Source organism: Xiphophorus hellerii, chromosome 14 (genome assembly GCF_003331165.1).
Source record: "Xiphophorus hellerii strain 12219 chromosome 14, Xiphophorus_hellerii-4.1, whole genome shotgun sequence".
Taxonomy (NCBI): domain Eukaryota; kingdom Metazoa; phylum Chordata; class Actinopteri; order Cyprinodontiformes; family Poeciliidae; genus Xiphophorus; species Xiphophorus hellerii.
Window position 1 is genome coordinate 2,450,542 of NC_045685.1, and position 285,956 is coordinate 2,736,497.

The following is a 285,956-nucleotide window of genomic DNA, read 5'->3' on the forward strand; positions in this document are numbered from 1 at the left end:
AAGATTAATTTAACCTAAATTAACTTTGGGACTATTCAAGTCTCTTTTGATCTAAATTTCTCTGTTTTTATCTTTTAAATTCTGAAATAGTTTTGAGATGATGATGATAATGATGATGATGATGATGATGATGATGATGATGATGATGATGATGATGATGATGATGATGATAGTTGCTATGCCATTTGTAAAGTTAAACAGTCAAAATTTAGCAGCCATAATTTGGCTTATTTAGCCTGTCATAAGAGGGGAAAATAGGGCTGCATTTTCCAAAGTCATATTTTCACCATTTTATGTATTCTTTTTTAAATCACAGTTTCAAACAAAATATCTAATTTTGTTTGAAAATTAGATATTTTCAAACAAAAATAACCTTACTAATTATTTAGTAAGGTTCCAACTAAATAATTATCACAGAGCTACCTAAATATTCCCTTTCAAGTTAAATATTATTTGGTTAACTAAATATTTAGCTTGCTAAATAAATTTAGCTTCAAACTAAATATCTGGCTTGTTTGTTAGAAATGTCACTTTGTTGTGGCAGCATAGTATCATATCTGATAAGATATGATACTCTGATAAGACAAGCTCCCTTGTCTTATCAGGTTGTTAATTATTTGAATGTGTAACTTTACAAATGGCAAAAACATTGACTTTTTTTCTCCACGGTTTTTAAGTCTCAATTTTAGAAGCAAGTTTGTATAAAATCGATATTAAACCAATGTGAAACAGATGCTCGGTTGGTGTTGGTGACCTTTGGAGTGTCTCAGAATGTGTTTCCAAGTCAGAAGAGAAGAATTTAGTGGAATAAAAAGAGTTTCAACATTGTGCCTTTCATCGACAAAAAAAGTGAAGTGAAAGCAAGACGTTGGCTAACTAACATGTTTTCTGTATTTTTGACAATTTTTTGGGTCTGTTATGAAAGTAAGATGGGAAGTGTTGGTGGGAAGCCCTGAGCTAAAAATGCACACATCAGAAATAAGGGCGCAGTCTTGCACGTTTCTGTATAAATGCATCCAAAAATTGCATCATTTTAAAAAGTAAAAAAAAAAAAAAAATCCTCAAGATTAAGGAAACAATGACTTCAGTACAAGTAAAAAATAGTGAGATGTGTATGGGTGAGTGTCGGTCTTTCTAACTGTACCTTGTTGTAAACGTCGTAATAAACATGCGTTTGCTGAATGTAAACAAGCACATGTTCATGACTACTTTTGCTACCCATGGAAAAGTGAATAAAGTCAATTATTTTTGTTACAATAAAGTTTTCTTGTGGACCCACACGTTCTTTTTATAACAGAGAGGACAGCCAGGTGAAGCCCAGCTCACGTCTAGATTGATTCGAAACCAGAAGCTACAGCAAGGAGGAGTTCTGGGGACAGAAAGCCAGAGACCGTAGATTATATTTGTATTTATGAATATTTAACACTGGATGGAGTAGCTTGTCAATAAATAAGCTACTCACTCTCTTTATTCTAGTAAGTTTGACCAACAGAGGTAAAGAACCAGACCCCAGAAACAAACCCAATCAGATTTATCATGACTTGGTCCATATTTGGTTTTTCAATTGAATAATAAAAAAATTATTCACCATAACTTTTCCGTAACATCTAATTGTTACGGAAACCCAATCCAGTTTATTTAGAAAGTTCCAAAGTTGCAATTTAGTTTCAAATGATTTTCAAATCAAAGTCCTAATTATGTTTGGACACCTTGCATTTACTGTTCAGAGACATTTTGATCAAATTAAATCTTTGTTTCAAATTAAAGTACTCTGAGCTTTTCTTTATTTTATTAATGATTAAAATTTATTAACATGATAATTATTCATTCAGCAAATTACTTTTTCAAAGATAGTCTTTTAGTTTTACTTGAAGTTTCAATATTGTGAATCTGACATTAAGTAAAAATTAATTACTTTTAAATATAAACGTAATAAAGCATTACTGACTGATTTGATTGTAAATGTAACGGTCCACTGTAGGAATATTTCCTGATACTATCATCCTCTCATCAAGAATATGTCAAAAAAAAAAAGAAAAAATAATTCAAAATCATGACATTTCAGTTTACAGAGCAAAGAGAAAATAGAGAGCTGGTCAGAGATGGAGCGTCCAACTCAGGATTCTGACATGCTGGTTGCATGATTGCTGAATCTCTGAGGCGTGTTTCAGTCAGTCAGTCTGACATCCAAGAAGGTCCTACAAAATGCTAATTGAAGCTTTTTATGTCAACCCAATAAGAGATTGAACAGCATCCTGGCTGCAGCCAACAGAAGAAGCGAGACAAACAAACAATAAGCAGGAGAAAATGAATTAACTGGGAAAGAAAGGAGAGGGTGAGGAAAGAGAGCAGGGAGGAATGCAGTGGGGATGGTTGCAGCTCTGCCCACACAGAGGTGCAGTGATTCATGATGTCACGTGGAGAAAACAGGGTGACTCATCCACCAACATCATTGTACAGCCACTGCAGAGCATCAAAGTGAACACACACACACACACACAATGAAAAACACACACGATCATTCTACTCAATTAAATGGAGCTGCTTTTAATATGCAAGGCAGTAAATGCTTAAAGGTGTTCAGACATCGATGGTGGTCCTACTGATCACACACCTCTGCTTGTGTTCATGCAGCTACCTTTCAATTCTGTGAACTGGTTTGAGCTTCGGCTCATGCGGGAGACTCAACATAAAATGAGCTGAACTTCCACCTTTTTACTAGGATTATCAGTGACATGTTCCTAAAGCATCAGTGTTAAGCTGCAGATGACAATTGCTAAAACAAAGGAGTTGATTTTTATATCAGCTGAAAGCTACCAAAAATACGCAGCACCTTTACTATTTATACAGCTGGTTGGGATGTTGCCCATCAGCAGCAGTCAGTGGGGGTGGGGCAGGATGGACCAGTCCAAATCAAAACGAGGCAGAGACAAACAGCCGTGCAGGAGTTCAGGCCTGAAGGCATTCAAGGTTTACAATATCTTTAAATCCAGCAAACAATGGCAACAGAGGGACAAATCAAATAAAGAAGAAGCAGATTACAAACAAGAATATTGAACAATGGAGCTTGAGAAAGAAATCTAAAGAGATCATAAAACCTCAGAGAGGATTTGTATTCTGAGCAATGGAATCCAATTCAACCACAACAGACAGACACAAAAGCTAAAATGCTGAGAAATGGGATGATGACCAGCTCACTTTAAAGACCAAATTCGACAAGAAAAAGGCATAAGACTGATGAAAATATATGCAAAAACAGTTGCGTTGTGATGTTGGTTGGTGGTGTGTTGGACCCAAATGCAGAGAGGTGGAGGCAGCGGCTGACTTAAGTGATTTAATGAAATGGGGGAAAAAAATGAGATTGAAAAAACACTTACAAAAATACACGAACCAGGCTAACAACAAATAAATAAATCCAAAGGAACATCCAACCAGGAGACATGAGGAAAATATAAGGAAGTCAAAAGGGACTAACGTGAGTAGAAATGAGGATCCAGCAAGTTGTGAGTGAGACTGAGGAGCTGAAATACTGGGGAGTTGTGACTGTGACAAAAGACCTGAGCTGATGATTTAACTGATTACAGGTGTGAGTAATTAGAGCAGGAGTCAGGCTGAGGAGGGAGAGAGAAAGTGGCACAGGAAATAATATTAACACTAATGACCAACTTCGACTAAAGAAACATGATAACTGACACTGAAGAGTGATTAGACCTGGAGTAAAAATAAAAATAACTATAAACACTGCAAGGGGCTGAAATGATGGGAAACCATAAACAGGCTAAATTGAACAAAAATAAGAAATGTCAAATAATAAAACCAGAATGACCAACAAGGGTGAAACAAAAGTGGTGGTGCCGGTGCATGGCAGCCACCGGGCCCATGCAGCTGAGGCTACTGCCAGTAGCGTGCTACCATCAGCATATGAGTGTGTGTGTGTGTGTGTGTGTGTGTGTGGGCGTGAACGTGTACATGACTGAACGTGGTGTGAACCAACCTAATGGACATGATAAAGCCTATGTTTATCGTCATACAGTACCATATATTATAATGGTTGGAGTGAAGTTCAAGTTTGTCATTGCACCACATCCACCTTCTGAAAGGAAACACTCTCCTGTATAGGCCGGACCATAAAATAACATATAGCACCGAGCTGTGCCATACCACCCAGTGGAAACGAGGCATAAGTCAAATTAGGATAAACATCTGTGATTATGGTGAGAAAAACTATTAAAAAAACATGAGATATAGAGAGGACATTAGCATGGACATCTGAGGTCAAGAGGTGAAAACAGGATGAACGTCTGCTCTCACACTGTCAGGTCTGAATAAACATGTTATGAACAAAGGTGAGAAAAGGCGAGAAATCTGATGTCATATGAGGAGAGAAAAATTAGGTGACCATAATTAGGTGATGTTAAAATAGAATGACCATCTGATGTATGGCAGTCTTATGTTTTAACCTAGGAACATAATGACCATCTGACGTCAAAAGGCTAGAAGAAATACATTTGATGTGTGAAAATAATATGACCATCTGATGTGTAAAGTCACATTAAATTTATTGTTATTATTGTTACATATTTCAATTATACACTTTTACTCAAAATCACGCACATATATCTGTTATTATCCACTCCTCTATGCAGTCTGAAGGCGGAGTTATTGATGTAAATACAGTAAGGTGTGTAACTCTCTCCGCGCATTTAAATTAAAATACACGTAACTCAATATGCACATTTATATTCCAGGGAACTCAACATTACAACAGAGAATATTTCACTGACTTGACCAGCCTACCTGCTGAGTAAATAAAATGCACAAAAAGGACAAAAACAAACAAACAAACAACAAACAAAAACAACAACAAAAACCATCTCAGTGTCAGATTACAGTCGCTTAATCTGACCTGACAACAACGTTTCCCGGAGCGTTTATCCCTGCAGCCGTGAGTCCGTCATTTACGGAACAATACTGACCCCTGCTGGCAAATCACTGAACATTCCTAACACTCAGTGGCAGGTAATGAATAACAAGATACCTTATAATTTTATGCTCCAACACGAATACATGCGCCATATAAAGAACCTACAACATCAAAACATAAATAATATATAAACTATATCCAAATATATTCTCTAACTATATTTGCAGAAACTTTTATGCTGACATCTAAACATCATTAGATTAGAGGAATTTTTTTTTAGCTCATAAAGCATAACAAAATGTATTAAAATTGAAAACAAAGAAGAAAGGGCCAAAACAATACAGCAACACAGAGCTGTGATTTTATAAAACCCAAAGGAAAGACTTGAGATTTAAGAAGTTCAGAGAGAAGAGACAATCATGGCCAAGATTTGGAAACACTATTCATTTTAGGAAAACACTACAATCAAAAGTATGAGTACTGTGGAGATGATAATGTGGCATGTTATGCTACAGTCATCAGAATGAATAATTCAAACAAATAATTCAAACAGGTTTAAAGGGGGAAGGAGGAGAGAAGATATAACAATATCGAGATTTAGATTTGGACACAAGCTGGATGGATCTGCACACTCTTTAAAACAGGGGGGGGAAATAACACGGGAAATTGTGACTTTTGTGATGAGGAAGAGACTGTTTATCATGTTATTTTACATGCTTCCTTATCATTGCTACAGATATGTGAAATAGAAAGGTTTATTCTTATCCTAAACCTTGAAAAACTTTAAAATAAGATTATCAGAAAAGTTGTAAGTCGGATACTATACATTTATATTGCGGTTCTTTTCGATCCACTGGGTTAGTTGGAAGGATTTAATTTATGAATTAATTAATTCACTTGTTTTTTGTATTACTGTATTTGTATTAGAATCCTGAGCCACACTCCTTACCAGTTGGTGGCGGTAATGGACAATTACGTGTCTTGTCAGTCGCTAATAAATACCACAAGAAGAAGAAGCAACACCAGAAGAAGAACTAGTAACAACAACGATAAAGGTAAAATAGTTCAGCTTCAATCTAAACGGAGTAATTATTCCCCTCATAACCTGCTGAGACTATTTAGCTGCGTTTCCTTGTTCCTTTAGATCCAGTGAGAAGAACCGGTGAGGATGAAGCCGCCGCCTCGGAACAGAACGAAACGACAGTTGAGCTGTTGGACAGAGACGCCGGAGTCCCGCAGGAAAGCGGGCTGGAAGTGGGGACGGCCTGAGCTGAAGAAGCTTCTGAAAGCCCTGCAAGCTCTCAGCCAGACCAACAGAGGCCTGCAAGAGATAGACTATGCTGTCCTGAAGAAACACATTCCTACTCGGTCCATTTCAGAGGTAACCGAGACGAGTCCAACGACAGAACCCTTCCAAAAACCTTTCTTCCAAAAACCTTTCTTTTAAAAACCTTTAGCTTTTTGTGGTTTTGACTGATAGTTCAGCAACAACTCTTAGCAACTGAGACGGTTCTATAAAAGAGGGATTTTTAAAAACTTTTTTATTTAGTCTCACTTATGTTTTAGAATATCCTAAAATTTAATGTTGGATAAGATAACCTGAGTAAATACAGAAAGCAGTTTTTAAATGATAATTTCACTCATTGGTGGAAAAAAGCCACCCAAACCTCGCATTCCCCCCTGGGGGGAAAAGTCATTGGCCCGCTGGTATATCATGTATTAACTGTGGTTAAACTAGAGTTATTTTTCAAATCTGAGTTTGTTTCTTTTTAGTGACAAGGACTTAATAAGGAAGACTGGCTGGGCAGAATGGACTCCTGACTCTAAAGAACATTAAAGCCAGTCTCACATTTACCTAAAAACCTGGAAAATACTGTGTATATTTATTGTTTTCATATTTAATGGCGCAGAAGAAGATTTTTGTTTCTGCCAAAGCAATTCAAGTCAATTGTGCTTCTAAATGACAAAAAGACCTGAATGTTATTAATGCACACAAAACTTGTGCTTTAATAATATTTCCATGTTTTGGACATCATGAGCAAGCTTAGAATCCACACTTTCAGAATTATATAAATGAATCAAAACGCTCTCAGGATAATTGTTCATGACAATTAGTGAGTTAAGAGACTAATATTTTTCATTTCAGGTTGTATATTAAGATGTTGTGTTATTGTGGGGCTATTTAGGTGGTCCCTAAGTGTTTCCTACATGAGTTAAATGATCCTCAGCCTGAAAAGGTTTGAGAAACACTGATGTAAGATGCTTTGTGTTTGTATGGTATAGAAAAAAATCTAAAGGTCTTCAGGGATTTTATTTGCTTTTCAATTAAATATCAGTGGTCCATATTTAAAGACAACACATTCAGCGCTGGCAACAGATGTCTGCCTCAATTTAATCCTAAAAATAGTAGAGTGGAACATGTGTACACTACACTTAGAGATTTGATTAAAAGATACTTTAGGTAAAACCTACTCAAACTATTTTTATTTAGAGTAACCTAGCTCAATGAAGAGTTTAATAATAGTAGCTTTGTTCGAAATTGACAAAACAGAAAAAATTACTTTCATGATTTTCACAGATTATAAAACCTGGGAGTTTGTACTAGATTGCCTGTTGGTCACAAATATGTCAGACCAACCGAAGCCATAGAAACATACCTCCAGATATTCCTTCAAACATACCACTAGGTGGCGGTACTAGAATATCGTTTTCTTTGAGTTTGGACAGTTTATGTTTCTGTTCCCCTCCCATATAAAATAAAAAGACCTGCTCTTTTTATTTTATGGAAAAGAGCAGCTTTTAAAATACTTGAAGCTGATCATACAACAAGTGAGTTTGATTTGGTTAGTGTTGACTCTATTTTTTTTGTTATACTGATGTTAAACATTTGGGATGTTTATTTTCATATTAGTGTAGTGATGTTTGAAACGACTTTCAAAGACTTTGCCCGCTGACCTTTTCACCCCGGAGGCTGCTGCTGTCCACACGCCAGAACCCGGCACCCCTGTCAGTAAGAGTGGCCCCCAGTACGCCTCCTGACTCCCCAGTCCATCATATATCCCAGCACTAACACCAGTCCGAACAGAGCCAAACCAGTCGGCTTTTGTTTGTGGGCCCATGTGTCTAAATTTCTACCTATTGATGGGGCAGGAGAATCAAATATCGGAGGTGCAGTGGCACCCATGACTGATGCCTCAGTCACAAGTTTTAATCCTGTGTCTTTCATAGACCATTATTATGCATCTGATTACTCTACTGAAATAAAATGAGTAGAGTGCTGTGAAATGTCAGCACAAAAACTAATCCTGTGAGGTGTGTTGTCCTGCGTTGCAGATCAGTGCTATGGTGGACTCTCTGAAAAACAAGACCATATCATCTGCACGTTTCCAGCTGCAAATGAAGAACTGGGAGGAGAAGCAGTTCAGAAGGCCTATTGAAGAGTGGACACACATGGCCTCCACTCTTGCTGGAACCCTTGAGAAAGTCATATCTGATGCTTTCTCTCAGGTATGCTAGAACAAGAGCAATCAAGTGACCAGTCAACCGAAATATAAGTGACTTGTGCCCCTCGAGATCATAGCAGCATAGACTACCAAAAGAACCAAAGGGGCATGGCTTACGACTCGGCATTCACCTGAAAAATGCACAAGACGTGTGCGGCAGATTTCACTGAGTTTTGATCCTGACCCAAATGGATCTAATGCTTAAAGGAGTTTAAATATAAGCAAAGTTGTTAGAGTTATGTCCCGTTCGCAGTATGGTATCTTTATCAGAACCAACATATTTCTACAATCAGGCGGACTCTGGGAGATTATGCTGTCTTTTGGTTTATGTGCTGCACAGACTCATGATGCTGCAGCTGCCTTCGCAGAGGTTCATGTATCGGGCCACACAGGCATGAGCCGGTAAAGCGCCATTTGAAAAAGTTACGGCACTGCAGTCAGTCAGAGTGACTTCCCATCATACCGTTCTTCCAGCATAAGCATTTTTTTTTCTTGTCAGTGGAAATCCATCCGGCTGTATGTAGCTACAGTATTAGGACTCAACTCCCTAAACACCCCAGTGTAGCTGCCAGCTCTGCAGGTTGCATGATGGCTGAAGGAAACTTTTTGCCTCATCTAAAAGAATAATGTCCACTGTGGGAATAGTTTGACTGCCATAGGAAAACGAACGGAGGAAGTAGGTCTCCCAACGTTAAAAAAGGAACGCATCTAACGTAACGCATCTAGAGGAGCATCACCCACTCTATTTGCTAAATTCAAGGTAAAGTTTATGCTGTCTTGAAATGAATGAGCTGTGAATTTTCATACTGTTTTTCCATTTCATCTTTCAAGAAGCCCTTTCAGAACACGCACTGGCTTTACTGTCCTGTAATATGGAAAAAAAAAAAAAATAACTGTTTTGATTCTTGTCTGATTTTAAGAAAACTTCTCACAAAACTAAACCAGTAAATATCCCACCATCCTTTCTTTTCCTTTTCCTTCAGATGCTGGTTGTGTCATCGACAGAGCCCTGCACTCTGAGGAACTGTGACCCCAAGCAGGACCCCAGACCTGCTGTTGGATCAGTGCCTTGCATGCCAGTGAAAGGTATGTGGATTCATGCATTCACTCTCCACAACAGACGTGTAAAAGATCTGCAGCGTTATCTCACCTCGTCTTCAAAGCTGACGGGATGTTTTTTTATCGTTTTACTCCACTGCTGAATGAATCATGAATGACAAACGCCATTAAAGTTTCACCATAAAAGAGATGTGAAGGGTTCAAAGAATTTTTTTTTATCTTGTATTTTTATTAGCCACTGTACGATCACAGAACAATTAAAATCCTGTCCTTGATGTCAAAAACCTTTTGATTGTGCTCTGATGTCATGAAACCTGTAAACGTCTCCATTTTCCTGTTTTAATGTGGAAGCTCTGGACCTGAACATCATGACTCTAAACATTATGAACAATAAAGTCTAAGCTCTTCCGGGAGGAGACCCTGAATTGGCCGCTCCTGCCTGCCTGCCAGAGGGTCAAATGCTGAAAATAAAAAAGATCTAAAGATCACCTTCTGTGTTCTGTGGGTTAAAAAGCTGCTGATCCAGCTGAAATTCTGTTGGCTTGCTGGTGGTTTTATGTGAAACAATTTTATTACTAGCAGAGCTGCAACGCCTCTAAAAAATATTCGCCCCCTTAGATATTTTAACCTTTCCTGCTTTTGCAAATGTATCATAATTAACTAAATGTTTTACCTTTTTTAAAAAAAACAAACAAAAAAACTAACTTCTGGTCAGAGGGTAAACTGATTTCCACAAAATGACTCATAAAAATATGTAACACAAACAAGTGAGTGCATCAGAGGCTGTGCTAGATTTTTGATAACGAAATATTCAGTTGCATTCACTGCAAAAACATAAGCTTACCAAGTATCTTTGGTCTAGTTTCTAATGCAAATATCTTATAACACTGGAAATGGGACAAACCAACTTAAAAATAATGTTTCAACAAGATATAGGAGCTTGTTTGAAGTAAATAATTCCTTAATATTGATGAAAAAGTTCTAGTTCTACTGGCAGATAAATTAATTTATAACATAGGGAATTGTCTTTTTAGTTAAATAATCCTCCAATGGAACAAGAACTTTTTCGTCAATATTAAGGAATCATTTAGTTAAAACAAGCTCCTGTATCTTGCTAAAAGTTACTTTTAAGTCAGTTTTGTCTTATTTCAAGTGTTCTAAGATATTTGCACTAGAAACTAGATCAAAAACTCTTGGTAAGATTTTGTTTTTGCATTATTTTTTTATTTTCATTTAGTTTTACTGGTATTCAGTCTGAACAAGCCGAACAGAGAATCCAGTGTGTGCCAATACACCTTCAGCAGATGAATACATGTAACTAAACCCACCGACTGTCACCCCAGCAACCACACATAAACAATGAAATGAAGTGATTGTAAAGTTATGACCCAGCTGTGCTCTTTCATCTTTCTCCTAGTCTTTTAAGCAAAGACTGTAAATGCAGACAAAACAAGGCAATGTTTTTAAAATTATTTTTTAAATAAATGTACAAAATACAAAAAAAAATCCCACATTTTCATAATTTTGAGGAAAAGATATCCTTTCAATACAATTTGGAATAAGGCTGTAACATAAGAATGTGTAAAAAGTCAAGAGCTGAGAATATTTTCTGCCTTCACTGTCTGTCATATTAGTTGGTTCAGATGCTTGTTCATCCTAAATAAAGTTTGAAATTTGTACTTTTTGCAGTTTAAAAAAAAGTTTTAGCTTTGAATAAGAAGTCTCTCTCTCTCTCTCTCTGCCTCGGCCCAGGAGAGCGTCCTTCTGCCTTGCTGCTCATGGCTCCGGCTCCAGCCAGGTCAGGGAGCAGGAGACTCCCAGCACCATCTCAGGCTGTTAGAGGTCAAACCAGGAAGATCCTTCCACGTCAGAAACAGCCAGCCGTTCCTTCCGCCGCTGCTGCCTCCACCTCCACCTCGCTAACTGGATGTCCAGATCCGGCCGCCCCGCTGCTCTCAGAAACACTTCCTGCATTCGTATCTTCTGGTTCTCTAAAGCCTCTCGCTCCGGCTGCCTCTGGCCTCTCCCCTGTCTCAGCAGCAGCTCAGTCTGCTGTTTCGTTGTGTTTGCCCGTCTCCAGTTTTTCCTCTCCCCACTCCACAGTCCCACTCTCCCACGCAGCCGCTGAGCTGCCTGCTACGTTTGGACAATCAAGTAAACATGCTGCGGTAGATGACCCAAAGACAGTTGGAGTTAACTTTGCTGTGGACTTTGAAAAGATCTACAAGTTCCTGAGTGTTGTCCAAAACCCCAGTGAGGATTATAATCTAACGCCCATGGGTGAGTCAGCGATGCGCCGTTTAGCATTTGCTAAGATCCTCCTTACATCATCTGATGACTGAAGGGAAACTTTGGGTTGCTCTGAAAACGTCAGTGACATTAGCATTACAATACTGACAAACTTTTAGCTTTAATTAGTTTGTACTAACTCCCACATTTAGCTTTTGAAATATTCATGCAAGTACAGACATTCAGGAAAAACTAGGAGATGATGAAGAGTTCTGTTTAATATTCTGTTTTTGTTTTGTTTTTTTATGGCACAAAACAGTGGTGACCTACATGTTTCCTTGACTAAGCTGTTTTAAGCTAACAAAAATCAACAAACTTCACTCAAATTCTAAAATGGTTGTGCTGATTAGGGGTATAAATCAGCTGCTTTATCACAGTTTGATATTTTGTGGATTTGTTTGCTAAACAACACAGTTCCTTGGTAGGATTTTAATTCATAAGTCTGCAGTCAGTACAATGTGATGCCATATGTCCATCTAATTCAGTCATTTCTGCAAATACCAACTTACAAAAACAACCCAAATATGACTTGACCATTTTATTTGTAGGTTATTACAGGGCATCAGGCCTTAACATTTAAAAAAGCATTTTCCCTAAAAAAAAAAAAAAAATCAATCACCTGTTAACCCAGCCTCACGTCTCACGTTTTGTACTTTTTAAATCGGTTAATTTAACGTCCCCTGGACGACCTTTCAGTCATAAAGAAAAAACAGAACAGACACTGATAAATTTAATACATTTGCATAAAAAGTCCAATTTAATTCCATATTTCTATACACTTTGAAGCAGAATTTAAACTTTCATTATTTCAGTGCCATCTATTCTGCCCTTCTAAGCTTATTTGGTGCCATTTGTTGTTTAATGAAACATAGAGTCAAGTGGCTTCTCCCCCCCCAAAAAAAAATAAAACCAGTGGATAACAGCCAGGAGTAACATTTCTAATAAAACTATGTTGTTGAAATAAAATATAGAAAATGTTTTTCCGTAGCTGGATAGACTTTGGAGTCTAGGTTTGCTTTGAGCTCCAGGCAGAAAGACAACTCCTGCTGGGGCTGAATCTACTCTGAGCTATGGAAACCCAACAAGTGCATCGGTTAAAAAAACCCTCAAAAATATTTATTTATCTTTCAGAACACTACCTCATGTGCAGTTAAGTCTTTCGATAAAATGAAATTGTAACATTGAAGACGTGTTGTGAATTTATAACACCTGACGGGATTAGTTATTTAAAAAGAAAATCAGTATTGGAATCAGAACATGAATCGGCAGATCAGGCTTTTTGAGAGATCAACCAGAAAACTGCAGTCAGTGCAGCTCTGGTTATATCACAAGTCATTATTCACTAAATGTGAGCTGATGGCAATGAGGACTGCCTCATTCACTGACATCATCACATATCACACCGCATGTTTTCCTGGGTAAAAAGTGAAGCTTTTGGAATGGCATAGTCAAAGGTTAGTGAGATGCTGCAGCATTTGTTAAAACCACAGATGGCAGTTGGGGAGCAGCTCCTTTTTTAAATAAGGCCAGATTGGTTTGAGTAGTTTTTTTCTTTTGATAACTGTATTTAATTGTGTTTCACATTTACTTAAATTTATTGTCTCCAAACTTTATTAACAAACGTGGGTCTACTGTTACACAAATAAAAATAACACAAGTTATAAAACCCATAATTAAAAGTATAAAATAAGTTGAAGTATAAAAACAACATTTTAAAAAAAAAAACCCTCAGCCAGTGTTTTTATTCATTTATTTATTTTTGTTTTTTGTTTTTTGACTGAATGAGAGCTAATACTGGGACTGAGCAGAAGCTCAACTTACATGTCAACATTTTCTATATATCATCATCATCATTCATTCGTTTGATCAGTAATAAAAGGATCTAGGTATTTCTCCTTTTTATAAAAATCAAGAAAATTGCTGTACAGTTTATCAGGGAACATTTTGCCAATTTATCCTCAAAACTCCACCTAGAATAATAGAATAATAAGCCTGATATTGTATTGTACACCATATTCAGTACATATTTTAAAGGAGCAGCTGTAGATCAGCACCTCCTGGGCTGGAGACCATCATCATCTGCATACATTAGATTGTTTTTAGTGTTTCACCTTTTATGCAGTGTTTACTGGCTCATTAAATATATTTAGCATATAAACTGGGGACTAAACTGAAGGCTGATGCACAGATGCTGCTTCCCCGTTTATATTAGAAGCACTTGTATACCCTTGTCAGTGCCTGTGTTGGTTTAAAGCTAAACTGATTATTTAGGGATGAGATATATGCAGTCTGTAAACTATAAGATAATGGTTAGTGCAATCAGCCTACAGTTATCCAGGCTGCAGTTTTTTCCAGAGTCGTTCTTAGCGACCAGGATAAGCAAAATACAAAACACTGGCTGGAGAAGAATGTTACAAATCTTAAAACCAATAAAACGGAGCACTAAAAAGAGTAATCGGGTTCAAAGTAGCATTTTTTTATTTTATTTTTTTAGTTCTGCATGAATGTACGGTAATCTAAACCACAGGCTCCATTATAGTAATCGGTTAATGGCTCCATATGCCTCATGTCAGTATACATGAGGTTTATCAGCAGGTCAGAGTCAGTCGTCCTCTCAAGGTTCACGTTTTCCACTGTGATGCTGCCTCCATAAAACTGTTATCTGCCCCACAATCTCTCACTTCCCAAAGCTACCAGAGCGTCACTCTGATCCATGGATCACCGTGGCAACATGTTGTTTCCAGTCAGGCCTCATAATGGTTTCGTATTATGATTCTGTTGTGTATTAAGCAATGTACAATTTTATATTTAGTAATGCAATTACTATAATGTCACACAAGGAACAAGCTCTACATATATACATTCTTACCTTTGACATTCACATGTAATAAAATCTTTAGGCAAATAAATATTTAGGAAGTTCACTTCAAAAATCTTTTATCAATTCCCCCTAGCACACACACACACACACACACACACACACACACAATGTAGCTAAAACATGAAAAACAACCCAGGAAAGATTTGTTGGCAAGAAAATACGGCGTTGTAACATTTTGTGAAAATTTTATTTTACTGTTCAAAATGATGCCATGATCCTAATAGCCACAGTAACAAAATCAGTCTTTTCTTCTTTTTGTCTTCTGCCGTCCAGAAAGTGCGATAGTCCTGGACCTGCTGATGTCTCTCCCAGAAGAGCTTCATCATCTGGACTGCAAACACCTGCAGAAACATCTGATCCAGGTAGATTCTGCTGCTTTTAGGAAAGTTATTCAACATTAAACCTTTGGTTTTGGAAACGTTGCTGGGTGGGATTCCACTGGCAGACAGAAGAACACAGTGGATATGAAAAGCCTACACACACCTGCTCAGATGCCGGGTTTTCATGATGTAATCCAGGGATTTTCAGTCATTCCACCGACATTTTTGTCTATGTGTAAATTTTTGTCTTGGTTTCCATTATCCTGAAAGCCTTCTCCCTCCTGACCTGGTTTCAGATGCATCAGAGTCTCTCTGCTCCTGTCTGCTCCATGCCTGCCAAGCAGCTGATGTCAAAGCTGCAGAATGCGCGCCGTGTTGAGAGGGGGCCAGCTCCAGCTGCAGATCGCAGCCAGGAGGCAGAAGCTGCTGGCGCTGCCCACAGAGGAGCCACCTCTTCAGGCCAGTCTGAGGATGCAGACATGGCAGACTTCCTCCCACCTCTTAATCCTTTCCTGGTTCCACTGAGCTTGTTGATGCGAAAACAGAGTTCTGAATAAAACATTGTGAACTGTTTTAGTCCTTTCACATGTGTGACCCTCAAAGATTAAGTGGGTGTAGAAAATTAAGGCTGTTTCTTTTATTTAATGTCACATTAAATACCGATGCAATGAGAAGTTTCCCTTTTTATGTGTTTACTGTTGTTTTTGGTTTGAAGAAATCTTTCAGACTGGTTATTTATTGTATATCTTATTTCATTGTCGCCATAGTAGCAGAGTCATGACCATCGGCATTGTCACAGTATCACTGCTTTTGTATTTTACGCAAATTTTGAATAAATTTTAATTGTATTTAAATTATTCATATGCAAACTATTTACAGAAGTATGTTGTCAATTTAATTCAGACAGGATTATATTCAAAATCAACACATAGTAAAAAAAGAAAAAGTCATTTTTAGCAAACCCAGATGGTGGCTTCAAGTCTCTGGCTTTTCTACTATTCCTAAACAAACTGGTCAGCAGTGGATTGAGTTTTGTGAAATGTTTTCTGTTAGCAGAGGTTTATTCTGATTTGACCCACTTACTCTTCCTGTTCATGATGAAGTCATGCCATTAAAACTTTAAAACATTTGACGTCCTAAAACGTCACAATTTTTGTGACAAGCTGCGTTAACGACCACAATAAAAGGCTAATCAGTCTTTTTTTTTAAATTGCAGTGAAATGGCTGCATTATGCACCTTATTATTACTACTGACAGTGATTCACGTTTTTATCACACTGTAGACGAGTAGATCCGTTGCTCTACGGATCAATGTTCAGAGTTCTGTTCGTCTTGAATTAAATCCAAACTCCTAAAACTGCACAATGAAAACCACTGTGAACACAAAATGCATTCAAGGACCACAACAAGTATTATATCCTCTCTAAACCAAACGCATCCATTCACTTGTACAAGGGGTTTCTTGATCGCACATAATATTTAATGCTCCCAATGTACAAATGGTCGATTATCTCAGCCGATGCCGTCCTCCAGGAAGGAATCACAGACTGACCAGCGTCACCAGCAAGAACCACAGGTCAACCAGGGTTACAAGAGAAATTATATTCATATTCATAAACACACCCCATCTCCTCAAAGGTAAAGGTCACACGTCATAATTTTTGATTCAAGGGTTTATCTACAGGAGGAACCACAGGGTTGCTCTTGTAAAGAGAACTTAATAGTCTTTAACTTGAACATTTTTACTCTCTTAAACCAGAACAAAAAAGTGAGGATCTCTCTCACTTTGCTTTGCTTTACTAACTAAAATACTGTTGATTTAAAATATTATTTTTTCCATTCCACAAAACTGGAGCCACGGCTTCTCCTCCTTGAGATTTGTTTCAGTGCTTTGGCTTTAATTGTGTTGCAGGTTAAGAAAACGTCCCATTTCCACATAGCAATAAATAGCACACAGGTGCTGGTGATTACTTGAACACTGGAAATGAGTGGAACATTGGAACCAACCCAGAGGGAGGCGTTGACAGGATATCCTGGTTGATAAGGATTTATAGTCTGAGGAGAAATGACATCATAAGGTTGTTTGTTGCCGATCCTTGGCCTGATGTTGCACACCATCAATGTTCAATGTCACAACTAAGATACCAGAGATAAGCAAGTAGGCACTTTTGTTTCTCTGATCCATCGTTCAAAATAAACCAACTTCAGCTGGACCTGGTCTGTAACTTATAAATGGAAATTTTGTCAAATATTTTTTGCAGAGTTCAATAGCTGTGAAAACGTGCACCAATTATGTATTTGAATAAACTCTGAAAAGACATCTCTAGCAGAGTTTCTTTTACGTCCACATTCTCTTCAAGATGGGAATTGTGATACAGTGGCCATTTCTCCCAAGATGAGCGTCTCTCTGAGTTATGAAAGGTTCTTTTTTTAAAAAATGTGTTTTCTCTCCTTGCAGGTTGAGGCTTTCCTCAGCTATAAACAGGGCACCATAGTCCAGTGTCTCAGACACTGGACTATAGTCCAGTGTCCAGTGTCTCAGACACTGGACTATGGGTGGGACCATTGACATTACAAGTCAGTCTTCTGAAGTCAGTCACTTTATAGAGCGAAGTGTCCTGTGACATGCGGACACTTTATGTTGGAAACACCAGGATTTAAGATTCAAGATATTCAATATTCGTCTTCGATACTTCTAGGAATATATTTATACAATGGCATTTTCTTTACGTGTGTTGATGATTTTGGCTTTAATCATTGGCTTATGTTCATCTGATGGTAAGATTGAAAACTACTTCACTTTTACATTTTATATGAATCCTTAGTTTAAGTTTGATCAGGATTTTAAGAAAGAACGTCATTGATATAATATAATGAATATGGAAACATTTCTCTTCTGAAACCTTTAGCTATACAAGTTACACCAAAAGATGAATCATTTAATCAATATAACTGTTTGACAAAGTGTGGAGAAATGTTCCAAGTTTTATTTTTTATTTTCTATCTATGGACTGTACCTGCTTATCGTTGAAGGGTCATAGAGTTGGGTAGACTTTGAACAGGTTGCCAGTCCATTGTAGCGCTGTAAAACATTCAGAACAAATTTAGTTGAAAAAACTATGTTGGAAAATAGTAATTTTAGAACCAGATGTCTTTAGAACAGCTTTCTGATGACCGCCATTCTGTTATCAATATGTTTATTTTCAGAATATGGTGAAAAATATATTTTTTTGCTACAGTCTACAGTCTCTTTTTCGAGAGGGACCTGGCAAAATAGCAGCACCATCTACAAGTATCGACGTCTACATTCAGCCAGAGAAATAGATTTGTTTAGTTTAAAAAGCATGAAAGCATAAAGTAATTAAAATGGCTAATAAAAACATAGCATGCCAGTTAAACTGTCTTCTTCATGGTCTTTAGTTTTGGTTCAGAGAGAGTCACTTTCCCTGTGAATTTAGACTCTTGTAGGTCATTCCTAGCTGTTTAAAGGCTCTCTTGCCCAGATTTGTCCTAACTCCCTGGATTCAACAGAATTTTTCAAATATGCTGACAATTTGTCTACAGGATTGAGATTGTTGTTTTGGGATTGCCTGTCCAAAACAGCGGCTGTGCTGTCTTGTGGCTTAATTCTCTGGTCTGATGAGCCAATGTGGAAAACTAATTTAAGACAAAGCTTCGAATTCTTGGTTGATGTCTTGTTATTATGCTTCAACATTTTCCTCATGATATTTGATATTTGCCTAAAACATTCCAAAAATTGGAGTCTTTGAAAGGTAAAGTCTCCTTTTCAGGGCTCCTAAATTGTGACTTTATACAAAAAAAATGAGAATGAGGCTATATTACGGAATTATTTATTTCTCATAATGACAACATAAGCAATTCAGTTGAAAACTGAGTAATTGTGCTGGATCTAATCACTTACAAAACAAAGAATTATTCTACTAGTAATCACTAATGTATTTATCTGATTATTGAAGAAAGACATAAGCAAACATGAAATCAAACTAATTAAAGGGAAACATGAGGGGAATCGCAAATTATTGTTCAGATTATCAGCTGAATAAAAAAATCTAACTTTGCCAAATTTTCTTTCTGTCTGAAGCTCCAAAGCTTTTGTTTATAATCTAGATTTTAATGTTAATGTAGCACAGACTGCAGCACAAGAAGGAAACAACTGAAACCACTGACAGGAGGTTTGAGAAGACAGAGCAGACGAACTAATGTGGGATTATTTTCAGTTTCATAAACCAAAATTTTAATAGCAACAGAGAGAGAAGGATTAGTTAATGGCGGCATTATCTCAGCCAACGCCGCGCGTCAAGAAGGTATCATAATTTAGCAGTATGGCAGACCAGGTATGGCTCTGTCATTATTATTATTATTATTATTATTATTATTATTATTATTATTATTATTATTATTATTATGTTTTTGGGGGGGTTTGTGACAAATGAGCTTGTGACATACAGAACAATAAAAAATGCAGAATAATGCTTTAAAAATATGCATTTTTTTTCATAATCTTTCAATTTAAGATTATGGTATGAAAAATTTGATCCTGAATAACTGTGGCAATATTCAAAAATATTGATATCAATATCATTTAATTTCACAGATATAGTGGCAGAGAAGACTGGTGTGACTCACGATCAGACTATGACAATGACAGGCCCTGTTGATCCAACATCTCCACCTGATACAGTAACATCTGGCCCTGTTGATCCAACCTCTCCACCTGATTCAGTAACATCTGGCCGTGTAGATCCAACCTCTCCACCTGATTCAGTAACATCTGGCCCTGTTGATCCAACCTCTCCACCTGATTCAGTAACATCTGGCCCTGTTGATCCAACCTCTCCACCTGATTCAGTAACATCTGGCCCTGCTGACCCGACATCTCCACCTGGTTCAGTAACATCTGGCCCTGTTGATCCAACCTCTCCACCTGGTTCAGTAACATCTGGCCCTGTTGATCCAACCTCTCCACCTGGTTCATTAACATCTGGCCCTGTAGATCCAACCTCTCCACCTGATTCAGTAACATCTGGCCCTGCTGATCCGACATCTCCACCTGATTCAGTAACATCTGGCCGTGTAGATCCAACCTCTCCACCTGATTTAGTAACATCTGGCCCTGTAGATCCAACCTCTCCACCTGATTCAGTAACATCTGGCCCAGTTGATCCAACATCTCCACCTGATACAGTAACATCTGGCCATGTAGATCCAACCTCTCCACCTGATTCAGTAACATCTGGCCCTGTTCATCAAACCTCTCCACCTGGTTCATTAACATCTGGCCCTGTTGATCCAACCTCTCCACCTGGTTCAGTAACATCTGGCCCAGTTGATCCAACATCTCCACCTGATACAGTAACATCTGGCCGTGTAGATCCAACCTCTCCACCTGATTCAGTAACATCTGGCCCTGTTGATCCAACCTCTCCACCTGATTCAGTAACATCTGGCCTTGTTGATCCAACCTCTCCACCTGATTCAGTAACATCTGGCCCTGCTGACCCGACATCTCCACCTGGTTCAGTAACATCTGGCCCTGTTGATCCAACCTCTCCACCTGGTTCAGTAACATCTGGCCCTGTTGATCCAACCTCTCCACCTGGTTCAGTAACATCTGGCCCTGTTGATCCAACCTCTCCACCTGGTTCAGTAACATCTGGTCGTGTAGATCCAACCTCTCCACCTGGTTCATTAACATCTGGCCCTGTAGATCCAACCTCTCCACCTGATTCAGTAACATCTGGCCCTGCTGATCCGACATCTCCACCTGATTCAGTAACATCTGGCCGTGTAGATCCAACCTCTCCACCTGATTCAGTAACATCTGGCCCAGTTGATCCAACATCTCCACCTGATACAGTAACATCTGGCCATGTAGATCCAACCTCTCCACCTGATTCAGTAACATCTGGCCCTGTTGATCCAACCTCTCCACCTGATTCAGTAACATCTGGCCCTGTTGATCCAACCTCTCCACCTGATTCAGTAACATCTGGCCCTGCTGATCCGACATCTCCACCTGATTCAGTAACATCTGGCCCTGCTGACCCGACATCTCCACCTGAATCAGTAACATCTGGCCCTTTAGATCCAACCTCTCCACCTGGTTCATTAACATCTGGCCCTGTTGATCCAACATCTCCACCTGATTCAGTAACATCTGGCCCTGTTGATCCAACCTATCCACCTGATTCAGTAACATCTGGCCCTGTAGATCCAACCTCTCCACCTGGTTCATTAACATCTGGCCCTGTTGATCCAACCTCTCCACCTGATTCAGTAACATCTGGCCCTGTTGATCCGACATCTCCACCTGATTCAGTAACATCTGGCCCTGCTGATCCGACATCTCCACCTGAATCAGTAACATCTGGCCCTGCTGATCCGACATCTCCACCTGATTCAGTAACATCTGGCCCTGCTGATCCGACATCTCCACCTGAATCAGTAACATCTGGCCCTGTTGATCCAACCTCTCCACCTGATTCAGTAACATCTGGCCCTGTTGATCCAACCTCTCCACCTGATTCAGTAACATCTGGCCCTGTTGATCCAACCTCTCCACCTGATTCAGTAACATCTGGCCCTGTAGATCCAACCTCTCCACCTGATTCATTAACATCTGGCCCTGTAGATCCAACCTCTCCACCTGATTCAGTAACATCTGGCCCTGCTGATCCGACATCTCCACCTGATTCAGTAACATCTGGCCCTGCTGATCCGACATCTCCACCTGAATCAGTAACATCTGGCCCTGTTGGTCCAACCTCTCCACCTGGTTCAGTAACATCTGGCCCTGTTGATCCAACCTCTCCACCTGGTTCAGTAACATCTGGCCCTGCTGACCCGACATCTCCACCTGAATCAGTAACATCTGGCCCTGTAGATCCAACCTCTCCACCTGGTTCATTAACATCTGGCCCTATTGATCCAACCTCTCCACCTGATTCAGTAACATCTGGCCCTGTAGATCCAACCTCTCCACCTGGTTCATTAACATCTGGCCCTGTAGATCCAACCTCTCCACCTGATTCAGTAACATCTGGCCCTGCTGATCCAACCTCTCCACCTGGTTCAGTAACATCTGGCCCTGTAGATCCAACCTCTCCACCTGGTTCATTAACATCTGGCCCTGTAGATCCAACCTCTCCACCTGATTCAGTAACATCTGGCCCTGCTGATCCGACATCTCCACCTGATTCAGTAACATCTGGCCCTGCTGATCCGACATCTCCACCTGAATCAGTAACATCTGGCCCTGTTGGTCCAACCTCTCCACCTGGTTCAGTAACATCTGGCCCTGCTGACCCGACATCTCCACCTGAATCAGTAACATCTGGCCCTATTGATCCAACCTCTCCACCTGATTCAGTAACATCTCTCCCTGTTGATCCAACCTCTCCACCTGATTCAGTAACATCTGGCCCTGTAGATCCAACCTCTCCACCTGGTTCATTAACATCTGGCCCTGTAGATCCAACCTCTCCACCTGATTCAGTAACATCTGATCCTGTAGATCCAACCTCTCCACCTGGTTCATTAACATCTGGCCCTGTTGATCCAACCTCTCCACCTGATTCAGTAACATCTGGCCCTGTAGATCCAACCTCTCCACCTGATTCAGTAACATCTGATCCTGTAGATCCAACCTCTCCACCTGGTTCATTAACATCTGGCCCTGTTGGTCCAACCTCTCCACCTGATTCAGTAACATCTGGCCCTGTTGATCCAACCTCTCCACCTGATTCAGTAACATCTGGCCCTGCTGACCCGACATCTCCACCTGAATCAGTAACATCTGGCCCTGTAGATCCAACCTCTCCACCTGATTCAGTAACATCTGGCCCTGTTGATCCAACCTCTCCACCTGATTCAGTAACATCTGGGCCTGCTGACCCGACATCTCCACCTGAATCAGTAACATCTGGCCCTGTAGATCCAACCTCTCCACCTGGTTCATTAACATCTGGCCCTGCTGATCCGACATCTCCACCTGATTCAGTAACATCTGGCCCTGTTGATCCAACCTCTCCACCTGATTCAGTAACATCTGGCCCTGTTGATCCAACCTCTCCACCTGGTTCATTAACATCTGGCCCTGTAGATCCGACATCTCCACCTGATTCAGTAACATCTGATCCTGTAGATCCAACCTCTCCACCTGGTTCATTAACATCTGGCCCTGTAGATCCAACCTCTCCACCTGATTCAGTAACATCTGGCCCTGCTGATCCGACATCTCCACCTGAATCAGTAACATCTGGCCCTGCTGATCCAACCTCTCCACCTGGTTCAGTAACATCTACCCCTGTTGGTCCAACCTCTCCACCTGGTTCAGTAACATCTGGTCCTGTTGATCCAACCTCTCCACCTGATTCAGTGACATCTGGCCCTGTAGATCCAACCTCTCCACCTAGTTCAGTAACATCTGGCCCTGCTGATCCGACATCTCCACCTGGTTCATTAACATCTGGCCCTGTAGATCCGACATCTCCACCTGGTTCATTAACATCTGGCCCTGTTGATCCAACCTCTCCACCTGATTCAGTAACATCTGGCCCTGCTGATCCAACCTCTCCACCTGGTTCAGTAACGACAACTTCAAGACCAATTACTGGCACATGTCACAATGGTGGTACTTTTAATGGACATATGTGCATCTGTCTCCCTGGGTTTTCTGGTGCGATGTGTGAAACTGCAGTACCAGTTGTGCCAGGTATATTCAATTTTCTATTGTTAAGTTTTATTCCTCTCAACCATACATTTCACTTTCATGTGGAGAGCCCTGTAACTTTGAATGAATGAATTAATTTATTTATACTTTTGTCTTTCCAGGTGCATTTAATCAGACAGTGGTCATTGACGTGGTCGTCGAGGAAAATTACGATGAAGCGTATGACAACCCAACGTCAGATGAATACAAAGGATTTGTAAATCGCTTTGTGACAAAGGTAAATTAATCCATATCAATTTTACTTTAGAATGTTATTTCTAAATGTTTAATCTTTAATCTGGTCTGCAAAAATAAGTATCTGCAAATAATCATTTATCATACTTCTGATGCTTTAATCATATTTAATTCAGTTTATTTTCATAGGGGCAATTAACAATGTCGACTTGAGGCACTTTCCATGAAATTCTTATAATTCAATCACAATTTGAACTTTAATCTTAATGTAGCACAGACCGTAGCACACTAAACATGAAAAAATCTATTACATTTATTTCATTTTTCATGTAGCACCAATTCAGATGTCCTGGGATTCTAACCCAGGGCATCTTTACTGCAAAGCAACAGCTCTACCAACGGTGAAACTGTGCAGTCCATAAAAGAGTCACAATTTTTCACAACGTAACAGCACAGGCACCAAGTTTAAGTAAATCTATTTATTGCTCAGTCCTACATTTTACCCTAAGAAGACATTATTAAAGTCTGCATCTATAGTCTATAAATCACTGTCAAATGCTAATTGTTAATTTGATTTTAAAATATTTTTTTTATTATTTATTTAAATTCTAAAGGTTTAGTGGTTCAATATTCAATATTTAATGCCATTATTATAATAACAACAAAATCAAATTTTGGCATCCTCTCACATAGACACATAGCTAGAAGTGCAGATAGTACAGCTGCAATACCATAAAGTGCAATAATAATGATAGTAATACAGTATTTGACCTATAACAAACAAAATGTTCCATATACTAATATGGTTTTTCTTCGACCCATTTTTCCAAATATTCTTAATTTAAAAACAAAATTCTCAAAAACATTACAGTAAAAACAGTGTGACCACAAGACAGATCACAAAACCTCCAATTATCGTTTAGGTTACGTTTACACAAAACCACTGTCTGAAAACCTTTTGGATGTTGATTTGGGGAAAAGTTCCACATTTGAACAAGACCGCATGGGCACCTTGAATTTACTTTGTTATCTTATAGGACATGTCACTGAAATGTGCATGAGCTGTTGACCTTTAGTTTCCCCCTCAAATTAATGTTTTGAGGTGGGCCTTTAGTGTTACTGTTTTCTAAATGAGATGTAAACAGTAACCCGTCTCCAACGAACCTCATGCTCATCTAACACATATGGAATATATATTCCACATTAGAAGTTGTGTTCAGCTGAACAAATGAAGTTGCACACATAGCACAATACTATCTGCCATTTTTTTTGTTGTCATTGTTATCGGTCCGTGCATTGGTAGAAGAAACTCAGCAGCTGTGTGTTCTGTGCAACTATGAACTGGACTAGGCTGAGGTTGCTAGGTAACGATGCAGTGTGACTCAACAATCAGGAGGCTTTTGAAACAGCTTGTTTTCAAGTTGCCTAAAAGCATCAACTTATTGCCAAAAAACAGCTGGATTAGTGTTTGAGCTGTTTTTAGAAGCAGTTGAGTCTCAAAAGCAAGAACAAAAACAAGGAAAATGTGAATTTTGCATGATAGGTTTTGCTATTCTTTCTAGATACTTATAGAAGGCACAATTTAAATATGCTACTAAAAGTCTGCTTTAAGTAAGCAAAGGATGATTTAAGCCAGTGTTTCCCAATCCTGGTCCTCAAGGCACACAGCCCTGCACGTTTTAGGTATTTGCTTGCTTCAGTCCAGTTCATTTCCATTAATGACTGATTAACAGGCGTTTGTTGAACTGCAGTCAGTTGAATCAGGCACATTAAAGCAGGGAAACCTCTAAAACATGTAGGACAGTGTGCCTTGAGGACCAGGGTTGGGAAACACTGATTTAAATATTTCAGGACTGGGCCAGCTGTTCCCTACTGTGGAAAACACAGTCACCCTAATGTAAGCACATGTCTGGATCACACCAAAAATGTTACAGTTTTACTGAAAACCAGCTCCTTGTAAACATGTTCCACTATCTTCACTTCCTCATTTTATTCTAGAATGTTGTTTGTTTTTTTTAACTTGCAGTAAAAGTAACATAGCAAGAAAAATAAAATTGGTCAAATTTAGAAAATGGGTCGTTGAAAAACAAAACAAGCATCTCTTCACTTTTCTACCAGTACTTCCATAGGAACAAATCCATAAATCTGTAGTGGGACACATTTTCAGAGCTGTAACTTAAGCCTCTTTTTCTGATTAGTCAACTGTAATTTCCTAGAGTCTTTGATATTCAGAGAATTTATTGTGGCAGCAAAGTAACCTACACACAGGCTAGCACTCATGAAATTAGAACTAATATGTTTAAACAAATGGAATTCAGTTACTATCATTACTGTGTTTTCCTTTCCAGATGAGACCAAAATACGAAGGGGTTCCACATTTCAAATATCTTAATGTGACCGGTTTAAGGTAAACACGCCTTTAATGGTATATTTTCATTTGCTTATAATGTTATAGTCAAGATATGGTCATTCCAAAAGAAATATTTTAGTAATGTGATTTTAAGCAATAAAGTGTATGAAACTCTTTTTAAATTGCAAAGTCATATTTGACGAGATTCTTGTCATTACTTCTCTTAGCCGTGCAGATCCTGCTTCAACGTTTGATAGCACTGCATTGGAGGTAAAGCAGTTTAAACACTCTAGCAAACTAAAAATAAATAATAAACCCGAGTGTGAAGTTCATAGCTGACTAATTTCTTTCTTTCCTTATCTTATCTTTATTTCAGATAAGAGAAGCCAAAGCAGCGGCGTTCCATTTTAAAGCAAGCACAGACAAGTAAATAAGTGCACGTTTTTTTTTTCAAAGCAAAAAGTGAAAACCTTTTCGTTGATTGAACAAAACAATGCTAAATAGAATCTACATAAAGACAACCCTTCTACAGACAGGTATAAATAAATGAAAAGATTTAGGAAAAAAGAAAAGATTTTCTATGAATACTTCAGAAAAAGAAACAAAACAAAACAAAAACCTCTATTTTTCTGTTGAGATACATTATTTCTCAATGGAAATATTGAAAAATAGAGGTTTAACAAACTCAGAGTGCCTCCATGAACTCTTTGTTGGCTTCGCTAAGCAAGCAAGTTCTTCTTATCGGAACAACTGATATTAATAAATAAAATCAACTCTGAGTATCTAAACCCTGACTAGGCCTTGTTCAGAGTGAAACGTCATTATGAGTGGAGTCCAGATACACTGATTCACCACGGTACTCAGTGGGAAATCAATAAAAGGAGGGACACTGCAGATCACATGCTGGAAATGTAACAGCTGCCCAGCTAAGTGTAACTAAAGTTCTCTGATGAGGGATGAGTAGTCTCAGAATGAAGGTGAGGGTGAGGTTCCCACAGCTGAACCCTCAAGTGAGCTTTTTAGTTAGTTTCATATTAATTATGCAATATATTTAATAAGTAAAATCATTGGTGCAAATCATATGTCCTGTTCTTCCATCTGGAACATCTGCATATGATCCCCACTAATCTGAATGACATCACGGGCTACCCCTGCAGCTTCTTGTGCATTAGCTCCCGCTGCTAACTCACTTCCCAGGACAGCGTCTTTGAGGTTGATGGTTTTTAAGTGCGCTAAAGACTTTGCTTTCCAGATGTGGTAGCGGACGTCATCTCGGTCAAACCGCACCAGCAGGCCTTTTCCTTACATCGTTATACCGGGAACTTGCCTTGGCCTATGATGCTTCTGCATTTGGGTGCTTCTGCCACGACAGATTTGAATTGGTTCAAAGATCCACCAGGCCTCACAGACGTGGGCGACTGTTCCAGAGCCTGCTGAGAAAGCTTCCCTGGTAACAAGCTGAGTTCTGGGAAGAGTCTGTTGTTGGTGGAGCTCTTCTGTGCATGTAAAACCTCAGAAAGATAAAGAGGTGAAAAACCATTTAGACATTTCAAAGTAATAACAAGATCTTATCAATTCTAAAAAAAAAAGGCAGTCAGTGAAGGAAATTCAATATAATGGGGCAAAATGTTCTTTCTGCTTTATCCATATTAACAGACAGTTTGAATAAGATGAAGATAACAAAGAAGAGACAGGTCAATCCAGGTAGAGGGAGTTGGGAAAATTCAGCCAAGAAGTAATAAAAGAATTAATAACCATCTCAAAGGCATTTTGGGGAAAACAATTCTTGATCTTACTAGAAAGGCTCTGATGATAAAAGCTAGATTACTGCAGTGACTTATTTCAAATCTGAATCAAAGATTGACCCCAAGATTCCTAATGGATGTACAGCCAGACGAGTTCAACGATCCATCAGCGCTGGCGCTTCCTGTCAGCAGGTTGGATTTACCAAAAAAAAAAAAAACTTCTGTCTTTCTATTGTTCACATAGAGGAATTTCTGCTCTGTACAAATACTGTAGTAGATTCTCTGCTGACTGGGATCAACTGGCTATTACAGGAAGACAGACTTCCTGAATGTCATCTACATAAAAATGGAATAATGTATTATACTTTTGGAAAATGGACCCAGCTATATGAAAAATATTACAAGACTAAAACGGAGCCTTGTGGTACACCACATCTGAGAGGAGCAGCAGCTGACATTGTCTGATATTTGAAAGCTTATAACATTCACAATATTTTGTTGGTCTCAAACACAAACAGTAACAGAAAAAAAGTGTATTTCATATATGTATGATGGGTTCTATGTATAGAACCCATCATACATCACAGGATATATGATGTATTTCATATATCCTTATCTGTTTTTAAGATAAGGATTAATGTCGTAGTTTTAGCTAATTCAGAAAAATGTGTCTCTCTCAGTGTAAAGGTCACACACAATGTGGTTCTGGAAGTTAATAACGGCAACCAGGCAGAACAATATCTGGAGGGCTTTGAAAAGGTTAAAGAAATACTTCAAGATCTGAAAGGTAATATAAACAATCATTCTTAAAGAAATCACAACTCAAATTCTCAGTGATGCTTATTTTTTTCTGTTCCAGATCAAATAACTGTTTTCTTTCTCCTCTGATTATTAGATTCTAATAATATCACAGGTTTCACAGCGACCGAAAAAGACCTAGACATGAAAGGTAAGTGTTTAAGCACTATATCTATCTGCAAACTATGTTTTACTTGTGTAAAAACAAGTAAAAATAATATTATCATATAATAACAATGTGTGCGTGAGCATTGGGTTGGGTTAGAACACTAAAAGGAATTTCCATAACATGGAGAAAGTCACATTTGAGGGAAAAATGAGGTTTAAGGAGTGTGTCAGATTTGTTCTTTTACCAAAAACCAATGTGATTTGTGAATATTTCCAAATGTAATTAAATGACTAAAATTTTGTAGTAAATATTAAGCAGAAAGTTTTTGTGCTTTTATGAGCATCTGCACATTATTAATAAAGTTAAGACAGGTTCTCACTTCTCATGTCTTATTGGTGCATTTTAAATTAAGTTGTTATGTTTCATCAACTGGTGGATGTACAGTTTGTGTCAGTTTGACACCAGTCAACCTCACTATATGCTATGGAGTGGAAATACCAATAAAATGGTTTTTGCCTCAGGTTCAGTAATCAGCAGCTTATTTTTACGTTCACATCTTTAGCCACATGCATGTGAGATTTTACTGTAAAAGGTCATCATCACGTTTTGTACATTAGTATTGGCAAATAATTGTGCAGCAACTACTGAACATAATGTGTTTCTGATTCACAAATGTATCTACGATCACACAAACTATGGATGAGTACTCCAGAAATCATTGTTAATTACATTAGAGTTTAATTAGTCATTTGACTAAGATTTTTAAACTATTTTTAAATGTTTTCCATTAAGATTAAATAAATTGATATAAGTTGTCGAGGGGTAATTCACTTGCAACAGTCTACAAAATCCTCCCACAGCAACAGTCCCATTCCAGAGAGAGAAACAAAAAAAAAACCTCATGTTCGCAAAATAACATCAGGACTCCGGTGGCGCGATTCATCTGGAATCATTCCAGAACCCAGCAGGTTTTGAAATGACCTGTTGGTTTTCTTTTATTCTCAGTACATGAAAATAAAAGATCTCACGCACTGATTTGATCTTGGCCTCTGGGCGTTTATAAACCTCATTCTTGATGGCAGTAGTCTGAACTGTGTGTGCAGATGAAGGATAAATCTTTCCCTCTTAGTGACTCTTGTTCTGAAGAACCAATAAAGGTTTTTAAGCACCACCACCCTCAATCTTTGTACTGACCTAAATTATATTCTCATCAACCTTTTTGTTTGCCATGCTAAGGTTAAAAAAACCAGTACACTGTCACAAAAGTTCAGTAAAAGAAAAATAATACATTCTTAAGCGATTGATAGACATTAAAACCATTCAATTTTGTTAAAAAAAGTCTCAGCTTGGCCTTCTTGCAGATGGTTAGCCTCAGAGCTAGCCTGTTGTCTGGAACGGCGCCCATACTGGCTGACAATTTCTACCATTTACCACTGACAAATGTTGGTACAATCATAAACATAGGCTGACTTCTTCAAACATCCATCAGTATATTTGGTTTTTGAAACATTTAGCTGCAAGCATGAATTATTGCAACAATGGATCAACTGGTCTAAATTTGGATCCTGGCCTTGGTCTCTGTCTGGGCTCTTTCTGTGGGGAGTTTGTACGTTCTCCTCATGCTTGCTGTATGTGAGTTCTCTCTGGGTACTCTGGTTTAACCCCAGACATGGATGAATGGTCAGATAATTGTCCGCTCCAGTTCACTCCTGTGTGTAAGTCTGCGGCTGCCTCGTTGTTTCCTGCCTTGTATGTGTGTGATGGAGTAGTAACCTGTGTACCCCTGGTGTATCCTGTCTCTCACGCTATTATCGGGGGAGGTACTCTCATGGTCTCTGAAAGGAGTTGGATGTATTAAGTTGGCATGATCTTACTAAAATCTTCTGTCTTTTTTCTCTAGGTCTATGTGAGAATGCACTGCAGGGCTCGGGTATAGCTGGATACTTCAGTCCTCATCAATTAAAAAATGACACGATCGTTTGCAGAAACAGATGTGACCGAGAGCATAATGAAGCTATACAGTGCCATAATGGGGGGATCTGCAACATCTACCAAGCTTTGGGAGAGATCTGCATGTACGTTAATGTGTTTGTTTTTTTAATGCTGATTTTACAGACAATATCAACTTTTCTCTTTTCCAATTTTAGCAACTATGTTGCTATAGAGATGAAGACTCTAACTCAGAAAAACTGCAGTTTATTATATTATACTCTGTCTTATTAGTCAAACTTTATCTGTATTTCCAAATGATGAGAGAACTGCTTCAGTAAGTAAATTCATGAAGGTCAAAATAGACACGCAGTCTTCCAGGAACAGAGCAGTTCTTCAGTCCTCACTGCAGCTTATTTAACTGTAAAGATGTTGAATTGAAGACACTGTCCTGTGCTCCAGTTCAGTGCGTCACAGTCGACCACACTGAACATGTAAAAGATCAGTTAATAAACATTCCTGCTGAAGTACTAAATAAACCGAAGGAAAAACATAACTTTTAGTGAACAGGTTGTTATACGATTTAATTTTTAGCATCTCAATTCTATTTTTCTATCAATATTTAAATGAATATTTAATTACATTCTGCACTACACTTTGTTGTTAGTCTTTAATTGTCTTTTGATTTATTCCTTCCTTAGATGTAAAAATGTGAACGACACCTGGTACTTGGGAGAGGACTGCAACTTTCCCATACAGAAAGTTGCGTTTTATGCAGGGCTAAGTGTGACCCTTGCTGTCCTGTTGGTTGCTGTGGTAACCCTGGTTGCATATGCTGTTGTCAACAAACACAAACAGACAAAGTAAGTGAGCTGTGATATGTTTTTTTTTTGTTACAAAACATGACACCAACTAACAAAAGGGGGGGGGGAAAGACTAGGTGCTTTGTCTTATCCATGAAACATGCTTTGTGCTTCACATCAGCAAGCAGAGCTTCCTACAGACATGGTGTAGTAATGTAGTGTTATGTAGAGAGCACTAACTCACATGAAAAACTAAAGTCACCAACTATGAATACTCAGGGAGGCTGGGATGGAACGGACCGTTGGCTTGGGAACAGTAAAGAGTAATTTATGGGTTTTTAAAGGGGGTCACACACTTTCGTTCTGCTAATCTTTAAATACAGAAATGAAGTATTTTTTCACTGAGTGCTTCTTGCTGTCACTGGATGTACAGAGAATGAAACATCAGTTGTTCACTTTCTTGTAGCAGTGTGTGCTGCACACACAGAAAATGATGCTTTAGCAAGAGATTTGTTTCTGTTAGTTAGTTTATGTCATCCTTATTTAGCTACTAACACTTCAGCTGATCTTACAGTAGATAGAAAATTGAAATATATTCCAGTAGCTTCCATGTTGACTCATTTGAGAACATGTATGATGGACGGATGGATTGCTAATAAAATATAAGTGAAACAGTGTTAATGGTTAAAGGTTATAGGCAATAATATTAGTCTAAATCCAAGCTGATTTTCAGCTCAGCAATAATCTAAGAACAGATAAAAATTCTCAGTATTTTACTTAAACTCTGTTTCTGCAGAAAGAAAGACATGAAGCAGAAATTGGTGAACCAGTGGCTGGATGATGACTATGAATGGACCAGAGCTGCAAGTCCAATAGGCCAACATGGAGCAAGTAAGTTTCTAATCCATACGCGCTGTACAGTATGTGTGCATGTGAGTAATGGGTCTAAGATATAGAAATTGGAATATGAATGATTTTTTTTTCTTTATCAACTATTTATATCTGGGCTAAAATAAATAGGGAAACTAAGAAAAAAAAGTACTTGCACTAAAAAAGTTTTTTTTTCTTTTTGAAAATGCATGTTGGAAGTATTCTAAAATAATTTGCAATTGAGGTACTCATAAAGAAATACCAAAGAGAAAGGTTTAAAATTTGTATGCAACATTTATACTATTTAGTTTGAGTTTAAAAAGTAAATCATTGGGTACAAATTTGTCACGTACAACTCTGGGAAAAATGAAGAGACCATTTAAAATGATCAGTTTCTCTGACTTTACTTTTCATAGTTATATGTTTGAGTAAATTCAACATTGTTCTTTCATTCTATGAACTACTGACATGTCTTTGAAATTCCAAGCAAAAATGTAGCATTTATTTGCAGAAAATGGTGCAGCGCTTTCAGACCCCAAATAATACAAAGAAAACAAGTTCATGTTCATTTAGAAACAACAATACTAATGTTTTAACTCAGGAAGAGTTCAGAAATCAATATTTGGTGGAATAACCTTGAGGTTTTCAATGGGCTTCAGAGAAGTGGTCTGTTCATTCTTTCCAGAGCTGTATCTCTGGACACTTCTCTGAATTTTACAAGAACACACAATTTTATTAGACCAATTAAAGCACAGAGAACACATTAAATCCCTTTGAACGATGGAAAGACTTTGACACATATATAAAACCTTTTCCTTCACAGAAAACAAATCAGTTATGCACGGGAACCAGCAGACGCCTTTCACATATGGCAGCAATTGGTCCAACCCGACAGAACGCATGCCGCAGAACCAGCACAGACAAGACTCGTTCTTTCCTAATCCTGGACGTGCCGAGCCTGCCATTTCACCCTCACCCAACATGGATTTCTGGTTCAATCTGCCGGTTGGTGAAGACAAACATGAATTCCTGGTCAAATTTAATCTTGAGGTTGCCCGTTTTCTGACTTGTTCTTTTCTTCTTTTTGTTTTTTCTGAAGATGAGGACTGTCAGGCCGGAGACCCGGGGATCCTGGGATGTCTAGGCTCAGCATTGATTGATGAAGAAACTCCTTCTTGTTTCTGTTTACCTGTAAAATTAGAAAGATCTGAATGTTTTTTTATTTTATTTATGTGTCTCTGTGGATGTTTAGATGCTAGATTTGAGATGTTTCTTCTATAAGCTCTTGCTTAGAGTTAAGTCTTTGTCTTTGTTGAAAATATGACAGATATTTAAGCTCCAATCCCAGGTTTTTGTACCTTGGCAAAGGAAATCTCACCAAAAAAAGAAATTGTTACTACACAAACATGTTTGACTAATCAGCCAGTGTAATGCTAACAAAGCCTTTGAACAAAGCAAGCAGTTGATCAGAAAAAAGCAACTGAAGATCGTGGAACTTGTTTCCAGTCTGCAGACTCATTCTAATAAGACACAATATCACAGGATCTGTGGATCAACCCAACTGCTTGGTAAAATACCAGTTCATGAAAAGCTATATGGTGAAAAACAGCTTGAACTGAATCCTCCCTTCACTTATTTTCCATATCCTGAGTCAGAATATGGAGCACAGTTAAGATTGTAATTTTTAGTTACTGTTGTAAAAAGCACACTACTAAGTATTATTTCATAAGATGAGAATGAATAAAGTCCTTATGATGATGCACATTTTACTGTGAGTGCTTTAAAAGCAGTTTGTTATGATCTAGCTGTGCTTTATGATGTACTGTATATTAAACTGTATATGTTCACTTATTTATTGAGCAAAGTTGACTCAGAATCGGTGTCGATGTGTTGGACCCACACCACAGAGTGCTGTGACCGTCCTCCATACAGTTTGGGTGTTAACCCTTCACAGGATCCTGGCTTTGTAGTTCAGTCCTAAGTTATTCTTTATTTTGTTTAGCTCAGCCTTTTACCTGTTTTACTTTAGTTCCATCTGTTCTTAGTTATTTTACCCAGATCGTGTTATTAATTTATTGTGTTTAGTTATTCTTTGTCTCACTTAGATTCATATGTTAAAGCTCCACTGTTTGTGTTTTCCTCCTCTGTGCCATTTCCCTCACAGCTGCAGTCAGTCAGTAATGAGTCTCAGTCCATTGTTTCACCAAACTCTCCCAATACTTAACCACCGCTCTATCCAGGACTTGTTCACACACAGCCAGGTTTCTGATAAACTCAATAGACTTTTATGCGATTTGACCTCACATCAACATGTAACTTACATTTAATATCACAAAAACTGTTAATAATAAAACCTCCAGTCAAAGTGAAGACTTGTGAATTCTCCTTTTTTGCATTTGCTTGTGAAGGTAAACGCATGACCTCTAAATCATGACGTCGCATTGTTTCTCTTTGGCCATGCAGTGGAGGAAAGATGGCTGCTATCAGAAAGTTGCTGATTTTTATGTTTGCTCAGACACTTTCTACTTGTTTATAAGTTTATCTACTCCAATACATTGAGTTGCAAAGGAAAGAGTCCTCGGAGGTCAACTGTTTTACACCAGCTATCCCTCCCAATATGGATGCAAAATGACCTTCGACCTTCAATCTCTACCTTTCCATATCACGTGTCAACACACGGGCACATACGGACTTTAACCGTATAATAACACTTTATTAGCTTTATTAGAAAGCTAATAAAGTGTTTTGTTGACTTTGTATTCCAACACGTTATTTAAAAGCTGTTCAACCTCTCTGTCTGTCCACACCAATGGATCTCCTGGTACCATGTCCTGTCAAGGTTGATTTGACAGATTATGATTGGCTGAAATAGGTTTCAGCTTTGCCCTACACTGCCCCCTATGTTTAAAGCAATGCTCTGCGGTGTAATTCAGCGAGTTTGTATGGATGAACACTTTTCTTAAACCCATCAGGTGTGGACAAGATTATTTTATAGAAACAAATATCACTGCTTAGCCCAGGCTATGTATGGACTAGGCCTCACTCCTTACCGGTTCCTCCTGTTTATGCTGCTTACTTCATGTTACCAGGTCTCTGTGTTTTGTAAGTTGTCTTTGGACTTTTTATTAAAAACTTATTTCACCGGTTACCTCCGAATACTGGCATGCATCTTCGTCCAACTTCACACAGACAAATCCTGACAGTGTGAGTTGTAAGCCCATCACAAAGACATGTGTGCTCAAAGCAGTCTCACTGCAACACAAACCTCTAAAAGTGTGACTAATCAATTATATTTGCGGTTCGCGTTGAGCTAAACAAGGGGTGTTTCTTTTATACTTGATGTCTACCTTGGTGCAGGTCTCAATGAAAATGAGCTGGCAGAGTGTGTAGCAGGTGAACCTGCTCTGCAAAGAGCACCTTTCAAATCACCCAGCTGCAGTGAACGGTGGCGCCTTTCAGAGCACAGCCAGGCGCCGCAACAGCACAGCGAAGAGAACGCAGTTCAAAACATTAACTATAAACCTTTTGACTTTGCTATCATTATTACTGGTGTAAAATAACATATTTAAAATAAATGAAAAAAAAAAAAGCTCACCGTGGTGGGAGGGCAAGTAAAAACCTGGTGGCCCTCCATGTTTATAAGAAACCTTGTAGTTCACTCGACTCTTGGAGTTACTAGGAAAACAAATTTATTAGCAAACTATGTCTTGGCTGGTAGCCTTCATTCAAATATTTTGTCTTAAAACCAAAAAATATAGCCAGAAGAAAGACAGACAGACAGACCAATCAGCATTCAAACTTGCTGACTGGCTCACAGTTACACTCTGGGTTGAATCCCATCAGGCCTAAAGGAGAAACCACCTCATATATCTAACAGAGGTTCATTCCCAAAGTTAAAAAGGAAATGAAATAGACAAAGAAACATCCACATAAAAATCACAGAAAAAATATTAAATCCACAGCAAAAAAAAAAACCAACTTGATGACTCCATTTAACATCACCATTAACAGACTGACAGGCAGATGGCTGACCAATGGAACTGTAGGTAAAACACCAGACAGAGATACTAATTGTTCCCCAGCTGCTTGAGACTAGATCTACTTTCTTGTCAAAATGGAAAGTGATTCCTCCAATTCAATAGATCGCCTCAACTGAAAAAATATCCCAGCTCATATAGGATTATTAAATGCTTTTTAAACTTGTACATTTTTATGTGTTTTGGGCTCTCCGATAATAAGCATTTCTTGTGAATAATTTTAGGGATAAATTGACAATCAGATTTCTGCTTGTTCTCCATTTATTAAGAGAAATTAGCAAAAAAACAAAAACAAAAAAAAAAACCCCTCAGAATTAATTTTTTAGTTTCAGTTTTAATGTGAACGTTCTGTCCCGCATTTTAAAGTGCTCCTTTTCACACCGTATTTATTTATGCATTGTTGTGACAGCGTGCAGACATGCTGCAGCAGCTGAATCTGGGTTTCACTTTTTGGTTTCTTCCCCAACTCAAATACAGCATTCAAGCACAGCAATGTGAGCACCAGTGATGGCATAGTTACTTTGAAAAAGTAACTTTAATCGGATTACTGATTACTCCTTGAAAAAGTAACTCAGTTTTTCAAGGACTACTACTACTGTTACTGACTACTTGATTTGGAAAGTAACTAAGTTACATTAAAAGTAACTTTTTTAGTTACTTTCAGCAGCTGCTAACAACAACGCTGTGAATATTACATTGATCTTTGCCAATACTTAATTGTAAGCTATTTTATAATGGCAACATCAACAATGTATCTCCACTTATAAGGTTGAACTGAAGGGGAGATTTTTTAATGGTTACAGTACAAAAAAAAAGTTAGTAATTTGTGTGTGTTTGTGTGGTCCACTATTGTCTGGAAAACTCTAAGAAGGATTTTCATGGCTGTTTTCACGTTTATTGCGCTGCTCATATTAGTCTAGATGTTTCCAATGTTCTGGATAACTCAACATAATTCATAGGTAATATATTAACTTGACATTAACAAAGACACAGCGGGACGGATCATCTGGGAAATGATGGACAGGGAGAGCCTGAGTAAAACTAATTGGAGGTCAGACACATTCTGGGGTTTATGTCTGCTTATTTCCAAGCCCAAATGAGCAACTTCACGTTCAAAAACAAGCCCAAAAAGGCGCAACCCGCAACTCATTAAATTTGCTAGAGACTTTAAAAAAAAAAAAAGCCCAAAGCCGTTTATAATAATCGGACTTGGCGACAGAAACTCAAAATAGTTCCTGTTTTTCTACCAACAAAATGCGCATTATTTACGTTTCTGTCGCTGCTGATGCTGTCGCATAGAAACGGCGGTCACTCGACAAGACGCGTAGAGGAAATACAATTAAATTCCAAAAGAAGATAGTAACGCACAGTGATTTCGATAAGTAACTGTGGTTACTTATCGACTACTGGTTACTTATCGATTTGAATTAGCAACGCGTTAGTTTACTCGTTACTGAAAAAAGTAGTCCGACGGCGAACACAACGTGGCAAGAACTGTGAACATTTGAAAGTCAAAGACTTCACCTAAAAATAATCGTGATGTGAAACCATAAAGTGCACAGCAGTGTTACCATGTGGCTGTGTTGATGTCAGTGAGCACAGGGTGTGTAAGTGGTGCAAATTACAGCGTCTTAAAGTGGATGTGAAGTGGAGCAACAGGGAGGCTAAGCAAAAAGCGGATTGATGTATTATGCCAAGACAGTGTTGCTGCAGTAGCATTTAGATAATAGATCTGGCTCAGCAGCACACAGTATTCTGTGTGCCATTAGAGATTAGCCTGAGAGAGCTGTTTCACTGCCTGCTGGATGCAGACCAACAGAAGCACTTAACTCTGTGTATCTCATTTGTACACTAACAGAACAGCATATATTCTCTAAATGTTTGCTGATGCAATGAAACAGGAAAGTGTAAACTGGTATATTTGTTTACCAAATATACCAGTTTACAATAAATAGTCAAATATTTATTGTAAACAGACAAGGTGACTTGTTCTTTTCTCCAGCAATGCAATCTTCTCTAGCCTTTTGTTGGATTACTCAGTAATAGTGACCCTTTTCTATTAGCCTTCTTTCTTGTCTTTAACATCAGGTCTGGACTATTGGAACAATTTACTTGCATATTTTACTTACCTAAAATTACCAAACCAATTTGGCGGAGGGATTTATCAAATCAAATCAAATTTTATTTGTACAGAACATTTCAGCAGCAAGGCGGTTCACAGTGCTTCACACCATAAAAGCACAAAAATCAACAACTGAAACAATGCAGTTTTCCAGTGCTGTATTTACACATCAAAATGTTGGTTAGTGTTTCAGCTATTATGGTTCAAAATGAACTCTAACCAGGTGGGTTTTTAGTCCAGATTTAAAGGAACTCAGTGTTTCTGCTGCTTTACAATTTTCCTGAAGTTTGTTCCAGATTTGTGGTGCATAGAAGCTGAATGCTGCTTCTCTATGTTTGGTTCTGATTCTGTTGGATTCAGAGCAGAACCAGAACCAGATTTAAATTTAAATACTAGCATGACTGATGGGGCTTCCAGGCGCATTGTGCAATAAAGTGGCAATATCGAGTAACTATGTTACCTCAGTTGTTAGAAAAATAACAACTATATATATACTGTATATATATATATATATATAAAACATGAAAGAAATATGACTTGAAATTGGGCCTCTGTCTCTTTAAAAACTCCTGCTCTCTCTGAAATCGCCTTCAGGAAATCATCACCACATGGCTCCTCTATTAAGCCTTTAACCTTTAACATTGTTCTCATTAGAGTTTCACTGAAAATTAGCTGATATAATGAGCTCAACAGATGCACAGTTCCACCACATGTTTGCTAACTGCTGCTGGCTAGTCTGAAGGAGCTGAGTGACGACGTCACAGGTGGGAGCTGCTCTGTGAGGCGGAAGATTGGAGGTTTGGAGGCTGCAGCTCCAAGGAGGAGCTGCGTCTCCACGGCAGCGCTCGGTTCCCACAGGTGATTTGCACAGCTGAATGGTTGTCATGGAGATTAAAGGATTTCTCAAACATGCATGAAAGAATCAAAGCAACACTCCGGGTATGTTTTTGGTGAGGGAATAACATTAAAACATGATGCAAAGCTAAAAAATGTCAATTTTACAACTTTAAGTGTTTCCCACAGCAAACATGGGTTTGTCTCATTTATCAAGTTGGTTTGCAGTTAGCAGCTAATTGTTTGGTTTGTGATAAAGTTGCCATATGATAAAAACAAAACAAACAAACAAAAAAAAAAAGTCAAACCTCCAGAAACGAAAATCTATTTGTTTCACTTTGAAACAAATAGAATGTCTAATATCATGAGTTATTTTAACTATGGTATGAGTTGTTTTTTTTTTTTTCAAAAGAGAAGTTAGGGTGTATTCAGATCGGACGGTCCGGTAGACTCGGTTCGATTGGGGACTAAAATTGCAATATTTGTTACATTTTCAGAACTGTAGTTTGCATTCACACTGCACTGAATCAAACGACTAAAACTAACTGAAACCACTAAAACTAACTGAAACCACTAAAACTAACTGAAACGACTAAAACTAACCCCCGTCGCCTGTGGTGGCGCTGAAACCAAGAACTACTGAAGGAATCGGACACAAAAACCTCTGAAGAGGACAAAGAGCGCAAGTACTTTTCTGTAAACAAAAATAGAGCTGCGTGGAGTTTTAGGATTTCTATTTTGTCTGCGGCGCATGTATCAAACAAACATGGACTCTGGAAGAGGGGAAGATGAGTCAGCGCCTTTACCTCCTCTTCACTCCACATCTGACCACGGGCCTTTTTTTAGCTAAAGGTGGTTTAGCTTGTTTATTTTGGTTGTATTTACCCAGAATGCCCTGCACAGTAGTCCATTTCCTGCTTTTGGAGTGGTCTCTAGTCAGGTCTCATTCAGAAAGGATTTCTACCGTTTTAGAGTCCACTTCTACCGGACCGAGACCTGGGTTTTCAGGTGGATCAGAGTTCGATTTTTAAGTCCGTTTTGGAATTTGCATTCAGACCTCTCCAAAAACTCGGGATTCCTAGACAAACGGATTAGAGGCTGATTCAGGACTCTAATCCTGGGTTGGTCTGAATACACCCTTAGATTGACTGATGTTCACATTAATGCTTGTAAATCAGAAAAGACAACTGCTAAAGAGTTGCTAAGAAGAAGTGGATGGATTGCAGCTTGCACTAGTGAAACTCACTGAACAGCATCTGCAGTTCCAGACCACACTGTATTGATCATGTAATAAATAACATGAGCGTCGGCCTCGACTCTTTTAATTCCCTAAAAGCTGTCCACCAGTGGATTTGGTTGGATTCGGTAATTGTAAAGGAAAAAGAAAAAGAAACAAAGAAAATCAGATACATTTGATACAAATGGAGGAGCCACATACAGGTAAGCAGGATAACATTTAGGGGTCAGCCACCCCATCACTGCTGACCTCTGTCTCATATTGTCCTTATTTGATCAGTTTTATGTTCTGCTTTTTGCACTTTTCGATGTACAGTTAATTAGGGAATTAAAAATACATTAATCTGAACGTAGGACAAAAGTTGTTTAGCTTATAATCACATCAGTCACTGCACATCATTTATTTTCAGGTTTTACACCAAGTTTCAAAAACTGAAAGTGAAGCTTATGTTTTTACATGTCGTCGTCCAATTTTATCTACCTGTCTGAGCCGTAGCCTCAGTCTACTGTTACCGTAATAACACACACACACACACACCCACGCACGCACACCCCCACACCCACCGACGCACGCACACACACACACACGCCATCTGTGTAACTTTAAACCTTGGCATGATATGTTTATGGGAGTGTGGGGAGGACAAGTGTCCCCAGTACCACTAAAAGCCAACAGTTGTTCCTTCAGGTTTGACAGAAGCATTGATTGTAGGCGTGTGTGTGTGTGTGTGTGGGGGGGGTGTTCTTGATTTTTATTTAAAAGTTCTTTGAGATAAACTTGTGAGCACATGGCCTCTTGTTTGAAATATGTATAAATTGTCCTTTTATTTAAACAATTTGAAAATCAAGAGTCTTAGAAACCCAACTTTAACACAAATCATTAACAGTTCAGAGATACTTCAGCGTCAGGTCCTTTAAACATGTAGCAGGATTACTTTGTATAGATATTTAGCTTAAAGCTGCAATATGTAACTTTTATAAAGAATATGTTTTATGTGACAGTATAACATGAGACAGATAATCTGTGAAAAGATAGATCTTGCACTTCCTCTCTGAGCTTTTACTGCCACCTGAAGACATGCATCGCTCCTGACCGAAAACAGCCAATCAGAGCCAGGAGGAGGGGCTTAGCGCTGTCAATCATGCTCATGTACTTGCTCCTGAATGTGTTAATGGCAGAGAAGCAACACACCGCTACAGAAAAACCATTTATCCGCCATCATCAGTGGCTATGCTAACTAGCCTGATAATTTACAACAGGATCTGCTGTTGGGGAGAAACTGTAACAGCGCTACACAAGATTGTGATTGACAGCACTAAGACCCTCCTCCTGGCTCTGATTGGTTGTTTCTAGTTAGTACTGAGAAAAGGCAGAGGAGCTCAATTTTTTTCACAGATTATTTGTAGTGACATAGTTCTAATAATAAAAAAAATTCATAAAAGCTTTAAGGTAAAAAGAAAAACAAGAAAGGGCTTCAACAGTATTGCTTCTGGGACGCAAACCAGATAAACCATTTTAAGACAGACATACTTGCAACATAAGTTAAGCAATATTTTGGACATGAAATACTTAATTTCATCTAATCCATCATTTTTTCCAAAATATAACCCAATAATCACTTAAGAATATGGGTTTACTCAGAGAAAAAAATCATCAGTTTAGTTTTCTTGTAACTTAATCCCAATTTTAAAGCGGCCAAATTTTGTTCAAAAACATTAAATTCAGACTGTAGTTTAGTGATTGCTGAATCTAATGTAAAGTCAGAACAGTATATACCTTGCCATCAGTTACATAGTTAATAATTTACATGTTCATACATCAACAGGCGTGGCTCCAATTAACTCAAATGTGTCAGTTAACTTGCCAGAAGTTTGTGGAAGCAAACATGAAAGATTTTGACCTGGAGCCAATTCAGGTTTGTGAATTGGCATTATATCAACGACGGATGCCGGGGAGTGTCCGTCAGTACAGCTGGAGGTAGAATAATGAGTCCTGGAGCTGAGGATGCTGGAGTCTGGAGCAGGAACACAGAGTGAGCGTCGGAGGGTGGACATGTTGTACTCGGGAGTGTGAAGCAGAAGAAGTGGAGTAAGTTGAATCCAGAAAATATTGCTGAAGTGAATCTTGGCCACAGATATCTAGGAGGGCTAAAACAGCTGTCACTGCGGCAACAACGTCTCAGAATCAGACCTCATGGCTACACTGTGGGAAAATATAAAAGGTAGGGTGGCACAGTGGGGAAAATGAAAGAACAGACAGCTAGGAAAGGAAAGTTCACACACTTCCACATGTCTGAGCAACCTGTAAGAATATGAGCATTCTCCTCTATTAACGATTAGTGTCTGGAGAAAAAAAGGAAAGCTGATTTATTGACTTTCACTTACGAAGAAATTGGCCTGATCAAAACACTGTAGAGAATCCATGGAAAATGTGAGAGCCAAAAATACAGATGAGATTAATTTTAGAGGAACCTTAATCCTTTTTCTTCACAATTCAGCACAGACTGACTGCATCCATCCCACATGATTCAAAAAGATCCTGGACCAACAAGCATAAATTGGTAAATAAGCAGGATGTTCTTTCCACATTTCTTTAAGCCCACATTGGTTTACTAAAAATCATTTTTATTTGTCTGATATTCCAGTTTCTTTGAGAAAGTGAATTTTGAGTGTGGATTATTTTTTGGAAGCCACAGTCATTAAAAAATACCACAAATTAAACGTTTGAAATGTATAATTCATATAATAAGTAATTAATTTTTTATTTTTTACTTGGATCACTGCAGTGTACTGACTTTTCGGTGATGTTGCAGTGTATTGTAATGCACGTTGAGTGTCTTTTTTATCTTTACCTCCATATAGATATAGCTCCTGATGTTCACTTCTTGCGGCGATTCGTCTGTTTCTGGCTTTTAACTCGTTGCGGGAGAAAATTTGGCACCGAGAATAACAGGTGCTCTCGCGATACAAACTATCACTATGATGTTTGCATGCAGTATTTATTAGCAGCAGTCTCCCTCTACAGTTCGGCTCAGTTGGTAAACGCATTGCTGCTGTAAGGAGGCATTTTCGACATTTCTTCTTTGACAGCGCATCACCCTATATTTTGGAAAACAACTAATAGCAACAGAGCAGAGAGACTCGGACTGGCAAAGGGAGGAGAAAAATAATAATCCAACAATCCCTCCGCTCGAGTTTTCTCCGCAGAAGCAGCCGGGTAAGACCTTAGCGTAATGTTTTTTGTGTTGTTTTTTTTGTTGCTTTTTTTCCCACCCGTTTAAGATTTTCTATCATTTTCTATAATTTGTATCAAACTGACACTATCATTGGAGAACATCTTTTCAGGGCTCGGGCTGGTTGAGTGCTTTTATCTTTTGACAGTCGCTCGTGCCTAAATAAATACTCCTTCCCTGGCGCATGACACATTTAACAGAACATGTTTCTCCCTACGTCATTGGTTAATACAAACCCAGTCCGCCGAATCAGTGCCATGTTACACCAGGCTTCTGTGGTGCGTACGCAGGTTTTTCCAACATGGCACGGTGACAGACTGTTCTGTGCTCTGCTTAATGTTGTGGCTGCTCACGAGCAGCACTCGAAAGCTCCATGAATAGGTGGTTCGAGCCCGTCTGCGAACCGTAGAGCGGAGTACCGCACTTTGGCAAATTAGAGTCGACTGCGAAAAAAAAATACAGTGAAGCATAACGTGTGTACTGCTGCCCACTGTTACACAGCCTACAGTACTGTCTAAACTGCTGTACAGTAATGACGCAAAATGTCCTTTTACTACAGAGGATGAGGATGGAAGCTTGTGGCTGTAGGAGACAGTTAGGAAAATCGATGCGTGACGCGCCTCTCTGGCGAGACGCTTTCGGCTATGGAGAACTGTTCTGCTCGATATTTCTTTCGACAGTCCTCGGTGCGTTCTCAAATAATTCAGTCTTTGATTGTCTCGCAGGAAAAAAGGTATTTGGGCTGGTTTAGAACTTTTCACAGTATTGCTATAATATTCAAATTGATATTTTAAATGTGCATGCACATCTATCTATCTATCTATCTATCTATCTATCTATCTATCTATCTATCTATCTATCTATCTATCTATCTATCTATCTATCTATCTATCTATCTATCTATCTATCTATCTATCTATCTATCTATCTATCTAATAATAAACTCGTGAAAAATGTGTCATAACATAACAGTTGCTACAAAAAGTTGTAGTTGGCTGTTTAGTAAAGAATGGAAGAAAAAACAGAATGAATACAATTTAATTTATTATTGAACATACTGTGTGGTCATAAAAAAGGCAGTAAATTAGAGGTGCAGCACAGTCAGGTGACACTCATGACAGCATCAATATAAGCCCTTGTTGGGCAGATGAAAAACTGTAATATAATAGGAAATCTAAAAATCAAACATAATCTCCTCTATTTAGTGAAGGAGTAGTGAGAGTGACCTCTACCCATCCAGCCAATTATGCACAGAAACCCAAAAATATATGAATATATAGATAGATCATTCTTATATTACACAGAACTGCAGTAATGTTTGCAATTCTGTGTTGTTTTTCTTTTATTATTCTTGTGGATTTGTGACTAGGAAACACCACAAAACTGTAAAACAGGGCTGGCCAAAGTTTTTAGATTGGGAGGTTCTTAAAAACGTTAAAGTCAAAGTGATCTACTGTTGGACATTGGGAGGGCTCTTCTCTAAAATGTTAAGTTAAAATAAAATGTAACTAACACTAAGTTATTTGTGCTTGATGGAAAATAACATAAAAGAGAAATAGAATAGCTTTACACAGCACCTAGCAGGTATCGAACTCGAGTATCTCACGCTTTAAGCAGATTCACACACCACTCTACATGGAGGTATATCTAACTCCAACAAGCCTTTGCAATCGACCAGGAAATGGCAGCTGTCATTTGCTGTTCAGCAACAGTTAAAGTGCTACAGTAACATTCCGACAAAGAATATGTCCTTGTTGTGCATTATGAGTGACGTGCAGGCTAAAATTTTATTGAGTTAAATGACTGACTGTGGCGAAAAATATATTCATCCAGAAATTATAAGACAACTGCATTCTGATCACTCTCTCTCATTGGAGATTACAGTGGCGTATTACCTTTACAACATGTACAAGCTTCTCTGCCTGCTCTGATATATGTATACAGCTCTGGAAAAAAAATTAAGAGACCACGTAAAATGATCAGTTTCTCTGATTTGACTTTTAATAGATATATGTTTGAGTAAAATGAACATTGTTCAGTTATTCTACGAACTACTGACAACATGTCTCCAAAATTCCAAGCAAAAATGTAGTATTTCTTTGCAGAAAATGAGAAATGGTCAAAATCATGAAAAAGATGCAGCACTTTCAGACCCCAAATAATGCAAAGAAAACCAGTTCATATTCATTTAGAAACAACAATACTAACACTATAGCTCAGGAAGAGTTCAGAAATCAATATTCGGTGGGAGTTGGGAGAACATGCAAAGTCAACAAAAAAAGGCCTTGGTCAGTGTTTAGGTACAGGAGCTTTCTCCAGCCAGAGTATAATAAGTGGCAGTTCACTTTTATTTTTTATTTTTATTTTTTTACTGATGGTAAAACAGCAGCCTGGAGAAAACAGTGAAATGTTTAGGAAGTTAAGAGGTTTAAAAATCCTTTTAAAACTCTGAGGGATCCAGTCTGTGTATCTAGTGCTCAAGGACTATTTCAGTGTATCTACATTGTTTCTATGTGGCTTTGGTGGTTCAACTTATCTGGTTTGATACCATGGTTATTGTTTTAACAATTTGGCATGTAAACAAACCTAAACAATGTCAATCTTTATGAGATGTGTCACTTTAATCTAGCTACTGCATGATTCTATGTTATTACCGAAGCTGTGTGTCTCAGGTTGCAAACTCTGTATGATGGCTCGGTATATGCTAGCAGATCAGATCCCATCTCCTGCAATAATTATAGCACTGCAGTGTATACTGCATTACACTTAGCTCTCATGGAAGGCTGCTTCGGTGACCTAATTAAGCACAGATATTTTTGGTTGCTATAATGTTGCTGTATGTTTTTGTATGACGAGGCAAAAAAAACACCAGTTTTCTTCCCGGTGTGGAATCGCTGGTTCATTTACTTTTAAATCACTTTTGACAGCTTGCACTCCACAGTACCTGCCAATTAGCTAAGTGCAATAATAGGCAAAACGTTTAATGGATTGGACTGGATTAAATGGCGTTGGTAACAATAAGTCATATTTCTAATGTACTGTGGGATAACATTTGTGATTTGTGATATTTTGCTCCCAATCTTACCACATGAGTCGTTACTCTGCTTTTGCTAATTTGACTAATTTAGAATGTTGTCTCTAATCTTTTCACCTTTTTATTTATGAAGTTACACTGGGAGAAACTTTTCACCCTGAGTAGTACTGTTGTTACACAGTCACACTTACAAACTCAACAAAGCATTGAGAACAGAATGCTCCTTGTAAAATCTTTATATTAGATTTGTCTGTTGATATTGTTCCTTCTTTGGGTTACAGATACCTTTTTATTCGACTGAGTGATTATTTATGTAAAAGAAAAAGCTTTTGCTAACTTGTTTACCTTTACATTCAATATCCCTTTTTTATAAATAAAAAATAAAGTGAACAAAATACTTTTTTTTTTTAAACTATAAGACCTTAATCCTTTTTACCAGATGTGCTATAACTCCAGTGTTTTTCTGCACCATTCATTTTGTTACGGGGTGTCCTGCAAACTTTTGATGGTCAGTTTAATTATTTTTTAATAAAGCTTAAGATAGTGGGCCCAGCAGTGTCAGGTACTTGTACTTGTACTTGTAAAAGCAAGCCAATACTCCAGGGACGTTCCTGAATAGTACATTTGCCCATTGTCTTGTTTTATGTACTATCACAGGCCTTGCTTTGGACCTGAAACCTGCTCAACCATGGCACTATGGTCTAATAAACTCCTAATCGTTTTATTTTCTCGCAGATCATCTGTCTTTTAACAGTCATACTTTGTTCTAGATCTTTCTACCCATTTGTGTCTACAGCATTCCTAGATCTTTGTGAAAATTTTCTGCAATTTTTCCAAGAGGAAACATTTGATTTAAGGTCCTCTGTTAATAGGACTACATGTGATACTGATTGTTCTTGTTCCTCTGGGGGCCAGCTTGCTTGGTTTTCCATTTTGCGTGGCTGCTTTTAGCCAGGTTGCTATTTCTAACTGCTACTGTGAAACATATCTGTAAAGAAGTTAAGCTCTTGAACTGCCAGTTATTTCACTGCCTCATTAGAGACCAAGAGGAGATTCTAAGAGCAATGGGAGATCAATGTATGTCATCACTCACATTTACAATAGGGTTGGGTAATTTAACACATGTTGTATTGATCAGATGCAGACATCTTGAGCAAGAAACTTGTTTTAGTGGTATCAGACACACAAAAATCCAATTCACTTTACTTTCTATAAAAGTCTGTTTTGTTTTTTTCATATTTGTTGCAACTGTCACTATGTCATGACACTGTGGTGTGAGACAGATAATCTGTGGAAAAAAAATTAGCTCCCCCACCTTGTCTCTGAACTACTATTGCCATCTGTAGAAATGCACCGCTCCCAATCAAAATCAACCAATCAGAGTAGGGGGAGGGTCTTAGCGCTGGTCATCAACCTCGGTTATACACTGATCAGTTGTGCTGATGGCGGATGAACATCTTACTGTTACAGGAAACCGTTTGCGTGCCGTCATGCTAATTAGCCTTGGCAGTCCTGGCAGAAGCTGTAGCGTAGCAGAGAGCAAGAGGGACAGTGTGAGCGCCATGTACACAAGCATGATCAACTGCTCTAAGACTCTCCTCTTGGCTCTGATTGGTTGCTTCTCACCAAGTGGTGTATTTCTTCAGTTAGTACTGGAAGCACTGGGAGAAGGCAGACAAAACGTCCTGATTATAAAATTCTAGCTGATCTGTGAACTAATGTGCATTTGTATACTCTGCTTCTGAAAATTAGAACTACAGACACACCCCTACAGAAAGCTGCAGTTCCTGAAGTGCCTGTCCTGTGCTTGGATGATCATCTGTGGAACTGTAAACAAGTGTGTCTGCACATGTCACATTTTACACAGATGCTGTTGTATTTCTGCATCACGTCTAAAAGCATATATTATCAGCTTCAACATTACGCAAAAGTGTCAAGCTTGCGCACTGAGTGGAGAGTAGCCTACCATCATTTATTATTTACTGCCCAGATGTGCTGCTTGAGTCTTATGTAAGGAACTGCAGCTTGGCTGTTTATCTGCTAACAGGTAGTTTACAGATTTACTCTAAAGTCCAATTATTCTAACACAGCTAATCAAATCAGAATTTATTAAAGATCTACGGCTAAAGCCCAGCCTTACATTTGTTGTCTTGTTTAATTTGGAGACAAAATTAATTATTACATTGGTTTCAACATAAGGCTTCAATTAAATGGAAGCATAAATTGAAAATTAACAATATACTCTGTTTTGTCTGAATACAAGTGCCTTGTTTTTTTGTTGGGAGGGGGGTGGGAGGTTTTTGAGAATGTAATTATGAACTAAACAAATAAAGCAGTAGAATGCTACTTTATTGTAAAATTTGTTACATTACGAACATAAAACATGCCGTACCTTGAGAGTGACACAATGAACATAAAAATAACAATAAAGTAAAGAATATTACAAGTAAAATATATCATACAATAACATCAGAGGTGTTGGTTTTGAATAAATACAATCACGTAGCAAAATTATTAAGCTAAAGAGACTGCATGAGGTTTTTTTTTTTAAGCCTTCCTACTTTTAAAATAATTTTCACGTGGAGTCAGATAATGTTGCCTTAAACTTTAATAGGCACAAAAAACAGTACTTAGTTTTGTGTTGTTATGATGAGACTTCATTACAAGATCTTATATGTCTCAGGATCTAACTTGGTTTGAGATTGCTTCCTGAATAACCGGTCCTGCCTGAACTGATGGAACCTGTTTTGCTTCATAATTCACATGTCATTGTGTCACCAGAGCCTTAGCTTTATACTCCTGCGACATTTTGCACAGGAGCATCAAAATGTTGTGCTTCAGTAGGCTTAGCTGAACAATTATTATATTTGGCAGTTCTAAATAAAACTAGTAATTTCAAACCGCAGGATGCTTCACATGTGTATTGAATAGGCACAAACAACTTCCTTCAAATGTACAAGTGTTTATTGACAAAATGTATTCAACTTCAAAGTTCAAATTTTTTATTCAAGCAACTCGCTAAACTAGGAACATACACAATTAAAACTACTGACATAATGATAAAAGGAAGAAACGAAAATTTCTAGAAGAAAAAATAGAACCAATGACGCAGTGCAGGGATTGTACTGAAAGGTTTTGTCAGTGAGATCAATTAGCTTTAAGCTAATTAAAGAATTAGTTTAGACAAATTGGCAAACTTGCTGTATGTGCTCCAAGTAATTTTGCAATACAAAAGACAAAACATAATTTTGCATAAGTAATGTGCTTTTAAATCTCAAATGAAATAGAAATCAATAACCCTTTGGAAAAATGTCTTCTTAATTGATCGGCAATTTATTAATTACGGATCAAGTGTATAAATGAACACTAAGAATGAGTTATTTTGTTGTTTAAACAATCTTGAGTCCAAAACACGGTAAATAACAATATTAACTGTTTATTGGTTTCAGCTGTATGCTGGGAAAGCTGTATGTAGCTCGTAGCTTTCAGCCATTAGCTTTAAGAACACAGAACATCTTAGCTAGTCATAGGGCTATTCTATGTTTATTTAGTGTCATGAAACCAAGACATATACCGATGGAAGAGATCAGTTTGACCTCACTGGACTATCTGTGATTTAAACACTTTGTGGAAAAAGTTTAAACAGTCTGGACTCTGTTTTTCTCTTTGCCTATAGCATGCGCAGCCTGCTCCATTTGGATGCTTAAAAATACACAAAAACACTTATCCTAAGCCAATAACTGCCCAGGTACCACACCTACTATGAACAGTTCCGATGGATAGATGAGAGGAGGGAATTCTGCTGGTTATTAGCTTGGGGTGACTGGTCAGGTGTGTCTGGGGCGCTCAGCAATGACACCCAGCCAGGAGGCGTTGCTCCTTCAGCTGCAGTCCTGGAGCAGCTGCTGCCCTTCTCCCTATGGAAGTGTTAATCAGCAACAGTTGCCGACAGCAGCCTTCACGGTCCTGCTTTTGGATTAAAAGTTTCTAGAGTTTCATAAGCAGGTCCTTTCTCTGCCCACAGGAAAGTGGGAAGGAGAAAGTGGGTTAGGGAAGCGCCCTGTTGGTTCTTTCCAGTACAGGCAGAATGATGCCAGAATCCCCTCGGCTTCCATGACATCACAGAGTTTCCTTCCGAATCTCCTCCTCTTCCTGCTGCTGGGACCAGAATTTACACAGTATTTTTAAATAAACAATTAATCATGCCAGCTTATTCAGACCTTCAGTCTTCCATAGCTGGATGCCCAACAGTGCCTATGTGTAAATATTATGTTTATATTTAGACATTATTGACCCATGTGCACTTAGTATTTGTATTTAACCAATGGAGTTATATTTGATTAAAAAAAAATTTTGCACTCAGAAATCTATAGTTTTCTGAGTAAAGTAAAGAATATTACAACCTTTCCTACCAATGTTTTTTTTCGAGACACGACACTCCCCCCCCCCCCCCCCCCCCCCCCACCAATGTGAATCCGATCCTCCTGTGAACACAGATTCCACAACCTAATTTGAGAAGTGACACAGTTTATCCCTCCAATCCTAGACCGCGCCACATGGTGTTCCCCTCTACTGTCTTGCATGTTACCAGGTTTCTCATCTTTTCCCATTTTTCTGCATGTGAAAGCAGATTTTTTTCGTCCCTTGGATGTTTTGTCATTAAGTAAATGAGTTATGGAAAATCTAGACAAAATTCACCGGTGGAATCACTTTCTTTCACCATCATTTCTGTCATAAACCCACAAAGACGAGCTTCCTTTGAATGCTCTCCTCCCAGTCATAAATCAGAGCACGTGAGTTTAAATCAAATATGTCCAACGTTGACATCAGCACTATGTTCCCTTGGGTCACGGTCATCTTCAGAACCAGTGCCTTAAAAAAGAGAAAGACGATGATGAAGACTAGTTCTCTTCTGGGTACTGTTCTGGAGCCTTAAGAATTGATTGTAAAAAGATGGATGTGTCCTAAACTGAAAAATCTTAATGGAAAGCCCTGAACATCATCTTCACGATCTGGAAACAGAGATTCTTTATTCTGAAGCTTCTTCACATCTGGTTGTACGTAGACCACTACAACTGACCCTTCTTGGGGATTCCCCAAGAATCCAAGGTGGAGCAGGTTTGAGGTGGAACTCTGAAGATAATGAGAAGTAAGAGCTCTCCCATACTTCATCCAGAGGGTCAAAATCGGCTTTCATAGACATTCGCCTCCTCTTCTCAACACAGTGCCTGAGTCAAACTACTGTACTTCACACAGAGCTCTGATTGGCAATAAGTTGTGGAAATGTTTTATGTAGACATACTCTCTGAAAGTGATGTTAATATTTAGCTTCAATCAGTCCATTTTCCCTCTCCAGGCAGGGGTATGACGTATATGAAAACGGAAGGGGTTTCCTTCAGGTGGTGTGTGCTTGTTATGAAAGGTGTGTGTATGAAACTTAACCGCGCTTCCACTGTTCAGCTTGGAATGAAGTATGGGAGAGGATTAAGACTCAATGGAGGAGCTTGTAAGATCCCAAAATGAGAAAGGAGTCAAGTAACGCCTCTAGGTGTTAAAATCTGGCCTTGTTCCTCAGAAGATGGACTCCCACTTCAGGTCCTCCAACTGCAAGACACAAAACATCTTCATGTACTGGTCTAACTATTTTAGCATCCCTTAGAAACCTAAAACAAAATGTGGAATACCAACCCACTGAGTTTAGAAAAATCTGCTAAATGTGTTGTTAGCTTCTTGCTGTTCTACTAAAATGAAGCTAGTCTTCATTTTAGTCTACTGTTAATAGTAGCACTAATAAAGCTAATAAAAGCTTGATAATTAGACCCCAGGCTTTTGGGCCCTACACTCTGCTTAACAAATAGTGCTCTACACTTTTAGCACTACACTTTATTTGACAATGAGCACTACCTTAATAAAACTAATGTTCAGATTCCAGGCCATGGATTTCCAAGAAGCCAGTTGTCTTTTCTGTAAGCAAGAGAAATGAGTGATGGGAGTTGTTGCAGGGGCGAACTGCAGAGCAGCTCTGCTTCATTCTCCAGTCACACTGGAGCTTTCCCTGGCAATTTTTATAGATCCTGTTAAACTGTTGGAGTGCTATTAAACAGATAAAGATGTAATATTTTTGAAATGGTAACTTTTTACTTTTTAAACTTGTGGTATAAATTGAGACATGTACACTGCTCAAAAAAATAAAGGGAACACTTAAACAGTTGTTTAACACTTAAAGTGTTCCCTTTATTTTTTTGAGCAGTATATTTAGCCAATGCCTGCTATCATCTTGTTTTTAGATTATTGTGTGCACAAAACCTACAGAAACACTGTTCTGCTTTGTAAATTTAGTACTTTGCATTCAATGCTGTGAATTTTAATGGCTAATGTTTCAGCTGCACGCTGTGCCGCTCTCCTTCACAGGGACAGCTGTCGGGATATTTGAGCCCAGCGCACAGAACAGGTCACAGGACCCAGACAGATAAAGAGCTGCACTGGTCAATATAGTCTTCAATGGAATATATATGGTGGGTGTGGGATGACAATGTATTGAGTAAAGTTTCTATCTTTATCACTTTTTAAAAATATTTCAAGTTCCTGAAGTATTTTTTAAAATGTCAGAGCTTAAGTGAGAACTTGATACATTTCACATCTGGTTCAGAGTTTGATGTCAGCACACAGTGTCTTTGATTTTTGACAATTGCAGCAAATATGTAACATTTCTCAATTATTAATTGTCAACCCTGCCAAGTCTGTAAACATTTGATTTGGCACAAGTCTTTTTTATTGCAGATAAGGACTGTCTTTACTCAACAGTAAGTTGGGCTGTTAAAAGCTTGCTTTGGTTATTGTGTTGCTATGGTTTGTTCACATGATGCTGTCATTGAACAAACCTGTAATTACCTGTATTAGAAATTGTGCATTAGGCGTGTGCCATATTGCCTCATGTAAGGTATTGAGGCAATATGGCACACCCCTCATGTACCCGGGTACATTAGGAGTATAAGGGGTATATAATGTACCCCTTATATACCTGGGTATTAACTTGTATACCATGGGTATATATGTAATATACCCATGGTATATTACCTTATATACCGTGGGTATATAAGGTAATGCCTGTAGAGTTTTTGTATTGCGATACCAAATAATGACGTCATTTAACTGAGCCTGACCTGTGCAGCGTCAGGCGCTATGTGGTCATGCTTCCTATAGTTGTTTGCCAACCGCCATTAAAACAAAGAAGAAGCTGGTCAGCTGATCCACAGTCTGGACTGGACTGAATTCACTGAATTAGCTGATATATGCGAGAGGGAAGGATATACAGTAGTGGATTGGCCTTCAGCTCCTGCACCTGCTGTTACTTGGATACACTGAGCTCGGCTCTGTGTCTGCTGGCAGAAAGAATGAACCAGTCAGTCTTGGTGAAAAAACTTTCTGAAACACAGACATCTTCCCAAAAAGTAAATAAATAACTAGAAGCTTAGAGCAAAGTTCAGGGCCAGAGAGTTATTTGAAACAAGGCTACTCAGAAACATAGAGAAGAAGCAAGCTAGCTGCAGCTAGTCCCATCTGCTAACTCCTAAACATTTTAAAAAATCAGTAGAAGTGAGAGTTGAAAGTCCTTATTGCTCTGTCCTGAATCAGATATTCTTTTAAGAAAAAAATGAAACAAACTCCGCTCACTTTGGTACAGCAATGAAACCGGCGTTGCAGAGATGCGGGGTAATAGTGGAAGAAATGAAAGTGAACACAATTCCTGATCATGAGGAAGTGAGAACAAACTTGTATTTTTGTCAGTTATTTTTTTCTTTCATGCGACATAATTTTTGGTGTTGAGCATTTTAAAAGGAAAATTTTCTTTTGTATTAAATTGAGATTCTTAGCTTTTCACATGTTGGCTAACTTAAAAATATGAGAGGGAAATACTTTCTAACATTTTGTTCTGTTGAACCACAGCAGCCTGCTTCATTTAATGTATTTAAGTATTTTAATTTAGCTGATTTCAGTCTGTTTTTTGAAGGCGAAAATCAAAAAACATTTATCTATTCTATATTGTCTTTGATGCACCGTGTGATTTTGTATATATCTATGTATCAACATATTTTTATTCTAGTAACTGTTTAAAAAAGAACTTACATTGGTTGGTCAAATTGGTTGGACAGAAAATGTGGAATATTGTTTGGTGTCGTTATCCAAATATATATATATATATATATATATACTGTATATATACTGTGTATATATATATGTGTGTGTGTGTGTGTGTGATTTATTTTGGCAATATGGCCCAACCCTATTGCAGATTACTTCTATACATAGATATAGGATTTCTGTCAATAAAGCACATACACAACCGTCAGGATGTTGACAGAACATAAATGAAGTATCACCTCGAACAGGTTGAAATGGATACTTTTCTGGCAAATCTGCTTTTCTAAAATTATTGACAATTGAAGAGTTATTTTCCAAAATGGCTTAAAAAGAACGTCCTTGTTCCTGTTGGGTGAGGTGCACTGATGAATTGAACAGTTGTCTTCCTCCCACCTGTTCAACTGCTGTTTATGTTTAGCAATGTATGGTTGTCAGAGTAACAAGACCAACTGAGAAGTGATGTAAGGGACACATAACAGCTGTTTGTGATGTGCTTGTTCAAAGTGGTGGGGAAAGAAGGACATTACTTTCCAACCTTTCTCTGTACTAATGACTGCTTTAGATGAAATAATGGATTTTTACTTTAATTTAAGATAAGCATTGTATGTAAACATAGAATAAGAAAGGGTTGTTTTTTTTAACTTTTTTTTTACAGTCTTTGTTGTAAGTACATTAAAAGACCCCCAACATTCTGCTCTGGTACGGGACGAACGTAGTTAAGTAAGTCACTACAATGATCTGACAATACATCTCCTGAAGTGGCCAAAGTTGTATAATGTTCCAAAGATATTCTAAACTCACCACACACAGCTACAGTTTTGATTAAACTTGTGTTGTCTTTTTGTTGATCGTTTCATTCAGAGTGTAAACTGGTAGACTAATATTAGCATTCTTACTCTTTGTTTCGATGAAACGAAATGGTTGTTTTTAATATCAGTGTGGTTCCAGTTAACCATGTTCAAATAAAGCATTTAGAAAAAATTGTCATGCTGTGTCAGACTGTGAGCTAAAGCTCTTACTTTCACAATCACTGCATGGTAAAGTGTGAAATGTGACAATCTGGCAAAAATGTACCACAACAGGAGAAGCAGGGCCACCAGACTGCATATAAACTGTTAAAAGGCTGTTAGGATCACACACTTTGTAGTTTATTACTTATTTATTTTAACATCTTAAGTCAAGATTCTTAAGAATTATTGTAGATTGTGGACATAAATACTGAATCAGACTCAAAACTGTGAAAAAAAATCTAACTAATGTGCATTATGTATGTATAGAAGTTTAACTGAACAAACAGTTTAATTCTTTGGAAACTGAACTTTGACAATCAACTAATGACACCAGACAGCAGAGGCCTTCATAACAAAATGAACTAAAACAAACTGGCATAGAATTAAATAATTACAGTAACTAACCTAAAATGAACCCAGAAATCCGAGAGATTTAACCAAGTTCTGCTGGAACCACAAGACCAAGCAAAACCCCCAGATTTATTTGACAATCTGGAGCTCAGCAAAACCTTGGATATGAATGTTCATAGACCTGAGTCAGCAAAGGGAACTTCCTCCTTTTACAACAACACATCAAAATGGTCATCTGACCCAGAAAACGTACATTAGAACAGCAGCAGAAGAAAAGAGCATAATCATTAACACTTAAAAAAATAAATCTTATTAACTTATCAATAGCAGCATAATCATTACGCTAACCAGAGCATGCCTGCTGAGAATTGCATTGTCATTGCTCTAAAATCCCACATATCGATGAGACAACTGAAATATGACAGACGAGGCAACTTTTAAAAATGTATGTAATGGGATCCTGCGACAGACTGGCGACCTGTCCAGGGTGAACCCCGCCTCTCTCCCGGAACGTTAGCTGGAGACACCAGCACCTCCCGACAAGGGTGTTAGAAAATGGATGGATGTAATGGGATCATGTTTCTTATCCAAGAAAGTACTAAAGAGGTGTTTTTGTTTTTTGTTTTGCAGGTTAATTGACATAAATACGGTTTTGACACCTTTATCAAAACCCTTTTGAGTCAGTTTTTTTGAATATGTCCTGTGCTCCATTGCTGGTAGTTTTTCGGTTTTTTGTATTGTTTGATTTATGTATTAGTTATGAGTTTTTAGATCTGCTGATAACCAATTTGTACCATCAGGGAATGTAACGACATTCTTGCAAAAGCCGGCCCGGTCTGCCAGCACTTCAAGCTTCACAGTGGAGGATGTTTGTTTACAGTGCAGGCAACTTCCAGTCAGCTTTTTAGCATTACATAAGTCACAGGGTAAAATTTAATTCTTCATCACAGTTCACACCTCCTGGAAGCCATCGTTTCCCAACAGTCGAGTGCCGAGACCCTCGGGACAAAGCAAACAGCGTAGAACAGAGGCTGGTTTTTACCAGGCTAACGTGATCCAGGAGTGATTGCATTCTACAAAAAATGTCTTAAGATTTTCATCTTTATACATATCAACCTGTACTAACTATTTGGTAGCAAGGGTTGATGTACTAATTTGAATGGCTTGACCAGGCAAGGATTACAGGATTATATGATTTCCTAATGAAAACATTTTAGTTGATGTAACTTTACGCTGTCATTGACCAAATTGTTTAAACAAACAACTAGATTGTCCATCTACCTTAGCAAATCATGAAAGCTGCACTTTCTCTTCAGTCTCCCTTTTTTCCACCTTCAGTTTAATCTTACCTGCCTCATCAGCATTATCCTTCTTTATTGTAATCATATTTCTGTCTCTCTCTCTCTCTCTCTCTCTCTCTCCTTCTGTAGATCAGAGGTCAAGTAGAGCAGGCCTTTCTCTCCCTGCCAACGAGAGGGAATCACGACTGCAGTTCCCGGCAAACAAACACTTTTTACCTCCGTCATGCAGTTCTCCACTTATCTCGTCTTCTTGTCAATCTTTCTCATCGCTCTCATCCCAACCTGCTTTTCCCAAAATGATGGAGACCTTGTTAATACACATAGCGGTCTAGTTCAAGGTGTGCGCCTTCCGGTGCCAGATGGGAGCTATGTCACAGCTTTCCTCGGCATCCCTTTTGGTGAGCCACCAGTGGGTAAGCGTCGCTTCCGTCCTCCTGAGCCGAAGCGAAAATGGACAGGGATTTTTGAGGCTAATGCCTACCCCGACGCCTGTTACCAGTATGTGGACACGTCGTACCCAGGCTTCCAGGGCACTGAGATGTGGAATCCTAACAGAGACATGAGCGAGGACTGCCTGTACCTTAACATCTGGGTGCCTGCCTCGCCCAGGCCCCACAATCTCTCGGTTATGGTGTGGATCTATGGTGGAGGTTTGTGGTCACACTTTTTTGCCAGAGTGTACGCTATGTGTACTGCTGCAAGTCATGTAATTACAATCACCTCCAGTATAAGACTTCAAGTGAGATATTTACATAGAGTGAAAATGGACAAGAATGTGATGCTAATTTTTGACTTTTAATCGTTTTATTTCAGTTTTAATCAATGACTAAAACTTACTGAAGCAAATTTGTAAATGTGTGAACAAAATCAATAAGGCCAATGGATCTGTATGTAAGAAATGCTTAAAATGGTGATTTGCGGTGACTCGGGCATGCTTCCTGGACGCCTTCTTGGTGTTGAGGCATGTCCCACCTGGAGGAGACCTAGAGCGAGACCCAGGACACACTGGAGGGATGATGTCTCTCTACTGGCCTGGGAACGCCTTGGGATTCCCCTGGAGGAGCTGGAACAGGTGGCTGGGGAGAGGGAAGTCTGGGAACTCCCTGCTTAGGCTGCTACCTCCTACGACCCGACCCTGGATGAGCAAACCATGATGGATGGATGAATAGGTGGATGGATGTTTAAATATTGATGTCTAGTCTCCCTTATTATATCTCTGGAAATGAAAGTGGAAAAAATTAACCCTGTTTAATTCATGGAACAGAAGAGAAAAAATGTTTTATCCAGCTGAAGAAAGTTATGTAACCTGGCTGGCCAACAGCTAGTGGTTCCTGATGAGATCAAATATCTTCAACGAGAAGTGTCTCTAGCTGTCTATCAGTCTCTGAATGAAAGCCTTCCCATTATTATGACTCGTCTACCAGAAGGCAAAGAGCAGGCTGCACTTCTAGAGGACTCTTCAGTCCTCCACTCTGTTCTAAATAATACAGTTTCTTCTGTGGTCGTTTGTTTTAGCGTTTCAGAATCAGAACCACTGAGTTGGAAAAAGTTCCACAAGCTGATAAAGAAGGCTGGTTCTGTTCTCAGGACTGCTTTAGAACCTCTTGAGATGATGATGCATTGATGGATTCTGCATAAGCTGATGGACATTATTCCATCCTCTTCATAAGGCTGTCAATCAACAACAGGGAGTCTTCAGTCAGAGGCTATTTCAAACCTACTGTATTCCAGACAGCTACAGAAGATCCTTCCTACCAACAGCCGTTTCATTTTGAAATAATTTACAACAACCTTTGGTTTCCCTTTGGAATGAATAAAGTATTTTTTTACTTTACTTTTGAAATTGGACATACATGGCTTCCTAAGGAGTACAAAATAATATCTATGATTTTGCAACTTTTATTTTTAAAAATCTATTCAAAACAAAACAGGCTAACTCTAACTTGTAATGATAATGGCTTTTTAGGTTTCTACAGTGGCTCTTCTTCGCTGGATGTGTATGATGGCCGTTATCTTGCTCACACTGAGACAGTCATTGTGGTCTCCATGAATTACCGTATTGGAGCCTTTGGTTTCCTCGCTCTTCATGGCTCTTCAGAGGCTCCAGGAAATGTCGGTCTGCTGGACCAGAGGTTGGCATTGAAGTGGGTGCAAGAAAATATCCATTCCTTTGGTGGAAACCCCAAACAGGTGTTTTGTTTTTGTTTTGTTTTTTTCAGTTATTGTCCATCCTCTATATTGGTATTAAAGATGGTTTCATCATTTTCCTGGTCTCTTGGTTGTCCGTTTGTGTAAAACAGGTGACTATCTTCGGTGAGAGTGCTGGCGGTGCTTCAGTCGGGTTCCACCTATTGTCTCCAGATAGCAGACCTTTTTTCACAAGGGCCATCCTTCAGAGCGGGGTCCCCAACGGTCCGTGGGCCTCTGTCAGCCCTGCTGAGGCCAGAAGACGTGCCACGCTTCTGGCAAAGCTTGTTAACTGTAATGGAGGCAACGACACTGAGCTGGTGGACTGTCTGCGCAACAAAACTCCACAGGAACTTATCGACCAAGAATGGCTGGTAATGCAGATTCAATTTGAGCTTACATTTTTCACTGTTTTCACAAAGCCTTTTTGAAGTTTTATTTATTGAACACACTTTACTGTGAGGTTGTAAAGATAATATATCATATATAATCACTAATGAGTGCACCTTTTTGACTTGCAATACTTGATGTAATCTAACACTGTCAGCAAACTGAGTTGCAAATATTATTTAGAGATGATTGTTACCCATTACAGGAAACTCTTAAGGTAGCAATGGTATAAAACGGAAAGCAATGTCTAATGAAAAAGGGAAATACAAATCTCCTCCATATTATGTCTCTCAAGAAATTTCTGAAAACCTAAAATATATTTTTAAGCACTTATGAATGACCCACTGTACACCGGTGAGTGTGTTATAGGGCCACACAGAGATGAAGTAATAACTTTCATTCAGAATGACTTATTAAATAATTTTATTAGACCTACACAGAAAGTAAGTAAGCTGAAAAAGCAGAGTTCGTACAACAATTTCCAACATTTTCTGTTTTAGCTGCAGATTATTTGCTCAATTAATGTTTTCCGTGTTTGTTTGAGTCAGAGGTAAATGGTGTAAAACTGAAATTGACCATTCTTAATGTCTGACTCTAGCATAAGTACATAAGAGCTCTCTAGCTCTCGGTGAAGGCAGACGCTTTTTCCTCTGCTTTCTCTCCCTGCTTGCTCTGTTTTTTGGAGCTTTTCTTTGCACATCCTCTGAATCTACAAATTATGGGTCTGGTTAACTGGTTTCTCAATGCGATTGATAAAATTTTCTCAATGAGAAGACTGGGCATAGGAGAGCCGTCTTGTCCTACGGGGACACACCCGGCGGGGTTCACCCTGGATTTATTCATGATAACAGGATTTCTGCTGTGGATACCTGGCTTATCGACAAATCTGTGACGGATTTGGCCAAGCTAGCGAACACTCAGACTGTACGTTGTGGGGCAGAGACGCAGGTTGGATGCGAGTCTTGCTGAGACTCACAGCCCTACTGAGGACTCAAAAACCCACTATCGGGATGGAATCAATCATGGAGAAGTTGCTAGCTTTGGTTCAGAGGAACGGCCACACTAATTTGGATGATTGGGATAAACTATAAGAGACATACCGGTTAAAGACTCTAGGACAGGCAGAAATTTTAAGTCTGCCCGATCTAAAAAGAATTTGTTATTCTGAATCTGGCTCCCTGTGGCCTTGGCGGCTATCTCAAATCTCCTGGAGTTTATGTAGACAAACTGCTCCTTCCCATCTCCTCACCCCTCCCGAAGTCACCCGTGGAATCTTATGGCTGAACTCTCAAGGACTCGCTCTTGATATTTCCACCTTTATCAGAGACTTGTTTGGGAGAACAGAGACTTTTTTGTGAGAGACATGGGCTAATCTGCAAACACGTCATACTTACAGACAAACAAACAGACAAACAAACTCCCTGATCTCAACGTCTTTGCCAGCATGTCTTTGTTTTTGTCTTGCTATATGTGCCATATCCTACCCGATGTTTTCTTTTCATCCTACTTATCAGTTACTTTTTAGATTATTACTTGTTAGAAACTGTGGAGTTCTTGCTTTTAACCCAGAAAAGGAATTAGAACAAACTTGGAATCCAGAGACTCTAGTTTATTAGTCACTCCGTAGCTTATTTTTTTAGGAACCGTAGAGTACTCACTATTTAGACCAATATTATACTTCTTACATTGATTTTTAGATTATTATACAGAGAGACTCTTGTTATTGCAACCCAGAAATGGAATTAGAACGAACTTAGAATCCAGAAAAACTTCTTCCAGAACAAGAACATTTAGTTTTTATTACTAGAAACTGTGGAGTACTCATTACTTTTACAAATTAAGAGCACACGTAGAAAGTCCAGAGAATACTTGTACTTATATAGCAACCCAGAAGTCCAGAGGATTCCTACTTACATACACTTATTTAGCAACCCAGAACAGGGATTAGAACAAACTTAGAATCCAGAAAAACTACCTTAGCAATTACTTTTTAGATTCCTATTCTTCCAGTCCAGAAAATGAATTAGACCAGAAGTTATTTGCTTACAAGGAACAACTAGTTTATATACTTTGGATCAACATTATTAGCTTTTTCTTCTTTTGCTCTTTCCTTTGGTTTGTTACTTTGTTTGTATTTCCTATAAATGTGCTATATAAATAAAATTACATTACATTTACATTACATTATATCACAGCACACATTTTCCTGTTACACAGTTAGGTTTGACTTACTGAATCCCTGAGACCTTCATTTGTCCGTGTGGATTAATATTTCGGTTTCTGGGCAGGTTCTACCATGGTCAGCTCTGTTCCGGTTCTCCTTTGTACCAGTCGTGGATGGTGATTTTCTGCCTGATACTCCAGAAGCAATGATTAACTCAGGCAATTTTAAAGACACTCAGATTCTTCTTGGTGTCAACCAAGATGAGGGCTCTTACTTTCTGCTGTATGGAGCGCCGGGATTCAGCAAGGACAATGAGAGTCTAATTTCCAAAGAAGACTTCCTGGAAGGTAAGAATGAATCAATTAAAGGGATAGAAGCAGAGATAAGTAGAAATTTAGTTCAATATAAAACCACCAATTAAAGTAGAACAACTTCAAAATGAAGAGCTGTTTGTATTTGAGAGCAAAGATGTTTTCTTACTGAAACTGACCACCGTTTCCTTGGTCTTGTCTACATTTAATTGGAGTTGGTTCTCTTTGGTCCACGTCATAACATTATCCACCGAAATCCTGTGGTCCACATCTCATCCCTCCGACACACATTGCGCTATAGCCGTGTCATCTGAGGACGTCTACAGATAGCACAGTTTGGAGCAGTACTTAAAGTCATTTATCTATTTGTTTCATTTTATTTTGCCAGGTGTACGACTGAGCGTACCACACGCAAATGATATCGGCTTGGAGGCAGTGGTGCTGCAGTACACCGACTGGATGGATGAGAATAACGGAGCGAAAAACCGCGACGCCATGGACGACATTGTTGGCGATCACAATGTAATTTGCCCACTGGCACATTTTGCTCGTTCATATGCACAGCATCACACTCTCAAGGCGAACCTGGGCATGATGAACAGTGCAGGAAACTCACAAGGTAGGTCACATGTTAGTGTCTCTGTGCTTTATCTGCTTCATTTCCTCATTATAAACTTTTCTTCCCGTGCGTTCCAAAGGCAGCGTGTACCTCTACCTGTTTGACCACCGGGCTTCTAATTTAGCCTGGCCAGAGTGGATGGGAGTCATCCATGGCTATGAAATCGAGTTTGTCTTTGGGTTGCCACTGGAGAAGAGACTCAATTACACCACTGAAGAGAAGAATCTGAGTCGACGCATGATGAAATACTGGGCAAACTTTGCACGGACAGGGTAAGACATCAGAGACTGAATATGATTAGCCTGCTGTGATGGACACCAGTGAAAGTAGAGCGGGCCAAAGAAGACAAATCAGTTTACATTCATTAGGTCCCTTTGTTTGAAAGTAGCCTTAAGCTAGCACGACACTACAAGTAATGTTATCAACTTACCGTGCAGCAAACCTCTGTGGAGCATTTGGCAATCCTCATTTAGTGTTTAGAAAGAGAACTGAAAGGTTGTGTGAAAGATGGACGCATCACCAGCTCTAACATTTAAAACCAAAACAGATTTACCTCAAAGTGCAATCTAATCAAAGGCCGTTGATTCCTGCCTTCAGAAGACTTATAGTGAAGTAACATTTTAACTTTCTGGACTACTTGTCTTTAAGCATGTAATGTAATAGAAGCCTTCCAACACTGGAAATGTTATAGTTGTGGAATGTCCTGTTCTGCCCAATTTGACAATTTTTTTCATTTTTTCTTGCTGTCTTTGTCTGCTTCATTTTGCTACATGTTAGAAATCCTAACGACGGGCTGCTGGACACTCGGAAACGCTGGCCATTGTTTACGGCGAATGAGCAGAAACATGTCACACTCAACACCGACCCTCTCAAAATCCACAAAGGTTTGCGCAACCAGATGTGTGCTTTCTGGAACCGCTTCCTGCCACGCCTTCTGAACATCACAGGTAAACTGTGCTACACGTGTTACTGTTACACATAAGGATTTATTGAGACAACCTTTATTTTAAGAAAGAAAACCTGCACATTTGAAGATAGGCGTTATTTGGATATAGAGCATTAAAGACTTTTATTGGGGATGTGACATCAATGATAATTTATGTCTCCTACAGTCTTTGGTATTGCAGTTGTTGATGTAGAAAAGAACTAATAGGATTGACACACGCGAAGCAAACGTTTTCTGCCTTTCTGGGTGAACCCGACACAGAAGAAATGATCACAACACCAGCGATAAAAGTTGAACATTTTTCATCTTTCTTGCGTTGCGTCGAGCTTGATCCTGGAAAATTCACAGGATCAAACCTCCCCCGTGTCTTGGCTGGAGGAGGGTAAGCGGTTGTCGCCTCATCGTGCAACTTCCATAGAAAATGAATGGAGAGGGAGCAACGTTGCCTCCCTGGTGCTGAGCCTTTAATAGAAGTGATTGACTATATTTCTTTCAGTGGGATTAACAGCAACTCAACTATTTAATGTCACAACTCATTTCATGTTATCTTACATTAAAATGTGAAGTGCAAATAATAACAGTGAAGGTGTCTGTCTGATGTCATTAAAATGCTGACCTTTGCATCTGGTGGATGCGACTAGTCTCAGCATTACAGCATTACAACAGCATTTTATTGTGGCGCTCTAATCCTCACCTGCTTCCTGCTCCTCTTGTGTTCTCATATCCTCAGGCAACATCGATGAGGCAGAGCGTCAGTGGAAGGTGGAATTTCACCGCTGGTCCTCCTACATGATGCACTGGAAGAGTCAGTTTGATCACTACAGCAAGCAGGAGCGCTGCACTGACCTCTGAGAGCCACACACTGACCACCCTCACGCTGTGGAGACGGCGAAAGATAGACGACTTGTTTAATTTTGTCCCACTGACTTTGTTCCTGTTTGGTTTCTCAACACACACAAGCTCACTCTTTTTATCCTTATTTATATTATTTATATTATTTAAACTATTTATTGACGTGTTGTTTCACTGAATGTGGGTTTCTGTGTTTGTAAAGAGAAGACACTGGAGGAAACTAATCATAAAGACTAGATGTTACCATCTGTGTGTGTGTGTGCATGTGTATGTGTGTTTGAATTGCTTGAAAGCTCTGAGTTTATCTTGGATCCTGATCAAAGTGTGACACCGGTGCACGGGGGGCGGGGAGGTTATCTCTTTTTTTCCTCCTCTTCACAGTATTTCATCAGAGTGAACATTTGCTTCATGATGTTTCCTTTCCTTCATCCCTGTATGTTGTCTGTTGGAGCAGTTACAAACGTGTTTTACTTTTGTTGCAGTCTCAGTGTCCTATATTTTATTTTTAGTGCTTTAAACACCACTATACTCATCATTTGTGATTTCTTTGCTTAGTCATAGCAACCTGGGTTTTAAAGTTACACGCAGCATGTCTCAACATGTCTCAATATTTCTTTACCTGTAAGGTTTAGTTTGTTTTCCCCATCTGCACTCTCCTCCTCCTCTTCTTCTGTCCTCATTCTACTTTATTGTTCATCCCTAACTCATTTTAACCTGTCGTCTTCCTCTCTAAACTATCATCCACCCACTTTCTGGTCTTTCCTGTCTCTTCCCTTTGCTGTTCTCTCGCTCCACAGAAACCTTTTTCTACTCTCCCATCTCTTAGCCGCGTCCTCTCTACCATCTCTCTGAGCTACATTTCTGATCCATCCCTCGTTCCTTCCTTGTCCTCCTCACAGTTTTTATCACCACCCACATTTCCATCTTCCTGTGTCGTCCTCCTTTCTTGTTAGTCTAATGGAGGCAGAGTAATTCACTCAGCAGAAAGATAATGTGACAGAGTGCTAGCTCAGCCTCTGGCCTGCCAGCCAGCATGATTCGATGAATTGATGCAAAATGGAAGAGAGAGGAGGCAAGGACGGAAAAGAGGGGGAAGGAAAGAGAGGTGGAGATGTGGGGGACAGAAGAAAAGCAAGCATTGCGTAATCCTTTATTTGCGTCTTTTTTCCTCTGGCACTAAAAATGTGACCGAACTGGAAATGACACCCAGTATTTGTTGCACCCTCCATTTCCTAAGCTCTAATCATTTTAGTTCTTCATTGCAAAACATAAATTCGAGACCGTCTGTTTGCTTTGTAGAGCCAGATTTCTCTGAGTTCTTTGTCTTTGCCTGTACTTAGCATATAATAGTCTTTGGAGCCCCTAGTGGCCAAAGCAGCCTTTCATAACACTGACATCTGTCCCAAAAAATGAGTTGAAAAATCTGGTGTTGGAGCAAAATAAAGCAGTCAGTTCTACTCCGTCACTGATTTTATCTAAAACATTATGATTTCATGATATTTACTTCCAATTATTCTCACAAATGCAGCATATTTTTAGTGAATCTAATTTAAGACCTCTGTAATTTAATCCAAAACATTAGATCAATATTTTTTAAAAGATAATTTTGTCAAAGACTGTCATTCAGACAGCTAATGGGTTCCTTTAAAAACCTCTACCTCTGTATTAAATATTCACTGAGAGTGATTTTAGTCAAATAAAACAAATCTGTAGTTTTATGTAGATGACAGACCATGTTGTTCTTCAATCTAAAACTTTTATTAATTGTCTTTTTGATAAGCCCAGGGCCTCAGAGTGACCTGTACTGGTCTTCACTCCGTCTGCTTAAATTCAAAAGAAATAGAAAATTCATTTCCTTCATTTTTTTCCCCTTTTCATTAGCATTTCATTAACCTCCACTTGTGTGCATACGATGTGTATGAGTGAACGGAGTCAGGGTTTAGAAGATTTAATTATGGTATGGAGTTATGTAAAGGTTTATTTTACACGAGTGGTAAAACAAATGGGTGTGTGTGTGTGTCTGTGTGAGACGTTAAATCGCACTGTCCTAATTGACTTCTACTCACAAGCACCTTTGTTGGCATGTGAAGCTCCTTTTCGTGGCTCTGACTTGTGTTGCCGGCTTTAAAAAGAAGTACATCTAAAAAAAAATAAGATTGTACCTTGTATCTACTACAAGTAAGGACTGCATGTCAGAGGCTGTAGGAGAGACAAAGTCCTCCACTCTTATTTAATGGAAAACGCTGCCTATGTACCTCTACCACTGTCCTTCAATACAACTGTTGTGCATGTCCTGAAGTCTGTTATGCCCAGATTATCCTGCCAAACTCAGACTGTTATTTGCTGTAGAATTTGTACTGTACACAAAACTATTATACAGCTAAGTCATTTTAACATATATTGATAGCTATGTTTGATGTTAGCAATAACATAAATAGATCAGTAAAGGAATATATTTGATATTTAAATGCAGTAAAACTAACAAACTGTATCAAGAATTGAAAATGTGTTTTTAAAGCAATATTATTGTGAGTATAACATAAGTGCCATAAACTTTTTTTTTCCCCTTTTGTTTATTCTGTTTGTATCAATGTTCTGCCTAATGGTCGTTTGTTCCAATCACTAATACTGTAAGTGCTAAAGGCTTTCATTAGCTTCATAGTACATTGCTGTGTATCATCAATGCTAACCTATTGCAACAAAAATAAAGACTCTGCAGCATCTGTCTATTTAACCCGTTCACTGAGTCACAGCATGTGTAGCAGGGCTTTCCGGTGCTCTGTGTACCAAACTGAAATCCGTTTAACAGCTCTGTGAGTAATGACAATCATTGTACCAAGATCTTAACTTCACTAAACATAGTTCAAAAAGTAAAAACCGAAGACAGAAAGTGACTTAATAAAACCCTTCTCTGATAAGGTTCATCAAGCGGTTGAAGATCCTGACTTGTTTGGTCCCAATCATTCAGACTTTCTTGTTTGGGAATCATTTTATATTTGATCTTGCTTTTAACAAGAAACCAATAAAGAGAAGTTTAAATTGGAGAAGTAAGATTTCTCTTTTTAATTCTAATTAGGACTCTTGCTTCAGCATATCAGAACCATAAAAGTTGTATTTGATTTATTACAACAGTCTAATGCAACAGTCAGTAATGCATGTGGGGACCCTGCATTTTGCTTCACTATTGACTAAAGGGAACAATTCAGGTAGGTGCTCATGGTTCACTCTGTAATAGAAAAAGACATGATATTGTTTGATGCAACTCCTCAACCTCAGATTATCGGGCAACGGAAGGGAGGAGTTGATGACTTCCTCTGTATGCTTTTCAGCCAGAAGAGGTCGCCATAATCAAACCAATGGGACAGATGAAAGGTCTACACGTATTCATTCAAAATTAAAGAATAGACATGGAAAAACGTTGAAGAAAGAGACCACAGCAGCAAGCAAACTTAACTGAGTTTTTGTCCTATTACTCCAATATTTTCTATTACGCTGTCTGTTTATGTATGTCCATTCTTTTATTGTTGCTTCATTATTCTGTTGTATCTTAAGCATACTGTTTATAAAAGCTCCTTTAGGGACAAGAGCTGCAAATTAGCTCATGCTAAAAGCATCATAATATAGGAATCTGTCTCAGTTTCTCTCTTACTGTGTATCTGTCGCTATCAAATAAACTTATTCAAAAGCATAAATAAACAAATGATCTTACTGTCACACCGCATGCATGACTCATGGTTTTTAATATAAATTTAAGATTATGATTCTCATTCAAATGTTTTTTCATCAGTGTCCTGCCCCTTTATTAGGGAGCCTAAATTGTATGAATCTTGCGGCTGTTAAATGTCTAAAGACAATTAGATGTTTAGTAGTTCCTCCCTGGAATCTTCAAGCCATTGAAAACTATCTCTCTGAGAGATTTAAGTGAGTAAAATTCACACAATTACATTTTAGCTACATTGGTTGCCCCAGTTGCACATAACTTCTTAGTTCTGTGTGAACTGATCAGACTTCTGTCTTTGTTTCCATCAATTCATATCATTCTTTCTGACTCAACTCTCAGAAGCTAACAGAAGTTGGATTGCTATTGTTTGTTGTTTTTTTTACACCTTTGCACTTAGCCAGGTCATGCTATAATATTCAAATTGATATTTTAAATGTGCATACACATCTATCTATCTATCTATCTATCTATCTATCTATCTATCTATCTATCTATCTATCTATCTATCTATCTATCTATCTATCTATCTATCTATCTATCTATCTATCTATCTATCTATCTATCTATCTATCTATCTATCTATCTATCTATCTTTTCAACCAGGATGTTTAAATTTGTGACATTCTATGTCACTTTGCCAAAATGTAACTGCAATTATTTTGAAGGCAGCAACAGGAAGTTCCTTTTCTTCTTCTCCACTTTTGCTGTCGCTAATGTGTTTCTTTAAGATTCCTCGAACTTTCTCCCGATTTTTTTTTTTTTTAGGGAACAGTCAGCAGAACAGAGATTCCCCTGGATATAGACAGAAAAACAAAAGTTCAAACCCCGACAAACGAGAGCTGAGGGCGTCTTCTGAACCAAACTCCTTCTGGTTTTGCTCCAAAGAGGACAGACGGAGTGAAGCATCTGAGAAAAGTTGAAGACGAGCTAAAATGGCCCGGGAGGAGCCGCGGAACAAGATGAGCTAACTTCGAAAACTTCCTCGGCCGTTTTTTCCTCTAAAAGACGTGAAGCTTCCTGTGAGAGGTTCACTGCGCAGCTTCAGGTTAGCTTTTTGAAAACTTGTCTCCTCTAGTTTCTAACAGTCTGCTCGTCCTATAGTTCTGTCTAATAACCGGGTGAAAAGTTTTATACAGCTTTCAACAAACAACGAATGTTTTCATGAAACAAATTGAAGCGCCCGTCTCTCCAGTAGTCAAATATAAATTCATGTTCGATTTTTTTTTTTTTTTTTTAAAAAGAACCAACAACAACAAAAAAAAGTTAATTTCATGTTTGGGTTATTTTTTTTAATTGTTATTTTGTGGTTTTATTAATTTAAATGTTGTATAATACAGTATTCACAATGATTCTAATAGTAACACATGGCTGAATAAAGATAGGATTTCAGAAAAAAATTACATTATTTTCAAAATAATAACGTGGTTCTCCTGTAACGCAATGTACGGGGCCACAATGTTATGTGTGAAGACCTACAGTACATGTGTACAGTATCTGACACCGTCTAACATTTTACACTGCTGCAATGTTTCTAGTGTTTTTTTTCTCTCCAAATCATGTTGACTTGTATCAAACTATTTTCCCTGTTAAAGATGGAAGGAGAAAAAGAAAAGCAGTGGGAGCAGCAAGAGGAGAAGGAAAGCAACGAAGCAGAGGACGACACAAGAAGCGATGATGAAACCTGCAACGAAGTGGAGGATGGAAACTCTGAGAGGGCGGTGACGGTGTGGCAAGAGGGCCATGAGAAGGACGAACTGGGCAATCCCATCATGCACTGGGAGGCTCTGAGCCTGTGCATCGCTGAGCTTGAGAAGCAGGAGGAGGAAAAAAAAGCGAAGGTCAGGGCGTCTTTCCTAACGACGGGTTTCTACCGTTGGTTTTTCAGCCCTTCAGATCAATGAATTCTAAATTGTAGCTCAGACTGATCTAAACTTGTCGACCTTCTGCATTAGAGGCTTCCACACAACTCAGCTTGGTGCCAAAAGGTCAGAGGTCGCATCTCTAAAGATGCCACCTTCATTTTTGATGAAAGATAGCCACCAGTGTGCTACACTGTTCTTGTTGAGGATCTATTCACGTTAAATCTGAAGCAGTCAGGCTTATCATTATGACATTCTGAGGTCAAAGGTCGCTGTGTTTCAGGAAGACTTTGCTGATTTAGATGTTATGTTGTTTGCTGTGCTGAAAGGGCTTCTAATTGTGGAACATAACATTTTGTCTTCTGATTTCAGTAAAAGATCATTTACGTGAAACTGTAAGTCATATTTGTAAGTTGTGTGCATCAGACGACTCTGAAAAGTTTGTCTTCTGTTTATAAAGCTGCACCTTGCAGAAGTGTTAAGAGACTGGAATATTATATTTACGTACGTGTTTGAAATTTGGCATCTTCCATGACAATGGACAGCCGCAAATATTTAACAGTAAAGCGTCAGAATGCTGTGATGACATATCCTCCAATCCCGAATCCTCCTTCTTAAAATCTTTTTCGTCATAAACCAGTGAAGAAGAGCCATTCATAAATCCCAGGTGGACGTGATGAACCTGCACAGCTACGAGTTTAAAGAGACAGAGCGATGATGTTTCACGCAGCGTTAACCTCTGCAGCCGAGTTGTTCCTGAAACCATGACGACAGATCGTCCAGATTTAAATCTTAGCTTCTTCCTCTTCCTGTCGCAGTCAGACAGTGATGGCCTGTGACTCCCGCATGGCGAGTTATTTATATGGTTTATTGTTATCTGAAGAGTTTTGATGCATCATACCAGCAGTGAGTTCAGTTAATGATGTTTGGAAACCCACCGAAACGTTATTGTTGGAAATATCTTCATAGTTTTCTCCACTGTCGTTTCCATGAGAACATGAGTAAATATAAAATATTAATATATTCAATAATGAGATTAAACACGCCTGGTGTGTGAGGTTTTGTCTCCGTTCCATCCGTCTGGGTCCGAGATGAGGGGGCCAGATGCTTTCAGGTGTATTTAAAAAAAATATATAAAAACTTAAATCTGTAGCATAAATATGTTGTTGGAAACGCACAGTGACACAATTCAGATAAATGCTCTATTTCTGGAGTTCAAACAGAGAGCTGTATTTCAGTTTAATGGAGCCGTATTAGCTCTGACTGAGGCAGTACTGATTCATCTTTCATGTTAGTTTGGAATAGTTTCATCAATATTTAATGGAGGTGCAATATAAGAGAAAAAAACTGTGTGAATTGAGGGCTTTTCATTCCTCGTAAAATTTCAAATAAAGCAATAATTTTGATGATGGATTCAGCTTATGAAACGATGAAGGTCGATTGGTTCATGGAAGAAAAACCTAAAGAAGGAATCCTTGTTTCAGGTTCAGAAAATAAGGATTCTTGGTGCTACACCGCTTTCCATTTTCCAGTTATCAAATTTAAAAATGTCAAAAGTGACCCTAGAAAAGAGCGTGATGAACTGCTGCTGCTGTTTCCAGGCCGGAGCCTCTCTGGAGCGTGACGGGGCCCCCAGGGGCCGCTCTGAGGACCGGGGCAGAACCGCCGGCAGCTGGGACGACGGCAGCGACGCCTGCAACAGCCACGTTCTGGCTCTGACATCACGGTGCGCTCGCCTCACACACACACACACACACACCCACACACTGCATTCAGGTGTGACACATTACATTTCCAGATGAATAAAGGCTAATAATTCTCTAATGATTTGAGGTAAAAAGATCTTGACCAGGTCTGCACCATATCAAGAAAATATATACTCGCGATAATGTTGTTGAAAACTTTGATGACATTAATTGTGATTCACCTCAGCACCGTTAGCATGATAGCTGCTAAAAACATACATCAGGTGAGAGCAGCGGAGGGTCAGGTGGACTTAAAGGTTTATCACAATATTTTCCAGTGTTAGAAAGTTGCAGGAACTCCTTCAGTTTGTTACCTAAACAATCAATAGAAAGGCAACATGAATGACATCCCATTAAAAGAAATATTGTCACACATTTCATTTTATGTTGAAGAACAGAATGATTTGTTGCAGTTGTTTGAAATGTGTGCAGGTATGGATTAGCTTTGCTCCAGTAGATTTGAATCTGAACTCTATTTCTTTTCTGTTCTTTACCTGCTGTTTACTGGCTTTCTAACAATTATTTAATTGTTAGAAAACTTTTCAGTTGAGTCCAGCTGTTACTTACTTAATTATATGTTTTATATATATATATATATATTTAAAAAATATATGTAGCTCTTTTTCAGGTTTATGCCTCATTGAAATGAATAGAGAAGAATTTCAAACTCTTCTCTGAACCAGGTGCTTTTTGAAACCGGATTACTTCCTTATAATATATATAAAAAAACACCATTTAACTCTAAAATGTTTAACAACAGATGTCTGATTCAACATTTAATGTCTTTTGCTGTTTTTATAAATATGGTTCAAGCTTTAGGATGGAGTGACACGATTTAGGAAATGCACACGTTGCTATGCCATTAAGTTGCAGTGTACCAAACTAGCTGTGTTTCTGTGTTTAGAGCAGACTAGCAGCGTCTCTTTGGAACATTACTGCCCCCAACAGGTCGGCTGTGCAAATTAAACACTGTTGTGGGTTTTTTTTTTCTGCTTTAACACTAGGAGGGCCTAGTGTTAATTCCAAAGCCTCCACACTGGTCTGTGTTGTTCAGATTTACTCACCACTTTATACATTTACCCAGATTATTCCGGCGGTGGGTGGGGGAAAGAGGACATTTCTACCTCTTCCTTAGTCAGTCCTTATGTTTCATCTCTTTAATAATAGAACAAATCTAAAGTCTGCTTTTGTTCCCGACAACACACCCGGGTTACCTTTTATCATTTTTCCAGTTTTCAGCTGATTGTTGATCGACTTTTTTTTTTTTAGCCAACAGTTTTGCTAATTCATCAGATCAGCATTGAGTTCTACTTTGACTTTTCCAAATGATCTGGTTATTCATTTCAAGTTAGGGTTGTCATAAAACTGTATATACTATCCATCCATCCATTTTCTTAAACCCTTGTCCCTGGTGGGGTCAGGAGGTGCTGGTGCCTATCTCCAGCTAACGTTCCAGGAGAGGCGGGGTCACCCTGGTCAGGTCGCCAGTCGGTTGCAAATTTATATCCTAGCAAAATAAATTTTTATTGAAAAAGGCTCATTTGTGTGAAAGTTGATACAAACTGACCCATTCACATTTTGAATGAGTGTGAGATAATTGAAGCCAGAATTTTAACCTTAAGCCATCACTGTTTGTCTGACTTGTTTGGTTAATATTTTCTATACCACTTGAGGGCAGTAATGAGCAGCGACGTTGCATTTCCAGGTGGAAAAGGATCAATTGACCAAACCAACAGCGCAGTCTAATCCCAAAGGAAGATCATTAGACACAAATTTAAGCAGAAATGTGAAGTTTGAGCAGAAGTAAAGGAAGATTGAGATTGTTGTTCCACTACTTTCTTCATGTGTGATGTTTTCCATTCTGTTCACTATGAACTTTTTTAGCTGATGTTATATAGTGTCATTCATAAACAAGGCCTACTGTCTCCCTTATGTGATATCATTTCACTTTTATACATAAAAAGAGATCCCCCCCCCACGTCTTCTTAAAGCCTGTGTAATTCTACAGTTCAATCCATATGCAGTGTTTTTATTCTAGAGTTCTTACCCAGAAAAAGATCTACTTTCACTATTTTTGTAAAAGAATTGGGACTATTTTCTGCTCCAGCCTGCACACACAGATGAATCTCCAGCTCTGCTTCATCAACAACAGTGAGAGTGAGGAGGAAGAGGATGAAGAGCCGGAGAAAGATGTGTGCAGCAAGAAGAGCAGCAGCTCCTGGGTAACAGCCTGCAGCCTGACCCGTCAGTATCAAACCAGGCTTGTTTATTTCCTCTCAGTGCTTCTGCTTGTTGTCCCTCACCGACAGCAGAAGAGGACAGCACCGACTCAGAAGAACTCCCAGAATCCGTCCATGTCTGAAGAGCCGAAGTCCAGAGGCTTCAGGAACACCCTGAGGAACCTTCGAGACCGGCTGAGAACCGACCAGAGAAAAAAGGTAGCAGGACCAGTGTGCTGCTGCGTAGAGCACAGTAATATAGAAAAGCTGCTGTGTGTCACAGAGCTACATGCTGCCCTGCACCAATGGGCAAGAATATAAATATTAACATTATTTAACATTAACTCTTTTTTTCAAGTGTTTATCAGATCAAAATCAAATCACATTTTATTTGTATAGCACATTTCAGCAACAAGGCAGTTCAAAGTGCTTTACATCATAAAGACACAAACATACAAAGTCATAGAACACAGTCAGCAGTTTAGTCAAGTGTCTTTGTTAAATGTTTTATTATGTTTCAAAAGAAACTTTTAACCAGCTGGGTTTTTAGTCCAGATATAAAGGAACTCAGTGTTTTGGCTGTTTTGCACTTTTCTGGAAGTTTGTTCCAGATTTGTGGTGCATGGAACCTGAATGCTGGTCCTCCATGTTTGGTTCTGGTTCTGGATGCAGAGCAGAACCAGAAGACCTGAGAGGTCTGAAGCTTGATACAACAACAGCAGATTTTTATTGCATTGTGGTGCTAAACCCTTCATTGATTTATAACCTACCAGTAATTTAAAGTCTGTTCTCTCAGTGGACGGACTGTAGAGCCAGAGTTTTAAAATCCCGGTTCCTGTATTCCAATGTTAAGTTTGACATTTTTAAATTACACATTTCTCAACTACTTATTGGTTTTGCCTTAGTTAAAGAAGTTAGCATATTGTCATATTGTAATGGATCGATCATATTTTATGCTATAAACTAAAAAGCATAAAATATTATCTTTCTTGCTCTTTCAAAAAATGTTGCCACGGCAGCAAGTATTGTGTATTTTTCTTATTGAAATCGAGTTTGAAATGTTAGCACAGTGACATTCCCGAACATACAGACTCTACCTGACGCAGAGGCAACCCTTGTTTTTTATCTGTGTTTGGCTTTCAGTCAGACTTTGGTGTGTGTGTGTGTGTGTGTGTGTGTGCGTGTGTGTGTGTGTGTGTGTCAGGTAAATGTTAAAACGCCGAGCTTTCTTGTGTACTCAGACAGCCGGTCGTAGAGAAGCAGCGGCCCAGCGGACCCACCTGGAGCTCAGCGATGTGGAGCGGCTCAGTGTGCAGCAGCTGACGGCGCTCTGTGCGTCTCTCAGACAAGATATCCAAGGTGAGCCGGCGTCTGAACGCCCAGCGTGGCTCCGCAGCGCTTCCAGCTTCATTGGGTTTCCTCTTTTCAACAGACCTGAGCTCTGAGCTGGTGAGTCGCCTCCACATCCGGGACCAGCTGAGGACGGAGCAGGACGCCATGCTGCTGGAGGTGCAGGATCTGACCGCGCTGTGATGCGTCCCGTCTCGAGCATCGCATCTTGATTTTTTTTTTTGCACAGAAACCATTTCAACAGAGAATGAACGCATATAGCTCAGGTAGACATTCACCACCACAGTGTTCCTGTCGGTACTCTGAATACAAACTTCCAAAGTTTGCACTGGGACACAAGAAACACCCGCTCCAGTCAAATCCAGTCGGGTTTGTTCATCTGGCTGCTGAGAGTCATCACCACTTCACCTGTGAGTTCCTCCACTGCATGAACACATGAGAGAGACTAATCCCAGTCAGTTTCTCTCACTAACTTGCCCCTCAGGTGACCTTGCTGTGGACGGTGGTTTTTGGAGATGTTTTAAGGTCACACAACTCAGAATGTAAGAAGAACAGCCATGAGGCAGCTGGACTTCTTCTCTTGTTTCCTAATGACGTTTGGCGTCTCATCCTCGCTGCTTCTTCAGTTCTGAACATGTTTGAAGCAGGCCTGTCACAATAAACAATAAATCAATTAATCGCATGGTAACTTAAAAGAAACTCAAAACTTTTCATCTGCTTGATTTATCGTTTTTTTCTTTTCTCTCTCTATCCCAAAGATTGAATGATAAAAGTCTTCAGTCTGGTGGGGGGTTTTTTCTCAATTATCCCTTTTTTTTAATTTATTTTTTAAAATTTTGTTTACACAGACTTCATGATTCTTTTTATTGGTTGTTTCTTTTTATTTATTTAGAATATTTAGAATATTTCAAATGTCTTCCAGTTCCAGTGTTTAAATGTTCATTAGAATTTAAAGTTTATTGATCAGTGAGAATGTGTTCTTGCCATTATTCTGCCATTGTAGCTGTTATATTACTTGAAACTAACTCAGAACAACAATATTATCATTTTAGCGCAATAAGTTCTGGAACAATATATCATCCTGTAAAATCTGTTATCGTGACAGGCCTAGCTGGAAGTAAAAGTCTTATAAACGTCTTCAGAACTGAAGAGGTTTTTTCGATGAAGTCCACTTGCTTTCTAGTCAACCACTGAGGACTGCCGTGTTCTACATGTTCTAGATCTACACCCGCAAATAAGAACAGTTCCTGTTTGCTGAGGATGTGAGGAAAGCTGAGATCGGATCATAAGGTCTGATGGTTTGATTCATTTCATTCAGTCCTTTCAGCAATAACAAAAAACCCAGTTTCTCTTGTGGCCGCCTGCTGTTTTGGCGCTAACTGACCCAGAGGTCACGGCTTCTGTCAACTTAGAATTAAGGTGTTTACAAGAACAATGACAATCGGATACTCATACTTTAAAATTTGCTGTAGTTTTTTTAACACCAGCATCCACATAATAGTTGTTCTGGAACAAGAACCGCCACATGTGGGTCTACATCAGTTCTATATATTGTTTTTAATTGAACATAAGTTTTCTTATTGGGACATAAAAGAACTAACTCTAAACTGTGGAGCATCGACCTTTCCATCCCACCTAAACTCCTGTTTCTTATTGTTAAATAAATGATGTGAAAGTGATAACGTGAGATTTTGTTTAGGACATTTTGTTCATTTAGTCGTCATTAAATCCAAAATGAGCTTGAAACAAACTGGGGCTCCAGTAGGGATTCAGTGTCTTTCATAAGGGACTTTTTAGCCTTTCAGTTTTTGGAAATTCAAAGCTGAACAAGCATGTTGGAGCATGTTGGTCGGAGACCCGGAGGTTGTCGGATCGAACCCCGCTCCCTCCTTGACCCGGGATAATCGGGCTGTAGATGGTAGTATCAAATATGTTGAGTCAGTCAGAAGTTTACATACAAAAAGCTCAGTTTATTTAGTTGTTGTTTTTTGTTTTGTTTTTTTTATACTAAACATTTTTTTTCACTAAACTTTCACCAGTTGTGTAATTTCATCATGAACCTGTTAAACAACTTTGAACTTTTTAAAGATCTCATGTATGGTCTGTCATATATTCTCTACACTGAACATTTTTTATATATGTATAAAAAAAAATCCATAACATTAAAGTACATAAACATGAGCCTTTTCTTGGTTTATTTAATTTAGCAAATTCATAACAGATCAAATTCACGAGAATTTGATCTTTCAGCTGTAGAAATGAGTTTCTATAACTGACCACGTTACTCTGTCCGCTCACATTCACACACACACACGTCGCTAGGCAGCTTGGGGCCAGCTGCCCTGCTCAGGGGCAAGTTGACATCAAACCCACAACCTTCCACTTCCAAGACGACTACAGACTGAGCAACGATGGCTTGCGTCAGAATTTCTTTTGAAGTCTTTTCTCGTTTGTTTTAATGTGAAGGTTTGTGCTAATGGTTGGTTTTATTCTATTTTATCTTTCTCACCAGGGATGAAAGATATATTTGTGGCTTTAAAATAATCTGTTTTACTTGAGGGGCATTGTGTACCTTTGTTCTGGAACTACAGTATATTTAGAGAAAGTCTCTGGGTTTTTCTTGAACATAATTAGTAAACTACTTCTTCTAGAAAAGTCGTATTGAAGTCCATTCATCATAACGAGCTGAACCAGAGCAGGTAAAGACAACATGGTCTCTCCAAGGTGAAGTGTGGAAGAAGAACCGGATGACACGCACCGAAGCACAGAGGGAGGGACTGGGTCACTATGGAAACCACTCTGACTGTTCTGAGAAGCAGCAAATTGAGGCGAAAGCTGAAGCGCTCCAACTGTGTGAACGTCTGCTGATTCCTGCTGCTGTTTGCCGACGACCAGGAGGCGTTCTGCCTGAGGGAAGTCCACTTTGGTTCTGCTTGGTATTCTGTGTTGAACTCTTAAGAATTTGGAATTTTTTCATATTTTTTTTCCCATCTTGGGAGCTGATGAGCAGCAGATGGACCTGGAGCTGTAGGGTCAGCTTTCTCCTGAGATCAGGTAGGCAGATTGTAGCGATCAACTTGTTCAGAGTTTGATGGAGCTTCCTTGGCCGAACGCCGAGTCACTGGCTGCCATGCAGGAATGTCAGTGTTTATTTGTGGATCACAGCATTAGCTGAAGCAGTGAAAGTTATTTTTCAGTAAAAGAAAAAAAAATGTTTTGTAAAATATATGGATTTAAATTGGTGAAGCACTATAACTCTAGAAAAAGTTTAAAAGTGGGATGTCTAAATTATTTTTAAAGCAAAAAAAACAAAAAAAAATTCAGGTAACCAGGAGTTTGTGTTCATTTATAAATGCATGGCTCCCAGTAATCTGGTCTGAATATCAACTCCAATTCATCAATGTTTGTCCCAAACATTTTATGAGCACTGTTACCGTTAGTATTTTTGCTTTTATTGTTTTGTCATTTAAAAACGTGACTGTTTTAGAGTTACAGAAAGCTACAGGGTGTGTGTGTGTGTGTGTGTGTGGTTGCTGCGGTTACCAAGTCCTATAAAATGAAGCTGTGATGCAACGTCAGACCAGCATTAGACACAAGCTTCAAAAAAGCCTTCAGAGACGGTTTTTTTCCCAGTTCAAGGTCCGGAGGCGTTCAGGATGACCTGAAGCTCTGCGGCCATATTGCCAGGTCAACAGGCTCTGCAGCCTCCTCACTTATTATACATTATGCACTAAAACGAGTGAACAAAAATAGATCTGCATGAGGGCGGAAAGAACTCGCTGAAACATTGAAGACTGAACTTGTCTTATTCTTCGTTGGACAAACTCATCAGCCCACCTAATGGAAAATGTTGTAGTTTGTACTGAACTTTATTTTCTATTCATGTTGTCCTACTGATACTGTATATATTAATATTGTGTTCTACATCACATATATAAATACTCATACATATGTACGTATATACATATGTAGATGGCCCACTAACACCTACAGTTTTGATTTTTGTCGCCGTAGTTTATTCACATTGAGAGCAAAAAGCCTGGTTGACTGAATCCTCTTCTGTAGAAATTCTCTGATATCTCAGCACGTGGCTTCACATGACATTTAATTTTAATTGTGACAGGAATCAATCCTGCGGGGGACAAAATGACCTGTGTACGGTGGATGCATGGCGAGACCATGGTCAGGTATGGTTACTTATTGCTGAATTAATGAGGTAGAAGGGACTGAATCAGCAACATACCCTTGTGCACAGGAAGGCAAACATTCACTCTGAATCAGCAGCATGCGACAGGAGGTCAAACAAACCGAGCAAAGACTCACGCCAACGATGGAGAGCAGGGAGGCTGTTGGAAACCACCGGCTCTTTCCATTTGTCATAAAGAAGTCGTAATGTCCTCCGTTCAGTCCGTTACTCACAATCTCTACGCTGTGTTGGATTCAATTTCCCCTACATTATAAATTCAGACAGAAGTATTCTAGAAAGGTGCATACAGCCTCTCAGTTTCTGGTCCACAAAATACCACAGGAAGAGTTTTATGAAAATAAAACCGAAAGAGACGTGTGACCCATCTACAGGTTGAGGTTTTAAGCGTTACCATTAAAGGGGAATTATTATGTGTTTTCCAGGCTCATTTTATAGCACAACCAAGTAACTATGTTACCTTCAGCTGTTATAAAAATGCCATATGCGTCAAATATGACTTAAACATCTTTTGACTTTTGTAATTTAACACCTTGAAATTGTTCCCGTCTCTTTAAAAACTCCTGCTCCTTCTGAAACTCCACCGTCAGGAGTGACCAGGCCGCCACATTTTCATCGCTGAGGTTAAGTGATGCATAACCTTTTACATTTATTTATTTGTAATTATGTTTGTATTGCACCATGTGTAACAGAAGACATACTGTCTAGAAAATTCCACTTTCTAGAATATATGTATATTTTCACAAAAGTCTCTGAAATCAACATAAAAATGTTTTGGTCAAAGTCAGACAGGCTTTAGTGTGTTTGTCCTCTTTTTGCTCAGTGGTGTTTCTGATCTTTGAACTCTTCTGTTGGTGCAATTTCTTTCCAGTTGGCTTCTTATTGTTCTGTCATGACCTCTGACCTTAACTGAGGCTACTGAGGCATGCTGCTTTTTATATGTTGCTTTGGCTTGGACCATTTGGATAAATCTTCGACGTACCTTTGGACTAATTTTCATAGGTTGGCTCCTCCTATGAAGAGTAATCGATATTCCATTTTCTTCCCATTTGGAGGATAATGTGTCACTGTGTGGTTCACTGGAGTCTGAAGAAATAGTTTGGAAACTCTTTCCAGACTGAAAGACTCATCTGTTCTTACTTTGTTAGATTGTTGTTTTAGATGTTTTTGCTGCTTTAGATATTTTTGCTGATTTTATGTCGACTGTTTCTACTGGATTAATGATTTGATTAATCTTGGAGGATGTGTGTGGTGCAAAAAATGACTCAGTTTACTGGGTTTCTTTATAAGCTACATTGAATGATTAATTGAGCTTACTGTACTGCTTGATATCTAGGATCAATTGCAATGTATGTATGCTTGTTGGGAATTGACCCCCATTCAATTCAGTTTGAATTGAATTGACTTGGTTGTTCATGACAAACAGGATAATCACTTTTTAACATGACCAGGTTGGTTTGGAATATTTTCACCCGTAAATTAATAAATGACCATTGGAAAACTCATCTAGGTATTTACTCAGGCCATGTGTGGCTCATATAAAAAATATTTGCTAATTAAGAAAACATTTAAGTGTAACAAAAAAAGGAAAAATGGTGGAAATCTGCAAGAGGGCAAATCATAACGCTCTCCCCTGCCAATTGTTCACACACTAGATCTGCATTGGGAGTCAAAAGAGTTCATGCATGCAGTACTGTAGTCCAACATGAATGATATCTTAATGGCAGCAGAACTCATAAAAGCTTTTTCTTTGTTTTACATTAAACAACAAAACAAATATAAAGATATCAGCAGGTATATCCTGTGGTAATGGATGTCTGGAACTATGCTAATACATTTCACATGAAGAACACCTTAAATTACACGCCAATAAAAGATTTTTAAATATGAAAAACACTCAGTGATGCTGTTCTGTACTTCGAGTGAAAACATTAAATTACTCGTATTCGTCTGTTAGAGCATCAGCTACCGACTTTTACATCCGTCTCTTCTCCATCACACCTGAATCAAATGAACAGCTGATCACCAGCTGACGGCTGACCTCAAGGACTGGACTTGGGCACCACTAGTTTAGAGTAATGTTGTCAAAGTCCAAAAACATAAATAAATTTACTTTCACATAAGAATAATACCATTCTAGGCACCTTTTCGATCCTATAGTTTTTATGGTTCCATTCAAGCATTTCACTGTTAGAAAGTTTTCCTTTGACTCCTTTTGGTTTTTAATGTATAAATATACAATACTCTAACTGATGAGTCCCATTCTTTTAATATACAATGTTGTCTTATGCAGCAAAGTCCCGAATCTTGTTTTTACTGAGGTTCATTCTTTTTAGTATTTGTACTTTTTAGTATTACTGTCTTGCTAACGGTTTTTTTAAGGCTGGGTTCAGACACAATGAGTAATAAATGCAAAAATAATAAACAAACATTTGTTGGTAAATGACACTGGTCTGTTTGTTTCAGTTATAGCAGTAACCCATCCCTTGGCACAATGCCCAGCGATACTTTACGACACTGCTCTATTTTTAGTTGGAAAAAAAAAAAGGTGGAAGTAACATTTCAGGTCATGTGTTTTTGTTAACTGGGTCTGCTGCTGACATGGAAAGTTCTGTCACATCAGTTGAGGAGGAAAGAAGCGCAACACACAGCGCTCATCAGCCACCTGTGACGCACTAACGCTGATCAAAGGTGACGATTCTCCATCTGTGTTTCTAGGTCAACAACAGGTCACTGACATGGGCATCCACATCCAAGACGGCGCACAGGTGTGAAAACTACAAACAATTCTCCTGATGGATTCCTGGAGATGAGCTAACCTAGCTTCATCCCGCCCATGTCATCCAGAGCTGAAGAGTTTCCAGACATCAGTGCCACTATGCTCCAGGATGTCCTTAGCTCCTCGTCTCCTTCCACTTCCCCCATGACTCCTCCAGCTTCATCCTGCAGTATTAATGAATCTTATAAGTACATCTTCCTCCCCATTTGTTACTCTTTTACCTTCATATTTAGCATTACTTTGAATTCTATCATCCTCTACCGTTCCTTCCGTCAAGCCAAGCGCTGGAATGCTTCCCTCATATACATGGTCAACCTGGCCTCCACAGACTTTATGTATGGACTGTCTTTGCCATTTCTTGTGGCTAGTTACATAATGCGTGACCGCTGGGTGTTTGGGGACTTCATGTGCCGCCTGGTTCGCTTCCTCTTCTACTTCAACCTCTATTGCTCCATCTTCTTCCTCACTTGCATTTCTGTTCACAGATACCTGGGTATCTGCCACCCGATAAAAGTGATCACCCTGGAGACCAAGAGAGCTGTCAAGAACACTTGTGTGTTGGTGTGGATCGTGGTGTTCGCTTTGACTTGCCCTATTTTCCGGTTTGCCCAGACAAGCTATGTGACCAGAATGGCAGAAACGTGGACCAATGCAAGTAAAACTATTTACAACAAGAGTCACAACATACCATCATCAAGGGGCAACATCAGCTATAATAGCCTGGGATTGCCCCATGAGGAATACCAGAACTGTTGGGACGATGCCATAGACAAAGAATTTCTTGACTACATTCCCTATGGGATTATTCTACATTTAATTGGCTTTTTTTTACCCTTTTTCATAATTGCTTGGTGTTACTCTCGTGTCGTCCTCACCATATTTAAGACCCTGCATTCCCAACCCTCGTACCGCAAAGGACCCAGAAATAGTAACAGCGAGGTTGTGGAGAGAAGAGGCAGAAGTGGCTCTGCAGCAGGTGGAAGAGGAAGCAACGGCTTGTTAAGGGGGGTAGAAAAGGATGAAGAGATTTCTGTTTTCCTGGGAGCTCGTTCTCCGTATGCGAGCCGCAGACGTAAATCCATCAGGACCATCATCACCATCACCTTGCTCTTTGCTTTGTGTTTTTTCCCCTTCCATGTGACCAGAACCATCTTTCTGCTGCTGAAAGTCACCGGGAAAGTTCCCTGTGAAACCATGACGACAGTGTCGATGTGCTATAAGGTGACACGGCCGCTGGCGTCCTTCAACGCGTGGCTAAATGCGCTTCTATATTTTCTGACCAAAGACAAGGTGGGAGCTCACTGCTGTCCAGCAGGGAGAACTAAAAGCCCACAGCAGGCTGGACCGCTGCTGCCGCTGAGAATGATGGGAAAAGGAGACGGTCCAGTTGGGGAAACTATGGGAGTCCAGATTAACAACGAGGAAGAGAAAGAATTTCACCACCTGTCACACAAAAACGTATGATAAAAAACACTGAACGATAGATAGATAAGTAGATAGGTTGACTGAATGAAATAGTGCCAAAGCTATTAACACAAATACTGTGTGTCATCTCTTGCTAAATGATATTGATGATGGTATAAATTACACAAATAATACATTTTTAAACATGCTGTTTATCATCACACAGCTCAACTTTGTAGTTATTTACATTTGTATGATGTTTATACTATTATGGAAGCTGCAGTTTGTGTGTGACCATTTAAAGAGAGCAGGAATATTAAACTGAACGAGTTCAAGCATCACAGAAATCTAACGTTGTCTTGGTCTCACCTTTTTTAACCCTTTGGCGGAGGATTTTAAAAAATGATTTCATCAAAAGATCATCTGGAGATAAGTTATTGCTGGGACATAACAGCTCCAGAAAATCCCTACCACTCTTTTAGATGCAGAGAAGACCGTAGAGAAATATGACTGTATTTACCTATCTTTCCATTCATGCACAGGAGAAGAGCAAACACACCAGGCAAGGCACGTTTATTTGCGTAGAGGGAAATTCAAAGTGCTGCACAGCAAGAACAACGGAAAAGAAATTGGGGGGGGGGAAAGCGTGATACTTAAAAAGACAGAGGAAGTATCGTGAGTTAAAAGTCAAACTAAAATTAAGCAAATCAAAATCTGAAACAAGACAGCATCGCTGCTGTAAAGCAATCTTTGGCTTTCATGGAAAAAACAATTGTAAACAATAATGTTTTCAGCCCTGATTTAAACACTTTCTGAACATCTCAGGCTTTGCTGGGATTCCAGAAAATGTATATTTCCTATTAGTCATTTAGCCTGAATCAGCTGGCTGATTGGGGTTTTTTTTCTCTCTTCTTCTTCTTCTTTATAGAGATCTGGATAGAACCTAATTTATTGAAAATGTCTTCTGTGTCATCCTCTTGGTGAAAAACTATCTAGTCTTGCAATAGCAGACAGCAGGGTGACATTTAGTTGTTGCAGTTCAGGATCCAGGATGTGTTTTTCTCGCTCTGTGGTCTTTAGCAACTTTGTTTTGGTTTGTTTTTTCATTAAGCTGGACAAAATGCCATCCCATCCACTAATGGACATTTTGTTTCTAAATTTAAACAATTTGTGCTAAGTTTGGATTAATAAAACAAGAATAGAAAAACAGCAGGTTGTTTGGTCCATTGTTTGGTTTGATTTTTGTCTATTTAGCAAACAAACTCAGTTATTAAGAGAATAAATATATAAAACTTCTTATTTGACTGAAGCCTTCTCCTCTACATATTTACTCTGACAAACAACCTGCAGGCTGTCGGAACGTATGAGACATTTATCTGTTTTATCTGTTCTAGTTTTTGTTTGTTTGTCCAGCATCTTGGTAAATTTGGTCAAATTTTTACTCTCTCACTTTGATTTAAGAAATCTTTGCGATTTTCATATCTCATTGTTTGTGCAACAGACGTTGAGCACCAGATCCAATACAAACACTTACAAACAGATAAGCAAAAATGTTTGGCACTTAAAATGTTCCAGTTTAGTTGAGACTGTCTGTCTAATAAACAGCGAAATGTTGTTGTGCTAGAAACTCATTTCTGTCTCACACTTTCAGCAATCCACTATGATTATTAATTTTGTCTTTTTAATCCATCGTTCTTCTTCACATTGCAGCTGGTCGGTGAAACAACTGACGGACTATCAGTGCCAGCATAAACACTGACTTGCAAATGAACCTCTCAACCCTTGAAGATTTGAACATAATAATCACAAACTGCGGTCATATTCAGTATATCAGAGTACATGTTCCAGTGAGGTTCATTTTGAACGTTAAAACTTTGAATCAGGTTTTAAACAGACTTTTATTTTCTGTAGCCCACATTTCTGTATTCAAATATTTTTGATTGCTCTGATTTTACATGCGCTGTCTGTCTATAATGATATGTTCTCTTTATCTGTAAGTGGAAAATCATCATAATTAACAGAAATAAAGGCTTGAAAACATTGTTCTTTGTGTAATTAATCTATGTGACGTTTCAGTTAGTGAACTTTACCGAAACAGCTTTTCAAAAAATTACTCTAATTTATTAAATGGATCTGTATGTGGAGCTGGAAAAAAGAAATCATGTTTTATTTAGTGGCAGTGGAAAACAATATTCATGATGTTGCCATGGTGACGTTCTGGTTTACGTCAAAATCGGTGGAGAGTTATGAAATGTTTCTCCTTGTTTAGCGCTCCGGTGTGGCCTGAGACCAGCGCTCTCATCTCTCTAACAGCCTCTTTTCCACCAAGCTTGACTTGAGAAAAAATTACATTAAAAAATACATGAGAGTCAGGCACACACTGAGCACAGGGACCAGTCTGTTGTCTACAGATGCAGCTCCGTCATTTTGCTTTTTGCACACCCTCCTAAAATAACCGGGCACCTTTTTGCCCCCCCAGTTTTTGAAGAATCTCCCATTGCCCATCTCTGGCATTTAAAGTAGACTTCTGACATACAGAGCTTCCTGTGAGAGATACACTTTTATTCATCTTTGGTTCCTCTCTTCACTCAGTCTTTCCCTTTTCGTCCAGATGTTTCACAGTCTGTTCTGTCCTATCAGGGTGGCAGCGTGTTGGAGTAGCTCTGAACTTTCGTTGAGATTTTTTTCTCTTTCAAAATTTCCTTCCTGCCTTTTTGGAGGAAAATAGCTCGTTTTGGACAACTGTTCCTTCTTGTTTGGATACTGTGTAGTTGGACTGATTCTGGGCAATATTTTTCATATTTTTGCTGTTTTGTTATGATGCTTAACCGGGTGGTTTAACCCTCCTATTATGTTGCGGGTCAAATTGACCCGTTTTAAAGTTGAATTTTTTTTTTTTAAATAGTTGGAAGTATTTTTTTTGCATGAAACTTTTTCTATTTGTCTTAATAGGTGCACTCTACATATAAATTGAAAATGTATTCATTTTACACATTTGCAGCCTCTTGTATCTTTTTACTGTTCGGGTCAATTTGACCCGGCAGTCAAGTTAAAGTGCAAAAAAAAATAAAAAAATGTCCATTGCTATATGTTTCCTTGCAGCTATGAACCATATTTCACCACACACACACAAACACAACACACCACACACATACATGCACACCTCGACACACACAAGCCCACTTTCTCACTATTCTCTTTACTTCACTAGGAAACTGCGAGAAAGCAGGTGTTCATACAACTTTTGACAGGAATCTTTTCTGTTCTTGTGGACAAACTCCACCCACACTGAGTGACACTCAGCAGAAGTGGAGGAAAACATAAATACTCTCTACATGACTCATTTATCTTGATTTTAATCAGCGGGTCAATTTGACCCTGAACAGTATGTGTGTCTCAAGTTCAATTATAAAGATCACCCATTAAAAAAAAAATCTAAATGTAATATAAAAAAAATTAGCATCTACAAAAACACTTTAAAGAATCTGAATTCATGAGTTACAACATTTAATTTCCCTTTGGGATCAATAAAGTATTTTTGAAATTGAATTCTGAACCCTTAATGAAATTTTAGTGCATGACATTAATTCACATCTTTCTCCAAAATGGGAGTTCCGAACAACCCTTCCTTTCTCATGCGGTGTGTACATTCGCAGGACGTTGTTATTATTATTTTGCTGTGTGCAGGGTCATCCTCTTTACAGCGTTAGTGTCCATAGTTTGGCTCCAAAGAGGCAGGATTGACTCAGATGGGAGGATAAGATGTAAGGTGTAAGATATAAGCTTTATCAAAAAGGAAAGTTTTAAGCTTAGCTGTTTCCACTGCACAGGAACCTGAAAAGAATCTCCCATTCTATTTTTAGAGAGTCAATAAATTAGGAATATATTAAAATGTAACTTTATTTTAGTTGCTCAATTCATCAAGTGAAGCATATCATATAGGTTAATTCCACACAGGCTGATGTTTTTTTTAGCCTTTATTTTTGTTAATTACAACAACTTTCTAATTATAGTTAAATGAAACATTTAAGATTAAAATATTTTATCAGATCAATAAAATCATTGCAATATAGTTATGTGCACTTAATGAAAAGAAGGTTGATTACATGCTTAGATTCTTTTCAAAAGGTATTTTTATTCATTGGACCACATAACATATTGAATATGACTGAATATGTTTGGTCACCTTGGTTCCCTGTTTTGATAAACTGTCAGACGCCAGAGAAACATGCAAGTTATTCCCAGAACATTGTAAAAATACCAGCCATGTCCAGCGTTCACATGTGTGCTTTGCTTGGTTATGACCCAAACACAGCATCGTTTCTTGGTTCATAATTATGGATTCTTTCAAAATGTTGCAATAGTTTTAATAGAACCACTCACCTAATCATGCTAATAACTTGGCATAAAGCTTAGATTTTGGATTAAACCTATCGCCATGTTTGATGAAATCCATCACCATCCTTTACTGCATCATGGAACCCCCCTGGGGTTTCCATGGCAACGTGGTTTTCTTCAAAGTTTCAAAAGAAATCAAGCACTGCTCAAGGTAGACAAAGGAAGTGGTGTGATGATTACATTGAATGTGTTTCTATATGGTGATGCTGTTTTCCACGCAGCTGGGCAGAAGAACGAGGTACTGAAGGTCCAGTCCTGCATTCTGATCCAGGATCTGGTTCTCGATCTCCTTCAGCTTCATCCGGAACGTTTCAATCAGTTCCAGGGCCAGAGACTCGGTGAAGTGTTCCTGTGTGTACTGGCCCAAAGGAATCTGGGCAAAAACAAACAGCAAGCAGTTAAAAAGAAGTGGTTTCATTTCACTGAATACTGGATAAAACAGTAAAGACTATGGATAACAAGGCATCATCAATAATGTGACCACTGTGGACTGTACTTCACCATTAAGGTAACACTTTATTTGACGGGCTGTCAATAAGACTGTCATGACACTGTCATAAACATGACATAACACCTGTCATGAACACAATGTCTGACTTTTAAATGCACTAAATTAATGATTTGCACCTTATGCAATGCAACATGTCAATTTAAGTGAAATAATGAGGAAATGTAGCTTTTAAAATGGCATCGGACAGAAAACGTTCCTCTCTTCTGTTTAGATTATTTATTCCTCTTATGTTCTGAAGTGTTGTAATTTAAATGAAATGCTCTTACAGAATCTCACAGGGTGTCCTCATTTTGTCCTCCTGACTGTATAATGAGTAAAATCACAGACTCACTGCGTCTGGCTGCGCTCGTCCCAGATGCCATGTGATCGCCATCTGCACACAGGACTGGCCCACATCAGGAAGGGAGGCCATGATCATTTCCATGGTAACAGCATCTTTATCTGACGGTGGGGGGAGTCTCATGGTGCATGGGGTGTTGGGAACCCAGGCACACCAGTCAAACTAAAAACAACAGAACACTGGTTATAGTGGAGACTGTGGACAGAACAGCGCCTCCTTCAGGTTTAATCAGCAAGAAATTTTGAAGCTGTAATTTAGTTGGTTTGGTCATTTCAGAGCTTTTAGTGTGATTTACTTGTTGGTACCTGTCCATTGTTAGTTGCGGCATGCTGAGCTGTGCTCGTGAAGATGACCACAGTCAGTAGAGTGGACAGTTCCTCTTTGCTGCAGAGTTTATTTGACAGGCCTAAAAAAAATTAAACACAACAAAGAGGACAAAAAAAATTCTGTAATACCTCATCTATTCTTCACCCCTCCGATGACATACACAGAAACACCTCTCTCATGAAGTCATGTCATGAGCTTTGGGACTTTTAAAGTGTTTTCACACCTGATGGTCTGGCAGACTGGTAGTAAACGCTCTTTGGTCTGAGGGCATGAATGAATGGTTGTTTTCTGTGTTTCTGTATTGCCTTGTCTCACTCAATGGCAGCTGGAGTTAGGCATTAACCTCCCTGCAACCTGACACATACACTAATATGTATGTTTGGACATACTGTAGGTATGGATGTATGCAGCACATGGTACCAAGACAAGTAGATCTTGTTATTAGAGTAAAGTTAGAATGGCTGGTTGGATGTATGGATGGATGTCACTAGAAGTGCAACAACATGGGGAAGCAAACATTAGAGCCTTGGTCTGATTTCTGCCTGTTCTTCTGTCCAACAAGTGTTAGACCTGTTGCCTTGACAACCCAGACATCCCTCTTTCTCTTGCTTCCTGACACTTTTACAGATATGAACTGGCCAAGCCAAAAGAGTAAAGGTTTGATCATTGGACACTTGTTGGAATGTTTCCAACATAAATAAATGCAACTATTTCCATAAAGAATCACTAAGAATGACTTACCAAAGTTGGGAAGTTCAGTGAAGCCTTCCTCTGTTACGTCTTTGATCCAGGCTTGCAGCTCTGGGTCCTCCTCCACATTCTGGTCTGTGTGGTAGTACAGACTCACCATATCTGAGACAAAACTAAGCAGAAACCTGCAGTTATTTATTATGCACCTATAACAAGCTAAAGACCTGTTCAGAGATGTGTTCTGTATGAGTCTCCAGGTGGAGAATAAGAGGCTTTGACAACATAGTGAGTTAACACTGTAAAAATCATATTGTACAATGGTTCTACATCATTCTACAGAATTGAGCGATCATATACCACAAACAGGACTGGTTTGAGGTATATGGTAAGACTGGTTCTTACATTTCCTAATAAAGGAAAACTAAAGATGAGAAGTCAGATGTACAAAGATAAAGGTACCAATGAATGGCTTCCCACAGCATCAGGGAATTTTCTCTGTAGAAATAGTTGGGGAGCTGAAACACTCCTCTATCAGTGAAGTCAAAGTGTGGCTGAAGGGAGCGATATGTCAACACCTTGTATTCCCTCTGGGCAAGAATCAGGAGGCCATCACCGCCTGTAGACACAACCTGTCCACAAACAGGACGACAGTCACTGCCGTCCTCAGACTGCAACTGATGCTACAGAGGGAGAACTTACACATTTTTGTTATTTTCATATGATATTAATTAAAAAGGGTAACACTTTATTTGAAGGGGTGTGCCTCAGACTGACATGACACTGTCATAAACACCTGTCATGAAGATGAATTAGTGTTCATGAATGTTTACAACTATTGTCAAAGTGTCATTCGGTAAATAATTACACTTTTAATGTAAAGTTGATACTTTTTATGGACTTTTAATGCAACTTTTAGTGCAACTTTGCATTAAAAGTGTCATTATTTACCGAATGACACTTCATGACAAAAGTCATAAACATTCATGAAGACTCCTTCATCTTCATAAGAGATGTTATGTCATGTTTATGACAGTGTCATGTCGGTCTTATGCACACCCCTTCAAATAAAGTGTTACCATAAGTAGATTGTTGCTCTTGGTGTCGTTGGCATATCTAGAGATATTTGCACTTCATCAAATAATGTGGCGGTATACTCGTTTGAAAATGCCGTTGGGAGAGATGAGCTGAGTTCGCCCCCTGCAGTTGATCTCCAGTGTGTAGCGCAGATGAGGAGCCAGGAGCTGCAAAAATGAGAAACACAAGGAGTAAGATGAACTAGTGTTATTATAAAAATATTAACCATTATCAAAATCAAACAAGGCAGGCAGGTTTCAGGTAATAAAAAAAAAAAGAAATGACTCAGCTCTTCTATCACCTCATTGTTCCAACAACTAAACTCTTCATCCGTCCCAAATATACATATGATCTGCATGATTGGACACATTTTTGGAACAATATACTTTATGTAAGCAGCATAGCACTAATTGTCAGAAAATTCCACATTTAAGTAGCTCAAATTCCAAAACTTAATTTGTGTGATTTACTAAACTCTGTCAACACGCATGAAACTGTGACGTGACGGATGCCACGAGCAATAATTACCTTGTATATGGGGTGGACCGCAGGCAGCTGTCGAAGAGTTGCGACACAGAACACCTCTACCACCAGGTGAGTCCGGAGAAGGTGAGACAAAAGCTGGAAAACCTGGAATTCTGAGTGACGCACCCACATCTTGGCCAGCAGCCAGGCCAGAGGAGGGTCTCTGGGCAGGAATATGGGCGTGTCCAGGTTTGGAGTCTGCTCCAGCTGAAGGCAAAGCAAATGAGTGAAGGCATTAGCGACTCCTACACATGATTAAAACAAAAACATGAGGTTTTACCACCAACCATCAGTTTTGTTACCGTGTGTTTTAATTGTTATAATCTGGTCACAAACCTTATAGTCATTTTTCATATAACTTATCCAAACAAAACGTATATATAAATATTTGTAAAGAAATTCCAATAATTTTTAAGGTCCAATCTCTTGAGTATATTAGAGTTAGTTTAGAGTTAGTAATTCCTAGGCTAAACAAATATCTTATTCTAAACATAATTTGCATAGTAAAAAGTCTTCCTCCAAAGTCCTCTAAATTAATCATTTTATAATTCATTCCTAAGAAAATTCCACCTTCACCTGCGCTGGTATAACTGTATGGACAGTTGACTGACTTAAAAATATATGTGATATTCTCAGATTTATCACAGGGTTTCTGAGTAATACTGGTAAAATATTTTAATTCAGGAGAGATGAATAATTTTGCTGCACCATGTTTTTTTGAATAATTGAAATATTTTAGACATAAAACACTGAGTTTCGAGGCGATTCTGGTCCACCATCCGGCGTCTCAGGGGGGGGAAGCGGTGCAGCACCAACACTGTTTATAGTGGGGATGGTGTGCTGCTGACCTCTACTCGGGACGTTGTGGGCCGGTGGGCAGAGTACTTCGAAGACCTCCTCAATCCCACCAACATGCCTTCCACTGAGGAAGCGGAGCCTGGGGACTCTGGGTTGGGCTCTCCAATCTCTGGGGGCGAGGTCGCCGAGGTGGTTAAAAAGCTCCTCGGTGGCAAGGCCCCGGGGGTGGATGAGATCCGCCCGGAGTTCCTTAAGGCTCTGGATGTTGTAGGGTTGTGTTGGTTGACGCGACTCTGCAATGTCGCATGGACATCGGGGGCAGTTCCCCTGGATTGGCAGACTGGGGTGGTGGTCCCCCTGTTCAAAAAGGGGGACCGGAGGGTGTGCTCCAATTATAGAGGGGTCACACTCTTAAACCTCCCTGGCAAGGTCTATTCAGGGGTCCTGGAGAGGAGGATCCGTCGGATAGTCGAACCTCGGATTCAGGAAGAGCAGTGTGGTTTTCGTCCTGGTCGTGGAACACTGGACCAGCTCTACACCCTCGGCAGGGTCCTGGAGGGTGCATGGGAGTTCGCCCAACCAGTCTACATGTGTTTTGTGGACTTGGAGAAGGCGTTCGACCGTGTCCCTCGGGGAGCCCTGTGGGGGGTTCTCCGGGAGTATGGGGTACCGGGCCCTTTGATACGGGCTGTCAGGTCCCTGTATGACCGGTGTCAGAGTCTGGTCCGCATTGCCGGCAGTAAGTCGGGCTCGTTTCCGGTGAGAGTTGGACTCCGCCAGGGCTGCCCTTTGTCACCGATTCTGTTCATCACTTTCATGGACAGAATTTCTAGGCGCAGCCAAGGTGTTGAGGGGATCCGATTTGGTGGCCTTAGGATCTCATCTCTGCTTTTCGCAGACGATGTGGTCCTTTTGGCTTCATCAGATCGTGATCTGCAGCTCTCGCTGGAGCGGTTCGCAGCCGAGTGTGAAGCGGCCGGGATGGGGATCAGTGCCTCCAAATCCGAGGCCATGGTCTCGAGGCGGAAAAGGGTAGAGTGCCTTCTCCGGGTCAGGGGGGGTGTCCTGCCCCAAGTGGAGGAGTTTAAGTATCTCGGGATCTTGTTCACGAATGGGGGAAGAAGGGAGCGGGAGATCGACAGGCGGATTGGCGCAGCGTCTGCTGTCAAGCGGGCGCTGTACCGGTCCGTCGTGGTGAAGAGAGAGCTGAGCCAAAAAGCGAAGCTCTCGATTTACCGGTCGATCTACGTTCCCACCCTCATCTATGGTCATGAGCTTTGGGTCATGACCGAAAGAACGAGATCGCGGATACAAGCGGCCGAAATGGGTTTTCTCCGTAGGGTGGCTGGGCTCTCCCTTAGAGATAGGGTGAGAAGCTCAGTCATCCGGGAGGGACTCAGAGTAGAGCCGCTGCTCCTTCACATCGAGAGGAGCCAGTTGAGGTGGCTCGGGCATCTGGTCAGGATGCCTCCTGGACGCCTCCCTGGTGAGGTGTTCCGGGCACGTCCCACCGGGAGGAGGCCCCGGGGAAGACCCAGGACACGCTGGAGGGACTATGTCTCTCGGCTGGCCTGGGAACGCCTCGGGATTCCCCCGGAGGAGCTAGAAGAAGTGGCTGGGGAGAGGGAAGTCTGGGCCTCCCTTCTGAAGCTGCTACCCCCGCGACCCGACCTCGGATAAGCGGAAGAAGATGGATGGATGGATGGATGGACACTGAGTTTATGCAAAGTCAATATATTTAGTTAATCATATAAGTCGATGGAAATTTTTCAAGTGTACTTTTTCCCAATCCTTTGTTTTCATACCGACAACCTCTCAAAGAACCTTTTATCAGTTGAATACTTTCTCTGTGTTTGCAGTTAAATCATTTAGCATTTTTTTTGAAGTAAAACCAGTTTAAATGTAATACTTGAATTGCAATAGGAATGAGTCCTTCGTCTGGATGTTGGTACAGGAGGCAGAGCGGAGCAGCGATGAACTGAGGTTTGCCCTTGATTGTGTTTGCAGGAATCCCGTCCATGATGGCGTAGTCCAGCAGGAATATGTTTCCTGCCTGGAGAGATCAAACACAGGAGCAAAGAAAACGAGGACCGGAGTGTGTAACTTTAGAGAATATTCCTTTTGAATGGACAAAAAAAAGTGTATCTGATAAATAAGCGCATCTGCTGTGAAAACAGATGCTGAATTTTTCTCCACCTTGAGTTCTTTGTCCAGGTTGGTTTTTGCTGGCATTGAGCTCTGGACCATATCTGATGTGACGGGAAAGTTTCCTGGCAGAACCGAACACTTCTTGATCATTCTCGGGTTGCTGCCGTTCAAACACTGGTAGCCGAAGAGCCAGTCCTCCTTCCAGTGATCCATGCAATACTCTTAAATCACAACATCCGTGTCTGCATTACTAAATAATTTTTTTAAATATCAAAAAGGTAACTCAGCTTGATCCGATCTGCTTAATTGTCCTCATTAAAAAAGCAGCAAACATTAGTTTAGGATGCTGTCTATCAGCTATAATGGTGATGTAACGTGTGTGTTAGAATATTAAATAAAATTTTGCACAAAATCTAATTTGTAAGTTCATGTAAATTGAATCATTTTATTTTCTAAAAACCCTACTTCAGGCCTTTTTCACAAAGTCACTTCCTGTTCTGCTTGGGCAAATAATTCCAGCAAGAGGCACATAAACTGAAAAATGCATGTCTTTAAAATGAACTTTAACAAAAACATTTTTTATTTAAAATTGACCACCCCTGCCATTCGTCTGCCTCTGTGTGGTGGGAATCCTGGTGAATCAATCTCCTGTCTTCTGCTAGTCTGAGATTAGTTTGTCCAACAGGAAAACTCAGACACCTCTCTGCCCAGTGATATTCTCCATTAGACATGTACTTAAAAGTCCAGAAATTATATGTACACTCTCTGCAGAGCATGGGGGTCTGTGCCCAGGTCTTCTTCCAGTTGGACGTACCCAGGAAATTTTGACCAGGAGGCATTCTAATCAGAGGCGTGAATAATCTAAATGCACAGAAGCAGCTGATTAAGTGTCTCAAGATCTTTTTCAAGAGCGAGGGGAAAATGGAGCGAGAGATCAGCAGGTGGATAGGTGCAGCGTCTGCAGTGAACAGGCGCTGTACCTGCCTGTTGTGGTGAAGAGAGAGTAGTCTAAAGGCGAAGCTCTCGATTTACCCGTCGATCTACATTCCTACCCTCATCTACGGTCATGGGCTGTGGGTCGTGACCGAAAGAACAAGATCACAGATTTAAGCGGCCAAAACGCAGGGTGTGTAGGCGCTCTCTCAGAGATAGGGTGAGAAGCTCTGTCGTACAGGAGGCACTCGGAGTAGAGCCGCTGCTCCTCCATGTCGAGAGAAACCAGATGAGGTGGCTCGGGCATCTGGTCAGGGATGAGCACATCCCACCAGGAGGGGAAGACCCAGCACACATTGGAGGGACTATGTTTCTCTGTTAGCTTCAAAACACCCTAGGATTTCCCCGGAGGAGCCGGACTAAATGGCTGGGAGAGAGAACCCAACTCTGAGTGAGGGAGGGAGGGATGGATGGATTTGAGTTAAACTTGTTTCACGTGAAAAGTGTGTTGAAATGATGCGTGTTGTGAACTGGCGGCATATTCATAAAGTCATCTAAAGTTAAAATTAGTTAAATTATGTTATATCAAAACAGCAGTTGTTAAACTGTAGGTGGAAAACAAAACCATTTCTGCATTACTGCATATTATCACAACACAGCGCACTTTCTGATTATGAACAATTAAGTAATTTATTTGTAAAGTGTAGTTCTGAAATTATAATTCCGATGTTTTTCCTTTCCTCTGCATAGTTGACATATTGCTCTCTTTCTTTCTTTCTTTAGAATCCCTCATGAAGGATTTGTTGACACTTCTGACTAAATACCATCCTCAAAATCATTTCTTGAGAATAAAACCTAAAGATGTTTTGCTGTCAGCTATAATAGATGCTTATATATGATACATGTTTGCTTACCAGCTATTGGGCTCCTCAGTTTCCAGAAGATGCGTTTGAAGTCATCCAGGTCACTCCATGATTTCCCAAAAGTGATGGCCAGCTTCTTCAGGGACAGCTCAAGCAAGCTAAGGAAGAAGACCCATTTTCACATTTATTATCGCTTACAGTATCAAGGATGACCGGTCCTGTGCTGGGGAGGTCAGGTCTGAAAGGTTTTGGTTAGAGATGGAAATTATCTCTAACGTGATATCCTTTAGTTTTGGGAAAATGTCTGGGTTTGCACTTACTAAAATGAAATGAATAGAAGTCGATACAAGGTGTGTGTGTGTGTGTGTGTGTGTGTGTGTGTCACCCACGCATATTGCAATGAATGTTCGAAATCACTTCTCTTCTCGTTGTCGAAGCGAACATCTTGGGGTAAGTCAGTTTCTGTTTTGGCATCAACACATCTAGGAATCCCCGTTGCCCACGTTACCCACCTGACAAACACAGACCAACTTTAAATCACAGTGGTGGAATAAGAATGAATTCTTCATTGTTTTATTGTATTTGTGGGACCTGAAGGTATTTTGTCTCTCTTGCAACTCCGCCTTCCTGTGTTGCAGCAACTTTGCTGAGGAGTCATCCACCAGGGTCTTTGCTGTGAATGCAGAAAGTAAAATCAGACATCTTCTGTTGTTAGGCCAGATTAACATGGATTTGGCAGCATGTGTGAATAAAACTGTTGTTCTTTGCCGTCTTTTTCTTTTTACCCAAAATCAAACCATGTACCTTCCAAATCGGGAAGGTCAGTGCACAACCCAGGTTTTAACCCAGTTAAAACAGTGTGGTTTTAACATTTATCTCTCAGAGTGAACTGTGTGTAACCCAGTGGAGCGGTATTAGATAAAGACCTGTGTGTCACCACGGTTCGCCTGCAGAGTTTTCGCCATCGACACATGAAACTTAAAGACTCTTCAGACCCATAATGGCTACGACATGCAAATTCAGTTTGGCTATTCTTGTTCCTGAGAGGTAAATGATCTAAATGAGAAGAACAGCAAATCATCCCTCCTCGTCAGAGAGCATCGTCTGAACTTTCTCTGAATGTGTGATTGATTCATTTGAAAATTAAAATGTCTGATGATGGCTACACTGACCAATACATGTTGGCCTAATAATAAAGTTATAAGTTATTCCTTAGTATTTCAAGAGTTGTTGGCGTCTTCGCCTAAACAGATCCATGTTCCTCTTAATGCACGTTGGGAGTAGTTGGAGCTGTGCCATAATTTTTTGGATCATTCAATAACCAAACATGTGGGTCACATAGATGCCAGAGTGACACCATGTATGTGAAGAAACTCAAACATGTCAAGTCAGCATGCAAGCAGCAGTCACTTTCAATTCTTTAAATGTACATCATCTTATCTCAGTTGAAGTTGAGTCTTGGTAGTTAAATGCAAACGTCTGAAATTCCTCCTACCTGTTCCTTCTCTTATTTCCACCCTGGCATTTCCTACAAGCCAGCGGTAACATGGGAATGTCAAAACTCGTTTTTCTCCTGGAGGTTCCACTGTGACATATCGACAGAACCAGTTGTCTTCAACAAAGTACTTTTCTTTCTCCAGTCGAACCAGTAAGAGGGACCCTAAAGGCTCCTTGCTGGTCACCCTGTACTGGTCCACCTGATGACAAATGGAAAGAAAAGGGAAACAATCTGTAACTTGAACATGTCTGGGTTCAGTTAAGGACATTTTAACATCATTTCAGTAGGACTTGTGCAGGTATTCAAGAGTGCATTCTCATGATAATGCTGATTATTATGATGATCAATAAGATAATTACGATCATTATGATTATTTTAATTTGAGGAGACATTCTTTTTATGATTGTACACACGATTGTAGGAAAATGTTTTTCAACCAAAGCAACATTTTTCACTCATGCAGCCAATGCATGCATAAAATCTAACTGCAGCATTAGTTTGTGCTTATAGGGGTCTCTGCAGATACAACCCAGCCTGGCTCCTAAGGAAACGGAAAGATGCAGTGTCTTCATCATGGGACAGATTGCCACCGTTAAATTTCACACACTCACTGCTCCTCGACAGAAATCAAGTCCAGGGTTGTCCAGCAGGGTGCGCTCGCTTTCCCCTTTCTCCCCTACCAGGGTCATGAAGATATAGTTGTTGGTGCCTGAGTACTCTGATGTCCCAGTTGCCACGGTGACCGTGTAGACCTCCATCTGAAGATGTACATACAGAAATCAAACTGGTGATGTTCGGAAAGACAAAGACGAAGTGTGTCACTATATGTTGTTCTGTTGGTAGCTGGCTGCCAGATTCACACATGATGAATTTAAGGACAGTTTTATTATTTAAACAGTTGTGAAACAAAATTATTTACTGCAATCTCCCCATAAGTTTCCTCCATATCAGAAGATGGTGAGAAACGTCTACAGTTTGTGCCGATTTTGATTTGCTGTTTGATTTCAAAATGCTTCTATTTGGAAAAATATGTTGTGTGTCACAAATAAAGTGACTTCAATAAAACTGGGGAAAAGTGTAATCAGTGAAATTCTCATGCTAGAGTAATCCAAATGTAAAAAAATAAAAATAAAAAAAATCAGTTCAGGGCATCTGGAGAGTTATTTTCCTGTTATTGGTGAGAAACAGCTACAATTTGTGTCTGAAATACTTCAGTGTGGAAAAAACATGTTCCATCTCCAGATAAGGACATTCTACTCAGGTTTGTCTAAACTGTTTACAAATGGCTCCTTCTCCCTGACCGTGGTTTTAACCGGTGCTGCTGTCAGCCCCTCTGCAGATTCACCTCCAGGTGCAGATCCTGCTCAGTTCTTCCTTATGTTTTGCACCCCAGCTGTCCATTCCTCACAAGCAGACTGCGTTTGTTTATTGGCCCATAATTTAGTTCGCTGCGTGAGTGAAAGCTAGAACTTACAAACTCCAATCAACACACATTAACCACCGAAATGAATGGCGTCAACAAACACAAAAAAAAAGCAAAGATCATTTTTGGACCCTCAAACTGGCAAATAACTCCCCTTCTTTATATAAAAAAATAAAATAAGTAATGGCGTCAGCTGTCAGACCTGCTCATTGTGAAGGATGCGCATCTCCAGCAGCAATGAAAGAACGGCCAGGTAACGAAAACGCAAGAAACTGTCAGAGTTACAGTTTTGCATCAGGACCACATGACATTAGTTTTATAGTGACGTGCAAATTCTTTGAGTTTTTCTTTTCAATAACGTTCATATGTGGATATTGGCGTCCATCTTTCATTGCATTAACCAAATCCAAAAAGGTTGGATGTTAATGTAAAGCGAGTGCCATAACATAGATTTGTACACATAGTAATCAGCTAACATAATTTTTTTATGTTTGAGCAACAGTAAATTTCTATAAGACAAAACAGAATATCTGAGTTTATTTGAGTCCATCAAAACCACAATCTAGAAGTTCTTTCTAAAAATTTTTATTTTCTCTCTAGCGGCCTGTAGACTGACAGGAAAGCAGGTTGTGAGAGAGGGGGAAGGCCAAAGGTCAACAGGTCGGCTGCGTGGAGGACTGAGGCCTCAGTACGTCAGTTGCGTGCTCTGCCGCCTGTCCCACCGCTGCGCCTCACGGTTCTCCATTGATAAGTTTTAGTTCAAATGACATCATCGTAGCATCGACCACAGCTCCTGCGTGCTCCTGTTCCACCCACATTCCTACGTTCCTTCCCATATTCACATTCGCAATAGTGAGAAACCAGAACGCAAGCAAGACAGAACCAAGATAGCTAGAACCGGATCAGCCGTTAACCCACTAGAGTGAGACTTGACGCTCACAGCCGTGTTGATGCTGGTACTGTTTTGAAGAGGAACGATCATTTCAAAAAGAACACATTTTAGTATAACACTTATATGGGTCTATTCTTCTCCACATATTTGATGACATAACATAAACTGAGAATGTTTGTCATACAGTCACATGAGTAAAAATCCCTCACTGCCCTGAATTCATGGACATCATACATCACTCCTACTCCTCAGTTAAACTAAAGACTTGTTCTTATTTTTGCCTAAAGTCAACAATAAGTATTTTTTTAAAACTGCAGGCGTTAGTAAAAAAAAATAAAAATAAAAACACATTTTCAGATTGGTTGTTTTCTTTTAATTATTATTTAAAGTATTTAAATAAAAAATACAGTTTAAATGAGAATAAATCGAAGCATGCGTGTGTATGTCACGCTGAAATACACAGAGCTGTTCCTGCTTAATCAGCAACCAAGGTGAGCCAAACCCTGCAGTTTGGAAGTCTCTACTTGCAACAGGAGTGACATTATTTCATGGTTTGATAGGTGGAACATGCTGAACTCATTGAGAAACTACATAGTCTGCTCCAGGAAATGTTTCCCAATATGTGAAAACAAAACAGAGCCATGCTTTAAAACAGTGCTTCAGCGAGGTGGGTGCTTGTCTGAATGATTTGAATATCACATTTAAGCAAATGTCTAAGCCACATTATTTGCAAATGTGCAGATAAAGTGAGAGACGCATTGTGTGATACGGAAGGTGGTACTGTTTTTTGCCCATTTTTTTCCCAGGCATCATGACTGCCATTGAGATCACATGTCACATCTTGGTCTTCTCATCACTTACGATTTTACAATACATACCAAGTCTTTGTTGCAAATAATATTTCACAATAAACACACACATACACACAAATAAATGAAAGTGAGTATATGAGTAAAATATAAAGAAACATGCTAATTCTTGCTTTAACAAATAAATTCAAATTGGAGCCCTTTTAACATTCATCTTTATAATACCTGAATATTGGCGCTGACAATATGGTGAGGGATGAGGCCCCACTAATATTTTATACTTCTGTCTTATGAAACCGGGTAGTATTTCCTGCGTCAGGGACTCAGGGAAAGCTCTTCTCCGGTCAGCTCCAAACTCTACATACAAGACATTTTTGGCTAAAAATTCACCTGTTTGACCTCTCTCTGATTTTCACTTAGGCTATAATCAGCAGCACTTGTCAATAAAAGTTTAGAACGCAGTCTGTGAGAGCCATCATGTGAAGCGAAGTCTTTAAAACGCTCTTACTGTTGATCTTAGGAGAAAAAAAAAACACTACAACATCAACCTGTCATCAAATCAAACTGACCTTGTTTTCCAGCAGATTTCCTCTCAACCAGTTCGTCGCCCGACTGCTTGCTGGTTTTGTCCTCTCAGCTCGGAGCTCTGTTTCGTCTCTCTTCCTCCAGCAGGAACGCTCAACTGGCTATAGCTACTGAGTAACTGCGCAGCTCTCGGTCACTCCTACTCTTCACTACTGTGACAAAGAACAAACAAGCCCTTTGTGGGAGCTCACCTTACTCTCACACACCCCTACACGCGCACACACACACGCACACACACCCCCACACATAGAGAGAGAGGAAGGAAAGAGAGATTTAGCAAGATGAAGGAGGTTGCTTCAAAAGGAATGACAAAACCAGTGACACCATGCTCTAAAACTAAATTGATTGCATGTATAATGTTTCTTATTTGCAATGGATTCCAAATGTAAAAGGTTATATTTCACACAGAAAGCACAACTTACAGAGCAACACTTGTGTTAAGAAAGCCATTGAAATTGTGAATAGCAGTAAACAACTCAGTCCACCTGAACACCCGTAGCTCTACCACAGAGAGTAGATTCAGTACCTTCACACTGATGTTGCGCAAGACTTTCTTCCCAAAGACTTCAAAGCAACCTAGCAGTGAAGTTTTTGACAGACACACTGCCTACTGATGGAAAAGCAGGAGAGACGGTAATGGAAGGAAACACACACTCATAGTCATCATCATCCCGTTGGTCAGACAGTTAGCAGCAAATGCTTTGATGGAGTCTGGCAGAGAAGCAAAGGGCTTCTTATTTGAGCCTTAGCATGAAACTGTTGGAGCACACACCCAAACACTCTGTGAGGTTGAGCACAGCATCATGAGATGATGAGGCTTCACACAGCATATCAGTGACCAGCTGTCACCTGGTCACCTAATTTGTCACCTGACTGCTCACTGGTTTCTGTCCGTCCGACTGCTCTCAGTTCTGGTTCATCTCTCTTCTCTCTCCTTAATATTTTGAACTGGCTCCGCAGTCAGTGAGAAGGCCTCTGTCTCTCCTACCAAACAGCTGGATGATGTAGAACTCCTGGAAGAATGACACCAGTAAGAACAGAGCACACTTTGTGTAAAAGGGTTAAACTGCAAAGGAACACAACCAGTCATGGCACAGTTACTTTGAAAAAGTAACTTTAATCGGATTACCGATTACTCCTTGAAAAAGTAATTTAGTTAGATTACTGAATAATTGCCTCTCCTTGGGCTGCCACCTTATCGTGGTGGAGGGGTTTGAGTGCCGCAATGATCCTAGCAGCTATGCTGTTTGGGGCTTTATGCCCCTGGTAGGGTCACCCAAGGCAGACAGGTCCTAGGTGAGGGACCAGACAAAGCGCAGCCCAAAGGCCCCAATGATGGACAAGAACTTTGGATTCCGTGTTCCCTTGCCCGGACGCGGGTCACCAGGACCCCACTCTGGAGCCAGGCTTGGAGGGGGAGGGAGGGGGGGCACGATGGCGAGCGCCTGGTGGCCGGGTTTTTACCCACGGAGCCCGGCCGGGCTCAGTCCGAAGAGGAAACATGGGTCCCCCCTCCCATGGGCCCACCACCTATGAGAGGGGCAAAAGGGGTCAGGTGCAATGTGAGATGGGTGGCGGTCCGATCCTCGTTTGCAGAAGCTGGCTCTTGGGACGTGGAATGTCACCTCTCTGGTGGGGAAGGAGCCGGAGCTAGTGTGTGAGGCTGAGGGGTTCCGGCTAGAAATAGTCGGTCTCACCTCGACGCATGGCTCTGGTTCTGAAACTAGTCTCCTTGAGAGGGGCTGGACATACTTCCACTCTGGAGTTGCCCGCGGTGAGAGGCGTTGGGCAGGAGTGGGGATTCTTGTTGCTCTCCATCTGGGCGCCTGTACGTTGGGGTTTAATCCAGTGAATGAGAGGGTAGCCTCCCTCCGCCTCCGGGTGGGGGGACTGCTCCTGACTGTCGTTTGTGCTTATGGACCGAACGACAGTTCAGATTACCCACCCTTCTTGGAGTCCTTAGAGGGGGTACTGGAGAGTGCCCCTCCTGGGGACTCCCTTGTTCTGCTGGGGGACTTCAACGCTCACGTGGGTAATGACAGTGAGACCTGGAGGGGCGTGGTTGGGAGGAATGGCCCCCTCAATCTGAACTCGAGCGCTGTTCTGTTGTTGGACTTTTGTGCTCATCACGGATTGTCTATGACGAACACCATGTTCAGGCATAAGGGTGTCCATATGTGCACTTGGCACCAGGACACACTAGGCCGCAGTTCGATGATCGACTTTGTCATCGTTTCATCGGCTCTGCAGCCGTATGTCTTGGACACTCGGGTGAAGAGAGGTGCGGAGATGTCCACTGACCACTACCTGGTGGTGAGTTGGCTCTGGTAGTGGGGGAGGATGCCGGTCAGAACCTGGCAGGCCCAAACGTGTTGTGAGGGTCTGTTGGGAACATCTGTCGGAATCCCCTGTGAGACAGAGCTCACAGGGGAGCTGTGAGCTCTGAGAAGTTCTCCCATCTCTGGCAGAACTTTGAACACGTTCCAGAGGAGGTTGGTCGACATTGAGTCTGAGTGGACCATGTTCCTTGCCTCCATTGTCGAGGTGGCTTATCGGAACTGTGGCCGCAAGGTTGTCGGTGCCTGTCACGGCGGCAACCCTCGAACCCGTTAGTGGGCACCTTCGGTGAGGGATGCCGTCAGGCTGAAGAAGGAGTCCTATCAGGCTTTTGTGGCCTGTGGGACTCCGGAAGCAGCTGATGGGTACCAGCGGGCAGGAGCGGCATGCAGCTCAGGTGGTTGCTGAGGCAAAAACTTGGGCTTGGGAGGAGTTTGGAGAGGCCATAGACAAAGACTTCTGCATGGCTTCGAGGCGATTCTGTTCCTTCATCCGGCGTCTCAGGAGGGGGAAGCAGTACAGCACCAACACTGTTTATAGTGGGGATGGAGTGCTGCTGACCTCAACTTGGGATGTTGCAGGTCGGTGGGCAGAATACTTCGAAGACCTCCTCAATCCCACCAACATGCCTTCCATTGAGGAAGCTGAGCCTGGGGACTCTGTGTTGGGCTCTCCAATCTCTGGGGACGAGGTCGCCAAGGTGGTTAAAAAGCTCCTCGGTGGGGGCATGCTGTGGTGGCGCAGGGGGTTAGCACGCCCCACATTTGGAGGCCTTAGTCCTCGACGCGGACGTCGCGGGTTCGACTCCCGGTCCCGACAACCTTTGCCGCATATCTTCCCCCTCTCCTCACCCTCCTTCCTGTCTGCCTACTGTAGAAAAAATACGAGCCACGCAAAAACTCGTCGGAGAAAAAAAAAAAAAAAAAAGCTCCTCGGTGGCAGGGCCCTGGGGGTGGATGAGATTCGCCCGGAGTTCCTTAAGGTTCTGGATGTTGTAGGGTTGTGTTTGCTGACGCGACTCTGCAATATTGCATGGACAACGGGGGCAGTTCCCCTGGATTGGCAGACTGGGGTGGTGGTCCCCCTTGTTCAAAAAGGGGGATTGTAGGGTGTGCTCCAATTATAGGGGGGTCACACTCTTAAGCCTCCCTGGCAAGGTCTATTCAGGGGTCCTGGTGAGGAGGGTCCGTCGGAGCTGGCACAAGTGGCTGGAGAGAGGGAAGTCTGGGCCTCCCTTCTGAATCTGTTACCCCCGCGACCCGACCCTGGATAAAGCGGAAGAAAATGGATGGATGGATGAATAATTGATTTGGAAAGTAACCAAGTTAGATTACAAGTTACTTATTTAGTTACTTTCAGCACCTGTTGACAACAACCCTCCGCCATTTGTAAAAATTACATTGAGCTTTGCCAATTCTTCCAGCAACAAATTGCAGATCTGCCTCCTCCCTCCATTGTTTAATTTGTGTCACAGCTGCTAACTGTTAGGTAGAAATGGCGGTCGCTCCTCAAAACCCACAGAGGAAATACAATTACAAAAGAAAGTAGTAACGCGACGTCACAGTCAGTGATGTGATGTCGTTACAAAGTTACTGACAACACTGATTTTGACAACCTTAACATGTAGATGTGGTGTGGAATTCTGTGTGTTTCGGTTTAGTTAAAAAATATTTTAAAAAGCAACTTAAACACTAACTCTCTGACAGATCATCAGTAGAGCAGGTGTTTAAGTGACCTAATCAACCACCACTGTATTAGATTAGCTAATAATAGTGGTAGCTAATCTAATAATCTCAAATAGACATCAACCCTAAAAACATAAACTGTTACAGACTGAATATTCTGTTCTTTGTGTGGGATTATTATTATTATTATTATTATTATTATTATTATTATTATTATTATTATTATTATTACTTTCTTGCTGTAAGGCAACAGTGCTACCTATGGTGCCACTGTGCAGACCTGAAGTTTCATTTTTAATATTTTACTCATTACATTTATTTTTTAGTCATACCTAAGGAGAATTTAAAGACCAGTCGACCAAACAGTTATGATTTCATACTGTGGCCAGCGAGCCAGAGCACCAGAGAGAACCAGAAACAGGAAATTTAATTACAACTGGTAAAATGTATTTACCAGTTGTAATTAAATGTAAAGCAAAGCTGTCGTTGCTTGACTTGATGATCCCAACAAATAAGCAAGTCCACAGAAAGAACATAGAAAAACAAAAATGTGAAAAATACCACTAAAGTAAATAACAACCCAAGGAATGCAGAAGATACACAAACTGTCGTTCATCTCTGTGTTTGCTGAAAACAAGAGAGATCTAATATTCCTTGGAAAAAATAAAAAGATCTGGAGGGTCAGCGTTCTAGGTCTGCCAGGCATGGACCTGGAGGAATGTTCTGCTCTTAGTTACTTGAGTGCAATTTTTGGGTATTCTATACATCTGGTCCCAAGATATTTTTCTAAGCATTGCATGTTTTAAAAAGCTGACATTTTCCTTGTTTTTATTTTTAATTTTATTTTTATTTTGAATGTCTTCAAATCCCATTGCATCATACAGCCACATGAAATTTCACAGACACCTAAAAAAAATCTTCTAATCTAGATTATCTCCTCAGTGGTGGTTTCTAAAAAATGTTTTTATTTTGTTAGATTATTTGTTGTAATATTCTAATTTTAAATGTCATGTTTTCCTTAACGTAAGCAGGATCAAATCATCATAATTAACAGAAATAAAGGCTGGGGAAAACCCGTCTGTGTAATTAATCTATGTAATACCATCATCACTTTCACAGTGATAAAATTCCTGAAATGAATGGACTTTTCAATAAAATTCTAATTTAGAGAATTAAACTCTAAACCATTTTGATTCACATTAACAGAGTGCTGCAGACGGGCTGGAAAACAAAACTGCTATAACCCTGGGGTACATGTGTATCTCCACCTGTTGGGGGCGATAACATACCCAGAGGTGTCTCAAACGACAACATACCGAGGAAAAAGAAGGAAGCCGATGATGACGCAGTTAGAAAGCGCCGAATCGCTAGCAGTTCAACCAACAGGTATAACAGAGTTTTTGACAGATTCTTCTGATTTGTGCTGATGTCGGCGCGTGCCAGATGGTCCAGGAGGCGGGCCGGCTCTGCTTAGTGCTCCTTCTTCACCTGTGTGAGCCATCATGGCGGAGGAGGAAGGCATTGTGACAGAGCACATGGAAGAGGCTTCGGGTGGACTGTGCTGGCTGTCAGTGCTGTCCTGCCTGCTGCTTGCCTGCTGCTATGTTGGCAGTTTATATGTCTGGAGGAGCGACCTGCCCAGGTGAGTATTAACGAGCATTAGACTAAAGGCTATTCCGCGGTGTTTAGCTGCTCTAAGCTACGGCTGCTCCAGAACAAACCTAGAATGCTCAACTGAACTGGATTCTTCTACAGTAAATGCAAAATCTATTAAAACTAGTTTGTAAAACTCGTTAAAACAAAACAAAAAAAAATCTGTTCTCAATTTCCCTTTTATCTCTATCCATCCCGTCTCTAGCTGAAAAAAAATCCCAATAAACCTTGTCAAGTAGCCCATATTTCTGTGACTTTAGTTCTTCTGTTCCTTGTCCCTTTTAGCTCACTGCTTATGCCCACATTTTATGACTCCAAACGCTTCATTGGGTATATGAAAGAAAATGTGTGTCAAATGTAGGATTGTGATAGTTTTTCACCCATTTTAACAACACATGACAATAAAGCTAAAGCAGTTTAGAAATGGAGATTTGCTGCTACTGGGGCTTTCTAAAGGTGATTGTTCATAGATTTATTTGCGTCCTGTCAGCTGCTCCCTTTAGCTTATTGAACTGTTTTCACATAGATCCAGTTTTTCTTTAGTCACAAAGCAAACTATCGGTCTTTAGAAAAACCGCCACCAGACAAGGTATACCTCCTCCACTATCAAAGATTGTCTGTCTTAGAAATGCTCCCAAGTGGCAGCAACATGCCCTGACGTGTCAGTGTGTTTGTGGCCCTCTAAATCCCACTAGTGCACTTTGACCCTAATGCCTGTCCTCTGTCTTCAGGGATCATCCTGCGGTGATAAAGAGGCGCTTCACCAGCGTCCTGGTCGTGTCGGGCCTTTCGCCTCTCTTTGTTTGGGCATGGAGAGAATTCACAGCAGTCAAGGTGAGTTTAAAACAAACTTTGTTCAAATGAACGATGTATTCCAGGGATTCATTCTTTTACAGAGAGCTGAAATTACAGAAATAAACTATACTGAAATATATCCATATATTTATGTTCCAAATACCTCTAACCATTCCTCAAAAGAAAATCATTTTTTCATTTAAAAAAGTAATTTTATTTAATTTCTTGGTCTATATAACATCCCATCATATCGCAGGTTTTGTCATTATTACATTATATGCATGCTTTATGCATGAGGCCCCTGCTCTTTGCAAGTGCAAAAATGAATTTCATCTGCCACCAGAGACCAGAAAACCTTCACGGTACCAAAGCGGTATTGAAGATCAAACTAATAAAAATAATTCCCTCCTTTCAAAGTTCCTTTATAGCCTCGTATAAAACACTTCCATTTTTTTCTAAAAGCGTTTCTCTGTGGTTTCCCGCTAATAACTTCATGGACCTGACGTATCACTGATTTGAAATATTTTGTTTTGAATGAGTTTGCATATCCTCTTTGTCTTAATGTCAGTTGATTAGGCAAAAGTGGCACATGTTTAAGTAAATACTGTTTTTATCCTTACTGTACCTTTGTTGTTGTGCGTTTTGTCAGACTGTCTCACCATTGTTGGCCCTGTTGGGCATTCGCCTTGAAGGTTTTATTCCTGCGATTGTTCTGCCTCTGCTGCTGACTATGGTAAGAAATCATCCACTCCAAATGAATTCTTGGAAAAATGCTGAAGTCGAATCCTAATAACAACAGAAGGGAAATAGTTCTTACAGCTTGAGCTAGTTAGACTGTAGAAACATGTAATAGGAGCATTTAATGTTTTTGGGGTTTGTTTGTGGTTGTTTGTTTACAATATTATTTCATTATTAGAATCTGGTGGAATCTGGTGTTTTATGTATAAAACTGAACTGATGCTGCGTTTTCCTGCAGGTCCTGTTTCTGGGCCCACTAATGCAGCTGTCCATGGACAGTCCCTGGAGCTTCACAGATGGTGTTCGTGTGGTGCTTGGTGAGTCCAGAAGCTTTCTTTTCGCTTTTCTGCATAAACCAGCATTTCATTTTAAACTTTAGTTTGTCTGCCTACGCAGACACACATTAAGGAGTCAGGTTGAATCCCATATCAACCTAACTGCCTCTTTGTTTCTGAAACATTAGTGCCAGCTCTGTTTTTTGCACATTCATGTTACACGTTGAACATCCCAGTTGATCTGTTGCCAATTTTTTATCCACATTCTTTATAAATATGGCTGTGCTTCATACTTTAATTATAATGTTTTATTTTCTGGATATTTGTATCATTTAATAACATAGTGACTGGCTCTTCTTAGTGGATATTATTAATCTATCGCTCCGAACATGATCAGTCTCTTCCCATTTTAAACATTTTGTGGTTGGGGGATAAAAGCAAGCTCAGATTCCTTTTAGCCAAATAGTTACATAGTTAAAGCTAAACTACCTTTTACTTTGAACAAGAAAAAAGCTGTTATTGTTTTTTGTCTGTTTACTGGAATGAGAAAACATTTTAGATGAATACCAATCTGGGTTTCATAAAATCATAATCTCTTACATAAGAAATAGTTTTAATATTGAGTTAGCTATTTTAGTCCCTACAGTGCAGGGACTAAAATATGAAATGGTTCTCTACATTCTCTATGTGGGCAATATGGCTGCCCTCATAGAGAATGTAGAGAGCTATTTCTTTGCACCATGAAGGTTTGTGTTGCAGTAAAACAGTGACATCACATCTGCTCCCAATACTAAGTAACAACACTGGGTTACAAATGAATATTTCCTGGAAGTTATCTATGCTTTTTCAACTGAATTATGACTATTTTGCAACACTGAATCCAAAAATGACATCTATTTTTCCCAATCAAGTCAGGTTGGTATCCTAATTTGATTTAGAGAAATTCGATCTACTGACTAAATCGATTACATTTTTGTGACATTATCAGTTCATTTCTGTTAATATTTCTCATCCAAAAAAGGTTTTAGGAGAAAAAAAAGTTTTCTAACAGAGTGTATTAAAACTCAGATTTCTGTAAATTGAATAATAAACACTGTTAAATGTAAGTACATGTGAACTGAACATGACGTCTTCATTGTGTAAAATTCTCCGTCTCTGTTCTGTCCTGGTGGAATCTCTCCTCCTGCTCATCACTCATTGATCAGATTCTCCAGATGTGAGAACAAGTCCTGCATTTTGATGCTCATGTTGCTCCATAGTTCAGAAAGTTGACCTGATTGAGCAAAACCAATGGGAGTTTTGGGTTCAGCACAATAACAAGATCCCAAAACAGTTGAAAAACCCCAGACATTTTTTTTGGCTCTTGAACAGTGACCAATAACAGGAAGGGCTGTTGATTTTGGCTGAAATTTATATCAGCAAGTCAGAATTGTACAAAAATGATAAAATGGGAATTAGCCAAAAATCCCTGATTGGTGAATCTCTATTTAAAGCCTCTTTGATGCATCAGTGAGTTCATTTGTAAATAAACTTACAAATGAATTTTATTTCTGGAGAAAAACATTTTGCACTGACTTACAGCAAGCAGCAAAGCTTTCACTTCTGGTTTGCCTCTCGTTAAAGACCCGTGCTTCTGGACGCTGTGCCTCAGCGACATGCGCTGGTTGAGGAATCAGGTGGTGGCACCACTGACAGAAGAGTTGGTGTTCAGAGCCTGCATGTTGCCCATGCTGGTGCCGTGTGCCGGTCCTTCCACTGCCATCTTCACCTGCCCTCTGTTTTTTGGAGTGGGTGAGTAAAACTCAGCAGCAAACTCTGGGCGAGCGTGAGGGGGAATCGCACACAACGCACATAAATCTTTTTTCACAAAGATAAATCATTCATTCTCACTATGCAGCAAGCTCAACATGCACCTCTAACAGCACGACTATTCGCATTGATTTTGCACAAGTAGAGCATGCCCTACTTGACAGAGTGGTGCGGTGTTCTCCAAAGAGAAATGACTCCTCACAGGGGTTCATGTAAATGCTGATACAGGTGAACCTGCTCTGCAAGAACACCTTCCTTATCATCCAGTTTGAGTGAAAGGTGGTGAGCGAGCCGGAGCAGATCCAACCACGGAGTCATGGATAGAAAATACTTTCTTCATTCCAGTCACTTTCCACAGGATCTCAGGAAACCAAATGTAGATACACCTACAATAAGAAACTATAAAAAAAAATAAATCTCTTCTCCACCTTTCAGTCAGGGCTTAGATTCCCCCATAACAGGACAAAATTTTCTTGCATGCCACAAGTGAATAAATCATGAAACAGTAAAATGGTACAAATTACAGAGACTTAACTTCTTTGCTATTGATGTTGCATTTATTCATTGTTTATGTCATGTTTGTGAATGTCTTTTATATGAATACTTATGCTTCAATGCTGCAAACCAATTTTCCTACAGGGAAAAATAAAGCTATCTAGCTAACTGGCTACATGGTAAAAGTTTCAAATGATGTACATTTTAACAACAATAGTTCTAGAATTTGTCTGTTGATATTCCGTTATCTCAGTGCTTTGTTTAATACAGTGGATCATAACATACTGAGGAAACAGGTGGGATTGTTTAAGACTCTGCTTCAGGTCTTAAATGGGTGGCAGGGACTACTTTGTGTCATTTGGTAATTAGTAATCTGGGTGTGAGGTTACCAAAGGTCGATTCTCAGGCTGCTGGTTAAACATAGCTCTGACGAGATGCAACTTTATATCTCTGTGTCCATTCATAATCATAGTCAAATTACAGATTTTAATATTCTTCTTCTGATCTGTAAAGCACACTGGGGCAGAGTGAAGTCTTCAGACTCCTGTTTAGTCCATGTTCTCAGTACCAGAACTAAATAAGGTGAGGCAGCATTTAACTCCTCAGCTCAGGAAACAGCCTGCTCTTTGGAATCAGGTTTGAATATTAAAGTCGGACCTAATGTTCTTATTTGAACGTAAATTCTCCTGTAAGTGTCTGTAATTTAACATTTGTTTTATCTACTCAATGCTTTTAGTAGTTCTGCATATTAAGACCATTGCAAGGCAAATTATTAAATCCTATTTCCTTTTTGAGTTTATAATTTAGGGCACTTTGAATTTCCAACTGTTTGCTTCTCTGCCAAACCTGCCTTGGCTAAGCAGGCTGGCATCACTGAATTACATTTATCTACAAGACCAAATTTTTTTTTTTTTACCATTTATAAATGAAAAACTGCTATTTGTATTCCCTCAGGTCATCTCTGTAGGATACACAAGTTGACTGATTGTCCAGAAGAGTTTGTCTGTCAGCAGCCTATTGTTGTATTTTCTACATATTAGACCCGTCAGCTGGTGTCTCTGTTGTCAATCATAAATTCTATATTTTTTTTGCTTCAGTTGTAACTGTTCTCTTTGGCCTCTATTTCAGCTCATTTTCACCATGTCATAGAGCTGCTGAGGTTCAGACAGGGCACGCTGTCAGGAATTTTCTTCTCAGCAGGTGAGAGGTGACCTTTTTCATACTGATTATTGTTAGCATCACCAAGCATGAAGAATAATCTTCTGATGAAATGTTTGCGTTTCTGGTTTGCTGCAGTGTTTCAGTTCTCCTACACAGCAGTGTTTGGAGCTTACACTGCATTCATCTTCATCAGAACAGGTTTGGTCTCGTTTATTATTCATTTACATTCTGGGTCTGGATAAATAAAAGTTGCTAAAAAATAAAAGTTTTAAAAAAATGTTTGAAGTTTGAAAACATGACAAGACAAATTCTTCACAAAACATAAACACCAAAAATATTCTTGAAAAAAAAAAGGCAATCACAGAAAAATAAAACCAATAATCACATTTTTTTGCACTTCAGATAAGTCCTAATAAATTAATCACCCAGTGGTTCTTCAAACAAACGAACGTTTAAAAAAATAATGTAAATATTATCCTAAATGGCCTGTAATATTACAGCACTTTATCATGTCCAGAGGAAGACCAAAGCGCTTTACACTATAGTCAGTAATACACACACACACACACACACACACTGATGGTGGGAAGTTACTGGATAGTAGTCACAGTCTGACAGAGGCGAGGCTGCCATGCAGCGGTGCCACTGGACCCTCTGACCAACACCAGCAGGTCAGGCGGAGGAAGTGTTCTGAATGAAAAATTGTAAAATAAATTTCATTTGTGCATATTTAATGCAGTCTGGTAGAAAAACCCAACCATTAAAAACTTCTGACATTTGACAGTGGGACATAAAAATAATAATATATCAGATGTAGGCATGGCCATTACAGAATATCTTTTGTTCAATGATGGATTCAATTCGGAATTCTTTTCAGAAATATTTATTTGGCTAAGTGTAAAATATAATGCTAATTCTAAATTGACATAACCATCTGAGAATATTTAGATTATTTTATAGTATGAATTTTCTATGGATTTGTGTAAATTTACATGCCAAGATGATGAACGTCGTCTTCTCAAGTGTTGACCTATGTAGACAGAAGCGCAACAGAGCTGGTATTAAACGTCATGGTGGGATTTAAATGTTTATTCAAAATAAACAAGTGAGTGGCTCTCAGCCTGGCAGGCAGCCATGTTTACAGGGGGAAGCACTGTATGGTAACCATGAAGGATTGTGTGTCTTCATGACTTTTGGTCACTCTGACCTCTCTCTCTACGTGTCTTTTCCAGGTCACCTGATTGGTCCGGTTCTCTGTCACTCCTTTTGTAACTACATGGGTTTCCCAGCCATCAGCACTGCACTGGAGCACCCCCAACGCCTCGCCATTTTATCATCCTACCTGATGGGAGTTCTTCTCTTTTTCATGTTGCTCTTTCCTTTAACAAACCCTTCTTACTATGGCGTCCCCACCCCAGTCTGCACCCTCACCTCGTCCCCCAGCTCTCTCTGTTTTTCCTGACCCCCCGCCCTTTCTCTACCTACACAGGCTTATCTGCTTTTGTCCTGTTGCTGTACAATATTTAGGCAATCAAGGGTTTGGTATGTTTTAACGGTGAACTGGCGCTGATGTCCTTTACAAATTGACTGGACAGTGCTGACAGGTTTGGGGGGTTATAATGAGCCAAATTTCTAAGTAAGCGTTATTTATGGTTTCCTTTATACGAAAGGCAGTCACATCTCAGAATGTGTTGAAACTAAGGTTAATGCTCCGGGGAGCGTTCTGTTCCTTCACTGACCTGATGACCGGAACACAAATCATCTTCACGACTCGTGGTTTTTTTATGTGCTTCCACAAACTTTGAGTCAAACTTAGTAAAGGCTTATTTGGTGAAATTTTCCAGTTTTTTACAAAAAAAAAATATTATGCAGCTTTTAGGCCTGTGAGGTAATCAGACGCTTTATTTTGCTGTTATCTTGATTCGTTGGGACAACCAAACAAATGGTGATGATTGGGTTTGGCCTTCATCCCTGCTGTATGAGTCGGGTCATAGGAGGATCTAAAGCAGGTCCAGGTTTTGTTGGCTGATCCATAATTCATGCTACTTGTTATGAGCGACACTTTCCCATTTGACTGCAATCGGACATCTTCCGCAGGTTTTCTGTTATCTCTGGCTGTGTGAACCTTCCGGAAGAATCATTACTGCTGTAGCTGCACTGAAGTACAGGAACAGGAATTCTGTCATTGGTAGTATATTCTGCAAGATATCTAGTTTATTTTTATATTTATGGTTTGATTTTTAGCATCAGGTTTTTTTTGCCACTTTGTTTTTAAAGCGGAGGTTCAATCTTTAATATGTCCTAAGTTTAGTCATATTCAGTAAATTTTAATATTATTGAAGAGTTCATTTATTTCAATAACTCAATTGGGGGAAGCGCATTATATAGATTGCATACAGTTTTCAACCGTTCATTTCTGTTAATTATGATTATATTTCACTTACAGTTAATGAAAACATGACATTTAAGATTGGAATATTTCATTGGATCAGTAAAAGTTCATTTTAATACAGAATTGTGAGCTTCAAAAAAAATGTCTGTTTAAAGCTGCAGTGTGTAACTTTTACAAAAAAAATGCTTGTCTTTTTTTTGCATATTTGTTAAAGCTGTCACCATGCTGTGACAGTACAGTATGAGACAGAAAATCTGTGAAAAGATTGTCTCTGTCACATCCACCCAGTGCTTCTATTGCCATCTGAAGAAATGCACCAAAAACAACCAATCAGAGCCAGGAGGAGGGGATTAGTGCTGTCAGTCATGCTCGAGTACGCGCTGCCAAATGTACTAACGGCGGGAAAACCACTTACCGTCCCAGAAAAGTTGTTTACCTACCCTACGGTAGCAGAGAGCATAGGACGGTGGGGGAATGAGCGATGTGTACATGAGCATAAATAACAGCGCTAAGACCCTCCTCCTGGCTCTGATTGGCTGCTTCTTGTTAGCACTGGAAGAAGGCAGAGGAGTTAGATTTCTTTTCTTTTCACAGATTATTTGACTCATTGTCACAAGATGGTGACAGTTTCAATAAATATAACTCAAAGGTTACATACTGCAGCTTTAACGTCTGCTTCAAGGTTCAAAAGGTACTTATAACTGTATAGTTACCTGATTATATGTGTTTTAGGTGGCAGTAGTTGAGTCATTTTGCTGATGAACATGGATGATAGAATGGTTCCAGTTGTTTATCTCTGCATGTTTCATCTTTAGACACATACAGAACCATTCAGTAGCTAAGCTAGTTATCTCCATGCACAACAAGTTCGTCACATAGTTTCAGAATCTCTGCTTTTTCTTTTTGCCTGATTTTCATCTGCAGTATGGATAGAATTCTATTCATCTTCATATTTTCTATCACCAAAAGTTGGTACTGCTCATAAAGTGTGTCATGCTTAAGGTAGAATGCTTAGAAGTTTGGTAAAGCTTCAACTAAATATTTATTTTTATTCTTTTCAAGCGTCTTGTTAAACGTTCCAAAACAGTCAATTTCTTGACAATATGTATGAACATTTAACAGGTTTTACTCTGGTAATTCGGGGGTTTTTGGTGCGTTGCTAATATTAAAATTATTTAATGGCTTGGGAGGAACAGCACCTAGATGAGAGTTGTCACTGAAGAGTGCAAAAATATTTTTGGGGTAATGGTTGTTCCTTCTAGATAGAAAATTTAATGTGAATGTCCCACAACCTTTCCCTTAATTAAAATCCGTGAAACGATCCTATAAAAGCAAATTGGGGGAAGAAAGGCAGTTACTAAGTCAAGAGTGCAGCATCGCTATATCTGCTATATTTGTGCAGCCGAAACCAGCAAAGTTTCCCTTCAGATCTCTCCAGACAGCATCCAGTGCCGGTCGGTTGAATGTTAGAGGTCCAGAGCAGTTTGCTAAACATGAGAACAACTTCATCTGAAGGGCATTAAAATATTATAACATTATCAGCAAGTTCTCAACCCAGGATAACATCTTAGCATTACCTTTGAACTTCAACAAATCACTCCAAATATTAATAATTCAGTTCTGGACTAAACATTTGTCACCGTTCTGAGAAACGGAAAGATTCAGACTCTGCATCATCAAATACCTAAATTTCACATGTCTGATAGCAATCAGTGATAAAAACCATCTTTATCGGGACGTTGCTAAGTTATTTTAGACAGCTAGCAACACAGACTGGTGGAAAATATGGAAAAACTGAGAAGTGCAATACTGAATTTACAGATCTGAAGTAACTTCATCCAAACTCATGCGAATACGACTATTTTAAGAATGCGTGTGAGCTCTCAGAGTAAACATTTTAGATGGTAGAATTCCAATGGAAACTTCTTAATGAGTTAGAAATGTTGTCCAATAAAATGTTGAAGGTGTAATGGCCTCAACACATACTGTAAGTCCATTGGTCGTGAACTGAGCTCAGTTCTTAAACTATAACCACTCAATGCCGACTAGCAACAACACAGACGACTGCAAGTGGAAAAATAAATGTTGTTTCTGTTCCTCAGAGAACATGCTAGTACTCTATAGAAACCAGCGGCGTTTCAGTCCAACCAATATGGCAGCGAAACTTGGAACAGTGTGATGTTTGGGGCGGGTTTGTCCACTTTTGTATTAACAATAAAAGTAGAAGTTGTGTTTAAAACTGATGGTGTATTTTGGCACATCAGATTGAGCAGTTTGGTGGTCCACCACTGGTTTGTAGCTCAGTCGGTAGGCTTGAGGAAATTAGTTGTGGTTAAGGGCAAAACCAAACCAGAACAAAAGCTATAATTAAGAAGTGTGTGTGTGTGTGTGTGTGTGTCCAGTCTTGCCTCAGAAATATCTTTGCACTTTCAGCTAGTCTTGTAGAACATCAGCTGCATCAGTCGATCACTTCAGCAAGACCTTACACTTGGCAATATTTGAAATTAGGCAGCTGGGAGGCAGAACATTTCTATGAAGAGTGATGTTTATGATCAATAAATTGATTGTGTAACAGAATAATTTTTACTCAATCATGTGTTATAAGTTATGTTGTGGCTCGAAGTACTGTGAGGACATTGTTCAGGCAGTGAGTTCAGGTAAAAGACGGATGAAGTGCCAGACCTAATTTGTGCTTTGGCAGCTAAATGAAACAAAGGCTCTGCAGATTCATGCAGGGTCAAAGGTTTACATCTAATGCACTGGGAATGAGTCATTTCAGGGCACACAGTCAGAGAACCCCCCGGACTCTTATATGGAGTTCTAAATATTGAGAGAGAAAAGAAAACAACCTGTTCTAACATGTTTAAATCTCTAGTTTTTTCTTGGTTTTGTTTTTTTGTTTGTTTGGTTTTTTCCAAGTTAACCTCCATCAAAAAAAATCTTAGACATGTTCATAACTCTTCCCTAAAATTACAGACCTATCCCATCTTCAAGGAATACATTTAGAGGAGCTGAAAATCCTTTTTTGTTGCAAATTCTCTTCTGTGCTGGTCCTTCTGTCAGTCATATATTCCAAACTTGGTGTTCTAATACCTAATCTAATCTAATACCAGGAATGTCTCATTAAGCTACCATGGTTACAGCAACCAGTAGCTATCCAGTTTCTAAGTGTGCTAAGTTTACAATACACACACAACACACACCCTGAACTTTGATTGGCTGAACAAAGCCCAACTACAGCTGATTGGTTGGATTTACTGTCACTCACCACAGCAGCAGCACACAAATTAGAATTTGCTGCATGTTTCCTCTTATTCAGGCAGGGTCAGATATATACCTACAGTTAAGCTAATAATATTTGATTTAATATTCATTAGTAAAGTACACATAGACCAGACACTATGCATGCCTGGATTTTCGACCACTCTTCTTAGTAAAATTGATAGAATTGATATAAATTGGTTAGTTTTCTGCCACAGTTCTGGCAATAACCCAAAGGCCATCAATTTCCAACTGTGTTTTTTGCTTTCCGTAACTTGCTTGTTTGTGTGGTTGAGGTGTTTGGGTGGTTGGAACATCCAACTCTGCCTACGTTGAACAATCTACCAGTTGGATTTTGGTTAAGTTGAATCATTTGGAGGCAATCCTCCGTCTTCATTATTCCACCCGGTGATGGCAAACCAACTGATGCTCAACATAATCCTACCACCACCATGCTTGACAGATGGGACAAGTAATGCAACGTTTGAAAGACTCACATCAATGTTTTACAGCAGCTCAGTCTTTGTCTCACCTGAATGTAAAACATTACTCTAGAAGGTATTTAGATTTTCTATGTGGGCAGTTGCAAGTTTTAGTCCAAAACAATGTTTGTTTTGGAACAGTGGCTTCTTTCTTAGGGGGCGCCATGTCAGAAATGTGTTGTGGTTCTGGATTGGAAAAAGCAGGTTAAAGGTTTGATTTTGAAGTATTCTCTGAAGTTATTATTGTTAATGGTAGCCATGCATGGTGTCAAATTACAATGAGCTTGTTAAAAAGTAAAATCGTCCTTGGATGGAAAGCTTAGAGTTGGAGGTAGGCTGCATCATAACAGATGTTTAACCTCACAAAACGGCAATAAGCACAACAGCTCCATGTTGTGAAGTGTAGATTAATAGTACAACGCTAACACCAACACACACTAACAATGTAACATTTTTAGTTTGAGAGTTAAATTGCTAGTCAGCTCAAACAAATGATGTACATATGATGAGCTCACAGATGCCACAGCTAACATTTTATTGTCAATAGTTTTTCTACTGCAGGTAGAGAAACTATTGACAATAACTTTACAGAATCTCACTTCAAAAACGCCAAACCAACCCTTTAACCCCCAGCCCTCACCTGACACTTGCATACGTTTGCTATGCTCTTTTTCTACATTTTCTATACTCTTCTATGTAAAAAGTTACAAAAAACCTGTTTGGCATTAGAATAATTTAAAAGTTTCCACAAATATTTTTTATGATGAATCTTATGTGATGAGTTCCAGGTCTTTGACATTTGAAGGCTTACCTGCCATCAGCCTCATCATTCGCTCCCACCGTCTGATTTAGGTCTCACCTTTCTGGGTCACTTCAAACTGTTAGTAGCTCCAGTCAGACGACACATGCTTGTAAAATAAGAGAACTTTAAACCTTATAGCTGCAGTATGTAACTGTAATACTTTCTCTTTTTTTTTTTTTTACATATTTGTTGGAAAAGTCACCATGTTGAGAGAGTTTGGTATGTGAAGAAGTTAAGGTCTTCTGCATCATCCCAGTGCCAACTAGAAACAACTAATCAGAGCCAGGTGGAGGGTCTTATGGTGCGTTCACACCAAACGCGTTACACGCGTCAAAAATCCGTCCAATGCTTCAAGTTCAACGCGTGTGCACTTTGAATGCAGACGATAGTGCGTTCGCACCAAACGCGTTTAGTGCGTTGGTTTACATTCAAAGTCTATGTGGACGAAGGCTAGCACGGCTAGCGTGTCAAAATTCCTCTAGCCGTGGTTTTCTGTTGCTGGCCTATTTGTTGGACGTGTCAAACACTTAAAACACTCCAAACGCGCTGCAACAGACCCTGGACGCGCCATAGACTTTGACTGTAAACCAACGCGCAAAACGCGTTTGGTGCGAACGCACCAGTAACGCCGTCAATCATGCCTTTGTGCCTGCTACAGTGCAGCTTCTGTAGTGCTCGTTAGCAGAGCGTGTCGTGAATGCTAAGGCTAGTTAACTTGGCCACCGATGACGGCGGATAAATGGGTTTCCCATAATGCCAAACTGTTTCGCCACCATTAGCATGTTTTGCATTGCGTTTTTGAGGTTGATTGACAGCGCTAAGTCCCTCCTCCTGGCTCTGATTGGTTGTTTTCTGTCGGGAGCAGTGCATTCCTTCAGATGGCAATAATAGCTAAGGGAGGAGATCGATTTCTTTTTTTTTTCACAGATTATCTATCTCATTCTTCCACAACATGGTGACAGCTTTAACAAATATGTATAAAACATTTTTTAATAAGTTACACACTGCAGCTTTAAAACATCTTCAGATACGAGTCATTTTGGGTTTAACTACATGAGCATGTACGTATAATTGACTCTTGATCAGAAGTAGACAACAGATCCTAATTTGTTGTGCAATAGCTCCAAACAAAGTGGTTTGTTGTATGTAGCGCACACTGAGTTTTAAAAACATGGGGAGCAGAAACTTATGGCCGTACTGTTGCTCCGTAGTCGATCTTTATGCAGAAAATCATTTTATTTGGAGGCTAATTTGAGTGAAACTTTAGAAACACAGATACGTGACGCAGACATTATCACTTTTTTGTGGATGTAATAATGTCGGTGCATAGATGTACAGAAATACTAGCTAAAGTCTTAAATTGTGAGATGTTTTCACCAGATTCACCCTGTGCAATGATCCACTCAAGCTTCTGCAAAATACTTCTATTAGGAAGTGGACAACGTCAGGAATGTGTGTATGACTGTCATCGTGACACCAACTTCCGTGCAACTCAGGCCTCTTTTCTAGAACCTGACCCTGTCTGGTTAGCAGCTCCCCCCCCACCCTTTATAGCGCTATGTTTTCGCTATAAAACATAGCGATCTTTTGTGCGTTCCTACTAAATATATGAGCCACTGTGTCAGTTTCATACATGTCGTCTGACTACAAGAAAATCATGACCTTGTCTGCTGATCTCACTGAAGCACTTAGTTGGATTTTTGTTTCAACTGTTGTAGAAAATAAAATGTCACCTGCTAATTATTTTTGAGAATCTGCTGCTAAAAATATGGAAGAGGCAAAGAAAAAAAAAAAGTGATGACGTTCAGAAGTCGTCTATACAAACTGCAGCTATATTGCATCTCACTATTTTCATATAGAAGACCAAGAGGAAGAAAAATGAAATGTATTCATTTTCAAGACGTTTAAAAAATAAAAAATGAGACGCTTGGTAAAAGAAATCCAGAGGTGTTTTTAACGAGGACTATGTTTTGTAATCAGATCTATTTTGCTGACAGAGTGTACAGATATGTGCATGTATTTTATGCTGCCTGGGTTCTTTTTGCACAGTTCAAGTTTGGAACTGTAGAACATTTGAATATGACAATCTTTTTGTGGGGCATTTGAAGTCACATTTGTAAATAAATGTCTTTTTATAGAGCTGGCTGTGATGGTGATTTTTTTCAATTTTCTCCTAATATTTTGACACTTTTAATGAACAGTTTCTCTGTGTTTTGAAGAAGGGCCAAAGTTTTAAGGTAATCGCGTCTTCTAGGGGATCTGGACCCTCGGCTGATCAGAAACGGTTGCTTCCTGGAGGCGTGGACCTCTGTTGAGGTTGCTAAAGTTTGGCCATGACGTATGTAATTGCTAGGTTGCAGACATGTGACCCGAAATTCAGATGGGGGTCAGGAAGTGGGTTCCTCCGATACAAAATAGAGCAAAATGGATCATAGCGAGTACGCTAATGACCTAACTTGTACTGAAGAACTCCACAGCTAAATACATTCAAGACAAAGGAACCTGTGATTGACTTCAGGCAGTCCCAGGGAGGAGGGTTGTTCCCCTCCAACAATTTCTCTCTGTAATCCAGGCCCACAGTTTTCCTCCACCTCCTCTCATTTAATCTTAGAGATGCATGGCATGCTATTCCATGTTCAGAAAATGAACTGAGACCAGTGATGTGAGCTACTTACTAACCTATGAACACTTGAGGTAAACCCAAATGGTTCTATGCTTTAAACAAGGGAAGAACTGAACATCATTAGTGTTGCTCACTCGCTCACTCTCTCTCTCTCTCTCGCTCTCTCTCTCTCTCTCGCTGGTCCCATTGATTTTCTTCAAATGTTTATAATATACAAAAAATGTTTTGTGACAGAGAGGGGGATTATAATTTAAGAGAAGGACATTTTTAGAAAACTATTGTATCAGAACAACCAAAAAGAGTTTTTGTTAGTGTCTGTCGTCGATTTATGGAATGAATTGAATGATGAGTTCAAAAAAGGACAAATATAAACCAGATTTTAAAAAAACTGTTTAAAAGGAGCTTATATGTTGCACAAGATGTGTGTTTCAAATAGCAAAAATTTAAAATGTATAAATAATTGTACATTTAAGTGAGATTTAAGTGTCATATAAGGTGGAAATAATTTAAATTTATCTGGTGTTTGGAGAGTTAAAAGTTTATAATAGATGAGATTGAGAGGGGCAGGAAATCATAAGATCTGGTATCTTCTACCTGTAGATAACGTAAAATTGCATGTCAATTGTTTTAAAAAAAATTTTCTTGTTTTTATTTTTCGTTTGTTCTAAATAAATAAATAAATAGTTGCCGTGTTTAGAACATCCTGCTGAACATCCTTAACACTCTTAGCTGTAGAAGTGTTGAGAGATTGGCAAGGAATGTGTGAGTCGGCACTGGTGGGGAAAAGAAGCGTAGCATTAAGCTACTCATCAACTGATATGTCTGTGTAGCACATACAGCATCTCTCTACAGCATGAAACACATGCTGAACAATTCTGACCAGAATTTCACTGTGTGTAGAAGCAGAGTGAAGGAAACATGAGGGCAAACGTTGAATATTACCAGAGTCACCAAGACGAGAACTTTTGGGGACAAAACGAGATGCAGCAATTTACATTTGTGCTTTAACTGATGTTACTGTTTCTGTTTGACTTTATCTATTCATTCCCTCGTTTTTGTAAGTTTTTTTTTTTATGTACGTTAATATCTCATTAGTGAGATATTTGAAGTTTATTATATTTTCCACTAGGGTACAAAGGCACCGCAAACTTATGTGAAAAATGAAAAACAGGACAAACCTGAGCTTTCCATCACTACTAAGACTAAAACAGGAACTTTCTGTAAGAAAAGAAGGAAAGAAACAATGCATCCAAACTATTTGGACTACTGTTGAGTTATTTTCATGGGATAATGAACTCATTTGATAGTTTTGATTGTAACTTCTTTTTGTTGTTGTTGGAAGTCTGGCTAATAAAAGGGGATTTTCATCCGCAGTCCCATCTCAGCATCACACAAACAAACATGAACGCAGAGTAATAAATCGATTTTCGGTTTTATGCATCAAAGAATTAAGAATGTATAAATACATTTTCAATGAGGTTCTTTAAAGGTATTTGCAATACATAACAATAAATAATATTCATTGTGAGGGAACACAATTCTTCTGTGAGGAAACTCCAAGGAAAAAAAAACATCAAACATCTAAAGTGTGAGTACATTTTTATGGACTTCAAAACTGAAATAAAGAATATAAACACTGCATATCAAACGGTTGTTTATTTTCAGCAGGAGGGTAAGCTTCACGTCACGTGATTTTATTTTTATAGATGTCAGGCTCGTCCCATTCGCCTCCCTGTTTTTTTAACTCTTGTTTTCTATGTGAACTTCTCCAGCTGTGGCTAATCTTTTTCGGGATTGCGTTTTTATCCGGCCTGACTGTTCTGGTGCAGAAATATGTGGAGATTTAAGGCAAAGTTTCTTTTTAGGCTATTATTGCTAAACTCAGATCCGTTAAAAGAATCCTAAAAATAAACTGGTGCTGAGAAGTGGCTGCTCCCATGTGGTTTGATACAAACAATCAGTTACACTATGTCCCTTAAAATTCTTCTTGTTTGACTCACTCACTTTGACCCCTCCAGCCCCTCGCCACCACATCAGCCCCCTCCCCTTCTCGCCTGCCCTCTCTCTGATGGTCTAACCCCAAACTTCCTGTTTTATTTGGGGAAGGGCACGACTGGAGCATGAGAACACTTTTGGTTGAACACAGAGGAGCAACACATAGAGGGCCAATATATTAAACTATTTATAATTCATTGATGCTTTGTTAAAGTGAAATATTATTTTTTAGATTGACTCATATTGGTTCTAATACAGCACTGTTGCCTTGCAGCAAGAAGGTTCTGGGTTCGATTCCCGGCCCGGGTCTTTCTGCACGGAGTGTGCATGTTCTCCCTGTGCATGGTGGGTTCTCTCCGGGTTCTCCGGCTTCCTCCCAAAGTCCAAAAACATGACTGTTAGGAAATTGGTCTCTCTAAATTCTCCCTAGGTGTGAGTGTGAGTGTGCATGGTTGTTTGTCCTGTCTGTTTCTGTGTTGCCCTGCGACAGACTGGCGACCTGTCCAGGGTGAACCCCACCTCTCACCTTAGAGTTAGATGATACCACTTTTTTGTTAGAGCAGTTATTTTCATTTAATTTAATTTTTTTTCTTGATTTTTTTTAAACATTTTTGTGATAATGGTCTTTATTCAACAGTAGATGAACATGAAGAAGGCGTGCATCCTGGGAATCAAATAGGGGAACCACTGTGCTGAGGACCGCTGCCTCTATCTGCTCCATCACTCAGCCATGTGGGCCCCTTTATGTCTGTTTTTGCACATTAGTGTATAATTGTATTAGTTCCTCTTACTTGCCTCTAAATTGATAGACGCAATTTGTTAGAGGAACAAACTTGCACTAGTCCACATCTTCAACTGAAAGGAAAAACAATCCAACAATTTTTCCACAGTGACAATAATAGCTGTGTGTGTGTGTGTGCGTGTGTGTGTGTGTGTGTGTGTGAGAGAGAGTGAGACACACAGGGATGGGGTCTCTTTCTAACTTCCCACAGTAGCATACACCAAAAGTGTACATGTGTCTGTGTCCTTATAAGGACATAATGTTCTAACAGAGACAAATCAGCCGTCATGTTGAGAGGTAGAAGTCTAAATATGATCACAAGTTAAATTTAAGTAAAACAATGTTGAATTAAAATCAAAACAAGATTGAATATTCATTAACCCACTGCCAGTGTTTCCACCAACCAGTCATAGATGGTGATGGGTTCATTCAGGAAGAATCTCCTGTAGCTGTCTGTCTCAAAGCAGTCCCGACAAAGCCTCTGACTGAAGACCCTTCATTGGGTTCAGTTTCAATTCAGTTTATTTGGATAGCGTCAATTCACAACAAACGTCGTCTCGGGGCACTTAACAAAAAATCATTTCAATTCAATAACATACATTCCAATTGTGCAATGAAATGGACTGTTGACCTCTCCAGGATGACCCCGCCTGTCGCCCAAAGACAGCTGAACACCAGCACCAGTCTCCTCCACCCCCAGCACCAAGAGCCCAGCATACATGTAACTAAAGCAGGGATTTGTTTTTCTGCATTCCTGTTTTAGACACCAGACTTCCTAGTTTTGAAATACAGTGGACCCCTCCAATTGGCGGGTTAGTCTTTGTGGTTTCGTTAATTTTTCTGTGGACATTAACTTCAAATTATGGAGTCTTACATTTAACATTATAATATTGTAAGTGTTATAATAGGTAGTGGGATATAACGTCTTGAATGACATAAAATCTTGACATTGATACCGTAGTAATCTGATGGTTAGCCATGTCTCAGTTCCAATGAAAGCTGTCCTGATGTTTAAAGCTATGCGACGTCTCCTAATTGTGTGTTTTGGTCTTAATGTTTGTCACTCTTAGAAGAGAAGTCTTGATCTCAGTTATTTTTCCCTGGTTGAATAAAGGATCCATACATATCTGAAACTTCACTGTTTTCCACTTTAATGACTTGATTTTGTTTTCTTGGTTAAGTCAAAGGTTCTCTTTGGGCCATTTCAACACTTCATTGAATGAGTCGATGAATCGTTGAAATGGATTCATTAAATTCTTTACCTAGAATTTGCCATGAATTAAAATTTCTTGAGGCAAATGATCTGTCTCAAATTTTTGCTGCAATTTAGTGCCAAATGTTCCGGACGGATGATTACTTGTGTTGCACAACACTCTCACTGGTTGTGAACAGGAGCTAAATCACCTGTGATTTTCGTGGGATTTTTTTGTAAGGGTATGGAAACCAATTGTCCTATTTCCCCCTGATATGGCCACTTTTCACATTCTGTCCAGGGCATTAACTGATGAAAATGTATGGAATACAACATTCTTTTTATAGATGTGAGATCTCGCAGCTAACGTGGATACAAATTCTATAAATGGCTGGCCAGTGTGAAAGTTCAATTATTAAACGGATTGAAGTCGAGTCCTAATCTAAAAACTGGAACATACACATGTTTTTGTGAGTCTGCTGTTTTATCAATTTTACTTTTATTACTAAATTGAATATATTTTTACAGATTTTTGTGTAATTTTTGTCCAGGTTGACTTAAAAAGGGAGCTATTATTATGACAGGTTCACTTTCGAAGCTGCAGAAAAGTGATCATTATGGAAGCACGGCTATTTGAGCCAATACTGATATCTGATATTAATACTACTGTAATGGTAGTACTTACCTACATTTTATTTGATCAAGATTTTTACTTGATTGTTCGACTGTCAGAATAGTTAATAGATTAAAGTAACCATTTACAACAGCCCTACTCTGCACTGACCGTGAAAAAATTCTCCATTTTTCCAGCCACCTTAAGAGAAACAGATCAACTATAATCTGAGGATATTTATTTATTCACTATCAAACTCTACATCACACCCATCTGTTTTCTGCGTCCACTCCTGCTTGTCTCGTGGGTGGCAACGCAAAGTTACTGAGAATGGAAGCTGATGGACAACCTCACATCTTCAGTCAACTGAAAATGGCTCATTAAACTAACATGCATGTCTTCTAACTGTGAGAGGAAGCTGAAGAAAACACAAGAAGTCCAAGTATTAGACTCCTTTTGTGTATTTCCTATATGAGAAGTTAATCTCACATGCCATGACTTACAGAAGTACTCGTATGGGTAAACTTGCATATGAATACTGGGTATTTATCGGGATTTTATCCAATAAACTAAAACAAAGTAGTCAAGTATTGTGAACTCACAAAGGAAGTGACTTGAATTTTAATCAAGGACCTGACTGCAAAAGAGTTACAGTGAAGTCAGTGGAGTCATACTAATAAGGTGCTTAACACTGCAGGAAGAATGCTTGTTTGCATGACTAAAGGTAAAAAAGACTTGACCTCAAGCATGATCAGAATTCCAGAAGAAGCAGAAGATAACTGCTGAATTCATGGAAGGAATTCATTCTTACTGCAGAGTAAGTGTATCAGAGTAAATCTCCTGCTTTTACATATTGCAATAAAAGATGTTTGTGCATGTAGGGGTGTACATGTGCTTGTACAGGCAAATAGTTGAAGAGTAAATGTATCCATGAACAGGGTTTATGAAAACCATATGACATACTCTCCAAAAGAAAGCATTCCAACGTTTGCTGCTCCTCCCCCCACTCTAGCACAAAGTCACATCGTGCAATCCCTCTCACTCCCCCCAGCACACCCATAAACACACACATCCACATACCCCACCCTACCCCACAGAGACACCACTTGCACCTCTTTCAAAAATAAATCATTTTTGCCTCAATTTCCCTCCTCTCTCCTCTCTTGCCCAGCCTCTCTAAGTCAATGGTTCCAGCCCCCTTCCCTATTATTCCCTCCCTTTGTGCTTTCTGGAATCGTGGGACAGTTTGCATGATCCCAGTGCCTGTGAAGATAAGCTTAAGCACAGCAGAGTAAAGAGTACATGCAGACTGGACAAAAAAAAAAATCAAGTCAGAGACTGATGTACACTGGAAGAAGATATCCACAAGAGAATAATAATGGGGCTTCTGTTCTTTAGTTCTGCTATTTTTCTCTTGTCTTCTGTGCTGTATTCACTCTTTGGATTTTCTTCAGTCTTAAGCCAGGACCTGAGAGAAAGAGATGCACTTTGTAATGCAGAAGGCTGCTTTGTGATTTACTTTGAACGTAAAATCTTCCTAGACTCATGGAGGTCCTGCAAAGAGAAAGGTGGAAATTTGGCTACCATCAAGCGCAAAGAGGAGGCCATCGCTATTGCCACACTTTTCTCCACTGTGGACTTGCGGTCGTCGCGTACCAAGGTCAAAGTGTGGATTGGCTTGCAACGTCAACCTCGTCAGTGCAACTCAAATTCACTAAGGGGTTTCTCTTGGACAACTGGCGATCAAGACACAGAGTATACCAACTGGCAAACAGAGGACTCTCCTGATATGTGTTTGATATCTCTCTGTGTGTCTTTTGACTACGACACACTACAACACAGTGATAACTTCAAATGGTTTCATGGTCCATGCTCTATCCCTGCTGATGGATATCTTTGCCACTTTGCTTACAACGGAATGTGTTCGCCCTTGTCAAGTGAGGGTTCAGGAGTTGCCCTTTATAAAACACCTTTTAACCTGCTGAGCACAACCCTAACCCATCTACCAGTCGGGTCTGTTGCTAATTTACGATGCCTCACAAATGCCAATCAGAAAGTTCAGTGTGTGAAGAGGACAAACGACGGTTCAGTAGGATGGTCTCCTGAACCGCTGTTTTGCTCAAATCCCTCAATTTCACACCAGTTGTGTGAGCAGGGTAATGGTGGATGTGAACATTTCTGCACACAAGTCGGTGGTCAGATTTCCTGTGACTGTGCAAAAGGTTTTCATCTCAGATACGACGGACAGACCTGTGAGCCTGACATTTGTCAAGGAGTCCCCTGTGAGTTTGAGTGCTTGCCTCTTTCAGACGGCTACCGCTGTGCCTGCCCTGACGGATACATGCTTGCACCAGACGAACATGCTTGTGTAGATGTGGATGAGTGTCTTCAGTCTCCTTGTCAGCAGAGATGTACAAATTCGCCAGGGACATTTGAATGTCAGTGTCTGGAGGGCTATCTCATCAATGAAATAGGGGAATGTGAGGATATAGATGAGTGCTTGGATAACGTATGCCAACATGCTTGTGAAAACATTCTAGGCTCCTATACCTGCCATTGTCATCTGGGTTTTTCAGTTGATAGAGAAGACCCCACACAATGCCTAGATGATGATGAGTGTCAGATTCCTGGGATGTGTGAGCAGATGTGTGTGAATTATGTGGGTGGTTTTCAGTGCTTCTGTAAGTATGGCTATGAACTTTCGTCTGATCAGTCAACATGTCAGAAAATAGGGAACAATCAGGTTGGATCTACCACTCTCCCCTTTCCTCATGTTGGACAGATTGAACTTGGATGGAATGCTGTTTTGTCCCCCTGGAGCCCAGAGCCAACCACCGATCCCTGGCCAGGAAATCAGGAGCAACCTCTGGACTGGCTGACCAATCCATCAACAGCCTCCAAACCTGAGGAAATGTGGGATACCAGTGCCTCACAGGACAAACCCAGGACTAGCTTAAGCACTGTGGATGACTTTTATGAGGATGATGAAGAGGAAACTACTACAACTATACCATTCCTTTCCACATCTAAAATCTCAGAGGGAGCTTGGAATTGGTGGCCATCGTTTTCTACTTCCACTCAAAGTTTGGACAATCCACATACAGATTCAGACATAAAAAAAGAAGCAGAGCAGGAAAAGTTCTCTCCCCATGATTACCCCCAGTTCCCTGGGCAGGAGTCTGGAAAGGAGGGAAAGAATTATGAGGAAATTACACACTCTCAAGACCCCACTGTTCCCACACCGAAGTCACCACCCCCATTCCTGAATGGGGGTGGTGGAAATGGGAACAACCTGGATTCTGTCCAAGACGACAGGGAGCATAAACAGAGCAACACTGGGCTCCTGGTTGGCCTGCTTGTGCCCATCTGCATCTTCATCATGGTGATGGTGGCACTGGGTATTTTCTACTGCACTCATTGTGGCGCGAAGCCAAGAAACAAGAATGCCACTGGCACCAAGTGCTACCACTGGATATCTGGTGCACATGACAAACAGGGGGCACCTGGCCCCTCAGGGGACAAGGCCACCGTTTAGATCATGAAGACAGAAACTGAGATTTAAACTGAGAGACAGTTTTAGTCACAGACAATGAAAAACCAAGTGGGCAAAAGTTTTAAGTGCAGTAATATCTGTGACTGTGGAAATGAAAACTTTTTGATTCTATTGCTTTTCTTAAAAACATATGGTAAAGGAACAAACAAATTGACAGTGTCTAGTACGTTTCTGATTGCCAAAACAGTTAGACATATTAGGATTTCAAAAGATAATTAAGAACGTTTCTATTATAACAGTTTTTTAAAATTATATATAATTTAAATGGGACAGTTCATATTAATGAAGGTACAGTATTATATACTGGTTGCTAATAAATCACTGTAATGCAGACCGCTACAAGAGATCTTTCCTGCCAACAGCCATCACCATCTTCAATAACTCTGAAGAATCCAAATTAATGACTTAACACAAAATCTAATCTCCCTTTGGGATTAATAACGTCATTTTGAATTTGAATTTAATGCTAAATTTCATCACATAAAACAAAGAATACAAGATGCAAACATTCATAAGAAATACAGTAAAACAAACAAAAACTATATGCAGTCGGAAAACCTATTTTAAGATCCTTACATAAAAAAATGAATGTTTAATATTTACAAAACAATGTCACTAGCTAACTAAAACACAAAATTCCTTTTTGCGTTTTAATTAAAGCAAACAGTTATAACAGCTGAGATCTGTTACTGCAGTTATTGAAAATAGTGACTTAGTATTATTTTATCTTTCTGAGATGCTTGACTTTGCTTGAATTTTTTTCAGTATTTATGTTTATTTCAAATTGGTATCAAATACAATGTAAACATTTTACAGAAGGATATTTTTTTCATATGAAGAACACTTCTTTTTTTCACTTTAAGATGACAATGTTTCAGTGGGTTGATATTATACTTGTAATTTACCTTTTTTAAGATTTTGTCATTTTGATTTATTTTTACAATACAGTTATTTTGTGAAATTTTGAAATTATTGCAGCTGTACGCAAATTTTTTAAATGCAGTTTTTTAATGTCGCTGTACATGTTCTGTAACATAAAGATCATTGTAGTTAAATATCATTCTAAAATTACAATTGACTCTTGTTTAATTTTTTTTCCCCCTTGCTGATAGATTGTGAAAATATTAGTAATCTTCTCACTCTTCCATGTTGATAATTAGTACAATCAAAATGGTTTGTTGTAAAACTGAGATTTTTGAGCCATAGATCAACCTTTCAATAAAGGTACTGTACCAAAACCCCCTGACCATATTCTACTGGTTGCCATAGGGACTCTCTGGTTTAATGCAGTTTTTAGTTTATTTAGTCACAACATAAATAACGTTTCGAGGCATTTTACAAAAAAAAGTCAATTCAATCTAATCATACAGACAGATTCCAATTGAAGAGGAAAGAAAGAAACGTCCAGCAGAGCCTGGCTCAGCGTGAATGGCAACCTGCCGCGGCTCACTGGAGAGATGAGAACACAGAACGACAAGCCAGATGTAGATTCTGAAGAGCAAAAACTGGGAGAGAATAAAGGTCAAAAATGAAATAACAGAATATGATACCAAATAGGAGAGGAGGAGAATGAAGCTGAGTAAGGAAAAGTCGTTAAGACTACGACTATAACAGCAGAACTACAGAAGAAGTTTAGGAAAACTTTAGCCAGTCGAACTATAAGCTTTATCAAAAAGGAAAGTTTTAATGCTCCATCTGCTCCTAACGGATCCCTTCATTCAGACTGCAGGTTTACTGATGACTCCTAGAACTTCAAAACGTAGAATGTGAGACAGATTCTGTATCAGGCTCCTATCCTGTGGAACCAGCTCCATGTTTCAGTTTGCGAGGCAGACACCCTGAATACTCTTAAGACGAGGCTTAAGATCTCTGGAGCTTGAATCTGCATTGTAAACAGAGGAATATTACCAGAGTTGTTTTGTTAATCATATTGTGTTTGCCTGCTGTCAATGCCACACTGCTCACAATGGCGAGGAAGTGGTGATTAGATATGCATCATGTTGGCCTCATGGTGTTAAAATGTAAACAGCATAATGAGGGACTGTTAAAACACCAACAGATATTGAACTATGAAATATATCGGTCGATTCCTGGGGCAAACATTTTGCCATATGTAGATCCACGTACATATACAAATAGATCATACGTTAAACGTAATGTAAGTTTTGTTTTTCTTAAAACATTTTATATCATATATTTAATATTCAGCCTTATCACTACCATCAAAGGATTCTCAAAGTATATTATAAACTGTTGCTTGAATGAATAAAAACTGCTTTATTATGCAACAGTCCTTTTGAGACATTTTGTGCACAAGAACAAAAACATAATTCCAAAAGTAACAACGTCCCTAATCCCATCCCTAACCCTGTCACAGTAAGAAAACACACGTATGAACTAAAACTGGTTCAAGTTTAATGGCATCCAATAAGATTAGGATACTTTGGGCTCAGCAAACATACATGTTAGTAAATGCAAGACTGGCTTTTATGTTTTACTGTCCGTAGTTGAGGCCTCCGTCTTCCTCCAAGGAGCCCAAAGGAAAGAATTTCCCCCAATTCTCCTCTTCTGTTAACCTTCTGCTTCTAAATAATACTGGAAACTGCAGCCAGAGGATCAGGGTTGGGACGGATGTTGTAGTCTTTAACGTGAACACGTGTGATCTGTGTGAATTCATCAGACGGCTTTATGGTCCAGTTCAATGTGGTGCATAAAGATAAACAAGACTATCACTTTTCAGGAGAAAACGAGCATGGTCAGTCATTTGTCAGCATGTATAAATAAGAGAACCTTTTTACTAACATTTTACAAGCAATTCTAAAACATACAATCAATACAAACACACAAAACGTAATGTCATCAATCTCAATGATCATGCCATGTTTTTCTGCTCTTAAGCCAATTCACAAGGTGGAATAAATCTATAAATATATTTTAATTAAATCTGCTATTTCACATGGATATGTCACAAGTAATATATTGTCAAAAAATAATTACAGTTAAATGCATACAGTCCAAAAACCTTCAACCTTTAATGTTAATGGGCGTATTCCGTGGACTATAGGATCAGGAGAAAACCTATAAAACAAGTGACTTTTTACGTCCCTGAGAACATTGCTACTGCTCAGAAATGAACCAGGAAGCATTAGAAAACATGTTCTGAGATGCTTTATGATCATCTTTAGTCATATTTTCCACATCATTAGTGTATTTTACTGTCACAAAATGCTCAAAGTAACAGAAAAAGGATCTCAGGGTCTAAAACTTGTTTCCACTTCATCTTTTATGACTATTACGATCAGTGTACTTTAAAGGCGGTTATGGTGCTGGAGAGCACCGGTGACTCTTGTATGTTCCTAGATGGCGGAAGCAGCGTCCACATTGCTGACAACAGTAAGGAGTAGCCCCACTGTGGATCCTCTGGTGGGTGTACAAATTTCCTAGCTCTTTGAAGCATCGACCACACTCGGGGCAGGCATACGGACTCTCACCAGTGTGCACCCTTTGGTGTCGTTTGAGACCAGAAAGAACAGAGAAACCTTTCCCACACTGCGGACACGGGAAAGGACTCTGGGCGCCGCTGTGCACCAACCTGTGACTTTTTAATCGGGCGGCGTGGCGAAACCTCTCGCCACATTCTGGACACATGAAAGGTTTTTCTCCAGTGTGGATACGCTGGTGTTGCCTCAGGTTGCCAAGGTAGTTAAAGTGACGGCCGCAGTCCCCACATTCATACCCCCCTTCAGTTTTAATCTCCTTTTTCACAGGTCCTCCTCCAGCGCTAACACCGGAGCTCACTCCTGGACTGCCCTCACTGGTCCCCTTCCCAACGCTGACAGAATCACTGCTGCCATCTTCCCCAGCGGGTCCGGCTGAGGAGATGAACGTTTGGGCCCTGGCGGCCGATGCGTCATCAGTATCTGGGTGTATGAGTTTGATGTGATCCTCCAGAAACGCAGAGTCGGGGCAAAAGGTTCCGCAAAGTGAACAGATGTAGGTGTGGCTGGTAAACTGTTGGCCTGAAAAACAAGCAAACATAATTCGGTTAAATATATTCTTGGGTGCACGTATGTGACAATAAGGTTCTTATATTTCACTTATTCAGAATCGTTTGAGGGCTTGTTGGGGCTCAGGCGTTCAAACAGTTCCAGAGATGTTGGTGCTCCACCCGATCGAATCCCTTCTCTTGGTCAACATGTCCAATAAATTAAAGATGTCCAAATAATCTAAAATTTATTATATGTTATCTCTTATTGATCTGTCAGCAATACAATAAGACTGATCAACAAGTATAACTTGATCACTGTTGATCTGCATGCCAGAACTTTTAAGAAGATTTTATAATCAGCACATAACAGACTGACAGGTCTCTAATTCTTTATTTCATGAAGATTCTCCTTCCTAGGAAGAAAAGTGAGCAGAGCTCTGCAACACTTTCCCCTCACTACACTGAAGACGTCCAACACAGAGCAGCGTGATTTAGAAGATTCCACAGGAAAGCCATCTATCCCTGGAGCTTTACCACTTTTCCATGCTCAGCAGCGCCTCCTGCAGTTCTTGTAAAGTTAGAGCATGCTCCAAAAAAGGATTACCTGGGTCTGAAATCTTTGGCAAGTTATTAAGAAACTCTTCTGTCATCAGAATCTTCTCTAAACTCACTGACAGACAACTTTGAAAAAATAAATAAATTTAAAAAAATTTCAGTACATTCTGTAAACTCTTTTCCATCTTCAGACTGAAAACAACGAATGAGAGAATTCATTGCATTATCTCAGATTCATCACTGCTTTACATAAACAGACATTTCATAAGTTTTCACTGCTTCCAAAAAAAAAAAATCCTCTCATAAAGCAGCAGTCATTTAATAAAACAGCATTAAAGTGAAAAAATGCACCTTTAGGTCTTAATTTGTAACATTTTCTATGATCACACAATGATCAGAAAAGCCCAGAATACACAAAGTACATGATCTAAATATTTGTAAATGACCATAACAGTAAAACCTGTCTGGTCTTGCTAAAGAAATGTAATTCCTTTACAATGAGCCCATGAATGCTGCTTTGTTTTTCTGTGTTTGGAAGCCTGCTGTGGAATAAGGCCCATGTGAAATTTCCTGCCTCCCTAGTTTCAATACAGAAGGACATAATGACAACCAAGGAGATCATCATACTACTAAATTTTTAACTAGGGGTGGGTAATATGGACCAAAATTTTTTTTTTCTCTTAATTTCCCGATAATAGTCTGAAGAAATAATTTTTCCTTCTTTTTTTACTGCAAAGAATGTGTCAAAGTCAAACCATGCTATAATCTGTGAAGTACATCTCCCACCTTTACATTTAAATGAATAGGGACTTCAGAAGGTAAATACAATTAGAAGGAGAATCTTTCCAAAGTAAAATGAGGCCTTAAAAGGCAATTACCAATTCTGATATCATGTAAAAAAATAAAAATAAAAATAAATAAATAAATCCTTACTATTATGTTCTTGTTCATTTTATTAAAGGGTTCGGGGGAAGGTTGTTTTGCTTTTTCACCACTGAAAATTTTCCTAAAATCTTGTAATATTTTTGGTCATATTACATTACCTGAGAGGAAAAAAAGCAATAAAAAATAACATCAATGATCATTTTCTCTCTAGAAAAAGAAAAGGTTGAACACTTTATAATAGAGCAGAATAAATATCATTATGCCACCACCTGCAAAAAATTGAGAAATGCTAGTATTGAGTTGTATAATCCTTAAAAATATCATTTATCAACTTGCTTATTAGCGATGAGCGTCTGTTTCCCACCTGTCTCTGGCCTGTCTGCGCTGTCTTCCAGCGGAGCCCCTTCCGTCCCCGGAGAGCCGTGGGGTTTGGTGGAGCAGTCCGAGAGCTGGACGTGTGAGAAACAGACCTGGGTTTGCTTCTGTCCGCCACCTCCGTCCCCCCTGGACGACTCGTCAGCGTGGTGGTCATCCTCCTCAAGCGCAGCGGCCCTGGGGTTTTCACATTCAGGCTGCTTCATGTCTAGGAGGAAAGAATGGGAAAGCCTTATGATGGGTAAGACATAATTCTATGAAAAAGTATGTATAGCGAGTGAGTTCTTCTGTTTTTGCTTTTGTTGTGACAATGTCTCAGCTTGTCGGGCTATTTTTAATATAAAGACCAAAATGATCTGAGTAAATTCAAAATGCACTTTTCAAATGACTTAAGTTGCAACATTATCTTACTTAATATAGGTGTAATAGTTCCCATACCTGTAGTCAAAATGTGTCATGTCACTGTTATCTGGTTGAGTAAATAAATAATCATAGTGCAGTCAGAAGAACACGATGTTTTAAGTTGACTTTAGGTATTTAAAACCTCAAACTGAAAACAGTCATATACAGTAAATGGGAATTAACAGCAGACAATAGCAGCCCACAATTTCACAAGAAAAGCTGGTTCATTACATCTACTGTATGTTTCATATTGTTAACAGTAACCATCGACCAGGTTGGTTGCAATTTATTTTGTAATATCTAGCTCATGCAGCAAGAAGTTAAGTTACGAGTATGAAGGTATAAAAGGATTTAAAGATATTAAGCTGTGTGATTCTTGGTAAAGCCACAGAATGATTACACTATCACGGTTATTTTAACGGCTTTTTTGGAGATGCCAGAGGAAGTGCCAGTTTTTGTGTGTGTGTGTGTGTGTGGGCGTGGGTGTGTGTGTGGGTGTGTGTGGGTGTGTGTGTGTGTGTGTGGAAGAATTAAAGTGTAGCAGGTCTACTAGTTTTTCCTGATTTAGAAGAAAAAAATGCAGTTCCTTGGCATCGAAACAACAATAAATAAATAAATCTCATAATGATCGATATTTTCAGCAGAAGGAAAATTATTAGTTCCTTTGCTTGCGAAAATATAGACTAATCCTAGTTAATAACATTGCAGACTTTACATATTTTACATAAGTTGCATTAAATGCTAGGATTTGTATCATTTCCCCATCAATTGTAATCTTAAAAATCATTTACCATTCCGTTTGTTTACCTTTCAGCTCTGCAGAATATGCCGCTGGTGCTATCCATTCATAGTCATACATCCGTTTGCTGCCGATGGGAGGCATGCTGAAGATGTAATCTGAGGTGGAGTCTGGGTCTCCGTGCACCGGCCCCGAAGCTTCCACCCTGCTGTCTGACCACAGGCTCAGAGGCTGGATTTCCGGTTCTTCATCAACCTCTTTTTCCCCTCTGGCTTGGCTGACCAGCTCCGAGTCCATTTCGCCACAACCCTTCGTGTTTTTGTCTTTCATCAGATAGTCACAAATAGCATCTATATTTTCCCTTTTCACCTCGGGGATAACAGATTTGGCTCTCCTGGGGTCGATGCCACCGTGCTTGGTCCCCAGGTTGAAAGGGAATTTCATGAAGCCAGACTCTGTGGTCGGCTCCAGGGTCGTAAAGCCGTCTCTCCCATCCCTCTGAACCACCTCGAGCTTAGCTTTTAACTTTTCAATCTCCTTATTTTTCTCGCGCAGCTCCATTTTTAGGACTTGTATCCGGATACTGACCACTCGTCGGATCTCCACCTGAGCTGTCTCCAGAACCACGGCGATGTTTCGCTTCAGGTGCTCCGTGATGTCGCTGACCGAGCACAAGAGATCCTCTTCGCGTTCCAGCTCGAGACAATCATCGTCCGCTCTGTCTGCTGCCCCGGCGAGGTCCATGAATGCGCCGTAGAATTCAGGAGACCGCTTTGTTTCCACAAAACTGAGGTTTCTTCTGCGACTCATAGATGACCGTCAACAGCGCTTTTAGCTGAAAGCTAGCCTGTGAGCTAACTCGGTGATGCTGACCATAGGCTGACGGAGGATGTGACGTCATTTTTTTAATCACAACAACAGTCTTCTTCATGGTTTTGTTATTGGCGGTTGGCAAGTAACGTTAAATAAGCATTACCGACACCTACGGTGGTTCATGAGGATTTAATCTATACTCTAAAAAAGTCTACTTTCTTAGAGTCTACTCTCTTATATATATATATATATATATATATATATATATATATATATATATATATATATATATATATATATATATATATATATATATATATATATATATATATATATATATATCTCCAGCTCAGGTGGAGATCTCTTTGTTGTTACATAAATTCAGGATACTACTTTTAAAGCATATTGTAATTAGTTATGCAGGCCCTAATTTTATGTTACCTACTTTTATATATATATTCCTAATTAATTTTCTCATTCAAATTTCTGAAGGTTTCAGTGAATTGGAAGAAAAAAGAAATGAAGGTATTTTGATAGAATGGCCTCCTTTTTGTCTGTATCATCACGTGTCCATTTTGTTTTTTGTCACAACTCTTTCTTTTTTTATTGGCAGTACTTTTAAATAATAACAATTAAACATAATATATAATAAAGAAAATAGTCTCTGGTAAATTTGACGTTGTCTACGGTGTTTGTTAAATAGGAGCGAATAAAGTTATTGTGCTTTTTAAAAAAAAAACAAGTTCAAACTTTCAAAATAAATGAAGGAAGTCGCCTTCGGGTTTTAAAGGGCGATATGTCAGATTAAGTTCATGTCTGCAATAAGTCATTAAATGGTTACTCCAATGAAAAAGGGGAGGAGTCTCTTGGAAATGACAGGTTTGTTTTTATCATGTAAATATTTTCAAATTTAATGACCGAAATGGATACTCTTATTGTTAAGGAGTCAAACAGGAAGTGTTTGACCTGGTGAGTCAAAAGGACTTTCAGAGTTCCGCGCTGTCACAATTCTCAATTTTTTTTGGCACGCTTGTAACCTGCGCACTCGAAACATTATGTGCTCTTGACTGAATGTTCACTTCACAGAGGGGCGCAGGGAGCATTGGGAACGACTTCTGATGAACTTTTCACCCAGTGCAAGAAAACCTGCAGGCATAACTAAACAAGGTCAAAGGGTAAGAAGAAAACTGAGAATAACATTTAGTGTGTTTTATCTATCTATCTATCTATCTATCTATCTATCTATCTATCTATCTATCTATCTATCTATCTATCTATCTATCTATCTATCTATCTATCTATCTATCTATCTATCTATCTATCTATCTATCCCAGCATTAGATAAATGATTTATGATGTTCCACAATAATTTCGTCTAACTTTACATGTATACAAATGTTAAAACAAATTGTAGGATATGCTATGAAGAAAGAATGAAGCCAAATTCAAAAATGAAAGTTAAGGAGAACATGCCAGCCAAGTTCAATGTTGCGATGTAGGGATTTTTTAATTCACAGCTCAAAGTGCATTTTATCAGGTTGAAGTCTGGACTTTGACTCTGTTCTGTTTCAGCTCTTCTGATTGGCTGTTGTGTTCATGTTGGTCATTCATTGACTTGTTGGCTTGTATTATTAAATACACGGTAGTCCAGCCTTCAGCTGTTGGACTTCCAGCCTTATATTTATTTCACTATAGAATAGTTAGTTATAGGAGTTATAGGAGATTGATTTGTTGGTTGCGTGGGGCCAAGGGGCCTTTCATTCTCTTCCTCTTTTAATTCTTTCACTCCTATATCACCTTTATATCAGATATAATAGATACACGCAAATTAATCTAAATTAACATATTCAGTATATTATAGCATTTTTATCTTATCTCATTCATTTTTATACTCATCATTTATGTACTTTTATTTTTTCACGAATTGAATAATATTTTAACTTTGCTTAATTTTTCCATCTAGGCCAAAATTTAAGCAAACTGATTTGCACATGCTTTTAAGAGTTCTGCAAACACGTCTGCTTTATATTGCATTTCCCTCTTTGTTGTTACATAAATTCAGGATACTACTTTTAAAGCATATTGTAATTAGTTATGCAGGCCCTAATTTTATGTTACCTACTTTTATGTAAGTTTTATTATTTTTGTGCAAGTCAGTTCCCACTTTGACAGTAAAAGATTTTTTTGTATTTTTCTTTATCAAATTTGTCAGAAAAAAAAGACACATTTTGTAAATCATTATTGATATTTAAAAAAATTAAAAAGGAGTAAAACATCCCACAGGGTGACTAACTTTTATAGGCACGGTATGTACGGCAAAAATGACCATACTGACCATGATATAGGTAAATAAATGAAAGCAGGAAGATATTAAATAAAAATGTTTCAGGGAAAGAAAATAATTGCCTGTTATTGAAAGTTTAACTATTTATTATTTTTAAAAGTTTAATTCTATTCTGTTTTATTAGCCCGGTAATAAAACTTGCTGCTGTTTCTTTGCAGGAGGTGAAGCTCTGAATTCTTGCAGAACATGGAGCAGGTCGTGGCTGACCTCCCCGGCGGTCCGCTTGACGCTTACAGGAACAAAGCCTCCTTCAGCTGGAAGGAGATGCTCCACTTCATTGATGGAGAGGAAATATTACAGTTCAAAGTGAGATCAGATGCTCTGCTGTCAAAGGTTTTCCGAAATAATATTGGATCTGGTTTTTCTTTTTCTATAATTTAGACATCCTATTTCAGTTTTAAGTGTTTGTAACCGCAAGTTATCACCCTAGCAAGGGAAAGTTTTAAATACTAATAAATACTCATTTTTGGGGGTCAGAGGCCTGGACTTGACCCCGACCCTATGTTTGACAAACTCACCCTATGTTTTTGGCATAGGGTGAGTGAAGTGTGGCTCAAAAAGAAGTTTCATTTTCAACATAAATACATTTTAAAAAAATGGCAGAAACATGCCATTAAAAAGACAATTTCATACTTAAAAATGAATGTGTTTGTTCTGTTATATGTAGATGTTCCATATATTTTCTCCTCTTATGTCTGGTGCAGCAACACGTGTTCAAGAGTTTGGAAAATGATCCCGTGTTTGCCCGTCAGCCTGGAGAGGACATTTCTGTTGAGAAAAAGAGAGAACTTAACTTCCTCAGGTATTGGTTATTTGTTTGAATTATTTTGAACATTACACCATAATACATGCTACATGACAAAACCTAATTAGTATCTGTGAGATTTTGCTCAATATCCTTTACTAAAAATGGTGCATGAAGAAAGATCTAATGTACAACATGCAGGGTGAAGCAGCTCTTTCGCTACAACTTCCTGACCAAAGAAGATATGATGGCCAACCCGTGGAAGGCCATCATCTTGGACGACTGTCTGGGCATGTATGACTGGGCTCTGGACGCCAAGTATGGCCTTAACAGAGTGAGATCTTTTTTTTGTTTTCCATAAAGATTTTGCGATAAAAATGTGATAGTAATTTGTTTGCTTTGGAATAGTTGCTTTTAATAAACATATTTAGGCTGAGCATGCATTATTCTTAGGAATAATTTCCTAATCCCTTAAGCTGGTGTAGATGTAAGATTCTATAATACAGAGTGTTTGGAATTCTCTTATCAGAACATGGAAACTTTTAACGTGGTCGTCTGTAGGGACTACACACAAGACTGTTAAACCTTTCTCTAGTTATTGTCTGAATTGCGGATCTTGGAATGAAATATTTATTGGAGGCTGGTTGTATTAATTGCATACTTCTCTTTCAAACTTGTATTTCTGGATTCTGTATAGCCATCTGAGAAACAAGTCAAAGATTTAGCATGCTTAGATATAGTCTCCGTATGTCCAATGATACCCTGCAATTCCTTTCCACGCACTCTTAGCTCTATATTCTTCCATTTTTCCTAATAATTTTAGCACTTAGATATATTATGGAAGTCATTTGAGCAACATAACAATATTCTCTAAAATCAGGAAACACAATGCGTCCTTTCTCTTTTCCTGTAATTTTTAACATTTTATTCTGAGTTTACCCTAAAGATCCTTATGTTGTGCTTAATACAAATTGAAAATAACATTGTCGATAAACAGACTAATTAAAATAGCTTTTGTTTTATTGTTTTGAATATGGTCTATGATGTGACGTTTCCTCCTGATGTTGTCTTGGGTTTGACAACTTCTAATAAATCTTGTTTGGTCCTCATCAATAATATCGCCAATGAATTGCCCAAATCACTGGCGAACCTGATTCGGAGGTACAGTTCAAGTTCCAAGTTTATTTGCGTAGCACATTTCAGCAGCAAGTGAAGTGCTTTTCATAATAAAAACACTAAATTGCAAAGTTATAAAGGAAACACCATACAGACAACAACTTAACATTACATTTTTATGAGTGCCATCATCAAAATCATACACATGAAATATGGTGGTCAATGTTTCATTTATGTTTCAAAAGCAGCTGTAAACAGGTGGCGTTTTAGTCTAGATTTAAAGGAACTCAGTGTTTTGGCTGTTTTGCACTTTTCTGGAAGTTTGTTTCAGATTTGTGGTGCATAGAAGCTTAATGCTGGTCCTCCATGTTTGGTTCTGGCTCTGGATGCAGCGCAGACCAGATCCTGAACCAGGAAACCTGAGAGGTCAGGAAGGTTGATACAACAACAGCAGATCTTTAATGTGTTGTGGTGCTGAGCCCGTCAGTGATTTATAAACTAACAAAACAATTTTAAAGTCTCTTCTCTCAGTGGAAGGACTGTAGAACTGGGTGATGTGCTCTATCTTCCTGGTTTTAGTCAGAACAGCAGCAGCAGCAGCGTTCTGGATCAGCTGCAGCTGGAGGATTGGTTTTTAGCCTGACCTGTGAAGACACTATTGTGTCATTTTCTCTCAAATTTTCTTGTGTTCTGCTTCAAAGTACTTGTCAGAGTAAAATGAGTAACTCTTGAAATCTTGTTTCAGATGTTTGCAGGAACCATCATCAGTTCAGGGTCAGGTAGACATGGCAAATATGTAAAGGACGCTGAAGACATGGAGGTAAGTGACAACTTCAAAATCCAAACAGCTTTACTTTTTACTAATTGAACAAGAAACAAAAAAGTGAGTTTTGTTCTTCACATTGTCCTTTAATGTATGAATCTTTGCATGCAGAAAGAGGGCTACTTAAGTTTAGTGATTTTATTTTGCCCATCTTTTTTCTCAGACGTTTGGGTGCTTTGCACTGACTGAGCTGAGCCATGGTAGCAACACTCGAGCCATGAGAACCACAGCCACTTATGATCCTTCTTCCCAGGTCAGCATGCACAACCACAGCACCTTTTTAAATGTGTTTATATAAATGTTTTATAAATGAGCTAAGGGTTTTGGGTTATGCCTGGAGGGACGGTGGTGGTTTGGAGGGTAGGGGTACCTGTGAGGCCGGTGGGTCTCTGAGTCTGGCCTTTCGGCAGCTTGCCTCATCTGTTCTGGTCTGAAACTCAAGCTCAACTGGATTTCACGAATCTATAAGTGCATGTTGGGTCCTGATCCCCAGACTGCATTATTTAGATATTCTTCTTTACTTATTAGCTATAGCAACTCTATGCAAATGCCTGTGGTGTATGGAATGGTAATAGCCAAGAAAGTCATATTAAAATTGTGGAAAACTGATAAAGTGTCTCAGTTTAAAATGTGGTTAACTGAACTTACTGAGATACTCTATATGGAGAGATTGATTTTTCTGCAGTATACCAATTCCCCCTTGGTCTCTTTGCATTTCACCGGTACATTTATAGACAGATAGGTTTGCCCATGTCGCCCATAATATCAGAAACCACCAGTGAGGACCAGTGTTTGGGTTGGAATATGGGGTGTCCTCATACCCCATATTCCACTGACAAACAGAACGGAATGCATTGGGCTGAGGCTGCAATGTCATAAACCGGTAGTTATTGTGATGATTTGTTGCAAAATGTATAACCCTCTTTCTTCAACTCTGTGCCTGTGCTGCAGGAGTTTGTCATCAATTCTCCAGACTTTGAAGCTGCAAAGTTCTGGGTTGGAAACATGGGAAAGACGGCCACTCATGCTGTCGTATTTGCTCAGCTCTACACACCTGACCAGGTGTGCCATGGCCTGCACTCTTTTATTGTTCCGGTAAGGCTCCGATTACGTAAAGTATGTGTTTGTAATTGTCAATGAAACCTCCCATCCTCACCACTTCCTACAAGTGGGACAGTAGAGAGCCTACTGACCAGCAGCATCCCAGTCTGGTTTCTTTGACTGGAAACTGACCAGTCAGAGTTTGGTGGTGAGGTCAGCAAATTAGTTCGTTCGCAGTCGCTCAGCCAATCACCAAAGACCTTTTCCACCGTCACCATGGTTTGTCCTCCCTGCTGCCCTCTGGGAAAAGATTCAGCAGCTTCAACTGCAGAACAACCAGATTAAACTGCTAAACTTCCATTAAACTTTTTTATTGTATATATTTATACTAATACTTCACACTGTTATTATTATTATTATTATTATTATTGTTATAAAGTTATCTTTGTAGTCTTGCAACAAAAGTTTGCTCAATATGTACATTTTAAGTGTGCAGTTGAAAGATAATCAAGTCTGACTAGCGCTAGCGAAAAGAAAGGCAAGAAAAAAGTGTAATTCGCTGAAGTTTACAAAAGTAAGGGTTCACACATTTTGGATATCTTTATTTTGCACAGAATCAATATTTCATATTGGAAAAGTGCATCATACCTGCATTTTCCATGCTCAACCAACATATGTAAAGAAATACTGTGTGTCTATTCCTGTGGTGTGAAACTGTTAGTGACAACTTGCACTACAGGACATTATCACTGAAAAGTGTGTAATTTATGTGGCCTAGATTGAACAGCAGTCTAGTTTATTTGGATTGATTTAAACTCAGATTTTGCTTTTAGTCATAAATCAACATTGTAAGATTTTTTGAACAAGAAAAGCTTAATCCCAACTAAGCCTTTCTAGTCAGTATGTGACATAACATATTTTTAATGTTTGATATTGTATTGTTATTATGCATTCTCTATTTCTGATCTTTATCTAAAGATGAGAGAACCTGATTACTGTAATACCTCATTTAAAACCCGTGTTCTGCAGATAAGAGACCCCAAAACCCTGCTGGCTCTCCCCGGTGTTCTGGTTGGAGACATGGGGAAAAAATTAGGCCAGAATGGACTGGATAATGGGTAGGTAGCTGGTAGCTGCAGCAGTAATTTGAAAATCATAGAAATATATATATATATAAATTACAAACACTTACTAAAAACAAACACTTACTAAACTCAGTTTTTAAAGTTGACTGAACAATAATTTACCTGGACTAATGCAATATAGTTCTGTGGAAAGTCATCAAAAATATCTATGACTTCAATTACAAACTTACTTTGATTTCTGTCGTAATAGAAGATGATACATGATGTGTAGAGAATCAGGAGAGTCAGAACTAGTAAAGTACTGTCAGGAACCAAATATCATAAATGCATCACAAACAGTTTTGTTGGATCTATGCTGCATTGCTTCTTTCTAATAAAACATAACAAGGTGTTATTCTTTTGGCCCTTTTTTTCACAACAGGTTTGCAATGTTTCACAATGTGAGAATTCCCAGGGAAAACCTGCTGAACCGGACAGGCGATGTTACCCCTGATGGACAATATGTGACACCGTTCAAGGTACGTATTGCTACACCTCTTCAATTTCTTGATAACACAAGTACCAAATCAGCCAGTCACATAGCAACAACTCTGCATTTCAACATTATGTAGATATAGTGAAGATGATTGGTGAAGTTCAAAATTAGCCTCAGAATGGTTACTTAAGTGACGTAACTGTTGAGGTAATGGGATTTTCACTCACAATCTTCTCTTGGGTTGAGAGAGAATATCCCAAAAAGATGGTGGTAGTTGTCTGGATTAAGTCCCTGTTGATGTCAGAGGTGTGAGGAGAATTGCCTGGTTTAAGATTATAGAGATTACTAACTGAAATAACTGATGTATGCAGAGTATAATTTCCGAAAGCATAACATGTCAATTTTGAAGCAGATGAGCTACAGCAGTAGAAGACCACGCCAATGTAACCAGCTACTCAATACCTCCTGGCCACTTAAAAAAATAGCTATCAAATATTGTCTGATGGAAGTAAATATTTAATGTATTTAGGTGTTTTAGTTGGGCCAGATGAGAATATAAGGTCTCTTGGCTGCAACTTCCTGGCTACAAACACAGGGGTCCTTTAGTCATTTTTTTCTCAGACAGGAAACGTGTTTGATGCCGACTATCTTAGATAAAGTGCGCTAAAAACTGAGTATTAGATTCTGGACACAAGAGTAGTCAAAGAACATTGACCTGTGTTCATTCATAGAAATCAAATATTCCAGGTCCATTGTTTAAATAACCTGGAGTTCACAGGGATGATGCCTTCAGGGACACGGTCTATGTTTACGCTTCATGCTCTCATCTTTTGCTGAGAATCCATTTCAGACTCAGACTGTACTGAGTGGACAAAACAAATGATGTTTTTGTTTTATGGAGCCACTCACATATTGATGTCAGAATGGAAAGAGAATCTAACTGTATAGTTAAAGGTTTACTCCGCTGTTCAACCCATTAAGCTGATAGGGAGGAATAAACAAACTGGGTTCTTCACCAGAAGCTTTAGCTCCCCAGTGTAAGCTTAAACTGCTTTAATAATTCATTTTTCCCCCTTCCATGACATAAACAATGCGACTTAAGGTAATCAAATTGTTTACTCCGTGTGCTATTATGCATGCACGTTATGTTTTGTGCACAATGTTTAAATGTTTCACTTCAAAGCATTAAGTCGTATGCAATGCCTTCCTAAAAATCAAAAGCCCTAAGAGTACAAATGCTGCTTTTTAAAAAACATCATTTTTTAAAAGACGTTTCTTCAGGACACCAGCCATGTGTAAAAGTATGATCACTAAGCGGCACATATTGCATTTAGGAAATATACATTTATCATCTTCCATCATTTTGCTTTTTTTAAAAATTATTTTAAACCCCCAATTAGGTGTAAACTGTGAAAGCAGAGTTTCACAGATTGAAAGTTCTTGTTCTTATGCAGCTTCACACAAGTGGACACTTTGTTGTTAAAGAACTCGTTACTTTTTAGACTCGTCAAAATTGGATGACGAGTCCAATATTGACAAAAGCTCCAACAATACCCTTTCTTTTCTGTAGGACCCTAACAAGCGTTTTGGAGCATCTTTGGGGGCCCTTTCCGGAGGTCGGATTTATATCACCAGGATGGCTTTCATCAACTTGAAGCTTGCTGTCACTGTCGCTATTCGATTCTCAGCCACAAGGAAACAGTTTGGACCAAGTAACACAGAGGAGATTCCAGTTCTGGAATACCAGTTACAGGTGATCATTTCTTAAGAAGTGACAAATAAAACCTCAATTAATCATTTGTAACATTCTGAACTATAAACCCTCAAGCAGTTAGAAAGAATAAAGATTGAATTGGATTTAGTTAAAGAACGGGAACAGGATCGTTTTTTTCACCACATTTGTTCCACCAGACTTAATTTCGAAAAGTACAGTCTGGTGGTTTGATCTCCGCTTTTCATTTATTATTACTTCAAACATTCTAAAACGAAAATGTTCATGTTTAAGGTAATGACTATTGATACTCACGCACATATTTTGTTTGGATCGTAGCAGTGGCGTCTGATCCCTTATGTGGCGGCAGCATATGTCCTGGGACACTTCACTAAAACCATCTTCATGAACTTTGTTGAGTTCCAGTTTGGACAGCTGATGAAGGACAACAGTGACAGACAAGTGAGTACAGCATGAGGAACACGGTTCTTTTCTTTTACACAGGCATTGACTCTTTTGACCCCATGTTTCACAGGCAGAGATGGGGAGGGAGATCCATGCCATCGGGTGCTCTAGTAAACCACTGGGTTCATGGACGGCTCAGAGGGGCATCCAGGAGTGCAGAGAGGCCTGTGGTGGCCATGGATACCTTGCCAGTCAGTAGCTCATCACAAACACTCCCCCCAGGTCACTGAGTCAGTGTGAGCGCTATAACTCTGTGTGTTACAGTGAACCGACTGGGTGACCTGCGTGATGATAATGACCCAAACTGCACATATGAAGGAGACAACAACGTGTTGCTCCAGCAGACCAGCAACTACCTTCTGAGCTTGTTCCACGCCAAACTCCACAGTAAGTGTGGGGGAAAGTGTTTAAGCTTACTTATCAAGGAAGAGGCTCACTTGTTTAACGGCACTCATTTTACAAAGCATATGTTATAATCAAGTGGGACAATTTGTCACCAGTTTTAAGCGACACCATGTGCAAGAAACATATAGAACGTTTATAGTAAAACGAGGGGTATGGCAATGGGTGGGCCTGGGCACCCATTCAAATACCATCACCAGATTTATCTGCTATTGACGAAACGCCAATATTGACAAGCTTTCCTGGAACTGTAATATCGGAATTATTACATCAAGTTCTTATAATGACTTTAAGAGGGGAGCGTTTAGTGTAGGAAAGGATGCCATTTTCTTGTCCAGAGAAGACGTCGCGCTGGACTTTCTGACATTTGACGGATGGCGTTGAAAAATCCAATCTGTGGGCTTAATTCGAGTTCTGTTGCCACACCGTAAATTGAAATTACAAGTGCCAAAGTTTTGAAATCAGGGAACAGTTCACCATTTGAAATGATCAGAAGTCGGCATTATTCTCTGAATGAGGCGCAGCAGGAAGAAAACCCGCAAACAGACAGTGTGTCTGTCCTTCGCCAAAGACCAAATGAGAGAGCAAATGGAGGGAAAAAACATTCATCATTAATAGCATTAATATTCAGACTTGAATACCTGAATTTGACTGTCTATATTTGAATTAATAATTGCTGTGCAGAGAACCTTATTCATTCTTTGTTGTACATTCATCAGTAGGTGCAGTGATGTAATTGTATCTACAATATACATCCCAAGTGTCATCTCTACTCTAACAGCTGATTACTAATCTCCACCTTTGTTATTTGGTTTCAGGTGGTGTTCCCATTCAGTCTCCCTTTCACACTGTGGACTTTTTGGATAATCATTTAAAACATCTGGAAAGCAAGTTTACAGCAACAACAGTAGAGGACTGTATGGATCCTGAGGGTACGAGGATATGTCCACTTCATAAAAAAATACATTTCTTCTACGCTGCTCTACATGTAAAATTTCGTGTCCCGATTAGAGTTGAATTCAGAACGACAAAGACAAGCTTCAATCCTTTTGCCATATGCTAACACATCATTGTCAAATGTTTGTATTATCAAAATTTTGAGATAAATTTAACAAAACTATTTGGTGAGAAAAAAGAACGAGGCGCTTATCATGTTAGTAACATATTAATATTTACTGTATGAAGTTTATCAGTCTTTTTTTTTAACCCTCTATTAAAACATGATTTCTTTTTCTATGTCTTCAGTGTCTTTAGCTGCCTATATGTGGCTCATCAGTTTTCTGCTTGTGGAGAGTCAGAAGAGGTTGGAACAACAGAGCGCCTCAGGCAGTGATGAGTTTGAGGCCCGTAACAACAGCCAGGTAACAAAACACACCGAGGTTTACACTGGGAGGAATCACATTTTAGTTGCCATACATTTAGTGGAGGTTCAGAAAAGACAGAATGCCTGCCATCTTAGAGAAATATTGTGAATATTGTGGATTGACGCCATGTTATGGTAATACTATATTTTTCAGCCAGCAGGGGAAAAAAAGTATTATTTTTGCAACAACCTTCAGTTTCATTAAAGATAAGTCTTATTTGTGTACAGTAATGTGTCGAAAGTTAAATCACTTCTGAAATGATGCTGTTCAGCTTCATGCCAGTTCATTTGTCAGGTATAATATTGACGAACAGACGAATTGAATCAGTTAAATATGTTTATGGGGTTTTGATTCTGCAACATCTCTTTTTACTATTCTTGAACGAGAGCCAGAATAGAGTAGAAAACTAGACGCAACTTAACTCTCTTTAGTTGGAGTTTACTTGATAATAAATACGAGCAATGTTAAAGAAGTTCAGTGTTAACCTGCGTGTCCATGCGTGTGTTCAGGTATATTACTGCAGGTCCTTGGCTATCACCTACATTGAACACTGCTGCCTGCAGAGGTTTCACAGTCTGACCACTGATCAGGACACGCCCTCTGACCTCAAACCGGTCCTAAGAAAACTGTGTGCCCTGTATGGACTGTGGAGTCTCAGCAACCACATGGTGACACTGTTCCAGGGTATGTCACCCTCTCTGAATTAAATGGAAACAAACCAGTTACATTTGCCTGTAACATAACTTTAATACTTTTTCAAAATACTGTTCTGGTTCAGGTGATTATATGACTGGAAGGAAACCAGCAGAGTTGGTCCAGTTGACCATCCTGAGACTCTGCTCAGAGGTATATTGTCATGTGTAACATAAGTAATCATCAGTATGAGTAGTGTATGCAGTAGTGTATGCAGTAGTGTATGCAGTAGTGTTGTACTGGGTTGCTGTATTTTCAGAGTGTTTTAGAAGCCAGGATCTAGCAGCCTGGGTGTGATAGCTCACTTGGAAACTTCATACTTCATTACAGGCATTGTTTACCCAAAATGGACACTTTAATATCAAATTTGATTATTTTCTGTGACATATCTTCATTTGCACTTTAAATATACAAAGAACAATTAAGTGTACCTTGAAAATGTGTTTTAAAATGACAGGATGGTCACACACTCATCTGTTTGATTTAAACTGGTCCTCTCTTCATTCTCTTTGCATTACTGATTGAAACAAAAGCAATTAAGCTTTAAAACCGTTTGGCTTCTGAATATTTTTCAGAGTATTTTTCTTTCTTCAATTTAACATCTTGCCCACGTCCTTTCGCATGAATCAAGACTTTAGTTGTCTGACGTGCTAAGCCCCTCCCTATTTCAAATATATATTTATTTGAATTAAAAATGAGAAGCCAACTATTTTAGAAAGTTTGTGTGCACCAACAAACACGCATCCCTCCCTCCCTCCCTTGGTAATAGTGATGGCAGAGTGTGTGGGGAGTGTTTTCTAGAATATTCATTAGCGTTCAGTTTTGTTATCTCTTTCATGTTTTCATAAACCTGAGTGATGAATGGTCATCTTAAATTCCTTTTTGTCTCAACAGCTGAAGAATGAAGCGGTGGCTTTAGTGGATGTTTTAGCTCCCACAGATTTTATCCTCAACTCCCCTATTGCCAACGCTGATGGAGAGGTAGGGATGGACAATATGGACTGAAAGTCTCATCATGTATTTTATGATTCTATTGTGGTAATGGCAAAAGTGACGATAAGAACTATTCATTACTTCTGCTTTTTTGGCTTAGCTGTCTGGCTGTCACTGCAAAACAAACACTGCTCTTGAACAACATGTCCATTTCCAATACACTTCTTTAGGAATACAGTCACATAAATAAGTGTTATTTATGTGACTAAACCGGACACTGTAACTGCATTTCAATATTTCAATATTCATTGATATGTATTCATTCTCTCATTAGACAAACAGTGGAGAAAATAGTTAACAATCCCAGCAATACAGGCCGTTTTGGTTATTTTAAACATCTTTAACTGGTATTTATTATAAAAATAAATCAAAATTCTCATCATGATAAGACAGTTTATCAATTTATAAATGATACACAATACAATAAATGCCCAGCCCTGGAGAGATAAAGAAATACAAACCTGAGAGACGATTTTTCCATTTCCATAATGAGTCAGAACCGCTGAGCAATAACAGAATGACGATAAAGTAAAATAAACAAATTAAAGACTAAATGCTGGAAAGTGGTTGGCAAAATACAATAACTACTTGTAACCTAAATCTGCCAAAGCTATGAGTAACTTTGGACTAAAGTGTGAACAGTATAAAAGTGCAAGTAAGCATCTGTTGAAGTCAAAATGTACACAATATCAATTAATATTATTGTTTCCGGTGTGTATGGCATCTTATGGCATCTTAAGTTGCTTTATTCACCAGATCATTTCTTCTGTCTGCAGCTGTATAAGAACCTGTGGTCCACAGTGATGCAAGGCAGTCAAGTGCTGGAGCGTCCCTCCTGGTGGAAAGAGTTCTGCTCTAAGAAACCGACGGTCGGATCCCTTCGTTCCAAACTTTAGAGGCTAAACAACAAAATGGAAGAGACAACAGATCCATTTTTAACAAGAAGATAAACTTAAGACGAGCTGCAATGTTTCTCTGGGGCATTAAAAGTCATTAAATTGATTTGGTTGAATTTAAGGCCTTAAATGGCATTTAATCTGAAGCTCAGTGGCATTAAAAATGTTTTTATTAGTTTTGTTCAGCCAGACTCGCTCATTGGTGAATTTATGAATTATTGCCAGTGTTGTCTCGAAAAGTGATGCCAAAAACGGACCTTCCTTCACACAAATTTGCAGCTTAAAATTCAGTGAATAGAACAATATTATCACTAAAAAACACACATTTCTATGGTAAGTTATACTATAAAAGTTATACTACTTACTGTAAGTAGTACAAGATAAGTAATATTTCAAAAGAGCAGAAGAAATTGTATGTTTTTAGAACAATAATATTTGTTCATCTGTTGCTAAGAGATGCGTGGGTTTTCTGGTAACAAAATGCCACGAACTGAACATCTGATTTTTACTTTTGCAAAATTGACCAACTGTAAATTTCCCGTGCTTATTTTGAAATAAGCAGTATTTCAAAAGAGCTTATGTTTTATAAACAATAATATTACTTGTTATTAATTTGGTGTTAAAAGATGAGCGTTTTTCCTGATGATGAACTGCCACGAAGTATAAATCAGATTTTTACTTTTGTGTTGAATGTCTGTTTTATAATATATTTACTGCCAATGACAAAAAAAAAAAAACACAGAGATGAATGAAATGCTGAGCAGGAAATTCTGCTAGTTGACTATTCATATTTAAAATCATTTGTCAGATTATAAACTGAGAAATGATTTTAAACTTTAAAATTGCCTTGTTGCTGAAAATGTGCTATATAAATAAAATGACCTTATCTTACCATTAGTACCTTTTAATCACAACCTTTAAGCTGCTGTTTAACATACTTTTTATTATTTTCACAAATTTTAAAAATGATTTTTTCTGGTGTAATGTTTTAATCTTAATTGTCAAGATCATTGAAGCAACAAAAATAAAGGATTCAAAATATACTTGATGTGCTTCTCTTTCTCTCTCTCATATATGCACATATGAAGGGAGGTATTCATATCATATCACGATACCAGACCCAACTCTAAATGTCTACGTTTACTCTGGACTCATTTATAGAATCAAATATTTCCATCTACATACTTGTTCCTATTTCAATCTATTTTACATTCAGTCATATTTCAATTAGCCTACGTATGATTTCTCTAGATACGAGCGCTGAACAAGCGCGTGCTTGTTATAATTCAGTGGTTCTTAACCTTGTTTGAGGTACCGAACCCACCAGTTTCATATGCACATTCACCGAACCCTTCTTTAGTGATAAATCAAATATGATTTTTTTCCAAATTCAAGACATAGGTATATGTTTATCAGATTCGCCATCTTTAACGCTGCTGGTTTTATGAGTTTCACCGATGGTCTGCGGCTTGCCCTGCTTTGCGAGGTAAGCAACTTTGTACGATGCGGTGAGGATCGGTTTGTTCATGGGTACAAATCCAAGAGCAGGCAGAGTGGCCCTTTCATCAAATCTGGCTCTTTTCACCTTGAATTCAGCGACCGTTGTGTTCTTGTATTCCCCATCTCCATGCAGCTTCAAGAAGTGTTCCTTCAGTTTTGCCGGTGCGAGACTAGAGTTGCTCAACTTGACATTGCAAATCATGCAGATAGGACGCTGACTCCCATCACGTTCCGTGATACATGTGAATCCATGTTGTACATATTCGTCCGACCACTTTCTTTTTTTGCTCGACATAGTTAGTATGGATTAAAATATTAAGAAAGAAACCATACAACGTACGACTACGACAGTCACACTGTGACTACTGAGCACGCTAAAGTCCCCGCAGCACTGATTGGCCAATTAATGTAACGTGATCATCTGCAGCAAGTGATGGCCAAGCGGGCGTGTCATCACGAATTTACATAATGAGTCGGGTGTGTCTTGACCTCTGTGGCGGAGGCTCCGCCGAACCCCTGAGACCGACTCACCGAACCCATAGGGTTCGACCGAACCCTGGTTAAGAACCACTGTTATAATTGCTGAACAAGCACGCGTGTATTTTGCCACCTGGTGCGGAACTGCGAAGAGACGCTGGGTCGAACCGTATCCGATGGGGAAACACGAATTGTAATAACATTGTCAGTAGTTTCTTCTTCAGTGGATTGTAAGAAGCAGCTATGTTTTGCGTCATTCTATGCATGAGCTAGGGATTCCCTGACAGAAAAGATCCATTTATTCTGTTTACAGGACAACGGACACCGGTACGTTTTAGAACCATTGCACTCTGGAACCCGTTCTCAAACTGTTCCGTTGTCGGAGGAAACATTCGGTGGTTTCATGTAAATGTACAGTACAAACACAACAAAACTCTTCCATTTTCACCAGAAACTGTTGTCGTGTAAACAGGGCCTAAATCTAGATCTACTGTTCTGGACATGGTTTGACAAAAATGTTTGTGAGCATACACCGGTGTGTGTTCTAGGTTTTGTTTGTTGTTGTTTTTGGATGTATGATTTATTTGAATGACCAGGTTGTCATAATTTCAGTTCAGCAGCAGATGTCACTAGTGAGCAATGAAGGAAATTTATTTTAAACTAACTGTTCTGAATGTCCACTAGGAGGCGTTGTTGGACGTACAATATTGCGTCAGGCTAATTGTGCCATTTCTTCATTGCAACACGGCAAGCAAGGTACTTTGCATATGTGATTGAAAACATGTGAGTTCTGTATTATTTGATATGTTGTGTTTTATTGTTCTGTTAGGCTATAAGCGAAGCTTTTGACTGTTTTTTTCCCTGCAACTTTGCAATATGATTGATCTAACAGTGTTAACAGAGCAAATTAAGCTAATTCAGCAAGCTAAATGTTACAGATATGGCTTACTTAGTCACGTTTATTTACGTTACGTTGTTGATGTACTACAGACGCTATACAACTTGTTCTGTAATGTAAATGTAAAGTGTGTGTCTTCAGTAAATCTGTTAAAGTGATATTTGCTTCCATGTCATTCATCTCACTGTAGACAAGGAGCCAGAAATCCTCTCAATTCATTACATAAACATTTAAAAGGATCCATGATTAGTTGTAGCTATAGAATTTATTTGAGAAATGTTTATTTTCGATGCAAAAACAATAATACTGTAGGTTGTTTAGTTGTTAGAAATTTTAATAAAATATTGTCACACGGAAGTAGTTCACCCTGCAGTGCAACCTGGGTAAATAACGTCTAATGGTCTTGTGATTGCTTTGTTTTCATATCTGCACATATTTCTTATATTTAGGAATAATAAACTATTTGCACCTCATTTTCTGCAGGGTCCACCCTGGACACGTCCCCAGTCCGTCGCTGCATCTCTAAATTCATGCAGAATAAATGACCGCTGTTTGTGTTAGATTGCCTTTATTATGTTAAAGATGTTTTTTTTTTTTTTGTCTTGTGAATGTTTTTAGTAAGTGTACACAATTCATCTTTACAGTGTGAGGGTGACATTACAACAAAACTACAGTAAGAAATAAAGAAAGAAAAAAACAAGGTAAAATCACAATAAGTCAAAATCTGTATCAAGACATTTTCACTTATGAGACTTTAATAATAATCATGCAACGTTTTTAAAATGCTTCTAATTTAATGAAATACAAATCTGTTTAGTTTCCACCAATCACAGATTTCCATTGTTTTTAACAGACCTTGAAAAATATTTTTAATGTTGATGTATAAATATTGGCCTGACGTTCTTTATTTTACCACTTATTTAACAAAATCTGGAATGAGCGTCGCAAGAACAATGTTTAGAGAATTACATATAAAAATAAATATTTTCTATATAGAGTACAAAAACACACTTATTTTACATTCAAGGAAGTTTTGCCTTTAAAATATATATTTTTTTCCATTCATAAGGATTTGTCTGATTTATAGAAATAGTTAACATCTTTATCTGCACTTTGTTTTTGTGCAGCTTTAATAACTGGAATAAAACTAGAAACAGGGTGACCATAGAGACAGGTATTAATTACTCTTAATGTACCTTCAAAGTCATCATACACCATTTCACTGTGTGAAGTGATCAGAAGTCCATATCGTCCTCTGAATGAGGGGTAGCAGGAGGAAATCCCACAGAATGCTCTCCTTCACCAAACACACTGAAAAAGCCTCATGTCCAAAGTTTTCTCGCTCAAATTGCAGTAGCAATGTCAGACAAGGCAGACAAAATGAGAGAGTGATGGAGGGCAACATATTCATTTTGGAAGCTGAGAACGACAGTAAATGACGCCACCAGTCCAATTTATCATTGGCTTTGTTGTTCATAGACTTGTGCATAATACTGAATTATTGTTTTCTTTTAATTTTGCCTCTCGGACCCCCGGGGTCCACAGCAGAGTGGAGCGAACGGCACCGTAAATTAGGGCGATTGAGAACCGTGGTGGAGCAAGATGCTTTCAAGGTCAGAGACGATAATTAGATGGAATTTTATTATTATTTTATTGATTGAATCAGTTACCTCCACAATGTTCTCTGTTCATAGACTTGAAACAGTCTTTGGTCTGTACTAAGTAGTTGTGTGTGAATTGTTATTTTTCACAATTATAAATTCAGATTTTATAATTCTCTTTTTTTCATCTCTGTTGAAAAAAAAAAAACATTCAAAGACTGTTTTTTTTTTTTTTTTTTTAATCGTGACAAAAAAAAATCTTACGGCCTTTTCATTTTGTCAATTTACACACACCTCACCTCTTGGTGCTGACACACAAACACCTTCAACTTTACACAGAAAAAACTTCCCTGAATTTACCATCAATACGCAGCCTGTAAGAGGACATGGGAAAAAAAGAAATGATCCTGATTTACTTTCTCCAAATCCTGCAAATGTTCCTCTAGGTCCTGTGAAAATCTATCAAGATCCTGCAGGAGCTTCTTTATGCTAACAAAGAAGCTTCATGGCTTCTTTCTTTGACAAAGAAGCTTCAAGGCTTCTTTGTTAAAAACTACAAGAAATATTTATACAAATATTTACCCTACATGATTTTTTTTTCACATTTTACAAGCACAATGTATTTTATTTAGGTTTCATTCAGATACCATGAAGCTTCATGGCATTAGAGTTAGCATTAACAGGAACACCATAATGTATTATTTTGTATTTGTCATTGATCGCCCATGTAGAAACCCACAGTGGACATTTAATAAATCAATAAGCGTTTAATAAATGATTCTAAACGCAATGCAAGTTTTTATCTTTAAGTCGTGCAGAGAATTATGTAATTGGCATCCGGCAGTCACAGATTATGATGCGTCGCATAATTTGGTATAACAACCTAATTCGGATTTTTAAAATATTTCGCAGGATCTCGGAAGACTTTGGTAAGATCTCGAGGAACTTTTGCAAGGTTTGGAAGAGAGAAAGTCAGAATCACTTTCCCGGCTCCGTTCTCTGTACATCTGGATGCTATCTGAGAGCTGACGGCGGCCCGTTGAAGAGTTATGGTTTGGTGAGAAGTTTGGTGTGAGTCTAGTTCAGGTACCTCATTGCTACAGGATCATTCACTGAGAGGAGTGTTTGTGGGATCAGGTAAAGTTCAGAAAGTTTAGCCAACTAATGATCACTTCAACTGGCGAAAGGCTCAGTGATTTCAAAATTGTGTCACTGTAGAGAAAAAGTTACATCTTCAGCTTGTTTAAATATTAAACAATGAAGTGCAACTAAATATCAATAATTGAAGTACAATTGACAGGATTATATATTTTTTTGACCCACGTTAGCCAAAATGGCAGACAACAAAAAAGTATAGCGACCACTTTTGTTTTTATGAATCTGTTGAAGCAAAAGTGGAACTTACAAATATACAACATTTCCATTTATTTGGCCCACCCATTTTTTTTTTAGGCTTGGCAGAAAAGATTTTTGGCTCCATCACTGAGTAAAATATCAATATGCCATGAAATTCTCAAACCAAGGACAAAGATTTAAACACAACTACACCACTGTTTTGGTGTCACGCTAATGTAGCAGGGCTTGAAAGGCTGTTCGCAATGCATTGTGGGCCGGACATGCGATGTTCATGTAACAATTCTTGGTTGCATCATTGAGGTAGATACGGTTAGAGATTATAATGAGATTAAATTGTAATAATTTTCCCAATATCCATAATCTTTGACAAGGTTTATTTTTAAACAGTGACTGAAAAATCCACTGGTTCCATTACAAGCCTTGGAATGCTGAACCACTGCTGAGGGACTATTGTACTGACGGGAGTGTTTGCAGGATCAGGTAACGTTTAGAAAGTCTTCCCAACTTCTGATCACTTCAATTGGTCACAAATTACAAGATTTCAAAACTTGGTGGCAGAAGAGATAGTTAAATTTCGGCTTGATGATAACATGATGTGGATTACAACTATATTGAAACACTACAATAATAAATTTGTCACATCAAATGAATAAATTTAAATACATAAATCACCACCTACAATACCTCTTTGAAGAATTTGAACTAATATGAGTTACAACAACATTTCATTTCCCTTTGGGGTCTCAGTTTTTTCTTAGACCCGCCCAAAAAGCAATCTCTGCCTACGCCACTGAGCAATACACAACTTTCAAAATTTTTATGAAAATAAAAATGTGACAAATGATGTATGTGTTCTTTTCTTCTGAGTCCGATGTGTGCAATTCAAGTCTGTTTCTTGAAGTTCTCAGGTTTGTCAGAGAACATCAGTGAACTGGCGGCATTATGAAGTCCGAGGAACTGTAACTGAAGTGAAAAGTGGTTCTACAAAGTGTTTGGTCAAAGGGGCTGAATATATTATACTTCCTTCTATCCTTTTCATGCCACTTTCCAATCATGTTTGGTCTTCTCCTTCAATTCCAATTGAAAAATGAGGTATTAACTCAATTTAAACATGACAAACTGTAAAAATGTTCAAGGGTCATGGGTACGTTAGCAAAGCATCTGTCTGTCAAAACGATTCCTGCCGTTACTGTCACCAAGGGAACGACTAGATGAAGCTTGAAAGAGACTGGGTGTAGAAAACGGGACAGCCTTGTCTGTTTTTGTAACAGTCCTAACTAGGCTGTCATTGGCTCAAAGTGATCGGTGCATAAATAACGGTGTGCTACGTCACAGAGGACGGCACACAGGAGGGGCACAACGCTGTCCAGAAACCCCGTTTAGATTCTGAACGTGGTCTTGGTGAAGAATCGAGGAATCCTGACCCCGTTGGAAGTGGGGTATTTAGCATCCACACCCACCCTCCCCCACAAACAAACTGGTGCCCTGAGCATTGTGTACAAAACTCTGGTAATGAAAATATTTGTAAAATATATATAGCTTTCTCTTGAGTAATAACCGATTGAATAATCAATCATAATATGTATAATTTGTGATATAAGTGGTAAAAAAAGAATCCAAATTGATATTTGTAACTAGATTGAAAAGTGTAAAGATGTTACTAAGCCATACAAAACTCTTACCACATGCATTAACTATGAATATTAAATATTTAATGCAAAAAAAATTAATAAATAAAGTATATGCTTGGTGTCTGACACCTTCCTTTACTGGGAAAATATTCTTCCAAAATATGAGAACAAATATTTTAAATTATAGCATCTTAATGTTTCCACTCAAAAGTCAGATCTCACGTCCCAAAAACATCTGGCTTGCAAAAACGAATGGCTTCTCCACGGAGCCATTTTTCTGTACATGTTGAGTGTCTCATGTACAAATACCTTCTGCATTTTGTTCACTTCTGGTCCTTTACTCAGATTGTGTCTATTAGCAGGATTAAACATGATGCTGTGTCCTTTATGGCCACAGGTGTTTTTTTTTTTCTGTTCTCTTGTTGAAGAAAAAAAAACCTGTACAATCTCACTGGACTTTATTGAATAATTGTGACATTTTCGTGTTCTTTGAAATGTGCTGGTTTTATTCGGAGTTCATCCCAGATTATGGGAAACTAACCGAATTGAACGAGAACTGTAAACTGTAAACACGTACACCGTTCTTAAAAACATGCATGTACACGCCGACATGTAAACCGAGTAAAGATATTTGTTCTGTTGGTATAAGTTGGTATAATCCTATTTACGCCTCCCCACAGAGCGCCGTACCTCTGGTCTGACCTGTCGGGGAAAACGAGATGTTTTGATGAGTCAAGCCAGCTCAGGGTTGGAAGAACAGAGTGATGGAGTTGGGGGAACTATCTTACTGTTTAACCCGTATGTTTATCAATTGACAAACTTTCTCCACATTCATAGCTGTCACAGTGTGTGACACAAACCTGTGTCTTCTGGAATGTGTAGTTGAATAGACAAGAATCCACTCACTGCTGAGCAGCTGTGATTATATATCTACATCTATTGGTTGGGCTAAGTGTGCGGCTACGGCTTCCTGAGAGAAGCATCCTCTATTTTGACTAACATACATGTATCTTTTAAAACCACGATGAGACATCACATGTATGAAACTGACCCCGGAAATGATTTTAAGCTGATCACTGAAGATGTACAGAGCACCACAATGATGGCTTTCTAAGACTTGAGATGTTTTGTTTTTAAAAAAAAATAGTTTAAAACCCATTTTAAATGAATATCTGTAAGCTCATTGGTCCAACGGTGCCCTCCGCCCGGATGGCAAAATGTGATCGCTGAATGGTTTAGGAATCACCACATGTGACTTGATCGGTTTTAAGATCGGCATCAAAAAAGAAAAGAATTCACACAGACATGCAGATAGATTTGCTAATTTGCTTTATTTAACCAGAACGAAATAATTTTTTATGGGATGTGAGAGTGTCGTAGATCAGTGAAAGGTAGTTTGTCTAAGCATCTTCAGCAGTGATGTAAAAGGAGGCAGAGCACAATTAGGAATTGTTTTAGTCACGAGGGTAACTAAGCGACAGAAACTGCTTTATCAGAACATTTGCCAGTCACACCTGCAGAAGGAACCTGAACAATCTACCAAGGTGACTTTAATAGGGAAATGTGTGATGAAAGGGAGACATGATGGTGGTCCTGTTACATTTCACATGTTGAACGTCTGAACAAATACTGTCAAATCACTACAGAGATATATGCTGTCTCCTTGTTTTTATTTCTCTTCCATTGCTGGTGAAACAACATGTAAAATAATGTTTTAATATTTTAAGAATCAATTTGCAGATACTTCTTGTTTTGACTCAAAGAAATAAAGTTAAATACAATGTGAATACAGTGCATGGAGCTGATAAAATGGGTGTGAGCTTCATGAGTCCAAACCAAACAACACACTCCATGTTACCTCCATTGGTAACCTGAATAATGGCAGCTATATGTCTTCAAAAAAAAAAAAAAACCAATGTATTCAGCAAATTTTCAAAAATAGTAGCTACGATGAACTATGTACTTACAGAGCTTATTTAAGATGGGTTTTTAGAAATATCAAACAATTTTAAAAACTTTGAATAGTCCCCTTTTTAAATTGCAAAAAAACAACTGACATGCTAAAAAAAAACAAAAAAAAAAAACATAAATAGCAGGACAAGGCACACACCTTCATCACTCCGTCCTTCCAACTCAAAGCTGACCTGACTCCTAAAACCGCCCACAGTGGCTTCTAATGGCAACTGTGCAGAACAAATACGTTTCCCTTCTCCTAAAACACTGCACATGTTGGCCAGTGTTCTGATTAAAAATAGATTTGTTAGAAGTGTAGAAGTGTAAGTAAATGGCTGCAGGAAAAGAGAGGCGATGTTCACACCTAATAATTTGCTGTCTTTCTCTGCCTGGACTGATCAGAGTTCTTTTTTAAACTGTGAACTTGTTCAACCTCTAAAGGAGCAGTATTATGTGTTTTCTATAGGCACACAGTAACTGTCACTATCACTTATTATAAAACTACTGTATACATCAAACATGACTCGAGAGAAATTTGACTTTGCAATTTAGCCTCTTGTAACTGGGCCTCTGCCTTTTTAAGACGTTCCTGCTCTTTCCCACACTTTGCCTCCAGGGCGTCAACATTACGCTATGAAGCGTTCGCAAACGTTCATCAGACGACTGAACTGAGAAATAGTTCATATAATGAGCTGAACAGATGTGTTTGCTAATTGCTGCTGCTAGTTTGAAGGAGCAGAGTGCACTGTAATGCAGGAGCTTGGAAACTACATCTCTGGAGAGGAGCTGTGCGTGAAAGGCGGCCTTTGGTTCCCCCAGGCGTCTTAAAAACCTGAACGGTTGCCATGGGAAGTTCAAGGATTTCTCAAACATTCATGAAAGAATCAAAGCAACTCTATGGGCACGTTTTTGATGAGGGAATGACACCACACCATGACGTAAAGCTCAAGAAGTCGATTTAGACATAATACCGCGCCTTTAAATCAAACCACTATGTTGCCCTTCAGCTGTAATCAACAGGCTTCCTCTCTGTCTGCAGTGCTGCAGTTTGTAGAGAAGTACAGACGGATAAGCCTGAGAAAAATGCATTTTAAAAAGCCTTCATTGCAATCCTTAATGATACATAGAATGGGAAGAGATACAAAGGTTTTCATTCAGTCTCTCGTGTTTTGAAACAGTGGCGATTAAACCTGGCAATGTAAAGTTTTATCATGATCACAACGTTAACCAGTTGAAGAGCCTGACCTACTTAAATCTCAGCCGAGAGCACTGGGTAAAAAAAAAAAAAATGGTGCAAGAATCGGTATGACACCAGAATCCTGGCTGTCACCAGATCAGGAAGACGCTGGATTTTAAGTTGATGTAAAAATCCGTCCTAACTCGGGAGCTGCTAAACAGAGCAAAGCTGCAGTGGCTTTATGTTATGTTTTATTTACATGTAAAACACAAAGAGCAGAGCGTCCAAAACAGGTACTTTGTACCAGCGTCATTGCTTAATGAGGTAAAACGTGAGATTTTACCTCCGTCAGTGCTAAACGTTTCAGAACGGTTTGGTTGCGCGTTTGGGATCAAATTCCTGTCGAACACCCAGACGTGTGTTCAGCTGCGGCTGTACATGAGAGGCTGCTTGCACTTATGGAAGGAAGTCTACTGTTAAACTTACTGCAAGTAAAGAAAAAAAACAACTAATAAACAGGACAAAACTAATAAAGTAATAGTACCACTCTAGTATCGATCCAGAACTAATATTAATGCCTGTATCGGTAGTGTTGATCCATAGAGGACAAACATGAGAGTGCACATCTGTGGAGCTTTCTGACAAAAAGCAGAATGCATTTGTGCAAGAGGCACTAGAGTCAGTGTGAGAGCAGAGTTCTCAGTGGGAGCAGTTCAATATCGGAGTGAAAACGAGAAATCTTAAATCAGAACAATAAAACATACACTTCTTAAGAATATGTATATTTCATGTGTTGGTGTGTGGGTGTGTGGGTGTGTGTGTGTGTGTGTGTGTGTGTGCGGGGGTGTGTGTGTGTGTGTGATTGTGTGCGCAGCCTGATGCCATTTAACAGAAGCGCAGTGTTTTCCTTCGCCGTGATCCGACCGACTGCTCAGAGTCTGCGTGCGTTTAGCCGCAGACTCTGGAAGGACGCACGTTGGGATTATTGGATTAGGTTTTTTTAATCCCTCTTTTTATCGCCTGTTGAATATAATATTCTTTCTTTACAAGCGAGAATATTAACTGGAGGCTCATCAAAACTAGTAACAGAATAAACAAACACTTTTAAACTTTCCGTCCGCGTTGTGTTGCCGGACAGAGGAGGACCAGCTGCAGTGCAGCAGGCCAAACTGAATTTAGAACATAAATAAAGCTGGATCGGAGTACTTTTTTTTTTTTTTTTTTTTTAAGATTAACTAGCACAACACTGTACCAATGAAGTGACTCTTTTACATTAGATTTGTTACATACATATTCTACAGTCAAAAACTTGAAAAAAGGGGAAGAAGCATCTGGCCCCAAGTGAAATTTAAAAATGGTTTCTACTTGTAGAGCGTTTTGTCAAGTTCAGAAGACCCCCAAACCTATCAGGTATTTATATCAGAGCATATTAACATAATTTTAATGCACATTTAAACTGATATTCCTAACCCTAGTTATTGTTGCGACTACAGGAATGAAGGGAATCTGTAATTCTTATTTGATCCTGAACTATCCCTTCTCATAATTCAACACCTCCATTGTTTTTGTTAAAGTGCCTTTAAACTTGTGCAGACTTAGTAACCCCAACTCAGCCTTTAAACATATATAAAGTTTCAGTTTTTACAGAAAGAGCAGAAGAAGAAGAAGGTTTGAAAATGAGGTAAAGGGATTGTTATCTCTTCAAAAATAAAAGAACACTTGTACTATTTCTAGAATGCATTATTGCTACCAGCGAAACAAATCTTTCCATTCCTCTTTACCCTTTAAAACAAACGGGATGTACAAAATTGAGCTAACATCAAGTACACTAATAAGCTAAGAAGGTTATGATTTTTGTCTTACACTAGATTTACTATTTAGTTGTTTTTTTGTCTCAAACATACTGACACAATGAAAATGTCAATTTTCCTCAGATTTAGCACTAGAAGTCTCTAACTTTGCATGCATTGAACTTTATGCAAGGTTCTGTTCAGAACAACCCTGCCAAAAATATTTGTGCTATTGACCTGCAGGAAACTCTTTTGACTATGCAGCATTAATGATCCCCATAAGTGTTCACTTTCCATTGAATAAAATATATCAGAATGTATGTTTGTTAAAATATACTTTTTTATCTTAGTATCTTTCTGTCCAAAAAAAATGTTTTTTTTGTTTTGTTTTTTTATTTTAGTGTATTTGAATTCTATTTTTTTTTCTTTCTTCCTTTCTTCCGTCTTTACCTCGTTTAACTTCTTCTGCTAGATCAGATCTGACTCCACCACACATTGCTCAGTGTACTCTTTCACCAAATCTACATTTAAAGTGTTCTGACAGAAATCAGTCATGGGCCTCCAAAGACCAGGCTCCAGGAATATCTGGCACATCACATGACCCTTCAGGTGGTTTGTGTGGCGCTGAAGGTGGCGCAGGAACTGCTGCTGAGCCAAACTCAGGTCTTTACCAAACATGTCAATGTTCAGGTAATACCTGTGTCAGAAGAAAAGAATACATTTACTTATTGATAAATATATATATATATATATATATATATATATATATATATATATATATATATATATATATATATATATATATATAGTACAGACCAAAAGTTTGGACACACCTTCTAATTCATTCAATGGGTTTTCTTTATTTTCATGACTATTTATAAGGCAAGAAATCCCACTTATTAACCTGACAGGGCACACCTATGAAGTGAAAACCATTTCAGGTGACGACCTCTTGAAGCTCATCAAGAAAATGCAGAGTGTGTGCAAAGCAGTAATCACAGCTAAAGGTTGCTACTTTGAAGAAACTAGAATATAAGGGGTATTTTCAGTTGTTTTACACTTTTTTGTTTAGTGCATATTTCCACATGTGTTATTCATAGTTTTGATGCCTTCAGTGTGAATCTACAATGTCAATAGTCATGAAAATAAAGGAAACTCATTGAATTAAAAGGTGTGTCCAAACTTTTGGTCTGAACTGTGTATATCCACAGAATATACAAAACGGTGCTTGTTTATAATCCGTCTCTTTGGTAGATGTGCAGGAGGTTAATTTAATTCCATTAAACCTGCTTTCCTTATTATATGTGAGGTCTAAATCTGTTGCATTACAAGTACATCTAAAGTAAATTAATATAGTGAAAGCATTCCATATTTTCTGTAACTTGTGTAAGACATACAAAGACAAATAGGAAGCGGCCTGAGAACGGGGGATCTAGGCAATTTTAAATATGTAGTCAATGTTTTATTCTTCATCTAACTATGTCCATATTGAGCCAATGGAAATGTTGCGACAAATGTCCTCTAAAATAGTTGTAATTATGTGATGATTAATTTGAAAGACCTATTTAACTTGTTCTATGAAAAAATAAGAAAAGTTACCAATCATCTCCAATGGGCACCTTGAAAGGGAAGGTACAGAGGCTGGCCACAGTCGGATTGGACACATCATCCACCAGCCAGTCGATTTCCTTCTTCAGTAGGATCGCAACGTTGCTCGGTAGAAGCTTGAATGGCTGCCAGTCTTGAATGATGGTGGCGTTAGGAAGCACGTCGTGCATCAAGTCAGTGGTAAGGTAGAGCTGATGGATAGATGTTTGATCGAGAAGCACAGGAGGAGGACCGGGCTGCTGTGAAGAACGAATGCCGGCACTCGGAATAATTTCGCGAAGTCGCAGTTTGAGTTCTTCAGCTCTGAAACGCACCAGCAGAATGCCCTGTGGAGTACAGGGAATGCATTCATTTAATTCTTGAAACGGCTTACGGAGAGAGAAAGAGAACAAAAGTATTTCTAGGGCTTGCTTTGCCAATTGTACCTGCTTGGTGATGATGCGATACTTTTCAAAGTCCTTGGGCCCAAGCTGATCGTCACGAGTCAGGCGGGTCACTTTTACATCTGGATACTTGGATTTGACCAACTCGGAGCAGAAGCGCAGCAGAACTCCCGCTACGCCCTTCCCCCTTTCCTGAGGAGCGACACGGAGACCTTCCACAAGCATTGTCTCCCCGTCATCAATCACACACACTGATTCCAGAGCAATCTACCAAAGAATAAGAACAAGAAAAGAAAAAGTGACCAAAATGGCACAGTCTTCATTAAAACTCTAATCCTTTGTGTATAGTGACACACAGACATAAATGAAGCAATAAGAATAATTTAGCAAATATAAAGGTGTGTAAATGTAAATAATATTGCAGCTTCTCCAATTATGTTAGCTACAGTGCATCTAGACGTAGTGAAGACCACTCAAAGAAGTTCAGTGATGGGGTTTAAGTGAATATTTTAAAAGTGTTGAGCTGCTGGGACTTTCACACACAACCATCTCTAAGAATGGCATGGAAAAGAGACACAACAGAGGAGCACACCCGGACAAAAGGACGCTATGGACACAGCCTCACCAAAATTGAAAATGAACAGATAAACTGTCAGGATGTTGGGTTGTTTCAGTTGGTTTTGGGTTTAGTTCATTTCTGTGTTCCTTAGTTCCTGTTCTTTAATAAGGTCAGCTGTGTGTCTGTTTAGTAATTCCTCAGTCACTCTAGTTTTAATATGTTTCTTAGCTCCAGGTATTCTTTAGGTTAATTTCCTAGTCTCTTGTGTGCTCTCGCTCGCCCCCTGTGCCATTTTCTCTCTCTCCTCAGTCTGCCCAGGTCTTTTGTTCCAGCATTCACCCTCCCAGTATTTAAATCCCTCTCCTGCTCACATTCCTTGCTGGTTCCTCCTGTCATGCTCCATTACTTCCCCGGCTTCCCCTATCTCCGTGTTGGCATTTTTGTTATGGATTACTTTTTGTTCTGCCCTTGCTTCCTGCATTTTCTTTCCCCATCTTTTCTTTATTAAGTCTTCATATTGACTTGCTGCCTATGTCTCTCTGCATTTGGGCCTATAGCATCTATAAATATCACATAACATATACTGTATGTTACAATAACAGTTTTTTATGTTATATTTTGATGGTAAACTTTTGGCACAAGCAACTAGAACACATTGAGCCATCCTCAATGCATCAGCAATGCAGGCTGATGGTTGTGTCGAGGTGAGGATATTTTTCTTGCCACTCTAGGTTGGCCCAACAAACCAAATCCTAAGAAAAAAAACAATTATAGCAAAATCTAGACTTATTTCATATGACTGAGGTCAAGCTGTTCACAGGCTACAGCAAAACACACTGTAAAGAGAAACTGGAAGAAGAGTTGAAAGGAAATAAACAACATAAAAAATATCTAAGAAAGAAGTGGCAACAATTTATCCAGAAGTTAACAAAACTTTATTACTCCAGAACTATCCTTCAATCTCGCAATGTGTGGCTTCATAAAAAGTCAACATGAAATAAGTTTAAAGGTGAAACAGGCAGATGAACAGTTCCTATGGGTTGTTTCAGGTTTATTGTGCACCACACCCCCCAGATAACCAACAAAGCACCTTTGAGATATTTTGGAACTCAAGTTCCAGCACAAGTTTTACATCATGGATGTGCTACAAAAAATATGCATAAAGAGTTATTTTTCTACCCCTTGTTGAAACCAAAGAATTAAGGCAATTCTGAAAGTAAAACATGATCAAACTCAGTATTAGCAAGGTGTTCTTAATAATGCGGCTGATGAATAGATACATTTGTATGAAGATGTGAGATAGTAGCAAACTCACCACTTTCCCCTCTTTGCGTGCCAGAATAACTGTGCGGTTGGATTCCTGGAGCCAGCTGGTGTATCTGGTGGGAAGGTAGTCCAGACCACCATAGATGTCCTTGCTCATTGCCATAATTTCATCAAAGTCCTCCTCAGTGGCAATAGCAAACTGAAGACCAGCTTGGGAGAGGGCCTCAGGAAGCTGAGGAATGGTCAGGTTGGTATCAATCTTCATCCTGTAGCAACTGATGAGATAAAAAGTGAGGGAAATGCATTTTTAAATATCACAGAGTAAGACCAGCAAAGACATCCTGCAGCTCTTACCTATGAGCAGTGATGTCAGTAACGTGTTACTGACGTCGGACCACTGCTTTCAGTAACAATCTAACGAGTTGCTACTTCAAATCCAGTAGTCAGACTACAGTTACTTGTCGAAACCACTTTGCGTTACTGTGCGTTACTATTTTCTTTTGTAACTTTATTTTATGTCCTCTACGCGTCTTGTCGAGTGATCGCCGTTTCTATGCGACAGTATCAGCAGAAACATAAACAATGAAGGGAAGAGGGAGATGCACATTTTGTTGGTAGAAAAACAGGAACTATTTTGAGTTTCTGTCGCCAAGTCCGATTATTATAAGTGGCTTTGGGCTTGTTTTTTTCTAAAGTCGCTAGCAAAATTAATGAGTCGCGGGTTGAGCTTTTTGAGCTCGTTTTTGAAAGTGAAGTTGCTCATTTGGGCTTGGAAATAAGCAGAGACTCATCATAAATCCCAGAATTTGTCCGTCATTAAGGTAGTTTTACTCAGGCTCTCCCTGTCCATCATTTCCCGGATGATCCGTCCCACTGTGTCTTTGTTAATGTCAAGTTAATATATTACCTGTGAATTACGTCGAGTTATCCAGAACATTGGAAACATCAAGACTAATATGAGCAGCGCAATAAACGTGAAAACAGCCACCAGTGAACGAGTCCGTAAAGTTGTGCAACTAAACTCCTTCTTAGAGTTTTCCAGACAGTAGTTCAACACACAAAAACATGCACAAATTACTAACATTTTTTTTGTACTGTTGTAAACATTCAAAAATATCTCCTTCAGTTCAACCTTATAAGTGGAGACACATTGTTGATATTACCTTTATAAAATTACTTGCAATTAAGTATTAGCAAAGATCAATGTAATTTTCACAGGTGGCGGAGCGTTGTTGTTAGCAGCTGCTGAAAGTAACTAAAGTTACTTTTGATGTAACTTAGTTACTTTCCAAATCAAGTAATTAGTAATCTAAGTTACTTTTTCAAGGAGTAATCAGAAATCCAATTAAAGTTACTTTTTCAAAGTAACTATGCCATCAACGCCTATGAGTCATGAATTCATTTTTCTGAGCTTAACATGTTAAATTTTCTAGAAATAGTGAGCAATATTACTCATGGACCAGCTCTTTATTGCAAATATCTGTAGATCATAAAACTGTAAATGTGAAAGTGGTGCACAGATTTAAAAAAAATAAATAAATCAATAGGCAAACTTCTAGTGACAGTTCAATGTGGAGCTGGATCCTTCTCGAAGGCCGATGTGAAGAAATCAGTTTTTATTTCTGCAATTGCTTGACAGAAATGGCATCATTTTGTCCTCGGGTTCATGTCGTCTGGCTGTTCTTGTCACACTCTCCTGGACAAACTTTACAAGATCAGCATGGATAGTTTTGAGGAGCAACGGTTCGAAACTGTGAGTGTAGTGTTGAGGCCAGCAAACCTCTTAAAAGTCAATTAAAGGTTTGCAAACCTTCAAGCTAAGCCAAGCCCGATTTCTTTTCATCTTTTCCTGTCTAAAATAAATAAATGAGTCAAATGAGTGTAATAGTAAATGAAGTTTATTTGATCAAGGGCAGCATATAGGATACTGTTACAAGATAAAACAATCCAACGGTTGTTTTGTACAAAGGTTTTCAACAAAAGCTCATTTGTAAGCACAGTTCTCGGTTGGACTTTTTAAAAATATACAGCAAATATATATATATATATATAAAAAAGAACCAAAGATAATGAAATGGGGTCGAAGACTACTAGTCAAAAGTTTTAGAATACAATTTTTTTTTCCAGATTTTAATGCAGTTCAAAAATTGCAAGTTCAACAAATGGCTTGAAATGGTACAAAGCTAAGTGGTGTACTGCCAACTTAAAAAAAGCAACAAAAAAACCCAGTAAGATTACCCCAGACTGAAAATTAATGTTCATTTCAGGATTATGCAAAAAGACCTTTCTCTGTCTTTTTAATAGGTTAACAACTTAAAGTGATCTGCAGCAATTGAGATTGATCAAACCCTAAAAGCTGGTGCTACTAATTCCTAAAGGCCTTCCAGATTCTCTGGATTTCTTACAAGCCCCTGGGTTTGCATAAAAGTAGCACTGGAGCACATTGTTTTGTCATACCTTTGTGAGAATCTGTTAAACAGTATAGTGCTGCAGTACAATACTGTACAATACTGGGAAAAAGACAACTAACAAAGGACGAGAGGCAGACCATCATGACACCTAAAAATTTAGGCATCACAGAGATATTGTAAAGAAAGTCAAGGTGTCATTGAGTACAATTTCCTTTGCCATCAAAAGGTACATAAAAACTGGGACAAACTGACAGGAAAAGGTCTGGCAAACCCAAAGCCATGATAGTTTCAGAGGAGAGGTTTCTGAGTTAACAGAAGGTTCACAGGACAACAGCTTCAAACACAGCTTAATAGTGATTGCAGTAAGCGGTGATGACTATCCTATGAAGGACACCAGTTTCTCCTGCAGCAAAACGGCCCCACAATATGATGCTGCCACTCCCATATTTGACAGTTAGGATGGTACAATCTTCTTCTAACTGTAACGACGGCCATTGTGCCCAAATAGTTCCACTTTAATTTCATAGGACCATAGGACATGTCCCCAAAAATGAAGGTCTTTGTCCCTGTGTGCATCTGCAAACTGCAATCTGCCTTTTTATGCTTCTTTTGAAATAATGGTTTCCTCCTCACTGAGTGGCCTTTTAGCCCATGTCGATACAGAACATGTTTCTCTGTGGATAATGTCTCTGTCCTACCAGCTTCAGCAGCATCTTCATCCTGTCTTTGGCTTTTGTTCTTGAGTTGATTTCGGACCAAACCACATTCATCCGAGACACAATCCGTCTTCTCCCTGAGAGACATGATGGTTGGACATTCCCATAATGACTGTACCGACATAAAATTGTGTAACAAATGATTCTTCAAGCATCAGTAAATTGTTCCCAAGGATGAGTTGTTTTGACTTCCCCATCATGTCAAAGTGTCAAACCCAAAACATTTGACCCAAGAAATCCAGTTTAAAACAGTTATACCTGATACTGATCAAATGTATGTAAACTTTTGAATTTGAGGAAAGTTGAAAAATAAAAAAAGAAAATCAAAAAGATTTTCTCACCACGTTTTCTGGTATCTAGCAAATAGAAATAATTTAGGTAATTCTAACTGAGCTAAAACAAGAAACGTTTGGTGTGATTGAACTTTAGACAATGACAAAAACAAATTTGTCTTTTTAATTCACTGAATGCAAATATCTGGTTTCAACTGTAGATGTGAAGTTCTGCAAGAAAATGAAATCAGCACCTCCTAAAAACTTTTGGTAGAAGGCAGAATGAAGTGCTTTAGAAATTTCTTGGTAGATGGTTGCGTTGTCTGTGGACTTCAGAAAACACAGCAGGCCAACACCCACAATAATCACTGAGTGGAAACTGCAAACTTCAAAGTGGATTCTGTGCGTCTCCACTTTTCCTTGAGATTCTGGGACCTTAATTTCCAAATGAAACACAAACTTTACTTTCTGAATCCATCAGAGGTCGCCTCTGCCCACCTGCGAAGGGTTGCTTTTGGTTTTTTTGGTTTCTTAATTTTTCCCACCAAGAATTCCCTCTGTAGTCCGGGATCATCCTCGGCTTCTGCAACAGAACCCTCATATTACCTAGTCCAATCCACGTATTGACTCCTGAATAGTTTTCCATGCTTACAAATATGTTTTTCCTTGTAGCCCTGTGTCATTACGTGAACGATATGAAGAAGTACGCAAACAGGTCAAGATCCATAAGAGCAGCTAAATTAACAAGGAAGGCAGGAAGAGACAACAACTTAGAACGAATAAGTAATAACCTTTCCTTCAGTCCCACCCGGGTCCCTCCACAATTGTATGAGTCACATAATGTGTAGCATGAAAGGAAGGAATTTACCTCATTTTAAAAAGTTAATTTTAGAATCAGTTTTTGTTTTGTTTAGTTTTTTTACCCAGTTAAATCACTTCTTACAACTCTATGAGACAGGCACTGCATCAAACATGAACAGCACTTTCATAGTTAAGAGTTTTGGTTTGCTCCAATAATCATGTCCCAATAAACTATCAAAGGGCCATGTGAGCTGTACCGGGCATTTGCTGTCAAAACATAGTCTAGTCACAACAGATAGACGCAGTTACTCTATGCAGACTCTGGTATTTTCCCATCATTCAGAGGACATTGGCTGAATAGTCTGGTCCTGTCCTGTCACTGAGCTGGATGCTGTTTTGTTTTCCTGTTTCTGTCTCGCGTTCGCGCACATGCACTCATTGATTCATTGTTCTTTTTATCCTCTCATGCTTCTGCTGGCTTTTTCCATCTGGCTGGCAGTGTACTCCACACAAATGGAATTTGTGAGCAGTGACTCACAGCAGATTCTTATCCAGAGCAACATAAACTTTTGTTGTAGTACATGTTGGCCAACAATGACTGTTGAAAAAATATATATATACGCTGACGTCAGTTGGGTCAATACAGTTTAAGAGGTAATAACTGCAATTCTTAAAGGTACCAGCTTGACAAGACAGTTGCATACAACTAACTGTACAATCATAAAACATACACCGGGGTATAATTAGATTTTGGCTTCTAAATCTTGCAATATCAAAACATGATGTAGTTTTCATCCTCATATCAAATACTGTCCAATGATTTTATTTTATTTTATTTGCAGAGGACTCTAACTTGCACAAAATATATATACAGTACAGACCAAAAGTTTGGACACACTTTCTCATTGAATTCAATGAGAAGGTGTGTCCAAACTTTTGGTCTGAACTGAGTACAGACCAAAAGTTTGGACACACCTTCTGTACTGTATTTTTTTTTTTTTTTTACCCCTCCAGGGGGTCTTTTGTGGGCTCTAGTGTCCCTTAAATGACAGTAGACTGACGGGGAAGGAGAGGGGGGAAGACATGCGGCAAATATCGTTGGGTCCGGGAGTTGAACCCTCGACGGCCGCGTCGAGGACTCAAGGCCTCCAAATATGGGTCGCGCTAACCCCTACGCCACCACTGCATGCCCGCACAAAATATTTGGTAAAGTAACTTACCATTAGTTTTCCTCTTTGGATTATAACATTTTTATTAAACTATTAATATAAATTGTTCTGCAGAACCGCTGCTGCATCATAAAACTTTGTCAGGTATACGTATCTGAGTGGCTTTGGGGGCTACTGGTCCTTGTAGATTGGAGTTGTGGAGTGGAGGATGTCTGGTTAGGGAACTATAAGGTCTCATCTTTGGTTTTTGCAAATGGTGTTGTTCTTCTCACCAGGAACTTAGCAATGCACTGAAGACTGAGAGGAAAGTTAGTTCCTCTAAAGGATTCTGCATGATTGAGCCAAACTGACAAAAATCACTTTGCTTTGTCGTAGCTGTCTGATGAAAATTGTGTTATTTTGTTGTCAGCCTCATGTCGTCCGCCCCTTCCTGTCACAACCCACCCAGGCAAACCTTTTGCCCCTCATGCAAACCTGTTGTGTGATTGGTCTGAATTTCATACGTGCACTTATTTATGTGGAAAAGGTAGCAGATAGTCAGAACACCACTGAGTTACAGTCGGAGTCGATCTTGAGGAGCAATTGTTCGAGACCGTAAGGAAGTACGTACTGAAATATCAAACTCCTCCTGCTCGGTTCTGGTTCAGTGCAGTGGGAGAACGGCTCACCGATGAGTTTCTTTCTAATTTTTAATGTAAAAAATACAATGAGATTTTGCAGTCCATCAGTTATGTATTCCTCCTCTGAACCTGTGAACTTATAATAGTTGATCCATGATGTGTACTGCAATGGAATGGGGTGGCATATCTTATGGATCCTGAAGGGTCTGTCTAAAAACAAACATCCAAACACCACATGACCGCATGTCGACAATTTGCCTTCGATCTGACCATGCTGGGTCCTTAAGTTGGAGGCCATGGTTCTCAACCCAAAAAAGGTGCACTGCTCCCTCTGCGCATAGTATCAGCCTCTGTTTTAGTTGGAGGAATTAAAGTATCTAGTTATCTTGTTCATGAGGAGGATGGAGCAGCAAATTGACAGAAGAACTGGGGCAGTGTCTGCAGTAGTGCAGGCAAATCTCAAGTCTGTTGTGGTAAAGAAAAAGCTGAGCCACACAGCATTCCAACCCTCACCGACAGCAGTGATATGGATCATGACCAAACAAATGAAATTCCAGGTGCAAGGAGCTCGAGCCATGGTTCCTTCTTATTAAATAGATCATCATCCATCAGGATGCCTTCTGGGTCACCCCCCTTCCTGGTTCCCCAGGCACATTCCAATGGAAGGACACCACAGAGCAAACCCAGAACTCACTAGAGGCACCATCAATATTTTCTGGCCTGGGACTGCCTTGTAATTCCCCAGAAGGACCTGAAGAAAGTTGCTTGGAACTGGGATGTCTGGGTTTCTCTACTGGCCCTGTTACCTAAGATCCTTAAAGTCTTGTGTTGAGAGCATCATCTCTTCTGCCATCATCTGCTGGGGCAGCAGCGTCAGAACCAGGGATTTAAAAAAGCTCAACAACTTGATAAAGAAGGCTGGTTCTGTTCTGGTTCTGCTCTGGGGACGATTGTGGAACTTCTGGAGATGATGATGCAAAGAAGGATTTTAGATAAAAATCAAGAAAATTAGACTTTGCCCTACCACCCACATTTCAACAGGACATTATTCTCTATGTCTGGAATATTGCAAACTGTCAAGAAACCGCAATGGAGTCAGCACATCAGTCAGTTAGTACACACATACAACTGTACAAAAAATGATACCACACGATGCTCTCCATATTTCTTAATGTATGGGAGAGAGGCAAGGCTGCTTAATGACATCTGGACTGTTGATAAGGGATAGAGTGAAATACCTTATCTCCAGTAAGTGGAGAAAATGAAAAAGGAATTGCAGGAAGCCTATCAGCTGGCTACTGAAACAGCTAACAAGTCATCTCAGAAACAAGGCTCACTATGATCATTTAAGGAATCACGTAAAAATGGAAGATGATATCTTAGTTAAAAATGTTGGCCTGACAAGAAGTCAAAGATTGCTGGAAACCTACCACCTAAGCGACCAAGCTTGCCTTTTTACAAAGTTCAAGAAGACAGAAATGGCAGTGTCAAAACACTACATAGAAATCTTCTATCTATAGGTCATGTGGTTCAGATGCCTGAGCAAAAAGAACCTGAGACGGTCAAGAAGCCCCTCGTCACAAGAAGGCATTCTGATTGGATCGCCTCTATTGCAAAAGTGCAGTGCAAAAACTAAATTTCAAGAGGGAATCTGAAACTATCTTACCACGCTAGTATTAATCCTATTCCGACTAGGTACTGATAGATATTTTGGATCAATTTGCCCACCTCTACTATCCATCCTCTGCTCATCCAAACCAGCCACACTTTCCTGTCTCTAAAAGCATTTGAGAAGTTTGTAGGAATGAACTGCTGATTATGTGCACTTAGTTTTCTGTTTTAGTTAAGGAAAGTCTGTCATTTGGTTTATTTAATTTTAAGTAAGTAAGTTTTGATTAAGGTCTGAAAAGGATAGATCCTTCATGTTATGATCTAGCCACCCTTACACAGGCCGCAACAAGGCAATTTGCTTCTTAAAGGCTTTGTCTGTCCTGCTCAACCCTTGAAGCCGTTCAACCCACATGCAGAATCAGACGCCGGACACAAGGTAAAGAAAATTATTTATTTACAAATGAATATATATATAAAAGATGTCTTCTCTAGGGGCCTGGCGCTACACAGGGTCTGAAAGAGGGAGACTGGTTAGAAGCTTGCCAAAGGAAAGCAAATGATCTTGAATAGATGAGTCTTACTGTGTTAAGGGAGGTTGAAGTTTGGTCTATGGGCTGGGATCCTGCTGGTGATCAGTTAAAGCTGAGGAACCCAAAGGTTTACGTCCAGCAGGGAGCGGGTAGGCAGGCAGGTGTGGGTGATGTCGGGAGCAGCGCCAAGCGATTGTGCCATTCGTTGAAGATCCAGAAGATGTCTTGTTCCTCAGGAAATTCTCCAAAGTGAGGAACCATTAGGAATTCATCAGAACCTGGGGACACAAGAGAACACCAGGTAAGTTCAAAGGAGAAACTCAGAGGGTTAGTCTTCTCAAAGAGGCACAAGGAGCTCAGAGTACCAGTGTTGGTTAATCATCAGACACTGAATGAAGGCTCCGCTGCTCCTTAAATGCTGCTGGCAGCTTGATTGGAACTGTCGCCCAGGTGTGCTGGCTGCCAGATTCCCACGCACTGCCACAGAGATCCTCTAGGGAGCAGATGACTCACACTCACACAACTCAGAACACCCACACTGCAGGATCACGACAGTCTGGACCTTAATTATTGTATCTTATATAGCAGATACATGGCAGCCTCATTTCTATCAAACTGACCAAGGTCAGCTGTCGGTAATGTGTAGTAGGTTACCACCATTAACATGTGAATAGCATGTTTCCATCCAATTGTCAAGCGAATTTTGAGAAAATATTTAAAATGTTGCAAGAAAGAAAAAACAGAAAATGCATATTAGGCGTGTTTCCATCTAGTGGTTTGGAGCGAATCAACCAGATTGCACAAAAAAAAATTTTGTCAGATGTTGATGCAAACTAGCAAGGACCACATGTCTCAGAAAAGTGGAGAGAGTCCTCCCCTCCAATTTGGTTTGGTGTCCCACCACTCCCGTCCCAGGCTGGACTGCCTCTGGTCGGCCACTCCGGGCTGACACTTCTACCCCGCTGTGCTGGAGGTTTGGACCCTGGAAGTTTGTTAAGTCAGAACTGATTCGCCAATTGTGTTTACATTTCCACTTTAGAACATGGACTCTTTTATGTAAAAACGTTTTTGCAAAATTGAGGAAGTTATTTTGAGTTTGCATCTTCCATGAACCTTTTCTAATGCAATACTTAAAAATGCGCAGAAGAAAAATGTATGTGTGAATGGGTGAATGACTGAATGTAGTGTGAAGCACTTTGGGGACCTCTGGCCCCGATGAACACTACAGAAGTACAGGTCATGTACCCTGTCAATGAATCCCAAATGATAAGTAGAACGAACAAGAGAGACAGCAATACATGTTGTATGATTTATTTCTGTCTGTTGTCTTTTCTTTCTTTCTTTCTTTCTTTCTTTTTAGAAAAAAAAAACCATAATTTCTCTCTATCTCACAGCATTTTGTCCTTTACTCCGGGGCCAGACATTAATGGTGACCCCTAGCAAATTTGTCTTCAGACTTGGAGTTCAGAATCACTCTGAGACTTTTGCTCCTGTCTGGATTTAAAATCTTACTTAACCCTTTAACTGCCACCCCAAATACTGTCACATGCAGGTCAATGGGTCAATCGGACACATGGCAGTTGAACTTTATGATTATTTTGAACCAAGAACAAAGGGTAGAGTATCCAAAGTAGCCTAGTACCCAACTTGGCACAGACCTCCCTGATAGCATGGACCTATCTGAATCTTTGGTCATCTACAGAAGTTCTTGGATGACTCAGCTGTATCAGTGAGGGTGATGAGGTTGAGTACCGGGTCACCCCCAACCAACACACGAACATCGAGCACATGCCCCCTAACGCAGACGTCACTAATCCCAGCCAGAGGGGGACACCCTCATGAGAGCTCCGCCCCCAAAAACCCGGTAAGAACACACCCACACAACCCCCACTCCAAACACCCACATCCCACATGACACCATAACTACTAGAAATTTTAATATGCCATGCTTTAAGATGATACCTCAGAATAGCTAAGAGAAGTTTACTAAAGCTGGTAAAATGTCAAAAACCCTCAAAAATGACCTTTTGATCCAAAAAGGTAGACTCTTCTGTTGGTTTTAGGTCATACCTCCTAAAGACTTTTATTTGTCTTAGAGGGCTCTACTTGTGTACCAAATTATTGTGCAATTACATAAAACATACACATTATCCAATTTCACTTTTTTTAATTTCTTTTGTGAGATTTTTAAACAAACAACTAAAAAAAATTTCAAATAAACATTTCTGACATTCAAAAAAAAAAAAGTGACCATGCTTCTTTTCGATAACAGTGTTAAACTTACCATTCATGGAGTTTCTGTTTCTTGATCTGTTAAAGACCGACTAGAGTTGTACTGTCTCCTGTTTAAGAACTTCCGACAAGTTCTCAACTGGGTTCAGGTCAGATGAGGAAGTGGACCATGTCATCATAAGTTTTCATTGTTAATGCTTTTAATGCTTTTGCTGGCTACGCAGAATTTCTGTGACCGTCCGTTGGACGGTTGAGAGCAGCAGTGTCAGAGTATTTGTGGGATTCTGCAGGAAATGTTTAGGTCCTGGAGCTCTGCCAGTGGGAATAGTTTTGACGGCATCATGGAGTTCAGTGGTTATTAAAGCTACGTACTACATAACCTGTTCTGTTTTCATTCATTTATTAATCCCAAGTAGGGGGTTATTTAAACCGTTTCTTATGGAACATTTATTGACGTACTGCTGCTGTCACTGATTAATTTTCAATTGATTTGCCATAGGTTTGGTGGTTTTATTAATATGATCAAAGTTCCTCCCACATCATAAACTGCTCCCTACCTCAGCGCCAACATGCTGCGCCGTGACAGGTCATATAAATTATCGTGTGCCATCCCAGGCACACTTAAAATTGATTTTAATATTTCATTTGAAAAACATGTAAGCAACTATAAACTCACATAGTAAGACACTAACATACTCATATATTTTAGACTATTGTCCTCAATAAACTCTGAGTGATTGTATGGTTGATATGCTGATGACTGTGAGGTTACTGAGGACTTTCTGAGACATAGTGGACTTCACATACGTTTCAGTTTCAACAAACTCCAAAATATTTCAGAAGTGCCCCTTAATTTTTATTGAGACACCATACAGAACAATTGATACATGATGTATCAATTGTATCATTATCAAACATTCATAATGCTATGCCTCACAGTGGTTATTTAGTAGTAGAAATTCATGGTCATGATGTTTTTATTTTGAGTCATGTTCTATCGGTGTGTAGCTTTGTTTAGCATGAATTAATTTATGAATTTTATTTGTCTAAGGTTCTATATAAATTAAATTTATTTACATATCAACACTAACATCAGTTTGTCATTTTCTAACCTAATGAGTTTTGGTCAGATAAATAAAACTGGGCCGCTGCTAGCATTCCATCTTGTTGGTGCGTGTGTGTGTGTGTGTGTGTGTGGGGGTGTGTAGGTGTGTGTGTGTGTTTGTGAAAGGGAGGCGGCTGCCGTGTGGTTCTTCAGTCAAACCACACTGATGGTGACGCAGCGCAGGATTAATGGCTGAAGCAGAAAAGTAATGAAAGCATTGTGGTCACTTTTACATGGTGTGGAAAGTGTATGGAAATACTGTACATATATAACAAATGACATGTGCACATATTAGTTATCAGCCATAAAAGCAGTATTAATTTTTATATTGATATTAGCAATAATTTTTATATTGATCCATCCCTGTTCAACAGGCTGTAAAAACATTATTGAGATGAGCCTAATGCAAGTAATCACAGAAGGCTAACATAACTTTCCCAGCTAAAGCTAAGTGTTTAAGAGACAGTAACACTGACATAGCAAATGGCTAACAACTTCGACACAAACAAATGGGCTTATGTATATTTCCAATTTGTGAAATATTCACAATAGTAGACCAAGCACACCCCTTCCAATTAATGGTCATTCAACAGGATCCAAGCTACATCACAAAATCATTATCATTAGTAGTTGCATAGTGCATTTGTATTAAGTCCACTAGGGAGACAAGAGAATCCTCCTTTCACAAGCTGTTGGTCAGACGTCAGCAGCAGGTTCCATGCACTGCACCAGGCAGAGGGTTCCCAGCAGACCAGAGCTCACCCATATATTGGAAAAACAGGATTTGTAATGCATTTATAGAGAGCTCATGCCGCCCTATAGAAGAGCAGCCTTGGGCAGCTGCAGACATCGCCCATATCAGAAACCAGGTTTCATCCTCCTTCAAACATTTCGTCATCATCGCTGTCCCAAAGAAACATCCCACGACAGGAGCGGACGTAGGGATCCGATCACATGGTTTCAAATGTGATTATTATGCAAAACTGATTTACTTAGTGTAGGTTCAAGCAAAGTACTTGCAAATCAAGTATCTTAGTTAGCAGGTATGTTACAGATATATGGTGCCACTTTCTCTACCACCTTCTCCACTCTGGTTCTCCTAAATGAAATGAACAAAATCCCATCAGGCCTTTAAAGTCTTTAAAGTTTAATATGTAAAGCTTTTGATGGAGCAGATAGACTGAAGAGGTGGTAACAGCAGGATTTTTTTTGAGAAGTCTGATTTAATTTGTGTATATTTTGCCCGTTGCCTGTGACTCTATAACAGAATACAAAATAAATTAAAAACTGTTTCAGGTCCAGTTTGTCTCCAGACAGTCTTCCCATGTTGTCCATTGAAGGCTCATCGCTGGGCTCTTGGTGAGTCAGTCAAATGTGATATTTGAGAATAGTTTGGGTTTCCAGAACTTATTTGCTCTCATCTTGATCAGAAACCTGTTTTCGCAAATTTAAGAGGATTATGTTAATATGTTTTAATTATAAAGCTGTACATGTCAAAAGTTCAAATTATATTTTACACTAATCAACGTTAAGTGTCTATGATTTTTACATTTCAATACTGTGTAGAATAATTGTGTTTTAATTAAAAATAGAGAGTAAGATTTAGACTTTAGTGCATTTGTACTGTCTGCAGACCGCTGCTGTCATGAAGTGGAGTTGGTGATGAGGAAGAGTTGAGGTGGAGGAAAAATGATTTAATGTGGTCAGAAATCCAGAAAACACTCAGGAACAGCCGACGCAACGTGGAGCGACAACACAGGATCCAGCCAGGAGCAGACAACACAGGTGAGGTTAAATACAGACTAGAGACAATCAGGAAACTGGAACCAATAGGGAACAGCATGAGACAGTTGTGTAAATTAACCAAAATACAAACACCGAAACCCAAGATCCTCACAGCTGCATGTAGAATTCACCAGCAGTAAATATTGTGCTAGTACTGATATTGGACTAAAGGAAGCAAAACAGTTGCAACCCTGTAAAGTTTAATATTTAAAGCTTTTGATGAATCAGATAGACTCAAAAGATCGTGATGACAGTAGGTGAGAAGGCGAGGGGGGGGGTTCATTTTTTGTCATGGGACCCAAACTTCCTGGTGGTCCCCCTGACAACAGCCAACAGATTAGGGAAGTCTAAACAGTTCATCTTTCTTCTGTGCTGTTTATCTGCACAGTCAAAAGTAACAAACCGACACAAAATTCTTTTTCACCTTCCACAACTCACACAAGCCATTTATCAGGTCTTTGCTATTCCTCTAACACCCTGCAAAGTATTCCTGTGCCTTCTTGTCTTTCACACCTACAAGTAAGCAACAAAACTATATCAATTCATCTGGCAAATCAAATATTCAAACACTAATTCCTCACTTCCAGAGCCTCCTCTGAGCCATTCTGTGACAAAATAAAGACTCATTTTCTTACAATGGACATACAAAATAGTGGGAGCGGTACCTCTCTGCCATGTAAAAACGTATGTGTTCAGAAAAACAATGAACTCCTAAGAAAGCATCACAAAGACCATATGGTAAATAAAATCACCTTAAATATTTCAAAAATTTTAAGAAATGGTTAAAAAAAAAGGTGAGTAGGAGAAGAGTTCCTGTCAATATGATATAGTAATTGTTTTACTAAATCATATTGATAAAGTAATATATCAATCCTGCCCTGAATGCTGGTGATGCATGTGTTCAGCAAGAAATGCACTCATAGATAAAAGCTCCTAATGGCAGCAAACGGCATCATGGAGAGGAACAGTGATGATGTTTGGAGCACCGGAAAGAGGAGATTCTTAAAGAGACAGACGTCAAATTCAAGGCATCAAATTGCAAAGTCAAATTTCTTTTAGGCTATATTTGATGTATACAGAATTTTTTTAGTAACTGAATGTAACATATAACTACATGATTGTGCTATAAAATGCCAATATGTCCCTGGAAGATAGATTATACCACCCCTTTATTATTCATCATGTTTTGGTATAGTTGCATAATAGTTAACATATATTTACATTAAAGTGTATTCGTCCACTCCGGTGGTTATACCAGGCCTGTCCCGTGTCAGTCCTCAGGGCTGGTATCCTGCATATTTTTGTTCTCTGCCTTCTTCAACACATCTGAATCAAAAGACTTGCTAGCAGGTCTCTGCCGAACTTTATCTAAGTCTCTAAGTCTTACTGCGTTTCCAATAAAACTCTGCCTAAAAGGTTTTGGATATTCTGCTAAAAAAACACAATTTCAAAATTGCTGTGTTTCCGTTAAATATGAAATGCAATTAAAGCCACAAGAAACTGAAGAAGTCCCACAGGGTTGTTTTGAGTCTACAGACTGGGTTGCTCTTTGCCAGCCACATGGAGAGGACATCAGTGCCATGACTGAGTGTGTGACCGTCTGTATAAACTAAACACCATCATCACCAGATCAGTGAGATGCTTCCCTGAAACAAACCCTGGATCACCAGTGAACTAAAGGAACTGTTGAACATGAAAAGAAAACCTTTAAGGAGCGAGACAGGGAGTTATACAGAAGCAGCTCAAAGTCAAGATTACAAATAGCAAGAAGAATCTGGAGAATAAACTGTAGAGATGTGTGGATGAAGAAGATCACAGGCTTCAAGAAAAAGGAGGATCAGGTAGATGAAAGTTTTGACAGAGCAAATGGGCTGAACACATTCTACAACGGGTTCAGATAAGGAACAAGCTCATCATCATCCTCTCCTGTCCCCAACCAGACAAACATCCCACCTTCCTCTGACCCACAGCTTTCCTGTCAAACCTCTGATATTTTATCTTCCACCTCTTCTGCTTCCACAAGTTTGTCTTCATCCGAATCAGGAGACGCTGCTGCTCGCTTTGCCTCCAACTCCCACTTTTCTGTATCTAGAAGTCAGACAAAGAGGCAGCTGGAGAGACCGAACCGGAACAAGGCTGCAATCTGGATGGCGTCAGCCCCAGAGTCCTGGAGGTCTGAAAATGCAGAGTCCCTCTGTGGGATTCTGCAACATTTCTTCAACCTTAACCTGACTCAAGAGAAGGTTCTGTTGTTGTGGAAGACATCCTGCTTGGTTCCGGTACCAAAGAAAACTCACCCATCAGTCATAACGACTATAGACCAGTTGCCCTGACATCCCACATCATGAAGGTCCTGGAGAGACTCCTGTTGGCCCACCTGAGTAAACAGACAAGCTCATATCAAGACCATAAGCTGTTTGCTTATTTCCGTGGAGCTGGAGTTGATAATGCCATCATACACCTGCTTCAACAATCCCACTGTCATCTGGACAGATGTGCTGTGAGCATCGTGTCCTTTAACATAATTCAGCCTGATCTGCTTCATCAGAAACTCCAGAAGACACAGGTGGAGGCCTCAACAATCGTTTCAGTGCATTGTGTAAAGAAATTTCTGTTTTGGCTTCATTTTAGTCCTCTTTGTCTTATAAAGTTGCATTGTACCCAGTGGCTCCCAATGCTGTTTAGATTTGGTGCCAATTTAGGTGACATTTTAAATTCATTCTCCCCTCCATGTCATTAACACCTGTATGTTCCTCCTTCTCTAATTGACACTAATTTTTAATTTTGACATGATAAAGGTATTAAGCAATTGAGTGAACCATATTCATTTAGGATATTTGTTAGTTTCCCCAATTTATCTAATAAATTTGACATCCCTATACTTCACAGCTTTTGATATTTTTAAAGTCGCAATTTTGTGTCAGAAATGTTTTATGATTTCCTTTTTTCACATCTTGGCCTGGGCAGGAAGGTTTACTTCAGTTTGACCCAGCACAGAGGGGAGACGATGTCATACAAATCGATTCAAGATTTAAGTTGTGATTCTCATTCTAACACCAAAGGTTCATGACAGAAGGAACTGGGAAAAGACACCTTAGCGACGACCGTTGGGAGCGGGGATTTAACAGGGTGTGCTCCACCACGTCTTGCACATGACTTGAACTAATTTAATTTAAAGTGTTGCATAGAATTCACTGTTCCAAGCTGACGCTCTCAGAAGACGGATGTGATAAATGTAGTGGCTTTTGGAAGGCTTTTGTCTCTGAAGTTTTCTCAAGTTATTTTTGGAAGGCTTTTGTTTTCTGTGCTTGGGGTGAATTTGCAGCCCTCCACTCATGTTGCAATCTTTGGGTGTTTCCAGACCCCTCGTTCCACTTACATTTCATAAAAAGTGACAGTATTGCACATACTTCATTAGCAGTACGCCCAATTAAATCTATACTATTGCACTGGAAGTCTCCAATGTGTCTTTCTGTAGCTGAATGAGGGAAGCAAAGAAAAAATCAGGACATCCTTAATACAGTAGCAGGCCTTTAATTCTTATTTTACATATTTAGCTGTGCTATGTATTACTGCGTTGTTTGTTTTCACTGTGTTGTTTCTAAGAAGAGTTGAGGGTTCTTAGGGCAGAGAGGAAGTGTTTTACCTGTTTCAATTGTTTCAGTTGTGGTTTAAATGCCATTTATTCCATTTCCAAAGCCCAAAGGGAGTCTAGAAAAATGCAAGAGATGCATCAAGGCCTGCAGTCGACCTCATGTCCAGTTGAATGAAACGGAGATCTGCAGCGTCTCCCTCCTGCTCGTCTGTATGAAGGTAATAGACGAAGGTAAACATCGTATTTTTTGTCATAATGACACTGTATGATTGATAGTCAAATCAAAGACAATTACAGAGAAGTAGTTATACTTCAATTCATGTAGGTAAATTCCATACGTAGCTCCAGACCTGTAAATATAGTAGTTACTGACCTCCAGTAACTGCTGTATTTACATGTAAGCACCTTTTTATGCTGCTGTTTATTTTTAAGCATTTTCCTGAAGTCAAGATTTTCTCTAGCTCATATTATTTAAGTCATTACTCACCCGCTTTTGCAAGTGCAAAATGCGTCCAACAGTGTTCACACTCACGTCCAACGAGACTTTGGATCCCTCATCATTCTTCCTCTGGTTGCAAAAGACTTGGATTCAGACTTGGATGACTTCTCTGCTGTCTCCAGCAAATAACCTTACAGACCTGATGTATGACTTTTTGGAGAATTTTCTTGCCTCAGTGTTGGCTAATAAGACTCACAAAATGTCTAGCACAGTGTAGCACACTGAGTTTCACTGTCTCTGCTATAATAATACTGTTTGTTTGTCAGAGGTTTGCTTTTGGGTATGAACGGTTGTCATGTCAATTATTAGGTAATCCTACAGCTCAAAACTGGCGTTGTTGGGGGATATTTTTCATTTATCTTACAATAATTTTATTTCATATTTGTTCCATCCATTATCTGATCACATCTATCCTGGCAGGCTTTGCGAGGGGGGGCTGGTGCATGTCAACAGGCGAGAGGCGGGGCACACGCTGGACAGGTTTCCAGTCTGTTGCAGGGCAACACGGGCCTAGTTGGGTCTGTGGAAACGTGATCACTTCAGAGCAGAGCAGAGCTGCTGAAGTAGAGCCAGTGGAAAAGGGGCAATAGTTATTTCATTGTGCTATAAAATCATACTACGTGCCTGGATAGTACATACAGTAATACTGCCCCTTTAATAAATCACATTGCAGGTGGTAAGTCATTACATCTGCATAACATACTCCCAATTATTTTATCCTTTTTGATGATAAGTACATGTTGTGCATATTCATATTCATGCTAAATGGATCGCGTCTGCTGTGATGCTCATTTCGCTAAGGCAATCCTGGTTGCTTGTGCCATCAAGTTTACACCTGTTTTTATACGCAAACCTGTTACAGAACAGGCCCAGGAGGCTGAGGTGTATGCTATAAATGCCATCACTGTTATAGCGCCTCAAGGAGACGCCAGTGGTGTTTGTCCACATAAGTCAATAAATGGAAATGATCAATTTAAATATGTATTGATCTGTCACAACCTAAAGTAACAACTGAAAATTAATTTGGCACATACAAAAAGTCAGCAATCACTTGTTAACCAAAAGCACCACAAATGACAGAGAGCACACATCTCTACTGACAAAAGTATAACACAGTGGTGTCCAAAGTCGGTCCCCAAGGGCCACAATCCTCCCCGATTCAAAACAAGTGGACCTAATGATGGATCTTTAACAGGCCTCTGTAGAACATTGACAACCTGAGAGGGAGAGAACTTAAAAATGCAGGATGCCAGGCCTTCAAGGTTCGACTTGGAACACCCGAGTATTAGCATTCTCCTCATCACTCCCTGTCTAGCTCTCTTTAATCCTTGAGGTATTCTTAGGCTGTATTCACAGCAGGAAAGTCCATTGGTCCTCTCGTTTAGTCCAGACCAAAAGCAGACTTTATTTCTTCTGTTTGGTGTGGTTTGCTTTCAGAATGTACTTTTTTGCAAGTAAACTATACTTGCAAAAAAGTATAGTTTTTGGTTTTGTGTCAGCCAAGCCTACGAGGCTATGAAGAAAGTGGCCAGTTTAATCAATGAGAGGAAGCGGCGGCTGGAGAGCATCAACACCATCACACACTGGCAGGTCGCCATTCTGCACTGGGAGGGCCCTGATGTGCTAGAGCGCAGCTCGGAGCTGGATCCACTCCGGCGAGCTGACCCGCGCCATCTGGCAGGGTAAGCCGCAGCAGCGCAGCTACTTCCTGTTCGACCACAAACTACTATACAGTAGTTAAGCTGTATAGTGTAGTATGTAGTGCATGCTATTCATCGACTTCAGTTCAACATCTAATGCCATCATTCTGGAGAAGCTCATTTGTAAAGCTACATAACCTTGGATTTTTTCAACATCTTCGGATCAGGGACTTTCTCACCAACCGGCCTCAGGTGGTGAGAATAAGGAACCGAACAGCCTCCACCCTGGTCCTCCTACAGGCACACCACAGGGCTGTGGGCTTAGTCTGGTTCTATTTACACTGGTCACCCATGACTGTGTAGCCATCCACTCATCTAACAGGGTTCTAAAGTTTGTTGATACCACCATAGAGGGGTTGATAACAAACAATGATGAGGCCCTCTACAGAGGAGGTGCAGCACCTGTCCCAGTGGTGTTCAGTGAACAACCTGGTGTTCAACACACAGGACAGTGCACACGCCTGTAATCATTCAAGGGGAAGGGGTGGAGTACGTGGACAACATCAAATTCCCGGGCGTCCACATCACCTCGGACTTGATCTGGTCGCTGACCACCTCTTTTCTGACAAGGAAGGGCCCAACAAAGACTCTTCTTCCTCAGGAAACTGAGAAGGGCTGGATTCCCTGCTCAGTCGATCAAAAACTCCTACAGAGACACGACTGAGAGCATCTTCTGCCTCAGTATAACTGTGTAGTACAGCAACTGCACAGTTCAGGACAAAAAGGACATGGCCCGGGTGGTGAAAACTGCTCAATGGATCATGGGGAGCCAGTTACCAAACCTCGACTTAATATATGCTGGCAGACTGCAAAGGAAGGCCAGTCGTATTTCTGTTGATCAAACCCACCCAGAGCACAAACTGTTTGTACTGCTGCCGTGTGGGGAAACGGTACATAAAGACAATAACCACGTGGCTAAGGAACAACTTTTTCCCAAGAAATTCTGTGAAATTCATCTGTTCACCTTCTGTCCCCTCTGCAGAAACAATCACACCCATTTGCTTCACTTTAAGGACTTTGTATGTTCTAGAAATAATAATAATAGATAAAAAAAACCGTATGTCTCATAATTGTAAACAAAGCCACCGAGGAGACGATAATTACTTTGATTGGACAGAAAAGCCAGGGCACAGACCTGGAAATAAAACAAACATGGAACTTCTGTGAGCTGCAATTCTGTTATTACTAGCAATCCCATTTTGAATGTCAAGAGCAGCTCATTCAATGCAAGTTTTGTGATGTAATATTTCTAATTTTGGAACGGTGTCTGCAGTCGCACGCTGAAAGCTGAATAAGACAGTATCCTCTACGCGTCCAGACCCACAACATCCTGACAGCAGGAGACAGCAAGTCAGGTATGATTTCAGTACATGCAGTGGTAGCATTCGCAACACTGAAGGGCAAATTCTTCCCATGATGCAACAGTGGATTGTGAAGTATAAAAAAGGCCTATGCTCCCTGTAGCTGGTTCAGATTGAGGCAAGTCTGAATTCACACCAGGAGCGAACCGTGCAGGAGTTAATGTGGAGAGCGGACCGAGACAACCTCAGAAAGCGGGTTTCAGTGCAGCTGTTTGATCTGCTCTGTGGTTCCCTTGAATGTATTCACACAACAGGTTATGAACCAATGAGGAAACAAACTCTGGTGTTTAAAGTGGACCAAAAGTGGCCGGACACCCTACAATGCTGTGAAGTAGAAGTATCATCAAACATTTGCTAAAACTGTCCGTGTTGTTTTGGGCAGATGCTCCAAGATCTGATGTGGTGTCCAGCAATCCTTTTAAAGCCTGTTCATGTATTGAGACTTCTGATAAAACTATCCAAGACTAGAGTGCGCTAACCAGCCCTTTCTGTACATTTCAGGTTGAATTAAAGGTAGCAGTTTTTGTATTTTTATTGATAAGACCCATTACGACACTCCTTTTGTGTATGCATTTGTCTTAACACTCCGTTTTCTTGTCTTTATTGAAAGAAGCCATTATACTTTATCTTGTTTTCCTGTGAGCTGTGTTCCCTTAGCTAAGCTGCCCCATTTTGGCTACCTTAAGCAGATATTCAGCTATTGGCGTAATGTTTAAGTTGTATTTTTTTTTTTAAAGCCAGTGCACCAACTGTTGTACATTTGTCAGAATATAAACAAGAAAGGAAAAAGATGTGCATGCTGTTCAGACCAGGAATTTAATCACCAAGTACTCCCCCTGGCGTCCTGCATAGTATACTGGCCACAGCGACGGTGGAAGCCACTGATTAGAAGAAAACTCTAACAACGTCTAAGTCCAGCCCACTGACACAGTAAACCAAGCAGACACAGAGGAACTAGAGACCAGTAAGTATCAAATCTAGTGTCCAGATAAAGTCAAATTTTCTGAAGAACATGAGAAAGATGGCCTTCAAAAATCAAATGCTAAGTCAATGTTCCAACGACCCCTGCACACAATTTAAAAAGAACTAGTCACATGACGATGGCCTCAGTCAGACCCCAGTTCTGAACTAAGACTGAACAAACAAAATGCAGTCAAGCTGAAGAATAAAAACTTGGTACAGTACTAAAAAACAGTCTAAAATAATATGTATTTTCATTTAATCAGTTGGCGTACATTTTCAGTCATCAAGAAACATTCTAAATCTAGGAAAGAGAGATAACAAAATTCATCAATTCAACTTTTTTAACATTTACTTATGACAAGAATCATAAGACATAGCTAATATACTATTGCTATTCATGGTTTCGTTTAAATTATTGATTAATTTGCTCACTGTTTTCTCAATTTACTGGTTGTTTGGATTTTTAAAGGGGCAGTATAATGTGTTTTCCAGGGACATGGTGCAATTTTATAGCATAATCAAGCAACTATGTTGTTATAAAAATGCAATATATATTTATATAATATTTATACTTCCTAATTTAACACCTTGAAATTGGGCCTGTGTCTCTTTAAAACTCCTGCTCTTTCTGACACTCTGCCTTCAGGAAGTCATCACTACATGGCTCCTCTGTTAACCCTTTAACAATGTCTTTACCAGCGATGCGGCGATGTCACTGAGAAGCGGCTGCTGTAAAGAGCCCAGCAGCTGTGCAGTTCCAGCAGGTGTTTGCTGATTGCTGCTGGCTAGTCTGAAGGAGCAGAGTGGGGGCGCAGAGTGGGGGAGGGCTTCTCTGTGAGGCAGAACTCCAAGGAGGAGTTTCATCTCGAAGGCGGAACTAGATCCAACCAGGCGTTTTGCACAGCTGACTGGTTGCCATGGAGATTAAAGGATTTCTCAGACATGCAGAAATCCAGGCAACACTCCGTGTATGCTTTTGATGAGGGAATAACATTATAACATGATGGAAAGCTCAAAAAAGTCAATTTTACATAATACAGCCCCTTTAAAGAAATAATAAAAAAAAACAGAATTGTACAAAGCATCATCACAGTTATTCAGTCAAAGGTGATAAGATAAATTTAGTTAAATAAAGGATGTTCAAATGTAAATTAATTGAAAAGAAGCAAATCTTACATTTTTAGGAAGCTTCAACTATAAAGTATTTGAAAGAATAAAATGACTGAATGCATATGCCAAATAATCTTTTGTATCAAAACATTCCCTAAACATTCACCTGGAGATTTTAAAAATGTTTAAAGCTGCCTTATGCTTGCATTCGTAGGAATACTTTATTGCTCTTTACGTTTCTATCTTTCTTACTACATTGCCACACTGCAGTGTAGCAACGCAGCATTGTCTTTCAATAAAAGACAACGGAAGTAAAGAAGGAACAGAAAGAAAAAAAAACGAATCAGTGTTGTAGAACGGAGTAGATATTTACTGTGAGGTAATTATTTTTCCCCAGTTGATTCAAGACTTTTATTGATGGTGCTGAAAAACCCAATCTCTTTAAAGATTCTCCCTGGGGAAATTATTTTTGCCTTGACCGTCCAGGTGGCTTCCAGGCTTGTAACTGTGGAGTCCCCACTGCAGCCAACTCCATGCAGCGACTCCTCCCTCTGTGGTATTGTTACTTATAGTCACCTTCAATAAATTACAGTAAGTGTGGCTGTGGAGCTCGTTTGTCAGATTAAAATAACAAGCTTTAATCTGGTATTGCGTTTGTCCATCTGAAAATGCTTTATTTATTGGTCTGAAGTAATATTTCATCTAAAATGTTTTTTTTTTCTGTGCTACCATAACCAAAATAAAATCAGCATAATTAGCAGAAATGTAATCTTTAAAGCATAAAGATAATTTGTGTTTCACTTACTGAAGTAAGCCACTGAAATAAATGAACTACTCAGTAATATTTTTATATTTTAAATGGGTTTGTATGTAATTTGTGATATGTATAATATAATATTTATATTTCAGAACGTTTCTTTTACCTTTTTTTCGCTAAAACTGTAAAATTTCTATCATATAACCGCCTAAGCCAAATCAGAACTTCCGCATTTTAAGGCCTAGTCCAAACCTCATGTCACATGTGTCAAATCCAGCCACCAGAAGTTCTTTTGTGGCCCTCTAGACGGTAGAAACAGAACCTTCAATATTACAGTTGTCTGCTTAAATATTATTTTATCAGTCAAATCAGCAGTTTTGTCTGCATACAGCCTTGATATCATCCATCCATCCATCCATCCATTTTCTGTTCACCCTTTGTCCCTAATGGGGTCGGGAGGGTTGCTGGTGCCTATCTCCAGCTACGTTCCAGGCGGGAGGCGGGGTCACCCTGGACAGGTCGCCAGTCTGTTGCAGGGCAACACAAAGACATACAGGACAAACAACCATTCACACACACACTCACACCTAGGGAGAATTTAAAGAGACCAATTAACCTGACAGTCATGTTTTTGGACTGTGGGAGGAAGCCGGAGAACCTGGAGAGAACCCACGCATGCACAGAGAGAACATGCAAACTCCATGCAGAAAGACCCCGGCCGGGAATCGAACCCAGGACCTTCTTGCTGCAAGGCAACAGTGCTACCAACTGTGCCACTGTGCAGCCCTCAGCCTTGATATCATTTCATTTAAAAAAAAAAAAACGTTCTCATGAATGCAGACAGCTACTTATTAATATTTTAACAGTTTGTTAATGTTTTGTCAATACGGTCCGCTATAACTGGCCCTTTGAGGCCGTTCTCGATCTTGATGTGGGTCCAAATGAAATCGAGTCTGACGCTCTGTTTACTGTCCATCCATTAAGACGCTCCTGGTGTTTTCATACACTGCCTGCTGATCCACCACAGGCTGCTACTCTCTGACCCTTACAGTTGATCAGAAAGTGCCTAGTATGTATCATTACTGAATCTTCCATCCATCCATCCATACATTTTATTACACCCTTGTCCCGGGAGGTGCTGGTGCCTATCTCCAGCTAACGTTCGGGGCGAGAGGCAGGGTTCACCCTGGACAGGTTGCCAGTCTGTCACAGGGCAACACAGAGACAGACAGAACACACAACCGTGCACACACACACACACACTCACCCCTAGGGAGAATTTAGAGACCAATTAACCTAACAGTCATGTTTTTTGGACTGTGGGAGGAAGCCGGAGAACCTGGAGAGAAACCCACGCATGCACAGTGAGAACATGCAAACTCCATGAAGAAAGGCCGGGAATCGAACCCAGGACCTTCTTGCTGCAAGGCAACAGTGCTACCACCTGCACCGCTGTGCACCCTCATTACTGAATCTCATGTGTAAAAAAAAGAATAGATCAGGCTGGTAGTGTAGGTGTTATTGTAAAGAAACTTTATGGTTTTGTTAACTTTTTAAAATCTAATTTGTCCAACTTTTACAGGTAAATAGATAAACATGAAAGACCCTCGCTGTGTAATTTAAGGCTGGAAAACATCCAGCCTTAAATTACAGAGCTATCCAGTCACATATCTATCCATCATCAGAGCTGTCCACTGAGTCCTCTGCTGTCTGGTACGGAGCACAGGGTCTCCCTTTACTCTTATGATCTGTTTCTCTTCCTCTCATTCAGTTTCACTGCTTTCTGTTCTGTTATTGATCCAAGAATGTTTTCCAGATTCTTTTCCAGATTCAATCTCAGCAGATTCCAATCCCACAGAAAACAGGAGAAATTCTCTGAAATGATCTCATTTCAACTCTTTTTGAATGCAGGATTTCTATGTTTTTTGTTTTTTACTTTTGCTTTATACCATTGTAAGCATTTTAAAGAAAACAATCACCTTGAATTTGCTTAATTAGCTGAGTTTTTATCCACCGGTCCTACAAATAATCAAACAACACAACACTAAGTGAGACTTTTTTTTTTTGAAGTGTGGCTTACAGACATTTTAACACTTTTTTTGGCATCTGGACTGATCAAGCACTCAGCTTTATTTTGAGATCTAAACCTCTTGGACATGTTAAAATAATAGATTTGCTCAACAATTTGTTTTTATTTTATTTTTTTTTAAAAAAACCGTCAGCACATCGTTCAGCAAGTTAGACCCAGTTTAGGAGTCCAGTTCAACCTGAATTTAAATGGCAAAATTGTCTTTTATATTTCTGTAAATGTTCCTTTAGTCAGCAAGTCAAAAGTCAAAAAAGCCAAATTTGTTAGAATCAAAGTGAAAAGTGACAAATAAGATTAAACATGTCAGATTACATTAGATTAATTGGGAAATTATTACATTTATGAAGCATCTTTACATTTTATTTTCTCTGCAAAATTTGGCGTTTTTTTTTTTGTTTTTTTTTTCATATTTATCCAAATATGGAAAAGAACAGAAGCAGATTTCACACATTTCCAGAAGTTACAAGACTGTTGGAATCCTGAGAATAGGCAGGATTTCTACAGTGCAGAGAAAATAAAATGAAATGTTTTATTTATTATTTATATATTATTTATTACTATTGTAAATGTCCTACTTTCAAACATTCAATGCAACTTCCATGTTGTTCATACAGCGGTATGCAGATTGAGAAAATGTCTACCTAACAATGAGGTATATTAAATCACATTTTTAATTTAATGTTAAATTATTTTATTTATTTTTTTTAATGTTTTGAATATTTATGTGCAAAGGTCTCACCAGTCCAGCCCTGCAAGGTCAAATTGAACAAATTAAACTATCGACAATTATTTGGAAAGACCTAAAATGATTTCTTACTAAGAATAATTTAAAAAAATGTAAGCAAGTACTTTCTACAAATAAATCTGTTTCCAACTAAAGCTGCCTTCCTCTGTTTTATTAAACTTTTTTTTTAACAACACAATTTCAAAATAGAGTTATTGTACATCAGTGTTAAAATGTTAACACTTCTAGGTAACTGAAACATTTTCTTTGTTGTTGTAACTATTAATTAATTATTGAATATTCATTTGGATTTCGCTGATATTACTGCACCTGTCAGTTAACAAGCATACTCAGGCTTTCCCATCCATACAGCTGAATGCCTGGTTCGCAGAAACAGTCAGTCAGAGCGGCTACGCAGAGAGACGGAGAAAGAGAAAGAAATTTTCTGGAGATTCGGACATAACGTGGAAGAAAAAAAAAAAAAAAACAAGCATCCTGGGCCATTTCTGTCCAACACGTATCCGTTTTCGACAGGGGAAGCGTGTCCCGATGGCCTAACTATAACTTCTTATTTGTCGCTCTCCCATGAAAACGGGGGCAGAGAGAAAGGATGGCTTGAGCGGACCTGAAACGACCGTAGTGACCCAAATTCCAATTTATGACCTTAAAATGCAAGAAACGCGTTCAATTGATGGCGACCGCGTTTCTGGCGTGGGAATGATCGCGGGCTGCTGCGGCGGATCGCGGTGGATGAGATGGGATGAGTTCGGAGGGAAAGCACTTTGCAGAGATGCTGCAGTGATGATGCTATGGCTGGTAATTTTCCCTCTCGCAGCCACAGGCCTTATAGGACAGCGCTGAGCCATCAATTCTCTCTGACCCGATCAATGCTCCACAGCCCCGCCGCAGCTCGGCTCTTACCGCGGATGGTGGCCGGCGGCGGTGTCCTCGGTGTCAGATGCCGGAACAGACAGAGTGGCGGACGGGATCGCAACGCTGCACGAAGCTCACCGTCCCGCTGATGAATGAGGAGCAGCCGTCACACCGGTTCTGTCGGGAGAACCACCGGAGACATTAGTCACAAGCCCCGCCCACTGCAAGCCCCTACGTCACCGTTCGAGTGACGCTTCGGGTTCTCAAGTGTTTCAATGTCATTCAATACCAAAGCAGGCATCCACTGACCAGACCCTGACCGTGCTGCCGACACCGACACCGGGCCCACCATCCACCGCCTGCACCTCTGCTGTAAATGTTGTCCCTTTCCAACAATATCGAATAAATTAGATATTAAAAATGCAAATATTAAAAACTGAAAATAATATTGTTTTATAAATGTCTGCTTTGCAAATAAAAGCTGCATCTCATTTTTTTTCTGTATTCAGAACTGAAGTCTTTAATTTTTCATTAAAAAGTTAAATGAAATTTTGACTCCATACTGGGACAAAACCAGCATTAAAAAAAGGGAGGGGAAACGAGCTCTGCTCCCCAAAGCTGAGGGAAGCTATTGTGCTTGGAAAATATTGCGAGATTAAAGGTTATTTGATTTAGGAGTAGATGTAATAACAAATAAGGACTTTAGTATCTGGTTTACGGGTTTTAAAATGATTCCAATTTAACGTCAAGCGAGCAAGAACAGATGAAGAAAAGCCCTTTGGTAGCTGACGGTCTTCATGTTGAAACCGTTTCTGTTATTTATTGCTGCTCCAGGCTGCAGGTCCAGTAAAACTCCAGACCCAATTGTGACTGAAGTAGGTTTCTGTAAGAGGACATTCACACAGTTGTGCCAAAACAAATGTGTGTGAACCAAAATAAACAGAAGCAAGAGTTCTGAGGAAAACAGTCGTGTTTCTTCACGTCGCCACCATGTGCAGAATCATAGGCGTAACTTCCTGAAGGACTGGTGTGGACATGTCCCCACCAACTTTGGCATGAAGGGCAGGGGCGGAGCCAGAGGGGGGCCCCCTGACATCTGATTGGCCTCCCCTGATGACGGACATGTAACAGCACCAGGTCATTCCTATACATTATTTGGAACAAGGGGAGCCGTAAAGGGGGGATAAGTTAGGACAATTCCAAGGGCCCTTGACTGACAGAAAGCCCTCCACAAAATAGTTTTGTTTTTTTCTTCATAGAAAAAATAATAATAAAGTCAGATGTTCAAAAAGAGAGATAGGAAAAAGACAATTGTCAATTTGTAGCCCAGTTTTTCTCCAAGAGAGGATTATCAACCATTTAGGATAGTTAGCTTAGCTACAGATTGTTTGCCTCAATTTCACTAGCATCTAAAGAACGAAGGAAAAAATCTACCAACATATTCATGTATTTAACTTGTACCTGTACATTTTACCACGCTTATCAACAGATGAGTCAGTCAGCAGCAGCTCTAACCCTGATACCAGTATAATCCCTTCTCTCTCTCCCAGTGAAAACAGTGAGCAACACTGTGTTCAGAGACAAGCTAGTTAGCATCACTGCAGGGAGTCTATGTAGATTTTTCCTGTCTCACTGCTCTTTTTCAGTTACACAACAAACAATATTTCAAACAATATTTATAAAATTATAATTAAAAAAACAGCCTCTTGTCAGTCCTGATAGTCCTGCCTTAGCTTGCATTTAAATTACAGATATGTGTTGCCACGTCCCTCCTGACTCGTCCCCTCCTCAGTGAAAATAAAGCTGCAGTATGTAACTTTTATTAACAAAAAGTATATATTTGTTAAGATCGTCAATATGTTGAGAGATTATCTGACAACAATTTAATTCCTCTGCCTTCTTCTAGTGCTCTCTAGAAACAACCAATCAGAGGCATGAGGCGAGTTTTAGCGCTGACAATGTTCCCATGACTATGTTCGTAGTTTGGAGCAGAGGTCGCGCTAGATTTATTTCGTTGTCGTTTGTGAAATTATAATCATATTAATATCGGCATCCGCGTTGTTTGTAACTGCGCATGTTACCGTTTACTTCTGCACCGTTATTCGTTTCCCTCAAGATAAACTTCCGGCTCCTCCGTTTAGACTATCAATGGATTAACACGACATTGTATCTGTCTGGTCTGAAATTAAACTCAGGTTGATGTGTTTCAGACAGCAGATGAAAAACCCAGACCAAACTCTGATTGGTTGACTTCGTTGCTGTGACAACCCCAGCGGTACTCTCCCTCTCTCACAAACACAAACCGGTCCGCTCCCTATCTTTCTTCTGTCTCACTGTGCTACTGAAGCAAACATTTCACCAGGGTGGGAATATGAAAACTGAGTATGTTAACCCTGAGCAGAAACTCCAGGCTAACATGTTAGCCTGTTAAATGAACCTGCTGCTGTCAGGCTGCTGCAGCTCATCCAAACTGCTGCTGTCACAGTCCTGACCAACACCAGGAATCACCATCACCAGTTATGTTGTTGACTGAAGCAGGAAGAATATTCACCTTTGTCAGAAGGGAAAAGGACCAGCTGGTAACCCAAAGAACATTCAGCTGAGGAGAGGCTGGTATCCGTAGAGACCAGCTGGGGGTAGGTTCTGGTTCTGGTTCTGGGAACAGAATAGGTTTGGGTCTTCTTCAGAATGAATGTTTTTAAGGCCACCAGACTGAGGGAATTGATGATGCAACTAGTTCCAGGATGACATGTGAATATACACACCAGAATTCTCTACAAATACTGTATTACTGCTTTCCTGCTTCAAGCCTCTCCTGAACCAGAGACAACATCACAACTCTTGGGCTGAGAGAAAAGGAACTAGACTGCTGCGTTATGGTCCAGAGTTTTTAGATGAAACCAAATTCTGCATTTCATTTGGAAATCAAGGTCCCGGGTCTGGAGGAAGAGTGGAGATGCACGGAGTCACTGTGAAGTTTCCACAGTCTGTGGTGGTTTGTGGTGCCACATCATCTGCTGGTTCTGGTCCACTGTGTTTTCTGAAGAGCACAGTGGAAATCTTACAGCATTTTATACTTTGCTGATAAGTTGTGTGGAGATGCTGGTTTTATATTTCAGCTGTACTTGGCACTGTGCACACGCTGCCAAAGACACCAAAAGCTGTTCAGTGACCAAGGTGTTCCTGTTTTTGATTGGATCAATAGGCTGTTAAGAGGAAGATGAGAGACACCTGACCAAACATAGATGACCTGAAGGCAAGCAACCTGGGATTCCATTCAGTCTACGCAGTGCCACAGGATGATCGCCTGCTACAATCCATCATGGTGTTTTAGCAGTGTGGTTTACAACAGCAGAGTAAACACAAGTAAACTATGATTTCACAGATTCCTCCTGATTAGGAAATTATGATCGACTGTCTCTGGCCCCCATTTAGGGCCCCGTCATGACCATGGGGTGTCACACTATATAAAAAACCGGGCAGGAAGGAGGACTGGAAACATTTTTAGAAAAGTGGGTGACTCACAGGGTGAAAGATTGACATCCATCCATCCATCCATCCATCCATCCATCCATCCATCCATCCATCCATCCATCCATCCATCCATCCATCCATCCATCCATCCTTACCTTGTCGTACTCAAAGTATGAACTAGAATATGAATTAGAAAGAAATACAAACAAAACAATAAACCAAAGGAAAGAGCAAAAAGAATAAAACCCAAAAAGTATTAACTAAATGTTGGTTCTCCATGTTTTATACTATAAAATAGATTGTTCTAAATGTTGATAGGTAATGAGTAGTTCATCCAGATAAACTAATAGGAGTTTCTCTGAATTCCAAGTTTGTTCTAATTCCTGATCTGGGTTGAGTGAAGCATCCTCTGAATCTTTTTGCTTTAACTAATAGGTTTTAATGGGTTCGATTCCCTGCCCGGGTTCTTTCTGCATGGAGTTTGCATGTTCTCCGTGTGCATGGTGGGTTCTCTCCGGGTACTCCGGCATCTTCCCACAGTCCAAAAACATGACTGTCAGGTTAATTGGTCTCTCTAAATTCTCCGTAGGTGTGAGTGTGTGTGTGCATGGTTGTTTGTCCTGTCTGTCTCTGTGTTGCCCTGAGACAGACCGGCGACCTGTCCAGGGTGAACCCCGCCTCTCGCCCGAAACGTTCATTGGAGATAGACACCAGCACCTTCTGACCCCACTAGGGACAAGAGTGTTAGAAAATGGATGGATGGTTTGATTCCTGTTGTGGGTTGAGTGAAATAAACTAATTGTTCCTGTTGTGGGTTTCTAGGCAGAATAAGAATAGGTACACCAGGAGTTTTTCTTGTATAATCTAATAGGAGTTCCTTTGGTTCTTTTTGTCCCAACTATTAGTTTTGAATCTTGTTCTGGGTTTAGTGAAGTATATAAACTAGTGAGAATATTTCTTTTTCTTTTCTTTTCTTGAGTTATTGTTCATTAAATGTATTATCCACAAAGTGGGGTGACCTAATCTGAGTTGGTTTAGTATATTTTTATGATTATGATAATATGTTTTGCATTTCGCTAAAACAATTTATTATTATTATTATTAAAAAGAACATTGTAACAACGCTTACAATAAAGATATAAGTGTGCCCTAAGACTAACAACAGCAGCTGCAATTTGTTGTATGTGTTGAAGTGATTTTCTACAATTTGAAAGTACTGAGTAAAATATACAAATGTTAGAGCTCACTGTTATGGCTGAAGATTAATACTATCGATTCCAATGCATAATATTTGCAGTCTATGATACTGATAAGTATAGATATCTATTTCTCAAAGATTTTTGATTCAAGTTCAAACCAAAATATTGAGTAAATGTAAGAAAGGTATTTTGTGAGTTAGTTAGTGGAGGTTTTCTGTTAAATAAATGTAGATAAAGTACCTTAATTTGAAACAAAAATATCTGTAAATGTATTAAGAATTTATTTTCGTAAATGATCACTTATGTGATAGTCAAAGATTTTATTAAGGTCATCTAATTTATAGATATAATGACATTTATTAAGCCTCTGAATGACTGTAGAGTATGTTCATAACGTACTAATAATTATTTAATAGTGAGCAACGGTGAGAAAAGGCATTCTAAAAGCTGATGTTTCTTTACACATCTTGTAGCATTGGCTGTGGGTTTGCAAAAGGGCTCCTCACTCTGATGCTAATCTTGTTTGGGGGCCATGACATGGAAATGTTTGGGAACCCCCGGTTTACATAAATAACAAAAAGTGAAGCACGCACTCCCCCTGGTGGCTCCCTGTGAACAAACGTTGTAATGCACAATACTACACATATTAAAATGGATTCTAATATGATTTGGTTGGATATTCGTATAAATGAACTGAATGTGTTTTTTTCTTTTTGGTAAAGTTCCTTGACATGTCACATTTTGTGAAATATTACGAATTAAATCTCATTGATTCCATAGAAAGCAGCTTGTGGGTCTGCTCCTTTTCCTGTCACTACATTAGCAGAGTGAGAGTTTATCTCTTAACTAGCAAAAATAACATCGCAGAATAGAATTAAAGAAGATAGAACAACTATGATCATGTCATCAGCAGCTTACAGTGAATAGGAATTACGCATTGGAGAAATAGAATAAAAACAATAATAGCAGTAATATAAAGGTTACGTCTTGAAACACATTTAGAACACAACACCATTAAATAACACCGAGATATCTATGGTGTTGAAAAAGTTTCTCTGCTTCTATCACACATACGGTGCACTTGCATAGCATTTTAGATAGATAAGGCGGGCGCGCGCCATCGGACACCGCTTGTGTGCGCCGGCAAGTGCGCCGTTGTTGTAATGGAGGAGACCCGAACTTAACCAATCAGAGCTGTGACAGCTCGGCACGTGACGCAGAGTGAGTCGCTACTGTGGCTGGACGAGAACACACCGACATTTAGCAACAAAAACAATCGCACTTTTCAGGTACGTGAAGAGGTTTGCTTGCCCCTGCGTCATGTCAGCCCAGATAAAGTTTTGCGAAGCGGGCTTTGATATGTGTTTTTCTGAACTGTGAGCTAGAAATTCGCTTCATTTGTAGAGCAACAAGCTGCCGTTTGGTCAGGGCCTTCACTATTTCCTGGTCCAGGTCCACAGCTGAGCCTGGTGCTGGGTTGCTAACTTTAAAAGGGTTTTAAAAGGAGCTGTCTGGCCTTTTGCTTTCTGTGCTCACAGCTCTGACGCGTTCACCGGCTCCACAACCTGTTCAGTAAATTCTGATGCAGCCATTTGTATGCTGGCAGGAAACAGCTGTAGTCTCTGTTATTGCAGCCTAGGTGCTCAAATCCAAGTTTTGAATGTTATGTATGGTTTGGGGTGCTTGCTCTTCTTTGTGTAACCTCGCTGAATGTAGGAACTGCGAACCGACCAAGTGAGAAATGTTTGAGGAAATGAAAGTACTTATCGTAGGGTATCGTTGTTTTACTGCACCACCTGTGGACTTTGCCTACATTTTGATTGAACCCTGATCAAAAATAATTACTCAGCAGAGCAACTCACTTTATTTCTTTTTTAAAGAGATGATGCATTTCTGCTTTAATTTTCTTTTTAACATTAAATCTAAATATCAGTACCAGTGGAAAGGGCAGAAAAGGACATTTTCAATAACAGCAGGTTCTTTGGAATTCTAAGATCGTTATAAATCTTTTCAGGACAATGTGTACAATGAAAACCGTGCATGTGATCAACTTTGAGATTCACAGTGTCTAAAATCTATGATGGTCTTGATTTGAAAAGGCAGACTCTCATTGTAAAAGTTCAGTATCATCCACAAATTAGATGTGACAAGAGCATCAAAATCCCAAACATAGCGACTCAGAGAAAAAACAACTTTATTTTGAATACTTAATAACTCAAAGAAATTATCGACGAGTCAAAAGTACTGTAACCCCCCAAAAAAATCACAAAAAAAACTTTGTCTCTCCCCCCGCCCCCAAGTCTTTTTTGGTCAGACAAGAAAGTGGATAACGAGAGAGGGAAGCCATGTGGCAAAGGTCATCAGGCCAGGAACTGAACCTACAACAGTCACTTTGAGGACCAAGGCCTCCTTATGTGGGTTGCTCTCTACCTCTGCGCCACCACAGCACCCCGATATTGTATTTTTTTAACCTGTTCAACAATGAACCAAGTGTACAATATTCTATTTTTAAAAAGAAAAATGGTAAACATTTACGTTGGAAAGGACGGACTGTGTCAGTCTTTGTCGATCTAACAACCTTTACATTTTCTACATTTGCTAGCAAACATAAGTATCCTGTTTCTAATTCTTTTTGAATGGATTGCTCTATTGTTGACAAGAGGAACCAGATTATAGTCACCCTTCCTTGTATTTAGCATATAATTAATTAAAAGCATATTTGGGCGAACCAACGTGGACTTGGTTGATGGATTAACTAAGGATCCATCAACATCCTTAGTTGATGGATGTGGTTCTGTTTTCCGGAAAATGACCCCTCGAACAAAACACTGCACCACATGCTGTAGTGAGGTAGGCTCTATAAAGTCAGATGTGTGTGTCACACTGAGGACACGTGCATCGGAGATTTCTACCGCAAGATCTCATCCTTAAATCAGAGTATCTAGGCCTCAGTATCGAGTATCGGGTCGGCTCTTTGCTGTGGCGGATTATTGTTTACAGCGCAGGCAATTTCCGGTAAGCATCGTAGCGTCAAACTTCCGCATTACGTATGTCACAGACAAACGTTAGCGATTGGATAAAATTTAAAACTTCAGCACAGTCCACGCCTCCAAGAAGAAGTAGTTTCATAAGGACTCAGAGCCCTAACCTTGTTCTTGGAGCAACGTATTGAACAAAGGCCTGGTTTTTACCAGAGTGGAAGAAAACTAACTCTTTTTTTTAGCTGAAATGAAATTTGACTGCTCTAAGTTGCTTTTTATATTAACAGCATTTTATATTTTATTTTTATTTTATCTACAACTACTACTCAGTGGTAGTTGTTATTGTGTCTTGTCTCTATGCTGTAACTTCAAAGTAATTTCCCTGCTGGGATGAATAAAGTACTTCTATTCTATTCTATTCTATTCTATGTGGGTTTAAACTACCCAGTGCAACTGGGTAAAGTCCTTTCGCATCTTAAATCATTAACAACAGACATCTTATTTTTGCAGATGACTCATTTGAAAGATAAATATTGTGTACAATTAAAATGTGGGTGGAGTCACCTACATTCCACCTACCCAGAATGTAGGTGGAATGTAGATTAACGCACTTCCCTGCTAAAACGAGAGACACAACTGTTATGATTAGGAAGGCGACTCTGTTCAGGGATTTCTTGTCCAGTGATTGAAGACTGCTCTAATGTGGGATGCAGGCTATCTCTTTGCTTGTGCTTTCATGATGGGTGGTCACAGCTTGACCAGCTTGGTTTTTTTTGCATATTGTAATAGATCTTCTGCAAAGTGAAGCTTGTATTCACATAAAAGCAGGTCTTTTGTAGCCGTTCAGATGGTTTCTGTCAATGAGAAACGTGTTTTGAAGGCAATCATTTGGGGAGCGTTCTGCTTTAAGTCGCCCAAACTACAAGCGACATCAGCATCCTGTCAGGCGGCTGCTGTGGGATTTACTCATTTCTTGTGTAAAACCGTAACTTATCTATTGGTTTTGAAGTCTGCCCACTTCTATTTTTAATCACCCACTTCTTCTTATTTTGTTAAATCCAAAGTTTGTTGTTACTTTTACCCATTTGATCCACATTGCCAGCTTTTCTTTTTTTTTTAAATGTACGAATTCTAGCATTTTTACATCTAAGGGTGGGCGATCGTGACCAAACGCATGACAATTTTTATCATGAGTGGATCACAATTCCTATACATACAGCTGGCAAAAGGCATTTCTAAAATGATTTTAGTCAGTATGCAGAATTTTGCTAAATTGTCAAACAAATTGCTGAGTCTTTTTTTGTGTGTCTTTGTGGAGTTTTGAGCCACAGCTATAGAGTTATTGACATTTTTATAGTTATCACAGTAAATGCCACAAAATATTCGGAGATCAAGACTTAACCTTGGTGTTGTGTCCAGTGTTCCTGCATGTAAACAGAAAATCCTCGTCAAAACTCCTTCCATTTGTTCTCGGTATGGACGACTCGGTTTGGCCTCTGCTACTTCTGCTTCAGGAAGGAAGAAATTAGTAAATAAAGTCTTCAGTTTAGATGGCGCAGAATAAAAGGTTCCTGCGTCGTACGAAGACCCTTGATAATTGCGACTATCATATACTTTTTCTAGTCGAAATATACGTTCTAAATATGCTTGATTTTTGCTCATGACGTCTAAGCCTGTGTTTTGATTTCTCAGACTGTGGAAGCCACTCACTGAGCGATGGCCTCACCCGTCTCTGTGTACCACTCCAGCTCTCTGGACTCTCACATCGCTAGTGTAGGTTGAATTTGTTTGTTCTGTTTGTATTTGGAATCGAAATGTTTTCCGCAAATTTCAGGAGATGACTTGAATACATTTTGGTCAGGTAATAGTTTGCTTTGTAAAGCACATGCCTAAAAAGCTAGTAAAAATACTAAATATTCAGTATATGAACACAACTGCCTGTAATTGGTTTGGTGTAAAAACGACCCATGGTGCCTACAGTTCAGGGACTGTGATCATTGTTACCATGACCAGCTGGGCACCACGTTCTCTTGAGCTTGGACAAGCCGGAATCAGTGTGTGAGAGTTCAGGGTGATTATTACTTTCAGGAAGAAGCTGTTTTTGAGTCCGTTTGTTTTAGTTCGGCTGCACCTGTAGCGCCTCCCTGAGGTGAAACAGAGAGAAGCCAGGGTGGGAGCTGTCTTTGGTGATGGTTATGGCCCTAGTGAGCCATAACCCTACAGGTACAAATATCCATCCTCTGAGCTGTTGTTATGACTCTGGAGCCCAGCATTGTCTGCAGCAGAGCAGCTGCCTACCGCACTGTGATGCAGGCTGTCAGCAGGCTCTCCATGGATCGAAGGTCGACAGCAGGTTGGAGTTTAGGTTGTACTTCTTGAGGAAGGAATCTTTTTAAGCATCAGACCAGTTGAGGTCAGTTTTCTCTCCGGTACAGCGGAGGCAAACTTTGGAATGAGCTTTTACACTTAAACAGACACAATATACTCCTGTAAAACAGTGTAAACTTTATGTGAAAGTGTCATTGTCACGTTTTTTATTGTCCTATATTCTATTTAAATTCCCATTAATGCTTTGTAGATGTGTTTTTATGTAGTTTATTTAGCCTCCTTCTGCATTATTATCATTATTATTTTACCAATATCTTTAATCTGTATTTTAATTGTGCAAAATAAACTAAAGTAAAATGTTTCTTCCTTTTAGACTGGCAGAAATTCGCTAAAGATGGAATTGTTAGCGGATGTCTCTCTACTTCCAGGAGAGGATCGAATTACAGGTAATGATGAAGCAACTGTCAGTGATATATGCAAAAATGAATGTCCTTGCTGCAGAAAATACACATGTAATTAAAATCACATGTGTGAGTAAAGTCTCTCAGATGCACTTTACCTGAGCGGTGTTCGTATTTTTAAAAATTAATTTTTGTTTTTTTTGAGTTTGGCAAAACATTTTGAGACACTCAGTTTTTAGTATTCCAACATATTACACTCAACACGCAAGTATATGTGATAATAAAAATTATTTTTCGAGTTCAGAATAGAAATAAGATGAAACAAATGATCAAGATGTGAACCTGTAATGCGGCTACAAACTGACAAAAGAGTTAAAAGGCCTAGAAGTGTCACATGCGGGTCATTTTCATTATAAGTACAGCTCTTGCGGTTTATTATCACTTTTTAAAATACTTTATTTCTACAGAATTAAGAATAAGCAGCCCTGGAATTTTTTTGGTACTAATTTGTTTCTTTCTTGTTTTTGGTGTATTTATTTTTATCTGTTTTTATAACGGGCTCAAACATGACACAAAGTGAAAAATTTGGAAATTGTGGCAGTAATTTGATATTGTGTCTACTTTCAGATCAGGAGATCATTTACATGTGTCCATTCAATGGAGCTGTTAAAGGGAAAGTGTTGATCACCACCTACAGACTGTACTTCAAGAGCTCAGATGCTGTAAGTTTTCTAAAGTGTTTGTATGTCGGTGCAGGCCGTCTGCCGGTGGAAACACAATTATTAACAGTCATTCTTCAGCTTTCAGCTTGACATGCTGCAGTTTGTTGTCAACATTAATAACTTCATAGCACAAATTTTGATATAAATGCAAATAAAAAACTTATTGGTAAAGAAATATTTCTAATGGTAGTCTAGAAACATCCAGAATCTGTCAATAACAACTCAGAAAACTCCAGAACACAATTTGTACATTACATTTGTACCAGAAAAAAAAAATCAATATCTAGTAATCATGTTCAATGTAAATATTCCTCCTATATGCAGTGGATTTTTGATCAGGCGTGTACCTGAACTGTGGATTCTATATTTCCGTCCATATTGTTTATCAATGAGTGCAGCGATAACTGTTCCTCTGTGCGGCAGGACGTGCCGCTGACCCTGGACGTTCCTCTGGGTGTCATAAGTCGAGTGGAGAAGATGGGTGGAGCGTCGAGCCGTGGAGAAAACTCATATGGACTGGATATCACATGCAAGGTGTGTAACGTGCTTTTGCTGTTTTTATTTGAACGTCCAAAAATTGAGGAGGAGTGCAGCTTGGAGCAGTAAAAACTTCCCACATTCCATTTCTGAGATTTCTTTTTACCTCGGTGCTAATTACAACCCAAGCAGGTGTTGATGGTGGGTTAGGAGTTTGTAGCAGTGGGCATGTTTGAGAACTCTTTAACTCTGGGAACAGTTAGCTGGTTTTCCAGGGTATAAACATCAGATAATGCACAAGAAGTTCAGGTTCGTGCAAGCTGAGTGAGCAACCTGAGGCTTCTGTTGCAGATGTAGCTTCTAATAGGTGTGACCATGATGTCCTTGCCCGTTGCTGTGGCAACCGTTGGAGCCGCTGCTGGACACCAGCGATGATGTGAGCTGTCAGGAAGGAGGTTGTCCCTGTTGGTTCCCTGAGACAGTGGAAAATCCTCTTATTAATCTTCTTATTAAAACATTAGTCTTTTACACCAGTCCATTTTATATACTTTGACCATTATTTAAAAATGTAAATATGAATACCCTTCTCTAATGTTTTTTCCTGTGATGATGGTAAAGTATCTGATTTTTTGGGTCTTCAGGACATGAGGAATCTGAGGTTCGCTCTGAAGCAGGAAGGCCACAGCAGGAGAGGGATCTTTGATATGATCTTCAGATATGCTTTTCCTCTTTCGCATAGTTTGGTAAGTTCTACTGCAATGAATAATGAGCAGAAAAATGACTTAAAAAACAAAACTCAATGAAGAATAAAGTACTGAGTAATGTATCTGTGTCCTCCAAAGCCGGCGTCCTGAAACTTTTTTCCCCCAAGTGCAGCTCACCTGAATCAAATGATTCATCAAGCTCAACGGCGTCCTGCTAATTATGCAATTCAGATGTGACACAGAGACAAATCTAAAAGGACTAACTTGACTTTGTGACTACAGTCACAAAGTCGGCCTTCTATCACCTGAAGAACATTTCCAGGATTAAAGGACTAATGTCTCAGCCAGACCTAGAGAAACTCATCCATGCGTTCATCTTCAGTCGTATTGATTATTGCAACAGCGTCTTCACAGGTCTGTCCAACAAATCAATCAAACAGCTGCAGCTGATCCAGAACGCTCCTGCTCGCGTTCTCACTAAAACCAGGAAGATAGAACACATAACACCAGTTTTAAAGTCCCTCCACTGGCTCCCTGTAGCTCAGAGAATAGACTTTACAATACTGTTGTTAGTTTATAAATCACTGAATGGCTTAGCACCACAATACATTAAAGATCTGCTGTTATTGTATCAACCTCCCAGACCTCTCAGGTCTTCTGGTTCTGGTCTGCTCTGCATCCCCAGAACCAGAACCAAACGAGGAGAAGCAGCTTTCAGCATCTATGCACCACAAATTTGGAACAAACTTCCAGAAAACTGTAAAACGGCTGAAACACTGACTTCCTTTAAATCTCAACTAAAAACCCACCTGTTTAGAATTGTATTTGAAATGTAATCAATTACAAATTTATTGACGGAACTTGACTTAATGTCATGGTTTGATTGTTGATTCTATGTTCAAATTGCACAAAAATCCGTGAGGGACAATTGAGTCCCAGAGCGAAATTCCGTGAGAGGTGTACGGAGCCTAGTGCCGGAAGAAAAACGGCGAGTGACTGAGGGTCATTGCACGTAACACAAACCCTGTAAATTCTAGACACTAACAGGTACCATAGAATTGCACAAAAATCCGTGAGGGACGGTGGAGTCTCTGCTCGAAATTCCATGAAAAAGGTGTACGGAGCCTTGTGCCGGACGACAATTGAAAGGCTGTTTACATTGTTTTAAACTGCGTGATTGTGAACGTGAGTGGGAATAAAAATACCAACAGGTATTTTGTTCCATATATCACAGTAGGAGTGTAACCGGTAAATCTTTATGGATGCAAACTCCACTAAAAACCCACCTGTTTAGGATTGTATTTGAAACGTAATCAATTACAAATTTAATGATGGAACTTGACTTAATGTCGTGTTTTGATTGTTGATTCTATATTGCATTGTGTTTCTGTGTTTGTAATGATGTAAAGCACTTTGAAATGCCTTGCTGCTGAAATGTGCTATACAAATAAAATTTGATTGATTGACCTTAGCTTTTGTGTTATTTAGATGTCAACTGAAAATGTGTTTGCTTGTCTCCTTTCTTGCAGCCTCTTTTTGCTTATGTGAATCAGGAAAAGTACACTGAGAATGGCTGGTTCGTCTATAAAGCTATGGAGGAGTTTAGGCGTCAGGTAAATATCTGGATTCTTTGCTTCTTTTTTCAGGCTAGAATTTGTATTTTAACTTGTGTCAAATCTAAACAGCGCTCAGACAACACCACAGTGCTGTGGTCGGTCTTTTCTAATTTAATGTTTTTTCCTACAGGGCTTACCAAACAACAAATGGCGTATTACATTCATCAATAAGAGTTATGATCTGTGTGACACGTACCCGACTGTCCTCGCGGTCCCTTTCAAATGTAAAGAAGATGACCTTAGAAGAGTGGCCGCCTTCCGGTCAAGAGGACGCATACCGGTAAGAGCAAGCTTTTTTTAATCAGATAAGCCAATGGGATTTCTTTACCTCACAGAGGTCTAGTGTTTACATTTCAATACATTCTTAAAATGCATGCACATGAGCTGGGTTACATGAGTTGTGCCTACATTTCGCCATTCTGAAGTCGCCACTGTATTTCTTTCACCTGAAATTGAACCGTCTTTGATTTTGGTCCAGGTTCTGTCGTGGATCCACCGGGAAAATCAGGCAGTGATTGTTCGCTGTAGTCAGCCCCTCGTTGGAATGTCTGGTAAAAGAAATAAAGACGACGAGCGATACCTGGACCTCATCAGAGAGGCAAACGACACCACCAAAAAACTCACCATTTACGACGCCCGGCCCAACGTCAACGCGGTCGCAAACAAGGTCGGAAGGAAAAAGAAGTACTTTTAAACGATAGCAACCAACCTGGAGTCATGTTTCAACAATTCAAACTACTGTGGTGTTACTGTGTCCACCTTCTGACCGCATCAGTTAGGAACTAGGAAAGGGAAATGGACAGGAGGATAGATTAGTAAAAACGTTGAAGAGCATCAAGTGATGAAATAGATGCATCAGGCTGCAGCGAGCTCATGAAGAGAGATAAAATCTGTCTGCTGCTGTTTGATTTCATGCAGAGGAAGTTTTCACAAGCCATATTTTTGCTCTTGGAAGTCTTGTAGAGAAGATCAGAGGGTCAGAAAGAGCATTGCTGTGTCTTTGAGGATCTAAAAGGAGCGTTATGAGAGTGGACCAAAAGAGGAACTTTCACACTGCATAAGGAAGTCAAGAGTAGCAAAACAGAAAAAAAGAGAAAGAATAGTGGAAGATTCATAAAGAGAGTGAGAGAGTGGCAGTCTGAGTCACCGATGTGTTCACGGTAAGGGTGTGGTTGCAGCATACAGAAGGGTAGCTCCAAGTTTTAAAAAAAAGAGAGCTAATAAGATAATTGTGAAATCTGCCGTGATATTTGGTTTGGATGCACTGATGCTGTCTAAAATGAGTTGGAGCAAGAGGCTTAACTGGAGGTGGCAGAGTTGAAAATGCTTCAATTTTTCCTTTGGACTCCGGGACCAAGATGACAGGATGAGAAATAAGCAGGTTAGAGGAAAAGCTAAGGCTGCTTTGTTGATTAAATGACGAACAAAACCACAATATTTCAGTTTTGCGGTGGTTATTTTGTTTCGGTTTGATTGTATGAATATTGTGAGTAGCATGGCTGCATTAATCTTTTGCCCACACAATTTGTGGAACGTGTGGCAGGCAAATATAATCTGCGCCATCTTTTGTTGGCTGCAGGCCGTCCACACGAAACGATGAATTGATGGTGCCCTGGAAATATTAAGCAGTCCTGCAGCTCTAAATTACCTTTGCTGTAGAATATTTTTCATCTATTTTTAAAAAAATATATATTTTTGAAATATTCCAACTATTTGACAAGCAATGTCTTCTGTCGTTGTATCTATACCTATTTTCCCACAGTAACTGTAGACGTTTCACTGTGCCAGTTTGCACCAGCTATTCCAATGTGATAAAAATAGACACAAAATCATCACTAGCAATATGGTTCAGGTTTAATAAATGTGGGTGGTAAATCAATGCACTTGCACATGCTCCTCCCAGTAGTTTGCTCTCTCTAATGATCAGCATATGTTCTGCATATTTATATACATTATAAATGGTTTGCACCTGCTAAGGAGTTTCCTTTATTTTTGGTTAGGTCTGTTATGAATACTGTGAATGTTTAGTCCTTCCAATAAGAGTGTTGCAGAAATTTTCTTTGAATGTCTATCGACGTAACTTTAGCTTCACATTGTGTTGGCAATTTCAGGCCACTGGAGGGGGCTATGAAGGGGACGAGTACCTAAATGCTGAGCTAGTCTTCCTGGACATCCAGAATATTCACGTCATGAGGGAGTCCCTTAAGAAACTCAAAGATATCGTCTACCCAAACGTGGAGGAATCCCACTGGCTGTCCAGTCTAGAGTCTACACACTGGCTAGAACATATTAAGGTAAGCACAGAAAGATTCATTCTACGTTCAAAGGTTTTGTATGTATACTGAAAGCTCCTTGTGTGTAGCTGGTGTTGTCGGGAGCCATCCAAGTGGCAGACAAGGTTTCCAGTGGGAATTCAGTTCTGGTTCATTGTAGTGACGGATGGGACCGGACGGCACAGCTTACCTCACTGGCCATGCTGATGCTGGACAGCCACTATCGCACGCTAAGAGGCTTCCAGGTCGGTAACTTCACAGCAACCGGAACCGGCTGGATTCGTCCCGATTTTAAATAAACTGTCAAATTTTTCTTCATAGGTCCTGATTGAAAAGGAATGGATCAGCTTTGGTCACAAATTTGCATCGGTAAGATTCTGATATGTGTGTGTTTATTTATTTATTTTTTTCCAGAATACTCTACAGTTGTGTAGTTTTGTATAATTACGTCATACTTATTATAAGACATGCCAATGAAATATCCACATAAATGCAATTGATTGCGCAAGTTATGTACTAAAGGGGCAGTTTTATGTAAATCCACTTCTTTGATCTTTATGTCATGCTGTAATGTCATCAAAAACATACCTGGACTGTTGCTTTGATTCTTTCATGCATGTTTGAGAAATGTCATTATACAAGTTACGTTTCAGTGAAACGCTGGTAAAAACGTTAAAAGGTTAAATAAAAAATAAAATACTCATTTTATAACATCTGAAGGCAACATTAGTTACTTAATTTTGCTATAAATTGGCATTCTTTGGCTAGAAAACACGTAATACCGCCCCTTTAAAAAAATAAGTTGAGTTTACTGTTAATCGTTTGTGTTTTCGTGTGTGTAGCGGATCGGCCACGGTGACAAAAACCACGCAGACCAGGACAGATCGCCAATATTTGTTCAGTTCATTGATTGTGTATGGCAGATGACCAAACAGGTTAGTAATGCACAAGTGATTGATAAGATACTCTAAGACATTTATTTGCATTGTTTTTAATTAACTGTTTATATCTGATGAAACTGTAAAAAAAGAATCTACAAAGTCTTCAATTCTTTTTTTCTAGAATAAGTTGTTTTGTGAGCTTGGTTGAATTGCATCTATTTAAATTATAGCAGATGAAGTTATGGAGGGAGCATAGTTTTGTCTTTCTCTCTTAAATCGCTTCTTGAAACTCATTTTTATTGGGCATTTAATTGAGGCCTGAGACCGCAGCTCTTCTGTTTGGATTTATTTATTTTTTACTTATTATTACTTAGATTATTTTTAACAGATATATGGATTTTTTTTTTCTTGTAATATTTCTCTTTTTTGTTTCATCAACTTATTTTATTATCGTTTTTGTACAGCACTTTGGTGCAGTTTTAAACCTGTTTTTAAAGTGCTATATAAATAAATTTGACATTGTAAACCTTTACAGTTTTTCTATTTGAGCTGCTGCTGTGCTTGGTGGCAAAATAAAAAAAACACCCAATGAGAATATTGAATAAAACCAAGATGGTATGTAGCCTATCTTCTGTAACAATGAATTGTCCTTCCACCGAAGCACAATCAATTTATAGTTAGCTTTTCTAAATTAACAGAATTTCTCTTAAACCTTCCTGAATATGAAAACCTGGAAAACTAAGAATCTTCTGGCATGTTTGTTTGGAGATAATCAAACAGTTTTTTACAAATAGTAATTAGTCGTGTTTAATCACAGAGCTAGAGTGTAGTTAATCTGCTAAAATATTTTGACTGATGGCACTAATAAATATATTTATTTTTTTTACATATTTTTTAAAAACTCTTTGACCTGACAGTATAATATGAGACGAATTCAGTGAGCATACATTCAGTTTAGCGTTTTGATTTATTCTGTAGGGCCTTCAGAAAGTTTTCTAAGCAGCTTTGTTTTTTAGAAATGTAAACTCAAAAATTGTTACATTTTACTTCTGAAATCAGGTCAATTTAACGTAGACAAATATTTAGCGCAAACATGAACAGAGGTGAAATGTGGTTCATCTAAAGGTCTGTCAAACTGTGGCTGTTTGCTCTAAGGGTTAACGGAGAATTTGGGTGCAGGAGCATAAACACGATTGTGTCTTGGAAATGTAACCAGATTTTCTCCTCTCAGTTTCCTACAGCCTTTGAGTTCAATGAGCATCTCCTGCTCACAATCTTGGATCATCTCTACAGCTGTCGCTTTGGGACTTTCCTCTACAACTGTGAGAATATACGAGACCAGCAGGTAAGTGACCATCAAGGGTTCCTTCTCTTAGTTTTTTTAACATGGCTGTTTAAGTCGGCAAACAACTAAACTTATTTGTCTTACTTTGGTGAAAAGGCGTCACAGGTTGGTTCAAAACGACTACGGCCATAATTAAACCTCTTAAAACCACTTTTGTTGGTGTACTGTTGCAAAAGTTGTACACACACACAAGCACACCCCAACACACACATCCTTGTACTTCAAATATATATTTTTAGAAGTTTTGGGTTTTGTTCCATCTTCCTACAGGGCTGTGAGCTTCTGTCTTTGTCAGTGAGTTATCTGTGAACCCTGAACTTGAGTAGAATTAAACCTTGCCTAAATAAGAATAATAAGAAGAAAACATTAAATATGAGGTGTTAGACGAAGTCATGTATTATACGCAACTTTCACACTAAAAGGTGGCGTAGGGCTGATTTATTTATTTATTTTTTCTCAGAAGTGCAGAGTCAGATTTTAGAGTTTTAGGTGAGTTTTGGCACTTTGTAGTTTGCTACTGTCCACAGACAGTTTGTGTTGCTGCCTCACATTTTCACGGCAGGTGAAAAGTTTGTGTATATTTAAGCAAACTTTCACACCATGTTTATTTTTTACATGTCGATTTCTGTGTAAAATATGGCACCTGATATTTTTGTGCATACATGAGGTCCTTAGTCTTAAGCCACTTTTCCGTTGTTATTTTTAAACCCAATCCTTTGATAAGCTAGCAGTACGCCTTGCACTTTGACCTCTTGTCAGAAAATGAACGTTGGTTTACATTCAGTGTTTTGAGAACGGTCTTTGGACCACAGGTTGAGACAGACTGCTGTAAATCTATCCAGTACAGTTCAGTAGAGCTGCAGAAAAAGTGAGGACCAGGAAAAGGTTCTGATTTTCCACAAATGGCCTCCCTTTGTTGGTAAATACTGTGAAAGTGGTTCTCTATATCTAGTATGTATAAGTACACCCATACAAAGATCAACACACGCAGTCATTTTTCTGTCATTGACGTGAAATGTGTCTCTCTGATTCGATTGTATTTACTTTCTTGTTGTTTGTTGTAAAGTGCCTTGAGACAACATGATGTGTATCAATAACCTGAGTTGAATTGATAACAGTCTGAGTTGCTCTCTGACTCTGACTCAGGAGCTGAGATCGAAGACGGTGTCCCTGTGGTCTCTGGTCAACAGCAAGATGGATATTTATTTGAACCCATTCTACACTCCAGAGTCTGGACAGGTTCTCTACCCCGTGGCAAGCATGCGCCACCTAGAGCTGTGGGTAACCTACTACATCCGCTGGAACCCACGTATACGACACCAGGTAGGACATCCAGTGTGTGTGTGTGTGTTTGAAGAATATCTTGATGCTTTCTAGCTTTTTGTTATGGTTTAGCAATAAAATGCACATTTTCTTTGCCTATTGTAATGTTCTGAAAACATTAAAACCCACAAAGTTCTGCTATAAGTGTAAGTCACTTTGACATACTATTTAGTTTGATATTTCACCCTACCTCCTGTCCTGATCATGTAGTCCATTTATTCACAAATGTATTCATGCATTTTATTTATGAATAACATTTCAGAAATTGTATTTAGTATTTTAAAAACAGTACTTTTTTCTTTTACAGTAATAAAACCGTATAAAATAGTTTTATTACTGTTTTCTAATAAAACAGGAATAAAAATTTTGCAAGTAAAATCATAGACAAATTGTTCAAAATCAATTTGGGCTGTTTTCATACTGTTCTCTACAGTAAAACAGCCCAAATTGATTTTGATTTATGAACAACTTGTCTATGATTTTAGAGCCATGGTTGAGAAAAATCGATTTCCTCTGAGCTTCAGTTTTTGGTAAAACCAGCAGAAGCTTGTCGGCTCTTTTAAGGACTTGTGTAGAAGCATACGCGCTAAAGCTGCAGTATGTAGCGTTTGTTTAAAAAAAATTTTTACATATTCATCGAAACTCTCACTATGTCCTGACAGTTTGGTATGAAACACATAATCTCTCCCAGTGCTGTGAGTGCTACTTAGAAATGACCAATCAGAGCCAGGAGGAGGGTCTTAGTGTTGTCAATCACAATCTCTTCCTAGCTAGCACAGCTTGTCCTGAATGCTAAGGCTAGCTAGCATAGCCACCATTGACATCAGAATAACAGTTGTCATTGACAGATCTATCAAAGATTTCAGATTAAACACCAACAAGGTGAATAATGGCAAACATATAAAAGAAATTCTCAAATTCTGAAGGCACAGTGTTTGTGAGAAGTGTGATAGACTTGTCTTTTTTGAAAACTATAATAACATTTGTGTGTGTGTGTGTCTGTGTGTGTGCGTGCCTTCAGCAGCAGAGTCCAGTGGAGCAGCGCTACAAGGAGCTTTTGGCCCTCAGAGAAGAATACTTAAAGAAACTGGAGCAGCTTCAGTTATCCGATTCTTCCTCTCCCTATCAGCTGGCTAACAGCACCACGCCAAACACCACCTCGTCTACAGCCTCCACACCTTCACAGCAGTACACACACCTACAGACTCCGTTTTGAAGCTCTTCCTTCACAGACGAGAGGCAGAACCTCTTTTGGATTGCACTGTTCATGTCCTCTTTTATCTGCAGTCTTCTTTCTTTTTGTTCTAACTCACACACACACACACACACACACACCCGCATACTTGCGCACACCCACACCCACACACACACACACACACACACTGCACAGGGAGAGGCTTGGTTTGGTTTTGGAAAACTATCTCTTTCATTTGTACCTAATAGAAAAGTTGACAAATTGGTGAATTATGCAATATCTCTCTTTAGCGTTTTACCTGAACATTTTAAACACACAGCAAAGCTTTGAAGAATTTCAATGCTTGACGTTTAAGGGCTCCAGAGGACAGGATGCACACACAGCCGCTGCAGGTCGGGTTTTCTATAGTTTCTTATTTAATATAAACCATCGTTTAACATTATTGAGTTCATCAGAAGTTTGAATAATATATTAACTAAGAGAGACTAAGGTTATTTTTATTTTATTTTTTTAAAAGAGGACAAGAGAACAGACAATTTAGGAAAGCGACTATTTGGTACCGTGAGTGTTCTCAGGCCAGTTACCAACAAAGAAAACTCAAACTCAGCCCGTCCAGAAAAATCCCTTTCACTTCTACACGCTCTCCACTTCAGGCCGCCGAACGCAGAATCAGAAATTACGACGACGTTAAGACGCCCAATCACCTGGCAGCTGTTTGGGTCGACTGAAAGGGAACTGATTGATGTGCTTCATCTGTAGGGATGTTTGAGCTTCCATGCGGTGAGTCAAATGTATTTATGTGAGCTGCAAACACCTGGGCTGCCGACAGCTGCACAGGTGATGAGTTATGTTTTAGTCTGAGAAGGACTTTCTTTACCTGGCTCACCGCAGGACTTGAGGTCGTGATTGCAGTCAAATATGCTTCGGAAAGTTATTTTTTTATTTTCATTGAAATTGCAAAAGAAGAGTTGTATGTAGATTTCTGTAAAATTAACTGAATATATCTTTTCAATAAGAGAGTAACATTACCAAATGTGGAAGGATTGTGCTATAAAGACTTCAGGCGCTGCATCTATCCCTGCTCTGATCCTGCAGTGAAAATGCATTAAAGCAGCTGCGTCTGCAAATTTTTCAGTTGAAGACAGATGAAAACTTGATTTATTATGAATTTAAATGTCAGCTATTCCTATGAGGTCGTCACTGTCAGGAACTTTTTGCGATTCTAAACATCTGTTACCGATGTTGATCAGAGACGAGCCGTCATGGAGGAACTGTGTGCCTCTCTCCTCTCTGTAATCACTGATAATAATAACAGTTGAGTGGAACTCACTGCCATGTTGGATTAAAGGTAAAGACAGGTGCAGGAAATTATGTATTTGCAGTTAATACCTACAACCAGTAAGCCACGAAAGTAACTATAAGAGTTCAAATCTGGAAGATGAGTTTCTGAAAAACAAATCATTTTGACCAACAGCGGTTTTAGTATTGTTGAATAGAAAAAATCATAATAAAACTTTAGAATTGAAATGAAAAAAAACAAAAACAAAGCGAAACCACACTAGGAATAATAAACACTACCCCACAAGTTGTAAGCTAAGCTTTAGATTTTTTGCCATGAGTCCAGCTGCAGTTTATTTGCGTCCTTTGAAGAGTTGCTCCTCTCCTGTATCAGTTGAAACCAGACTGTTCAATTGAAAGCAGAAACTGGCAAAGAGTGTTTAAAATGACAATATTCAAAAAACCCGTTGTGAATGTTATTACATGCAGACAACACAGAGGGATTGAGTTTGAGGCTCTAGTCATCAAATTTAAAAGCTGGATGGTGAAATGCAGGGTTTATGAAAACAGGTGAAGTGTTTTTAGTTAACTGTGTTTAGGTTGACTTCCTGGATGGTGATAGAACTGAGGCTTGCAGAGGGACTGGAACTGTGCATTAACCTTGGAAGAGGAAAAAGAAGATATGCGCTGTTGAGACAATATTGCATTCATATTTCTGTTTCGCATAGAAAAAAAAACTTGAGGGCTAAAGCTGGACTTTTGGACAGTTTCCAGTAAACTGCAGGTTCTATCAAAGGTTCTATTAGAGTAAAATGAATCTCACAGGGATGAAGTTAGAACTGTGGTTGTGGCGAGAAAACTGTTGAGTTAACTTGATAAATGTGTTTTTGTCAGCTACAGCATGTTGTTTACCTCGAGATGAAACTCCCTCACACTTCTTTCTTTCACTTCCTGTGGTGTAAGTGTGGCTGTCTAAATATTTCACCAACCTTGAATTTTTCAAGTATTTCTGGATGTTTAAATTGATTAGACTTCAAATGAGTCCAGAAGGTTAAAATTTCTCTGATTTTAAAAACAGACCCCAGTGTTAGCCGTAGCATTAGCAGATTGACATGCTAACGGTTTTTAAAATGTGCCTCGGATCAGGAGCCACATCGTGCCTTGTGCCTGCCACTGTTTGAGACTGAGGGCATGCAGAGGAAAAGAAAGATGGTTTTGTCATACGTTAGGAGTTGATACTGTGGGTACTAAATCGATTCTTTTCCTTTAGGCTTATGAAAGTTTTTCAAAAATGTAATTTTCTAAAAATCAGCTCTTGAGTAAGTAGGTGATATTTTAGACCATGTCACAAATGATCAGTTATGTTCTTGACTCTTGAATTCAAAGCTCTAACGGTCTTTAGTGATGGTCATTACATCAGATTTATTTTGAGCCCTTCTCAGACCCTGCTTTTGCAAATAAGTCAAACAAAAAGTGCCTTGTTTTATAAGCGCTTCCTCTTTTTAATTTAAACCCAGCCACGTTTCCTTTTCCTCTCTCAGAACCAGAAACCCTCTTCACAGTCGACACGAGTGTTTACACTGACCAGATATCTGGTGTGTGTGTGTGTGGGATCTCTTATTTTGACTTCCTCAGTCGACTTTTCAATCCGCTCGTAGGTTTGTTTGTCTACTTGTGCCTTTCAGTCTTGCACACACACGTTGAACTGGCTGTCTGACTTCATCTCCTGCTCAGAGTGCTATATACCTTTGTCCATCGAAATTCTACCTCTTCACCCTACAAACGGCAGGTTCACCAGACAGGCGTACTGCTGCCACCTTCTGGAGACATGGGGAAAAGCTCACAGCAGCATTAGATCTCCTGTATGTGTGGGTCAGTTTCAGCTCAATTGAAAATGAAATGAAACTCGTCAGCTCGGTGGAAGCTACAGCAAACATCTATTTTGGCAGAACTGTTAGCTTTTTAGTTACAAACTATTTTCTCGTTTGTTTAATTTGCACTATAACGTCGTTAGCTCAATCAGAACCTGTTTTATTGTCTAAAACCTATCTCTTTATTTACCTTTCTGTTGAGTCTTTGAGTTCAGAGGGAAAAACATTTTACCCAGTGTTGACTCAGAAGTTGTGGATATGAAATTGAACTTTGCTTTTTGGCTGAGGGGATCAGAAGGTGCTGATGTTCCTGATAAACTGTCTGCATGTTGGGCTCCTCTGACTCTGACCGTATCCGTCTTCATCCGCCTCAGAGTGACGGCTGTGGAGGCGGAGCAACTGTAAACTGATGGGCTTGTGGGGCATCAGAAAAATAGTTCCATTTGCTTTTGTTTCTAATGTTTCTTTGTCAAGTAATATTCTGGGGGGTTGGAGGGGTTTCCCTGAATTTTGTCTTCAGTGTAAATATTTGTTATTAAATTCCGATTTTCTGAAATCTCAACTTTTCCCTCTGCATTGATTGCCGCTGTGTCTCATTTGGACAGATGCACCATTTCTTTCTCCGTTTTAGTTTCGTTCAGCTGCTGAATCAATTTCACATGGATTCATGAACACAAAAACAAAAGATATTTCTGTCATTTCAGTACGGTTTATTTTTATAAACACATGATGTAGTTCCATTTAGTTATACTTGTCCCCCATTAATTATCATTTTTATTTATTACAGTTAATGTTTTCTTAATTCCAGTTTTTATTTTGTTAGTTAACTGTGCTAACCTTGGTGATCAGTAACATTGAAATCCTCATTTTCACCACTGATTAATACCTCCATGCTTTCCTAACTCCTGGTGGGGAGGAGTTACATATTTATTATGTTCATTTATGACGACATTGATTTTCAGTTTTCCTACCAGTCAAAGAAATATTCTGTGCAATTTTTTCCCTGTTCAAACTATTCAATACAATTTGATTAGTTCACCTTAGTTTGAAGCTTTGTCTTCATCCATTTTGTCCAATTATTATTATGATTGATTATCTTTTATATTGTTTTTCAGTTAATTTTGGGTTCATAGATCCTGGAGATAATAAATAGATGTTTGTAATATTGTAGATGTATAGAATATGGCCGGACCAGAAGGACAGAGTGGCAGGTAATTGCACATCAATTATTTTTATATTTAGTTTATTGGACCAAACGGTACCAGGGTAATCAGATGTTACCAAGAAGTTAGAAAGCAGGAAATAATACATTTTTGAAATTGTGTCGTTTTGGAAAAAGGTTTGATTTCCGTTATAGTGTGGTGGCAAAGATGGTGGGAGGGCCAGGAAAATGCTTACTGATAGTTTCTGAAGAAATGTGTGCTGGGCAGATTAACATTTAAAGATAATTGCGCAAATGAGACCGTCAGCTAAAAATGTCTTCAGAGAAACAAGTCCACTGAAACAAGTCCACTGAAACAAGTCCTTCAGAGGCTCTACTGACTGATGGAGAAAATAAAGGTTGGAAGTCAAATGGTGAGTTAAAGATTTATTCCCTGAAACTCTAAATGCCTCTTCAATTTTTAGCAACCTTTGAATTATGTCATTGTTTAGAAGGACATTAAAGATAAATGTGAGAAAATAGAGCAGCTGAATCACGAGGCCTCCACTTTGCCCTATTGTCATTGTACCAAAATGACTCTGTGTGGATATTTACAGTAACAGTAGAAGAAATTTGGTAGAGTGCGACCTCTAGCAAGTGTATAGTGAAATTTAGTAGAAAATGTGTATTTCAAAGACATTTCAAAATGGCGTTTTAGCTGGTTGGGGGGATCACTATCAAACAAAATACAGCAAATAATTGCCTTCTACTTGACTGACCACAGAGCAGGTTCTCTGTCCAGCTTCTGCAGAGGCTTTGTTTTCTGATGACATCTTCCATGAAACTTCCTGCCGCTGTGAAGAGGCTGAGGCTGAGCTCAGCGGCCGCGCCTGGCCTGTCGCTTCCGGTTGCTGAATACGGAGATCATCACGCAGATCAACCGATGCGCCGCATGAAGGAGGCGGAGCTGCAGAGAGGAAGAGACGCTGCAGAGAGAGGAAACCGCAGAGCCGAAACCGAAGCAGCGACCCGGAGTGAAACGGAACCGAGTCGAGCGCAGCTTCGGTGCCGAAAACTGCCCGGATCTCGTCTGACTGAACTCTTGAGCGAAATGGAGAAAAAGGATGGAGCCAGAGCGATCCCTAGCGCCTGGAGTGTTCCGACCTCCAGTCCACCCAGCTCCGATGCAGCGGACAGGTCAGCAGGTTTAGACCCAGCTTTACTGATCCGACCCGGTTCAGTAAAGTTACATCAGTTTGGCTGCTTGGATGTTTCACCCGTTCGCCAGTTTGTTGTTGTTGTTTTTTTTTTTTGCTCTCGATATTTTCGTTCCCGTCTGAGTTAAAAACAACGATTAAAGTAAGTTATGATAAAAGTTATCGCATTTGTTAATAAACACAAGAGTACATAATGGAGTTGTAACAAAAAGGTATTGGGTTCGAATGTCTTCTATGGCTTTAAACAAGTGATAAAAAGGTATAAATAAAATAATTTTCAAATGAAACGAACATCATTTTTGAAGCACAGGACTGCAGCCTGCTCGCTGCCTTCCTGTATATTCCGCCAGACAGACAGTCCGGGCTTTCTCCCGTTCACTTTGATTCCCTCCGGTAGAATTTCTACCGGGCCAATCAGCGACCAGGAGAAGTAGTGACGACATCGGTTTTCGGCTCTGTTTTAGAATTGTCTTCTGCCTGTCGTTTTATCAATGACAGCCCGGGCCCTCCGTGTAGAACAAGGGCCTGGTTTCTACCAGGTTAGACTAACGGAGCTGTAGTTGTGATTTTCAGATGATTAAAACAGACCTGAGTAACATTATGACTACTGCTGTTGACTTAACATTAGATTCAGTATCTTGGATGTTTGGTCTGTGACGTAGAAACCCTTGTAATTGTTTTTGAATCCATATGTCTGGTTTTACATACTTTTATAAATGAATGAAGCGTCATCTGTCGCCTACTTATAGACCTTCTTGGTGTTCTCAGTTCTTTGGTCTACAGTTGCTTCTGAAATTGTTTTCAGAGTTTAACCGATGATATTGATCTTTTTAAGGCACTGTAAGTGTAACTCCCTCCAAGCAGATCACGGACACAAGGCGTTCTTCTTTGTTACTGGCGTTTAATAACTATGCCGTGAGAACTGTACAAACACAAAATACATATTTACAGAAACACATTCACTTAAATAGACAACTATTAGACACAAATTAATACAAAAAAAAAATGCGTACCTCATTGGCCGCTTCAACCTGGAAGGGTTAATACAAAAAAAACTCCGTGTAACGTCTTCTTGCAATCAGCTACACGAGCCTTAATGCCTCACCGAAACCTCTCCATCAACTAACAGCAAAAAAGAAGCATGCTGCCTTACACAGAGTGCTGCGTGTCACCATAAAATGTCCCGGAATGAAACAACACATTAAACATTGGTTCCGCTTCGGAACCATTTGCACACTTTAATAATAAGTATAAGTATTTTACATCACTTTAACTTATCTACACCAAATTAGAATCATGAAATTAACCCAAACTGTATAAACTGCTGCTGATGGCAGCCACACTCCCACCAAATCACAGATGATTTCCTACTACACCTGAATACAAAGAAAAACAACAAATATCTGTAATCCAACAAGTCATGTATCACAGAACTGAGCTACTCAGCTTCGACTAAAGTAACTGTTTTGTGGATGGGTCTCTCAAGATATACTGGCTTGTTAACTCTTTTTCCTTGGTCATCAAGTGTTGCATCACTCATCAACAATTCGAGTTTCCTAATGACTCCATCTTCACTAGGGAACACCTTAGTGACCTTGGCCAGTCTCCACTCATTTCTGGGTAGACTATTATCCATCAGAATCACAATGTCATTGATCTTGGCATTTCTCTGTGTCTTGTACCATTTGTTCCTTTGCTGAAGATTCAGCAGGTATTCCCTTTTCCATCTGGTCCAAAATTCATTGGCCAAATATTGTACCTTACGCCATCTTTTGCGAAGATAAAGGTCTTCTTTCACAAACTCACCAGGTGGTGGTAAAACCACTGAAGACTTCATGGTCAGGATATGATTCGGTGTAAGAGGCTGTGGAGCAGAGGGATCACTGAGCAGGTGAGTTGTTATGGGCCTACTATTTATGATCGCCATGACCTCATAAAGGTATGTACGTAAAGATGAAATGTCAAGTCTTTTGGATGAATGATCCAAAATGGATGTCAACACACTTCTTATTGTCCTAATCTGCCTTTCCCAGGCTCCACCCATATGGCTAGCAGATGGTGGGTTCATGACAAATTCACAACCTAATTGTGTTAGATTTTCTTGGTCCATTTCCTTTACGGATTCCAAGAACTCTCGTCTTGCTCCAACAAAGTTGGTTCCTTGATCTGACCAAAGCTGCCGAACATTTCCACGTATGGCAATCAATGTTCGAAGACTATTAATAAAAGCGTCAGATGTCATGTCATCAAGTAGCTCTATGTGCACAGCACGCGAGCACAGGCATGTGAATAACAGACCGTAGCGTTTAAGTTCCTTTCTTCCCTCCTTAATGTAAAATGGACCGAAGCAATCCACTCCACAATAGGTAAAGGGAGGTGATGCTTCCACTCTTTCACACGGTAAATCTGCCATTCTTTGTACTTCAGTATTTCTTCTGAACTTTCTACATTTCACACACTTGTAAATGTAAGAAGACACTGTGTGACTGCATCCCAATATCCAGATGCCGTTTGATCGGAGCTCGTTCATGGTCATCCCACGACCCTGATGATGAACCCTTTGATGGAAGTGGTCAATGAGCAACTGTGATATATGGGTTTTGCTTGGCAAGATTGCTGGATGTTTAATGTATGTGTGCAAAGAAGAACGTTCCAGCCGACCTCCTACTCTGAGCACACCCTTTTCATCTAAGAAAGGATTCAGTTTATGCAGCCTGTTCGCACTGTTCTTTGTTATCTCCCTTTTGGAGCTTAGATCTTGGATTTCTTCAGAAAATACTGCCCTTTGGACTGTAGCTATGATGAAAAACTCCGCCTCTTTCCTCTCCTCAAGACTGGTGACCTTGTTGGTTCTGGAGAGTGAACCCTTGACCTCTTTGACACATCGTATGAGTCGTGCAATGGCTTTAACCAGTCTTGTCCATTTTGAGAACCTTAAGAAACGACTGAGCAAAGATTCTTCTGTCGTTAGGGTCTTATGCACAAAAGTTTTTCGTAGTTCTGGATTTTCAGCTTCCAATTCTCCCACCTTAACATTATTAGCAGGAAGTTCGTTATGCCAGAGAAAATCTGGACCAGTGAACCAATTGGAAGTAACCAGTCCTTTAACTGTCAGACCTCTTGATGAATGATCCGCGGGGTTATCTTCAGAGGTCACATATCTCCATTGATCCGGATTGGAACCTTCTTGTATGCGCTGAATGCGATTTGCCACAAATATGTGAAATCGTCTAGCATCGTTGTTAATGTATCCAAGAACGACCCTTGAATCAGTCCAGAAGAATTCTTGGGCTTGAACATCCAACTCCTTTTTAAGCAGGTTGCTTGTTCGAACAGCAATAACAGCTGCTGAAAGCTCAAGTCTGGGTACTGTGGTGACCTTTGTAGGGGTCACCCTGGCCTTACCAATAACTAAAGAACAGTAGACTTGGTTCGATATACTGATTGCTCTCAAGTAAGAACATTCACCGTATCCTTTAACACTTGCATCTGAGAAATGATGCAACTCATATCTTTCGACTTCCTTGAAATCTTTTGGGAGATAACACCTTTGAATTTTTATGTCGGATAGATTCTTTAAGTCCAACAGCCAAGACTCCCATCGTGGTCTGAGATCTTCAGATAATGGCTCGTCCCATCCAATCTTCTCTCGACACATCTCTTGAAGTATTTGCTTCCCAACCAGAATAAATGGTGCTACAAACCCAAGTGGGTCATAGATGGATGCCACTGTTGATAAAACACCTCTTCTAGAAAGTGGGCGTTCATCCACAATCACTCTGAAATGGAACTGGTCCGAAACAACACACCATTTAATTCCCAAAGCTCTCTCTATGTGTGACTCTCCAAGAGTCATGTCACGATTTCTTACTGAATCTGCGCAGTCATCTTCTGGAATGGATGCAAGTACATCTTGGTTGTTGGAAACAAACTTGTGAAGTCGTAGATTGCCAGAACTACAAAGTTGTCTTGCTTCCTTTACCAACCTTATAGCTTCATCTTTGGTTGCAACACTTATCAGTCCATCATCCACGTAAAAATTTCGTTCAATGAACTGGATGGTTGTTTCACTGTACTGACCTTGACCTTGGGCCGCAACATGTTTCAACCCAAAATTTGCGCAGCCTGGCGATGATACAGCTCCAAATAGATGAACTCGCATACGATAGATGGATGGTTGAGCCTGAATGTTTCCATCATCCCACCAGAGAAATCTCAAGTAGTCTTGATCCTCTGCTTTAACATAAAATTGATGGAACATGCGCTCAATATCGCACATTATGCCAACTTGTCCTTTACGAAAACGGCAGAGAACACCTATCAGACTGTTCGTTAATTCTGGCCCACTGAGCAAGTAATCATTTAATGACACACCTTCGAACTTTGCAGAGCAGTCAAATACGACTCGTATCTTTCCTGGCTTGTGTGGGTGATAGACTCCGTGATGAGGAATGTACCACACAGAACCTTTGTTAATTTCTTCTTCTGGAACTCTTTCTGCATCACCATTTGCTATGATTTGACTCATAAAGTTTGCGTAATCATTTTGGTATTTTTTATCCCTTTCAAATCTCCTTTTCAAGCATCGGAGTCTGTGAACTGCACACACCTTATTATCTGGGAGATTTGGTCGATCCTTCTTGAAAGGAAGTGGCATTTCACAATAACCATCTGCTTTAATTTTGACTCCTTCTTCCATGATGGATAGGAACCGCAAATCTTCCTGAGATAAATTTGCATCCTCAACTCTTCTCTCACTGAAGTCAGACTCAAGCATCCTCAACACATCTGGTGGAGAAATGAACTCCTTAACTTGAGTCCTACAAATGTATTTCACCTCAGTTGTGAGGTTCTTAGATGTCTGAGACTGGGGTTTCACAGACTTCATGATGATCTTATGGCTGCTTCCAATCGCATCACCATAATCAACACACGGGCTAACGCAACCGACTATGCTCCATCCAAGATCAGTTTTTTGAGCAAATGGTTCGTCATCTTTACCCGACACCACTTCTCTAGGTAACAAAGCCTGAGGACAGTTGTAACCTATGAGTAGTCCTACATCACACTCGATCAATGGAGCAATCTCCTCTGCAAGATGCTCTAGATGAGGCCATGCTCTCGCAGTTTTTGGGGTCGGTATGTGACTTAGATTAGCAGGAATGAACTCTCTTGAATAGGTTACAGGTAGAGAAATCTTCTTTGATGAATAAAAACCTCTCACCTGCAGTCCAACTAATCTCTGACTTGGGATAATTGTATTTCTGGATGAAAGTGTGGAGAGTTTTAACTGCACAGGTTCTCCTTTTGTTTCCAGAACATCTGCCTTATCTTGCATGATGAATGTCGTATCGCTTTGGTTATCAAGTAGAGCATAAACGAGAATTTCATTCTCTGGGTTACTTGACGTAGATAACCACACAGGAACAACAGTAGAAGAGTACATGTCGTCCATGCCTTGCACTACTCTGTTTGATGTAGCTTCATCTGAGAGTTCAACATTATGATTGTGCTCTGTTTTTTCCTTTGATTTTGTGGTTTTAGAGACTTTTACATTCTCTGCATACTCATCATTGCTTTTCTCTTTCCTATTTGCTCTTTCACGTTCTTCGTGCAGACACGTTGGATGTTTTCCTTTACATGTTTCACAAAGACTTCTTCTTTTGCAGTTCTTAGAGTGGTGTCCTGGTTGCAAACATCCAAAACACAATTTTTTTGTTTGGACAAACTTAAGACGTTCCTGAACTGGTTTTTCGTTGAATTTCCAGCATTTCTGAATGCCATGATTTTGTTTTTCACAGAAGATGCAGCCTTTATGTTCCGGACTCTCTTCAGAGTTGCTCACAAACACCTTTGCGCCAACATTTCGTGTCTTTGTTGTCTTTATTTTTTCAACATCACCAGATTTCAAGGCATGAAGAGAAGTTACTGGATTGCAAGCTATTTTTGCTTCCCTTGTGATGAACTCCACAAACTGACTGAATGTAGGAAAATTATTGCAAATTTCTTCGAGCTCAATCACCTTTCTGTTCCAACTAGCAACTAACCAATCAGGAAGCTTTGTGAGAAGTTTTTGATTTTCATCACAGGTGTTCAGTACTTCTAGACTTTTAATTTGGGACATTGCAGCCTGGCAACCCCTAAGAAAGTCTGAAAAATCCCTCAGTTCAACACTGTCTCTGGGTCCTATTTTAGGCCACGATGCAAGTTTATCTTTGAAAGCTTTAGCTATCACAAAGGAGCTTCCAAATCTTTCTTCCAGGATAACCCATGCTGAATCATAAGCTGCATCGGTTCCTAATAAGAAATAACTTTCAATGGCCTTTCTTGCAGATCCACCAACGTATTTACGAAGGTAATAAACTCTTTCATTTACAGGGATGTTTTTCCTACCTATTAGTGTTTGAAATGACATCTTCCAGTCCTTGTATCTTAGTGGATCTCCAGTAAAAACAGAAGGTTCAGGTACTGGGAGACGGCTCACATTAATAGACTCTGCTATTGCTTCAGCAAGAGCTGTGGCACTGGCTGCTTGGTGTGGATGTTCATAGGAACTTCTTTTAGCTCCAGAAGATCGATGTCGTTCAGCTGCCTGGTTATGAAGTAACTCTGCAACTTCTTCATCTGAACTTGCTTCTTGTTCATAAACTTGCAGCCGTGCCTTTGCCGCACTTAACTTCTTAACAGTCTGTAGACGTTCTATTTGTCTGCGTTTTTTTTCCAGTGCTTTCTTTCTTGCCACATTTTCTTCCTCTTGTAATGCCATCTTCCTTCTATCTTCTTCTTCAAGATTTTCAAGTTCCTGTTTTTCACTTTCTATTTCTTGCAGAACCTTTAAAGCAGCCTGTGTAGCAGCTAGCTCTGCAGCAGCCTCCTGTCTTTTAATAGAGGAAAGGCTCGACTGTTTGGACTTCATACTTGAACTGCTAGCAGAGTTTAAACTTCGAGAACCTTTACTTGTAGTATTAGAGACTGAAGATAGAAACACAGAACCAGACTCAGGCCAGACAACATCCTTTGTCTGATCATCATGGTCTTCCTTGTGAAGATAAGTGGATGCATTTTTCAAGATTATTTCAGATACAGCATCACAGGTGTCTACTCTGCGACGGATCTCATTACCTGGAAGAACACATTTGCGCAGTTCTTCATAACTGTGCTTCACATCTGCAGATGCACAACTTATCTTACTCATCAATTCCTGCACAACATCAGAAGATGGAGTTCCATTTATCACCCTTTTAGCTTGCTTTGCCGTCACTTTCCATTTATCGTAAGTATTGGTAAAACGATCTTGCAGTTTTTTTGATTTAGTATCATGCAGTTCTTGAGCCCTTTCAGTAAGCTTTCTAGTCCTTTGGCTTCTTCTTGGCTCCTCTTCCGGTTCAGATGACTGCTGTAGAGTTGCGCCATTACTGTCTTTAAATAAGTCGCCCTTATTAGTTTCATTGTCAGTCATTTGCTCCATTATGCAATGTTTACTTATTACTTGGTAACATATAGCTATAGCTTTACAAAACTAATGACTTAACAATAACCAACTCAAAAACTGAGCACTTAATTATCCAACACTTTTAGCATCTAAATGACAGAAATATGTAAAATGATTGTTTACAAAAACTTAGATAAAACCTTGAACTTAAACAGAATTGTGCAGAACACCAGATTACTTAATTTTAACACTTGCAGTGTCTCCTTAAAACAAAGTTGATCCACTTCCTAACATTTAACTTATTTTAAATGTATCACTTGTTGGAACATCAATGTAAACTTGAAAGCGCTTGCTGCTTCAGTTTCTGGTGTTGCACAATCTTATCTGCGTGATGCTAGAGTGCGACGAATCCTCCCCTGCTCAGCGACTGAAAGGCACAGTTCCTCGTCTCGCCACCTCATGTCGAGCAGACTGAGTTCTCACTGTAACTCCCTCCAAGCAGATCACGGACACAAGGCGTTCTTCTTTGTTACTGGCGTTTAATAACTATGCCGTGAGAACTGTACAAACACAAAATACATATTTACAGAAACACATTCACTTAGAGAATAGACAACTATTAGACACAAATTAATACAAAAAAAAATGCGTACCTCATTGGCCGCTTCAACCTGGAAGGGTTAATACAAAAAAAACTCCGTGTAACGTCTTCTTGCAATCAGCTACACGAGCCTTAATGCCTCACCGAAACCTCTCCATCAACTAACAGCAAAAAAGAAGCATGCTGCCTTACACAGAGTGCTGCGTGTCACCATAAAATGTCCCGGAATGAAACAACACATTAAACATTGGTTCCGCTTCGGAACCATTTGCACACTTTAATAATAAGTATAAGTATTTTACATCACTTTAACTTATCTACACCAAATTAGAATCATGAAATTAACCCAAACTGTATAAACTGCTGCTGATGGCAGCCACAGTAAGTTTACTTTGAAAAGTTTACGGTTTGAATGGGAACCGAAATAGGAACAAACTAAGAACGAGTTTTCCTGAGCTGCTTTTCCCGTCATTCCTTCAGTTCTGCAGGTTCTCATGTGGAGTGGTGTAAGCAGCTAATCGCAGCCACCTTATCCAGTCAGATCCCAAGAACAGCGCCACCAGATGTTCTGAACAGGGATACCAGGGTAACTATCACACACCATCTAAAACCGACAAACTCGAGGCTGATGCTAAGAAAAAACTAGACAATCTGTAGTCACATTTTGGATATCAGGGCAACATTATTGGAAAACGTTGAGCTATTTCTGACAGATCAGAAAAATATGTCCAATGTTTTCATTGCACCAGTTAGAGTAAAACCATTTAACAGAGTCCTAACTGCTCCGGTCGTTTGGCCCAAACTGGAACATTATCCAGCCTCTGAAAGGTACTGAAGATATTGTATTGCATTTTCTACATGTAGTCTAACTCAGTTCAAGTTCATTTGAAACTGTTACTGGATACACAGGAATCTGAAATCGTTCAATGGTTCCCTCTGTTTCTGTCTCTTTGGGGAAAAGTCGACTTAGGAGATCATTTGAAAGGTTGTGAAGAGGACAATTATGTCGATTGTAATTGATTTTCATTGTCGGTCATATTTTTATTAGCTCGACATATTATTTTATGTTTGATGGTTTAAAACTAAATAAGTATATGTCACTACACGGATGTAAATGATAAATGGAAATGGAAGTGGTGTTTGCATGTTGAAAGAGAGATTGTGGATCTCAACTTTTTTGGATGGTAAAATAATGATTATTATTATTATTATTATTATTATTATTATTATTATTATTATAAAATGGAATGGAGCTCTGTTTAGATACCTGGAGGATCTGGGCGTCTCTGCTGCTCTGTGACTCTGGATGGATGAAATAAAATAAACTGTCCCCCAAAATTCAGTTACTTGCCACCAGCACTCTCACTGAACATCCCATTCAAACATATTGATCAGTTCAACCAATCCACATGGAATAATAAGTTACCCAGAATAAGGCCTGAAAATATTCGTCCAACAGAGTTGGGCGTCTGATACAACCTGCTGCTGAACCTCTGTGAGTCGGAGCGTCTGTGTCAGTGAAGGTTGTGTGAAGTTTTGCAGCCAATTGGGGAAAGAAAATCGATCAATTTTCATTGATCTTAGCCGAACTCTAAACCATACCAATATATCCCTGATTTCTTCCCTGACCTAAACGTTGAACCTTACATTCCCACTAAAAGCTCTACGGGGAAAAGTGACGGGAGGAAGTTTGAACTGAATCTACAAACTTCTGATTACATTCTACCCTCATTCTACCCTCTGAGCTGCAGTCAGCCATGTGTAGTCATGTCTAAACACTGATTACTATTAATAGTCTTTGTGATAAATTTGCCTTTTATAATAGCTGTTGGATTATTCTTCCAACTATGAACTCCCTGTACACCTGCACTTCCAAATGTGTAGATCTGAACTCAACCCTCACAGCTCTGTCTGTCTGTCTGTCTGTCTGTCTGTCTGAATACAGTCATCACTTCCTGTCTCATGTTTTTCTGTTTTTGTACCTTTGTTCATTTTCATACTGTGCATTTCTGCTACCATTTTTTCAAGAAGCAATAAAATTCAGAAAGTGAATCTTATTCGCTGCATTGTTGCTTGAGTTCATTTCCATCTGAATGAATGAATGAATGTGTTCTGCTCTGTTTTACCTGCAGGTGTCCAAAAGGCTGAGTTCCTGGGTAATATTTATATTTGTCTCACATGTTTACAGTGCATTTCCTTCACCTGGTTAATCATATTTCATACATAGCGTTACTAATACAACATTTTTGGAAGTTGTCTATGTTTTTTCAACTGAATTAGGACTATTTTGCAACACTGAATTCAAAAATGACACCCATGTTTCTCAGTCAGGTCAAGTTTTTATTCTAATTTGATTTAGAGAAATTCAATCTTCTGACTAAACTGATGACATTTTTGTGACATTATCAGTTCATTTCTGTAAATATTTCTCATCCAAAAAACGTTTCAGGAGAAAAGAAATGTTTTAATTAATTAAATGTTGCAAACTTGGATTTCCGTAGATTGAATATTAAGCACTGGTAAATGTAAGTACATATTAACTGAACATGACGTCTTCATTGTGTAAAATTCTCCATCTCTGTTCTGTCCTGGTGGAATCTCTCCTCCTGCTCATCACTCATTGATCAGATTCTCCAGATGTGAGAACAAGTCCTGCATTTTGATGCTCATGTTGCTCCATAGTTCAGAAAGTTGACCTGATTGAGCAAAACCAATGGGATTTTAGGATTCAGCACATCAACAAGATCCTTAAACAGATATTTTGGTTGTAGACCAGTGTGTGATCGTATTCTCTGCTCTCTTCAGAACCGTCCAGCTCTGGGATTCGGCGCGCTCGTCAAACTTTCACACAACCAAGTGCCTCTTCTGCCAGGAGAAACTGTTCAGATCACAGGTACTGTTCTCCTTTTTCATGCGTTTCACTTCCGGCATCATATTTGTCACAGTCTCATCATATCCAGGTTTTCTTCTCACTCTGCCATTAACCAGTTAACAGCCTTTTCTCTGTCTTCTCTCTCTTGTTGTCGTGTTTGTGTGTGTTTGTGGATGTAATCGTATTCAGTTAAAGATGTTATGTATATCTGTCCATTCAGTGGTCTTATCACTGGCACTCTGACCATCACTGACTACAAGATCTACTTTACCAGTTCGATCAAGGTGTTCCTTCTCTTCCTTTTTATTTCCTACAATGTTCTGTGTTAAACATTCCAGGATTCTCCTCGGTGTCTCTGCAGTGAGCTAATGTCAGCCTGTTGTCTTTAAGGACTCTTCTTTTATTCTTGATGTTAACTTGGGAACTATAAGCAGATTGGAGAGCATTACTGTTCCTAACCAAGGAGATGACACCAAGGGAATCGAGTTGGTTTGTAAGGTAAAACCTTTTATGCTCTACTCTCCTCTAAGAACCCGACCTCCAAATCTCGTCCACACAGGTTTTTTTAGGGATGCACAATATTGGATTTTTGGTCGATATCTGATATGCCGATATAGTAAAACTCATACCGATACCAATATTTTCTTCCTATGCCTACTGAAACTTTATGGCTTTCTCTACTGTGGAATTAAAATGCTGCATTATTTTTGTCAATTTAGCCTGCTACTAAATGCAAATGCTAAAAATGAGGCTGAAAATGATGCAACACTTTCAACTTGCATTATGTTTAATGTCTAATTTATTCATGACATTTGCTCTCTAAGACACTGACAACACTCAAACTGTGCAAATTTGACGTTGTGCATCACTGTCACTGGTTTGTCATATAAAAACAATCCAGTTTTGTTTTTATATGACATCCTGTCAAAAAATCTCACCGACTTCTTGACAGAATGGCCGATATTAAATTTTACAGCTAATATCGGCCGATGCCAATACCATGACGATAATATCGAGCATCCCTAGTTTTTTTTTTATTTTTTATTATTATTTAAATCTTTCAATTTGACCGTTTCCTTTTTCTCTCATTGTCCAGGACACAAGGAGCGCCAGGTTTACCTACAAACCAGAAGAGAACCAGCCAGACATTGAAGAGGTTTTGTCCAAACATGCTTTCCCTCTGTGCTGCAGTCTGGTTAGTCCAGTTAATAAATGATTACAATGGTAACCTGGACGTTGCTAGGTAACAAAGATCGGGCTGTTAGCTTACTGGTTATTAAAACTATTTAAAGATCAAATGACCAAAAGTTCAGCATGCAGCAATTAGAAATGATCACACCACCTTTTATCTCTCACATAACGCTGACAGCTGCTCCCAACAAAATGATTCTCACACCGTATATAAGAATATTAAAACATATTATTAATATGAAAACAAACACCTAGTACAAGCAAAGCAAAAAATTACTATCTATCTATTACTATCTCCTTGTTAGTATAGTGGTGAATATCCCCGCCTGTCACACGGGAGACCGGGGTTCGATTCCCCGACGGGGAGTGAAGTTTGTTTCAGGTCCCTCTTGAAAATGAGATCTAGATCTCAACGGGGTTTACCTGATTAAATAAAGGAAAGCAGTATGCAGGAACTCAGAGTGGCGTGTAATGATGGAGTGAGGATGCTGAGATGAACTGGTGGATGTCAGTCATTTTATGTGATATTATGTAACTTTATGTACAGATTTATGTGGAGATTATAATTCTAGGAATAACATCACGCTGTTACTGCTGCATGAAGCTCAGGCAGATTTAAATCCAGAATGTGGAACCACAGGCGTTTTTGTTAATTTGTAACTTACGTTTGTAATTTCTGTGTTGTTTTTTTTTTTATTATTTTATTTTATTTTTTTTTTATATCTGAACCCATTTTTGTCTTTATCGAAGGCGATGACGAAAACAGACTTATTCTTGCCGTTGCGCCTTTTTTTTTGAGTTTCGGAACTTTGTGTCCAACAGACTGAACGTTGTCACTTTCTTCCTCAGCCGTTTTTCGCCTTCAAGTACAAGGAGCAGTTTCCTGTGGACGGATGGAAGGTCTACGATCCCACAGCAGAGTACAACCGACAGGTAACCACAACCAGGTCCCAGCTGCTCACACCAAAACGTCTCTGTTGGTGTGAATCACTTCTTTAGTTTGGTTCCCTTGGCAAACTATCAGGATAAACCGAAATCAAGTTTCTCACACGGTCGAACTTTCTAGCGAAAACAACAGAGGCGTGACAGATGGAGACATGTATAGGTTCATGTTCTAACTACTGTATGTTACAGTGAGAAAAGAACTAGGTGAGTCTTGAACTGGCAGAAACGACGTGAACAAGCTGATTGGACGTGTTTCTGTCTCAGATATTTGGATTTCAAATCAATAAACACATTGGTCTAAAAGTGAAAAAGGAAAAACCTTAGCAGTGGCTCGTCTGCAGTGCTGGACATGCTTTACTCCAAACTGTAACCTGTAACATTTGAGTGCCAAAAAATACTAAATCAGAATTTGTGTTTACCTTGAGAAAATAGTCCTTACAGCAGCTTTTCCTCGCTGCTCTGCACCAGCAGGATGTCAGGGGAAGTTCTCTGAATACAGTTAGGTCCTTCTGTATTTGGATATTGACACAAATGTAATTAATTTCACTTGTTCACTGAGAGCTATTCAAGTTATATTCATGCAATGGACGTCCCATGGACATAAAGTCCAGACTTTCAGTTTCCATCCACATGAACATTAGCTGATGTGAGCGGGAGTTTCATCTCCTTAACGTGCCATCCTGTTTCACCCTGGAGGTGATTTCAGGTTTGTTGCTCGCGTTTGAGTGAAGGTTTCTCTGAGAAGAAAACATCCGGTCAAAGGAGCTCTCCCTGCAGATGAAACAAGCCGCTCTTAAGCTACGAAAACAGAAAACAAACATCCAAAGAATTCCTACAATAGTGTGTACAGTTCGGTACATCCTGAGAAATAAAGAAAGAAAGTACCGGTGAAGTCGTCAACGCAAACAGACCTGGACGGCCATGGAAGAGGCACTGATCCTCATCCCGGCTGCGAGCCGCTCCAGGGAATGAAGCCAGTAGGACCACATCACCTACAAAAAGCAGACATGTGATCGTAAGGCCACCAAAATAGAATCCCCTCAACACCTTGGCTGCTCCTAGAAATTGTCCATAGAAGCTATGAACAGAATCAGTGACAAAGGGCAGCCTTGGCAGAGTCCAGCTCTCACCAGAAGTGAGCCAGACTTTCTGCCGGCAGTGCGGACCGAGCTGAGAGCCTGGTCACACAGGGACCCAACAGTCCGTATCAAAGGGCCCGGTTCCCCAAACACAAGCCATCGCCTTTTCCAAGTCAACAAAGTTCATGTAGACGAGTTGGGCAAACTCCCACACACCCTGCAGGACTTCACAATTATATCTTATCGTGTTGTGCGCTCCCTGACATACTAAAAATGAAGGTTCTCACTCATCTGATTTCCTGATAAACAAATAATAAAAACTGTGTACCACTGTTGAGAAATCAACAAGCTCAACCACAGCACAAAGGTTCTAAGCTTTCCCATTTCTTCTTGATCTGTTGGTGAACTCTGCGAGTCTTAATCTAATGAAAGTTTAGATTTAAACAGCTTGTGGATTTATTTTTTTGTCCCATCTCCTTTAAAGATGAAGATTATGCATCTTTCACTCTCTTATCTTTGTGTCTGAACATGCTGCACCAGGGTCTTCCAAATGAGAGCTGGCGCATCAGTAAGCTGAACCTCCACTATGAGCTGTGTGACACCTACCCCTCCATCCTGGTTCTCCCCAACAACATGACGGAAGAAGACACAGAACGCGTGGCGTCATTCAGAGCCAAGCGCCGCCTACCGGTCAGTCGTTTTTCACAGACACATTCGGCAATTTCTGTTGTGTTTCCCTCTATTAGGACAGAGTTCTTCCCAAAATCACATGGATTAAAGCCAATCATCTTTCATATCCAACCAGAATCTTAAAAACAAAAGTTTACGGGGTTGAATCTAAACCTAAAATGAAAATACACATTTTGTTGAAATAGAGCAATAATCATGACTGTTTGTAAAGTAACAGTCAGTTATATTCATGTACAAAACTGACTTTGACTATACTTTGTACCATATTTTTCATTATATTGCCAATAATCAATAAAAAGACATTTGGGAAAGAAAAGAAAAGAAAAACAGGCTAACTTTGTGTTGAGCTCCGCCGAGGCCGACTGGAGACGGAGCAGATACACAACAACCAGACGAGCTGATGTAGAGCCTTTCAAAGACACTGTGTACATCTATAGATCAATCAGTGTAAGAATAAACACAAAAGAAAAACAACAACACATTACAAACAGCGAGGAAACGAAGAGTCAGCAGTCTTAGACAGATGGGTTTTGAGAGTCGTAGAAAAGAGCAGCACAGCGAGGAAAAGTTCAGGTCACGTCTGAGACTTCCTGTCTGGTTCCTGCAGGTCTTGTCCTGGATCCACCCGGAGTCTCAGGCCGCTGTGGTGCGCTGCAGCCAGCCGCTGGTCGGCCCTCTGGACAGCCGCTGCAAAGAGGACGAGCGCTTCCTCCAGATCGTCATGGACGCCAACGCGCAGTCCCACAAGCTCACCGTCTTCGATTCTCGACAGACCAGTGAAGCCCTGTCCAGCAAGGTGCAACACACACACACACTAACACAGAAGTGTGTTCTTTAAATATTTTTGTTTGATCTGCAGTCAGATAATAATATACACTGTTTAAAAGGACAAAGCTATTTTTTCTCACCAGCTGTGTTTTCATTACAAATGTGCACAAATCTTTGTCTATATTCTGTTTTACAAAACCCAAACACACAATTTCACTACTGCTGTGTTTCTATTTAATGAGAAATGACATTAAAAATCACATGTGAATAAATTTGTTCCTGCTTTAAGTTATTAAAAATGATGGGAGTGATGGATGTAAACAGTTACATGATATATCCATAATTCAGCCGTGGTGCTAGAGCTCATCGTCTGTCAGCCAATCAGAGGAGACGTCGGCGTTTTATTCAGGCATCGGAGCAACAAGCCCCGCCTACTTGTATGCTGCGTTTTAGGGAAACCACAAAGAAGGCCACTTCCTGTCGTCTTCTTCGTGGTTTTGGCCAGTAGCAACAACCTGTTGTTGATCATGTGACTCATGTGATGCAAAAAAAAAAAGTGCAGTTCTGTGAAATACATCGACTGTGGCAGAAAAACAACCTCATCCCGGCACAAAAACCTGTTGGTGACAAACGCGAGTTTTTTTTAATAAATCGTCATGTTTCCATTAATCAAATGTATTTTTGTCATTTCTATTTGCACAATCCTATGGTGAATGAAAAAAACCACCTGGTAACCTGATTTATGTCTGATAATAAATCAATGCAAATGTTTCCTGTATTAGATCACTTATGATAATCAAAAACATTTGTATTTGCTAGATTCCAGGATAATTAAAAGGTTTTTTGTTTCTTTTTTCCAAGTCTTAAGTTTAAATGCACAAATTTTACTAAAACCGTCCAAGATTTCAATTTATTGATTGATATAATTTGAATTATTTAACAGTATACCCATTGAAACCTTTTAAAACACCAAGACTACCAAAATATTCAGAAAATGTAAATATATCTCTTCTATTAAAGAAAGTAAACAATCCATAAAAGATCTCAATTAATATTCTGTCATAGACATAGTTTTGATGATCCTAAATGACCTAAAACAGGAACATTTAGGTTTGATTTCAAAATGGACGTGTCTTTATTTAGTCCATGTAAATACAAAATTGTTCATTTTTTCTGTCTCCTCTTTGATTTTCTCCATCTGTTCACCCGAACAACCTGAAGGCAAAAGACGGAGGATATGAAAATGAAAATTTCTATCCCAACATTGAGCTTATTTTCCTGGAAATTCCGAATATCCATGTGATCCGGGAGTCTCTCAGGAAGATGAGGGACGTGATTTATCCGACTATTGATGAGGCCCGCTGGCATTCTGCCATCGACCAGACTCACTGGCTGGACTATCTACGAGTAAGTCTCTTATAAATATCCACAAATACGAACGTGCTACAGTCTAAACAAAACAACAGAACCTTTTGTTTCATGCAATATGTTCCTGTATTGTATAAACAGGATATTGTAAGTCCTGTATTTGTCCCTGTTGTGTGCAGCTGTTACTATCAGGAGCGGTGAAAATAGCTGACAAGCTGGAATCTGGGAAAACATCCGTAGTGGTCCACTGCAGTGACGGCTGGGACAGAACGGCCCAGCTCACTTCCCTCTCAATGCTGATGCTGGACAGCTACTACCGGACGCTCCGAGGATTCCAGGTGACTCACTTAAAGTCATTAATACGGTTTTAAAGGGGCAGTGTCATGTAAAATGGACAAATTTAGGTTTTGCATCATTTTACAATGCTATTCCCTCGTCAAAGACTGTTGTTGCGCAACACCCCCCCCCCCCCCCCTTCTGTCTCTACTGTCTCACTCTCTACTTCCTCTTCTGAGAGGGGAGATGTGCTACCAGCTCTCCTTCTAACGGGTTAATTGAGTTTCCTAAATCTGCCGGGATTTACCCTGTCCAGGACTGAAGTAAACTCTGTTTAAGCTGGTTTCGAGAAACGATTCGCCTGGTTTCTGACGGCCTACATCCAGGTGTCCCACCCTTCTTCCCCCTGTGAATTAGCCAGACTGAGCAGCCTACAGCCAACTAGTTTCACAGAGCACACCTGTTAACGGTCGCTCGTTCTCTATTTTACAACTTGCATTTGTTATTGAACCAGGTAGGTTTTAGTGACTCGGGCGAGTCCCAAGGATGACGTTTTAAATTTGGGCTACCAGCAACCTAAAAACATTTTAAACTTTTTCCTCTCCAGAATCAAACATCACAGCTATTTTACAACCATCAAAGAACTTTAAGGTGACTCATTAACTGAATGTCCACAACATCTTTTAGATTTTCTTTATGCTAAATATTTTATTAGTAAAGCATTTTTGCAAGGGTCAGTACAGCTTAATTCAGTAGCAGAAATAATCAAATAAGTAAAATCAATCATCTAGTCTGTCTTTCCCTACTGCTGATACTGAAAACTAAAAAAAAAGGAACCTTTGAGAGAGACGGACGGAGTTTGACGTTTCGAACCCCAGACCTGGCTTGATGATGAAGAAGGTGCTGCAGCAGGAGGAAGATGTTGATCGGCAAAGGCAGGAATCTCTGTGATGATTGAAGATGAAGAAGGTGCTGCAGCAGGAGGAAGACGCCGATCGATGAAGGCAGGGATCTCTGCAGGTCTGATGATCTTCTTCTCCGCATGGATGGTGAGGTCACACAGGACTTGGTGCTGGCAGGAAAAAAGGCACCAGTTCTTCTTCTTTGTCTTTGCCTTTGTCTTTGTCTTCATCTTTGTCTTTGGGGTCTGAACCCAGCCGATGAGAGAAGTGCGATTCGAAGCCACATGTTGCAGGGCTGACGGGTTGGTCCTCATGGCAGGACAGTCTTCGGCTCCGTGGCCCCGGCTCTTCTTCAGCTGCAGAGTTCTTTGTCCATCTCTTGGCTCGAAGCTGCCCGGAGGATCCAACAAAAGGTTCCTCTTTTGCACCCACCTTTTATAGGGTTTCTGACTGCTCAGACAGATGATCTCATATCCATCACTGTCTTACAGACATTTCCTGATGTCTGTGCTAATGTCTCAGGGTTGCTCAACCTCCTATGTCCCGACATTATGTCCTGATGTCTGCTGCCTGCACAACCTTTCACCTAAATAAGGTGTTGATCATCTCTGCTCTCCTGTTAGTTCCTTGCCTTTCACCTTTCACCTACCATCTACCTCCAACATATCAGTGATGTTTAATTGCAGTTACACCTTTTTACACCATTTCAAGTTCAATGTAAAAATCACATTTATATCACATTTATTTTCTTTAGCTTCTCTGATCTAGCATTCATTTATAATTTTATAACCATAACTTATATCACATTTATTTTCTTCAGCTTCTCTGATTTAGCATTCATTTATGATTTTATAACCATAACTTATTAATTATACTTATTATAATCCTAATGTGAGTTATTACAGATGTTTTTCTGAAAAGAAACCCAAAGAATAATACATGATTCTAATTATTTAATACTAAAATTACAGTTACTTGTTTTTCTTGTAAGTGTTCCCACAAATGTTCGTGTAAATATTATTACAAGTAAACCATTATTAATATAAGTATTTTACTTTGAATCTTATCAAATTACTCAAAATGTTTAGATTTAATTCTTTAAAACTTTCATGCTTTAAAATAAGAAATAGTCTCAGCTATATTTATAAATCTGCAGGCTGGAAACTAACTTCCTCTTTTTCCAGGAAACCTGCTTTTCCTGTTTAATGACTCTCTCTGTCTGACTATGATTTCTTATGATTAGATAGAAAAAAGTAGAATTAAAGCAAAGTTTGCATGAGACAAAAACAACACACACAACCAGATTTATTTTATTGACACCTAAGTCTACTGTTGGGCCTAGAAGTCACTTGAGTGATTCATTTTAAAGATAACTTTATTTATTATTACTGTTAAACTAACTTTATTGACACTTAAGTCTACTGCTGGGCCCTGATGTCACTTGAGTGATTCATTTTAAAGATAACTTTATTTATTATTACTGTTAAACTAAAATCTCCAGCATGGGGAAGTGGGATGAGCTCGGATTTTCTTGACAAGACATACCTGGAGTGTTGCTCTGATTCTGTCATTCATGTTTGAGAAAATCTGTAATCTCCATGGCAACCGTTCAGCTGTGCAAAATGCCTGGGTAGACCTAGCTCCGCCTTCGAGGTGCAGCTCCTCCTCTGAGCTGCAGTTTCCGAGCCTCACAGAGAAGCCCCTCCCCCACTCAGCTCCTTCAGACTAGTCGGCAGCAATTAGCAAAAACCTGGTGGAACTGTACATCTGCTGAGCTCATTACAGGAGCCACTTCTCAGTGAAATGATGGTGAAAACATTGTTAAAGGGTTTAATAGAGGAGCCATGTTGTGAAGACGTCCTGAAGGCGGAGTTTCAGAAAGAGGAGGAGTTTTTTTAAAGCAACAGAGGCCCAATTTCAGGGTGTTAAATTTCTTTTTATGTCATATTTTACATGACTTGAGCAGTTTTATAACAGAAGATAACATTCAAAACGCACTACGTTTACAACAAACCGCAGTTAGCAGTGTATTGCACGTTTAAGTCCATTATATTTAGTTTGACATTTTTTTGGTTTCTTCAGGTTCTGCTGGAAAAGGAGTGGATCAGCTTCGGACACAGATTTGCTTCTGTAAGATTTGTTTAGCTTCATGAAATGTTTCTACTGGTCATATGAAATGTCATACCTGGTCTGTGTGTGTGTGTGTGTGTGTGTGTGTATACTCACTGCTGGATGTCTTCCTGTTCCACACAGCGCATTGGACACGGTGATAAGAGCCATACCAATACAGAGCGCTCACCTCTGTTTGTCCAGTTTATGGACTGTGTTTGGCAGATGACCCGACAGGTGAGAGCGTTTTGTGTTCAGCTTCAGAGCTTGAGACTGTAAATATGAAAGGCGTATCCACCGGCATGTGACACTATCATTCAATCATTCTCCTCTCATTTTTTTTCCAGTTTCCTTCGGCCTTTGAATTTAATGAGCTGTTCCTCATCACCGTCCTGGATCATCTCTACAGCTGCCTCTTTGGCACCTTCCTCTGCAACAGTGAGCAGGAGAAGTCAGCCAAGGTGTGTAACATACACTAAATATTTCTGTAACACCACACTCTTGTAATTGTGTCATACATGTCAACATATTGATTTTTTTTCTGGTTGATTGTTTTTCCTTTGCTTTAATCTGTAGATTTTATTCTTATTGACCAAGAATATGATTTCATTATGAGACTTTTTTTTCTTCTTCCTCTGAAATTGTTCTCATTTCTTATCCAGGAGGTTCAAACCAAGACAGTGTCCCTGTGGTCCTACATCAACAGGTGAAAATCTGTCCGTCTGACTGCAGGTAGCTAATAACCAAACGTTTGACCTGCTGTGACCCTGATGTCGTCCTCCAGCCAGCCCAGTGAATTCACCAACCCGTTCTACCTGGTCTATGAGAACTGCGTTCTGTATCCGCTGCTTTCCTCCAGACACCTGGAGCTGTGGACCAGCTACTACGCCCGCTGGAACCCACGCATGAGGCCACAGGTAAGCGCGGCTGTTTGCTTTACTTTAGCAGATTAGCAGAAAGTATTCATGCAGCGGCTTTAAAAATTATATTTAAAATAAATCATCTGGCTTTAAGCATGTTAATTACATACATTTTGTTATTATTCTGATTCTCTCCCCTGTATTTGGCCGTTTAAGTTTTTCTCTCTGTGATGTTTCCCAGGTGCCAGTGCATCAGACGCTGAAGGACTTGCTGTTCCTCAGAGCAGAGCTGCAGAGGAGGGTGGAGGAGCTGAACACACACCCAGCACCGGAACACCCGAGCCCTTACACAGGAACCTCACTTCACTCTGCTGTTTGAGACACCGAAGTGTCCTATCCAAAGTTTTGAGCCAGTAAATCAAATAATAGGAACAACAATGGTTTCAGTCGAAAAAATGTTTTTCCTTTTTCTTTTTTCTTCTTCTTTTTTTTTTCTCCTCAAATAAAATGTGTAAATGTGTGTTGCTTGTACTTGTGACAGTGCAATGACAATAAAGTTGAACTCTATTCTATTCTTCTAAAGTCAAATATCAGAAAGGATTTTATTCCAGCGACGGAACTAACGTGACAGTGCAGGCGGCACAATACGGGGTGTTTGCAGGAAAATAACAATCCTGGCGCATGGCGAGGAAGGGGGTAAAAAAAACGGTTTCCTGGCCAAAACGAGAGACTTGACAGGCATGCGAGAGCCCAGAGCCTCGGAACGCAGCAAGTAGCGCAAGACAAGAGGCCGGGTTTTACCAGACTAACATTTTAGACCAAAGATTATGTAACATTTTCTGGGTATTGTTGATTTAAACTGTGGTGCTCAGATCGGGCGTTTAGTGTGACCTACTTGGTAGATTTATCACAACAAACCTGCTTTGCTGCAACATAAGATTACATGGTGCAGAAAATTTGTGATAAAAGTACAGAATAGTTTACAGAATATCCTTTACACCCAGCTACTGGGGTCCATCGTTAAAACACTCTAGTCTTTACAATAGAATTCAAATACTTGACAAATGACAGATTTAGCATGCATAGATATTAATTATCATTTATACAAAAGTGTTGATGAATTTGTAAAATGCACAATAATTTTGGTTGTAGGTAAATTGCTTCCCAAAAGGAAGCTCTTCAACTTCTTCTTTTTTTAAAAACTGACTTCTGTTCAGGTTTTTAACATCATTGTCTGATAAAGACACCATAACATTTTCTCTCAGGGTTGGAATACCCAGTTAAAATAAACTCAAAGGTAATTAAAAATGATCAGACAGCACAGGGTAATAGGGAAGTACCATTATTTCTTCATACTTAATGTCATATGTCAGCACAAGCTCTAAAATACGGCCATAATTGTGTAGGACTGAGTCCTTTGAGTAAAGCCAATTAAATCTAGTATTTAGCATTAAAGTCTACATAGGCTGTCACCGTAAGTGTTGACATAAACGTTAAAAGTCCACCTCTATAATGATCGTATCAGTATTTACCACTGAATCGCATAAACAAAATCTGAGATATGATCTAAAAATTGATGAACTGCTAGATTATGGACATGTTTTTAAGTTCCACGTAAAAGCAATTTCCATATTTAAGCCACACACGTTGTTCGACATTTCAATATTTTCTTCTATTCCCTTTAGAGATCACAGTGGAAGCTGAGTCCCTTTATTAATTCTTTATTTTACTAGTTTATGTTGGAGACAACTGGAGTACATACAGTAATAATTCAAGTAAAATCAGTTAACTGGCACATCTTAAGCAGAGTTCAATATTGTGAAAAAGTCATAGTAAAAAAAAGTACATTTCCTTTAAATTCTAGGGTTTTAGTACTGAGATATTCATTTTTTAATTTAGAAAATTTGGCTTGGTTCCCCTTGGATTACCTTGAATAATTAAAAACCTGGTAAAGTCCACATTATGTCAAAACCCTACAACCGACAAAGGATGTCTTTTTTGTTACAATGGCTAACAGTTTGACACACATAGAGAAAAACATGCAGCAGAGAGTACAAAGGAACAGTCTCAGTTAGATACAGCATTATAACAGCAGAAGTACAAAGCACACAAACAGATCCAACTACGGTTAAAGTCTCTAACTCAAGCAGCAGCTTTTCACATTTCTGACCTGGACATAATTTTGTTGACATTCAGAGAAGTGATACGTTTCAAATCATTTGATTTGCAGAAAGAAGCATTCATGTCTAGAACAGGCACTGAAGAGGCATCACAAGTGATTTATTTTTTTTTCTTTTTTGAGTAACAATTGGTCAAAGCAGGAAGTGAAGGTCACTAAAAGACATTTCCAGAATTAGAAATGAGTTGTGTGTGTGTGTGTGTGTGTGTTGACTTGAATCCAGGCGTGTGGAGCGAACAGAGGTCATCATATGACCAGGAGTGATGGTCATATTGTGTCTTATAAAGAAAACGTCTCATCCCATCTGGTCTGGGACTGTGGTAGTGCTGACATTTCCTAATATTCACATAACTACAGTCAGAAGAAAAAAATGTCTGAATCTGAAAGACAACAGTGTGTGTGTGTGTGTGTGTGGGTGTGTGTGAGTAGGGGTGGGTGTGTGTGTGTGTGTGGGTGTGTGTGTGAAGTAATTTAAGATTTCAGTGTAAATAAGAATGAAAAAGATTAAAGAGTAAACTCACATCTAAGCCTTTGTAAAACCTTTTCATAATTTCTTCTGCTCCACATTTTCAGATTAGAAGAGATGATTTTACAGCATGTCATAATATTTTTATATAACTGTAAATTGAGTTTAGGCCGGGATTCGAAACATGGACCTTCTCTTGCTGCAAGGCAACATTGCTACCAACTACTGCCCCTTGCAGCCATGCCAGTAAATCTGTCACACTTTAGTAAAAACACTAGTCAGGTACAAATTTCTAAACTTGCAAGAGAAATAAATAAAAGTAATTTAAATAAAGTAGTTTTGCAGTTTTACTTACACGTGTCAGAATGTGAGATTAACAGGAGGAAATCATTTCAACCATCAAAAATTCTAAAACAAATGTTTCTCTACTCAGCGAAGACATGGCGCTGATCTGAGCTCTGAAGAAACTACAGAACCTGCTGGTCATTCACTGGTCAGCACTGAGACAAACTACAGACTCACTTCCTACAGACTCCATTTAAAAATGTGCATTTTTCTAATGCAAACCTCATTAAAACACTAAATGGAATTCAAACACAAATGGGAGATGCCGATCTGAATTCAAGTGGTTCTACGTCTAACAAGATGAAATGCTCAGCAGTGTAAACAGTTTATAGCTTAGATAAGCGCCATGCCTTACAAAGCCTATAATGGTACAAACATGGAATTTGCTATGTTTATATATTAGTACACTATATGTGGATGAAAGGACAGCTGAAATGTCTGACTGACTCAGTGACTGACTGGTTCCTAAACTGCATTCTCATCACAAGGTGGTCCAGACTTTGGTTGTTCCAAAAGCGTCTGTTGTGCTGCAGAAAGAAAAGTAAATTGAAAAAATGTTCAGTCATACACAAAACATAAATTCATAAAAGACAAAAAAAAAACCCACATAAAACAATCAAGTGGTTTCAAAGTGGAGCAATCCTTAGTAGTCTCCACAAACTTTGATGACATCAACCCTTCAGGGATGACCATGAGTCACCGAACACCGAACTAGGATATAAATCCATTGTAACTAGAAGTGTGTGTATGAGGGTAGAATGATAATAACAAGTATTGGAAATGAGGTAGATGAAGTACCTTGAGGTTCGGTTGCCACCACTCCCTCTGGGATTTCAGCCTTATTAATGTCAACATTCATGCTCTCTGTAAAAAGAGAGATTCTTAGAAACACATTTGTTACCTTGTCATAACTGCCTACAAATAAAAACCAACAGCTTGGTGTGAAAACTTTAGATAAAAGAGGAAAGGTCATGATAGCTCGGCAGTATTTCAGATATTTAAGACAAAAAAAACTCAATAATTATCGATATCTAGTGATATGAAACTCTCATATCGTGATATGTTTTTCACCCAGTCCTAGTTTGAATGCTATTTGAATCCAAGCAATCCATACAAACTGTTTACTTATTAATTCATTTGTCTTCTTGGTAGAATTTCTTTTTAAAATTGTTAAACAATTAGTAACCCAAATTGTTTCCAATTTTTATTTAGTAAAAGCTGACGGAGCAGTTTTTTGTTTTTAGGAATTTACAGTTTCTACTTCATTGATTTTTTTTTCTTTTGAAAGACAGATGAAATCAAATTATACTCAGGTCAGTTACTTTTTTTACACAACTAAAATATAAGTTCACCACTTTTTTTCAGGCCTGAAAATCACATTCTCCACACAGAGGCTTAAGTTTATGACGCAGTAACTTGCGATTCCAACGTGCTCACAGCTTAGGATGACTTTAGTGAGGAACCTTACGTTGTATGCTGAAGCACAATTTCTTCTTCTGGTAGCTTATGTAGCTGGTGATGGCCCCCACCAGCGCCATGCCGACGGCACTGACAATTCCTGCAATGGTGCCGACCTCTGCAGTGACCTCTGTGAACACACCCGCATACACAGGCAGAAAAAGGATGAAGCTCTGCGAGCCATCCATTTGTAGGACAAAAACATCAGACAATAAAACCTCACCACTGCTTTCATCATGGGAACTCTGGCTGGTGTCTCCTTTTTTATAGCCTCCTGAGGAAACAGAGGTCAAATAGAATCAGATTTTTTCTTTAAAAAAACACAACTATTAACTTTAGACTGATTTAAGGGAATAAAATCGGACCTTTTCCTTTGTCGGGTTTGTAGGTGTTATCGTTGCTCACACCTTCCAGATCACTGTCAGAAAATCCTCCTGAGAAAAAAACAACGCTGAAGGTAAAGGCTCACCGCGCTCCTTAGAGGCAATAAATCTGATGATTCACTGCATCAACTATTCCGCTGTGACCTGCAGGGGACAGTGGCTGCCAGCTCCTAACCCTGTTTCCAAACACCCTGAGCTCAGAGGAGGTGTCCCTTAAAGGGACAGTATACCATCATTTGAGTTGGTTCCTACAGGAACGGGGCTCCTCCGCAGATTTTAGTGGATTTTTGTGAGTTTTGTAGTTTGCAACTGTCCACAAAGTTTTCATGGCTGTCGCACATTTTCACAGCAGGTAAAAAGTTTGTGTAAATTTACGCCATGTTCATTTTTATACATGCCGACTTGTGTGTAAAATATGGTGAAGGCATTCTCTCCACATGAGGCCCCTGGTGTTTCTGTTGGTGACAGGAGTCAGACTGGTGCTGAGTCTGTGATTAAACTGATTCAAGGATTTTGCTAACACAAACATTTTGTGGGACTTACAGTTTGGGAGTCAAAACCCAAAACACGTTGACCTTCATAATTGCGCCACCTACTGATCAAATTTGCCCCCCAAAGTTTAGCCTAATCTTCACAATTTTGTATATGATCTGTGTTTTCCCTGACTAAATCTGTTCAATTTCACAAAGGTCAAATGTGAGCCATATTTGATGCTGCAAGTGTCATCAAATATACAAACATTGATATCTTAAATGCATGGTACTTAAATAATTAATTACTAACACTTACTGCATTTCAAGCTGTTCTACATGGTATATACATACAGGGATATTGCAGTAACTATAAATTTGCAAAGTACTGTGCACTACAAGCTGACATCATGCAGACAGAACTGAAATAGAAATGAAAAATTGTTTAGTACATTACTGATTGCCGTGGTTTTTTTGTCTCTTCTCTTTTTGTGGATCTTTGTCAAATCACTTGGGTTTAAAAATCATTTATAATCATCAATAATCATTTATAAATTCTACCTCCTGGCTTCTGGTTTTCATCCAAAGCATCTGCCAGATCAAAATCTTGTCCATCTGTAAAGATTAAAAGAACAATTATAAACACCATCTGTTTTTAGATTATATCACCAACAGGAAACCAAGACTCAGAATATTTTTTCACCTACTCGAACACTTATATTTATATCTGAAAGCTCTTCATCTAATAGTAATAATAATAATAATAATAATAATTTCTAAAAAGTTCTTTCTAGATCTAAAGCAGAAGCAACAAACCTGGTAAAGTTGTTTAACTCACTTGACTTGGGTTTCGTCTTCCTTGATACTTCAGTACTTGTAGGGAGCTTTGGCCTGACCTTTACTGGGACTTTGGTGGTTGTAGTTCTTACTGTAGCTAGTAAGAAAAAAAAAAAACAAATCAATGACACAGTAACTGGTAAATGATGGAGGATATTTGTCTTCAACTTCAGCACACTTTGACTTTCACTCCAGGTTTACCAGTCCGCCTGCACTTTGTGTCCATGTCCAGGGACTTCTCCAACATGTTGGTTTAGATTCTGTCATCATCCAGGCTGTGACAGTCCTAAGTACTTCAGTTGAAGGCAACTGGGCTATTTTTGTTTCTTCAAGACCTCACGTCTAAAGCAGTCCTTCAGTTCTTGACAGGGTTGGGAGTAAGGAACTTATTTATATGTGGTAGTCAGAACAATCAAACTAATGGGAACATTAACATCACTAATGGGACGATGAGTCACTAGATCCATTCAACTCGATGTTTGCTTGACAATCCAAATATGTCCTTAAATGATGCCATGTGAATTGTTTTGATCTTATATCTGGAGTATGAGTTAGAAAGATGAAATCTCAAGCCCTCTTCTATATTTCATATTGATTTTTCATTTTCAACACAGTTGGCCTTTTCAGATTCACCTGTCCAAAATGTTCCACACATTCATGTAGCTGCTCTTTAGTTTCTCCAGTGTAGAAGTCTAAACATTCAGGGCTGCACTGGACTGCATGCGCCATACGAATGAGCTTGTGTTTGGATATTTTATGGAATCAATCTCTGCCTGGGAGTATTGTTGAGTTTAAATATACACCAGAATATCATCCTCATCTCAGATGCTCCAGACACATATGAGATGAAAATGTTCCTACAGTTATTTTCTTCTTCAGAGGACTGAATTATTTATAGTTCATAAATTTACATACCCTGGTGGAATAGTCATTTGTTAAGAGAATATGAATGTCATATATTACCAAAGAATAAACCATTTAATTCTTTTTAGGATTAAATGGATCTATAAGGAAACATTAGGTCAGTTTTGTTCCTCCGACCACTAACAATAAGTGAAAACAGTTTTTGTGTTATCATGTATACTCTCAAGAAAATGGCAACAAAAAAAAATATTTTATAGGTTCTTTAAACTCAACTGTATGTTCCTGAAATCCCAGCTGCCTTAACAGAAGCCCAGGGAATCCTCAATTTGAAGTAATGACCAACACTTTTAGTGTGTGGTGATCAAATTGCCTCATTTTTCACTCCAGTGTGATTGTTCTGAATACAACTTCTTATATTATAAGCTCGTTGCTTCCAATCATTTTCAGAACTGAAATAACCTTTTGAACGTGAGACAAAACATCTTGACGAAACAGAACATCTTCAGCACAATGATTCATCTTCTACACACCTGGCTCACATTTTATTTTAAATCAAGTAAAAAAAATATTTCTGGGAAGACCATACTCCATCCCAAAGTGAATATTTGACTTTAAAGTGAATTTAAATGACACATTTAAGAGAGTCAAACAAAAGTCATGCAACACATTTCTTACCTTGTTCTATTCCTCGAGTTGGTGCTTCTGGCTTTGGTCTAACAGAAGCTGCTGTTAGGATGAGAGGACAGGCTTTATGCAGACTGTGGCTGTGTTGTTAGAGATTAAGCTAAAGCAGATGTTTAACCTGGACAGAGTAACATGAAGGCTAACTGGCTTGTATCAACCAAATTACAAAAGTCAAATAAAAAGACCACAATTGGAACTACAGTAACTCCACCATCTATCCAGAAATCTCCGTTTGAGATCACAGTAAAGTATTTTTGAATTTGAATTTAATTGAAAAGTCTCTCAGGAGCAGTAAATTAAATGTTGTATACTGATTGTGCTGTTGTGCCCAAGCAAAATGCTATGCAATCAAATCAAACTTAACAAAGCAGGGCCTGGGTCCTCAGATTAGCAGATTGGCCCATCAGGAGGAGTGATCCATGGAGTTGGAAGAAAAGACCAGACTTGGCTCCTTCTTCACTTTCATTTAATCCATTTTCTTATTTTATTTCATTAACTCCATACTAAAAATGAATAGTTAATGTAACAACTAAAAGAAATCATAAAAAAGGAAGCATGAATTTAAAATTGCTGCCCCCCTAGTTACATAAAAATAAAATTAGCTATTCAACTCATGGTACTATCACAAACATATTTCATATTTATACACAAAAAAATACGCTCAAAAAATAAATATACAGCCAGTCAACGCCTTATCTTCATAGCAACTTTCTAATTTCTTTTAAATACAGAAAAAGGTTTAGATTGCTCTATCTCACTGTCAAGATTATTAAATAAAAAGAGGCAAGTTTTTGGAGCATCTGCGGCTGAGCGATCAGCCTTTGATAGAATCTCTTTCCGTACTTGAAACAGGTTGACACAGGCAACCAACGGGCTCTGGGGCCCCTCCTCTGTTGGCTTGACCTGCAATGTACGATGGGTCCGGTCGAGGATTGGTTAGCATCAAGGCTAAGCAAATACTGAAGCAGTACAGATAAACTCTTCTAATCCCTCCGATACACCCACCAGTTGTTTATTATTTAATATCAAGCGATCTTCCAAGTCTTCTTGGGTAACGTGTCCAGTAAAACAACTAATGAGTTAACTGAGGGCTTCAGGGCAGCAAGCCTCCCATCCTGATCGTTAGGAGCATTCTCCAAATCATGGCATGGTCTGGAACAAGGCAACTTGCACAAATGGCATGAAGGTCATAGGTCATGCTGGTCTGGCAGGTCAAGCAGAGGGAGATTGTGGACGTCTTGCTCATTATTCATTCTTGTTCTTATGATCAGATGTTTTGATTTGCTGAAGAAAGCTGGGAGCCGATTGTCCAGTTTCACCATAATTTGGACAGACTCAGATGGACATAACAGGTGTAAGTGTAGCACATGGTGCTACTCTTACACCTGTTATGTGGGTGTAGCAGGTGTAGTTGTAGCACATAACCATCTGTTATGTGGGCCAGTAGGCCCACATAACAGATGGGCCAGTACTAGGTTTTCAGTTCTGCACTGCACACAAAGTGGGTAACCCACTAGGGACAGCCTTAAAGGGCAAAGCCTGCGCAAAATAGAACTACTTTACTGTGAAAAGCAAACAAAGATAATGCCAACATAAAGCAAGTCTTACTTTACCAATTCATAAAAATAAATAAACATGGTGAAGAGTCTACTTACATGGCTTAACGCTCTCATCATCCAAAGCATCAGCCAGATTGAAGTCGAACTGAGACAGGACTTTAGTACAGAGGACACGAAAGAGAAAAACAGAAATTACACGTCTGTCTATGTTGTCCCAGATGACTGTTCACACTGAACACAACTCTGCTCAGGGGAGGTCATCCTTCATTTGAGAGGATGCTACAACTACAGGGAGTAGTGGTCTGCTAAAGGGAATATCCTTTAATCAAGTCAAGGCGTTGACTAGATTACAATAGCTTTGAGTCTTTCACTCTGTTTCACGGTCTGAATGGCTTTGGAGTAAAACCGACCGAGAGTAAAAAGATACAAGTGGTTTGAGTTGCTTTTCATCTGTTCTGCATTATCTTACCTTTGTTGTAGCACACTGCAGTCACTGTAATTTCTCATAACTCAATAAATGACAAAATTGGATTAATTACCGCATTTTGTGAATATACGTCACAATATTTACAACAAACATCGGTCACCAAATAGGACAAAATATTTCATGAACAAACTATACTCCTACTGCAACAACTATGTAAAATTAAATTGATTGTCCAATATAAAGGAAAATGGAGTTTGGTGCTCTCTGGCCTCTTGCCTTGAGCACTGAGTTTGTGAGGGGCGTTTTACTGACTTCTCCTCTATCAAACCTGTTGCTAACTATTTGCGTTTCCCATTTAGTGTAACTATTAATGTTGAGATCTTCTCCAAACTGACAACCTTTTTCAGTCTGGAAAGCTCTGCTGTTGAAAACGAGGAGCTAACGTTCACAAATGACATTGTAATAGAAATCCAGTCCAACATCTGGTAAGAGGTCTCCCTCTGGAGTGTCGTTGTAGGAAAAAATGTCCCAACTTCAGAAGATGAGCTGAGGGGGCCTAATTGCTTCTTCCTATTAGTCTGTATTCTCTCACATTTAGATCATTAAACCAAATTTCAGATCGACCAATAACTGATTGACACCTGCAACCAGCTCCTGCTGGTGAGAAAACTTGCAATCCTCCCAGTGTCAAAAGGCTATCACTTTAATATGCCTGCTATAACTGATGTGTATTCGCATACAAAGTCAAGTCAATAGTTTCATTTAAAATTATATATATATACTGTGTATATATATATACAGTATATATATATGTATATGTATATATATATATACAGTATATATATATGTATACTGTATAATGTATATATGTATATATATATATATATATACAGTATATATATATATATAATTTTATATTTTTGTGTCAGTTCTCAGCCGACTGGTGAGAAAAAATAGAAGCAATTGGTCTGTAAAAGGTCGGACATCCCTACTTTATCTTCCTCAGGGTGGATAAAGAGGATGAGGATGGTGAGGGTCTGCACTGACTGCTATTCTGCCCTGTCAGCAGCCTTCTCTTTATTTGCATAAACCGAACGTTTAATACCAAGTTGTTATAACCAATTAAATATCCTACAAGTGTCGGGTCTATTACGGTTTGCTGAAAAAATGAAAACAATCAAATGGATGATAGCAAGCGGAGCTTTTCAACCTCGTGCGTTTCTGAGGCGCATCACTGTGCCTCGTGCGGTCAACCTCACCAACCTGCTACGGCACAAAGAGGGCCGACGCCGCAGCTGCATTCAGATGTGACCGCGGGTTCTCACCTCCAAGCGGCAGCAGGAGCGCCAGGACACACAGAGTCCACGCAGAGCGGAAGGTCGGCATGACTCGCAGACTTCAATTCAGCTGCGATAACGGTATTTTCTTCGCTTTTAAATAAAGCCGAATAGGCAGGAACCTCTGAGTGCGGCACTCAGTGACACTCCCACATTGGGCCACTTCCTACTACCTTTCAAAATAAAAACCGAAGAATAATTGGTAACAATGCAAAACCTACAGAAAATAAAGAAAAAATGGCCGCCATAGTATGCTTTTTGCAAACGCTAAGGAAATTTTTTGCTAGAAAGCAAAAAAGGACAAATTTCTATGGAAGCCCGTTTCTGTCACTGTGGTAAAAAAAAATCCCATTGTATTGAGATACTCATCATGCATTATCTCACTGTAATACCTCAATATAACAAGATGCCTCTTCTTTCATAAAAATCCTTTAACTGTTTACAGTACAAAAAGGTAAAGTAAAGCAGAACCTGTTTGTGAAAATACTATTTCACTGGCAATCTCCTCAGCTCAAACACACTATGAGAGAAGTCCTCCTGTCTCATTAAACACTAAACTGGGTATATATGAAAATTAAATTAAAAGATTATTTACATAAAATTGTAACCATATGAGTTTCAAAATACCATTCATAATTTCAAAGTATATTCCTTTTCTTCCACCTACCACACATGTTGTCAGGGTTAACCAGGCAATCTTTTCACATATAGGGATTTTTATTCCTCCTAATAAAATTACAATTTAATTTATTAACATCCTTAATGACCTTGGTCGATGCAGAAAGAAAATAGGCCGCGAAGACAAATCTGAAGAGACTCTAATATCCTAACAAAAATTGAGCTGTCTGTCTATTTAGAATCAACTTACATTTGTCATTCATTCCAAGCATTCTTCTTTGTTATCACCATACAAGTATTTTAGTTGATAATCTTCAGGGAAAACAGCTCACATTTATTTAAGTTTAGTTGAAGTCCAGAGTTTGAAGAGCTAAAGGGATTTAATCTCGACTTATCAAGAGAAGGATTGTATCATCCGCCAAGTGACTATTATTACTGCCTTGCTTATTACATCAATTCCAGCCATTCCACTGTTTTCAATTAGAATGGACAGCGTCTCTTCAACCATTACAAATAACTATGGTGGACTTCTACAACATTGACAGATTCTTTAATGAATGTTTAATCTGATATCTGTTCCATGATTTAGGTCTACAGAGCATATAGCATCTTAGTAAAATTTCTGAATGTTTGTGCAAATCCTAAATGAGTATGTATGTATATCTAACAAAATTGCAGCTCTGGAGTTTTGCATTGTGCTGTGGATAATGATGCATACGGGTGAGAGTTGTTTCTTTTATGTAAATCATTTGGTTATGAAGCATAGATACGATGAACTCAAGTTGCAAATCTTGTCCGTAGTTTCAATTCAAATATTTTCTTGGAGCCTGCTGCTGCAACATGTTTTGCATACCAAAAGACAAATAGTCATAAAGCACACAGAAGGGTTGTCATTTTCCCAGACTGCTCTGAGAAAGCCGGCGTTTTCTTCTGCAGTCAACAGTGTCGACTCACAATGGAGAGGATCCTGCTAGTCTTGTTTCTTTCAGGTCAGATATTTTTATGTACATTTCTATTAAAAAATATACATTGACTATTTTCAAAATTTGACTATTTTCAAAAATGCCTACTTTTTTGCAGCCTGCCCCGTCCTCTCCAGCAGCCTTCCCCGTCAGTACCACTTTGTTGATCTATCTCTGACTTGGACTGAAGCTCTGGCCTACTGCAGACAGACTTATACAGACATCGTCACAATCCAGGACTCTGAAGAACTGACCCGGCTCATGGACACGCTTTTATCTGCTAGGCACAGCTCTGACACCTGGATTGGTCTCTACAGTCTAATCCACTGGTGGTGGTCTGATGACTTCATAGGGGCCGGTGCTAATTACAGCAATTGGGAAATCTTTTTTAATGAGCCCAATTTTATTGGAGCCAGTCAGTTCTGTGTGTCTATTGGCAGCACTGGATTGTGGTGGGATGATTACTGTGAGATAAATTACTCAGTTCTCTGTTACAATGGTAATCATGTCTAGCAGGATTTTTCAAAAGCATTATTCTAAAATAGGATGTCAACAACTTACTGACCTCTGACTTCTTTTAAACGACAGGCACACAGCTGGAACCTGAATATGTTTATGTGGACAAAAAAATGAATTGGTCCAGTGCCCAGATGTACTGCAGGGAGAACTTCGTAGATCTGGCTACAGTAAGCAGTGATCTACAGAATCGCATGGTCAAGGAATTGGTGCCTTTTGGAGCCTACTTGTGGATTGGCCTCTTTAGATTTCCAAACTTTTTCTGGTCTGATGGCAGCAGCGTCTTGTTCAGCAACTGGGATGATGCCGACAATCCAATTAACTCAATGACTATGATCTGTGGCATAACATCTGGAGACAGTAAAGGAAGATGGAGGTTTTTGTCCTGTGAAACAAAATTACCTGTTGTCTGCTACTATGACCCCCCACGTAAGTGTTTCAATAATGAGATTTCTAGACTGATTTTTATTTTTACTTGTGCTCTAAATCAATCACAAAAACTTCATGGTAAAAAAAAAAAGTTTTTGGGTTTTTTTTGTCTAAATTGTGTCCATACAGTATATCACCAATTAACAACAACAGAAAAAGATGCCGTTTCCTCCAAAGCTACAAAAATTCTACATTTATTACAACTATTATTATCACTAATGGAGGCAGAGGACCAATTAAGTTAAGCATCTGATACAGACAGCAAGAGAGAGGACAAGACTCAGACAGAGACACAGCAGTAGGCAGAGTCAGTAACGATCAGCGCCGATGCTAAGTTAAGTTAGCACCAAGCTAACCAAGCTAGCAAGCCCTTTCCATGCCCAGGAAAACCATCGTGAAACAAAAAGAGTTGCCAAACAGTAAAGAGCACCAACAGAAAATATATTTTAATCTGCTTATGTGAACGAATAACCCATTAACGTCTCAGGACAAAGAAGTTAGATCAAACTAACAGATCTACAGAATGCATTCCAATTTGACCACCTCCTAAAACTAAACTAAACATTAACCATTTCATGTAACAGGCATAAACAGGCTGAATTCATGGCACTTATCTAATTTGCATACAATAAACTGGTGAGTGACTACTAGTCACAACTTTAATCTCTTTTTTTATTTCAACCCAGTGACAAAGCAGAGGGTGAAGCTGAGACTGAAGACTGAGGACTCTGTGAATCTCAACGAGGCCGTTCTGAAAGAGAGCATCCTTAAAATGGCAAGGCTGGAACTGTTAGGGCTCGATATTTGGTTGTATTAATCATGCTTAGAATTTGAGGGGGGTTTTTTTGTAACCAAATGCTTTTTAAAATGTTTGCTATCTACATCTCCTAGCTCCAGGACAGGCTGAAGGAGAACGGAGGGAATGAGGTCACCCTAAAGTGGAGAGAGCAGCCTGATGGTGAAGTCTTCAAGAAAGAAGGACAAGCAGTGAACTCTTTTCTTTAAGATATAAACCCTAGATTTATTGTTTGTTGCCAGATTTTAACACAGGAAAATGTTTACTAAATTAAGACATAATTATTATTTTTTAAATGCCAACATCCGTTTGTCTACACCATCCATTTGATCCTAGTCATATAAGAAAACACATTGGTAAAATATATTTTATGCAGATACAGTGTAAACTAAAGCAACAGCATGACAAACTAAAACAAATTTAAGATCTAAGTATATATTTACAGATGCATTTAAGAGTCTAAAAAGGTTGCAAATTTCTGATATACAGTAAATGTATCTGATATGCACAACATGCGTTTTATGGCTTGAACTTTTTAGGAGTTAATCATCTCCATTCTTTTATAAGCTTCAAAATCTGTGATTACAAACGATGAGGCTGACTCTACAGTGTGTCATCCATCATATGGAAGACATAAAAGAGACTATTTTTCAGAACCACAGATAAATTGACATGTACTGCTTAGACTGTGGACGATATGGAGATATGAATGTTAAGTGTGACAAATTAATTCTGTTTTATTTGAAAAATAGCACTAGTGCTGTAGGTGAAACGCAAAACAGTGATGGAACATAATCTGTAATAAATCCTGCTAGACCTTCATAAATAGATGTTGACATATTTTTCTCTGCAGGTGTTCTGTATCAGTTTGTTTAAACCAAAACCTTTATTTCTCTTGTATTCCTATGTTTAGTCTGTGATTAGGTCACTGATTTATTTCAATAAAGTAATCATTTGTACAATAAAATGTAATGCTTGTAATACTTCTTTTAACTTTCTTACTTCCTGATTGTCAAATGTTCATATGTCAAGTTTAGCCTAACAAAAGAGATTTATGCAGTCATGTCCTCCAGAGTCCTGCTAATGTGCCTACATACCTGCCCAACATTACTGATGGAGGTTATTTGCCTCGTCATTCCATTTTGCTAATCTTTGTCTTTTAAATACAGAAATAAAACTGATGCGATGGCTTTAGAACGGCTGAGAGTAAAGCAGACTTCTGTACCCTCGGCCAACAACTCTGATCTCAAAAACATCTTTGCAATTATCCTAATTCTATTTCATGAGCCTTGAAAACAAAACCTAGCTTAATGTCTATTAAAATGTCATCTCCAGATAAAACATTTGAGTTCAGTTTAAAGTCATGGTAAAAGATTTCTGCAAAGGGGATTGATTGAAATAGTTAAATATGGGGTTGGGGGGAATCTGACTTCTCACACTCACATCACTGCTTGTTTCTCTTTAAGTTATGCTGCTCTGACCGTCGATGGACAATAATAATAAATCTAAAGATAATCCAAAGGCTCAAGAGGGACAGAGGTTTTAAAACCACAGAAATGTATGAAGATGTAACTTTAGCAGCACCCAATTAGAGTGGAAGGAAAGCAGGTTTGGGCTGAACTCAAACAGCTTGTGTTTCAGAAAAATGTCCTCCTCATCAAAACTGTGTGTAGTATCATATTTTTAATGCAAGGCATTATCTTAGGAAAGAGAATTCAAAGACAAACCTGGATGATGACTTCAATACTAATATTTCCCTACCGTCATTCACCGTGTAGCACTTTTTCCTAAAACAGTCATTAGAACTTTGAGGGATATGAGGAATTTACCTAGAAAGGTTTTGAGTTTGTTCAGTGAGTCTGAAGACAAACGTCATGGACTGTTCCATTTTCTAGTAATGATGCCTGGCAATTGGTTCATCTGCATTTAGGGATATTTTTGTGTAACTTGTACTGACTGTTGAGGATGTATTTATTTGCTGTCTGACATTCCAACTAATTTTGGATAGGATTTCAGAATGTTGCAAAATTTGGTATTAAATATTTCTCATAGGTTCTTCCATCTTCTTCAGTGAGCAAATACTAAAAGGCATCCGGTCCTTTTTTTCACTACAACACAATTCTATATTTAATGGAAACACAGCTGCTCATATTTGGTTTAATGGGACTTTTTAGAAATTTATTTTCGAGAGTTGTGCCATGAAGTAGTATTGATATGACTAAAGATTGCAGCCTCCACCACTGACCTGTAGGACCTTAACATCTTAACATAGATGACCTCTCCCCCTAATAACTCCTTCTCTCTGCAGAACTGACTCTGCCTCTCTGAAACGTCCCAGTTCTGATTATGTTGTCCCCAACAAAACAAAATTCTCTGACCCTTGTCCCTTTACCCCATCTGCCACCCACCCATCCAATTACTCTGTTAGTAGAAAACATAAATGTCCAATTCATTTGTGAACATCATAAAGTGCTTTTCAGTTGCTACTGTCCCTGTTATTTTGCATGACCTTCCTCCACTTCTATATTCTGTCCTAATTTCAGTGTGATAAAATATACTGCTCAAAAAAATAAAGGGAACACTTTAAGTGTTAAACACCTGTTTAAGTGTTCCCTTTATTTTTTTTGAGCAGTGTAATACAATCAAGTGAGACTCTCATTGTCACACACCCTTTAAAAATATAGACTTGAAATTTACTCTGTTTCTGAAGTGACAAAAATATCGAGCTTTTTCACAACTTGCTAGACCCAAACAACTTGTTTATTAAAAAAATAAATCTCTGATTAAGATTAAGTGCTGTCTTATAATAAAGATGTTTGCTTAGAAAACAGAGTTCTCCGTGTAGGCAAACCTGGGTTCAATGCTCACATTTGCCTGCAGTCAGCCACCGTGCAACACATTTTCCATGAAACAGTCATCAAGGAAGAAAAGGCCGAAAATGTTCGAAGCACACTGGAGAAATTTACCTGGATGACGTCATGCTTGTTCAGCTTCGGTGAGTCTAAAAGAAACACATCATGGAGCCTAGCAACAGTGCGCAATATTTAGCTTAAAAACGCATATTTGGAGACATTTAATAAGCCAAGCTATTACAAGCTAAGTGTTCAGTTTACAAGCAAAATATACAGCTCGAAGTATATAGTTAGCAAGCTATCTATATATTTAGTCAACACATCATTTAGCTTAGAGCTAAATATTTAGCTAATATGCTAATTCGATGTGGTAGTGGTGCCTGCAGTCCACTTAACTGTGGACGGCAGGTAGGTGGACTACCAAAATAAAAGCTAGGACTTTTTATAATTCCTTATACTTGTTTTTAATTCTCTGATACCATGTGTAGAATTTGTGTTTTGTATGTTTTTTTTAATGTACAAAACATACAAACTGTATGTGTGTATATGTACATACTGTATGTGTGTATATGTACATACTGTATGTGTGTGTATTTTAGTTTTAGCTATTTAACAATTTATTGCATAACTGTTGGTGCTACTACGTAAATTTCCCTATTCAGGATAAATAAATAATTTTTATATATTAGCTAAATATTTACCTCTTAAGTTAGATATTTATCTCTCATTAAATTAATTAAATGGTTTGAAATGGTGACATTTATAAATAAATGTGTAACATGGTGAAAATATAGCTTTTCTCTCATGACAGCAGGGACGATTCTAGGATCTGACCTTTAGGGGTGCTTAGCCCCTAGCAGGGCTAAGACCCATGAGAAGATATTTGTTTGTGCAGTTTTCTGAATCTAACTCCTTATTTACATACATTCACAAACTAAATTAAGAGACATGTTGTCAGTAATTCATAGAATAAAAGAATAATGTTCATTTTACTCAAAACATATATCTATAAAGAGTAAAATCAGAGAAACTTTAAATTTTTTCCATAAGTGTATATACTCAGTTTAAAATACAATCTCATGATTTCATCATGCCTGCCAACATCTGCTAACATTAATGAGAGACAAGCAGCTGTGGAGTGACAGAGCCAGACCCGCAGCAGGCCAGGGGCGGTTCTAGAATGGCGGTTCTAGACAGTCCTAGTGTGGTCTGCTCCCCAGGAAATTAAAATAAAATCTACTCAAAACTATCTACTCATCTACTTAAAACTTTTACTAAACTTATAGGCTTAATAAACCCAAACCAGTGTATTATCAAGGTAGAACGTCAGGTTAATGACTAGTTTTTCATGCAGCTCTCCATGTCCTGTCAGTTCCTCCCAGGACAAAGTCTGTTTAGATCAGCTTGATCTGTTCCTTTAGACTCCGTGGTAACAGAATGAATGTGAGAAGAGATTATGTATTTGAGGCTATTTTTAAACCAGAAAGGATGATCAAATTTTAATGTTTTCTTGTTTGTTTTTATACAAACAAAAGAAAACAAAATATAACTTGTTTGTACCAGGCTTCATGCCAATGAGTTTAAATAGCATGAAAAAGAAAATCAAATGATTGTTCTACTGCTCTAAAGCAGATTTACCATCTCAAATGATCCAAATCTGATATCTGAATAAAACCAAAGCAGTGACGGCAAAAAAAAAGCTTTTATTGAATTTGCTTACAACTTAAATGTTATTTTACTCTACGATCAGCTTAATTACTTTCCATGCTTTCACAAGTCAAGTGAAAGTTACACACAAAAATAAAACAGAATACAATAAGTCCAAAAATACATGTATTATATTACATCATAACATAGAAATAACCTATGACACTGCAAAATATATTACAATCTTTAATATCTTCCTCCCACAACATGATTTTCACACTGTTGTGAGACTTTTCTTTAGCATTGTGATGACTGTGAAATATAAACTTAATCTTTAAGTGATTAACACATTTGTTCAATTTTTACTCTTCAGAAACCAACAAAATGTGTGTTTTTGCACTGAGACACAATACTCTTTTGTAATTACATCAGATTATGCAGCATATCTTCTTCATTCCAAACATTACATACACATTATTACATAAAAACATGCTACCATGACTTTTTTTTTTAACAGTATTAGTTTCTGGACACAGCAAATGAGCTGAACAGATTCTTCAACAGGTTCAGTCCAGGAACAAGCTCATCATCATCGTCCTCTCCTGTCTGCAGCCAGATATCTCATCCTCCTCTGACCCACAGCTTTCCTGTCAAGCCTCAGATGTTCCATCTTCCACCTCAGTCATGGACTTTTCTGCTTCCACAAGTTTGTCTTCAACCACATTAGGAGACGCTGCTGCTCCCTTTTGCCTCCACCTCCAACTTTTCTGTATCTAGAAGTCAGGTGAAGAAGCAGCCGGAGAGACTGAACAGGAACGAGGATGCAGGTCCAGATGGTGTCGGTCCCAGAGTCCCTCTGTGGGATTCTGCAGCATCTCTTCAACCTTTGCCAGACCCAAGAGGAGGTTCCGTTGCTGTGGAAGACATCCTGCCTGGTTCCGGTACCGAAGAAAAGTCACCCATCAGTCATAACGACTGTAGACCCGTTGCCCTGACATCGCACATCATGAAGGTCCTGGAGAGATTCCTGGTGGCCCACTTGAGTAAGCAGACGATCACATATCAGGACCCCCTGCAGTTTGCTTATCGCCGTGGAGTTGGAGTTGATCAGACACCTGCTTCAACAAACCCACTGTCATCTGGACAAAGCAGGCAGCACAGTGAGGATCAGGGTCTTTGGTTCTCAGGTGCATTGAACACAATTCAGCCTGATCTGCTCTGTTAGAAACTCCAGAAGACACAGGTGGAGGCCTCAACAATCACCTGCGTCTGTGACTACCTGACAAACAGAATACAGTTTGTGAGACTGAAGGACTGTGTGTCTAACCAGGTGGTCAACAACATGGGAACACCACAGGGCACTGTACTCTCACCATTCATTTTCACTCTCTACTGTTCAGACTTCCCGCACAAGTCCAACTTCTGTCTTCTACAGAAATACTCAGACGACTCTGCAGTTGTGTGTATCAGAGAACGACAAGAGGCTGAGTACAGAGATCTGGTGGATCACTTTGTGGCCTGGTGTGGGAACAATCATCTAATCTTGACTGTAAACAAAACAAAGGAGATGGTTGTTGATTTCAGGAGAAACAGGAAACCCTATTTCCATCATGGGAGAAGATGTGGAGGTGGTTCAGGAATATAAATACCTCGGTGTTCATCTGGAACACAGACTGGACTGGAGACGCAACAGTGAAGCCGTCTATATAAAGAGACAGAGCAGACTGCGCTTCTCGAGGAAGCTACGATCCTTCAAGATTTGCAGCAAGTTGCTGCAGATCTTTAAGTCTGATGCTGAGAGTGTCATCTCTTCTGCTATCATCTGTTGGTGCAGCAGCATCAGAGCCAGGAACCTCAAAAGGCTCAACAATCTGATAAAGAAGGCTGGATTTGTTCTGGTTCTGTTCTGGAGACGACTGTGGAACCTCTGGAGATGATGCAAAGAAGGATTCTTCATAAGAGTCAAGAAAGCTATGGACAACTCTGACCATCCTCTTCATGAGTCTGTATGGTGAAAACAGAGTATCATCAGTCAGAGGGTTCTTCAGATTTGCTGCAATACAGACAGCTACAAAAGACCTTTCCTGCTGCCAGCAATCAGCCATCTGCAATAACTTTTGAAGAATCTGAATCTGAGCTACAACTACATTTTATTTCCCTTTGGGATCAATAAAGTCAAAGCACGTTTGAGTAATTCTTGCACACTACTCAAAGTCTGATAGAAAAAAAATATTGAACAATTGGAAGTTATTGTGGAAACATTTTTTGTGGTTTCAATGAAATGAAACGAAAAATGTAAAAATAATTAAGTTTAGCTTTTCCTGTGCCGTTTCACATGTTTGCAGCTTGTTTTGCTGTTTGTTGCGCGTTTGCAGTTGTCGGCCACAGTTTCTGATCAAGTCATTATCTCCTCAACTTTCACCATAATCTGTTACAACCAGTAGATGGACGAAGTAACCTGCTTTAAGTGTTGGTCAACTCATGCTTGGTTTGTTATTGAAGGACCTACTTCACATGGTCCTTCTTTATTCTGTGTCCTCAGGTGTCCCCCTGTTGCATCAGGAAACTTCATCTCGGGATTTCCAGCAGGATTTTCTGTGTCTTCTCTCTCCTGATTGGTCCAGCGCTGTTGTCTTGTCTCAGTTATGCTGGAGAATCATCACATAATAATACACACATTCCTTAATCTCTGACTAAATAATAGATGATTGAAAGAGACTTTCTGATCAAATCATCATCATGTCCTCACCTTTTCCACAATCTGTTACAACCAGTAGATCAGCAGGTGGAGCAGGTCTTCTGCTTTTATTGTTGGTCAGCTCAAGTCATGTGACATGAGTTGACGGAGAAATGAAATAAAGAGAAAACATAACAGGATTAAAAAACAGAGAATATACATCTACAGAAAAAAGAAAAAGTTAGAAATTTCACCTCAATTTCATCCATATTTAAAATTGTTACTTGGGTAAAAATATGTTTTCTTACTTTTTTTGTCAACAGGGTTCTCTTATCTTCCTCCATCTGACTGGTGGTGTTGAAGGTGGAGGTTTACAGGCTGAGGAGATCCAACCTGAAATGATCAGAGACATTATTGATCTGCAGACTCTGAATCTGGGATCAGAAACCAACGCTGGGTTCTCTACAATGTTTCTAAAATTGCTTAATATTCAACATCTTACTGATGAACAGGTGAAATTTCAGCATAGGATTTTATGGCAATGCTTGATTTGTTATTGAAGGACCTACTCACATGATGTCTGTCTCTTTATTCTGTGTCCTCAGGTGTCCCCCCGTTGCATCAGGAAACTTCATCTCGGGATTTCCAGCAGGATTTTCTGTGTCCCTTCAGTCCTCTGTGTCTTCTCTCTCCTGATTGGTCCAGCGCTGTTGTCTTGTCTCAGTGATGCTGAAGAATCAACACATGATCAGACACACTTTCCTTAATTTCTGTCTAAATAACAGATCACTGAACCAGACTCTCTGATCAATTCATAAACATGTCCTCACCATTTATAAAATCTACTAGAACCAGTAGATCAGCAGATCCTCTACTCTATTCCTGATCCTCCTTCCATCAGCTCAAACTCATCAAAGCTCTGCTGTTATGAAAGGACTCAATAAATAAAAAAAACACACAAAACAAAAGTGTCGGTGAGGAGAAAGTACAGCAGAAAATAGGAAATAGGCTTGAATATTGACCTCAACCTCCTGCATGTTAAAAAATTGTTGTGTCAAAGTATATGTCCTTACATTTTTTTTTTACTGGGTTCTCTTATCTTCCTCCATCTCACTGATGGTGTTGAAGGTGGAGATTTACTGGCTGACGAGATCCAACCTGAAATGATCAGAGAATCAGAGATCTGCCACCAGTATCATGTGAAAGTGGAATGCAAAAACTTACAAGCAGTGTGAAAAACAAGGGATCCAGAAGGCAGGAACCACATGGACAACGATGAAAGGATCCAGCGATGAGCAGCTAAAACCTGAAAGATTAAAAACTGGGAGACTGGATTAGTAGAGAAACAGGACAGAATAATTCACTATATTGGAGAGCAGCGTGTAGGGAAGCATCACTATTACACCTTGAAACATGGGGGAGTTGAGAGGAAAACACAAAGATGAAGAAAAGCCCTGGTGCAAGGCGCTACCTAAGACTTCCTCAGTCCTGTCAGAATCCTTATCATCTAAAATACTAAATCTAGCAGCGGAATAAAGAAAAGCCCTGGTGCAAGGCGCTACCTAAGACTTCCTCAGTCCTGTCAGAATCCTTAACATCTAAAATACTAAATCTAGCAGCGAGATAAAGAAAAGCCCTGGTGCAAGGCGCTACCTAAGACTTCCTCAGTCCTGTCAGAATCCTTATCATCTAAAATACTAAATCTAGCAGCGGGATAAAGAAAAGCCCTGGTGCAAGGCGCTACCTAAGACTTCCTCAGTCCTGTCAGAATCCTTAACATCTAAAATACTAAATCTAGCAGCAGGATAAAGAAAAGCCCTGGTGCAAGGCGCTACCTAAGACTTCCTCAGTCCTGTCAGAATCCTTATAATCTAAAATACTAAATCTAGCAGCGAGATAAAGAAAAGCCCCGGTGCAAGGCGCTACCTAAGGCGTCCACAGGCTCGCTAGAAACCCATTGGCTTTAATAAAAAACCTGAGAGAAATGATGATGTCCTAATGTGACTTCCCAAATAGGTCTTCAGTTTTTACGGATCCCAATCTAATCAGAGTCACTTGACAAGACGCAGTGAGGTCTAAACCAAACGTGTTTGGAACTCTCTCTTGCTGTAATTCCGCTAGATGTTGAAGGTATTGCTGCCTCTTCTGTGTTCAGTTCAGCCTCCAACCAGGAACAGAAGCTAGAGGGTGACAAAGTTGAACTATCACAGCGTGTTGATGGTGAAGGACTGAAAATGCGGGGTGACAGAATGGGATCCTCATATGGCATCGTTGGTGGGAGACTGGAAACACTGGGTGACAAAATGGGCTCTTCATAGTGCATCAATGTTGAGGGACTGAGGATGGGGACGGGGGATGAAAAAACAGGACTTTTACGTGCCATTATACACGAGGGACTGAGGACGGGGGATGACAAAATAGGATATTCACATGATGTCCAAGGTGAGAGACTGAGGACAGGTGGTAACACAAAGGCATCTTCATCATAGGGAAAGGACAGGACACTATACTTGGTCTTCTTGGCGGCCAGCTCCTCTTCATCATAGCGTGTTGATGGTGAAGGGCTGAAAACGCGGGGTGACAGAATGGGATCTTCGTAGTGCATCAATGTTGAGGGACTGAGGACGGGGAATGGCAATCCAGGATCCTCACACGACTTCCAAGGGGAGAGACTGAGGACAGGTGGTAACACAATGGGATCTTCATCATCGGGAAAGGACGGGACACTATACTTGGTCCTCTTGGCGGCAAGCTCCTCTTCAGCAACAGTGTCCCTAGGCCTCTTGGCTGGGAGCTTCACTTCAGCAACACTGTCCCTGGTGACAGATGTCACATGAGCCGCGTCCTCTTTCAAACCTACCTGATGACTAGGTTTTGATGGTGGGTTGTCCTCCTTCGCAGCATCCACCTTCTTCGTTGTTCTCCTGGCACGACTGGAAGTCAAAGAAGCCATGTCCTCTTCCAAACCAACCTGGTGATGTTGCAAGGTACCAATAGGTCTGGACTTCTCTGGACGCAAAATGGGCTCTTCCTGTGAAGTACAAGGAGCCATGTCTTCTTTGGGCTTCCGAGCCACCCCAATGTCTTGTATGTATCTGAAATTTTGGGGAAGAATCTCAGGCAGCTGTGACGCAACATCGGCCAGACTACTGTCACCGGAGCCCAGCTGATCAACCGTCGATTTCAGAAGTTTCAATGCCTCTTCAAGCACTCCTATGCCCCACAGAAATTTAATGTTTGGTCCAAGGACCTGGACAACCCGAAATCGGGATTTAAAGTCCTGGTCTCCATTACCTACCTCGTCTTCGCTCGAGCTGGTAGTAGAGCTACCACTGGAGCTGGTAGTAGAGCTACCACTGGAGCTGGTAGTAGAGCTACCACTGGAGCTGGTAGTAGAGCTACCACTGGAGCTGGTAATATTGCTATCACTGGAGCTGGTAGAACAGTCCACAAACTGCGGAGATGAACTATACCTCAACTCCTCTCCATGGTCTTCAGAAACCGTGTCGGCTTCATTTAACCACAACTTACCTTGTTCCTTACCATTATCAGGATGTCCCTCCAACATTGGGGATCCATCTGCTGGAAGCGCCATGGTATGGGCTGTGAAGAAAAAAAACAAAGCAAAAAAAGCTATAATTCTGTATCTTGAAAAAAATCACAAAAGTCCAAAGCAATGTTTAGAGGGAACACTGAAATATATATTTATATATTCATTTATATAGCACATTTTCAGCAACAAGGCAATACAAAGTGCTTATGTGTGCATGATGCCTCAAAGTCTTATTATCACATGTTAATATTCCTCCAAATGGCTCAGTTATGGCTGAAGGTAGTGTTATGAAATAAATTACATCAGTCTGAAGATCATGGCTGCACACAACCCAGCAATAAACTCAGAGGAATGTTCACACAATTATATTGCTCCAAATGCTTCTTTCAATATGACCATCTCCATGGAGACAAAAAACATCAACAAAATGGATTCTCTAAAAGTAATTCTCTCAAACTAAAATAAAAAGTTTTCCAATCACCACACCACTATTAATATTGCAGACTCTTTCTGAAAATGTAATCAGCGTGAAAATATATTACAGCTCCAAACATGCAAAGGACCAACACAGCATTTCGTAAACAACTAATTATTGAAAACTCCTCTTTCTTAGAAAAAGCAAACTAATAAGTTTAAATATAAACTAAACTACTTAGAAATAATACAGGAGAAATATATATCTAAAACATTTCTAATATTCAAGTATTAAGGTTTTATTTCAAGCAACGTATCCAAGGAGACCAAATGTGTTAATGAGGCATTTTTTGAAACCTGGACCAGGCACTGACTTCTTATTCCAAAGATCTGAATAAAACAAAACAGATTTTCTAAACCCAGAACTAACTTTTTAAACCACATAAACCGTGTCAAACCCCCACAATCCTCCAAGATTTTAACTAACAAATGAATCACAACTGGACCAACTGAACCTGAGATGATTGTTTTTCTAATAAATTTTAACATTCACTGTTAACATTCAAGTAACTTCTGAAAATGATATGTCACTAAAATGCAATGGAACAAAAGGCTGTTTTTCTGGTCTTGAGTAATTACAATAAACTAAATAATTTAGTTACTTTGTAAAATCAACAGGCACACATTGATTGTTCTTTAATGATTTTTTATAAGAATAAAGTTGTATGTTGTTATTTAATCAATGTATCCATGGAGACTACACATACCACATTTTTCAAAAAGCTGGTTCCAAAACTTCTTTCAAACCAAAACAACTACAAACAGCATTACTGACTCAATGTATCCATGGAGACTACACATACCACATTTTTCAAAAAGCTGGTTCCAAAACTTCTTTCAAACCAAAACAACTACAAACAGCATTACTGACATTTTCCAAAATGTCAAATAACTAGCATATGAATCACAATACAAATTCAACTAACTCACAAATATGTTGCAGCCCAAAAATGCAAATTATGCCTTCCTAAACAAAGAGCCAGAATTCATCAAAGCTGACTTTAACCAACTCAAATAATGTTTTTTTTCCTTTTAAAATTACTTCACTAATTTGACTATAATTCAAACTAAACACACATATTAAAGTCTATCATTAAATAGGAGGAGGCACATGTTTGCAAAGTGTTTCTTAATTTTTTAGTGAAGTCATTTTAAATAATGTCACCAATGTATCAATGGAAACTAAATATGTTTGTCTAGGCATTTATCAAAAAAAAAAAATGGACAAAGAACCATCCAGTTTACCAAGAATTGGACACCAAAGTCATCAAACCTGAAACTCTTAGACAAAGAAACAAACACACCAACATGTCCCTATCTTGAAAAAATAAAGAAACTAAACAATTAAATTATTGGCTATTATAAGGGTAAATACTATTTTTTACATGTCTTTTAAAAATAATATTAAAGGCATTTCATTTTGCGTATCCATGGAAACAATGGAGTGTTTATCACGCATTTTTCAAAAAATAACGGTCAAAAAACAAGCTAATTTTTCAGGAATTTGACGTTAATTTAACTAATTTGACTATAATTCAGTAAAATACATATATTTCTTAAATCACTACATCACAGTTTAACATTATTGACATTTCCAGCGAAATTCAGCCAAGAAAAAGGCTCATTAGTTAAGAACGATCTATGCTAGCAAAGAATGCTACTCGTCTATTTTTTCTACAGCAGTCAGTATTTCTTTAAAACACACACACACAAACACAAAATAAACTAAACAAGTCACTAATATCTTTGTAATAACTTGCTTTCGTTTATTAAAAATAGTAGAAGAATGATTTTAACCTTCCAGCTGTTCACCCTGCTGGTGCTTCTCCTGGCCAGGAACCGTCTTTCGCAGGTTTGTTATCCACGGGCTTCTTCAGCAAGTGCGTATTTCAGCAAGTGCTTCTTTAGCAAGTTTTGCACAGCAGACTTCTCGACAAGCTCAAACCGTCCGAGGCTTTAAAGGCTCCTTCAGGCGTCTCTCTCAAAAGTCCCGTCGCAAAGGGGGAAGAATTCAGAAGGTCAGCGTCTTTTATAGTGTTGACAACGCTAACGTCGTTTCCATGGCTTTCATTGACGAATGCACGCACTGGTGCGTCAGAGAAATTGGAGCGCAAATAACGCAGATAATACAAGTATCGCGTTGTCTTGTTTATCACTCCGTATGCTGCCACCTACTGGCCAACCAGTCTAAGTTCACAAAGACATTTATAAAACTTACTACTGGTGCGACATTATATTTCTGCTTTCATTCTTAACTATGTCAGTTTCTGACATGGGAAACTTTTCTCTGCCGTGAAGCCTAGATTGAAAGAAAAATTCAAAATTCTATTCAAAAATACTTTATTGATCCAAAAGGACAATTAAATGTTGTAGCTCATGTCATGAAGTGCGGGTGTGGTGAGTGGTGAGGCAGACGCAGCAGACCCAGGTAAGATGAATAGTTGATTTTTAATCCAGAAACACAGTCCAATCAACGGGCAGCACGGCCGAGCAGAAGCCAGGGCTCGACGCCGGTAGCAACCGTTAAAACGAATGGTTAACACGAAGGACTCGGAACACATTAGACGAGGACACGACAGAGACGCTGAGACACAGGTGACATTAAATACACGGGAGGGTAATCACAGAAAGAGACACACCTGGGAAACAATCAAGGGGAAGACAGGACAACACGAAGACTCGGGGACACAGAAAACTCTAAATAAGTACACAGAAAACACAGAACATGACAGCTCATCAATTCAGATTCTTCAAAGAGTTATTGTAGATGGCTGATTACTGTTGACAGGAATTTTTTTTTGTAGCGGTCTGTATTGCAGCATTTTGAAGAAGCCTCTGACTGATGACTCTCTGCCCAGCTAACATCAGACGACGTCCACTGAACGTCCACCGACGACGTTCTCCGAATGTCAAAATGAACCACCACAAGATGTCCGCCCGATGTTCGACATTCGCAGTAGGTCAAAATAAAATGCTATATGGTTCTGCTAGGTCTGTACAAATGCTAATATAACAGCAATTTCATTGGAGTGCAAGGTTTTCATTTGGAACAGTTGCCTTCCATTTCCTAGGGATATTAATCCAATCTTGTAACAAATTGGAAAATTGATGACAGCCACTTAAAACACTTGGCAAAGAATTTATTAATTTTACAGTATTCAAATTAAAGACTACCAAAGACAAAATATGATAAAGGGCTACATTTATTTATACATAAACATATGAACAAAAAAGACAGTAATGAAACCTTCCTTAGAACAAAGTACAACTGTACAGTATCAATTTTAATACAATGGGTTTTCAGAAAAGACATTCACAATCGGGCTGAAACGATTCCTGGCTGGTGGATGAGTTTCTGAGTGTGACGAACGAAGGTGTCAAATCCCGTTGCTAACAAGGACACAAAGGCTATAAATGGCTGGGCAAGGCATACCTGTCAAGTCTCCCGTTTTGGCAGGTAAACTACCATTTTTTATCCCCTCTTCCCGAATTTTTTTTTAACCATTTTTCTGTAAATATCCCATATTGCTCTCCCCCCCGTCTTATGTTTGTACTCTGGTCTACCGGTCGTGTCTCCCCCCCAACACGCTTACGTTCGCCTCTAATGGAACATAACCCTCTATCTCCAAGCCCCCAACTCCAGACGACATTTCCCGTATTCTCAAACCCAAAGTGTGGCAGGTACTGGGCAAGGTGAGAATTCATCTATTGAACTGACTGAAGATGAATACATAAACTAAAAGCTGGAGTATAGACATTTTTATAAGCGTATTTGTGAGCCTGCCTCTATTATTAAATTGAATATTATGTCAGATTTTTGTACAACTTCTCTTTAGGTTAACTTAGAAAGTGAGCTATTATTGTTATGAGTTAATTTTCTAAGCTACAAAAAAGTAACTGATACAAACGCTCAAATGTGAAAAATTGGACTGATGTTGGTAACCGATAGTAACACTGCTGTTATGTTAGATTTACCAATATTTTATTTGATCAATTTTCTGTATCCGATTACTCAATTAATCCTAAGAATAATCGATAGATTACTCAATTACTAAAATATTTGTTTACAACAGCCCTAATTCACAATAATAATAAATAGAGACAAAGTCAGCATTTAAAAACCAACCACTGCTTAAAAATATGATTTTAAAAGAGATATTTACATCAGAACTGGTGTAATGAGCATCGACACATGCACAAAATAATAATAAAACCAACAAAAACAAACCAAACAACCTTGAGCATTCTTAAAACTGTTTTGATTTTCTGAATCTGACCCTTGGTTCTTTGCTACAGCCCCTGAAAACAGACAATATATATATATTTTAAACTGAGATGTGTATTATAGAGAAATGTTTTATGGTTTTGTGTATTCTGAAACCAACAAAATGTGTGTTTTGTCAGCACAGGGGCGGTTCTAGAACGGCGGTTCTAGACAGTCCTAGTGTGGTCTGGTCCCGAGGAAATTAAAATAAAATCTTAATTTTATTTTAAGATTTTACTAAAATCTTAAAATAAGATTTTATTTTAAGATTTTAAGAAACTATCTAGTTTTTACTAAATTTATAGGATTAATAAACCCAAAACCAGTTTATTATCAAGGTAGAAGGTCTTTATTTGAAAATCATACTTAGAAATTGCATTATCCTTATTTTTATCTGAACGTCTTGTGGCTGTTGGCCTTTTTTCTTTCAACAAGAATGAACGTCCATCTATGGAAAAGTAGACATGATGAGTCGGGGTTTTACTGTTCAATCTTCTGTTGTCTGAACTTGACAAGCCACAAAATGGTGTTTTAAAGGTTTTGCTTGTAACCTGAAACTTCACAGGAAGAATGGAATCATGTTTTCTGAGCATTAGCATGTCATCAGTCTGATAGGAACAACAAACATAAAAGCTACTCTAACTCTGATATGGCATCTTACCTCATCAGTGACATTTACTTATATATAATACAGTGGAACATTGACTACACCTACGATTTTAGCATATAAATGATGGGAGATACAAGAGCTGGTTTACTTTACCTGACTTGGGATTTGTCACCCCAAACACATCAGAGTCTTCCACTGAAACATTTTGGGCAAACTCCCGGCTCTCTGCATTGTGGGCCACAGGGGGCAGGAAAAGGCCTCGCTACTCAACATGCATGGACGATGACATGAGGACTGATCCCAGGGAGCCGAAGGCTTACAGGCTGCAGGTACCTGCTCCGTCTGGAGGTAGTTGTTGTCTCTGGTCTCTCTCCTGGTCTGTACTCATGATCTGCAGAGGGCAGAGCCTCTTTTTTTTTTCTTGTGCAGCGTTCTGAATGGCGGCCCTGTGCTGCACGTCATCGGCTTTTCTAATTTAAGGATTGGAACTATGATATGTTGATTCTGTTTAGAAAGATGATTTGCTCTGGTTCTGCTGTTACTAAAGCAAATCTATTTAGCCTTTTGGTTCAAGAAAAACTGCCAGTGACAGTGAAAGGTCTGACTAGGACTGACAATACTTCTCCAGTCAATGTGTCAGAGATCACAAACATGACTCAATCAATACATTTTTATGACAGGCTAAATGTGTCTTGGGCATTGATTGTTGACATGTTTTCTTCAATGGCTCCCTTGTTCTTTTTTTTTTGTAAATATGTTTCTTAATCTTTTTTTTCATTTGTTTTTGTCCATTATTCTTTTCACACCCATATTCTCCATGTGCTTTTATCCTTTAACTCTTTTTTCATGCAGCTCTCCATGTCCTGTCAGTTCCTCCCAGGACAAAGTCTGTTTAGATCAGCTTGATCTGTTCCTTTAGACTCCGTGGTAACAGAATGAATGTGAGAAGAGATTATGTATTTGAGGCTATTTTTAAACCAGAAAGGATGATCAAATTTTAATGTTTGATCATTAAAATTTGATCAAACATTTTGATTAAATTGTTTGATCAAAACTATTTGATCAAATATAACAAAGTTATATTTTGTTTTGGTACAAACAAAATATAACTTGTTTGTACCAGGCTTCATGCCAATGAGTTTAAATAGCATGAAAAAGAAAATCAAATGATTGTTCTACTGCTCTAAAGCAGATTTACCATCTCAAATGATCCAAATCTGATATCTGAATAAAACCAAAGCAGTGACGGCAAAAAAAAAGCTTTTATTGAATTTGCTTACAACTTAAATGTTATTTTACTCTACGATCAGCTTAATTACTTTCCATGCTTTCACAAGTCAAGTGAAAGTTACACACAAAAATAAAACAGAATACAATAAGTCCAAAAATACATGTATTATATTACATCATAATACATAGAAATAACCTATGACACTGCAAAATATATTACATTCTTTAATATCTTCCTCCCACAACATGATTTTCACACTGTTGTGAGACTTTTCTTTAGCATTGTGATGACTGTGAAATATAAACTTAATCTTTAAGTGATTAACACATTTGTTCAATTTTTACTCTTCAGAAACCAACAAAATGTGTGTTTTTGCACTGAGACACAATACCCTTGTAATTACATCAGATTATGCAGCATATCTTCTTCATTGGAAAACATTACATACACATTATTACATAAAAACATGCTACCATGACTTTTTTTTTTTAACAGTATTAGTTTCTGGACACAGCAAATGAGCTGAACACATTCTTCAACAGGTTCAGTCCAGGAACAAGCTCATCATCATCGTCCTCTCCTGTCTGCAGCCAGATATCTCATCCTCCTCTGACCCACAGCTTTCCTGTCAAGCCTCAGATGTTCCATCTTCCACCTCAGTCATTGACTCTTCTGCTTCCACCAGTTTGTCTTCAACCACATTAGGTGACGCTGCTGCTCCCTTTTGCCTCCACCTCCAACTTTTCTGTATCTAGAAGTCAGGTGAAGAAGCAGCCGGAGAGACTGAACAGGAACGAGGATGCAGGTCCAGATGGCGTCGGTCCCAGAGTCCCTCTGTGGGATTCTGCAGCATCTCTTCAACCTTTGTCAGACCCAAGAGGAGGTTCCGTTGCTGTGGAAGACATCCTGCCTGGTTCCGGTACCGAAGAAAAGTCACCCATCAGTCATAACGACTGTAGACCCGTTGCCCTGGCATCGCACATCATGAAGGTCCTGGAGAGACTCCTGGTGGCCCACTTGAGTAAGCAGACGATCACATATCAGGACCCCCTGCAGTTTGCTTATCGCCATGGAGTTGGAGTTGATCAGACACCTGCTTCAACAAACCCACTGTCATCTGGACAAAGCAGGCAGCACAGTGAGGATCAGGGTCTTTGGTTCTCAGGTGCATTGAACACAATTCAGCCTGATCTGCTCTGTTAGAAACTCCAGAAGACACAGGTGGAAGCCTCAACAATCACCTGCATCTGTGACTACCTGACAAACAGAATACAGTTTGTGAGACTGAAGGACTGTGTGTCTAACCAGGTGGTCAACAACATGGGAACACCACAGGGCACTGTACTCTCACCATTCATTTTCACTCTCTACTGTTCAGACTTCCCGCACAAGTCCAACTTCTGTCATCTACAGAAATACTCAGACGACTCTGCAGTTGTTGTGTGTATCAGAGAAAGACAAGAGGCTGAGTACAGAGATCTGGTGGATCACTTTGTGGCCTGGTGTGGGAACAATCATCTAATCTTGACTGTAAACAAAACAAAGGAGATGGTTGTTGATTTCAGGAGAAACAGGAAACCCTATTTCCATCATGGGAGAAGATGTGGAGGTGGTTCAGGAATATAAATACCTCGGTGTTCATCTGGAACACAGACTGGACTGGAGACGCAACAGTGAAGCCGTCTATATAAAGAGACAGAGCAGACTGCGCTTCTCGAGGAAGCTACGATCCTTCAAGATTTGCAGCAAGTTGCTGCAGATCTTTAAGTCTGATGCTGAGAGTGTCATCTCTTCTGCTATCATCTGTTGGTGCAGCAGCATCAGAGCCAGGAACCTCAAAAGGCTCAACAATCTGATAAAGAAGGCTGGATTTGTTCTGGTTCTGTTCTGGAGACGACTGTGGAACCTCTGGAGATGATGCAAAGAAGGATTCTTCATAAGAGTCAAGAAAGCTATGGACAACTCTGACCATCCTCTTCATGAGTCTGTATGGTGAAAACAGAGTATCATCAGTCAGAGGGTTCTTCAGATTTGCTGCAATACAGACAGCTACAAAAGACCTTTCCTGCTGCCAGCAATCAGCCATCTGCAATAACTTTTGAAGAATCTGAATCTGAGCTACAACTACATTTTATTTCCCTTTGGGATCAATAAAGTCAAAGCACGTTTGAGTAATTCTTGCACACTACTCAAAGTCTGATAGAAAAAAATATTGAACAATTGGAAGTTATTGTGGAAACATTTTTTGTGGTTTCAATGAAATGAAACGAAAAATGTAAAAATAATTAAGTTTAGCTTTTCCTGTGCCGTTTCACATGTTTGCAGCTCGTTTTGCTGTTTGTTGCGCGTTTGCAGTTGTCGGCCACAGTTTCTGATCAAGTCATTATCTCCTCAACTTTCACCATAATCTGTTACAACCAGTAGATGGACGAAGTAACCTGCTTTAAGTGTTGGTCAACTCATGCTTGGTTTGTTATTGAAGGACCTACTTCACATGGTCCTTCTTTATTCTGTGTCCTCAGGTGTCCCCCTGTTGCATCAGGAAACTTCATCTCGGGATTTCCAGCAGGATTTTCTGTGTCTTCTCTCTCCTGATTGGTCCAGCGCTGTTGTCTTGTCTCACTTATGCTGGAGAATCATCACATAATAATACACACATTCCTTAATCTCTGACTAAATAATAGATGATTGAAAGAGACTTTCTGATCAAATCATCATCATGTCCTCACCTTTTCCACAATCTGTTACAACCAGTAGATCAGCAGGTGGAGCAGGTCTTCTGCTTTAATTGTTGGTCAGCTCAAGTCATGTGACATGAGTTGACGGAGAAATGAAATAAAGAGAAAACATAACAGGATTAAAAAACAGAGAATATACATCTACAGAAAAAAGAAAAAGTTAGAATTTTGACCTCAATTTCATTGAATATTTAAAATTGAAAATATGTTTTCTTACTTTTTTTGTCAACAGGGTTCTCTTATCTTCCTCCATCTGACTGGTGGTGTTGAAGGTGGAGGTTTACAGGCTGAGGAGATCCAACCTGAAATGATCAGAGACATTATTGATCTGCAGACTCTGAATCTGGGATCAGAAACCAACGCTGGGTTCTCTACAATGTTTCTAAAATTGCTTAATATTCAACATCTTACTGATGAACAGGTGAAATTTCAGCATAGGATTTTATGGCAATGCTTGATTTGTTATTGAAGGACCTACTCACATGATGTCTGTCTCTTTATTCTGTGTCCTCAGGTGTCCCCCCGTTGCATCAGGAAACTTCATCTCGGGATTTCCAGCAGGATTTTCTGTGTCCCTTCAGTCCTCTGTGTCTTCTCTCTCCTGATTGGTCCAGCGCTGTTGTCTTGTCTCAGTGATGCTGAAGAATCAACACATGATCAGACACACTTTCCTTAATCTCTGTCTAAATAACAGATCACTGAACCAGACTCTCTGATCAATTCATAAACATGTTCTCACCATTTATAAAATCTACTAGAACCAGTAGATCAGCAGGTCCTCTACTCTATTCCTGATCCTCCTTCCATCAGCTCAAACTCATCAAAGCTCTGCTGTTATGAAAGGACTCAATAAATAAAAAAAAACACACAAAACAAAAGTGTCTGTGAGGAGAAAGTACAGCAGAAAATAGGAAATAGGCTTGAATATTGACCTCAACCTCCTGCATGTTAAAAAATTGTTGTGTAAAAGTATATGTCCTTACATTTTTTTTTAACTGGGTTCTCTTATCTTCCTCCATCTGACTGGTGGTGTTGAAGGTGGAGATTTACTGGCTGACGAGATCCAACCTGAAATGATCAGAGAATCAGAGATCTGCCACCAGTATCATGTGAAAGTGGAATGCAAAAACTTACAAGCAGTGTGAAAAACAAGGGATCCAGAAGGCAGGAACCACATGGACAACGATGAAAGGATCCAGCGATGAGCAGCTAAAACCTGAAAGATTAAAAACTGGGAGACTGGATTAGTAGAGAAACAGGACAGAATAATTCACTATATTGGAGAGCAGCGTGTAGGGAAGCATCACTATTACACCTTGAAACATGGGGGAGTTGAGAGGAAAACACAAAGATGAAGAAAAGCCCTGGTGCAAGGCGCTACCTAAGACTTCCTCAGTCCTGTCAGAATCCTTAACATCTAAAATACTAAATCTAGCAGCGGAATAAAGAAAAGCCCTGGTGCAAGGCGCTACCTAAGACTTCCTCAGTCCTGTCAGAATCCTTATCATCTAAAATACTAAATCTAGCAGCGGGATAAAGAAAAGCCCTGGTGCAAGGCGCTACCTAAGGCTTCCTCAGTCCTGTCAGAATCCTTATCATCTAAAATACTAAATCTAGCAGCGGGATAAAGAAAAGCCCCGGTGCAAGGCGCTACCTAAGGCGTCCACAGGCTCGCTAGAAACCCATTGGCTTTAATAAAAAACCTGAGAGAAATGATGATGTCCTAATGTGACTTCCCAAATAGGTCTTCAGTTTTTACGGATCCCAATCTAATCAGAGTCACTTGACAAGACGCAGTGAGGTCTAAACCAAACGTGTTTGGAACTCTCTCTTGCTGTAATTCCGCTAGATGTTGAAGGTATTGCTGCCTCTTCTGTGTTCAGTTCAGCCTCCAACCAGGAACAGAAGCTAGAGGGTGACAAAGTTGAACTATCACAGCGTGTTGATGGTGAAGGACTGAAAATGCGGGGTGACAGAATGGGATCCTCATATGGCATCGTTGGTGGGAGACTGGAAACACTGGGTGACAAAATGGGCTCTTCATAGTGCATCAATGTTGAGGGACTGAGGACGGGGACGGGGGATGAAAAAACAGGACTTTTACGTGCCATTATACACGAGGGACTGAGGACGGGGGATGACAAAATAGGATATTCACATGATGTCCAAGGTGAGAGACTGAGGACAGGTGGTAACACAAAGGCATCTTCATCATAGGGAAAGGACAGGACACTATACTTGGTCTTCTTGGCGGCCAGCTCCTCTTCATCATAGCGTGTTGATGGTGAAGGGCTGAAAACGCGGGGTGACAGAATGGGATCTTCGTAGTGCATCAATGTTGAGGGACTGAGGACGGGGAATGGCAATCCAGGATCCTCACACGACTTCCAAGGGGAGAGACTGAGGACAGGTGGTAACACAATGGGATCTTCATCATCGGGAAAGGACGGGACACTATACTTGGTCCTCTTGGCGGCAAGCTCCTCTTCAGCAACAGTGTCCCTAGGCCTCTTGGCTGGGAGCTTCACTTCAGCAACACTGTCCCTGGTGACAGATGTCACATGAGCCGCGTCCTCTTTCAAACCTACCTGATGACTAGGTTTTGATGGTGGGTTGTCCTCCTTCGCAGCATCCACCTTCTTCGTTGTTCTCCTGGCACGACTGGAAGTCAAAGAAGCCATGTCCTCTTCCAAACCAACCTGGTGATGTTGCAAGGTACCAATAGGTCTGGACTTCTCTGGACGCAAAATGGGCTCTTCCTGTGAAGTACAAGGAGCCATGTCTTCTTTGGGCTTCCGAGCCACCCCAATGTCTTGTATGTATCTGAAATTTTGGGGAAGAATCTCAGGCAGCTGTGACGCAACATCGGCCAGACTACTGTCACCAGAGCCCAGCTGATCAACCGTCGATTTCAGAAGTTTCAATGCCTCTTCAAGCACTCCTATGCCCCACAGAAATTTAATGTTTGGTCCAAGGACCTGGACAACCCGAAATCGGGATTTAAAGTCCTGGTCTCCATTACCTACCTCGTCTTCGCTCGAGCTGGTAGTAGAGCTACCACTGGAGCTGGTAGTAGAGCTACCACTGGAGCTGGTAGTAGAGCTACCACTGGAGCTGGTAATATTGCTATCACTGGAGCTGGTAGAACAGTCCACAAACTGCGGAGATGAACTATACCTCAACTCCTCTCCATGGTCTTCAGAAACCGTGTCGGCTTCATTTAACCACAACTTACCTTGTTCCTTACCATTATCAGGATGTCCCTCCAACATTGGGGATCCATCTGCTGGAAGCGCCATGGTATGGGCTGTGAAGAAAAAAAACAAAGCAAAAAAAGCTATAATTCTGTATCTTGAAAAAATCACAAAAGTCCAAAGCAATGTTTAGAGGGAACACTGAAATATATATTTATATATTAATTTATATAGCACATTTTCAGCAACGAGGCAATACAAAGTGCTTATGTGTGCATGATGCCTCAAAGTCTTATTATCACATGTTAATATTCCTCCAAATGGCTCAGTTATGGCTGAAGGTAGTGTTATGAAATAAATTACATCAGTCTGAAGATCATGGCTGCACACAACCCAGCAATAAACTCAGAGGAATGTTCACACAATTATATTGCTCCAAATGCTTCTTTCAATATGACCATCTCCATGGAGACAAAAAACATCAACAAAATGGATTCTCTAAAAGTAATTCTCTCAAACTAAAATAAAAAGTTTTCCAATCACCACACCACTATTAATATTGCAGACTCTTTCTGAAAATGTAATCAGCGTGAAAATATATTACAGCTCCAAACATGCAAAGGACCAACACAGCATTTCGTAAACAACTAATTATTGAAAACTCCTCTTTCTTAGAAAAAGCAAACTAATAAGTTTAAATATAAACTAAACTACTTAGAAATAATACAGGAGAAATATATATCTAAAACATTTCTAATATTCAAGTATTAAGGTTTTATTTCAAGCAACGTATCCAAGGAGACCAAATGTGTTATTGAGGCATTTTTTGAAACCTGGACCAGGCACTGACTTCTTATTCCAAAGATCTGAATAAAACAAAACAGATTTTCTAAAACCAGAACTAACTTTTTAAACCACATAAACCGTGTCAAACCCCCACAATCCTCCAAGATTTTAACTAACAAATGAATCACAACTGGACCAACTGAACCTGAGATGATTGTTTTTCTAATAAATTTTAACATTCACTGTTAACATTCAAGTAACTTCTGAAAATGATATGTCACTAAAATGCAATGGAACAAAAGGCTGTTTTTCTGGTCTTGAGTAATTACAATAAACTAAATAATTTAGTTACTTTGTAAAATCAACAGGCACACATTGATTGTTCTTTAATGATTTTTTATAAGAATAAAGTTGTATGTTGTTATTTAATCAATGTATCCATGGAGACTACACATACCACATTTTTCAAAAAGCTGGTTCCAAAACTTCTTTCAAACCAAAACAACTACAAACAGCATTACTGACATTTTCCAAAATGTCAAATAACTAGCATATGAATCACAATACAAATTCAACTAACTCACAAATATGTTGCAGCCCAAAAATGCAAATTATGCCTTCCTAAACAAAGAGCCAGAATTCATCAAAGCTGACTTTAACCAACTCAAATAATGTTTTTTTTCCTTTTAAAATTACTTCACTAATTTGACTATAATTCAAACTAAACACACATATTAAAGTCTATCATTAAATAGGAGGAGGCACATGTTTGCAAAGTGTTTCTTAATTTTTTATTGAAGTCATTTTAAATAATGTCACCAATGTATCCATGGAAACTAAATATGTTTGTCTTTAATGATTTTTTATAAGAATAAAGTTGTATGTTGTTATTTAATCAATGTATCCATGGAGACTACACATACCACATTTTTCAAAAAGCTGGTTCCAAAACTTCTTTCAAACCAAAACAACTACAAACAGCATTACTGACTCAATGTATCCATGGAGACTACACATACCACATTTTTCAAAAAGCTGGTTCCAAAACTTCTTTCAAACCAAAACAACTACAAACAGCATTACTGACATTTTCCAAAATGTCAAATAACTAGCATATGAATCACAATACAAATTCAACTAACTCACAAATATGTTGCAGCCCAAAAATGCAAATTGTGCCTTCCTAAACAAAGAGCCAGAATTCATCAAAGCTGACTTTAACCAACTCAAATAATGTTTTTTTTCCTTTTAAAATTACTTCACTAATTTGACTATAATTCAAACTAAACACACATATTAAAGTCTATCATTAAATAGGAGGAGGCACATGTTTGCAAAGTGTTTCTTAATTTTTTATTGAAGTCATTTTAAATAATGTCACCAATGTATCCATGGAAACTAAATATGTTTGTCTAGGCATTTATCAAAAAAAAAATGGACAAAGAACCATCCAGTTTACCAAGAATTGGACACCAAAGTCATCAAACCTGAAACTCTTAGACAAAGAAACAAACACACCAACATGTCCCTATCTTGAAAAAATAAGGAAACTAAACAATTAAATTATTGGCTATTATAAGGGTAAATACTATTTTTTACATGTCTTTTAAAAATAATATTAAAGGCATTTCATTTTGCGTATCCATGGAAACAATGGAGTGTTTATCACGCATTTTTCAAAAAATAACGGTCAAAAAACAAGCTAATTTTTCAGGAATTTGACGTTAATTTAACTAATTTGACTATAATTCAGTAAAATACATATATTTCTTAAATCACTACATCACAGTTTAACATTATTGACATTTCCAGCGAAATTCAGCCAAGAAAAAGGCTCATTAGTTAAGAACGATCTATGCTAGCAAAGAATGCTACTCGTCTATTTTTTCTACAGCAGTCAGTATTTCTTTAAAACACACACACACAAACACAAAATAAACTAAACAAGTCACTAATATCTTTGTAATAACTTGCTTTCGTTTATTAAAAATAGTAGAAGAATGATTTTAACCTTCCAGCTGTTCACCCTGCTGGTGCTTCTCCTGGCCAGGAACCGTCTTTCGCAGGTTTGTTATCCACGGGCTTCTTCAGCAAGTGCGTATTTCAGCAAGTGCTTCTTTAGCAAGTTTTGCACAGCAGACTTCTCGACAAGCTCAAACCGTCCGAGGCTTTAAAGGCTCCTTCAGGCGTCTCTCTCAAAAGTCCCGTCGCAAAGGGGGAAGAATTCAGAAGGTCAGCGTCTTTTATAGTGTTGACAACGCTAACGTCGTTTCCATGGCTTTCATTGACGAATGCACGCACTGGTGCGTCAGAGAAATTGGAGCGCAAATAACGCAGATAATACAAGTATCGCGTTGTCTTGTTTATCACTCCGTATGCTGCCACCTACTGGCCAACCAGTCTAAGTTCACAAAGACATTTATAAAACTTACTACTGGTGCGACATTATATTTCTGCTTTCATTCTTAACTATGTCAGTTTCTGACATGGGAAACTTTTCTCTGCCGTGAAGCCTAGATTGAAAGAAAAATTCAAAATTCTATTCAAAAATACTTTATTGATCCAAAAGGAAAATTAAATGTTGTAGCTCATGTCATGAAGTGCGGGTGTGGTGAGTGGTGAGGCAGACGCAGCAGACCCAGGTAAGATGAATAGTTGATTTTTAATCCAGAAACACAGTCCAATCAACGAGCAGCACGGCCGAGCAGAAGCCAGGGCTCGACGCCGGTAGCAACCGTTAAAACGAATGGTTAACACGAAGGACTCGGAACACATTAGACGAGGACACGACAGAGACGCTGAGACACAGGTGACATTAAATACACGGGAGGGTAATCACAGAAAGAGACACACCTGGGAAACAATCAAGGGGAAGACAGGACAACACGAAGACTCGGGGACACAGAAAACTCTAAATAAGTACACAGAAAACACAGAACATGACAGCTCATCAATTCAGATTCTTCAAAGAGTTATTGTAGATGGCTGATTACTGTTGACAGGAATTTTTTTTTGTAGCGGTCTGTATTGCAGCATTTTGAAGAAGCCTCTGACTGATGACTCTCTGCCCAGCTAACATCAGACGACGTCCACTGAACGTCCACCGACGACGTTCTCCGAATGTCAAAATGAACCACCACAAGATGTCCTGTTCGTTGACATTCGCAGTAGGTCAAAATAAAATGCTATATGGTTCTGCTAGGTCTGTACAAATGCTAATATAACAGCAATTTCATTGGAGTGCAAGGTTTTCATTTGGAACAGTTGCCTTCCATTTCCTAGGGATATTAATCCAATCTTGTAACAAATTGGAAAATTGATGACAGCCACTTAAAACACTTGGCAAAGAATTTATTAATTTTACAGTATTAAAATTAAAGACTACCAAAGACAAAATATGATAAAGGGCTACATTTATTTATACATAAACATATGAACAAAAAAGACAGTAATGAAACCTTCCTTAGAACAAAGTACAACTGTACAGTATCAATTTTAATACAATGGGTTTTCAGAAAAGACATTCACAATCGGGCTGAAATGATTCCTGGCTGGTGGATGAGTTTCTGAGTGTGACGAACGAAGGTGTCAAATCCCGTTGCTAACAAGGACACAAAGGCTATAAATGGCTGGGCAAGGCATACCTGTCAAGTCTCCCGTTTTGGCAGGTAAACTACCATTTTTTATCCCCTCTTCCCGAATTTTTTTTTAACCATTTTTCTGTAAATATCCCATATTGCTCTCCCCCCCGTCTTATGTTTGTACTCTGGTCTACCGGTCGTGTCTCCCCCCCAACACGCTTACGTTCGCCTCTAATGGAACATAACCCTCTATCTCCAAGCCCCCAACTCCAGACGACATTTCCCGTATTCTCAAACCCAAAGTGTGGCAGGTACTGGGCAAGGTGAGAATTCATCTATTGAACTGACTGAAGATGAATACATAAACTAAAAGCTGGAGTATAGACATTTTTATAAGCGTATTTGTGAGCCTGCCTCTATTATTAAATTGAATATTATGTCAGATTTTTGTACAAC

General features: G+C 39.3%; 16 protein-coding genes, 2 long non-coding RNA genes and 1 other non-coding gene across 54 annotated transcripts; 12 read left to right on the forward strand and 7 right to left on the reverse strand.

Moving 5' to 3' along the window:
- Nucleotides 1-5,914: 5,914 nt before the first annotated feature.
- snapc2 (small nuclear RNA activating complex, polypeptide 2) lies at nt 5,915-15,654 on the forward strand. The gene is made up of 7 exons (XM_032584197.1): nt 5,915-5,979; nt 6,069-6,305; nt 8,258-8,431; nt 9,411-9,513; nt 11,239-11,766; nt 14,930-15,018; nt 15,273-15,654. The coding sequence occupies exons 2-7, from the start codon at nt 6,093-6,095 to the stop codon at nt 15,531-15,533; spliced, it is 1,368 nt and encodes a 455-aa protein (XP_032440088.1). The 5' UTR covers nt 5,915-5,979; nt 6,069-6,092; the 3' UTR covers nt 15,534-15,654.
- Nucleotides 15,655-19,593: 3,939 nt separating this feature from the next.
- Nucleotides 19,594-23,561, reverse strand: LOC116732115 (putative leucine-rich repeat-containing protein DDB_G0290503). 19 transcript variants are annotated; one of them, XM_032582093.1, is made up of 11 exons: nt 23,492-23,561; nt 22,896-23,197; nt 22,736-22,853; nt 22,442-22,609; nt 21,980-22,147; nt 21,384-21,727; nt 21,098-21,173; nt 20,678-21,013; nt 20,468-20,635; nt 20,300-20,341; nt 19,594-20,173 (listed from the first exon to the last, which is right to left on the reverse strand). In XM_032582093.1, exons 1-11 carry the CDS (start codon nt 23,546-23,548, stop codon nt 19,631-19,633), a joined length of 2,322 nt encoding a protein of 773 aa, XP_032437984.1. In that variant the 5' UTR covers nt 23,549-23,561; the 3' UTR covers nt 19,594-19,630. The 19 variants fall into 19 exon arrangements, with proteins under 19 accessions (XP_032437984.1, XP_032437972.1, XP_032437975.1 ...); XM_032582081.1 differs by having other exon boundaries at nt 20,678-20,761; nt 20,804-21,013; nt 21,098-21,727; XM_032582084.1 differs by having other exon boundaries at nt 19,594-20,047; nt 20,132-20,173; nt 21,098-21,727.
- Nucleotides 23,562-23,614: 53 nt separating this feature from the next.
- LOC116732117 (mucin-12) lies at nt 23,615-34,876 on the forward strand. 2 transcript variants are annotated; one of them, XR_004341711.1, is made up of 12 exons: nt 23,615-23,710; nt 23,830-23,945; nt 26,251-26,309; nt 26,480-26,522; nt 26,629-26,678; nt 28,678-28,784; nt 28,893-28,946; nt 30,805-30,979; nt 31,535-31,696; nt 32,433-32,531; nt 33,330-33,511; nt 33,606-34,876. XR_004341711.1 is itself a non-coding variant. In XM_032582099.1 (12 exons), the coding sequence occupies exons 1-12, from the start codon at nt 23,647-23,649 to the stop codon at nt 33,648-33,650; spliced, it is 1,152 nt and encodes a 383-aa protein (XP_032437990.1). In that variant the 5' UTR covers nt 23,615-23,646; the 3' UTR covers nt 33,651-34,876. The 2 variants fall into 2 exon arrangements, 1 of the variants encoding a protein (XP_032437990.1); XM_032582099.1 differs by having other exon boundaries at nt 32,433-32,527.
- Nucleotides 34,877-43,721: 8,845 nt separating this feature from the next.
- Nucleotides 43,722-68,002, forward strand: ache (acetylcholinesterase (Yt blood group)). 2 transcript variants are annotated; one of them, XM_032583376.1, is made up of 9 exons: nt 43,722-43,952; nt 57,936-58,456; nt 59,773-59,996; nt 60,107-60,367; nt 62,672-62,894; nt 63,247-63,477; nt 63,557-63,749; nt 64,255-64,424; nt 65,154-68,002. In XM_032583376.1, the coding sequence occupies exons 2-9, from the start codon at nt 58,030-58,032 to the stop codon at nt 65,273-65,275; spliced, it is 1,851 nt and encodes a 616-aa protein (XP_032439267.1). In that variant the 5' UTR covers nt 43,722-43,952; nt 57,936-58,029; the 3' UTR covers nt 65,276-68,002. The 2 variants fall into 2 exon arrangements, with proteins under 2 accessions (XP_032439267.1, XP_032439268.1); XM_032583377.1 differs by having other exon boundaries at nt 57,941-58,456.
- Nucleotides 68,003-69,680: 1,678 nt separating this feature from the next.
- On the forward strand, nt 69,681-86,704 carry LOC116733033 (P2Y purinoceptor 3-like). 4 transcript variants are annotated; one of them, XM_032583682.1, is made up of 9 exons: nt 69,681-70,041; nt 70,589-70,834; nt 72,457-72,581; nt 74,708-74,822; nt 74,910-75,038; nt 76,061-76,178; nt 76,252-76,328; nt 76,399-76,579; nt 83,092-83,246. In XM_032583682.1, the coding sequence occupies exons 2-9, from the start codon at nt 70,589-70,591 to the stop codon at nt 83,145-83,147; spliced, it is 1,047 nt and encodes a 348-aa protein (XP_032439573.1). In that variant the 5' UTR covers nt 69,681-70,041; the 3' UTR covers nt 83,148-83,246. The 4 variants fall into 4 exon arrangements, with proteins under 4 accessions (XP_032439573.1, XP_032439574.1, XP_032439572.1 ...); XM_032583683.1 differs by having other exon boundaries at nt 69,682-70,041; nt 74,913-75,038; nt 83,092-83,245; XM_032583681.1 differs by lacking the exon at nt 83,092-83,246 and having other exon boundaries at nt 69,682-70,041; nt 74,708-75,038; nt 76,399-76,875.
- Nucleotides 86,705-88,440: 1,736 nt separating this feature from the next.
- On the reverse strand, nt 88,441-102,547 carry alox12 (arachidonate 12-lipoxygenase). 2 transcript variants are annotated; one of them, XM_032584056.1, is made up of 15 exons: nt 102,355-102,544; nt 99,273-99,419; nt 98,659-98,860; nt 97,755-97,836; nt 97,553-97,675; nt 97,215-97,321; nt 95,416-95,588; nt 95,129-95,272; nt 92,425-92,628; nt 91,977-92,063; nt 91,282-91,451; nt 90,874-90,995; nt 90,111-90,211; nt 89,797-89,967; nt 88,441-89,327 (listed from the first exon to the last, which is right to left on the reverse strand). In XM_032584056.1, exons 2-15 carry the CDS (start codon nt 99,417-99,419, stop codon nt 89,148-89,150), a joined length of 2,013 nt encoding a protein of 670 aa, XP_032439947.1. In that variant the 5' UTR covers nt 102,355-102,544; the 3' UTR covers nt 88,441-89,147. The 2 variants fall into 2 exon arrangements, with proteins under 2 accessions (XP_032439947.1, XP_032439949.1); XM_032584058.1 differs by lacking the exon at nt 88,441-89,327 and having other exon boundaries at nt 89,854-89,967; nt 90,101-90,211; nt 102,355-102,547.
- Nucleotides 102,548-107,702: 5,155 nt separating this feature from the next.
- Nucleotides 107,703-122,394, forward strand: rce1a (Ras converting CAAX endopeptidase 1a). The gene is made up of 8 exons (XM_032583455.1): nt 107,703-108,034; nt 108,777-108,879; nt 109,490-109,573; nt 109,817-109,895; nt 111,477-111,644; nt 113,286-113,357; nt 113,454-113,516; nt 114,551-122,394. Exons 1-8 carry the CDS (start codon nt 107,895-107,897, stop codon nt 114,778-114,780), a joined length of 939 nt encoding a protein of 312 aa, XP_032439346.1. The 5' UTR covers nt 107,703-107,894; the 3' UTR covers nt 114,781-122,394.
- Nucleotides 122,395-128,683: 6,289 nt separating this feature from the next.
- Nucleotides 128,684-132,250, forward strand: cd248a (CD248 molecule, endosialin a). The gene has a single exon (XM_032582756.1). It carries the CDS (start codon nt 128,838-128,840, stop codon nt 130,992-130,994), a length of 2,157 nt encoding a protein of 718 aa, XP_032438647.1. The 5' UTR covers nt 128,684-128,837; the 3' UTR covers nt 130,995-132,250.
- Nucleotides 132,251-133,405: 1,155 nt separating this feature from the next.
- On the reverse strand, nt 133,406-138,989 carry znf16l (zinc finger protein 16 like). The gene is made up of 3 exons (XM_032582763.1): nt 138,025-138,989; nt 136,805-137,023; nt 133,406-135,031 (listed from the first exon to the last, which is right to left on the reverse strand). The coding sequence occupies exons 1-3, from the start codon at nt 138,764-138,766 to the stop codon at nt 134,331-134,333; spliced, it is 1,662 nt and encodes a 553-aa protein (XP_032438654.1). The 5' UTR covers nt 138,767-138,989; the 3' UTR covers nt 133,406-134,330.
- Nucleotides 138,990-139,528: 539 nt separating this feature from the next.
- On the forward strand, nt 139,529-153,965 carry acox3 (acyl-CoA oxidase 3, pristanoyl). 2 transcript variants are annotated; one of them, XM_032582757.1, is made up of 19 exons: nt 139,529-139,944; nt 141,272-141,419; nt 141,818-141,915; nt 142,060-142,192; nt 143,720-143,794; nt 143,961-144,050; nt 144,749-144,892; nt 145,868-145,956; nt 146,345-146,441; nt 147,969-148,151; nt 148,449-148,571; nt 148,645-148,765; nt 148,839-148,961; nt 149,795-149,908; nt 150,222-150,337; nt 150,850-151,024; nt 151,119-151,186; nt 151,928-152,014; nt 152,803-153,965. In XM_032582757.1, exons 2-19 carry the CDS (start codon nt 141,300-141,302, stop codon nt 152,920-152,922), a joined length of 2,076 nt encoding a protein of 691 aa, XP_032438648.1. In that variant the 5' UTR covers nt 139,529-139,944; nt 141,272-141,299; the 3' UTR covers nt 152,923-153,965. The 2 variants fall into 2 exon arrangements, with proteins under 2 accessions (XP_032438648.1, XP_032438649.1); XM_032582758.1 differs by lacking the exons at nt 139,529-139,944; nt 141,272-141,419 and having other exon boundaries at nt 141,834-141,915; nt 142,036-142,194; nt 143,719-143,794.
- Nucleotides 153,966-164,721: 10,756 nt separating this feature from the next.
- nat16 (N-acetyltransferase 16) lies at nt 164,722-196,483 on the reverse strand. Of its 3 annotated transcripts, XM_032582765.1 has the most exons (7): nt 196,354-196,480; nt 196,093-196,221; nt 177,303-177,529; nt 169,171-169,396; nt 167,339-167,563; nt 166,905-167,239; nt 164,722-166,002 (listed from the first exon to the last, which is right to left on the reverse strand). In XM_032582765.1, exons 4-7 carry the CDS (start codon nt 169,384-169,386, stop codon nt 165,774-165,776), a joined length of 1,005 nt encoding a protein of 334 aa, XP_032438656.1. In that variant the 5' UTR covers nt 169,387-169,396; nt 177,303-177,529; nt 196,093-196,221; nt 196,354-196,480; the 3' UTR covers nt 164,722-165,773. The 3 variants fall into 3 exon arrangements, with proteins under 3 accessions (XP_032438656.1, XP_032438655.1, XP_032438657.1); XM_032582764.1 differs by having other exon boundaries at nt 196,093-196,483; XM_032582766.1 differs by lacking the exon at nt 177,303-177,529 and having other exon boundaries at nt 196,093-196,483.
- Nucleotides 169,405-196,711, forward strand: LOC116732533 (uncharacterized). Its single transcript, XR_004341817.1, has 3 exons — nt 169,405-169,603; nt 194,412-194,427; nt 196,699-196,711. It is a non-coding gene; the product is annotated as an uncharacterized LOC116732533 (long non-coding RNA).
- A 5,206-nt stretch (nt 196,712-201,917) lies between these two features.
- Nucleotides 201,918-217,103, forward strand: mtm1 (myotubularin 1). Of its 3 annotated transcripts, none has more exons than XM_032582759.1 (16): nt 201,918-202,006; nt 205,391-205,471; nt 206,400-206,472; nt 207,055-207,149; nt 207,573-207,683; nt 208,268-208,369; nt 209,860-209,943; nt 210,077-210,226; nt 210,425-210,613; nt 212,058-212,240; nt 212,309-212,464; nt 212,541-212,588; nt 213,062-213,154; nt 214,332-214,445; nt 215,592-215,768; nt 216,790-217,103. In XM_032582759.1, the coding sequence occupies exons 2-16, from the start codon at nt 205,415-205,417 to the stop codon at nt 216,982-216,984; spliced, it is 1,827 nt and encodes a 608-aa protein (XP_032438650.1). In that variant the 5' UTR covers nt 201,918-202,006; nt 205,391-205,414; the 3' UTR covers nt 216,985-217,103. The 3 variants fall into 3 exon arrangements, with proteins under 3 accessions (XP_032438650.1, XP_032438652.1, XP_032438653.1); XM_032582761.1 differs by having other exon boundaries at nt 216,793-217,103; XM_032582762.1 differs by lacking the exon at nt 205,391-205,471 and having other exon boundaries at nt 201,929-202,006.
- Nucleotides 217,104-217,128: 25 nt separating this feature from the next.
- LOC116732524 (myotubularin-related protein 2-like) lies at nt 217,129-245,917 on the forward strand. 5 transcript variants are annotated; one of them, XR_004341814.1, is made up of 19 exons: nt 217,129-222,450; nt 230,984-231,089; nt 232,636-232,659; nt 233,309-233,396; nt 233,565-233,659; nt 233,766-233,873; nt 234,472-234,570; nt 235,416-235,499; nt 237,131-237,280; nt 237,888-238,076; nt 239,270-239,455; nt 239,596-239,754; nt 242,677-242,724; nt 242,848-242,940; nt 243,051-243,164; nt 243,366-243,409; nt 243,488-243,620; nt 243,805-244,080; nt 244,147-245,917. XR_004341814.1 is itself a non-coding variant. In XM_032582754.1 (18 exons), the coding sequence occupies exons 1-18, from the start codon at nt 222,080-222,082 to the stop codon at nt 243,940-243,942; spliced, it is 2,229 nt and encodes a 742-aa protein (XP_032438645.1). In that variant the 5' UTR covers nt 217,129-222,079; the 3' UTR covers nt 243,943-244,083. The 5 variants fall into 5 exon arrangements, 2 of the variants coding, with proteins under 2 accessions (XP_032438645.1, XP_032438646.1); XR_004341815.1 differs by lacking the exon at nt 232,636-232,659; XM_032582754.1 differs by lacking the exon at nt 244,147-245,917 and having other exon boundaries at nt 243,805-244,083.
- On the reverse strand, nt 223,352-230,971 carry LOC116732523 (uncharacterized). The gene is made up of 2 exons (XM_032582753.1): nt 230,556-230,971; nt 223,352-230,462 (listed from the first exon to the last, which is right to left on the reverse strand). Exon 2 carries the CDS (start codon nt 229,936-229,938, stop codon nt 223,909-223,911), a length of 6,030 nt encoding a protein of 2,009 aa, XP_032438644.1. The 5' UTR covers nt 229,939-230,462; nt 230,556-230,971; the 3' UTR covers nt 223,352-223,908.
- On the forward strand, nt 234,862-234,933 carry trnad-guc (transfer RNA aspartic acid (anticodon GUC)). Its single transcript has one exon. It is a non-coding gene; the product is annotated as a tRNA-Asp (tRNA).
- A 446-nt stretch (nt 245,918-246,363) lies between the features above and the next one.
- Nucleotides 246,364-254,738, reverse strand: cd99l2 (CD99 molecule-like 2). 2 transcript variants are annotated; one of them, XM_032582770.1, is made up of 10 exons: nt 254,561-254,738; nt 252,905-252,964; nt 251,241-251,288; nt 249,703-249,798; nt 249,426-249,479; nt 248,377-248,445; nt 248,235-248,285; nt 248,022-248,141; nt 247,352-247,417; nt 246,364-247,080 (listed from the first exon to the last, which is right to left on the reverse strand). In XM_032582770.1, the coding sequence occupies exons 1-10, from the start codon at nt 254,619-254,621 to the stop codon at nt 247,019-247,021; spliced, it is 687 nt and encodes a 228-aa protein (XP_032438661.1). In that variant the 5' UTR covers nt 254,622-254,738; the 3' UTR covers nt 246,364-247,018. The 2 variants fall into 2 exon arrangements, with proteins under 2 accessions (XP_032438661.1, XP_032438659.1); XM_032582768.1 differs by having other exon boundaries at nt 251,241-251,291.
- Nucleotides 254,739-254,886: 148 nt separating this feature from the next.
- On the forward strand, nt 254,887-258,860 carry LOC116732531 (secretory phospholipase A2 receptor-like). Its single transcript, XM_032582767.1, has 5 exons — nt 254,887-256,179; nt 256,271-256,651; nt 256,741-257,097; nt 257,784-257,872; nt 257,989-258,860. The coding sequence occupies exons 1-5, from the start codon at nt 256,146-256,148 to the stop codon at nt 258,100-258,102; spliced, it is 975 nt and encodes a 324-aa protein (XP_032438658.1). The 5' UTR covers nt 254,887-256,145; the 3' UTR covers nt 258,103-258,860.
- Nucleotides 258,861-276,103: 17,243 nt separating this feature from the next.
- On the reverse strand, nt 276,104-277,740 carry LOC116733255 (uncharacterized). 2 transcript variants are annotated; one of them, XR_004341983.1, is made up of 4 exons: nt 277,691-277,740; nt 276,832-277,186; nt 276,553-276,729; nt 276,104-276,458 (listed from the first exon to the last, which is right to left on the reverse strand). It is a non-coding gene; the product is annotated as an uncharacterized LOC116733255 (long non-coding RNA). The 2 variants fall into 2 exon arrangements; XR_004341982.1 differs by having other exon boundaries at nt 276,104-276,729.
- Nucleotides 277,741-285,956: the final 8,216 nt, after the last annotated feature.

Bases quoted from the DNA above. Each gene is read 5' to 3' on its own strand.
- cd248a (XM_032582756.1), top strand. From the start codon at position 128,838: ATGGGGCTTCTGTTCTTTAGTTCTGCTATTTTTCTCTTGTCTTCTGTG.
- LOC116732523 (XM_032582753.1), bottom strand. From the start codon at position 229,938: ATGGAGCAAATGACTGACAATGAAACTAATAAGGGCGACTTATTTAAA.
- snapc2 (XM_032584197.1), top strand. From the start codon at position 6,093: ATGAAGCCGCCGCCTCGGAACAGAACGAAACGACAGTTGAGCTGTTGG. The intron at 8,432-9,410 runs GTATGCTAGAAC...CTTTTCCTTCAG, and splicing joins TATCTGATGCTTTCTCTCAG to ATGCTGGTTGTGTCATCGAC. The intron at 9,514-11,238 runs GTATGTGGATTC...GCCTCGGCCCAG, and splicing joins GCCTTGCATGCCAGTGAAAG to GAGAGCGTCCTTCTGCCTTG.
- rce1a (XM_032583455.1), top strand. From the start codon at position 107,895: ATGGCGGAGGAGGAAGGCATTGTGACAGAGCACATGGAAGAGGCTTCG. The intron at 113,358-113,453 runs GTGAGAGGTGAC...GGTTTGCTGCAG, and splicing joins AGGAATTTTCTTCTCAGCAG to TGTTTCAGTTCTCCTACACA. The intron at 113,517-114,550 runs GTTTGGTCTCGT...TGTCTTTTCCAG, and splicing joins ATTCATCTTCATCAGAACAG to GTCACCTGATTGGTCCGGTT.
- LOC116732531 (XM_032582767.1), top strand. From the start codon at position 256,146: ATGGAGAGGATCCTGCTAGTCTTGTTTCTTTCAG. The intron at 257,098-257,783 runs GTAAGTGTTTCA...ATTTCAACCCAG, and splicing joins CTGCTACTATGACCCCCCAC to TGACAAAGCAGAGGGTGAAG. The intron at 257,873-257,988 runs GCAAGGCTGGAA...TACATCTCCTAG, and splicing joins AAGAGAGCATCCTTAAAATG to CTCCAGGACAGGCTGAAGGA.
- LOC116732115 (XM_032582079.1), bottom strand. From the start codon at position 23,548: ATGTTACTGAATCAGGTGGAGAGGTTGGATCAACAGGGCCAGATGTTA. The intron at 22,148-22,441 runs GTGGAGAGGTTG...TTACTGAATCAG, and splicing joins GCCAGATGTTAATGAACCAG to GTGGAGAGGTTGGATCTACA. The intron at 21,014-21,097 runs GTGGAGAGGTTG...TTACTGAATCAG, and splicing joins GCCAGATGTTAATGAACCAG to GTGGAGATGTCGGATCAGCA.
- LOC116733033 (XM_032583680.1), top strand. From the start codon at position 83,210: ATGTCATCCAGAGCTGAAGAGTTTCCAGACATCAGTGCCACTATGCTC.
- cd99l2 (XM_032582768.1), bottom strand. From the start codon at position 254,621: ATGCCGACCTTCCGCTCTGCGTGGACTCTGTGTGTCCTGGCGCTCCTG. The intron at 248,446-249,425 runs GTAGAATTTATA...TTTTTTTCTCAG, and splicing joins TGAAAACCAGAAGCCAGGAG to GAGGATTTTCTGACAGTGAT. The intron at 248,286-248,376 runs GTCCGATTTTAT...CTGTTTCCTCAG, and splicing joins CAAACCCGACAAAGGAAAAG to GAGGCTATAAAAAAGGAGAC.
- ache (XM_032583376.1), top strand. From the start codon at position 58,030: ATGCAGTTCTCCACTTATCTCGTCTTCTTGTCAATCTTTCTCATCGCT. The intron at 60,368-62,671 runs GTAATGCAGATT...GTTTCTGGGCAG, and splicing joins TTATCGACCAAGAATGGCTG to GTTCTACCATGGTCAGCTCT. The intron at 63,478-63,556 runs GTAGGTCACATG...TGCGTTCCAAAG, and splicing joins CAGTGCAGGAAACTCACAAG to GCAGCGTGTACCTCTACCTG.
- LOC116732117 (XM_032582099.1), top strand. From the start codon at position 23,647: ATGTGCATCTGTCTCCCTGGGTTTTCTGGTGCGATGTGTGAAACTGCA. The intron at 26,523-26,628 runs GTAAAGCAGTTT...TCTTTATTTCAG, and splicing joins TTGATAGCACTGCATTGGAG to ATAAGAGAAGCCAAAGCAGC. The intron at 32,528-33,329 runs GTAAGTTTCTAA...TTTCCTTCACAG, and splicing joins AATAGGCCAACATGGAGCAA to AAAACAAATCAGTTATGCAC.
- znf16l (XM_032582763.1), bottom strand. From the start codon at position 138,766: ATGAGTCGCAGAAGAAACCTCAGTTTTGTGGAAACAAAGCGGTCTCCT. The intron at 137,024-138,024 runs GTAAACAAACGG...CTTTCCTCCTAG, and splicing joins ATATTCTGCAGAGCTGAAAG to ACATGAAGCAGCCTGAATGT. The intron at 135,032-136,804 runs GTGGGAAACAGA...CTTGTTTTTCAG, and splicing joins CGCAGACAGGCCAGAGACAG to GCCAACAGTTTACCAGCCAC.
- nat16 (XM_032582766.1), bottom strand. From the start codon at position 169,386: ATGAAGATTGATACCAACCTGACCATTCCTCAGCTTCCTGAGGCCCTC. The intron at 167,564-169,170 runs GTGAGTTTGCTA...ATTCTTTGGTAG, and splicing joins CACGCAAAGAGGGGAAAGTG to ATTGCTCTGGAATCAGTGTG. The intron at 167,240-167,338 runs GTACAATTGGCA...TGTACTCCACAG, and splicing joins ATCGCATCATCACCAAGCAG to GGCATTCTGCTGGTGCGTTT.
- acox3 (XM_032582757.1), top strand. From the start codon at position 141,300: ATGGAGCAGGTCGTGGCTGACCTCCCCGGCGGTCCGCTTGACGCTTAC. The intron at 144,893-145,867 runs GTAAGGCTCCGA...CGTGTTCTGCAG, and splicing joins TGCACTCTTTTATTGTTCCG to ATAAGAGACCCCAAAACCCT. The intron at 148,572-148,644 runs GTGAGTACAGCA...CATGTTTCACAG, and splicing joins AGGACAACAGTGACAGACAA to GCAGAGATGGGGAGGGAGAT.
- LOC116732524 (XM_032582754.1), top strand. From the start codon at position 222,080: ATGACATCTTCCATGAAACTTCCTGCCGCTGTGAAGAGGCTGAGGCTG. The intron at 235,500-237,130 runs GTAACCACAACC...ATGCTGCACCAG, and splicing joins CAGCAGAGTACAACCGACAG to GGTCTTCCAAATGAGAGCTG. The intron at 243,621-243,804 runs GTAAGCGCGGCT...GATGTTTCCCAG, and splicing joins ACCCACGCATGAGGCCACAG to GTGCCAGTGCATCAGACGCT.
- mtm1 (XM_032582759.1), top strand. From the start codon at position 205,415: ATGGCCTCACCCGTCTCTGTGTACCACTCCAGCTCTCTGGACTCTCAC. The intron at 208,370-209,859 runs GTAAGTTCTACT...CCTTTCTTGCAG, and splicing joins TTCCTCTTTCGCATAGTTTG to CCTCTTTTTGCTTATGTGAA. The intron at 213,155-214,331 runs GTTAGTAATGCA...TTCTCCTCTCAG, and splicing joins TATGGCAGATGACCAAACAG to TTTCCTACAGCCTTTGAGTT.
- alox12 (XM_032584056.1), bottom strand. From the start codon at position 99,419: ATGGAGGTCTACACGGTCACCGTGGCAACTGGGACATCAGAGTACTCA. The intron at 89,968-90,110 runs GTACCAACAAGT...TGTTGTTTTTAG, and splicing joins CCGCAACTAACAATGGACAG to TTTGACTGGTGTGCCTGGGT. The intron at 89,328-89,796 runs GTGAGTCTGTGA...GTTTTTGCCCAG, and splicing joins GACGAGCGCAGCCAGACGCA to ATTCCTTTGGGCCAGTACAC.